Source organism: Scomber scombrus, chromosome 3, assembly GCF_963691925.1.
Source record: "Scomber scombrus chromosome 3, fScoSco1.1, whole genome shotgun sequence".
Lineage (NCBI taxonomy): Eukaryota > Metazoa > Chordata > Actinopteri > Scombriformes > Scombridae > Scomber > Scomber scombrus.
In genome coordinates, this window is record NC_084972.1 from 24,934,564 (window position 1) to 25,222,921 (window position 288,358).

At 39.2% G+C, this 288,358-nt stretch overlaps 8 protein-coding genes across 11 annotated transcripts; 4 read left to right on the forward strand and 4 right to left on the reverse strand.

Moving 5' to 3' along the window:
• Positions 1–16,987: 16,987 nt before the first annotated feature.
• On the reverse strand, positions 16,988–21,289 carry nat8l2 (N-acetyltransferase 8-like 2). 3 transcript variants are annotated; one of them, XM_062416540.1, is made up of 2 exons: positions 19,521–21,289; positions 16,988–18,035 (listed from the first exon to the last, which is right to left on the reverse strand). In XM_062416540.1, the coding sequence occupies exon 2, from the start codon at positions 18,021–18,023 to the stop codon at positions 17,352–17,354; it is 672 nt and encodes a 223-aa protein (XP_062272524.1). In that variant the 5' UTR covers positions 18,024–18,035; positions 19,521–21,289; the 3' UTR covers positions 16,988–17,351. The 3 variants fall into 3 exon arrangements, with proteins under 3 accessions (XP_062272524.1, XP_062272522.1, XP_062272525.1); XM_062416538.1 differs by lacking the exon at positions 19,521–21,289 and adding an exon at positions 19,190–19,514; XM_062416541.1 differs by lacking the exon at positions 19,521–21,289 and adding an exon at positions 19,450–19,471.
• A 7,179-nt stretch (positions 21,290–28,468) lies between these two features.
• Positions 28,469–31,112, forward strand: LOC133978177 (uncharacterized). The gene is made up of 6 exons (XM_062416537.1): positions 28,469–28,647; positions 28,857–29,005; positions 29,169–29,242; positions 29,491–29,586; positions 30,483–30,581; positions 30,829–31,112. Exons 1-6 carry the CDS (start codon positions 28,540–28,542, stop codon positions 30,996–30,998), a joined length of 696 nt encoding a protein of 231 aa, XP_062272521.1. The 5' UTR covers positions 28,469–28,539; the 3' UTR covers positions 30,999–31,112.
• A 1,595-nt stretch (positions 31,113–32,707) lies between these two features.
• Positions 32,708–33,451, reverse strand: LOC134006377 (adenosine receptor A3-like). Its single transcript, XM_062445450.1, has one exon. It carries the CDS (start codon positions 33,386–33,388, stop codon positions 32,708–32,710), a length of 681 nt encoding a protein of 226 aa, XP_062301434.1. The 5' UTR covers positions 33,389–33,451.
• A 7,446-nt stretch (positions 33,452–40,897) lies between these two features.
• slc12a5a (solute carrier family 12 member 5a) lies at positions 40,898–210,481 on the forward strand. Its single transcript, XM_062416261.1, has 25 exons — positions 40,898–41,491; positions 158,378–158,478; positions 159,047–159,184; positions 178,171–178,317; positions 188,171–188,225; positions 189,332–189,462; positions 194,787–195,034; positions 195,717–195,928; positions 197,470–197,637; positions 197,775–197,873; positions 199,034–199,091; positions 199,244–199,418; positions 199,541–199,659; positions 199,975–200,073; positions 200,191–200,310; positions 200,818–200,922; positions 201,263–201,431; positions 202,434–202,629; positions 203,146–203,315; positions 204,143–204,274; positions 204,806–204,913; positions 205,507–205,632; positions 206,799–206,992; positions 207,485–207,618; positions 209,018–210,481. The coding sequence occupies exons 1-25, from the start codon at positions 41,332–41,334 to the stop codon at positions 209,107–209,109; spliced, it is 3,456 nt and encodes a 1,151-aa protein (XP_062272245.1). The 5' UTR covers positions 40,898–41,331; the 3' UTR covers positions 209,110–210,481.
• Positions 210,482–210,619: 138 nt separating this feature from the next.
• On the reverse strand, positions 210,620–243,230 carry ncoa5 (nuclear receptor coactivator 5). The gene is made up of 21 exons (XM_062416262.1): positions 242,386–243,230; positions 242,003–242,110; positions 241,048–241,111; positions 238,878–239,120; positions 238,649–238,776; positions 237,489–237,621; positions 237,131–237,333; positions 236,797–237,001; positions 236,495–236,586; positions 234,004–234,039; positions 224,786–224,822; positions 223,092–223,204; positions 222,720–222,827; positions 221,411–221,474; positions 219,541–219,804; positions 219,325–219,446; positions 218,873–219,005; positions 218,525–218,727; positions 218,224–218,428; positions 216,039–216,130; positions 210,620–215,890 (listed from the first exon to the last, which is right to left on the reverse strand). The coding sequence occupies exons 1-21, from the start codon at positions 242,552–242,554 to the stop codon at positions 215,319–215,321; spliced, it is 3,294 nt and encodes a 1,097-aa protein (XP_062272246.1). The 5' UTR covers positions 242,555–243,230; the 3' UTR covers positions 210,620–215,318.
• Positions 243,231–248,994: 5,764 nt separating this feature from the next.
• Positions 248,995–253,287, forward strand: capza1a (capping actin protein of muscle Z-line subunit alpha 1a). Its single transcript, XM_062416241.1, has 10 exons — positions 248,995–249,049; positions 250,635–250,698; positions 250,798–250,849; positions 250,953–251,016; positions 251,133–251,339; positions 251,430–251,509; positions 251,659–251,737; positions 251,827–251,898; positions 252,127–252,189; positions 252,290–253,287. Exons 1-10 carry the CDS (start codon positions 249,014–249,016, stop codon positions 252,428–252,430), a joined length of 858 nt encoding a protein of 285 aa, XP_062272225.1. The 5' UTR covers positions 248,995–249,013; the 3' UTR covers positions 252,431–253,287.
• A 2,192-nt stretch (positions 253,288–255,479) lies between these two features.
• Positions 255,480–266,824, forward strand: mov10a (Mov10 RNA helicase a). Of its 2 annotated transcripts, XM_062416496.1 has the most exons (22): positions 255,487–255,870; positions 256,023–256,128; positions 256,278–256,465; positions 257,985–258,226; positions 258,312–258,558; positions 258,769–258,909; positions 259,272–259,434; positions 259,674–259,825; positions 260,130–260,300; positions 260,393–260,540; positions 261,375–261,536; positions 262,088–262,191; positions 262,322–262,419; positions 263,301–263,399; positions 263,533–263,641; positions 263,751–263,868; positions 264,833–265,024; positions 265,120–265,191; positions 265,376–265,501; positions 265,611–265,699; positions 265,957–266,075; positions 266,253–266,824. In XM_062416496.1, exons 1-22 carry the CDS (start codon positions 255,749–255,751, stop codon positions 266,315–266,317), a joined length of 3,033 nt encoding a protein of 1,010 aa, XP_062272480.1. In that variant the 5' UTR covers positions 255,487–255,748; the 3' UTR covers positions 266,318–266,824. The 2 variants fall into 2 exon arrangements, with proteins under 2 accessions (XP_062272481.1, XP_062272480.1); XM_062416497.1 differs by lacking the exon at positions 266,253–266,824 and having other exon boundaries at positions 255,480–255,870; positions 265,957–266,080.
• Positions 266,825–266,883: 59 nt separating this feature from the next.
• Positions 266,884–286,175, reverse strand: LOC133978138 (rho-related GTP-binding protein RhoA-D-like). Its single transcript, XM_062416498.1, has 5 exons — positions 286,053–286,175; positions 275,873–276,030; positions 272,982–273,102; positions 272,076–272,206; positions 266,884–270,155 (listed from the first exon to the last, which is right to left on the reverse strand). The coding sequence occupies exons 2-5, from the start codon at positions 276,026–276,028 to the stop codon at positions 269,982–269,984; spliced, it is 582 nt and encodes a 193-aa protein (XP_062272482.1). The 5' UTR covers positions 276,029–276,030; positions 286,053–286,175; the 3' UTR covers positions 266,884–269,981.
• Between the last annotated feature and the right edge of the window lie 2,183 nt (positions 286,176–288,358).

A 288,358-nucleotide genomic window follows, 5' to 3' on the forward strand; every position in this document is an offset into this window, starting at 1 on the left:
TTCATGGTCAAACAGCACATGTATAGTATTTACAAGACCTTTTTTACTCTATCAGTGCTCTACAATATTTTCTGATATCTACACAGTCATAATTAGCTGATAACACGTCTTGTCTTTGACAGTAAAGATCATTAACCTTGGTCCCTCAGATTACCGTGATTCAGTGTCAGGTTAAGGATATGCGGACATTAAGGGTTCACAGAGAGGAAGGAATATGTTTGCAGAAACTGGTGGATTAAGGAACAAAGAGCTGTGGCTCAAACTGATCTTTTTTCCCCTCATTAAAATCGGTCTATAAACAGGGATTTGCTTTAATGCTGCAACTGGAAATAAATCACACAAAATAATGGTTTGCGTTTAGACACCTAACATCAATTTGCACCTAGATTTACAACACAGAGCTTTTTAAGTGTACTTTTCTCCCCACAACAAGTATTCTACATTACAGACCATTTGTCTATCATTAACGCACTTTACAGTTGGGAAACGTAAATCATTGTTTACTGAACATAGTAGTGCCATCATGTCACAGCTTTAGGTACTGTGTACCTTTGTAGTAGCAAAGCAGGTTTGATATATAGTATATTACAGAGCACATTAGTAGTAAATAAGTGGCAGTAAATAATACCCTGAAATACTCACACTTAAACTTTAAACTGAACCACTTTGACAATATGATTATTATACGTTTTTTCTTAACTCTCTGTCTTCAAGATGATGTTGATAAACTGCTACTGGTTGGATTATTGATTGATGTAAAAAGGTTGTAAGAAAAACTCAGAACAACTTGAATATGAATCCACACAGTAAGACTTTATGTTACTAAGAAGAACAGAGCAAGACGATTACATCTTCATGTAAAGTTGATATTATTTATTGTTTTGTAATATGCACATAATCCCATCTAAACTAATTTTCAATATGTCCACAAATGCACTAAAATGTGCAACTGAACAGCAGGGAGAAATACACTTTTCAGATCATACCTGCCTAACATGTGTGTTATCAAAAGATTTCAGCTTTAAATGTCATTTTAGAGACACAGCTCCTAACCATGTATTGTGTATGTAAAGCTTTTTTTTAAGCTCACTAATATCATTGTTAGTTAATCATTACTCTAAATCTGTCCTCTAAGACTTGTTTTTGTCAGTGTTCCTTTCTCCCTTTGTTGGACATGAATTTTATGGGCACAAACATTCATTTTCTTCTCAGTTTTTATTAAACTTTCATTTAACCGAAACAGTTCTTGAGGTAAATTATCTCTTTTACAGATAGACTTGGCCAAAATGTCAGCATGAGCAGTTAACAGATAGTCACATAAAACACACACACACACACACCATTAATTTACCACATTCACATAAAGCACAGCAAGAAAGGACCTGAGAGGCACGAACAAGAGAGAGGAAGGCTATTTATAAGAGTTAAACTCTTGGTGAAGCATGTTTTGTGGTGTTTGAATGATATGAAAGCAGAGTTTCATTAAGAGGATTTTCTTTTAAATAATCCCCTGGATATGTGATACATAAAAACAGCTTTACCAAATTAAGAAAAGACTCTTTGAGGAAAACATCCATTTGTATAACATGTAAAAGCAGCTAAATGAAAAATGTCCACTGTTTCATAATATACACATCATCTGTTAGGGTGTGTGTGTGTGTGTGTGTGTGTGTGTGGGGGGGGGGGGGGAGTATTCACAGATATTATAATCATAACAAACCTAACACCTATACATACATACAATGATGCTTTACATCAAATTGTATGACACATATTTAAAACATTTAAGCTAATAAACAAATTCCAAGTAAAATGGCAAACAAAAGCATTAGAATATAATACAACTCGATAGAATAATACAAATTAAACTAGAGAAATCAGGTTACATGGAAGCAAGATATAAAAAGGTGAGTCTTAAACTTTTTAACGTCCCTTAATAAAAAGGAATCAACAGAAGTTGCACGTTGGATATTTATGAGTAGACTGTCTCACAGTTTTGGTCCATAATGAGAAAAGGCTGCCTCTCAATGCCAGTTTGTGTTAACGATTGGTACATTTAATGTTGTTTTTGTGTTTCATGATATACGGCAGCAGCTAGGAGTACAGAGGTGTAGACCAAGTATGGAGATGCTAAACCATTCAGAGCCATATAAACCAGTTTTTCTATATATATATATATAAATATATATGCATAAAAAATGCTGAAAAGTGGGTGTATATATATAATGGGCTCTCTTTTACTTGTTTTTCTTAAATGTCGATGTATCAACTTCATGTGTCCAGCGCGTGTGGTGTTTGCGTGTGTGGAGGCTCCCCTGCGTCTATGTCGGATGGTTGTTGGGGGCCAGCGGGGCCACAGAGTGACTGACCTCTCCAGAGATGTTATGACACATCGATGAGGCCGCCCATCTGATCATTAACCTTCACTGCGTAATCACATGTACGTGTGCATGCGTGCGTGTGTGTGTGCGTGTGTACTCTCAGTCTCTTTCCATCTCTCTCCCTCTTTCCAAACTATGTTTTTGCTACTGTATTTCATTTAACAGTATTGATTTCTCCCTGAACCTCCTCCTCAAGGTCTCCCAGTAGAGGACTCTGATCTGCACTTTGTTGCTGTAAACTTGTTGTGCTCTTTTTTAACTGCGGACAGCGGGTTGAAAAAAAAAGGCTGTTAGGCGTCTCACGTCTCTGAGGCCTACCTTTCTGTAATCAAAAGAATATTTAGAGTAGTTTAACTGCTGTAAAAGTGTCTTGTAATAGTTGTGAGGTGCATCATTGACAGTTTATTGGGTGGTAAATATTATTTCACTGTAGGGGAAGTCATTTTCTCCAAAAGAGAGCTGTAAAACCTTCATTGCCTCTTTTCAGCATTAAGTTAAACCTCAGTGGGGCCTCTGTCACTGTGCTCAGGTGCAGTGTGTAGTTGACAGTATGAAATAAAGTGTGTTAAAGAGTTAGATAGACATGTAGAATTAGAGGAAATGAAAACCAGAAGTTCAGGAATAGAAGAGGTTACAGGGATGTTTGCAGTTAAATCTCATCTCAGGGTCTTTCTATTGTATCACATGGTCTTCATCAGCAGATTGAGTTTGCTAGGTTGTCACAGAAGTTGTTCAACCTTTCCATCACTTGGAGTAAAATGTAATACTTCTCTTTCATGTTGGCTTTAAAGGTTGAGCTACAAGTTTCTCAGAATAAGGTTTAGTTAAACATGTAAAGATCCACCACCAAAAGCTCTGGAAAAAAGCTTGAGTAGTAAGTGGACCTTGAGTTGAAGTAGCTGTTTCCAGGAGTCATACTTTTCTTTTTTTATACAAGGACTACAAAAGAATAGATGACTTATTTGCTTATAAAATATTTCATTTTTTCTTTAAGTGACTGATAAACTTAACAGGCTTATTTTAATAATTAATAATGGAAATTTGAAAAGGTTAGTTTTCTTTTCTTTTCTGTCTAGGAAACTGAAATAAAACACCTGAGCTTTGCAATGTTTAAAAGAAGAACATCGAGAGGCTTCAGATCAACCTTTTGGTCACACAAAAAATGTATTAAATTTATTTTTTTGCCACTTAATTATACACATAAGAACCCTTACTAACAAAGCAAACACATGTACTGAGATCCAAATTGCATGATGTATTCTGTCTGTTTTAAATAGCCCTGAGATATTGCTAGAATTGCCTAATTGCCCCTGAAAAAACATACATGTAATCAATTTTGAATTAAATTGACACAATAATGCAAAAAAGTCACTATATCAGTCATAATTGTACAATCTGAATACACTGTTTGTCCATAAAAATGAATAGAATACATTTCTTTAATCATATGTGCATGCATTAAAGTTGGTCATATAATAATTGACATACTTAGATTTATATATAGATTTATATATTGTTTAATATGTATATATTTTAAATTACTATTACCATTAAACATTGTGCCTTTATGAATACATTTGTCATCTTTAAAACAAGAAAAAAAAGAATATTGAATGATCATCGCTTTACTACCTGAGTAAAACTGGCTGAATTGATTTGTTCATCCTTCAATGGCTTATCAAGCTTTTTGGCTCAGAGGCTCACAGAGTCAAAAACATTTTGTTCAAGCTGTCAGTTTACGGTAAGAAAAAACAAAAAAACACCCCAAAAAAGTAGATAGGCAGTTTCTGTGTGATGCCAGCAGCATGTTTATTTGTTTGACCTGAGTTGTGTTCCCTTTTAATGGCCTGCAGAGGAAGTCAGGGCCCTGCGGTCTGCTGCCTCCTGTAGAGCACAGAGGAGATGCCCGTCTGTTTATCATTAAAGGGTCGATCTGTCAACATGACCTGATCAAATAACTATTACACATTTTGGCATCTGCGTTTATCAGTGTGTGTGTGTGTGTGTGTGTGTGTGTGGGGGGGGGGAAATAAAACTTAGGACCAGTTAATTGGGGACGTCTTGTCCGGGCGGGAACAAAAGCCAGGTTCCCAATTGGTAACACGCTGATTGCGTCGGTGGTTAAGGTTTGGGTTCTTTTAAGATTAGTATTAGGGTTAGGATTAGGCAAGTAGTGGTTATGGTTATGGTGAGGGTAAGTCTCCAGCAAATGAACGTAAGTCGGAACGTAATGTCCCCAGAAGTGACCTAGGACATCAAGTGCATGTGCATGTGCATTCATTTTTGTTACCTCTCGTGTACCTTTTCCAAAACACTGACCTTGATGGGACCATTAGTCTTCATGGGGACTAAAGCCCGGTCCTAATGAGGCAAACTGTCATTTCTGAGGTTAGGGTTAAGACACCCATAATTAATTTAAGTCAATGCAATGTCCTCACAAGAACAGCTATGCAATGTGTGTTTGTATGTGTGTACCTGGGCATTTGTCCTTCATTTTTGTGCAATTGGAGGATTTTTGCCAGGGCAACTAGTAGTTCGATATGAAGCCATGTCCGCTGTGCTATTTGTTGGACATGTGTGTGTGTGTGCGCACGTGTTTGTCTGTTGTGTAAGGTAACGCAACACTTGCATAATTGATCAAAAGAACTAAATTATATTTATGAGGCTCCGTGTGCCCAAAAAATTGATTAAATTCTCAACCAGGTTCCTCTTATTCCATCTGAAGAGGGACGCTGGAGGTAAAAATAATTTAAAAACAAATTGTTTTTGCATTTGCATTTTAAACTTGTCAGTCAGTTAGTATCGATAAGGTCTGATAGTGTCAATGGTTGGACCCCAACAAAGTGAAGTTCATTTCATGCTGTGTAAGCCTATTCCCTGACATTTTAGACAAAATTACTAATTAATTAATTTTAAAAAACAATGAACAAGTTAAGTAATGAAAATAATTGTTAATGGCAGTTTTAGTTTTGGTGAGAATACAAAAATAAAAAGATCCCCTTTCTTTCAGTATTTTCATCTTTGTCTCTCTGTGGCTGTTGGATTTATAGGTCAGATAGTTGATGGTGCCTAAAAGGGTCGACAGCTTAGGTTATAAAGATTTTTAAATGTATTCCATTTACATGACCCTTCAGCAATATCTCCAAGAAAGACAACAGAGAGGAAGAGTTTGCACATCCAGGAAAACTATTCAGGTGTAAGACAAATTATTAATTCATTACAGGGTATGAAGCAGTGAGGTCCACTCACTGTTAAGCTCCCAATAAATCATTTTATTCTCTTCTTTGAGGCAACATTTCTATCTAAAAAACCTTCTTCAGGCAAACATCTGTTCTCTTTTTCCCAAGGAAAAGAGATCAGCTACTGTTCTCTCATCTCACAGATCGAAATGTTGTCTCAAAAAAAGAGAATAAAATTGTTTGTTGGGAGCTTAACAGAGTGCAGACCTCACTCCTCTGATCCCTGCTTGTTGGTTAATACAATCAAGTTATTTAAACAGAAATCTCTACAGGAGCTTTATTCATTAAGATGTTGTTTGGTTTAATTTAATCACTTTTTTGTAGTTACAGGCATCAGTAAATATTGTATCTGATTAAATTTCAATGGAGCACTTCATCAGTGCAGATGGCTTAAATTCATTAATCTTACTTGTTTTATTTTGTTTGTTTTAGGTTTCCCTCTTAAGAGATGTTATTTTCAACAATTCAACAATGGCACAATCTTATTTAACAGTCTGATCTGCTCTTTGAGGAAATCGTTGTTCATTGACAGCGTACTACAGTTACATATTAGTTTCTTCTATTGCTCAAATATATATATACTTATATATTTTATTATTTTATATATATATTTTTTTTTTAATCATAGGTAAATATAACAAATATTTCCTCTCTCATGCTTAAATATAATGATTCACATTGTATAGAAAGCAGGCTTTCTGAGAGTTTGTGTGCATCAAAGTTAACTGTGATGATCAATAGTGTGACATAGCCACAATGCTGTGGATGATTCAGAGTTCCAGGGGGAGTATTTTGACTATGAAAATCAAAGTTTAGGACCATTCTTGGATACCATTGATTTGTGCATTCATGTCATATCTAGTGAGCTGAAATTGACCACTTAAAAAAAAGGTAATTACTGAGCTAAGAAGAGATCTTTAAAAGACAGGTTCACATTTTTTTTCATTTTAAGTCTAAAGTGTCAAGTTTTAAAACAACAGTCAGGTGTCCATATAAACACTGGAAGAGGTTTTCCTCTCTGTAATCATTCCTCCTGTTCATACTAACTATTAAAAGATCTGCTACAAATGTGCTTTCAGTGTAACTGACTGGTGCCAAAATCCACAGTGTATCCACACAGTCATTTTGTTCAGAAATGCATTTAAAGGGTTATCTGGAGGTTATATGAGGTGTCAGCAGTCTGAGTTAGTCACATCAAGTGGATATCTGACACATTTACAGTCTTGTTCGCCTCAAATTTCCTCTTTGGGTTGCCCTGATGAACTGCCGTGGAGTAACCAAAAAAAGGACTTTGGCACTAAAAAGACTGTAAAGTTGAAAGAATTTTGGAGATCTGAAGATTCAGATACACTTTTAATGGTCAGTATGAACAAGAGGAACGATTATAGCAAGAAAATCTATTTCAACGTTCATTTGGGCACCTGACTGTTGTTTTAAGGCAGACTTTGAAAATTGTGAACTTGTCCTTTAAAGAAGAGACAGGCTTCTTTTTACATGAATACAGAGGGCCAGACAATGAGAAATGTTGTGTTTGTTAAGATCTCACTCATTTTCCATTGTTTCAGTCCAAAAATTCAGACTTTGTACTTCTGCAGGACAATAACCCTGATGTCATCAATTGTACCAGAAATAATTAAAAGATCACCAAGAACAAATCATTCATGTCAGCATGAAAGCTTCGAACCAGTCCTTAAAAATCTGCAGGGGACTGCTTGTATACCAATTATTATAACAATTATTTGGAATATTATAGAATAAATAATATTAAAATATTGTCAGCTATGTAGAGATACCGTCCAAATTGAATAGTATTTTTCTCTATTGAATTTTTTAAATAAATAAAAATAAATAACATTTTAATATATTTCATTATAAAAAAACACAATATCTATCAGATGAAGCAGATATTTACAGTCATATCCAGTGAAAATAAAAGTGCATTACATATATTTGGTACTTTGTTGGCATTAAATACATCAAAATCATACACGTGTTTTTATTTGTCATTCATGTTTCATTATTTTGTTATTCATCTGCAGAGTTTACCACTTGGCTGGATGTTTGAATATGAATTTCCTCAACAAATGTTTCTGGGAGCTTTTCCCCCACCCCACTGTCCTCCTCAGAGACATTTAAAGTAACTTTACTGTTTTTTTTGTAAAAAAGTGTTTTATGAACCTTGTTTTATAAAAAAATATTTATTGATCAGAAGCTGTATCTCTGGTCAGGTGTATTTGAAAAGGTTCAGTGTGAAAACAGTTTCTTCCTCTTTGGATAATGTCACACAGTGTACACATGCTGTGTGTTGTTGACTCTCATGCAAGGCCTCTAATAGTACAAACCTTGATATGTTTGTCCCCTCAGCCTCTTCAACAACTGACACAGATTCAATATTGCCATCTTGTTTGGCTTTTTCACAAGTGTTGAACTCAAAGCCTTTGACGGGCAGAGCACACAAAAACACTGCCAAGTGTTATAACACAGGCAGGAGTAACTTTACCTTTGCTTTCTCAATCACACTCTTTGCTTTGGAGAGCTGCCAAGTGTCATTCACCTGAAATGTGTGTAGAGATGAACTCAAAACAAGTGTCATGTGTTGATTTTGTGGGTAAGGGGATGTGAAGACGGGGTTTTTGAAGATCAGAGAGACGGACTGTAGGTGCACTGAGGTAAAGGGACACCTGAAGAATCAACAAACTCGGTCCAGGTGGAGGTGTTGCCCAGAGGAGAGAGTGGACAAAACATCTTCATGACTTTTTATTCAAATCACAAAAACAAACAAACAAAAATCACCTGCAGGTTGTACCAGCTGTTCCTAAATTCATCACCAAGTTTGTGCGTAAAACCTTCCTAAATTCTTAGTTACTTGCTAGTTTTAAACAAGTCATTAATGACAGAATATTGCACCATTATGTGCTTTACTAATTTGTAAATTGGTTGCTAGGAAACATCTGTATGGCTGTGAAACAGGAAGCAACCAACAATATAAACAGGAAGTTTCTGTGGCACACTGTAGCCTAACTAAAAATATAAACATAACAGCTGTAGAGGCCAAAAGATTGAATAAACTTGTATCATTCATTTGATGTTTAGTGTGTTAGTTCTCTTTGTTCTGTGACACTTTAAGTACCATATTCAATATTACCGTTTACTCTTCAATCTAAGTGTTTCAGATATTAGCAGGCTAACGTTATCTTTGTCAGTTGATTCATTCAGCTACTTTACCCAGGAGTTCTACCTTAAGTTAGTGAGTGTGAATATTTTAAATGTAACAATTTACCTTGCTTAAAATCTAAGGAGGAAGGCACACAACGATTTAAAGTAGGCTATGGGACGGATCTAATATCTGCTGGCAATAGACAGCTGGGCCTACCTTAAATGGCTGAAAGCAACACAATTAGAGTTATAATTATATATTAACAGGGGCGATTGTAGGATCAGAATTTTAGGGGGGCTCAGCTCCTAATGAGATTTTGACATTCAACAACCTGCAAGTGTTAAAAACTTAAATAAAATAAAATAACAGATACAATAATAGTTCAGTGTTTCCAACAGAATTTTGAGAGACAGATCTGTTTAGAAAGCATCAATAGTCGATCTGACTGATCAATAAATGTGTGATTAAACCTTGATTATGTTTCAGAGAGCAGAGAGAGTGTATTTTTTAGGTTTTACACCACTCATTTTTGGAGAAAGAACACATACTTTCACAAAATATCGTGTCCTACTTTACCTAAGACATGAAAATGTAACATAGCAATAATGATTTAAATCAGGGGCGATTTTAGACCCTTTTTAACGGTGCTCTAGGGGTACACTAGGCTAATGAGATAGCTACCATTGTTTTAGCTAAACAATGGTAGCTATAACACAATAGGTCACTATAAACCGTATCAACTATTTCAGATATTATTCATATTGTGATTTTTCTGTATTTTGTTCATTAATTTATTGATTTATCTAGAGTCATCTATGAATTGAGTTTTCCTTAAAGCCCCCACTAAACTTTAAAAACTTCCTTTTTTATTATTATTTCTGGTAAAACAAAACATTTTCAGTGAAGACCTTGAAATGAATACTTTAGACTGAGTTGGGTCATTGTTGAGAAACATTTGTACAATTACTGTATGACAAATATAAAAACTGTTATCTCACATTTATTATTATTTACAAAAAGTGTGTAATGTTGCATTTGACACATTGCATAGCACACAGCAGATTAGTGACTGATATTAAATTGCTTTTTAATGTAAGCCTTTAAATTGTAAACCGCAGCAAAATTAATGTACAAAAAAATCAATACAGTAGCCTAGTGAATAGTTTTTTTTTTTCAGATACTGAATTTCAATTATTTTTTAAGTTAACGGTGACCTTAGCTTTGCTGCACCGTAACACATTCCCATAGATTTTTTTTTTTTTTTTTTTTAAAGACAAGCCAATCTGCCCTCTCCCTCCTGGAAACACAGAGAATCCTATACTGCCTCCATAAGAGGTGATGGAGGTTTAAAGCAGGGGTATTCTGACCTCTGGTGGATGTCTAGAGAACTACACCTTCTCACTAAAACTTGTTTCCTGATCAAGACTAGAGAGGGAGGGTAGAGTGTATGCCAGAGATGCACCGTATCTCTGATGTCCATTGTGTGTTATACCAATAACAATCCAGGCACCCTTAAAGTGATACTGATACCAACTGAGTACATCATTTGATACCCATCATTTGAGAAGAATTGAAGTGCATTAAGTGCCTCCACTCCTCAACATCTAAATGGTTTGATTTTTATACTTATGCATTTTGGAAGTCTTCAAATTATCAATCGTTATAAAATAACCTGCAAAATGTTCAAAATCAGCATGTGGGTCACAGTGTTTCTTAATAATGAATGTATGTGACTTGTTTGGAATGGTATTTGTTTTGGATAGTTTATTTAAATTTACAACATTTAAATAAATTGTTAAATACACTTGTAATGGTGTCTGGTGTTTTACATTAATATTTGTTTTACTTAACATAATGTAAAAGATTGGTAATCTGAAAATGATTAAGTCTAGCATAATTACAGTGAATAATTTACGTAATATACGTGCACACACTGAATTACAAAAGCCAGAAGTAGTAATAAATGAAGATCCGTGTGGGAACCGATTGAGCCGGCTCTTCTTGTTAAACTGAGCCAAATGATCTGGCTGACTGAGATCTGAGAGCCGTAATTCCCATCACTAGGCAAGGCAAGGCAAGGCAGTTTTATTTATATAGCGCATTTCATACACAGTGGCAACTCAATGTGCTTTACATAAAAGAAACATTTAACAGAAAAAATTGAAAAAACATGGAATTTGAGAAATAAAAATAAAACCCAATCATCCAACACATACATACCCCTCCCCACACACACACACAAACACACACACACACACACACACACATTAACAATAAAGACAAAGTACAGAAACATAGAAAGAGAGAGAAATAAAATACTATAATAGAGCATTAAAAATAAGATTGCAACATAAAATAATGATTTGCTTTAAAATCATAAAGCAAAATCAATCAAGGACATAGAGTGCAAATGAAAGATTAAAATTTAAAGTGCTTTGAAAGAGCTCAATCATAAGCACAGAGAAAAGAAGTGTTTTTAACCTGGATTTAAAAATATTCACAGTTGGGGCTGATTTCAGTTCTGCTGGTAGTTTGTTCCAGTTGTGTGCAACATAACAGCTAAAAGCTGCTTCACCATGTTTAGTCTGAACTCTGGGCTCCACTATCTGACCTGAATCAGTAGATCTCAGAGCTCTACTGGGTTTATATTGTACTAACATGTCATTCATGTATTCTGGACCTAAACCATTCAGTGATTTGTAGACCAGTAGCATAACTTTAAAATCTATTCTATAGCTGACTGGGAGCCAGTGTAAAGACTTTAGAACTGGAGTAATGTGCTCTGATCTCTTTGTTCTGGTTAAAACTCGGGCTGCAGCGTTCTGAACGAGCTGCAGTTGTTTAATGCTTTTTTGTGGGAGTCCAGTCAGAAGACCGTTACAGTAGTCGAGTCTACTGGAGATGAAAGCATGAATCAACTTCTCCTGGTCTGTTTGAGACATAAAAACCTTCACTCTGGATATGTTCTTAAGCTGATAGAAGGCTGTTTTGGTGATTGATTTGATATGACTGCTGAAGGTCAGATCTGAGTCTATCAGCACGCCAAGGTTTCGGACTTGGTCGCTAGTTTTTAGAGAGAGTGACTCGAGATGTTTACTGACAGCAATCCTCTTCTCTTTATTGCCAAAAACAATTACCTCAGTTTTGTCCTGATTTAATTGAAGGAAATTTTGGTTCATCAAATTTGTTACTTGCTCTAAACAGTGACACAATGACTGTATTGGACTGTAGTCATCCGGGGACAGTGCTAGGTATATCTGCGTGTCATCTGCATAACTGTGATAGTCTACATTAGAGTTCTGCAGAATTTGACCCAAAGGCAGCATATATAGACTGAACAGAAGGGGTCCAAGAACTGACCCCTGAGGAACTCCACATGTCATAGCAACTCGATCGGATTCATAACTTCCAATGGTCACAAAATAACTCCGCTCCTCCAAGTAGGACCTGAACCATTCTAGGACTGTTCCGCTGAGTCCTGCCCAAGTTTCCAACCTTTTCAACAGTATACTGTGATCCACAGTGTCAAACGCAGCACTGAGATCCAACAGGACCAGAACTGACACCTTGCCTGAGTCAGTGTTTAACCTTATGTCATTTAACACTCTAATAAGAGCTGTTTCTGTATTGTGATGAGGTCGGAAGGCTGATTGAAATTTGTCAAAAAGGCCACTGGAGTTCAAGAAATTGCTGAGTTGATTAAAAACCACTTTCTCAATGATCTTGGCTATAAAAGGAAGATTTGAGATATAGTCATATAATAGGTCTGTAGTTGGTTAACATGGAAGCATCCAGCGTTCTCTTTTTTAAGAGTGGCTTAATGGCAGCTACTTTTAGGGGTTTAGGAAACGTGCCTGATTGAAGTGAGCTATTTATTATTTGTCGCAAATCTGTTTGGACAGAGTTCACAATAGTTTTAAAAAAGTCTGATGGCATTTTGTCAAGACAGCATGTTGATGGTTTTAGAACTGTTTCCTCTATGGTTTTTTGGTCAACTGTTTTAAATTCTGACATCGCAGTTGAGTTATTCCTGGGAGGTCTTAGGGATTGCGTCTTTTTATTGTTTTGTTGATTTTTGTTGATATTTAACCTTATGGACTGGATTTTTTCACTGAAAAAGCAAGCAAATTCATTGCATTTATCTGTGGAAAGGAGTTCTGGAGCTATCTGTTTAGGGGGGTTTGTAAGCTTATCAACCATAGCAAACAGAGTGCGAGTGTTGTTGATGTTCTTATTAATAATTTCAGAAATGTGTCGCTGTTTAGCTTTGAGTAACTCATAGTTAAAATTACAAAGACTTTGTTTGTAGAGGTCAAGGTGAATTTGAAGTTTAGTTTTTCTCCACTTACGCTCTGCTTTCCTGCATTCTGTTTTCAAAGCCTTTACCATCATAGTGTTCCTCCACAGTGTTTTCTGTCTGATCAAGGTCGTCTTAGTTTTAGTTTTAATAGGTGCAACAGCATCCATGACATTTGAGATTTTCCAGTTAAAATTATCCAGGAGTTCATCTACTGACTCTGCACGCTTTTGTCGGTCATTGTCAGTCGCTACTGGCTGTTTACGGCTATCTCAGTGGATCATGGATGCCGTGGATCCACAACAGACTCTCTTGCGCGCGATTATGTAATGTGGAAGGGGAAAACAGGCAGGTCCCTCGGCCAATCATATCATTCAGACCGAATGATATGATTGGTCAGAGTTTTCACAGAATATTATGAGAATGTAATAATGATTAGTTTCTATGCCTGATGGATCTCTCTAACATTTTAGAGTGCCATTCCCTTATTAATAGCATTTTAACCTAAAAAAAAAAATTGTAAAAATGTAACAAAGGTAAGGGTAGCTTTAACCCATTTTCTAGTTTTGTATAAAAATTACAACATTAAATAACAACAATTATACAACAGGAATCTTGTGCAAAGGCTCTTTTAAAACTACTAAAAATACAGACAGAAAATCCAAACATACCTGTTGAATAAAATAACAAACAAATCAATGTGGCCGGTGGTGTTTTTAATTCTTTGAAAACAATATATTTTATATACTTGGAAATAAAGCATGACATGGGCTTAAATGGTGTCACAGTACCAATTAAGCCAATTTCAGACTTTTGACTTTTTTCATAAAATATATTTATTTTGTATTCCAAAATCTACATGAACTAATGAATACATTTTCAAATGAGAGATAAATCTTGTTTTATAAGAAATGATCTCCCTTATACATCATGTCAGTATCCATGAAAAACATCTGAACTTAGCTTTTGGTGCTTAATGGGTACACTTACCCTAACAGCTGAAAACATTCATTGGAAAATTAGACAAGGATTCAAAAAGTAGTAATTAACATTACTTTGATTAAGTAATTGAAATAAATTACTTAATACATTTTAAATAAGGTAACTAGTAATCTGTAAGCTATTACATTTCAAAGTTACTTTCCCAACCCTGCTAATTATATGTTTGTATTTAACATCGTAATCTAAAAAACTAGTTAGTATAGCTATTGAATGCACTGAAATGAAAATACGTGTAAATCATGTAAAGTACCTAAAATTGTACTTATTTAAGTAAATGAATCAAGTTACTTTCCATCAGTGAGTATGGGCAACCCTGTCCGCAAAAAACTACTAGTTGTGATTTATGCCTGAATTGCATCACACACAAAAAATATGTTAAGTTGTGTGCATGAAGTTGGTTGCTAATGTTATAATGTGGCAAAGACAGAAGTCTCAGAATTCATGACTAAATATATTAAACACACACAGAAAAAACATTAGGTAGAGGAGGAACCGTGGTCATTAGAAGATACTCACCAACTTTAGATATCAGATTACAGACAACAGTGAGCAGTACATCTTTTTTTGGCTTCTTAAATGGGAAAAAACCATCCCTTGATGATGTCTTGGTAATGTCATCTGGATTAACTCTGCTTGGGTTTGGAGACAATGAATTATAGCAGACATCAAATGTTACAAACTGTGAGTAGAAAAGAGGCAGACAGGGTCAAATGAAAAGGTGCGATTGGATGCATTATGGAAAATGTAGGATCCAGTGTTTTTGGAGCTTCCCAAGTGTATAGAAATGTCACACTTTGGTTTTAGAGAATGCAAATGCAACCCTCTCTCTAGATAAGGGCACAAGACACAGACAGGTGGAGTCTATGACTAGTTAGATCCTTTACCCACATGTTTAGTACATACGTTATCATAAAGTACTGTGTAGCTTCTATAACAGGCTGTGGAGACCAAAAGTGATCCAGAGAAGAACCGTGATGGACGCACTAGCTGAGATGGACGTAACTTATGGGGTGGCCCGACATGTTTCCAAGAATAGGGAATGATGGAGGGAGCTTAGTGTGGCTTTATGTCCCACAGGGTATGAAGAGGGTTGAGAAAATAATTAAGTACCTCAAACTTGTATTTCAGTAAATGTACTTAGTTACTTTTCCACCACTGGGACAGGCATAATGGTTGGAACATGGATGTTGTGCTGGGTTGTTAATATTATTAACTGGTATAAATGTCCTGTGTTCTATCAATAGGATTTAATTATTAAGCATTTCAGTTTCACTCTGACAAATAGTGTGCAATAAGTCGAACCTCCAATTTTGCCCATTTACTACCCAGAAGCTACAGGTCACTATAGTGAATCGGCAGAAATGAGAATCCTCTGCTCCTGCCACCCATGAACATGCTCAGATGTGTTCATTAAGCGCTCAACGAACCAAGCCAGGGTCTCCGCAGTGATGGACAAGAATCTGGGCAAACTATCTATGCACCATATCATGTCTGTTCAAGAGACTCTGAAGTGCGGACTTGAGATCATGCAGCGATCATGAGCATATCAGCCCCTCCCCTCCCCATCTTCTCAGCTGCTCGTTGAGTGGCAGCAGCCAATCAGAGCTGACTAGTTCTGCAGCAAACAAAAACAGCGTAAAGGCCCAGGAGGAGAAGAAAAGCGTTTTGGAGCAGATTAGAGTTTAGTTAATAGTACCAGTTATGAATCAGTTTATTTTCCGTGGACTTTCTGTGTGCGTGAATGTAAAAAAGTAAGTGCAAGTTTACCTGCATTTGAGTTTAATTTGTAATTATTTCACTACATGTAGAGGCAGCTTGTTAAGTTGTTACAACCTGTGTTTAGCTAAGTTTCACAACTAATCCATATTACCAAGAAATGCTTAGGATGGATGTTTATGGCATTTCCTTTATTTCTTTAAGCTATATTTCTGGCATAATTATTCTGTAACTTTATGTATGTAAGCAGGACAGAGTAATAATAATACTTTGGTGTTTATTGAGTGCAGATAATTGATGCATAATGTGTAGTGTTGTTTTGGTGACAGTTCATGCATCCAGTTTAGTGCTATTGTGTGATTAATGCATAATTTGAATGTTAAACTTTAGAGAGTGCCACCTGGAGTGTATGAGACCATAAAGGCATGTTTTTCAGTTAAATATGTGACGTACCAAATGAAGGAGACTGAAGGCCAGTTTATTCATTATTTTATAAATATTGTTTCTTTTGGTCCTTGCTTTAATAGAGTATATGCAGACCATTACTTACCTTGAATTTGCAGTGTTATTTCCATGGTCAGTTGCAGTATGTAATGTTAGGATTACATTTAAGGTGTAACCTAATTGCCTCTGGATTTTGCATATGTTTGTTTCCTGTAGACCACACACATTCGCCTAATAAATGGTAAAGGAAGTTCTGCCTCCTCTGTGTCTGATCAACACCCCTTGGCGACGGCTACCACACCTGAACCACTCAGTCTCAGCTACAATGTCTGTATCATCTGTGACAATTTAAATTATTGTGGAGTCAGGCTCCCTCTACTGTCCATAATGTTCCTCTGCCCCTCAACCTTCCACTCTTCAAACCACTCATTATTTTCACACAAGTTGAAAGTAATAAATGATAAATGGAAAATAAAGCACAATTACGACAGAATGAAAACTTACATTATGTCTCAATCTAGTGTCGCTGACCATGCTTGGTATCAATAGTGAATGATGTATGAGATACCCGAAGGACACTTAACTTCACAAAGCTGTCTGAGAATAAACTCTTTTTGTGTGAAAGACGTTACACCTTTATCATTCTTATCGGGTAGTTGGGTTTGGTGACCTTGTGTAATTACAGCATAGATTTACCCAACTTCAACCTGAGCAGAGGTCAAATCAGACATAAGAAAAACATACATCTGTGTAAAACAATCACATGTGTTTTTTTATTTCTCTTGTGTGAAACAGTTACATGTAATCAGTAAGATTTGTGACATAAAGTCACAGTATTTCAAACTAGTTGTCATAAAAAATACAGACAGTGCCACAATCAACAGTCGTGTGTATATTGGTCCGGTAAGATTATAAGAGCAGGACTGTGTCATGTTTAAAACATTCAGATAAGTTGGTCTATTGTACAGTACAAGCAAAACGAACTTTGTCTTTGTTTTAAATGAGATTTTGTTCGAGTTCATTGCATTCAAGTATAACCCATGCAAAAGCTTAAACCACTGATAAAGAGGAAGATAATAGGAACATTACAGTAGCTGATGAGTGTTGTTTAAAGCCTACAGGTGTTTTTCCATTTTTAAAACCGTGACTTTGGTTAGTGTTATCATCCAGAGGGGAGCCTCTGTTTTGGTGTGTGAGAGCACGTGGCTGAACCCCAGTTTCTTGTACAGTGCCACAGCAGCAGTCTGGGTGGAGCTGGTTTCCAGCACCACCTTGGAGAAACCTCGTTCCTTACAGAAGTCAACCACTGTCTGAGTCATCCTGTAACCCAGGCCTGCACGTCTACACAATGGCGAGATTATCATTCTGAACAGTTCGCCGTACTTTTCCTTCCCGCTTTGTCTGGCCACTACAGCCACAATACCCACGATCTGGGACCTCCCATCGACCTCAGCCTCAGCCACCCAGAAACAGTCATCCGGTCTGCTCAGGTAGTTCCCAGGGATGTCCTGCATGTCAGTCCGGAGTCTCCCTCTGACATAGCTGGCATAAAGCTCATGACAGCAGTAGTAGACAAGGCCCACCCAGACTCCTGGTAATACCACAGCCCATAACACAGATCCAAGGAGGTAGCCAGCACTACACAGAGCGAGGGTGATGGTGAGGTAGTCCGGGCTGGTCATGGCGTTGTGAAAACATGGACCGATGTGCTCCTGAATGCCGGTGCTGAACAGCCTCAGCACCGTGTCCTTGTCTGAGGGACGGTAGCGGCGGATCAACAGCTGCATGACCACGATGAACTAGAGGAAAATGAACCAAAGAAAAAAAAGGATTCACGTGTGAAATCTTTTCACTTAAACTAAACCGACAAATCCTACACTTTTAAGGGCTTTCAACTGGTGTTGTTTTCATAATTGATTATTCTGCTTATTAATTTTCTCATGAAAAATGCCCACTTATGAACCTGAGTTGGTATCAAATTCCTTGTTTTATTTAACAATGAGTTCAAAACCCAACAATATATAGTTTTCTCTGAATTCAGTCTTACTCAAAAAATGACTGAAGTTGATCATCAATTGTATATAGTTGCTATATGATTTTATCAATAAATTTAGTTTTTCTTAAGCTTTTTTAATGTGAGATACACTACATCAATCCAGTTTTGAGTGTAGTAACTGTCGTAAGATGATGGATGATGTAAGCTCATCTTGTAACATGACTGTACAACATGGTAATAACATAGTGTTTGTTGGGCAGACCATGTGCCTGTGTTACTATTACGAGAAAAACTGTACTGACAACTACTGGTAGTATTTGTCAGGTTCTGGTTCTTTTACAATAGATAAAGTCTCTCCTCTGCTATAGCCTGGCCTGTAGCTGCTAATCACAGCAGTCAAGTCGCTCTTAAAGTAATCTCTGCCTCTGAAACCCCCCGTAGCTTCCTTGTAGTTTCAGCGGTACTTTTAAAGAAACGTGGCCGTTCCTTGCACACACTGTTCGGGCAGCGACGTCGTACATTCTGCGGGAAAGAATGGTTCTGGAACAGGTGTTGCGTCGAAGTTTGTTACCCCGTCAATACGTGTCCCCCGTTCTCCCTATAACTTCAACCAGTAGTCTTGTGAGCTGGCTAACCTAACCCCAACCACAGCTATCTCTACTACGCCTAACCACAACCATTATCTAAATCCTAACCCCATCCGTGGAGGTGGTGCTAAGGGGAAACGCAATTTTAACAGGAAGGGAAACATTTTTCGAGGGGAGAACAGATTTGGACATAACACCTGTTTGACGCCACAACATGAGCCAACTTAACTTTATACAGGCCTTCAATTAGCGTTAACTAACAGCTTCCGTAACATTGACCTAGTTAGACTTGCCGTGAAACACGACTAAAATGCTCAGCCAATCAGTTTACTTTATAATATATTTATTTATGAAACTTAATAGCCCTTACATTACTGTGAAAACTGGTCCTTGTTGAGTTAAAATTAGGTCCAAGTTTGGGCTCAGGTGAACTAGGAACAAACCCAACGAGGTAAAGGTAACAGTTTACATAATTACGACGTTCACGAAGCCACTGTGTTGCTTTGTTTTATTTAATGCCAGTTCGAAGTACAGAGGGAAAGTAAAGATGACACCACTGGTTGAGTCTATGCAGCAGCAGCATTTAGTTGACTCTGAGGACGCGGTGCAAACCTCATGCTTAATCCTCACCTCTCATACTTGGCCACACGCTCAATATAAGGGAATCGGTGCACTTTGCAAGCATTAATCTTTCCACATACCGTATTCCAGAAATCCCAACCCGCGTGATCTCGATGCAGTTACAAAACAGGAGAGGGGCGTTCCTTATAGTTACCCTACAACCAAGCTGACTAGTCAATCAGCAACGACTTCAAGTTTATTTGCAGAGGCAGCCTCAAAACGCTAGCAACCACAATGAAGACTCAGGGTTTAATGTATAAACTGAGATTTATTCAACCTAATTTTTCACATGCAGTGGCGTGCAGAGATGGTGGAGCATGAGGGGGGCCTTCATGGCTTGATGTGGAGCAGTAGCCTAATAAGAAATCATACTGTTGGTTTGCACACAGAATATGAGGTGGGCCAGACTACCATCCAAGACTGTTCTCTAAGGTTTTTATATCAATTTAAAAATATATATTTTTAAGTTTTGGTCCAGTGACATCAAATTGTTATTTGGGTTTTTTTTGTTTTTTTTTTACATCAAAATCCCTCTTTTCATTTTCTGTAATGTAGAAAGGGTAAGTAAATACTGTCAAGGGGGATTTAAAGTAGTCAGATCCAAAATCCATGTATTTATGGGGACACTTTTTGACAAAATAATCTTTTGATTTACTTCAGTGTTTGTGCATCTTTACTGAAGATGGTTGTGAGATGATCATCTAGTTTCATGCAGCTAATAACTAAATTTGGTGGCTCATGTATGTAGCCATCAACTGCACATCTAAGTTAATTGGAGAAATTAAAGTCAGTCGGACACAGTTGGAAACGGTTTAAATTCTTGACCAATGAGCCTACAAGCGACATTACAATATCATGTTTGAATTAATGTCTTTATTTCACGCATTGGGCGGTGGTTAATATTGTTTTCTAATCCAGAAATCTTTTATTTTATTGTTATTTTTATTGTCATTTCACTGAATTTATCATAGTGCATTAAATATGATTTTTTATTGTCTAAAAACATTAAGTTGTGTGTGATATAACTGTTAATGCAAATCACAACCTCTCATGCTGGTCCATACATTCAGTTTAATAGAATCGCTACATTTGCAAACCATTAATCTTTCAATTGTCCAGAAAAATTCCAACCTAGGTGATCTGTGATGTGGAAACAGTTTGACGTAAATATGAGAGGGGAGTTCATCCGTCTACTGATAGGAACTTACCAGTGAATCTACATAATAATGCAAGTAATGTAAGTTAACTTGGGATAGACTTATTCAGAGGCAACCTCAAAATGCCTTCAAACACAATGCAGACTCAGAGTTTAGTGCATAAACTAAGATAAATTGAACATTATTGTGCACCTGCAGTGGTGTGAACAGATAGGTGGAGTATTCAGCGGCCCTTTATGCTTGTTTACTTTTAAAAAATTGATCTGATTTGGTTAATGAATGTTGCAAGCTGAGCTGACTGTCTGAACACCACCAAAATGGATTCTGTATGATTTCTTGAGAACGATACAGTTTGTAGGTAAAGACGACACTTTAATTGACTCATGTCCCTTTAATGCAGTGTGCAGACTGTGTTGCATAGCTCTATGCTTGATAAGCAAACATCAAGGTTTATTTAAGTAGTATTCAGGTTCAACATTTTGTAATCGGCAGAGGTACAGGGGTGGGTGGATGAGGCACAAGAATAATTGGTCAGTGGTATCAATATAAAACAGACCTGAGAACAACGAGGTGTCAGAGCCAAGATGAAGACTTTGTGTGTTGTTATTGTTGTACTGAGTTTCACCTCAGTGTGCCAGCCTGCATCACTGGCCTGTCAGAAGCTGCTGAAACCAGCGGAAACAATTCCAGTTGTAAGTCGCTTCCCACATTCATATCTAATGATGTATTTTTCAAACTGCCTCATTAGACAAAATTAAATTGAACCTACTTCGGCTATTTATACTATTTTTCATTTTTCAGAAATGTATTTTAAGAAAAAGTATTCACACTTAAATTGGCAGATTAATGATAAACATTTGCTTAAAAAAAGTTTCCTACAATGTTTCATTTTCTTGTAATTGCAGTTGGCTGGGAGATGGCACGGCATAGCCTTTTCCTCTGAACTCTGTGTGCTTCCCAAATTAATGAACGCTGTTCTTTGGCCAAGTATTGTATTGGACGTTACTGCTAAAGACACGGCAAATGTTTATGATGTCAACATTAAAATGAACACGTAAGCAATCATTTTACTTAAAATGGTGGTTGATGAAATTATTTGTTGGCGTGAATCTTTAAATAAAAATGTATCCCACAGTCAGAGTTTTTGTGCATCATACATGTCCATGCACTGTCCAGTTACTCTTTCACTTAATAAACCTTAAACAAATCTTTTGCAGGCATGGATATTGCGCCAATCAATCTGAAACATATTTCGCTCGGAACAACCACATTTTTGATGTTGACAGCAACAGTAAGAGTTTTATTTAATATACTGTGTGCACTGGTGTTTAATTGCTATTTTAATTTTTACTGTGCACTGCAGACCTGACTTATTGTCTCATTCACTTGTTTGTTTATTCTCATTCTGTGACATGACCATACAAAAAAAAGGAAAATAGATTGCAGTGATAGATTTCAGTACTCTTCTAGGGTATGAAGTAATTTGTAGGATGCTCTAAAATAGAGCTGTTACACTTGTTTTTATTTTTTAATAATGGTATTATAATATAAAGCTTTTATTGCTGCTGAGAATGTAAACTACTAACTAAATGATTATTACCATCCACACTCTTTTTATGTTTCTAACAGATCTCCCAGTTGGTGACCCACATCTAATGCTGCAAACTGGCTGTCCTGACTGCATCGTTGTAAAGACGAGTGATGAAGTTAAAGTGATTGAATTCTACAGTAAGGACAATGTAGTGATGAATTAATCAAAAGAATCAAAACATTGTGAAATATTGGAAACCATATTATTATGACAGTGAAACTCACTTCAGGGAGACTGCATGTCATGAAGACACTAATCTCCTTGCCTGTCTTCAGACCATTCATAATTCATTATTCCCATTTGGATTAGATTAGTTAACTATAAAATATAATCCAGACATATCTGATGAAGGGACACATATTGCTAACTAATACTGATGGTTAAGGCATGCTAATTTAAAATGAAAAATTCAAGGTGCACTAGATAAACATCTAGATAAACTCCACTGCTCCCCTTAGCAAACTTCAAAGTGAGTTTTAATTCATTGTTTAGCTGTCCAGCTGAAATTTAACTGTTTAGTTTCATTCTCACTGCCTTTGTATTGCTGCAGCAGGCAGCTGTACACTACCAAATTGTAAATGGCAGACACAGTTAGTGAGTAGCAGGTGGATGTAGCGGAGCATTTAGCAGCTCAAGAGTCAGATATTTCTCTCAGCAGCTGTAAAGACCAAAAAACAAACTTAAATAGTGTATAGGGTAGTGAAGTAGGAGGGGGTGCTGGTTTGAGAAGTGTTTTTCCCATCCTGTATTTCCTTCTCCAATTTTTATTTAAGCAATATCCTAAACATTCTCCCAGATCATGTACCGACCCTATAAGTTTTTGTTTTTTTTTTGGGGGGGGGGGCTATTTTTGGTTTGGCTTTTTTTTTTTTTTTTTTTGATAAATCACACACTGGGAGTCATCGTTAAATTCTACACTGAAATCTTTATGTACACAGTCTTGAACCTTGACTTTTTGTCAAAAAGCCAGATATTTTCAGAGCAGTTTTCCTTTTTTAGTACTGATGATGAAACCAGGGGAGTACATCTAAGATCTAGAAGTGCTCAAACTAACAAGTCCACCAAATTAAATGACCAAACCACCATGTGCTCCAGACATTCAAGTTAATTCAAGAAAGAAAATCATGACAAAGCTTTTATCTTCACTGTATCTCCTCTTCACCAGGTAGGCGAAGCACTGTCACTGCTGACGAGATGAGGGAGTTTGAGACACAGACAGAATGTCTTGGCTGGAAGAAACCGGAAGTATTAAAGTCAGATCACGGTGAGACTTTTACATCTTTTTGATTTTTAATGGCCTGAAAAATCGTATGAATCTACTTGGACAGTTCGAAATCTCAATGTAGTCTGGGTATTTCAAACAGGAGAGACCAGAGCATGAAGTAAAAAGAGTTGTTTATTATACAGATGATATTGATGATTAGGTATTTTCAAAAGTCTTTGGTGCTTGGACTTTGCAGCGAGATTTTGAATCAGTCCTGAGCAGCAGCAAGATAGATCCCCCCATGGAGTCCAGACACTGGTGGTGGTGGCTGATAACTTCAATCAATCAATCAATCAATAAATCAATCTTTATATAGCGCCAAATCACAACAAGACATCTCAAAGCATTTTTCATATAGAGCAGGTCTACACTTTTTCATTCATTTAATTTAAAGAGACCGAACATCCCTCCATGAGTAAGCACTTGGCGACAGCGGGCAAGGAAAAACTCCCCTTTAACAGCAAGAAACCTCAGGTAGAACCAGGCTCTAGGTTGGCGGCCATCTGCTTTGACTGGATGGGGTTGAAAGAGAGAGAGAGAGAGAGAAAGGAGAAATAAAGAGGAGAGGGAGAGAGGAGAAGGAGGCACAGCGACAATCGACTTCAGCTGATGAGGTTGATGAAGTGATACACTGATTAATCTGGAGACTGGGTGGTGATGGGGAGGTGGTGGGTCGCGTAGAACAGCATCAAGAAAGTACTAAAGCATAGAGGGGGAAAGCATAATAAGCTGCAATATGACAGGCTGACGAAGAAGGTGTGTCACTGTGCTATTGGTCAGATGTGAGCAGGTGATGTGAACAGCTGACAACTTAATTGATGCCCCAGAGATGACAGCAAGAAAATGATGCGCTGTGACAAGGATCAGAATGACCGAGGGATAAGAAATAAAACTATAGATGTGAGCGTGCAAAAAGATGGTCTTCCTGTCTGAACTTTCTCTTAGCTTCATTACTCTGATATAACAAAAGATATATAATAATTTACCATAGAATGTACCATAGTAACACTTTAAAATTGTCATGCATTTAATGCAATATAAACTGATGATATTTTTGTTGTTAGTGTTAATCTAATTTGCCTTTCTGTTCCCTGCACAGACTATGACACCTGCAAGATAATTGAAGACAACACTGATATGAACAACGAGGAAATAACGTCTATAATTAATGAGAGGTTGGAAAAGGCGAAAGAAGAGATCGTTAAATGTGTTGGAGAGTTTATCATTTATATTCTTGCTAAACTTTTTGAGGCGGCCATCACTGGATAGAGCCTTTGCTGCAATATCAGTGACTTCAAACCTACGAATCAGAGTCACTTTTGATCCACTGATCTGGATTAAATACAAACTGAAAGACAAAAGCTCTCGGGTGTCTCAATAAACACTATTTCTCCTCATCTTTCAGAAGTTCAAGTGTTATTCACAATAACCTCCAATACATCCACCTAGATATATTGGTCTACAAACACTATTGGGTTTAGCATTTAAACTTGCGTTAAATATAGATGTAATCTTGGTTTCAACCTGTACAACACATAAGAACATCAAGTAATACAGTGAAAGATGAGTTACATACACAACATGCACACATATCGTATAAGACCAGGGCTCTGTTCCATAAAGCAGGATTACCAAATAAGCCAGGTTTATTTTGTTAGTCTGGCTCATTTTCCAGCAGATTCGGTTTCATAAAGCAAGCTCAGCATTGTGTTCAAGCTCAGTTACTACGGCAACTTATGCTGGCAAACTCACCTGGTCTGGACCAGGCTAATTGTCAGGCTAAGCCTGAGTTGCTGCGTATCCTGAAAGAAAAGAGATGATTTAACATATTATATGGATTCATTAATCACCAAAAGTTCACATAAAGTCGACTTAATAATAGACTAATCATATAAATATATATACACATATATATAGTCAATTTAATACTCATATATACATTCATACATAGCCCTACATAGTCGAGTACATACTCAACTTAATTATATATATATGTATGTATTCGTGTCTGTGTGTGTGTGTGTGTTCATAATATTGAACATTGAGGCCTGACAGAATAACAGCCTCATAAATATTGGACAACTGCAAAAATATTTGGACAAGAGATGTAATATTTAAATCCATGTCTTTAACTGGTAGGAAGCGCTGTTTTAAAAGGTATTGGTTATAGATTTAGTACATTTCAAATAATGTCTTAAAAGTCAACTAAGACGTGTTTAGTGGATCAATCAATCAATCAATCTTTATTTGTATAGCGCCAAATCACAACAAAGTTATCTCAAGTCACTTTACACATAGAGCAGGTTCTAAACCGTACTCTTCAGGTTTTAATTTTAAAGAGACCCAACTTTCCCACATGAGCAAGCACTTAGCGACAATGACAACAAAAAACTCCCTTTTAACAGGAAGAAACCTCAGGCAGAACCAGGCTCAAAGTGGGCGGCCATCTGCCTCGACTGGTTGGGGTAGAGAGGAGAGAGAGGAAGAATAGGAGAGAGAGAGAGAAGCACATTGAAAATCAACATTGAAGTTAGAAGGTCCGGGACTGGAATCTGTCATCCGGACGTCTACAGGCCCAGATTACCTGTGAGACGAGAAAGCACAGACAACTCCGGGGAAGAAGTTTAGGTTATTGAATGCATTAGTAGTACATGAATGTTAATGGATATGGATGGATGGATAGAGAGAGAGGAGAGAGAGAGAGAGAGAGAGAGAGAGAGAGAGAGAGAGAGAGAGAGAGAGAGAGAGAGAGAGGAGAGGAGAGAGGAGCTCAGTGCATCATGGGAGTAGGAGTCCCCCGGCAGTCTAAGCCTATCGCAGCATAAACTAGGAGCTGGTCCAGGACAAGCCTGGCCGGCCCTAACTATAAGCTCTATCAAAAAGGAAGGTTTTAAGCCTACTCTTAAACGTAGAGAGGGTGTCTGCCCTCCGGACCGAATCTGGGAGATGTTTCCACAGGAGAGGAGCCTGATAACTGAAGGCTCTGCCTCCCATTCTACTTTTAGAGATAATAGGAACCACAAGTAGGACTGCATGCTGGGAGCGCAGTGTTCTGGTAGGTACATAAGGTATTATAAGCTCTTGAAGATATGATGGAGCCTGACCATTAAGAGCTTTAAAAGTGAGGAGAAGGATTTTAAATTCTATTCTAGATTTTACGGTAAGCCAATGCAGTGAAGTCAAAATGGGAGTAATATGATCTCTCTTTCTAGTTTTTGTCAGAATGCGTGCAGCTGCATTTTGGACCAGTTGGAGAGTCTTTAAAGATTTGTTAGGACAGCCTGATAATAATGAATTGCAATAATCCAGCCTAGAAGTAACAAATGCATGGATTAGTTTTTCAGCATCATTTTGAGACAGGATATGTCTAATTTTTGAAATATTGCGCAGATGAAAATAGGCAGTCCTTGAAATTTGTTTTCTTTTTTAGTAGTTATATCATTAGATAATGTGTTTCTGAGGTGTTTAGGGCCAAGCACAATAACTTCAGTTTTTTCTGAGTGGATGCATGTCTAGGCGTTTCCCTTTTTCTGTTAATTGATTAAGGTCCAGTCTATATAACGACCTCAACCCATGCGCTGTTTCTCTATTAGTCAAGGCGTGTCCTTTGATTGAGGAGCTTGTACATGACAGAGCTGCCATAGTACACAGGGCACTGCAACAAGAGCGCACCTTCAGAGACAGATCAGACCCATTCAATCGATCAGCAATTTTCTGCCAGCCTTTCTCTTGGATTTTATTTATTGTTTTTTGTGATCATATGTTTAAATCCTTCATATGTCTTCAGCAGAAGTGTGTGCTAGAGACTGCTGCTGCTCTGTGGCTCTTTTGTGGTGGATTTTGTCATTGTGAATCCGTGTGATCTGTGTTCGACGTCATGGGCTGCATGTGAATGGCGTGCACACGCAATTAGTCTGAATACTCTAGCTTGTCTTAAATTAATTTGATTGCGTGAACGACGATGGAACTGCTGTAGCCTGATCTCATGTGTTAGGCTCATTCAAGTCAGGTGTTTGACAATAAGCGCAGCTTTTCTGAGCTTGCTTTATGGAACGGACCCAAGTTTATCTATTTAAAAAAAAGTTTTTGGCCACTGAGAAGCCATTAGGAAGGGAGGTTTCTCATTTGATTCATTGTAGCCATGCAGATACTGGTTTCATTTGCTCTTAAATCTCTGAGATCCCTGCTGTCATTTCAGTATATGAATATAAACTGATTTGTGTTTATCACTTCATTGAGAAATTCATTTTTTTTTTTAAATGTCCAACTTTAAAAAAAAGAAGAAAATGTTTTTGTTCATTGAGAAGCAGGGTTGGTAACAAACATTCACTGTTTTTCTTTTATTTAATGTACTTCCTTTTCCTCACTTACCTCAATTCCTTTCTTTCTCACTAATTGGCTGTTTGGTTCACCTTCTGTCACACCTAAGTGTCCTGACTGACTTCACCTTGCACACTCAAGCCCTTATTAAAAGACAGCATTCCTTCTCACTCATTCTCTTTTACCTTCACATGTGGTGGCAGACCTGGTAAGAGGTTTTATCTTCTTTAGTTTACATTTTTATCCTATGTGTGTTTAGTTTACTGAAAACTTCATTTACCTTTTTAAGACATGGGAATCATTTAATTTGTCAGAATGTAATTTTGTATTTTTTTTTTGTCAGACTTTGAAACCCATGTGTGTCTTTGATGATTGGAAAAATTATGAGGCTACATGAACTCAGTGATATCTAACCACTTGTTCATTGTGAAGCCAGCTGCCTAATTTATATTGAGACATGTTTTTGCCTCTCTGATCAGAAAAAGGATAAGCAGCTGAGAATACGAATATAGGACATAACGATACAGTTTGTAGGTAAAGACGACACTTTAATTGACTTGTGTCCCTTTAATGCAGTGTGCAGACTGTGTTGCATAACTCTGTGCTTCATAAGCAAACATCAAGGTTTATTTAAGTAGTATTCAGGGTCAACATTTGGTTTATGGTAATCAGCAGAGGTACAGGGGTGGGTGGATGAGGTACAAGAATAATTGGTCAGTGGTATCAATATAAAACAGACCTGAGAACAACGAGGTGTCAGAGCCAAGATGAAGACTTTGTGTGTTGTTATTGTTGTACTGAGTTTCACCTCAGTGTGCCAGCCTGCATCACTGGCCTGTCAGAAGCTGCTGAAACCAGCGGAAACAATTCCAGTTGTAAGTCGCTTCCCACATTCATATCTAATGATGTATTTTTCAAACCGCCTCATTAGACAAAATTAAATTGAACCTACTTAACCTATTTGTTCTGTATTTCCTTTCCCAGAAATGTGTTTTGAGAGTATTCACACTTAAATTGGATGATTAATGATAAACATTTGCTTAAAAAAAGTTTCCTACAATGTTTCCTTTTCTTGTAATTGCAGTTGGCTGGGAGATGGCACGGCATAGCCTTTTCCTCTGAACTCTGTGTGCTTCCCAAATTATTGGGCACTGTTTTTTGGCCAAGTATTGCATTGGATGTTACTGCCAAAGACACAGCAAATGTTTATGATGTCAACCTTAAAATTAACACGTAAGCAATCATTTTACTTAAAATGGTGGTTGATGAAATTATTTGTTGGTGTGAATCTTTAAATAAAAATGTATCCCACAGTCAGAGTTTTTGTGCATCATACATGTCCATGCACTGTCCAGTTACTCTTTCACTTAATAAACCTTTAACAAATCTTTTGCAGGCATGGATTTTGCGCCAATCAATCTGAAACATATTTCGCTCGGAACAACCACATTTTTGATGTTGACAGCAACAGTAAGAGTTTTATTTAATATACTGTGTGCACTGGTGTTTAATTGCTATTTTAATTTTTACTGTGCACTGCAGACCTGACTTATTGTCTCATTCACTTGCTTGTTTATTCTCATTCTGTGACATTTGTTTCTAAAATTTTGATACATTATTGATACATTATTATAATATAAAGCTTTCATTGCTGCTGAGAATGTAAACTATAAACCAAATGATTATTACCATACACACACTTTTTATGTTTCCAACAGATCTCCCAGTTGGTGACCCACATGTAATGCTGCAAACTGGCTGTCCTGACTGCATCGTTTTGAAGAGAAATGACATTCTAACTATTGAACTCTACAGTAAGGAGAACATAGTGATAAACTAGTCAAAAGAATCAAAACATGGTGAAATATGCAAAATAAGATTAATATGACACTCACTGTGGAAAGACAGTGCACACCATGAAGACACTAAGCTCCTTGCCTGGCTTCAGACCTTTCATAATTCATTATTCCCATTTGGATTAGTTAACTTTAATATATAATCCAGACATATCTGATGAAGGGAAAAATATTGCTAACTAATACTGAATGTTAAGGCATGCTAATTTAAAATGAGAAATTTAAGGTGCACTAGATAAACATCTAGATAAACTCCACTGCTCCCCTTAGCAAACTTCAAAGTGAGTTTTAATTCATTGTTTAGCTGTCCAGCTGCAATTTAACTATTTAGTTAAAACAGTTAAGTTATTTCTCTCAGCAGCTGTAAAGACCAAAAAAGAAACTTAAATAGTGTATAGGGTAGTGAAGTAGGAGGGGGTGCTGGTTTGAGAAGTGTTTTTCCCATCCTGTATTCCCTTTTCCAATTTTATTTAAGCAATATCCTAAACATTCTCCCAGATAATGTACCAACCCTATAAGTTTATATTTTTTTGGCTATTTTTGGTTTGGCTTTTCTTTTTTTTTTTTGGCAAATCACACACTGGGAGTCATCGTTAAATTCTACACTGAAATCTTTATGTACACAGTCTTGAACCTTGACTTTTTGTCAAAAAGCCAGATATTTTCAGAGCAGTTTTCCTTTTTTAGTACTGATGATGAAACCAGGGGAGTACATCTAAGATCTAGAAGTGCTCAAACTAACAAGTCCACCAAATTAAATGACCAAATTAACATGCCCTCCAAAAACTCAAGTTAATTCAAGAAAGAAAATCATGACAAAGCTTTTATCTTCATTTGCATCTCCTCCTCACCAGGTAGGCGAAGCACTGTCACTGCTGACCAGATGAGGGAGTTTGAGACACAGACAGAATGTCTTGGCTGGAAGAAACCGGAAGTATTAAAGTCAGATCACGGTGAGACTTTTACATCTTTTCGTTTTTTTTTGTTTTTTTTAATGGCTTGAAAAATCATATGAATCTACTTAGACAGTTTGAAATCTCAATGTAGTCAGGGTATTACTCTGATATACCAAAAGAAATATAATAATTAACCAAAGAATGTGCCATAGTAACATTTTTAATTGTTGTGTACATTATACAAAATAAACTGTTATTTTTACTGTCAGTGTTAATCTAATTTGCCTTTCTGTTCCCTGCACAGACTATGACACCTGCAAGATAATTGAAGACGACACTGATACGAATAACGCAGAATTAAAAGCTATAGTTAATGAGAGGATGGAAAAGGCTAAAGAAGAGATCGTTAAGTGTGTTGGAGAGTTCATCATTCTTATTCTTGTTAAACTTTTTGAGGCAATCATCCCTGGCTAGAGCCTTTGCTGCAATATCAGTGACAAACCTACAAAACAGTCACTGATCTGGATTAAAGACAAACAGTGAAAGACAAAAGCTCTCGGGTGTCTCAATAAACACTATTTCTCCTCATCTTTCAGAAGTGCAAGTGTTATTCACAATAACCTCCAATACATCCACTTAGATATATTGGTCTACAAACACTATTGGGTTTAACATTTAAACTTGCGTTAAATGTAGATGTAATCTTGTTTTCAACCTGTACAACACAGAAATAAGAACATCAAGTAATACAGTGAAAGATGGGTTACGTACGCAAGAACAGTTTTTTATTTTTTAATGTATTTGGCCACACACAGCAGGGTTGCTGTTAGGAAGTGAGGTTCCTGGATGAAAAAGTATTTTACATCATTGTGTACTGTACAGATTTTCTTTCAGTCAAGTCTTTAAAAAAAAAGAAAAAATCATTGGTAGGTTTGAATATTGTCACAGTGATTCTGACTCTTTTTGCTATGAGTGTAGTATATATTTATGGGTCACTAGGTCATGAATAGCGCCTGTGCAGGGGTTTGGCAAAAGCCACAAACAAAAGGTATTTTCCAACTTCACCTCATTAAAAATAAAAACTCTGTTGAATGTTGTCTTTTTCAATGCAAACCTGAATTTCATGTATCACCATCCACACTACAGATGTACAGTAATGTTTCTCATTTGGCTCATTGTAGCCACACAGATATTTATTTTATTTGGTTTGAAATCTCCAACATCCCTACTGCCATCTCAGTTACATGAATGTAAACTGGTTTGTGTTGACTTTTCATTAACAATGTCCCTTCTGCTCTTGAAAATGTACAGACCTCAGTGGGGTGCTCTTGAGTATAACAAGTAACACGGAAACAGTCTATGGGAGGAGATGATAAATGAACACAATGTTTAAAAATCATGATTAATAATTTGAAAGATGCTAAGATCGCGTAAATATTCTACACATGGTGAAGCTAAAGCTGTTTAATCCATTAAAATTATAATACATGTAATTGAAAGATGTTTAGGGCACGGAGAGTTGCTTGAAAGTGCACCGGTGAACTGTAGACTAAAGAGATTGAGTTGTGACACAAAGTCAAATGTGACATAATAGTGAGCTACAACATCTGTTTGGTCAAGGAGCAGATATAGTACACGGTCGCCCATAAAGTTGGAATAAAATATTTTTTACCTCTTTCCATGAAATGATTGTGAAAATGTGATTTATTCTTGATAAAATGTATATATTCTCAAAATTGTATTCATCAATCTCATTGCACCGGGTCAAAGGTGATTACTGATGTGTATAAATAGAAAATAAAAGGAATGTGTCTGAAAACAAAATTATTCCAACTTTATGGGCGACCATGTACTTACCAAAATACACTCCAAAACGAAATATGAAATACAGCTTTACATTGATTCTTAAAGTGAACAAAAGTATCAACAATCACACAGTGAACCAAAAGTCTACTGCATACAAATACTTGCATCTGATAACATGATGTACAGAAAACAGAAACACTCAAACTTCAACTGAATTTCTAAAATGAAAAGCATAAAACAGCAAAATAAAATGATGAGTAAAAGGAAAAGTTCCATAAATCTTTGTTTCAGCAGACGCACTCATGTGTACCTGTTAAGTCACACATGAGTTAATGGTCCTTAAGAACAGAGAAAAACACTATCAAGGAAATATGCCTTCACTCAATTTCAGGCACTCTGTTCACACTGAGATTGTTGTCTGTTGTCTGGCTTGTCTTGGAGGCTTGATTTTCTTCTCCACATTCAATACAGCGCCGCCAGATCTGCAGGTATGCTGTTTTGATCTTCTTTATTTTGAACGCATACACAACTGGGTTTACAGCCGAGTTAGCATGAGAAAGCACAATACCAACATAGAAGGCTGGTATTGGTACAATATTCTCCCCACCAAGGTAAGCAATGCAGTTCATGATGTGGAGCGGGAGCCAGGACATGGCAAACAGGACCAAGACCAGAGACAGAGATCCTGCTAGCTGCCTCTCTTTCTTCAGGTAGTTGTAAGACTGTGTTTGGACACCATTGCCTGGTTTCACTCGAAGGTTTCCTTGAATGGTAATGAAGATGTAGCCGTACAACACAGCCATAATCAACAGAGGTATCAGTGTGCAGATGAAAAAGTTAAAGTAGACGAGATATGACATGGGGATCACATCTATAAACCGGCAGACATTTGTAGAGTTGGCTGACTCAGGCAAGGGGTTTTGTTTGTACCATCCAAGCATAGGTGCAAAACTCAGTGGTATTGCAACAAGCCAACATGCTGCTACCACAAACCAAGAATGTCTCTGTGTGACTGTCCTTTTGTACCTATAGAAACAATGAATAAATATTAGTATCATCAACAATATTTATGTATGTGTTCTGTGTCAAAAAAACTACAAAATCAATAATCCAAAACAGTAATAGGCGGATGTAATGAATAAAATGTGAAGTATATAACTATATGCCTCTCTCACTATCCAAAATACCTCACAATACATGCATGTAGGTTTTGCATTAGATTACATTCAACCCCTTAGTCTGGCAGTACTCTTTTACTTCTCTCTGCATATTCATGAAGTATAAGTCTGAATAATTTTACCTGAAAGGGATATACACAGCTGATGAAGAGGCAGCCATGGAATGAAATGTTCACTTTTCCATCCACCATCACAGCTAATGGTATGGCTACGCAGCCAACCATTAAGTCAGCCACAGCCAGAGAGACGATGAGGCAGTAGGTGGGCTGTTGAATGCTCTTACTGATCCACAGGGCCAAAATAACCAGTATATTACCCAGACAGCAGCTGAGAGCAATGAGCACCTCCATCACCATGTAGATCCCCTTACTCACATCCATTGTGCGTCTAGGTATTCAATGTGCAGCATGTTTGCATGTGAGCATGAACACACTGTGCTCTTTGAGGAAGTCATCACCCTCTTCGTAGTTAAAAATAATTATATATCTAGAGGTTCGACAAATCTCGAACCATTGGTTTCAGTGGTTTTTAGAACCCACCTTCAAGCACGCTATTTTGGCAAATAGAGGAAGTCACAAAGCCACATTTTTGAAAAAAACTAAAAATAAACTCAGCGCTTTCATCAGGTTTGCTGGAACAGCTGATGTGTTTGCAGCAGTGTGAATTCCGGTATACATCAAGGCATGACACTATATTTCCGCTCAATTAGACATCTTGTGGCTAATGCAAATCTTTCCAAATGAACTACATACATTGTTCATGTATGTACAACTGATAACTTCTTAATAAGACAAATGAGTTGTGGAGCATCTGGTCCAAAATATGTTCATTATTGACTTAACATTTGACTTTTTTTTTTCTTTGTCCATGACTTATTAAAATGTATCACCTAAAACATAAACTTACATTTTTTTGACTGCTCGACCACTTCTTTCCAGACTGAAATATCTCAATAACGAAATGAAACATGGCTTTGGTGATGAGTTGAGGTTACCTGTAATAAAATGTGCTCTATACTGTAGATAAAATTGCCTTCCCTTTCCTCGGTGATATCCCTGTCCTTTCCTGTATTGTAATAATGCGATTGGTTATGGTTGAAATTCGAGCTGCACATTAATTTTCTCCACAGGATTAATTGTAACGATCTAAACTTTTCATCTACTGCTATCATCAGGTCAATTTGTCCAATACTTTGTTTTATGACCAAATACCTGCAAAGCTAAAAGACATTCCCAACAGCCTCAGCTGTGTTTTTAATGCAAATTAGAAAATGTTTGCATGCTATTGTAACATAAGCTAAACTAGGATGGTGAACATGGTGACTATTATACCAAACATGAGCACGTTAGCATTGTCACAGTGAGTGTGTTAGCATTCTGACGTTAGCATGTATTTATAAAAGTGCTACTGCAACAACCAGCGCTAGCAGTGCTCTGTAAAAACTGCAAAACAGAGAGAAAACACAACCTCTCATAAACTCTTGATCCCTTTTCTCCAGTTTGGAAACTGCAGTGTTTACACACCAGTTTGTTTTTATAAGTAAATAAGTCTTGCTGGAAATGCTTAATTCAGGGTTAATATTTAGTTAACTTCATATCCACTCAGACACAGGCGGGTGGATGGTCAGTGATATCAATTTAAACAGAACTAAGAGAGATGAACAGGTATCAGAGCCACGATAAAGACTTCCTGTATCAACAGCCTGTAAGAAGCTGCTCAACACAGCAGACAAAGGCCCATATCTGAGTCTCTTTCCACATTTATAACATACTATGTATACAATAATAAAATTCCTATTTATTGCCAAGCATTTACAAAGTGAAAATGAATAAATAAACAATATTCCTTCCTTTTTATGATTCAGTTGGGACCTGCCATGTCCTCCCTAAACGCCTTATGGCCAAGTATTGCAGTGGATGTTCTCTCAAAGGACACACCAAACATCTGTGTATGCTCAATGTCAACCTTCAGGATAAAACATAAGCAATATTTTGTCGTGTAATTGTCTTTAAAAGATGCTTCACACATTCAAAGTATTTTATATATCTCCAAGTACAGTTGTTAAATCTTTAATACATTTGCAGGTATGGATATTGACACACAAAATTTGAGTCTGTTCCCTGCGAGAACAACATACTGTTTGATGTTGACAGCAAACATAGCAAGTAGCAGTATGAGTACAAGAGGAGTTTTGTTTAATATGCTGTTTGCATTTGTGTCTAATGGTGTGTCCTTTGTGTGTTTACTTGCTATTTTAAACTCCCCCCCACCGGCTCTCTTTCTCTTTCACTTGCTTGTTTACTTTGATTTTATTACCTTCCAGTAAAAAGAGTTGAAGAAAAAATAAAATTTGTTTAAAAAACCCACAAAAGTAATGCACACATATTTGTATACCTACAATACATTTAACCCACTACTGTAGTAGACATTGAAATAATTTTTTTGTAAGCTATATATTTATGTAATAGCTATATTATTTGTTTTTTCAACATTGTTATTTTCTAGATTGTATTTTTTTTATCATGTTAACAATAATATTTTTATTTTTTAACATTTTTGATACATGTGTTTCACTGCTGCTGACAATTTAAACCATTTAGTGATAGTTACCATCCACACTTTTCTACTATAATCTGGCTATATGTGATGCTGTAAAGTGGGTGTCCTGGCTGCCTCGTGGTCAACTACACTGACCTTTTTATGCTCTTTAGTAGAGAACTATGTGATAGAATAAGAAAAGATGTAATAATACTTCCAATAATGGTGAAATACAGTAAAATATGGCACTGGGACTCACTGCAGGAAGACTGTGCGTGCCACAAAGAGATTACTCTACTTGCCTGGCTCCAGACCATTCATAATTCATGATTTCAATTATGAGTTGCATTCACCCAATGACAATGTTAACATGCTGATATACAGCCGGTATAATATATGATATAAGTAATATATATCTATATGATATACACACATTATCAGTAAATCTGAATGTGTTTTTTCTCCAGTCTTTGTTGATACATGGCTGATCCCGAAATATCAACATCAACCTCGACCTTCAGCTCAGCAGCAGTGATATTCTTTCTCCTACCTGGTGAAGAGGAGAAACCCTTGAGGTGAAATCCTTGCAATGATATTCTGTCAGTTTACCTCACACCACTGCCATCTCACGTAAATGTTTATTTACGCACAGTATATGTCATTAAAAGCCTATTAGAGAGCAAGCAAACAAAAAAACCCCAGTAATAACTTAGTGTCACTGTCACTGATTATCATTTGTCATCTTTTCCAGTCTTATAATATGAACCTGTCACACTAGTGGACATGCATAGAGAGTGCAGTGTTGCTGAAAGGAACTGTTTATTGTTGAAAGCCTGATGGATAATGCACGATAACCCTCCGCTCATAAGCATTTTGGTTTAGGTTCATCTTTGTGTTCACCTATAGTTGTACTGAAGCCAATTCTGAGCACACTGCATGATTGACAACACAGGAGGAGGGTCAGGCCTGCACAACCACCCAGTCGAGTGAGCTGTGTGGTGGGAGAACCAGTAGAAAAAAGTGAGCCTCTTTGTGGCCAATGGCCTAGCCAAGAGCACAACTATAACACATATTTTCACAGACAACAATATTTTTGAAGGGAATTAATTACTGTTCATAAAATTATAGGCTCTAAAACCCAATAAGACCCCTTTTGTCAATAATTTAGTATTAACATGTTTAAAACCACAGCAACCAAAGTCCAAGGCATTCACTTTGTTGACTCACCTTTCCACCCTGACCTCCTCCCTCAATTTTGCAGCACTGACAACAACAACATCCCAGCATGTCCACCTTTGTCCCTGGTGGGTAGTCCAGACAGTAATCATCTCTTCAATCATCTTGTATCACTTTTGCCAATATTACCACACAGTTAACTTTTATAAATAAATATAATGTCACTTTGATTGACATGATTTTATCTGAAAATTACTGAGTAGCCTAATGTCAAATAAAGCACTAATGTAATAGCCTATCTTACTCAATATTATAATTTCTTATTCAATTTTATTTCATGCATCATTTACTCTTTTGTAAAATGTGTAATTAGCTATACTTTCTCAAATTGTTCAGTCATGATAACCCCTGTTATTAGGCAAATATTTTACCAACACTTCTGCTAAGGAGCCCACTTAAAGACATTTGAGAGTTTTATGCTGATGCTTGAGGGGCAATCCTTGAGCATTAGGATTAAGATTATGTGTTTAATGATGTACTCAGCCAGATCCCGAATCTTGCAAAAAGTTGAAAAAGCCAGTTGAAAACATTTGGATTTTTTCAGATTTGGTGATACAGCCTTAGAGAAAAAGTGGCTCTGATTCAGATCAAATATTTTGTCTGTCTCTTAGTTAACTCCACATAGTTGTCACATGGTAACTTGGCTGTAGGCAAAGGATTTTGGATCATGTCTTTTATATTTAATGATTGACCAAATCTAGGTCAAGGTAGAGGTTATGTAAAGTTACTGAAACGTAATGAACATCATAATTAGTACAACAACATCTGTGTAAAGACTTGCATTCATAATTTTCATGCAGTCTTTTAACACAATGTCATTGTCACTGAAAAGAAACCTCTGAATTGTGTGTTAATGTCATTTCAAATTATTTTGCTCATTATACCACAGCTAGACGGTAATCAGACCAAGACGCTTTTCACAACATACAATTTGACTTATTAAAAACAGGTGTAATAATGTGAATGTCACATGTGAGGTTTTTTTTCTTTTTCATTGTACACAATGTAGAGTGATGTTGGTCAATATATTAAAAACGCCTATGAATATAATGCAATATTGCAGGGCTGCAGTATTGGATTGCATCAGATGTCATATTTGTGATCTTTAATATGCTACAAAGGTGTAAGTACATTTTTTTTTATTGCATTATTGATAGAAATGATGCTCATGTCACTGTCCTTCTGAATAGCATGCAAGGGTAAGAAAACTGCATGTAAATACAACAAAATAATAGTAAATTATTTTATAATTATTACATGCTACAGCCTTATCACATCACAGTTTCTCGTGAGAAGCAGGCTTGTGACCAGAGAGTTGTGTTAACCCTTACATACTGTTCAGGGTTAAATTTGACCAATTTTTTACATTTGAGAGCTGTAAAAACACCACATACACATTTACACACTTTCCTAATGTGACCTACATTATACAAAATTAGAAATAAAGTGCATCCTTTTTTTGTGTGTGCAGCTGCAGATACACATTTTTTATATATGCAAAATTTACCTGTGTTTATAACTTTTTTTGTTTTCAATAATCAGCTTTCAAACATGTTGCATTCATCATATTCTATAAAATGTTCTCAGATTAATCAAACATTTATTAATGACTGATGGAGAATTTATGAATGTGAATTGCTGTAGAGTCTAATTATGAGTGACAATATGAACAGTATCTAAGGGTTAAGTACAAGTTTCTTTTGACCAAATGAGCAGAACAAAGCACTGTAATGGGAGTGTGTTCAACTAAGATGAGTTTATTGACACAGAATTGAAGATAATTTGCAACGTCCTTTTTACAATAGTCCTGATTCTGATGTTGAGGTCCGGTGTCGTTGGAGTGGGCAGGCAGGTAAGTGAATCCTTTGAGTTTCTCTGAGAACAGAGCTGGTGACTGGTGACCATAGGTGAATCCAAGGCAGACGAGTCTGAGGGAGCAGGATGAAACAAGTTGAGTCTACAAAACTAAGTGCAAGGTTTGGCCGAGCACAGTTACCACAAAGGGAAATGGATGAACTGGTGATGAGTGGATGACTGAGCCTGGCTTATGTACAGCAGCAGGGTAGATGGCTTGATGACTTAATTGCAGGCAGGTGTGTGATTCATAGACCATGCCCAGCTCCAGAATCACAACACAGAGAGACAGACACAGACAAACAAGACACAAGAGGCAGGGGCAACAGTAGGAAAAAACAGGGCAAAAGGAGAACAAACCTAGGTCCCTGAAAAGTTGCTGGTTTTGATCCCTGGACTGGTAACCCACAACTACTCCAGTAGAGGTGCTGAGTGGCCAAAGGATCAGACTGTTATTCTGCTTCCAGGTGTGAATTTGTATGAGCATGTGAGTTTGAACAACACAATCCAGAAAAAGATGTAACTAAAGATAAAAAACCCCAACCTTATCATGTCAACGGCAACACCTATTAAATGCACAATTGATTGATTTGTTTGATGACAAATTGAACAATTCTTGACCTGATGTTCAGTCAAAAGCTCAACAGCACCACCTTGCTAAGCTTTACAAACTATGACCAGACTAACCAGTGATGGTGGCCCTGGGGTAAAAATTAGCTGCTGGGTAATTTCTGCTCTGTGCACATTTTTTTTAACAGATATACTACTAGACAATGAAGGATTTGCTCTGGGGTAATTTAATTAAACAGACTTGTTTAAAAGCAATAGTTCTTTCCTGAACAATGCAATATGTAAACTGTGCATGTGCTAACACTCAAAATTTACTCTAATAAAATGCAATAATATAATATCATTCTCATGAACTTCAAACTGTGCAATAATCACATCTACTTATGTGCAATATTTCATATAACTGTGGTGTATACTACAGCTATTTTCAGTGATACACATTACTGTTTATATTTATTTATTTTAGGACTGGTGTGTGTGTGAGACTGTACTGTGTTTTTATTCTATTTTATTGGAGGACTTGAAAGAGGTATTTGACACAAGGACCCTCTTCCATACAGAAGCTCTAGGTCAGGTAAGACAGAAGCACCCATTATGGTCCTTATGTGAGTTGATATTGATATAGTGGTGCAAATTTACAAACAAATTCTCAATTAAATTAGTGCAATTCAGCTGGCACATTAGACCGGAGCTGGCAAAGTGCCTGGCTGTCTGGGGCAGATATAATTCAAGCATGGCCACTTAAACTAATCCAGGCTTGATAGCAGCCACTTGCTTTTATTTAAAGTTTCTTTAACAAATAATGTTCACGCAAATAATGCTTTAAAAACTTACACTGTTAAATACAATAAAAATAATAAAAAAACACTGCTGGCCGAGTGATGGCAGTTGATCTTTAGCTTATGCTGTGGTTGCCTAGCAACGACAACTCAGAAATGTTGAGTAATGGCTCGCCTTCAATAAAAACAGTGCATTAAATACAGCTAATAAAAAAAAACTAAATAAATAATAGTGGTTTGAACAATTTCGATGTGTGTTTTAGTTTCTTAAAGCATCTCGAGTGATTAATATAAAGTGTGTTTATGTTTTTTGTGGGTTTTTTTTTAGAAAGCGCTGCAAACTGGTGTTTCGGTGTGACTGGTGACCGTGTTAACTGGTGACTCTCACATTTTAAGATACGTTAAGAGATGAGTGAGTCTTCTGAACACAACTGTACTTACATAAATGGTTAGATACTTAGATATTAAACACAGAGAAGTATGTATTTTTAAAAAAAGATTAAATTACAAATGCTTTTTAGGAGAACACCTACGTGAAAGTCACCAGTTAACACGGTCACCAGTTAAAGCGAAACACCAGCTTGTCGGCGTTAGGACCAAGCGTGGCAGGCGGCAGACACCGGTTGATGAGATGGTCCACTCGGCATCACACATCTTATTACTCGACAAAGAGCTGCCGTGCTCCTCGGACAGAGTAGCCGCAGGTAAACTTACCGGACAGTGAGGGTGGACCATCACTAACACAAGATAAGAGAGAGCCCTTTTTTCTTTTCGTTACCGTTGTCTGCCCACGTTTACCCCCGCAAAGGTGGCAAGAGACAGTCGCTTGTCTGACCGGCGACAACCATGAGCCAGAGGTTCACCGTCTCCAAGAGCGACGGCGACCGGCGCCCCTCAGACATCCAGGGGGAGGTGAACCAGCTGTTTGAGGGGGATGAGCCCCCGACCAGCAGCGGAGCAGAGGGGGAAGATGCTGCCGGCGATGAGACTGTGGTGGTGCTGAAAGGTAGGATTCACTCACACCGGCTTTTTTTTTTTTTTTACCCTAATACTGTTTGTTAGCTATTGGCTATGTGCTAGCAGTGACACCTCTCCGTCTATGGACAGATGTGTGTGTGTGTGTGTGTGTGTGTGTGTGTGTGTGTGTGTGTGTGTGTGTGTGTGTGTGTGTGTGTGTGTGTGTGTGTGTGTGTGTGTGTGTGTGTGTGTGTGTGTGTGTGTGTGTGTGACTTGAATTTCTAATGGCCACGCAGGACACAGTCTGGGCAGTAACACAAAAAAATGTGCAAATCGTCTAGTTTGTTTTCAACTAGATTTATATTAGTTTCATGTGCATTTTTTTGTATGCATGGTTATGTCTGTTTACCCCAAACAAACAAAATGAGGATATGTTTGGCTTTGTTTTCAGATGGGGCTGCTAACTTAATTTGGCATGACGCACTGTTGCATACATTCAGACACGTTTTTCTTACAATGCATGTCGTCACTGGTCTCTCTGAAGGGCATCAGTTTATTTCCTCTGTTACCCCTCAGCTTGTCAGACAGCAGCTCATTTGATATTCACATTTGCATGTGATAGACTGTGGCCTGATTCAGAGGGTTTATGTATACTTAATGAAATCCAAGCAGTCGAGATTTTATCCTCTACATATGCGTTGATTTGCCACTTGAAACCACAGCAGGGAAACCACTTGCTTTCCCTGGTGTTGGAAAGGAGATGTCAATGTCAAGTATGCTTCAATAATGGAGGCTGGCGTGGATGAACTGTACCAGAAAACGATTTTATAAGGTGATAATGGCTCGAAAAGTGTTTTTTTTGGCTGCCTCTTTTATGGATGAGTTTTACTCCCAGTTTAGTGCATATTTATGTAATAAAACAACAGTCCTGTACAATTATTATGCTCATTTCACTATGGGTGAAACATCTTACTCAGCCAAACCTATTGTACTGTCAGCGTTAAAGTGAGTTAAGGCAATTTCTTCCAGTGCCCCTCTTGAGTAGTCCAACATCTGCCTCCTGGGAGACCAGCGCCTTTGTCTTTCAATCATGTCTCCAACTTACCTGATTAAAATAATCAGTTCCTGTCAGTCTGAATCAAACGCAGCAGAGCAGAACAAATGGCGGCTGAAATTCCCATCGGATCCAGGGATGGAAGCCTCTAACGCTGCCAATGATTAGCATTAGTAAAAGTGCAATCATTCAGGTCCAGTCAAGTGCAAATAAAGATGTATCTAGAAATTAATCAATACATTTCATACCATGCTGAACTTATGGAAAGGCTGCTACATTAATGACATTTCTGATTAATTAGCCAGGCTCCCCAGATTCCCATAAATTCCTTTATTGGGGCTCTAAATGTGCTGCTCCTTAATTTCTGTGCCTTTGCTCTGTAGCCTACTAAGTACTGTAGCCTTAGGCAGCCATTTATTTCAATCATTTATTCATCGGTCAAAACTGACCAGCGTTTTAGTTTTATTATGGAACAATAATAAATGTTATGAATTACATCTTTTTTTATCACAAAAGACTATTTTTATTATCTTCTGTCTGTTTCTGGAGTTATATCACTACCGTCAGTCCTTACACTATACATACTGTTCTCTCTGGATATATTATGTTACCCTCTAGTCTCTAGAGCATTCCTGCTTCGCTAACATGATTTCCACTCGTTAAACAGCCGGCCACTCAGGCCAGTAATGGAAGCTTTTAATTAAGGAGTCCAGCACTCCCCTTCATTGCTACGTGTGTCTACAGGAAGCCTTCAGTTTTCCAAACATGCTTCCATCTCCTCCAGTGCTGGTGAATTAATCTATATATTAAAAATAAAAAAAAATAAAAAAGCCACCTCAGCATCTCTCTACCTTCAATTTACCAGCCAAAATGTCCACACAGTGTCTATCAATCTTTCCTCGGGGCTAAGAAATGGGCTGCGTGGGTTGTGGGGAACAAATCTCGCCATCTCCTTGTGTTCCTCTCAAGAGATGGGGAGCGATTTGTTGAAGGACTGTCCCCCCACCCCATGCTTTATTTTTGCTCAGCCGCAGCCTTGTGGAGACTGTTGTCTCTACAACCACTTTGCCGGTTGCCATAGTGACGCAGTACATTTTCTCCAGAGTTGTTTCACAAATGGTCCTGCAATCAGGTGAAAACACTTTTTCAAGTACCATTATGAAATCAATCTCTTGCTGGGATGGTGTGTTTTTTATCTCTTACTGTTTTTTTGTGTCCCGAGTGGCTCGAAATGGTTGTAACATAATGAGGTAGTGTTGTATAAGACGTTTCTTATTGCCAAGCTACATTTAATGGAAGTTCTCATTAGGAAACTAGTTAGCAACAGTCTTCAGTATTAATTAATCTGCCGATTTTTTTCACGATTTAACCATAAACTGTATATAAGAAATGGACGTAACATCCGTGACGTCACCCATTGGTTTGTGGACTGCTGCTCGGAGGCCAATAGTTTCGGATCTGAGCAGTGCCATCTTGAAAATTTCAGGTGCATGTCGGGAAAAATAAAAACACGGATTCTACCTATATGGGCATCAGGAGGGGCATGAGGCGGAGCTTTGTTAGCACACGGTGATTCGTAACTTAAATTTGACTCTTTGTCAGTAATCCACGTTAATGTTAACTATGATATTAATTGAAATTCTAATTTTGGCTAAAATAAGATGCAAGTCATTTTGAATGGGAAATGCAATGTTACTTACCGAAACATCTGACTATCCGAATCCTTAGTGTATCTGTTACATTACAGTACATCCAAAAGCCGAACAGGTCATTTTTAGGCGACTGAAATGTTACGACAATGTTACACAAAACTCTGAAATATCTATTTCCATACAGTCTATGTCTATTGCCCATCTGTCTGCCCTCCTGAACCTGTGAATCAATCAACCTGTCAATCACGACGTAGCCACGCCATAATGCATACCCTGCTTTATCGTCACATATAAAATCAGTGAAGGCAAAATTTCCCAAATGAACATCATACTGTATTGAAGAAGGCTTTAAACTAGCGATTGAGACCATAAACACATTTTGAAAACGTTTACTGAGGTTAGAAATCAAGTGAGAAGATGGTGAATTCTCCATTGACTTGTATAGAGACGGAAGTCCATTTGACACCAAAACAGTTGCCCTCTGATGGCCTTTTGATAGAATGCAGTTTTAAGTTACTTCCGCGTTGGCCTCCGCTCAGAGGACTGGAACTCCCCGCCTGGATTTAACGTTTTGTCAGTAGAATAACTTTTCCCTGAGCTGAAGGTGACATATTCATATTTTTATGTCACCAACAGTCCAAAAAAACTAAGATATTCAGTTTACTGTCATTCAAAGACAAAGATGAGCGGTATCTGATATCAGACAATATTTGGCATTTTGTGTGTGTTATATAATTGTGTTTGTGTGTAGGTCTGAATCAGTCAATTATGCATTTTCATGCTGGATAATACCTCAGTGTTGACCAAAAACCCCTCCTTCAGGCTTGTTTGTATTTTAGCTGGCAGACCAGAGCAATATCTAAATTCTGTGATCCTGTTTCTATTGATCCAGAAGGAGGTGTGAGCTCAGTCGCTTCAGCCAGCCAGCCAGCCAGCGTGGCTGATGGTGATGGGCTGCGGCAGGAAGGAAGGAAGGAAGAGTCTCATCTGGCTGCCAAGTGCCCTTTCCGCCCTTGACCTTGAAGCGGTGCAAAAATATATATCTTCGTTAGATCAGGTGGACTCAGGAACGGGGTGCAGATGGGTTCAGAATGGGCTGCATGTTTCTCAGTCAGCAGGTGACAAAGCATAAATAGTGTTAGCAAACAGTTGCAGATTCACCCCTCGTACAGACACAGAGCAACATTAGCATTCATTTGGAGTCGTGTTTGGGTTGACCTGAAGAATGTAAGTCCAGTATTCACTCTGCCTCTAGCTCTGTTTACCCTCTATCAACTCCTGAGGGAAATATCTGGCATATTAGCTGCTAAACTCTCCACTGTGTTCACCAGCTAGCAGCTTGTTTTGTCTGGCTGATGCTTGGTGCTGGTAGCATACGGTGGGTTTACGACGTCGTTTTGAAACGTTAGCAGTGAGAGTGAATCAAAACAGTGACGTTGTGGGCTGTAATTATTTTTAAATGAGCACAAAGACGCTAAAGAGCTGTGTAATTCGATCCATTGTTAACATAAAAACATTTATTATTCTGCTCAAATCATTTCATCTCACAGCAGTTTCCTAAATGAAATGCAGATTTTACATGAGTCTAAAGATACACTCAGTGGGCACATTTGGGTGGTCTCTTTTATAGCACAATCTATTATTGATACACTCTTGGCCTTGAGTCGTGCGGTTTCCAGCCGAGCTGTGATTTCTCAAACAGGTTCTGAAATTTGTGGGTTTGAGCAAGTAAGTGTGTGTGTGTGTGCCTTTGTGGTTCAGTTTTATTAATGTGACCATTGTAGTAGAAGAGCTTAGAAGTAAAAATATGCACGTTAGACTCTAATAACCACAACCCAATTTGTCTTCAGTGTTTCGGTCGGTGAGCAGATAGGCCGACTTGGCCGAGGTGTAATCTGTGTCAGGATGTTTTCTCTTTTCCTTCGAGGCAGACGAGAGGAGAATGACACAGCATGGGAGCGCAGCGACAACAACAACCACAACCACAATCACAATCAATCAGAGATCGGTATCTGGGGTCGCTTGTCCGTCTGCATGCAAAACACAAAGTCTTTGTCTCTCTGAACGTGTCACTTTCTAAAACATCTTTTAAATACAGGCAAAATGTCACATCACAGTTTCTTTCAGACCGGATGACGATCTTTTCAGGAGTCTATTTAATTTTGGTTTTTGAGACTGTTTGCAATTTACATTCAAAATGTTTCAGAATGTTTCCTCAGCTGCCAAATAAACTGTAGTCATACGTTGGCCTTTATGTCTATGAAATAAACTAGCTGCTACTCTCATGTTGTGTACAACACTGAAATAAGTTGTCTTCTTCTCTCGACTCTTTCGCAACTAGTTTCTCACTGACTCTACAGCACCACCTGGTGGCAGAATTCATACAACGCTTAAGTAGTTACTGAACTGTAGTCAAGATTTAAAATTAGCAGGATGTGCACTGTTAAACAAATCAAAGAAAAATGCATTGTCACAGTACACCTGAGCTGACATCATGCTAGCTTGCAGCGAGACAGAAGTTAGTGTGACTGTTTAGCAGGCGAGCTAAGTGCTAAACGGTGGCGTTTACCTTCAGCCCAGCTGTCAGTTTAGCATGATGCAGCAGATGATCTTCCTAGTAGAACGAAGGCTGCTACCAAGCATCGAACCTGTGAGCTAATTGTTGAGCTGGTGACGTGACAAAGCTCAACATTTACCTTTTAAAACAGTTTGGGCTCCTGATGTGAACCATGCAGATAGTTTGCTCCGCTGTGAGCTTGTTTTTACCCAAGATGCTCCTTGCTGGAGGTCATTTTCTCCAGCGGACTGAAGATGTGATACGAGGCGCTCGCCATGTTGGTGACATTACCTGTTAGCCTCCTGCTAGCAGTTTGCGCTCCATCATAGAGCTGAGCTGATACAATGTGCACTGTAGCATGATACTAAGGATCTGATTAAGGCAGATTGTAGAGACATTTTTAATAATTCACAATATAATATCATTATATTACACACACCCAATTGTAAATGTATGAGTGAAGGAACAATTTAGCAAACAGGAGTGTACAATTACTGAAGCATTTCATTTCACTCTAATTTAGACAGCTTGTTGTGGTGTCATCTTATTGGCCCATGTCCATTAAAACCAGAGCAGAGCATTAAAATGACATGTATCATTATTATTTCAAGACTGAAATCCTCATCCGGCAGTGGCCGCCAGTGTCCGTGCACCAATAATAACGTGCTGCTGGTAGACAGAGGATTGCTTGTGTGTTTATTCAGACATTTCTGCCCCTGTGCCATAATGAATGCTGTGTAAATAATAGATAACCTCTTTGATATGAATGTGTAGTCTGGTGGTGAACACAGATATGGAGTCACTAAGGCGTATTTTAACACCATTTCCTAGTGTTAATGTGCCAGATCGTTATCATTGACGACTTCTTTTGTTTTTGGTTTTTCCACAGATGCGTCTGTAATGTAGACTGGTTATTCGGAGTTAACATGTCTTGTGTTACTTTTAAAGCCCACATAAGAAAGTGTTGGTTGCCAGAGCTCCTTTCTACCTACTAAACATTGTTGAAATTCACTCAAATGTGAGCCAACTTAAAAGCAGTTATTTGTTATCGAAAAGGTAATTTTACATTAATTGTTTATTATATTTGATCTCCTGTCTGTTGTTAGTTTGCACACAAACTCACACCCGCAGTGCCTAAATAAACAACTAAAAGGTTGCTGCTATAAACAAAAAATTCAGGACTAAATTATATATACATACCAACCTAATCCATTGTGCGTTTTATACAGATTATCAAAACTGGGCTTGGAATTTGATCACAAGAGTTACATCCCTGATTTTGAATCTTTTACCTCTTGACTTGTTTTACCATCTCAGCACATCTGCAACAAGAACATGGCAAAACAATCCTACAAGGACATAATGAATACATGTCATACGTTGTTTTAACCAATGTACCACTCTGTGTGTGTGTGTGTGTGTGTGCTTGGGGGGTTAGGGTTGATGGGAGGCGATTGGTTTGTTTTCGTAGCACCTGGTCTCTCTTTCTGTCTGTATCCCAGTTGTATTTCTCTCCTTGTCTAACATCTGTGACTTAATCTCACACTTTATACTGTATGAATCGAACTAGTTTTTGCATAGGAAAATACAGAATATGCTCAGCTAAATTTTGAATGCTGATCAACAGTATTTTCCCACAATAAAAGGTAAATTGTTGCTCACAGCTGGAAAAAAAAGAGATCATTTTCAAGCCCAGTGAGGAATTAAAGGGAATTTTTTCTGCCAGCATTATATCATCATAATGTGGGTAGTATATGCAATAAACAATGTTTAACTTCCCTCCATGTTGCTTGCACTTAAAGCTCCTCAATCATTTGCTGGCAAATGTCTGCCGTATGACGTAAAACGTGTCGTCGGGCAGACAATGGAGAAGAAGACTACAAGCTGTACAAACTAGTGGTGCCATCAAAAATGTGGGTATCCCAAAACACTCCCATCCCGTGCTACACTAGCGATGGGAAAAAGACAGACACAAAATATCATACCATTAAATACTTGAATATATTAGTGTATGGAGCATCTTGGTAGTGGAGTGGTTACAGTGCATGCCACGTAACAGCACTTGTTTTGTTCTAGCAAGGGACCTTTGCTGCAGGTCATCCCCCTCTCTCTCTCCCCGTCTCCTGTCAGCCTGTCTGCCTCCCATTGACAAATAAAGGCAAAAAAGCCCAAAATAAAACTCAATATATTGGTATATCTGGAATAAAAACTAGTTTAATGATACAAGGCTGAATAGCGTGCTGTTGAATCAGACACATCAGAGTCTGGACGAGGAAGTGACCACCGGATCAGAGCGACAGCTAAGCTAAGCTTTACAATATAATGTCAGAGCAGAGATGTGGCATTAATGATAATAATAACTTTATTTCTATAGCATCTTTCATACAAGAGATGCAGCTCAAAGTGCTTAACATTAAATGCTTCACATTAAAAGGGCCTAAAAGTGCTAAAATGTAAAAAAACAAAAAAATCAAAAGGAAAAAAAGAGATATTAATGTAATATAAAATGGAAAATAAAAATAGTAATCATGTTTAAAATAGTAAAACATTACATTACATTTACAATTCATGAGCCCGAATTAGAGCTGTATAATCAGATGAAACGGAGTACGGACTGGAGGAGAAAGCGACCACCGCAGCGACTCTACAGAGCAGAGACACACAAACTTCTCCGTGATAACACAAACACAAACAACTAACTTCACAATATAATGTCAGGGCAGAGATGTGGCACCACTATTACAGCTTATGAGATAATTTCAAATATAGGAATCAGACATAAGTTTAAAAGGAACTCGCTCTGATGTTGTTGTGCCTGTAAGGTATTGCCATTAAGTCTCCATAAACCTGACAATAGTTCTCCATAGTCACCATTTCATTGACATCTGTCGGCAGAAAACCGTCATTCCCAGTTAGAACAAAACATTACATTAGTTTCTTTTGCATTAACCAGAAATTAAGAAACGTATACTGTGAGGACAAGTCTATAGTTTTCAACATTTCTCTCTTAATGTGCTTATGATTGAGCTCTTTTAAAGTAATTTTAATTTTAATCTTTCATTTACCCTGTATGTTCTTTTAATAATTTTAATGCAAATCATTATTTTATGTTGCACTCTCATATTTTAGTCTAGCATTTTGTTTTCTTTCTCTCTATTTTTCTGTACTTTGTTTTATTTTTTTATTAATCTTCTTTTTTTGAATTGTACAGTGCCTATAAAAAGTATTCACCCCCATGTTCTTGCCTCTGACCCGATGACACAAAGCATACAGCGAAAGCTACACAATAAAACGGTTTAAAAGACAACAAGGTGAATGTTCTTGAAAAGGGCTGTTCCCACCTGATCTCCATACAACCTGACAGAGTTTGAGCAATACTGCAAAGAAGAATGGAGAAAAATTGCAGTGTCCAGATGTGCAAGCCTGTTTGAGACCTATCCACACCGAATATTTAAGCAATCACTCATTTTACATTATATATTTTTAATTAATTGACATTACTTTGTCATTAAAGAGTTGTTTTTTGTAAATTCGTTTTTTAAAAGCCAAATTATATTGACCATGATTCGATTTCTAAAAGCAATACAAAGGGGAAACATCCAAGGGGGTGAATACTTTTTATAGGCACTGTATGTTTAATGTTTCCAAATTTTAATATAATTGGGTTTTATTAAATTTTTTTAATTGTGTGTTTATGCTTCCAGTTCTTACTGTTAAATGTTTGTTTTTATGTAAAGCACATTGAGTTTCCCCTGTGTATGAAATGCGCTATATAAATAAAGCTGCCTTGCCTGTAGTGTTTACATTGTACTGTATTGTAAAGTCAAGACACGGTTTAACCTTCCACTTACCTTCCTTTGTCTTCTTGCCCATCTCCTCCTCCTACTGTAATTCCATTAAATGTCTGAAATTTGCTCCATCAGAAGAGCCATTGATTTGTAATCTAGATAACCATTAAATGCCATAGCTTCTCCGTCATCACTCACATTGTTATTGCATGTCCTGTCAAGGGGGGGGGGGGCATCAATACAGTTTAGATCAATACAGCTCATACACCATTACCTATGTATGTCCAGTCCAATATGTAATTTAGCTGAATAAATTGAATCAAATGATCAGAGGACTCTTAAAGGAGTAGGGGGGGACACTGTGTGGTTAAACAGGCAGGTGTGGTGACATTGACCAGACAGCAGAGGGCAGCCTATTTAATGTTTTAAATGGTTGATACACTGAGACTTCAAGAATAATGTACTGCATGCTCGAGGTATCTTTATATAAACCTTTATGGAAAACAAACAAACAAAAGTGTTATAAATGTACAACAGACAGTTGCAGTTGTAAATATTTTGTAATGTGTGAAAACTGCTTGAAATAAAATGTGATGTTGAAGGTTGAATGTGAGAAATCCAATTGCTCTGCAGTGACCCAGACAGGTGCGTTTCTCTACTGAGACAACAGGGGGCACTCGTGTCCTTTCTCTGCCAGCAACTAGCACGTTCCCCTTCAGTCAGACTAATATGGTAGGGGGAAAAAAATGATATGAAAGAGAGGGAGAGAGAGGGGGATCAGGAACCCAGTGAATTACACAATCGTCTGATTTGTGTGTGTGTTTGTGTGTGTGTGTGATGGAAGGTGCGGGTTAAGCATATGGCTGAGTGAGGAGAAAGTGTGTGTGTGTGTGTGTGTGTGTGTGTGTGTGTGTGTGTGTGTGTGTGTGTGTGTGTGTGTGTGTGTGTGTGTGTGTGTGTGTGTGTGTGTGTGTGTGTGTACAAGACACTGAGAGCAAAGAGAAAGAGAGACAAAGGTAGCAGCACAACAGGGGGAGTAAATCTCCCTTAGCCCAGAAATCCGCGTGCCATTATGTAACTCTGTCTGCAAATGTGGTGGCAGTGGTTTATGGGGGAGGTGTGTGCATATAGATACATACATATATATATATATATATAAATGGAGGGGGATTTGGACCAATTGATAGAAAGTGACAAAATCCTCCTCACATGGCAAGAGGCTGCAGGGCACACCTCAGTGACACTAACACGGGACGAACAGAGAGGGGGGGGAGAATAGGGAAGGAAACATCAGTGTGGGGGGGGGGATAAAACGTTTTTCTCTACCACGCAACCCTGATGATGACACATCCGTCACAGGTCCACAGATTCAGTAAGTTGGACAACTGCAGCTTGTTCTGCAGCACAACAGGCTGAGCGCGCATCTGCAGCCTTTATACCCCCGAGATTTCTATTGTATTTGTGCTCGCAGCGCCGAGTCACCAGTGTTAATGTCTCACACCAAATCACAACATTAGGCCGCTTTTTCTTTGTAGAGACTGACCATCGTTTAAGAAATTATTATTATTATATATTACATATATTATTATTAATGTTTTTATAAATGTCTTAAACAGATATGTTTTGAAGAGTAAGGTCTACTTTTTGTATTTAGATCTTTTTTTCTTACCTGAAAGGCATTTGGATGTTGTTTAGTGTTGTTTTGTGGCGTAACATTGGTGTGCAGAATTCACATTAATATTCACTAGAGCTGAAATCATCATCAGGCTATTAATTGATTAGACTGAAAATGAATTGTGAGCTATTTTAATAGTTAGTTTTGAGTAATTATGTAAGCAAACATGTCAAAGTTTCACTGGTTCCAGCCTCTTAAGCCGCGTTCAGACCAAACGCGATGAACGCGAATTCGCGTCTAATCGCGTGTTTGCATTGACTTAACATGTAATCTCGACGTCACGGCGTCGCGGCACTGTGTTTGGTCTGAACGCACCTTTACGTGTGAATATTTGCTGGTTTTCTCAGGAGCTTCATTGGGCCTGTTTGGGGCCGTCATCCACGAACCAACAATTAAAATGTCAACTTCTGATTCTGGACAAATTATACACATTTTCTACTATTTACTGAACTTTTATAGACCAAATGACTTAGAAAATAATTGAGAGACTAATAATCATTAGGTGCAGACATAATATTTATAGGGAATTATCTGTTAATAAAATCTTACCATTAAAGCCTGGAAAGAGGAATATTCCTTTGAATCACCTAACAACACAAATGGGATCGTCTTTAAATTGAGGATGAAGTAATGCCGAGTTTCAGTATCTAATTCCTCTGAAGTCATCCTTTCTCTCAGCCTCTGACCTCCCTTCCCTTTCTCTTTGCCCCTCAGTGACTTGTATGGATCATGCGTTTGATTTTTGCATCGCATGTGTCACAGTCGGTGTATCACGGCGTTGCGGTTAGTTTCATCACTCTGAATGTATTTATTAGTCCTGTGGGATCCGCCCTCTCTCCGCTCAATAGCATCAAAATCTGTGGGCAGCCAAGTCTCTCAGGCCTCTTCTGTGCACATTTAACAGCTGAACCCAGAAGGCACAGTTCACTAAACACTCGTGTAGCAGGGTTTGCCGTTTTTGCAGAAACAGACTTAAATCAACTACATTTCTGCAGATACAAAAGTGGCGCAAGGAACGGGGACAAAATGATTTCTTAATAGGTCAGTATGATAATTTATGAGACATAGTTTCACCAGAATAAATCACTGCCAACAGAAATTAAGAGCTACACATACTGCTGTGTAGCTGTGGTGTGTCTGTGTGTGTGTTATTTTGGTCTGATTCGGAGATCAGTACACGCTTCGTCTACTGAGGCAATAGAAGCAGAGAGCAGCGGGCCAGAGATGCAGGTCATGGATCCCCATGGGGCTGGGCTGGTATTCAGGAATTATACCAGGCCTTCCTGTCCCGCAGGACTGCTGCACAGTGCTCTCTGTTTTCCTCTCTCACTTGGAGAGAATCTGGGGGCTGGGACTCTATATTGGATTTTAAAAAGGTGAACTGTAAAGGAAGACCTATGATATTGAGTTGTGCCCTTAGCTAAATGAATTTTTATTATGTGCGCTGGATTATAATTTAGTGTTGTGAATTGTAATGTTTTTTTGGTTGGCTTGTTGGCTACCAGCCTAGTTACCAGAATACTGCAGGAGGCAGGATGGAGAAGAATGGGTCTTGGCCCCATGTGAGTGCTTCACTGGAGTTGTTCCACAGCCCAGTTTTTTTTTCACAGTCCAAGGGTTCTGTCGGCTGGTTGCGCTCGGTTTGGGGTACACACTCTCCATCACCATTACCATGCATGCCACTGCTGCGGCACAATGTCAAGAGGGTGACTGCAGAGCAAGCCTGGGTCAAATAGGATTTTGAAGAACTTAGAAATATTCATATTCATAGTCTTCTAATGCATAGACAACTTGTTTTAATCTCAAAGGCAAGATTGGAGGATCTTAGAGATTTAATATGTTTTCTGACAGCGCTCCACACAGCTTCTCACGATTCGGTTCTTCAACTAGACTGAAGAATTACAGACTGTTTGTAAAATGTTACCATACTTGTCATTTCGAGTTTCATTTTCATAGTTACTGCTCTGGTCAGTATGATCCTGTAGTGGAGCCACAGCGAGCAGTTTCAAACCATCTGCAGCAGTCTCAGATCAGCAGATGTTGTCAATATGGCTGCTGTCTTTCAATTATTTTACTATTTAATTAATGTATCAGAAACATCATTGAGATACAGAACTTATTTCTGCCACGACTATACTCTAACACATTTAGTCACTCAAACGATTGCACACACTTGTTCACACTGCTGTCAGTTTTGTTTGCTATCTAATGTTAGCTGGTCCTGTGGCATTAAGTTAAAGTTATCTCCTCAAATGCTAAGTACAGTATCTACAACATATTCTTGTCAATCATTGTGTTTAATTTGTCAACACAATGAATAATAATAAATACTCTGAAAGTTTCTTTGGCAGAATGCTTAAAAAACCCACATGGCATCTGTTGTCCCACCAATATTCACTGCTTTTGTTCTTTCACTCTATCGTTGTCTTTTGGCTACGTTCACTCCACGATTTTTTGTTTGGCTGTTCATATTGCACTTTTAAATGTGGCCTGCCTGCGGACTGCGATGTGAACAGCTCACGCTCCTGAAGTGACCCGTATGCTCAGTTGATCGTTAATGACGTCACGCACAGAACAGTATTTACGGAAGCGAACATGGCAACAGCAACAGCCGTGGAAGTTACTGGTAGTCTCATTTATGGTCTAATGTTAAAAACTGTGTTTGGTGGCAGCCAGCATATTTGTGAGCGGGTGATGTTAAAAAGGAGGAAGAGGAGAAAGAAAATTAATACTTTAATGATGTCTTTATGCGGAGCATTAGCTGCAACATCCGTACAAAGGAGTGTGTGTTGCTCCAGAATAACGTCAAAGCCGCATTAAATGCGACCTGACAGATTGTTCAGATTGCGGTCGCATTCAAAAAATCCGATATGTATCCAATTCAGTACCACATTTGAAAGTGGCCTGAATTGGATTTGGAAATGTCAGATTCAATGCGACTTGTGCTGTTCACATTGTCAGAAACAAATCAAATATGGGTCACATTTGAGCGAACAAATCGGATTCAGGTCACCTTTTAACTGCAGTGTGAACATAGCCGTTGACTTAATATTCAACTCGACTCACCATCCACCTATTTATTCTGTGTGTCATGGCAGGCCTGTGTTGCCATAGCTTTTTGTGCTGACTGCGGTTGTCCAAGTTTATAATGAACTTACATTTTTTGGGTTGTATTTGTCTGGCAAAAAAAAAAAAAAAAACACGAGCTGAGATCAGCTGAAAGTTGCTTTGAACTATAGTGAGGTGTGTTGATTCACAGCTGGTTCAGCAGTAATGCAAATAACTTAATTTAATGTTCACATCAAAAATATTGTTCAAGGCAGTGTTGAAAATGGAAAAACTGTCCTATAATACAGTAAATAAAATACAAAAACTACCTGACAAGTGTACTCTGCAACAAACTTTGACAGTGTTTCTCACACACACACACACACACACACACACACACACACACATACACACACACACACACACACACACACACACACACACACACACACACACACACACACACACACACACACCACTTTTTACCACTTGTTATAATTGTACATTTTTCTTACTTTTATAATGAGTAAAGATTTAATATTGAAGTAGTAAATATATTGTTCACTGCATATTTGTGTGGTTTCACTAATGAGCTTAATACTGCCTCTTGCTGGTAGTTTTATGCCTCTCCTATTTCTTTAGTCACTTTAAGTCTTGAGTTTGATTTGGGTTATCTACTTAAAGACAGTGTTGCATCGTATTTGATGTCGTGGCCTTGTTCATGTATTCATTGTATTTAAATTATGCCTTGTGGAAAATGTAGGACGCATCCATGCATGAGAACATATATAAAGTGTGCTACCAATGGGTGCAAGCCAAGGAATTATACATATAGAATATATTGCATTAATTGTTTACTTTAACTTCAGTAGAGTACACAGAGTTGTTAATGTTACTGTATGTACACTAATCCATATAGGAGTTGGTAGCTTCTCTATGGATTATTTTACTTCCAGCTGAATCCCAGTCTACCAGTGTAATGTGTAATCATGTCTTTTTTGTTGGGTTGTTATGTGATAATTGTTTGTTAGTCTTGTATATGTAAAATATCGTAGCCGTAACAATATATGAGTACAGTCACAAATACAGCAGTACATGCTGGTCAACATGAACTATATTCACATTTATGTTGTGTATTAGTGAGTCTCCAATGTAAGGTTTAGTTATATTGATTTTAACTCTACGCTGCTCCACTTACAGTACATATAGCCAATAGTAATCTAACCATACTGTATTAAATATAGGTGACAATAATTTCATGATTCACAACATCCATCACAATGGTTTAAATTTAATTTTGTAAGTGAGTGTAAGTACATCCTGACTGATAAAACAACACAAAATATTTTTAGGTGTTTTGTTTGACATTGTAACTGAAGATAAATTTATACATTTTATATTGATCACCGTGATCTGTCAAACATGTTTTTTAATCTATTTAAATGTAATTCAATTTCAGAAATTAATTGACAGTCATAAATTGGTGTAAAAAGATGTTTAACTGCAGCTTATAGTTCAGGGAGTTGTCTTCGCCTTTTGAAGTAGGTGTTTAATTGTGTGAATCAACTACTGGGAGCGTTGCTTTGTTTTTCACTCTTTTGTTGTTGAATGATGCTTTGCTTGTAAAACTTTACGGCGTCTATGACATCTTGCCAGCATTTACTTTTATTTTCACATGGAGTGCTTCTCTAAAATTACTTGGCTTGCTCGTACTGTAATTAGGATATTTCCAAGAGCACTTGAAGACAGGCCAGACTGTCCTCAATAATGCACTCATGCAAGATGTTTAAACATGTTATTTCAAGCTTTAAGGTGAGCAAAGTTACGTAGTGACTGAAATAAAATGCTGTTCCGAAAATTGTTTAAAGCTGGGAACAGACCTGAAGATCATTGATATGTAGAAAGAAGCTACACACATAATGACTGTTTCCACAAAGATACACAGATACTTTTTGTCTCTACAGATTGCAACACAATTGATAATCAACGAATTGTTTAAGTCGGGTCTTCGACGTTTTCCAGGCCAAGGACCCTCAAACTGATGGAGAGATAGAGCAGGGACGCCCTACTTATATATATTGTATATAATTGTGTTTTATATTAAACTGGTCCTATAGTGCCATGTATAAATGTACCTTGTTATTGTGCATCCAATACTAAGATATTCAAATAATACACAGGTTCATATATTCATGTTTTTATTTTATGTCACATACTCGTGATTAGCACAGCAGCGATAGGGGCAGGTCCTCCTCGTTGGCGGGACAGGTGTTGTGAATGAACCGGTGCCCAGCTTGAAACAGCTCCTGTGTGTCGCTGAATGTGTGCATTGCTGACCGAAAGACGTCTTCTGCCTCCATTTATCTGTTCACTACAGTGAACAGATGTTAATCTGTATTTAATGTGTATTTAAAGACATTTCAATTTGTGGAAGAAATTGCGGGGGGGAATATAAAAAAAATGTCTAATCAACCAAAACTTTCGCGACATCCCTGCAGTACCTCCGCGGACCGCCTAGGGGTCGCGGGCCCCCTGTTGAAGACCTCTGGTTTAAGCATAGACTGTATATAAGAAATGGACGTAACATCCATGACGTCACCCATTGGTTTGTGGACTGAGCTGCTCGGAAGCCAATAGTATGAGCAGCGCCATCTTGAAAATTTGAGGTGCATGCCGGGAAAAATAAAAACATGGATTCTACTTATATGGGCATCAGGAGGGACATGAGGCGCCCTCCTGAACCTGTGAACCAATCAACCTGTCAATCACGACGTAGCCACGCCCTAATACATACCCTGCTTTATCGTCAAATCTAAAATCAGGGAGACCAAAATTTCACAAATGAACATCATACTGCATTGAAGAAGGCTTTAAATTAGCGATTGAGACCATAAACACATTTTGAAAACGTTTACTGAGGTTAGAAATCAAGTGAGAAGGTGAATTCTCCATTGACTTGTATAGAGATGGAAGTCCTTTTGACACCAAAACGGTTGCCCCCTGGTGGCCTTTTGATAGAATGCAGTTTTAAGTTACTTCCGCGTTGGCATCATTTCAGAGGACCGGAACTCCCCGCCTGGGTTTAAGTCATTTTTTTAAGCAAAAGAAAAAAAGAGTTTTATTTTGATATTTAAATAGATGAAGAAATCAAGAAATGAATCTTCAAATTAATTGAAAATCATAGTTGCTAATTTGTGATGCTATTTGAGAAGGCAATGGGAAAGGGGCATAATATGACCTCTTCAAAATAAAGCACTTAATTGGTCAAAAATTTGGTGGGCGGAGAAAGTTCTTATTTTCTTCCAGGACAGCTTTCCAAAATGGACTGGCAGCACTGGCATCTCTGTGTAACTGCAGTCATCATTTGGGCCATAAAACCACAATATGTGAACAAAATGGCACATTTGAACACACTTCAAGGCAACATCTCACAAATAATGTGTTTCTTCACGAGGAGAAGGCAACATATTTTGTCGCCGCTCCAGGTCAACCCTCGATTCGTGTTTACAATACAAAACTCTTCCTCAGCCCAACGCAGCTGGCTACGGGTGCTGGTTTAGCCCAAAATGCACAAGGTTTCCTGCAGGTCGGATTAAGGTCAGATCAGGAACAGTACCAGATTTAATTTCTAACCGGACCAGACCACCTCTTCAACCAGGTCTCGGTCCTCACCTGAGTGTGATTGCTGCTTTCACACCTGCCCAAACGAACCGCGCTAGAGTTCGATTCCTTCTAACTAAACACGGCAGGTGTGAAAATGCCCTAAAAATCCTTCAACAACACCAACTGACCCAGATTAGTCGTGAAGCCAAAATCAAATTTATGATAGCCACAACAACCCAATTATGTATCACAGTTCTTATAATATCAGCGTGGAGGCAAATTGTGACTACATTTGAACTAATTACAGTATAAAATCCTTATTTTGCCTTGCCAGCTGTTCATCCATCTCCTTTTCTACAAGTGCACTAAGTTTATTTAGACGTATGGCCACCAGCCATTTGGGCAATCAGCCCCACAGTTGCTGTAAGACTGGATTGAGTCATGACAAGCCATTAATCCTCTCTCTTTCTTTCCCTCTCTGGCGTTTGCTCTCTTTCTCACCTTCCCTTTTCATGTCTTTGTGACCTTCCCTTTATCTGCCTGCCAAAAGCAGAGTGCTTATGGAGTTGCTGTAACGATGAGTGTTTGAAGAAGGCACATTATGATTCTCTCTCTCTCTCTCTCTCTCTCTCTCTCTCTCTCTCTCTCTCTCTCTCTCTCTCTCTCTCTCTCTCTCTCTCTCTCTCTCTCTCTCTCTCCCTCTCTCCGCAGTCATTTGTTTCCTCACCATGTGCTTGTTGTCGGCCAGGTAAACTGCAGACATTACGGCTCTGCAGCGCGCGTGATCGATCTGTATCACATGTCCGGCTGATGTGTAGTTAACGCCCGCTCTCAATCATTTCTAAGTATGATTTTCACACCCAGCACTTTTTCACCTGAGTCCAAATCCGCTCTCTTTTCTACCCAACATCTCTCTCTCTCCCTCCCTCCCTCTCTCTCAACGTGTTGTGTTCATTCAGCTCGGGCCCACTTTGCCTGTCTGGCCTGCTGAATGGATGGCAAAAATCACCAGTGTGTGAATGGGTGTTTGGTTGGCTTGCTTTGTTAATGGTGTGTGGAGAGGATGATGGGTAGACAGTCTGCATTTTGTGTGTGCAGTCAAAGAGTGTGCAGATGGTTTTTTTAGGGTCTTTTTTTTTTAAACTTGTAGCATCGGGGATCAGGATTGTCTCTGAATAACAAGGTGAAAGCAAAAAGTGAAATACTTACATGTTGGATTTTAGCCATTACAACCCCCCCCCCCCCCCTCCTTTTTTCCTTCCGACCTCCCAACCCAATTGTCAGCTGCATGAGCTTAAAGCTAGATAGATGGCAAATAGGTTTATGTGCCTCTCTCTCTCTCTCACACACACACACTCTATCACTCTCACGTTCTCTTCGTCCGTCTCTGTGCAATCCTTCTTCTTTTTCTTTCTCTTGATAACGTCTCTTTTTGCCATCGCTGTTACCCCCTCTCTGTATTTTTGACTCACTCTCTTTACTCTCTCTCTCTCTGTCTCTATCTCTCTTTCTCTCTCTCTCTCTTGCTACCCACCCCCTCACTCTTACACCCTCTCTCCCCTTGGTTTTGGTGCATTGCAGTGGCTCCACCACCACATTGGAGACACAACAGCCTTGGCAAACGAGGTCTCTCTTTCTTGCTCGCTCTCTATCAGTTTCTCTCTCTCTGTCTCTCTCTCTCTCTCTCACTCACACGTGCATGCGCGTGCGCGTGCACACACACACACACACACACACACACACACACACACACACACACACACACACACACACACACACACACATACAAACAGAGACAAACACACTTTCTACTTTCTATTCTCTCATTTTAGCCCCAATTTCCCATCTCTTTCACTTTTCTTACTCTCTCAAGGCTTATCGAGAGTCAGAGACAAAGCCTTGAGAATGAGCCGAACAGTAACCTCAACCATTTCCATATCAAAAAAGCTGCGCGATATTTGAAATAAAAAGGCACAAACACAATCCTTTGCCCTCATTCTTGCTAGGAAGACTTGCAGATTTCCATATGCACACAACCACAGCCTTCAGAGACCCCTCTTGCTTCTCAAACGGTTGCAAGGCAACCACCTCTTCAATTTTCATGATGGATTGCTTTCTGATCTCTGGGGAATAAAGACACTTCATAGATCTCGGGAGGACAAAGACTTTGTAAGATTCGCTATTTGTGTCATCTATCACACCTGAATAGACTACCAGGCGACGCACTGTAGGAGGTAACTGGCATTGTGTCATTGCATCAATCCAGCACAGCCTGGTGTCGCTCTGGATCTGCCAGCATTGACTGAACACACATTTGATTAGGTAGAGGAATGTCAGTTTTGCTTTTGACAGACCAACACGCATTAACTGGTAACTGGTAAATATTTAAGAAAAGTTTTGATGTAGCTTTGAATTGTGTGAGCTAGTTTGTCTGCTCTGCTTAACTTGTTTTTATTCACAGTTGCTCTCGATAGCATAATGTTCTCAGGCTCAAGGTACCAAACTATAGCTCTTTCAATTCCTCGCCCTCTACAATACTGGTAGTGTATGGGTCTCAATCAGTCAGCACACAGACTGGGTGATGGCTTCAGACCGGCAAGCGTCTCTTTCTCCCCCCTATGAGCAGAGACGTGATGCGAGCCATCCTCAGACATGGCTGCCAGGTGCTTGGTGTTGATGTGGTACAACACACCGTACTGGCCTGAATATAAAAAGTCCTTGATTATAAAACAACCCCACCTTTTCCGACAAGTATTTTTGGAAAAGTTAACGTTTTTTTTAGTTTAGTTTAGTTAGTTTATTTTGGTCACATGAACTCAAAACACTCATGTACAAGCAAACTAATAAAGCAAACAATCATATTTCTCCGCTCTGTGTCCCTCATCGCCACGGCATCTACTAACCAGCCAAAAGGCAAACAAAAAAAACCAAAACAAAACAAAGGTATAAATAAATAAATAAAGCTGTTTGACCAAAAAGGTGAAGGCTGAAGCATTTGCTTATAGCACCTACCCTTCTTTCATTAATCATTCAATAGATTCCAATGTGTATAACAAACCCAAAACATCCACAACAATTAGCTATATACATAATGCACACACAAAGTGTTTTAATGAAACTTACATCTTAGTATAGATACATGCTCATACACTCTCCTACCAGGATCTTGTAAGCGGTCAAAAATAATTTTCTCTGGCGGTTAGCATTCATAAGCCGACCCATTTGTCTTTTTTAGCTCCTTATCATCTTTGACAGTGGTATTTGCCAGCTTGACTTATTCTGTTTCTTCATCGCAGGTTAAACTGGACTATTGAAACACTTTTAGGGCTGACTGACTCGAACACACTCACTATAAACAGACTTTAGACACTCGCTAGCCTAGCAAGTGTCCCATTAAGGCTGCAAACAACCCATCATATAACACTCCATGTACAGCGCTACTTTATCTGTTCAAAAAAGAATATCTGATGTTGTGAACATGTAACTGTTTAGCCGTTAGCGGAGTGTGGATGTAAATTAACCCACAGACCGACATGTGTAACTGTTCAAAAATATTCTCAGCGGTTAACTGTTGACTTCCCTAATTAGGGGTTTTTCTCCAGTAACATGAACGCTCAGCTGGATGTAGCAACAAACTAACAAAAGGGTTTCAGTATCACGATCACAGTTTATTGATGTTTCGTCTTTCAACACCTCTGCTTTATTAAATATATTTTCACTGAGGTTTCACTGACTTTATGTGGGAAGAAGTTACTGAAACACCTTCAGGTGGTGTGCAACAAGTCACGCTTTGTATTTCTTTTAATAATCACGTTTGTTTATGCATATATTATAACTACAAACATTACACACAGCAAACAAAAAAATCATAAAAGACCATCACTTAGTGTCCAAATTTAATAAATAATTAGGTCAATAAATGCCCTGATTTATTTCTCTTTCTAGTGTAAATTGTGCTTTCAAATATTCAACAGTTGTAAAAGCAATGTGTAAATAACAGTTTAGTGAAAATAATTTAACCCCTAAACCAGGCAGGAGTGGAAAATGAGCTGTAAAAAACATAATTTGATGTTACTAGTTATCCCATTTCCACCTAAAGTAATACATTTAGATTTACTTTTTATATATTTGGGATTTTATGACTAGGATACGTTGTGCCTATTAAGGTATAAAAATGGTCATAATGGTAAAAACAATTGAATGCTTTATTTAATAAAGAGAAGTGATACATTCTTGCTTTCCCTGGTCATTAATATCACACATACTAGTTTCTAAACTAAGTTTTATCTCATCTCATCTCATCTCATCGCTGCTTTATCCGGGTTCGGGTCGCGGGGTAGTAGCCTAAGCAGGGAAACCCAGACTTCCCTCTCCCCAGCCACTTCGTCCAGTTCTTCCCGGGGGATCCCGAGGCGTTCCCAGGCCAACTGAGAGACATAGTCTCTCCAGTGTGTCCTGGGTCTTCCCCGGGGTCTCCTACCGGTGGGACGTGCCCTGAACACCTCACCAGGGAGGTCCGGGAGGAATCCTTACTAGATGCCTGAGCCACCTCATCTGGCTCCTCTCAACGCGGAGGAGCAGCGGGTCTACTCCGAGCTCCTCTCAACGCGGAGGAGCAGCGGGTCTAGTCCGAGCTCCTCCTGGATGACCGAGCTTCTCACCCTATCTCTAAGGGAGAGCCCAGCCACCCTACGGAGGAAGCTCATTTCGGCCACTTGTACCCGCAATCTCGTTCTTTCGGTCACTACCCAAAGCTCATGACCATAGGTGAGGGTAGGAACGAAGATCGACTGGTAAATCGAGGACACGACGGATCTGTGCAGAGTCCGCATTACTGTGGACGCCACACCGATCCGCCTGTCGATCTCTCGCTCCATCCTTCCCTCACTCGTCCACTTGGGGCAGGATCTCATCCCCGACCTGGAGAGTGCACTCCACCCTTTTCCGGCTGAGGACCATGGACTTGGATTTGGAGCTGCTGATTCTCATCCCAGCCGCTTCACACTCGGCGGCGAACCAATCCAGTGAGAGTTGGAGGTCACGGTCTGATGAAGCCAACAGGACCACATCATCTGCAAAAAGCAGTGACCCAATCCTGAGGTCACCAGACCGGACCCCCTCAACGCCCTCGCTGCGCCTAGAAATCCTGTCCATAAAAATTATGAACAAAATCGGTGACAAAGGGCAGCCCTGGCGGAGTCCAACCCCCACTGGAAACGAGTCTGACTTACTGCCGGCAATGCACACCAAGCTCTGACACCGGTCGTACAGGGAACGGACGGCCCATATCAGGGAGTCCGATACCCCATACTCCTGGAGAACCCCCCACAGGACTCCCTGAGGGACACGGTTGAATGCCTTCTCCAAGTCCACAAAACACATGTGGGCTGGTTGGGCAAACTGCCATGCACCCTCAAGGATCCTGTCGCGGGTGTAGAGCTGGTCCACAGTTCCACGACCTGGACAAAAATCCACCCCCGTGGCCCTGCCACGGAGGAGCTTTTTGACCACCTCGGCAACCTCAGCCCCAGAGATAGGAGAGCTCACGCCCGGGTCCCCAGGCCCTGCTTCCTTACCGGAAGGTGTGTCGGTGGGATTGAGGAGGTCTTCGAAGTATTCCTTCCACCGATCCACAACGTCCCGAGTCGAGGTCAGCAGCGCACCGTCCCCACCATAAACAGTGTTGACGGTGCACTGCTTCCCCCTCCTGAGATTCCGGATGGCGGTCCAGAACCTCTTCGAAGCCGTCCGGAAGTCGTTCTCCATGGCCTCACCGAACTCCTCCCATGTCCGGGTTTTTTCCTCAGCGACCGCCGTAGCCGCCCCCCGCTTGGCCTGTCGGTACCTGCCTGCTGCCTCCGGAGTCCCACAGGCCAAAAAGGCCCTATAGGACTCCTTCTTCAGCTTGACGGCATCCCTGACAAAGTCAATCATCGAACTGCGGCCTAGGGTGTCCTGGTGCCAAGTGCACATATGGATACCCTTATGCTTGAACATGGTGTTCGTTATGGACAATCTGTGAAGTCCAATAACAAAACCCCACTCGGGTTCAGATCGGGGTAGCCGTTCCTCCCAATCACACCCTTCCAGGTGTCACTATTGCTGCCAACGTGAGCGTTGAAGTCCCCCAGCAGGACGAGGGAATCCCCAGAGGGAGCACTCTCCAGCACCCCCTCTAAGGACTACCAGGGGCATAAAGCCCCCGACAACTGAGCTCCTAGGGTCATTGGGACACGCAAACCCCTCCACCATGATAAGGTAGTAGCTCAGGGAGGGGATAAGGTTTATAATTTCTACCAAAGTATAAACCTACAACAAACTTCAATTCTACCAATTCAACCAGCTTAACCATCCAAACAGGGTGTTAACGAGTGTGTATATCCTGGTGCACGTTGTCTATTAAAGGGTTAAGTAAATTATATTTCTGTAGCCCAATGTCACAAATCACAAGTTTGCCTCAGGAGTATAACATACTCTGTCCTTAGACGCTAAATTTGAATAGGGAATAAATCCCTAAAAAAAAAACTTTTAATAGGGAAAGAGTCAAAGAAACCTCAGTAAGACCAACAGAGGAGGGCTCTGTCTCTCTCAGGACAGACAGACATGCAATCGATGTCGCCTGTACAGGAGCTCTAAGTGAAATCTTTGTGTTCTCAATCCTGACTGTCCTTTTAACCTTTGGTCGGCATTACAGAAAATATTTCAGGCTACGACGGCATTAGAGGGAGAGGGCTGGAATTTGTGTCCTTCATCAGGTCACATCTGGGGAGATTCTGGTGCTTTGATGGCGGTTCAAGAAAGATCTGGTGTCCAGACTCAGGCCGGGACACTGATGATTGGACTTTTAGACCGATGCTGAAAGTAAGACTTCAACAACTCTAAGCCATCATTTCCACTGCGACTAACGGTCTCCTCTTCAGATTAAAAAAAAAAAAAAAAATGTTTATTGATTTTCAAAGGAATGAGAGAAAAAGAAAAAAAGAACAGAAAAAAGAAGACAGAACACAGCACATTTTTGATGGCAGCAATAGTCCATGGTCATATATAAGACGGTTGCCTTAAAAAAACCAAACCAATCCAAAGAGTGGAAAAATAAATGAATAAAATAGGCACATACAGACTTGCATACTCATATACACAGTGAAGCTTCATATTCAGCCAATGTCAGTGGGCCCCTACTTTTTTTTTTACAGTAACTTAACACAGGGTCCCGTATCTTATCACATAAATCCCCTCTATCTTCGACATAGAATTTCAGTCTCTCTAGATGTAACGTATTAGACAATTCTCCCAACCACAAATTGTATGAAGGCACAGAGTCCAATTTCCACACACGTAAAATCTGCTTTTTTGCAATCACCATCTCCTCTTCAAATTTTAAGGCTTTGTTCAGCTCTCAGTGCTTTTGAATCTCTCTGGTTTGGAGTTTGATTCCTCTCCAGTATTTTTTTCTCTTTCAGACTTTCTAATATCAGTTTTACTTTAGTGTTGAATGATCGCTCTCAGCTGTGGTGGAGCTGTGTGGAATTACTGCCAATGCAAATCTGGCACATCCTGCTGCTGCTTCACATTAAAAAAAAGTTACCTTCTGGGAAACCAGTGGGAGTAGAGTTGTGTATCATCATTGATTCTGGTTCTTATCGATTACCAGTTTTGATTCAGGAGATCAAATTTTTAGATAGCAAAATATCTTCATTCTTTTAAGCATTCATATTGACTACAGTACATTTCATTTACGACAAGTACATTTCAAGTCTTTTTACTGAACATTCTGCTTTTATTTGAAGTACTTTCTGCCCTATCTTTCCCTCAATAACATAGTGTGCTATCAGCATAGAGGCCAGTTCACACAGACTCGCTCAACATGTGCACACCAGTAAACACGATTGCAGCATGAAAACTTTCCAGAGTTGTAAAATCCAGTCTGTGATTATGATTAAAGGCTGTGCTTTGTTTTTCTGATCGGCTTTTAAACACAATAATCTGTTACTCATAGCTGAAATTACTGGATCACATTTTATTGTCTTACTTTGAACAACACGAGCACACCAACACAGCCGTTATATTGTTTTAATCAGGACTAAACACACAGAAACTTACATGCATACAGGGTGTGTGATGGTGATGGTGTTAGATTGTCTGACATGAAGAAATATTAAAGAAGATGCACAAACCTTAGATAATTGAATCCTAAGAACAGACATTCGTTAAAATGTCCTCAGGAAGTATTCAAGATGAAAGGTAACAAAGACTAGCAAAACATCTCCTCATAAAGGACAACAGCTGTGTGACACTAATTCAAAATGCAAATATGAGTGAATAAAAGGTTTGATATATTAAAAAAAAAACATTAAAATATCATCTTCCTATTCAGGAACACTTGTCTAATAGCCATTGTTTAGCCTTTGACTTAAAGCCGGAAGGATTTGACTTGTCCTTAATTAAAGGAGGCAACTTATTCCATTCCTCGACCCCAGAATAAAGAAAATAATCCTTGCTCATCTTAAACGTCAGGCTATAAAGATTTTAAATTTGCCACACTGGCTTTTGGTATTTTGACTCTGAACTTCAAGCACCTTCTTAAAATAATTTAAGATGTAGCTGGGAGCACTTCCATGCAATATTGGAAAAAAACATATTTAATTGAATATGACACGCTCTGTCCTCAACTGGGAGCCAGGGAAGTTGTAAGAACTGACACCTGCCAACATGACTCGTTGGCTCAAGCCCGAGGATGACTCTCACCAGTTTGTTTTATGCTGTCTGACGTTACTATTTCAGCTTTTCAGTGAGGCCCCAGTTTCAAGGACTAACAGTGGATCCGTTTTAAATATTGCAGGGAGGAGGAATAGCAGAATCAGAAAAAAACCCCAGTTGAGCTGCAGGCCCAGTTTGTGACCAGCACACCTTCAACACTTCACCCAAGCTCGACTGCTTGTGGTCGTTCATGGCCTGGAACGACTTCAGTCCACATCAGTGTCATGTGATATAATCAGACTGTATTTGGGCCTATGTTTAATATCTATATGAGAAGCAGTAAAAACAGCACTACACAATAGTGATTGCAAGCCTTCGTTTTCCTGAGGAAAAGTTCAGAGAGTTCAGGACATAGTTACCACGCAGAAAGTCGAATCACTGACCTTCGAGAAACCATTTTCCTGTTGATACTTTTCTGGAAAGTTTCTGTGAAAGGCAATCTGTTATATCACTGTATCAGTTATTACACGTCCACTGTGAAGAGTCGGGTTTGGAAGAAACTTTGAAGGGGCACAACAGAAACTTTTTTGAGATTTCAATTATAGGAAAACTATATCAGAAGAAAACTGGACCGAAATAACACCAGTAGCATTTGGAAGGTGAAATATAAGACTATGATTTTAATGAATATTGTAGCAGATTTTACACTGCCAAAAAGTGGAGCTAATAAAGTATACCAAAAATTAATTATATTTCCAGTGTTTGCATCACCAAAGTGGACTGGATATTACACTTTTACCATCTGAATTGCCCCTCTATCTTATTAATAAACCTAACCTATCTTTTAAATAGTGATGATAAATATAAAGAGACCCTTTTCTATGTGATACATAGCATAACTTATTAGCTTTTGCTCCATTAAAAATAACTTGCTATTTATGATGGTATTAAAAATGATTCCAACAGGTTACCAAAGTGAAAAATCCCTTTTAAGTCAATCTAAAACATATTACTAACATATAATACTGTATATTAGTAATCATTAAATACACTGATGCAGTGTAAAGGGGGTTGAAGCAATACTAAAACATTTCTATATTAAAGGATGAGGCTGATGTTTTAAAAAAAAACAAAAAACCTCTCAACGAGTCCCATGAAAAGACCACAATGCGTAAGTGTGTTTCTCTACACTTTAATACATTTTTTAAAACATAAATGTTTAAGAACAGGTTCCAAATAGAGCTGCATCGATAAATTGATTGATAAAAAAATAATTGGCAACTATTTTCATAATCAAATAATTGTTTTAGTCATTTTTTAAGGACAAAAACCTAAACGTTTGCCGGTTGCATCTTCTCAAATGTAAAGCTTGTGAAGTTTTTTTGTGTTGTATAAATGGTAGTGAACTAAACCAGGACTGTTGATGGGACAAAACAAGACATTTGAAGACGCCACCATCGGCTCTAAGTGGTTATGACAGGCATTTTTCACAATTTCCTCACATTTTATAGACAAATAATCATTATAGTTCTGAATATAATTCTAAATAAAAAAAGCAAAGTAATGTCTGTTAATGGCATGGACTGAAACCTGTTTTAACAAGCCTTCTTCAGGCAGGTGTAAATAACGCTAGGTATTGGGGACTATTTTCAGCTTTGAATTAATTTACATTTGCTGACTTAAAATACAGAGTCTGTATTCACAGCATTAAAGGAACATGTCACCAATGATGGACGTCTAAGGAACAAATAAAATCAGGCTATAGATTCACGTTGTGATACCTATGAGTATAATCAACTCACTGCTGATTATAGTCATCATAAGAAAAATGTAAAATATCACCAGCCTAACCTTTTTTAAAGAAAAGACAATAAAAAGGCACTTTATGTCTATTTTAGAGGTTTCGTTTTCTGACAATCTGAAGGCAGTTAGCAACACATTATCCCACCCCTGCCACAGAGGCATGCAGGGCTGGATGAGGCAAACCCAGTGTGAAACATCCCTCGTTATAATCCGAGCTATTTAAGGCCAACACTCCCACTTGTGAAAACCCAAAGCCGAGCCTGTGATTTAGAATTCCATGCATGTGTTACGTAATGCTTTTGTCTTTCATGCTTGAACTCCTCTCCAGGCATCGGCATAGTTTATTAATGAAAGGGATTGCATGATTGGGGGAGGAAGGGGGTGGAAGGGTGGGTTGGTTGTCTATGTGTGTGAATGTGTATCTGCAACAGTGAACAATAGTATGTTACGTGTGTGTGCTGTGAGTGTACAGTATCGGTCACGTGTGTGTGTGTGTGAGTAGGAAGGGGGATGGCGGGGACTCCTGTGCACTTGACATGACAACATGGCCACCCACGATCATGAAAGGTCAGGGTTTGTCTTCCCTGAAGACCGTATAATGGCCTGTGACAGTTTGCACGGATTACCCACTTATGCCAGATGACATATGTGACATGTTATGTGCAGCGGTTGAAAGGCCCAACAAACTGTAGACAAGTAGACGCTGATAAACCAAAGAGCTGCTGTTTACTATTGTAGAAGAAGATTACTTAGAGTTGTTGCTGTTGTCCTGTTTACTTCGTGTAAATTATTCAGACTTCCTTTCCTGTCGAAGTTAAAATCCAGCAAGTAAAATCTGAAAGTCAAATATGACATAACTTCTTTGTGGTCTAACAGTAATCTGAGGTTTCTGTCTATTTTTTCTTGCTTTTTGATCAAGGTCTTTTTATTAATGTGCTGAGAAAAAGATGAACATATACATATTCATTATACAACCCCCCATCCCACATCACTAACATCTGAACACAAGAGCCAGACAAAAGAAAGGAAAGAAAAAGAAGAAAAAGCTGGGAAAAAATAATCAAAATTAATACATACTAAAAGTTAATTTTGTCCACATTCACATGTTTCAAAGTAGTTCAAGAATCTGAATTGACCCATTTTATAGTGTATCGAATATTTTGGAGTTGAATATAGTACATAACCTCTCTCATAAGTGTGTCCACATACAGGTGGTAATGTTTCTTTCCGTTTTTGTAATATAATTTTTCTCGTTAAAAGAGTACAGAAAGCTATCATGTGAGTTTGTAACTTAGTCAAGCTGACATTTCTCAGAGTCACCCCAAAACAAAGCAATAAATGGGCACGGTTCCAATGAAGGTTTACATGCTTTTGACAGGGTATTAAAAATAGACTCCCAAAAACTGCTCAGTTTTGGACAGGTCCAGAACATGTGTATCAAGGTTGCAGTCACCTGTAGGGTCAAGATCTACTTTAACCTTCCACAGTCTTGCTTTAGACCAGTGAAGGTGATGTACAATTTTATGTTGAGGTTTCCATCTTTTCAACATTTTTTTTAGGGGTTTGAATAACATACTTATATCTGTTTGTTTGCATGCAGTCAGATTTGTGTAGGAAATGATTAGCGGTGTGTATCTCTCCCGTTAGATGAGTCATTACACGATAAATCCGATACAACAACTGTACAGATACACTGTGATTCAAAGCCAAACTCAATACCATTCAGTTCAGCTCTGATTTCATTTATTAAGGGGGAGATTAAATGGTATTTGTCTGACTTTTTCATTAAAGTCTATTAGTATTGGATAACTAAATAAAATAAAAATCCATATAACCTCAATTTGTATTTGAAGCCCTGCAACAGAAATATCTCTAATGCCAGACCGACAACAGGAAACATGAGCAGTCTATATTCACTGTCTATATTTTTAGTCAGTCTCTAGAAAGGAGGAATTTTTCACTGAAATGCTGCTGACTGGATCTTTATTTATTTATTTTTTTAACTCCCAGGTCAGAGTCATCCATTTAAATATGGTATTTTCAACAATTCTTGTCAACAGTTCGTTTCTCTGTAAATAAAGTGTTTAGTTTTGCTTTCAAGAGCAGGAGTAAGAGTTAGGGTCCTCTTTGGATGTAGTATCAAGGGCCGATTCCACTGCAGGTTCTCCATAGCAGGAACCGCCCCTGAGGGACAATCTCCCGGAACTTTCACGGGGGCAAAATGTCCGGTGGGTCCTATCAAGGTCCTGCTCCGCAATGGAGACATAACGGCTGAGAGGACTGAGTGAGAGGATGTTTCTGTAAAGTTCCCGTCTCCTAAATTTTACTTGGAGCTTCCGTAATGGAAACGGGACTTTAGTTGCTTATACTCAGTTACTCACCTCGGCCTGTGAGTAATATTGGTACTCGCTCACAGAATTGGTTGTTGCTCTAATACTCCATTAGTCAGAACCCAAATAGGAAACATGTCTTTCTCTTATTAAGCACCTTACACATCTCAGGCCTTGTTTTATTTGATTGTAAATGTTTTGAAATTCACTGTTTTATTTTACATTATTTTATTTTTCCTAATATTTTCTTTTATTTCTTTCTTTTCTTTTTTCTTTTCTTTTACCGAATAATTTTTTGTGTGTTGCGCTGCTGTTAATGTTTCTCGACACCGTTGTAAATGAGGATTCCTCCTCAATGGTCTTTCGAGGTAAAATAAAGGTTAATATATAATAACTATACTATCGGCGTTCTTACATGAGTGCATGGTGCTGCTGCAGGTTTTTTAGATAACTACAATACAAAGATTTTAGCCAAAGTTGGACATTACAAAGTCTGACATTTCTTTAAGTTTGGTTTTTCTAATTTAGGAACCAGATTGCACAAAGTAGGGATGTGATTGGGGAACAAGGAGCTGGCAGAAACTAACAAACAGGCACACGCACACATACAGAGCGACTTAAGGGATCTTTTTTTTTGTTTATAGATGAAGCTATAGCTCTGTTAAATTGGTTTTCTGATTCATATTGTTTAATCTACATCTTTGACAAATGAAGCACTTGCAATGAAATTGAAATTGAGCGTGTAAAACTCTCTTCTTCTTTCTATAGACGCTGCTCATATTTTCTCCACTGGGTTGTTAAATATTCCCATGTTTATAACAGCTTTTTCAAGTCAGCATCGTGGGAGCCTGGAGGATTCTTCCCAGTGTGTTGTGAGTAAGAGCTTTCAGACACATTAACTGTGACTGACTGCAGGCTGCGGGTGTAGCCAGACCAACCACTCCAAAAAACAAAAGATCAGACTGGACAGTTTGGACAGAGAGAAGAGAAAATGACACCAGTGGCGTATTTAAAGTGGGCCTAATTTAAATTAGCAGTCCAATTGACCAAAGTACTACTAAAAATCTGATAAAGGTAGAAAGAGAAATGCTTTCCTCTCTGACTCTACTTGTTGCCTTTTTACATTTTGTGTGCATACTGACTGGAGTCAAAGTGATGAAAAATTATGTGATAAAAAAAAAAAAGAAGAAAAAAGATGAATTCAAGACAGAACTCAAAAGGTTACCCATGAGGAAATGGATTAGGTAAGCTTTGATCGATGCACCGTTGAAGCTTTTACTTTGTCGCGCAGGTCCAAGTGCTCATCTGCTCCCACTTTCTGAGTTAGACGAATGCGCGGCCCCCGTGTGTTTGTCAGCAGCTTATGTTAAAGCTGTCACTCGCTATCTCCGCCCGTCTCTCAGCCCAGAGGAGTCGGGGGGCCCGGTTCTTCTCAGCCAACAGTCGGTTTTAATTGAAATTGATTTTTGTCTCCAGCGAAGGAAGCTGCTGTAATAGATAGGCGATGTCGCGTAGCTGCCTGCAAATCTCCCATCGCGTATACTAATGATTTTCGAAGGCTCATAAGTCTCGAATTGTACAAAACAATACCGCTCTTGTTAACCTGCTTTTATGACAGAAAAATCCACACGAGTTAGAGCAGCAAATATGTCTTTCGTGAAGATGCGATAGTTGCGCCTTATTTTCATGTCCACTCGTTTATTATCACTTACTGTTTAAATGTCTAATGAAGCCATTATTTGAGTCTGAACCGCTCTCTCTTTAGTACCTTCATCTCTCCATATCTCTCACAGTCTCTGTCTCTGTATCAAGTGTCTGTGTAGGTGTGCATGTTTTTTTTTTTTTGTTATAAGTGGGAAAGTAGTGACGAGGCGTTGAAGTGCGTGGAGGCTTGTCCTTCAGCATTAAGCTTAGATTGACCAAGTGCAATTGTCCGAGCTGTTTGTGTACACCTCTAATTGAATTGAACCAGACCAATTGAACCGCTTTCTATTGAGTCGGATGTGGCGGTGAGTTTACGTATCACTTTTCCACACGAGCTAAAGAGAAAGCCACTCGCTCTTCCTCATGTACGGTGTCGCCCTCCCCCCGAGGCAGGTCCTCACTGCAAATATCAATAACATGGGTGCTGTGTCGCCATCGATGGTGCCCCCCCCCAACACCTCATCGAGCTCAACACAAAACCCATTCTTTCTTCATGGCTAAAGGTCTTGTCAACCCCTAATCTCCTGCACACCCCTTGCACCATGGATTAAACTGTTGAATCACAATAGCTCTTATAATGGTCAAGCATTTTGTTTTCTCATTCCTTTGACAGGTTTTGGACAGAGAGAGAGTGGGGGAAAAAAAGAAAAACTGTACAGCTTCACATTTCCTTTTCTCTCAGTTTTTTCTCTCCTATTATTCAGGGAAGAAAACCAGCGTCAACGTCACAGTGTTCTTTTAATGGATGTGCCTAGGATGCCGTGTAGTCAAGGAAACCATTTAAAATAGATGTTTTTTCTTCTTTTTTTTTAACAGAGGAAGGTTTCTGTGCTCCAAGTACGACTGAGCTGAGTGATGCATGTAAAATATTCATCTGATAAATGTTGTTAACTTGATTTTTAAAACACTCAAAAGAAGAGAGAGAGCGCTCCTGAAGATTTCATTAGCGCCTGATGGCTTAACAAGGTTCAGTGGAGTCCCTTTACTTTAGACTTTCGCCGGCCTGATTTGGCTTTGTCTTGGCAGCGAATGAGATGTGGGAAGAATTACAGAGTGATTCATCTCACTACTGTGGTATCTGGCTCAGTCTTAGAGCAGCAGTACACATACTAGCCTACTCTCGTCCTGTGTGTAGGATCCCGGCTCCGACGTCACACTCGGAGAGCCGCTCCTCAGAACTAATGAAAGATATTTACTTGTTTTTTGTGTGAATCCAGCAGAGCACTATGAAGCTAATGCTGCAGAAAATTAAAATGTACAAATTCCAATTTTTGTTTACATCCATCAGTAATTTATATATTTTATTTATCTGAAAATTTATTTTTATTAAACCTTAGATCCAGTTGCTTATCTTTATTATATACCTACTTACTATAATTTTGTGATGATTTTGAGGTGAAAACTTGCATTGTATGAAACCAGTGTTGCAGCTGTGTACATTTTGTGGCACATCTTCACAGTACAGTAAATTTCATGCCTCCTTAGGCTGCGTTCATCACCCCTGAACGAGCACAAGTTAATAAATGAAGGAATAATTAGCCGCGCTAATTAGTGAACCTGTTAAAATCTCTGAAAGTGCAATTGTCTTACTCGGACACCAGTCCTCACACCTCTAAATAATTTGGTATGTGCTTTTCCCTTGTGGATCTATAAGAGGCTTATGCATTCGCCAAACATTGATTTGATATTCTCCACTGACATGTGCATGCTGTGATGGTCATGCTTGTAATCCTGTTGGCTAAATATGCTTAGCTGTGAAAGCAGATTAAGACGTGTCTGTGTTTTCTTGGCCAGATATTCCCAGTGGCCTGACTGATCTAAGCAAGAGCGCTGAAACATCTGTCCAGTGTGTTGTGTTAAAAGCATGACCTCGAGCTGGTTTTCAAACAACACGCGCAGGTTCTCACAGTATCGGATATATAAGTATTTCTCATCCTGAATTTGTTTCAGGTGTAACAAGAATGATCCTATTTATTTATTAATTAATTGTGTAATGCATGAGAAACACTATGGCATATTACTATTACTATTAGCATAATACTATTACTACAGAACATTTAGAAGGCGACAGAAACATAAAGTACCAGATCTTATGATTGCACACATTTTAGTAAATACAAACACGGTCAGTATTCTAACTGACACACTATTTCTCTCATAAACTCATTCAAATCATTAGAGTATTTCATTTGTACTCCTGTAATCAGAGAGAACTATGACCTAAAATTAGATTTGAAATAATAATAAAATATATATATATATACATAAAACATTAGATCTTCTCTCTTGATAATCACATTCTGATGTATTGTTTTCAGGATTTAAATAATCCAGAAGATTATTCTGTATAAATCCACATTTAAGAGCAGCTAATGCAGTTTGACTTAATAGAGCAGACTTTTCTAAAACTGTTATTAGGAAAAAAAACAACAAAAAAAACGGTGCGTAGTTGTAAATTCGGATCATCAATACATTTTAATAAGTTCCTGCATCTTCACAAGATTTGTTCATGTTCAGGTATTTATCCTGTTAACCTCTTGATCTACATGTATGTGACTGATATTGTGTTGAGGATGCAGGACAGAGGAAATACAAGCATATGATGTGTTCATAAAATACACCCATTTTTACACTGAAGTATTTTAACTTTGCCATCTAAACACTTAAGATAGCTACTTCAATCATTCAGGCTTTTAAAAAATCTGCAATTGATCAGTGAGATATAACTTGGATTTAACCCTGTAAAGGGATTAAAACTACATATTGTGAAGAATCTTATGATAATTAAACTCTTGAATCCAATATGATGATGTCTCTCTTCTCCTGAGTTCAATGTGCACATGCAAACATAAAACATTTAGCAGTGAATTAGAAACCCCTTGCAGCATTACTGTATAATCAGGGGAAATTGCATTAAGTTTGGTTGTGGATGAGCTAAAACCTTTAATACGAGTTGTTTTTAAATAAAGCACAGAGCGTGGACAGCAGACAGACAGACTCGAGAGTTTGCAACCAGCAGAGAATAACAGCTGCCTCCATCAGCTCCCCACTTGCTCTGTCTAACGCTTCCCTGTGACCAGTTTTAACATGGAGTCGAGTGCTAGAGGCCTGGCTGTCAGGCAAGCAAGGTGAGAGGAGCGTGTCTGGTGTAGGCAGCATGTGGTGGAGGAGGGGAGGAAGAGGGCAACGCTCTGGCAGTGGGCACCACAGCCTGGCCAAGCAGCCAAGTGTAAAAGGGCATTCTGGTGAAAACAGGACTGAGCAGTGAAGGATGGTGGATTTATTAGAGAAGGCACCAGCACAAATAGTCTAGCACTTTTGATAAATTACATAAAGGAAGGTGTTCTGGAGAGATAGAATAAAGTGGAACAAAAAAATAATTTGAATGAAGGAATGATCTCACCGTGCTACATCAATTACACAGATATCACTAACATCCCATTTCATTCTGTGTGTGAATGAATACAGTTAAAGCATATTTGGTCAATGGTCTATATACATATTCTGAATTCTGACGACCAGAAGTGCAAGTGCAGCTGAACCCACAGTGCTTCCCAGATGAAAAGTGATATAGATATCCGATTACTTCCAAATCTAGTCCAGCAAATTGGGATTTAAAGTCGAAATGCGAATGTTTCATCTTGTCGGATCACATCAAACCTGATCAGAGCCAGCAGGAATCACCGGCATCCGAAAAATCCCTCAACCCCGACTTACAGTACATTAAAGGCACGGTCCATAAATATGGGCTATCAGCATGGGGGCCAGTTGTATAACAATCTCAAACATACACACACACACACACACATGCACACACACACAAGCACACACATGAAAAGCAAACAGTGCTGCAAATCCATGCTGTGGTATTTACATTCGCAACACAAAGATAAAACAGCAAGGAAGAAGAGAGAAGGAGAGAGAGAGAGAGAGAGAGAGAGAGAGAGAGAGAGACGGAGAGAAAAAATGAGACTGGCAGACCCACTGCTCGTTATATTGGACAGGAGTGCCGTTGCCATGGCAACCAGCAGCCCTCGATTGGTATTTGGAGCAGCGAGTGGAATTACTGCAGAGGATTTGATGTTCAGTACACATCTGGGGTCAGCTAATATGGCGCTACAATTGAGCTACTCGCAATCCTCTGTTTGGGACATGGGGGCTGGCACCCGACACCCGCCCGGCGTTAAAAATCTCTCACTGAGTACCAGATTATCCCACAGTTCTCCTCATCCTGACAGATGTTTGTGCCGCCTTGTACAATGGTGGATTGGCAGATGTAAACAGTGCGTGTGTGTTGTGTTATTGGCTTTTAAAAAAAAGAAAGAAAAAAGAGCTTTTCTTTTTCTTTTTTAATCCAGCATGTTTAAAGCCGCAGAGTTCAAGGTCAGACCTCAAATCAATGAAAACAAGGAGAAGAGATACAGTAACATATTTATTCATAGACTATTTATACTGTTGTGAGAGCTTGTGAGTCTAAATTAAATGAGGATACATATTTTTGTTGTCTAGTGCAGCCAGCTGTAAGATCTGTGTTTAGTGTTTGTTTAGATTGCACTCTTAGACAAAATGAGGAACAGTAAAGCGTGTCCGATAATCACTCCCTACAGTTTGAATAGAACATGCTTTATTACCATGTTAATCGCTCCCTCTGTTCATTCTGCAGGAAAGAATATATTTGTTGAGTACTGTGTGTTGTTTGTATCTTAAAGTTACAGGAAACTTGACTTATATTACAGTCTCTTTCATATCTGTATGTGGAAATATGTGTGTTGTTCCAGAAATGATCAAATATTGTCTTAAATGATTTTGTCAGGGTAATTAATTAGATGAAAATACAATCAATGGAGATCCCAGAAAAAAAAAAGGCCACTTGGAGTTGGTTGTCATGGCAAACATGGCACACAGTTTAATGGTACACGAACTTATTGGTTCTGAACATTGACAGAGCATCAATAACCTGAGTGTCAATATACAAACTGACTCTGAACAACCGCAAAACCTTACAAGACAAGCTCCACTCTGCTCTGTGTGTGGTAGCAGTGCAGCAAAAAGAGCGAGAGGGCCGTGTCAACGATGCGTTAAACGTCACACATGTGCTCCAACAGCTGTAACGGTCAATTATGTGTAGGTAACAAATACCACAATTAATTAGAGAAAAAAAGCTGAGCTCCACAAAACAACAACAACAGATTCACTGTACATTAACCTCTTTACCTAAACCGTTAACTGAGTGCGTTTTGTATCCAGTGCTGGTTGAAATTTTCATTGCACATAAATATCCTTTTTCTTTGACACTTTAAATGAACTCTGTGGAGGTTTAACAGAGTAAAATTCAGCAAATGGACAAGTGTCACCTGTAATAGTCCTGCACTGTTCAACACTTCACAGAAGACAGAAAGACACTCCCTGTCAACAAGAAAAATGACTAACAATCAGACATCAAAGTTAATCATCAAATTTAGAAATGTTCTTCTGTGTGAAGAATGGAGTCAATACTATACTGAGTTTTTTTAGGGCTGATAGTGACTGATTGATTACTGCTCTAATACATTAAATCCTGCAAAACCTTTGTCATATGCTATAGGTTTACCCATGACGCTTTAAAGGTTGGACTGGTTACTCCAAAAATATTAAAAGGTAAGATAGATGATCTATACACCTCTTATTTTCAACATACAACATGAAAAGACCAAAACCAACAATGGATTGATCATACTAACAGTGCCAGTGTTGCCAAAGTCTGATGTGGCTCATTCATTTGTGCCATTGAACTCTATTGTGTAAGAAAATTAAAAACACATTGATGTTGCACTGTATAACATCTTCATTTGTTACAGTAAATATGGGCATATGAGCACCAAACGTGTATTAATTGAAAATAGTTCCAGACAATTATATGGTTTACTCCTGTTTGAGTAATGATTGCAACGTGCTAACTGTTAAAGGAAAGTAATCTTTATAAAACAATCTGACTATATGATTTATAAGGATTTACTTTATTTGTAGGTATCAATTAGCTGTGGGTGAGTGTGCCACAGATGGAGTAGGAAAGTCAGAAAATGTTGACAGAGCCTATTGTTAGTTCTGGTCTTTTCATGGGATTTGTTGACAGTAAGAAATATTTCAAAGTAACATTAGCTTTATCCTTTAATACACTCAAATAACTAGATAATACCTTGCATTTGGGTATTTTATTTCTAAATAAATGTTTATTTCATGGTTAGGGTGCAGAATGTACGTTTAGTTAAGTCACAAATAAAACACGTATCTTGAAACCAAACACTTACTGCTGTGCACCCTGACCACAAAAGCGACTGCAGAGCTCGTAGCATCCTCTTGTAGCCTTTTGCGAATTGATAAACAAGTTTCATATATTTGTGTAATATTGTTTTGTTTTGGTTTTTTTTGTCTGTGCAGGGCATGCTCCTCTAAACAGAACTTCAAATAAATAGCCTTTTAAATTTCAAAGGAGACACTCTTCTCTCTCTCTCTCTGTCTCTCTCTCTCTCTCTCTCTCTCTCTCTCTCTCTCTCTCTCTCTCTCTCTCTCTCTCTCTCTCTCTCTCTCTCTCTCTCTCCCCTCTATTCAGTGGTTTAAACTTTTCACTTTGGTTCCCTTCATTCTTTCTACTCCAGTTGATAAATCTGCTAAAAGGGTTCAATGTCACACCATCATTGTCATTTAAATATTTTAATGTCTGTTTCACTTTCAGCAGGGGAAAAAAAAAAAGACGATGGTGAGCACTTTGAGTCCATTTTCAGCCCCTGGTTGTAGATCCGCACCACTTAAAGATCCCCTTTTTCCTTTTCCCCTTATACATGTACTCACATGAGTATACTGTACACACACACACACACACACACACACACACACACACACACACACACACACACACACACACACACACACACACACACACACACATATATATATACTGGACTGCACATATATATACGCATGCGGAAGAGATTTTATCCAAGCCTTTGAAGTCTACATAAGCCACAAAATGTTCCAGAGAATAATTAAAAAGAGGGTAAAAAAGACGAATATAATGATTTAGCAACGACCAAGCACAGATTAAAGCAGTCAACCTCCCAATAAACGGATTCTGCCCTTCTTCAAGTGCTCCATAATCTCAGTCAAGACACCGCATTCAAAGACCCATTCACTTCAGATCACCATTAGAGACCCTCATACACTCAGCTCCCATGTAATAGACCATGGTTATATTAAAGAGATTACGATTACGCCGCACTACTTTTCATATATATGTGCAGACGTTACTGTACAGCTCTGCACCCCACAGAGATGAATTGGCAATTAGCGAGGCATTATGGTCAGTCTGTGCGATTTGTCAGTCAGACAGCGGACGGCAAGCGTTTGTCTACCTTTCTTCACTGAGACATGTTCATCATTGTTCTGTTGTGTTATCGAGAGACAGGGTGATTAGTTTAGAACGGAGTGGCTGCAACATCTCCCCCATCATTTTCGTAAACTGAACAGGGTAAACAAACTCATTCAGCGACATAATGCTCGTGGCAATCAATTTTCCACAAGTAAAAGCTCAAACAATGTGCCGCTGCCACCGCTAGCATTCAATAAGAAACTGGTTGAAACACGCTGTCATTGTTGAATTTGACATGGATTAGGTTTCCTGTTTTTTTTTCTGGAGTGATATTTTCTTCAGTGCAATGAAGTGAGTGGAGTGTGACTACTACTACTGCGAGGGCCAGCGTGCCAATCCAGACATTCATTTATTAAAAGAAAGGTTGCAGGAAGTTTAACCCTGGGCCTGAGTTTGATGGAGGAAGTGATTAAAAAAACACAAGGGCACTACATCAAACTCACTGTGGTGGTATATTTACTCTCTACTTGTAACTCTGCGCTAGATATTCAAAGTTAAATTCAATTTTAATGCATGAGAAAGCTTGTGTAGTGAACAGACTGTCCACAAAGCACACTGATGTTTTCTTTATTCCTATTTTCTTGTCTGGAACATCCTTGTCTGGACGACGACTGTCTGCAATATTAAGTAATGAGGAACCGAGAGCTTTTCATTGACAGAAAATGAAATTTATAAGAGTGCCGCCTGTTGAATTTAAAGCACAAAGTGTACCTGTATTGATGCACAATACAGAAAGTTTCTTAGACTGATCCACGGAGGAGCCGTGTTATACAATGCATTTTTCCCCTGTGTGAATATTTGATAGAGAGAAAGAGCTTACTGCATATCCCCGTGTCTCTGTGGATACAGTGGGGATAAAAGCCCTACATTTTCTTCCTCTCACTTCTCTAAGATCCAAATAGTTTGGTAACGCTCTCTGTTATCTGGTCTCACATGAGTTATTGCATGTTTTGGCTCATCTACAACCTTCAAATATTGATTTTTTTTTTTTAAATACATGAACTAGTGTAAAAAATAAACAAGTCTGCATCATTCGTCGTTGTCATTATAGAGACTAGATGGGTAATGAGAAAGCAGAATTCCTGTAATAAATTATATTATTATCTAAGTGAACCAGTGCCCCCTCCTCTCCACACTTTCCTGCTCCCCCTTCCTCCTCCTCTGTGTATTATTCATCATAGAGGTCTCCTGCCCAGCTTCCCCGGGCTATTTTTACCCAGCATGCCCGTCACATTAACTGAGAGCCCCAATCCCCTGCTGCTCCCAACAGCAAGCCTCCCTCCATCTGGATCATGGATTACATCCCTCTTTTTCTACCCTTTCTCCCACTCTTGGTACCTTTGAGCCCCCCCCCCCCCCCCCTCCCTCTCTTTACATCCCCTCCATCTCGCTTTTTATCCCCACTTCTGTTTCTTCACCACTTCCACTAACGCTCCCGCTCTTTACTCCCGTCCTCTTTCCCATGTCTTTCAATCATTCATATTAGTGTTCGCGGACCCCCGGGATTACACACTACACATCTCTTCAGAGCACAGTCATCGCCTGCTGAGGTGGTCGACGTACCCGGCTGCACACATCAGTCAACCACTCAGCCAAGCGTTTTCATTGTTTACAGTAAAATCCTGACATGATGACATAAAGTTCAAATTTACCTCAAGAGATGTCCGGGCAGATGCAGAGCTGAGCCTTTAGTAAATATTTCTATAACATCTAAACAACAACGTGCTTTAGCTGCGTATTCCAGGAAGGGAAACTGCACAGATACAAGCTGCAAACAAACAAGAAAAGAAAAGAGATGCAAAGAAAAATCCTACATTTTCAGAATTACACTTATTTACTGCATTGACCGTTGTGAGAAGATTAACTTTAGTTTCATCGGTCCCATGTGTATTTAGTCCAAGCGACGTCTACCACTAACCACGGCTTGAGACTGAAGCTAAAGCAGGAGCACCTTAAAGTAAATGCTACCAACAGCCACTAGATGCTGGTTCCAACTGACCTCTATTCAAAAACCATCAACTTTTCAGTTAAAGTTATTAAGGTCTCAATCACTAAATTCGGATTCTCTAATAAATATTAGGGCTGTCAAAGTTAACATGATAATTACACAAATTATTTTTAATGGCACAGATTTTTTTGACGAGCGATTAACGCATGCATGTTCTGTTTGACTCTTGGCCTGGCTGGTAATTTTGGAAGTAAGGAAGCAATGACGTTTTGGATAACAAGCAGAAATGGATAAAGAAAAAGGGTCTCATGAATGGCAAATTCAGCCTCTAAGCCCTGCCAGATGTTCTATCGACAAGACCAAGCAAGTTATTTATATTTATTGTCGATGTGAACTGAGTCACCACCGAAGTATGTCGAGTCTCAACTACCACCTGCTGGCTAAGCACACAGTTCATACAGTGAGCCCTCCTCCCACTCGCCAAAGGCAGACCCTCGTCCTCCAAAATGTTGCCTGCATGCTGTAGCCACCAGTTTAGCTATCACTGGTCAAAGTTTGTTGCTTGTAGAGTTGTTCATGCGTCTCCGTTGCAAACTATCTAGTGTGGTCTGCCTTTGGCGAGCGGGAGGAGAGCTCTCTTTATCAGCTGTATGCTTGGCTAGCAAGTGATTTGTCATGGTCTGGTTTCAGCATATTTTTTGAGCATGCAGTATTTCATTGTTCTGGATTGTTTCAATAATAATAAACATACATTTGCGTAAAGCAAGCATGTGTGTCCTCTCCCATGCTGATAAGAGTATTAAAATTAAAATTGTGAGTGAACTCACGACAATCATGCAATTAGTCACGAATAAATGTTTTCATCGATTGACAGCCCTAATAAATATATGATATAATGTTGCTGTTCCCATTTTAATGTATTTTATGTGTCTTTTGTAGCTGTCATTACACCTGCCCAGGGATTGCAAATTAGCCAAGATGATTAAACTGGCACATTTACAGAAATGTTTATTAATGCATTGTCCATGTAACTTTTAACAATAAATAACTAAACTACCTTAACTATAAATTAATAAACAAGTGGTGGAGATGGTCATTTTGGAAATTATTGCTCTGATAGTTGGATTTGAAGACTTTTTTGAAGGCTTTGATGTCTGCTGTGTGGGCGCTGATAGTCCCAGTCAAATTTACGTGAATTATTTTTGCAATATTTCGGTAAATTTAGTGTTACTGGATTATGAAAGCTGCCCTGTTAGCACAATTTTACCACAAAAAAGAGGGCACCAATCATGAGCAACTCTGGGTTTCAAATCAGCCTTGCTGTATAGACTATGATTTAGCCAAATGTATCATCTTGAAGCAGAGGGAGATACATTGACACTTTAGACAATCAAAAGTACACGTTTAAATTTTTATGACTGATATCTCATCTGACACTGCAGCAGTTATCCCGAGGTAGCAGACTAAATCAATACTGTTATTGTTTACAAATACTGTTTGGTCAAGTTTTACCCTACAGGCGAATATCTTCGTTTGAGAGGCTGCTCCTTCAAACGAGGGCATGTATGTCGGCACCTCTCCTCCTCTCCCTCCTCTTGTTTACTCAGTGACTAATGAGCATGCTTCTTCTTTTTTTTTTATAATTAGAGAGTGACTTGTTTATCTGCTGGTTGCTTTCAGCATTCAGTGCAACAATATGACCACAAACAAGAACATGCATGAACACACACACACACACACACACACACACACACACACACACACACACACACACACACACACACACACACACACACACACACACGGATGCATATTTCCATTCATGTACAAATGTATCTGGTTAGATACATAGATTAGACTGGATCAAATTCAACTGACAGGATGGGCTTTTTTTCCCCCCAGCTTCAACACACATGCCCATGTCTGTGTACAGCATGTGTGCAAGTATAACCAAATTCATGTATTACATTTAGATATTTATAAGAAATTAAACATTAAAACTGTACGGCTTTTTTGTGCAGTCCCTCTAATTATTTCTCTTCAATGAAAAACTGAGTACAGTTTCAGAAATATTGGATTCATGCAACCTGAGTTACAATCCTCCAGGACATTTTTACATAAAAGCAATTATAGGGCTCAATGTCACAATGTTTAATTTCCAATGAGTTCCCTATCCCCCATCAAATAAAAAGGGTCTCATCTGAGAACGAGGATCTGCTCATTACTGCCGGTTATGTTTTAGTCTTGGAAAATACTTAAAAAGACAATGAGGTGCTCATTCTCCAGAGTCCCCCCGCTATTGCAAAACTACAGTTTATTCCCATACAAACGCATTTCCCCTCAAGGTAGCAGAGTTAATATTTTATTAGACCCAAGAGGTGAAATCATCTGTAGTGCCATAAGAGCTCCGAACAATCTCTGGTAAAGATATGCTGCTATTTCTGAGCCTCTGCAGAACATAACCTGTTGTGTTTCTCTCCACTTTGTGCTTGTATTCAGATGGACTTTACATGTCTCCAGAGGTATATCGTATTGTTCACATTGAGCTGATAAATGGCTACGATTACTAAACTGCCCACTGAGTACCATTAGAGTGGTGTATTTATTTATTAATTAATTTTTTTACTGAGAAAATGGCAGCTCCAAAGGCATATTGGTAGAACATGCACAATCGTCACCTTACACTTTATTGATCTTGCATTACAATGTATATTCTCCGGAGAGTGAGTGAACTACCACCTTGACAGGACGCTGACATGACCCATAATCTATTGTGCCTCCAACCAGATTGATTGACAAATATGTCAATTGATGTAAACTGCCCCCCCGGCCACCTAGTTTGCACTATTTACTTTTTATATGGGTCCTAACAGTTACTTGTGTGACTAAACATACACTGTATCTGAAAAAGTAATTGCCTCGGGGAAGAAAAAAACGTTCTGCCCTGAAATGAGGCTCATGAGGTAATCATTCCCTACCAGGTTGTGTACGAACCACAAACTCTATTAATCAAATGCCTAAAAGTAGTTTAATAGATAGTTAAAGGGCAATTTAATGCCTAAATAATCTGGTGGTCATCCAGAATGAATTGAACTGTAGTTTCATACTAACTCCTATTGTAATATCTACTCCAGGCATGTAATGTCTTGCATGTTATTTGAATGTCCGTCACTGAAGGCGACAAGTTCAGAGCCCGGCTTAGGGAAGTCTCAGCAGAAGCAGCAGACGTAGTGGAGAGCGAGTGATGATGTGAATGTGGTGAGGAAGATGTACATTTGCCCAAAAAACACAAACCACCAGTTTACCAGTGTTAATAATAGTCTTTGTAGTCTTTGTAATTACAAGAGAATATAATTTTTTTTTTTGCACGTTTAGTTTGGTTTAAAGGGGCAGTATTATATAATTTTCTGTGGAAAATGGCAAATAATTACTGTTGCAATGAACACTATAGACTGTAATGAAGTTACTGTGCATGTACATAAATGTGCTAACTCAAAATAGTTGATTCACTAACTTACTTATTAAGGTTAGAGTTGGGACCAAGGTTAGAATTAAGTCCTGCACCTCTTTGGTAAAGGAGGCAGGATTGGTCCACAGCCCGAGATGACTGATTAGAAGCTATAAACTGTATGTAAAGATGGACGTAGCGAGGTTTGACGTCACCCAGTGGTTTACGTAGGAGCCGATTTGAAGCCTATAGTTCTTATTTTTGGTGTCATGTTTTCTGTTCGGAGCCAGGACTTTCCAAATCAGGATTACGGGGTGTCGCCTTTCACGCTACCTCAGACTGAAGCTAATGACTGCTTGAACAACTCCCACACAGCAGACATCAAAGCCTACTATAAGTCTTCAAATCTTATTAACAGAGCAATCATTTCCAAAAATTGACTGTCAGCACACTTATTAGAGGGCCTGAATTTACTGATTGAGACAATTATGACTGAATGAAAAAAACATGATGAACTCAGTATTCTTGAGATAAGTTGACACTTTTTAAATAGTAGTCTTTTGGAGCCAGGGATTTTTTGGAGCCAGCATCTTGCAGTCGTCAGGAGCGTTACACTTCAAGGCGCTGCAATAGTTGCAGCTTGGTTGGGACTAAGGAGACTGAAGTCGGGGACAAAAATACCCCTGAGCCTAATTTGGACTCAGTACACACAAACAAAGCATCTAAGTTGTGAAATCAGTTTAAAAAAAAAAATTACATCACACCCTTGTTTGGTCCTTTTTGTACAAACACCTTCCGATATGTGACAGACGCTAACACAACAAGGTAAGGGCTCTTGGGGCCAATGTGTTTTTGCTCTTAACACATACTGCGTTACATCATCGTCTTTCATGTCATTTTTTCCTTCCTGTTCTCTACCAGCCTCTGTCACCCTTTCCTGTCAAAATTAGTTGACATTATCTTCTCTTTAGCATCCTTCATTAAGCTGCTACTCACCACTGCTCCATCTTCCTTTCTCTCTATCTCTCTCTCTCTCTCTCTTGCTCTCTATCTCTCGTACTCCCTTCCTCACTGATGTCCTTTTTTCCTAACACACTTCACATTAGCTTACCGTCTTCTTCATTTGGTTCTGTCACTTATTCTGTCACCTCGGCCCGCTCTTTCAAACCCTGCTCCGCTTCCTTCCCCCAGCTGACTCAGCAGCTTGTTTCTGAAGTTGTAGTAGTTTGTCAGTCAGGTGGGAACAGGTGACGCTGCAGGGTGGAGGCTGACCTCACTGTCATTTTCACTCCGACTTACATCCAGTTTGTTTGAGATGCTGCCTCTCTCCTTGAGGCTCCATTCAAGCTTGTGTGAGGGGCACAGTGAAAACCTTAAGACACAGACTACAGACTGACACTGTTAGCCACTTGGTTTATCAATTCACTCCGTCTTTTTTACAACATTAACATTAATAAATGTTTAACGTGCAGATTGTGTAATCCTCTGCTTTTGCAGTTACAATGCAACAGTTACAGGAACTAAAGGACGAATCTTTCTGATTAGATTAAAAAATGCTGCTCTATTACCTTGAGTGCAGCCATGTTAAAATCCAAATCCAATAAGCCAATAAACGTGTTTTTGTTGCATGTTCTGTTATCAGAGGCAGCAGACACAGATGGACCGCTGAGCAGCGATATAGACAGAAACAGACTAACAGCTCCCCAACTGAGAGAATTTGGGACTTATGAATCAAAGCTGTAGAAATGTCTTTTTTTGTTGTTGTTGACCTCCTCGTTTACCTACTGACCCTCTGAGATTTGGACGTTGACATTGACACAATTCAAATAGACACACAGGATGCATTGTGACAGAGTAACAGTAAGCAAGCGAGCCAGGAAGTGTTGAATTTTTCCCGTGAGTATCGGAGTCAAATGTAAAACAGAGTGCCATAACACTCACATTAGAGTTGCATTATATTCAACTCCTCTCATGAAACATTCATCCTCACTAAATATTGCATATGTTATGAAATTTTGTTGATACATCAGACTCTTATGAATGTTTAATCCCCACTCAGTTATCATTTTTTGAGAGGTATCAGCTACTGTACTGTAGCTTACAGCCAATAAGGCTTCAGGCTAAGGTACAAAAGCTTGTAGAAATGTTTAGAAATGTTCAGTTTTTGTTGTTCTTTTTTTAAACTCACTCCACATCCAAATACACACAGTGATAAACAATACTTGGATACATGTGTCAGGTTTCCAGTAAGTGCAGCAGAAAATAGAGAAATTACTTTTCTGGCAGTGTTTAGAAATCATTAGAAAACAAATCCCTCTGGATCCGGATCCTAATCTGCAACAAAAATCAATTAATTTTTCCTTGGCCATGGTCTAACTTTTTTTTAGTTTTTGAGATATCCTGCCAACTACAGACTGATAGAAAAGCAAACTGGACGGAAAACTCAAGCCCCTTGTTGGTGGTAAAATTTTAGTGTTTAGTTTATAGAGACGGTGCTTAATGATCAATTTCAACTGATTTGAAGTTAAACTGTTTGATACCTTATCTACAAACCCTGGTCGGGTTCAGTGGGGAGCCCGTTGGTGCACACAGCACACAGGAGACCATATCCAACACAAAATGAAGCAATCAAACTTTTCACACATAACATAATAAAAATTCTATGGTTTGCCTGCAGCAATTAAAAATAATTGACCTGTTTTCTAACACTAAAAGGTTTTTGATACATACTTAGTGAGCAATGATTATCAAAATGGTCATTTGTCATCAGTACTTTGTAACTCTGGATAAGATCTACTATAATATCTGATTTCATTGGTTTAATAATGTCAATTGTACTTACTTTAATGCAATCTAATATGGCAGCTCTGCCATAAATACAACTTTTATTGAAGCTTTAACATTTTGCAGTTTTTATTGGCATTGTCAGAAAGATGATAATTCTACTTGAGGTTATAGTGGGTGGTGGTGTACTAAAGTGCATTATATTGAAAGCTGTTTCTAACCCCCCCCCCCCAACCAAAAAAAAAAAGAAGAAAAAAAAGAAAGAAAAAAAGTGTATTAAATATTTTGAAAAACTCAATGTATAAGCTTTTTATGGCAGAGACTGTATTCGATTGCACAGGTGTTCCTCATAATAAAGTGCTCTGTGAGTGATGTGTGTAAAATGGCTACATCGTTACAATGGAGGTAATGCAAAACTCACAAAAGGTTATTTTTAATCACAAAGGATAGCTGATTTCATGAGCTGACTCCAGATGACTCATAGTGAATTTAACGTCACATCTATGAGAGAACCAGTCTGAATAAACTCACTCTGATCTGTCCTCTGGGTTTATGTTTATTGACGAGGCAACATCTCAGTTTCCAGTTTCTACTTTTGTTCAGTTTGGTTTAAAAGAAAGAAAAAAAGATTAAAAACATGAATCGGCTATATCACCCAGCCCTACTCTTTTATATCTTAGTAGTTCTTAGATGCCCACTAGTGCGAATGAAACAGAATTTAACTTGTGTGTGAAGTACAATTCAAGTAGATAAAATGTAGTTATGTGCCAGCCTCACTATAATTCGTTCAGTTAAATTAGCCAGCCAGAAAAAAACAACCTTTCCGAGGCAGATGATACAGCACTGTTTTCTTTCTTTAAAAAAAAAGAAAAAAGAAATCTTGAGATCTTCACTCTAAATTACAAAGTCAGGGGAGCAGAACCAGAGAAATATATTCTTCTCTTCCTCTTGACGTCTAATAATACTCAGAGAGTTGGTAAGACATGTTGGAGGTGGACCTGTGTGTGTGCGTGCACATGTTTTTGTTACCTCTTTGAGACCGTTTGCAGCACCAACACTGACTTTGTCGGGACCGCTAGTCCTCAAAGGGACCAAAGCCCGTTCCTAATGAGGCAAAACGTCATTTCTGAGGTCCTGCTGAGGATGAGGGGTGAAGTGTGAATTAAGGTTAGGTTAAGGTTTGGGTTAGGCATGAATTAGTTATGGTTAATGTCGGGGTAGGGGTTAGGCTGTCCACAATGAATGGGAGTCAGAGTAATGTCCTAACACAGATAGCTGCATGAACTCTCTCTCTCTCTCTCTCTCTCTCTCTCTCTCTCTCTCTCTCTCTCTCTCTCTCTCTCTCTCTCTCTCTCTCTCTCTCTCTCTCTCTCTCTCTCTCTCTCTCTCTCTCTCTCTCTCTCTCCCTCCTCTCTCTCTCTCTCACCCTCCCTTCCTCCCTCTACTCTCGGTTAGGCTCTTCCGAAGATGTCAGAGCCAATCACCAGGAGGGAATTTAGTGCCTCTCTGCTTCCTGCTCCAGTGAGCAGATAAGATTATAGCATTTAGATTCAGGAGCAGACATTCTTTCACTTCGGGCTGACTACTATAGATCTACACCGCGCCTGTGAAAACTCCCATGGCACTTTATCAACAACATGCTGCTGCCCTTTTATTTTAATTTGTGAACGCACTAAATCAGACTTCCTGTGCGCCGTAAATTCCTTCGGTGTCTGTGGTTCCAGTTCAGTGTGTATCTGCAGCTTACTTTGCAACTGTATTGACTCATCTTTGAGTTTGTTGGTCCCAGAAAATGTTACGAAACCCCCGGCATGCATGTGCGGCCTCAGGCTAAAGAGATAAAACGGTGATGAAAGAAAGCATTTTGGTGGTGGGGTTGCAGGTTCTAATCCCCCTGCAGTTAGAGAGGGGTTTAATTTATGTTTAGTGTTTTGGTCTCATGGCCGAATTTACCACACAAAAAAGATATTGCTTCTCCTTTCCTTCCCTGGCTCCACATTCATTTCAAGGTTTTCGACATTAAACATTTTAGAAGAATTTAAATCTCTTGCTCCCTTTGCACAGGAAGAACAGCGCCCTTGCTTTTCAGTTTACTGTCGATGGCTTAACAACTTTTAATATAGTAAGTATAGTAACAGTTTTCATGCTCTGATCTCCTTTAAGGTAACAGTATAGCACAATCAGGTGACTGATTAATTTTGCATTTAATTATTGAAGCTGTCTCCATGGAAGCAGCTCATTTACGCCATATTCGGACCAACTCAGGCGTTGCAGAGGTGTTTGTTGGCGTGTTTGTGCTCTGTAAGGTAACAGCAGTGAAACAATCAGAAAATATGGTTTTATTGATCTGATTCACCAGCTCCTTACCACTGCTCCCTCTTTCCATTTACTCTCTAGCTCACTCAACCACAGCTGCTCTCTCTTTTTCTCCTGTCTTTTTTTAAAATGAGGCAGGAAGCCGACAGCAAAGTCTAACTTTACTTTTAACGGCATCAAACAAACAGAAATGTCCTCCCCTCCTCCTATTTGTACTCCTCATGGCAGAGTTTCACTGGTCTGATGAGTCTGATCATTGGCTGTGATTGGTCACCGCAGCGTGACGTCAGGTTGCATTTCTCCAAAAATGGACCCTGAATCAACTTTCTCACCAACAGCCAGAGTGGCCAAAAGAATAGGAGGACTGGTTTTACTGCTGCTCGGTTAGAAAAAACGTTTAGATGCAGAGTACGCTCTCTTCAAGCAATCTTTTTAACATTTTAATTAAATTTAATTTTGATTTATTTCAATTTTCCGATAAATCAACAATCTACAGTGACACTTCCACTAACTTATGTACAATTAAATAAATAAATGTATAAAGATAACAGCGAAACACATTAAATCATCAATATCCAGTGCAGTGCCCAACACATCCAGTAATCAAAATGTAACAGTGGCAGTATGTCACCCTTACTATAGTGGAATCCAGTGGCATACTATAACCTGAAATGATCCACCTCCTCTATATAGTGGTAATTATATCAGCCGCGGGCCGAGCTATAATTGTATTATCTGTTAACAGAGTTTGGAGGTTGGGTGGGGGCTCGGCAGCGATGGGGATCTCCAAGGGAGCAGATTACCTCTGTATTATCCACTCAGAATAGGACATTATCACCTATCACAAGCCAGAGGTGTCAATTGATCCAATCAGACTGTCCCTCTTGTGATGCGGACCACTCCCATCGCCAGTTAATTACAGAGAGGATGAGACACTTAGGCTCAGTGGGTAGAGCTGGTGCAGCCTGCTGGTCTGTTACTGTACTGCGTTGTTGGTCCACAGTCGATCTCCGTGCTTCATGAGAGAACAGAGGTTTGACCTTTTATGAAGGTTGGGAATCAGTTCATTTTCAGCTGATTCACTTCAAAACATAAGCAGCAGCTGCTACTCTGTTCCTGCTTCTAACAGGTGATAATGATTTATTTTTATCAATAGATTATAAAGTGCAATATTTTTCTCCAACACAATTCTCCATTTATCATATTTATGTCCGTTTTAACCTTTTGATAGTTGTTTGGACAGACTGTGACACCGATGAGAAGGAAATGCATTGTGTTGGAGCATTTAGAAAACATAATTCACATTAACCAGCACTCATGTGCCAAAAACACACGAAACGAACACAATGATGATGTTTTCCTCTGTACTAAAACATGCTTTTTGTGATGTTTTTGTGAGTCTTTTTATATCCACTCCATTAAAGTCATTTCTTTTTTAACCCTCATTATTGAAACACAACATTACATAACAATAACATAAATGATAAAGAAATAATCTAACAAAATGTTATAGTGAGCTTAAAATAGTGTACCAGATCCATTCTTTATTGATTGGATTCCTATCTAGTTTTGTGACCACAAAAACCAAGACAATTGAGCATTGAGCCTTGTTGATGCTCATCTTGAAAACTGGTTGAATAAATGATAAATATCCTTGTGAAAAAATAAATTTTGTTACATCTGTCATGAAAAAAAAGTAGTATTTGATGTTTCATAAATTAGAAACCATAAACAAAAACAGCCATGTGCAGCTGTTGTCTTTGTCTCTGGAACTTGGAGGTTTATTTGCTTTGGCTGCTTTTCTTTTTGGCATCAAATTGGAGACAAAAACTGCCAAAAATAGCAAGAAAAGCAGTAACAAAGCAGCCATGTGCAGACACACCCCCCTTCTGAGTTTTTGTTCTGTGGTTTCTAGAAATAGAAAAATACATGGACAAAAACACAGCAGGAAAGGTTGACATAAATTTGATATAAAAGGACGGGACTGAACCTGCACCCAGTGGCCATCTTGGATACTTATCAACTTGCTCTCTTTTGCCACTGTGCTTGAATCCATGTTGAGGAAGATAAAAGCAACATCCTTAAAAAAGAGATATTTCAATGTTAAGAGTATCCATGTGTTTATTTTATGACAGCGTTGCATTAACTCCAACACAGACATGAGGCAGTGTGACTCGCCCCGTCTCATCCCGTGACCGTGAGTTTGTTGGGCGGTTAAGTATTTACTCTTTATCAACAGTGCAGCCGGTGTTGAGCCATTCACCCCACCCCAATTTTCTGGAAGCAATTTTTAGCAGTTATGCCAAGTACCTGCAAACGTAGCTTTACTGGTCCTAAAGTTCTGCAGATAATAGCGCATGTGACCGTAACTGGCTTAAATGCACATGGTGTGCTTAAATGCCCCCCCCCCCCCCCCCCCCCCCCCCCCGAGTGTAGTTGGAGTATTTTTGGTGGAAATGTCAGCATTTGCGCCGACTAGCATATAAGTGCACTGTTGCAGAACAGAAATAGAAACAAAGGTCAATGTGGCATAAAATTGACATCAGATTACTTAATGTGGGAACAGTAATGAGGTGACCTTTCAGGAGGAACGGCGTATCTTCTGAGCTGTGGATTTAAGTGCATAAAGCGAATGAATGAAGGGAGGAAAAAGAGTGTCTGGGATATGTCAGAAATCAAGTAAGACCTTTTTAATACAGCAGCGACGGATCCTTTCATCTTTTAACTAAGGCGGAGGAAAGTAGCTCATACATTTCAGTTTTACTTGCCAAAAAAAAAGAGGCTGAATTGTAATTGAATCTGCGGTGTGTTTGCATTTGCCACTTTTCCTCAGTTCTGGTCAGGAAAAACGTTTCCTCTCATAATGGGTGACCTGCTTGTGCATGCCCCATAGGTTTTATAGAGCTGCGCGGGAGCAGAGCAGATAAACGATGGCCTTTTTAAAGCTTGCTAGATCTGGACCTCATATCCTGTGGTCCTTTTATGAGAAATAGTGCGTTACAAACCAGGCAGAGATCACACCTGGCTGCTAAATATGTACGGTTGGATACTCTTACACTTATATATTCAGTTTTAAGCACAGTTTTAAGAAGGTGTGTACAGAAATATAACCTTCCCTCACCCCAAAAAGTGTCTTTAATCCAAATGAGAACAATTAAGTAGCGTGTGGGTACTTTTTTTGCTATCTTTTTTATAGAGGATCCACCCATCATTGTACAGTAGCTGCATCCATTCCTGTACCTGCATTTCCACCTGAGGGATCAGGGTCTATCTGAATTTCCAGGGAGATCCCCAAACATCCCAAAAATATCAGTGCTGGGGATGTGCTGCTTTTCTCCTTTTCATTTATTCATTACATCTAACTTGTACAACAGTAAATACAAAGTGCAACAGGACTATTCTGTGTTGTTTTGTCCTCATTAATGCTGTGTTTCAACAGTCGCTGTCATTTTTAAATTCCTCGTGGTTCATTATTTCCATGATCACAAACAGGAATTTACAACAGGGACTTTTAGTGCTAAGTTTAGTCCCCAAGATGAGTTCCTCTGGTTCCAAAGTACCTGGACATTTTGGTCAAAACTGGGCTTTTCTTTGGATTTAGATTATTGAAATAGAAAGAGAGAAAAGAAACATAACCCACCACAAAAAAACTGTAAATTCAATTCTCATTTTGGCCCAATTATAAGATGATTCAGGAAATTACATTTTTGAAAGTTTAAAAACATCTTGTATTTGAGGATTAGACAATCACGAATTCACAAAATCAGAGATTCTTTTTGAATGAGTGTCTCAGTGAAAAACTGGCTCCAGCAGGAGAAGATGTGTTATGGGTTGTTTGTGGCCATAATGTGGCTATAGCAAGTGTAGTCAAGTCTGTTTTTAAATATTTTAGAGTCAGTCAGCACTAAAAGTGTTTCCTTAGCTCAGTTTAACGCGCACCATGTTTTTTTGCCAGCTAAAACCAGTCAAAACTGTCATCCTTACTGCAGAAATGGGCCAGGGTCTATTATCTTCCTATTTGGAGATTTAAAAAAAATAATTTTTTTTGGAAATTTGTTTTTAATACAGACTGTTTCATTTTAATACATGTATGTAAAAGGGATGATATTTGTTCGTATTGAGCCTCAGAGGCAGTGCGTTTTTTTTGTCCAGTAAAAATGTGACGCTTCCCTTCACATTCAGACAAACTAATGTGGCAGCTACAATTATTAGATTTCATCTGTGAGACCAACATTTATCTTCCATAAGAATTATATCATATATCAAAATGATAGAGACATTAGAGCAACAGTAACTTAACAAACAGCTGCAGATCAGTTCATTGAATCACCAAACCGGTTAAAGAAAGTTGAAAATTAAAAACAGTGACACAGAAAAATAAACTGACAGTGAAAAAAAGAAAAATCTGTCACTGAAAAAAGAGACATGAAGATAAACTCTGAGGATTGACACTGGAAAACACATCAAATTGCAAAAAATATTGAATTAAAATAAGATTGTAAGATTCATTTTTCAGTGGAACTTCAGTGCCAATTCAACTTTTTCTAATACATGTTTCAATGCCGATGTTTCCTTCCTCAGTTCAGGTTTTGTTTTCAGCACCAAATTTTAACTGTCTTTTAACAGTTTTGACCTCATAACCTCATGAATGTTTCAGTTGTGGGAGTTTATTAGTTTTTTTGTACATTGATTTCTTGACAAATTCACCAAAACATGGCTGCCAGCTCCTTACTAAAGATAATCCCTCTGATCATGTTTCTGTGAAGCTTGGACCAAACGCTGATTTGTGTTACATCGGATAAATCTTTTTTTTCCATCTCAGTCAAGTGTCTCCTCTCTGACGTAAACAGATGTTCTGCGCTCTAAAGCAGCTTACATGAGCAACCTACCAAAAAAACCTTTAGTACTGTATGTTGCTCCAAGGAAAGGAACTGCCCACAGTACCTCGCTGTTCTTGACATCATGTACCAGCTTATTGATGCACGGAGGCCCGTTGGAGTGGTTATTATTATAAAACGACTAGTAGACCATTTAATTAGGACTCTGTATGCAACTATACTCTTCTATGATTCATTATGCTGACGTAAAATTTCCTAAATGCAGGTCGAGTGTTATGAAATAGACCTCCATCTTCAAAAATCTGTGACTCCTAAACCAGATTACCTGTTTCTGCATTAGCGTGTTCTAGTTAAACATCATGAGTGTTGTATGTTTACAGTTTTTGGAGGACAGATTGCCTCGATATTCTGGTCTTGACCAAACTGGGGTGGATATCATCGCGGTTAGGCCAGAAGATGCAGAACCGCACATGGAAATGAGCCCTCATTACTTTCTGTTCTCATTCAGACCGAAGCTATACCCACTTTTTTCTCTCTTTTTCCTCTCTCTCTCTCTCTCTCTCTCTCTCTCTCTCTCTCTCTCTCTCTCTCTCTCTCTCTCTCTCTCTCTCTCTCTCTCTCTTTCTCTTCATTTTTCTCTTTTCTGCTGCTCCGTCTCTTTTCTTTGGAGGGAAAAAACTGGGTCATATCTTTCCTCCTCCTCCTCCTCCTACTCTTCTTCCTCCTCAGTGGTTTGAATGGAATAAATAGAAGAAGGAAAAAAAAGAGGGGGAATTAATGTGGTGCCTGTGAATGGATGAGAAGAGATGCATGGATGGTAGTATAGGCATGGTCATCTACACACACATACACACACATACACACACACATACACATACACATACACACACATACACCTGCCCCACATGCACACACCCGGTGTAACACTCAATCCAAAAGCACTTGAAGCATATCTCTCCTCTCACAGAGCATCTTATCCACTATTGTGTGCCTTTTTCTTTTTCCCAGTACAAGGTGCATCTCGCTGCTGCTGCTTTTCTTCCTGCTACGTCTTTATCTAACATTTCAGGGGTTTCTGCGTGGACTGCCTGCCGCCACAGCTCAATAGTTCTGCCAGGTTCACCTTTTTAATGTGGGAAGATGTCAGAGTGTCTCTCTCTCTCTCTCTCTCTCTCTCTCTCTCTCTCTCTCTCTCTCTCTCTCTCTCTCTCTCTCTCTCTCACGAACACGCACAGACACACAGATAAGCTACACACACATATTCTACAATATCTTCCTTCAGCTGCCGTGGACTCACAGGATAACCAACAATACAACAATACATTCATACTTTATGTTGGACATGATGGAAATAGTGATACAGCCTCCAGTACCATACAGATAATCAGATATTGGCAGCATATTAGAGCGCAATTGATTCATTGATCAACAGAAAATTAATTGCTTTTGTTTATCGATTATTGACTTTGAGTAATTTTTGTGAAGGGAAATGCTTCAAAAAATGAAAAAAAACCTCACACACTCTGTCTCACTCACTGTTTTATTAAGTTACTGCAACATTTTTGTCTCTCAAACCTTCATCAGGCACATCACGGGCGGCATTTCTACACTTTAATATATACATCCAAGAGCTGCCTCAATCATCCAGTGAGAGGACTGGAAAGATCACTCTGACTAGATGATGAGCACCTGAGTTAATACAAGTAGTGAGCGTCACCTGTCAGACTATAGAATATGAGAACAGTATAGAGAACGGTACAATTAAGGACATGATGTCACTTGATCAATAAATACGATCAATTAATACTATATCTAGTCAGTGGTAGAGCTGGGCGATATGGGCAGAATCACAATATTTTTTACCAAATACCTCAATATCGATGTTTTGACAATATTGTAGGGATGACTATCAGTGTTTTCATGAAATATTTACAAAATTAACTCCTTTAAAAGCAGGAAAAGACAACACTTATTCCATATCACATCAAGACAATATCTATAAAATATTACAATATTGATATAAAATCTGTTTATTGCCCAGCCTAGTCAGTGGTTGTAAATAAAATGCCAAAATTCTCTGGTTCCAGCTTTAAAAAGTCTCTGTCGAGTAAGTAGCAGTACATAAACCTTCACTTGATACAGTTCATCACCATCCACGCACTCAGCATGTACAGAGTGTTGATGACCTCAGTATTTGTCAGAGTTGTTTTTTCTTCTTTCTTTTTTTTCTTCTGAGAGCCGCAGGCTGATGTGGAAGGATTAGGTGATTAGAAAGACAACGCTCTGAGATTGGCCGGCAGGCTTCATCAGATAAAACATGTTTAGAGCAAACAAAAGCCCGGCTCTGCTGTGTCGGAACATCACCGGACCACTTTGATCTCCTCACTCTTCCTGCCGAGGCAACAAGAATCTCCCTCACATCTTCAGATGCCTGTCTCACAATCAAAGCCTCGTCAGATGCGGGGGCTCCTTTCTTCGGACTGCCCCGGCTGTTCTCAGATTAATTACTTGACAACCTCTCAGAGGGCCAAGAGGTTCTGCCAGCCCTGCAGGTTACAACGCTTAACAAATCTCTAACACCCATACACACACACACACACACACACACACATATATGGCTCTCTGATCTGGTCAACAATATTTTTATGTGGTTAAGTTAGACAATATCATATCAAGCAGAGCTAACAAGGACCGGGGGGGACATATTTTGAGCTTTCAAAACTTTTACACGATTGTGCTGAATCGATTCCCGCGCCTCTCCATCCCTTTGTCCCGCCATCATGTTTCCCACTCACATTCGATAATGATGGTCAGAGTTGTGTTCTTTCATATTGCGAAATCAGCCTTTTGCGAGGGACAAAGCTATGATTAGATTTGTTTGTGAAGGACAACTTAAAAAAAATTTAAAATTTGTAAACATACAAAATTTAAAAAAGCAGGTTGATACGATAGAGAATTTACACAGTGGGTGTAAACTTGTTATTCAATTTAGCAGAGGCAGGTAAACTGATGGACGGCAGTAGATGGGATCCACCCAGCCTCTCCTTCACAACATCCATTATCGTCCACAGCCTATTGTAAATTACCTCTCAGGAGACCGAGGCTGAATTCAAACCCATCCGAACACAATTTCATACAAATAAACTGATACAGTATGTGTATCCTTTAGTGTTTGAGCATGCGTGTATGTTTGTGTTTGCCGTAGGAGGACATTAGGCCGTTCTTTAAGCAGCGTTTGATCAGATTTACAGTAGAGAAATAAAGATAGAGAGAGGGGGAATAAGACGTGGGAAATCTCGTCGAGCTGCTCTCATCAACAGGACTGCTTGAGTAAACTGCATCCTCACATTGTTTCACCATGGCTCTGCAGTAACGCTCCGTGTGCATCAGCCTCACATTATGTTTATGGAAATCACTTTAATGTTTGCATATTTCATTCCCAAAATGGCTCAGATAGAAAGCAAATACATAATTTATCACAATGCAGCTTCAATTGGATTTATTGCAGTCATCATCCAGCGAGAGAGCTTTCATGAGTGAGGTTTACTTTCGGCTGATTGAGTATCAACTCTGTACATGTAACATGGCCGTAAAGACGTCCAGATGTTTGTGTGAAACAAACACAAACCTGCTTTAAACATCATCATTTTGCCATCACATTGGTGGCAGGTCACGATTGCTGACTGAGCCTTTTTTGCGGCAGAGCTTTTTGACAGAAGAAGTAAGCCTGTGTTTTGCATTATTTAAGTGCGAGTTCCTCCTCTGACTCAAAATATTTTAATTTCTGAATATTACACTGAGGGAATTCAGAGAGAATATTAAAGATGCTGTTTCATTTCCAAAGTTGTGACGCCTCTTTGAGACATCCACTCGGAAATGAGGAGCACAGAGAAGCATTTTGAGCTTCCTGAGAATTCTTGTTTAGTTTTGTCGATGTGTTGTTTTGTTGTACGGGGAACCCAGTTCTTATCTTTCAAGGTTTTAGTTTAATTCCGTGTCCGGGGGGTTTTGTTTTTTGCTGCTGGATGCTGTAAAATGCTGCATGCCCTTGTCAACGTTTGAAGGTGCTCAGACAGACCATAATGATCTGGCTGGAGTCCAAGACACCGCAACACACGAGCAGAAGAGGCTCTGCTTCTCATACTGTAGGTAGAATTTGGTTGTCCTCACGCTGTATAGCGTCCTATAACAATCATTGTCTGGTGAGAAAATTGGTAGCAGTTTAGCCTCCATTTATCCAACAGCTTGGTATTGAAAACTGGGTCTGAATTGGAAATAATCTCAAATATTTAAAAACTGTGGATTTGTTAAGAAAGGCTTTTACTGAAGTTTGGGCATAAAACACTTAAGCTTCATTGTGTCATTGCAAGTGCAGAGAAAGTCGCAGACCTTTCTCCATCTATTATCCAATCACAAAATAATAGAATTTTTTTTTAATATATGAAATAGCAGGAAAAAAATCACATAGCCTTGAAAAAGCAGGAGTTCAAGAGTGGAGCACTTTTAATGTCTCCAGTCATAATTCGCAATGCTCCACATCATCAGCCTACACAGTCCAACATGTCCAACATTTGTCCCTGTCCACAGATAAATGGAAAATATTCATCCTTTTAAAAAATATTGTATGTTTTAACCAATATGAAACATATAATAGTGTCAAAAAAGTATCGTTTAACCATCCGCCCAGGACTCTGTGTAGCGTCTCCTGTAATGTAGGTTGCCAGATAATGTTAGTGGGCATGACACCAAACCTGGCAACATCACTTCACCTGGATGTTGATCACCCAAAAAATAATCATACCACAAACAATTAGTTTTAAATAGTAAACTTTAGATGTATTGATGGTTTTTATGCTAAGCTACACTTGCCATTCTTGAACCATTTCTTTAAATGCACAAGTGGTTCTATATTCAACATGCAGCACTTTGATTTCCTTTCTTACGCAGCAGTAATAACCAGAATCAGCATCTACAAAATCTAAACCCCCATCCCAGCATGTCCTCTATTCATGTAGCTAGATTTAATGCTCCACTTGATGACATGTTGTAAGATTTAGTCGACTGTAGAGTTTAGTTTTGCCTCATCTCGGATGCATTGACCCACTGCACCGTAGCACACTAAATCCCTCTCATTGCTTGACTAAGTTGATTAGAGAACTCACAGTTTTTGCCAAAAGTCTTGCGTGAGTCCTTAAGTTTCTCCTTTTCTCCTCTCTTCGTTTTATGACTCGGCTCACATCCATTTACCCCTTGTGTCTCGGAGAGGGCTTTTCAGACCTCCCCTCCACCTCCCCACCGCTGCTCCTTTTGATGACACAAGGTCACAGGAGGTCAGCGAGCCCTGCTCAGAAACTAAATTGAATTTCTTTTGACCATGGCCTGTCATCATTAAATATATTTGGACTATGTGAGTTTCTCTACTTCATTAGTAGGCTCTCGGGTGGAGCGGACCGGGTCAATATGACCTTAGCAGGGCTCTATTTAGTAAAACATTACTCAACAAAGATTGTACCGTTCCTGCTCTTGTTTGGAGCCTGGAACTAAGTTCATGACATTTAAATGAGACTGCAATCGAAACACTTAAAAATGTAAATTTAGCCTTTCTGTTTAAAAAAAAAAATCTATTGCAAATTGTTCTCTCAAAGGTGATTAATAGGTTGGAGTGCTCCTCAGAAGGGAAACGTGACATAGTAACGAAATTGCACATGCACACAAGTATGTTCACACGTGAATGCAACACGACACGTATGTAATCAGGCACAGATAACAAGTACAACTTCAGAAAATTGTGTGACTCATGCATCTGTGTTGTAAATGCCCCCCTCTGTTCTCTGTTCCTCCCTGTCTTTCAGCCTCACTGCCAAACACACAACCTTGTAGTAGCTACACAATGCTTTTATTTTAAACAACTCTGCCTGTTGACTGCGCCTCAGGGCCCGAGTACATGTATTTTTACTCTCTCTCTCTCACATGCGGGCCCTTATAAGAAGGGTCCTAATTTTAGCCTCATTGTAGTAATACATGCATTCAAGTCTACTATCAGGGTGGTTTACACTGCCTCTACCTCCCATACAGCAGCCTAAGAGTTGCTTTTGGCAGTGTGTGATTGTTGTAAGGGTTTGGGCTAATCCAATAACAGGCCCCTGTTTGTAGACAAGACACTGTTAAGTTGTCAGCAAGCCATGCTGCTTAAGAAATAAGAAAGCCTTCAGACGCCTGAGTGAGTCAGCAGTACACACACAGCGCTCACAGAACAGGAATTTGAATTGCATTAATTAGACTTTTTGATGACTTGAATAGAAGGGGATGAGAGAAAACACTGAAGTGAACTGCAGTTTGTATTCAGAAATCTTTGGTATGTGAGTTATGGATGAAACTAACCAGTGCTACAGCAAAGGCACCTTATTCCTCTGACCAATGAATTCCCTTCTTTAGATAAAAATGTTAATTACATTTGATTTGAAACTGTCTTTGACCTACGTTCACCTCAGATCTGGACTGAATCTGCAGTCTGTAAATCCCTGAAATGCATTGAATGTTCAGATTTCACCCTTTTAACCCTTTCTAACTTTATTCTGTCTCAGAAATGCATTTTGACATAAACTTTTATAGTAGTTTTCTTATTATGGCTTCGTCTGGTGATCGATACATTTGCTCTTGATTTTTGGAAAGTGTAACTGAGCCTTCTGTTTGTTGCCACTCTCGATTGGAAAACAGCTGCTGTGCCAGCAGGCCCCTCTGCTCCGGTGCACTCAGTGCTTGTCTCCCGTCTTCTTCCTACATTTCTACCTCTCTTTGCTTTGAAGAACAAAATATTCTTCAGCAGAAAAGTGTCTGTGGACATAAATGGTGTCTGTTTTATGGTGACTGTTTTAAAGTAAAATAAACACTTCTAGCTTCCCAACATCTGCTTTATTGTCTCATTTTGCAGATGCCGTAATGTGCTATCGCTTCGGAGGTTTCTCAAAAATGTAACCTGGTGAGAACACAGAGGGTGAATTGCTCGTCATTTGTAGTCGTCCAGCAGACTTGGTGTAAATGTGGAGGTGATTGGCAGATTAATGCAATGGACCAGTTACTCCCAGTGTTAGCAGACGTCCTGAAACACCTCTCTTTGCCAACATCTGTCCATCGATGACATGCTCTCACCTGTTTTTTAAAATATTTATTAATGAATCAACCACCTCCTCCTTCACCTCTACCTTCCTCTACCCAACAAAGCTCAACGGAAGATTTCCTCCCTCCCCAAAATATCTGGTGTATTGACTGTAGAGAAAACAGTACAGCCCAGAAAAGTGATAAACACAACTGAGAAACTGAACACAGGTGGCATGCAGTAGCTGTTTAAGTTTTTTAAAATTGATCTCTGATTCAGTGTGCGCTCATTTTTACCTGATTCAGAAAACACTGGTTCGTACATTACGATAAAACCATATTTCAAGTACAGTGTCAAGACTACTTATACTCATATGTACTCATATTTACAGTTGGTTCATTTCTTTTGTTTCCCTTTTAATCAAAATATTGCAGAGATTTGGCAGTCTGTTAGCTAACGTCAGCTGGTTTAGTTGTGTGCAAAACAAGTTTTCATTTTAGTCAAGCCAAGTCTCGTGAAACGCTGATACTGACGTGTGAATGCAGGTTTTAATGTGTGGTGTCCAGGCTCTGACATTTAAACCTGCACAGAGTAGTGTTTGTTTTATTAAGTTTTAGTCCTGTGTCAAATGACCTTTTAAGTTTTTTAATCACATCTAGTCAACCTCATCTTGTTTCTTTAAGTCAAGTTTTAGTTCACTAATTGAATATTTCAATCTTACCTTAGTCAATAAAAACTATTTTACTACAGTTTTATTCATTGAAAACAAACTTTAGCCATCACATTATATTGAACATTTCAGTCAATCTAGTCTGAAACCAATCATTTTTGTAATTTTACTCAAATTTATTTCACAGAAGATTTTAACTCATCGTTATCTGATGAAAAAAACAGGTTGAATGATTAAGAATGAAACTTTGCAGGAAGTGTCTGGTCTTATAAGATCAATTTAAGGAATACATCCAGACCTGGATCATGTTCTGATTTGCATGCTTGTTTTGAACCAACATGATTCAACAATAGGGATGGGATTCGAGAACCGGGTCTAGTTGAGAACCGCTTCCAAATGGTCTAATCCATCTGAATCACGTATCTCCAAGTTCATCCTAACTCAACTGCGAGGGCAGTGCAGCCTCCGGACTGTTTACGGCGCACAATTGCTTAAGTAATCTTTGTCTATCTTGTAATTCATCTTAACAAAAGGTAGCTGTTGCAATCATATTTTTGATTTAAAGAGGAAGTAATTACATTTGCAAGATAAATGTGAAGTGTACTGTGAACGTTCTACACCGTCACGCAGAGACTAACGTTAGCAGAGCGGAGCAGCGATCAGCAGTAACAAACGAGACCAGCTGACCAACACACACTGCAGCATTAAACAACTTAAACCAACTCTGAGGAGAAGAAAAAAATAAGAGAATAGAAAATAATAAAGACAATAACTCAGTGTTCAGTCTGTTTTCACCTCAACAACCCTGCGCCCTCTCAGCGTGTTGGACAGCGATGGCTTGTCCCAGAGCTGACGGCACAGCAGAGAGGCTGCTCTCCACTGCTGGAGACATGACGTTAATAACAACACAGCGGGGCGCTCCGTCTCCCCCTCATTTTGTTATTCTCATACAGACAGAAGACTCTAGGATGCTTTCAAATGAATTATTTCATTAATTAAGGCTTTCAACTTTTGGTTGTGGACTATTTATCGTATCTACCAGTTATGCAGGGTCAGTGATGAACAGTGGAGATAATAAAACAGTTGTGTTGACACTTAATCTTCGTCTTTTTTATCCTCACAGAAAATTGATCAGGAATTGATAAGGGAGTCGGACCTACAAGCAGAATCAATAATTCCATATTCAACAACTGGAGCCCAATACTCTCTTTCAAACTGTTATAAAACAATGAGAGGGAAAAAAAAAAAATTACCAATTTAGCCACCGCCATGCACACACTCACCCTCTCTCTCTCTCTCCCTCATACACATACTTATATATTTTGATATTTGGATTGTAAATCGAAATAAAACAGTCTATAATATTTTGGTAAAGTTTTTATACTTTAAACTACATTTTAGCCTCATCTTTTCCCGTCAACATTATAGCATGTTGATATAGTCACAGTTAGTGTTTAATGATGTTGGTGCCGTCTCGTCATCTACTCGTCATGGTTAAAAAAAAGGTTGACGAGCATATTTAGTCATAGTTTTCATTAACGAAATCAACAGTAGCGCCAATGAACACTGGGGGAGATAGTAATTGTAAACAGTGGACGGGTCGAATTTCATCAAGGAAATGCAACGCTAGTCCCAAGCTAGTAAGAGATCAGCAGGTTGGTGGCTTATCATCAGCCCTGTATAGGCTCATCTCTCTGTTTTTAATGAACTGAAAACTGACTGAAAAGACCATCTGTTTAAACTGGACTACATTTTATTTAAAAGTGTTTATATCTTTTAACCTTTACAATCTGTTTTCAACATATGACCAGTTGTACAGTATCTCCTGGGCAGTTTTCTAAGCAAAAATACTTAAAAAGTGAAACTTTATAACTGTCATATGCAAGTTTAACTGAACCAACAAACAACTACAATTCTGAATAGCTTAGCTGAAGCTTCGCTGGAGTAAACAACTAAACAACAGTGACTGTCGCAGGGTAGGACCTTTATCTGACTGGTATGGATCAGACCTACATCTACATAGAGGAAACTGGTGTTTGATAGAAGAAATGCTTTACCAGGACTGTGAGTACAGTACAATCAGAGACAGTAGTGTAACCTGCATCAATAAATAATCCATTATTACAGTAAACACGGTTCTTGTTTTCTTTAAAGTTGTTGACCTCCGCATTATTAGAAAGCAAGAAAAACAACAACAATCTTGGTCATAGCAAGAACCTGCATAGTAACTAGTCTAAATAACCACGTTTCATGATACACGTTTAAGTAATCAGACCTCTTGTTTGGAAGTATGCGTTGTATTCTTTTAAAGCAATGATCAGCAGATTATTCAAGCAACTAAATATTTCAAGACAGCGAATGCAAAGGCTTTCCCCTGCAAGGATATTATAATTTAATTTGTCTTTTTGTTGTTACAAACAAACTGCTGGCTATGGTGTGAGTGCTAATGAACAAAGAGAGAGAAATGTATCCGAACACACAGCTTAGTGAAGAAATGTATTGCCAGGCTTCAAGGTATTGGTTCTTTGTCGAAGTAATTGTACCTTGACAAAAAAATATAAATAATAAATCCATTCGCTGGAGCTAAACATAGTTATATTTTTCCCTCCTCCTTCTCTTTTAGTTAAAATCTATCCTGTGCATCAGCGCTACCATGACTAAAACCAAGATTAATTGCTTTCATATCTCTGGTGTGGGATCACAACGGCTGGGACTCGCATAGGCACACACACACACACACACACACACACACACACACACACACACACACATCCACATCCACACACACAGGCAGAGTGTCTTCATACTAGACACGTTTTTTTCCTTCTTTTTTTTCCCGCACATGGTACACAATGTACCAGATCAAAATGAATCTGCATGGATCAAAATGAGACGTTCTAATTGACAGCGAGGCTTCAATGCTGCGCCGGCGCTATGCAGCATGCAGGTCCTCTCAGTTGGAACCAAACATCTATACATTCGAAATGGCGGATTAAAAGAAAAGAAAAATAATAATAATGTAATGAAGATAAAGACCTAACACTGTGTTTTGTTAGCTGCATATACAAAACATAACTGTATTGCTGAGGCAGAGTGTGTGTGTGTGTGTGTGTGTGTGTGTGTGTGTGTGTGTGTGTGTGTGTGCATCCAAGTACACGGCTCTCCATGTTCATCATAACTGCATACAGATGATGTTGATAGGGCTCGTTCATTCCTTGAAGAAAAACAGAGGCTCTATTTGCATCTGACATTAAAGTAGGGAGTGAGTGCGGCGGTGGCTTATTACAAAAGCGGACAGGATGAGAAGCCAATGCATTATGCACCTCTGTGGACAGAAGACATCAGAGCAGAGTGAGGCTACCACTTGCTTGCATGTCTAACAGCATCAATTTTGCTTCCCCAATCACCTCTCCGTCTGACAACCACGATGAGCAGCAGAGAGGGAGGGCAGAAATAGATATGGAAGAAATCACGCTGCTTGAATATGCAATCAAATTGGCAGCTACAATGACTGAGCAACATCATCTGAGCAGGGGAGAGTGAGTGTTTTTGTGTCTGTGAGTGGGAGAGATCGAGATCAGGAGGGAGAGAGAAAGGCGAAAAGAGAAGGAAAAGAGGGAAGGAGGGAGAGAGAGAGAGAGAGCGACTGTGCAGCTTTGAGGCGTTCCATCATCCACCAAACTCCTGCAGCTTCACTCTTCCCTCCTCCTCCTCCTCCTGGAGAGAAAGAGAGAGAGAGAGAGAGAGAGAGAGAGAGCAACAGAGAGAGAAGGAGAGAGAGGGAGCAACAGAGATAGAGCGAGAGAGTCACGCTTACAAGCCAGCGGAGAAGAGACGTCAAGAGGAGGATCTACAAAGGAAAAAAAAAATCCTTCTCTCTCTTCTGCTGCCTCTCTTCGTGCATCCTACGGGCAGCGAGGAGCGAAGAGGAGCGAGGAGGATCGGGCTGGCATATTTCTACGCTGCTTCCCCACAAATTTCCTTGGCTGTATCGCAGTGCGTGGAGCACAGGGAGAGCCACCGAGAGCTCAGTCGGTGACATCCCTCCACTGCAGACGAAGAGTACTGTAGAGGAGCCGGGATGCTTAACAACCTGACCGACACAGAGGAGGGGGACGGGGGAGCGCAAAGCCAGGGTGAGTGATGGGATGTGTCACGCAGTCACACGCACACACGCACACAAACACACACAAACGAGCAGAAATGCATAAACAGGCACACTGACTGGCAACACAAGACAACACATACTGTACATTTGCTTATCAGACACACAGAGGGAGATTAAATATATGCACACAGAGAAACATTTAGGTTTATCTTACACACCTGATGAGAGTGAGCGTTTATTGGATGATGTAGTGTGTGTGTGTGTGTGTGTGTGTGTGCATGTAAGTGTTACAGCATCGTACGTTGGTCTGCTTGCTTGCCTCCTCTGCCGCTGCTCTTACTGCAAGGCAGTTGTGACAGGAATAGTAATGGGCTCACTCCGTACGATGGATGGTGAGTGTAAGGGCATTACAGCTTGTCCTGCACACACTTGCACTAACACGCAATCACACACACACACATACACACGTGCACAAACAGTACAGAGCGTTTTCTGGTGCAGCCGTCCAACGATTCAACCGTTCTTCATGGCTACCTAAATACTCCCGCCACATATGGCACTCTGTGGACAGGCGGTATGGTTATGTACACACACACACACCACTCACAATTACAGATACCAACCCCACCATTGCCTGCTAATCCCATCGCCCCCAGCTGTCAAAATCAGCCCTCCATCCAATCCTGAGCGCTCAGCCCAGTTCTCGGTCTCTGCAGGCTTCCTGGAGGAAACCTGTAGGTTGCTGGTTTGTGCAGAGCAGCGATGTGATGAGAGTGCTCTTATAAACCCGGCTGCTCACCAGAAAGCGCATATACCTTCTCAGGCCTCACTGGAAAATGAAAACCTCTATTCTTCTAAATTCTGGCGGTGACATTCACTTTGCATTAAAAAAAAAAAAGCTCTAATAAGTCATGGATGCAGCTATCAGCTTCAGATTTGCCACCTTTTTCATCCACATCACTTCATTCCACATGAGGATAATCCTGCAGGAACCCCGAAAACCAGCAGCATTTCATTATACTGTCAGCTGTATGTTAAGGGTTGTTTTAGCTTAAGGCACAGCTCTCTCCTTCATTGCCCTCTCCTTTTGCCCTCTTTTTTTTCTCCCTCACTCTTTCCTTTCCTGTCTTCCATTCTGCGTTGTGCACAAATCTCCCTGCTGTTGTCAGTCCCGGGCTCTCAGGGATGCACCGGAGAGACAGGTTGCGGATGAGAGAACAGTCACTATGCTGCTTCTCCTACCTGTAAGGGCTTAATGATAAAAATAGACCAGCGGTGGGAACATGAATATTTAACTTAATGCGGGCATCTCTCCTTTTTTTTTCCTTCCTTTTTTTTTTTTTTTTTTTTTTGGTAGGGGGCAGAGTTGGGGGGCGGAGGGGGATTACAATGATGTGCTGCTCGGACAGCAGTTGTCATCAGAGGTTGGTGGCAGGGTTGGAGGCATGACCCGTTTTTTGAAAAAAGTGCGACGAATTGGAGCCATCAAGGGCAGGTTACCAAGCGTGACATAAAGCCACAGAACAACGCATGCAGAAGTGTTAAGCTAATATGATTACTCGAGCATTGCTGTGTGCGTGTGTGTGTTTGTGTGTGCGTGTGTGCAGAGTGGCGTTTTGAGTTGTCATGCATGTTCATATTGAGCACATGCTAATATGCAGGGAGGTGTGTTGTAACTCATCGTCTCTCACAGCTATATATAGATGTAGGACTGTTTCATTGGTGGAACTGGCCCTTTTTATTCATTGCAGAGTAAAACATACATATGACCTGTGTGTGTAAGATGCACGGACCCTCATAGAGTTAGATAAGTAAAGCCCCCTCAACCCCCAACCCCCTTAACACATCTCTCAGTTTGTCTCCCTGTGTCATTCTCTCCCTATCTCTCACTCTTTTTGTCACTCTGCAGTACAGTAGCAACATCTCTCAGGACAGGACCTCATTCACACATACACACACACACCCCCAATCCCTTTCATCTGAATCACAGCTCTGTTAAGCTAGCTTTGCAACAACCTGAATAACTCTGTTTAGTCATCAGTACTATGCAGGGCAGCTCCAGATAGGGAGTAGGCATGTCAGAGGCTGTTGCTGTCCGCTCTCCCCTGGTGCTGAAAGTACCCCCCCCCCCCCCCCACCATCAATCCCCTTCCCTCTCCTCTCGCCTGACTCCTGTAGTATGTATATCCATGAGCTCAGGGCTGCCTAGCGCTGTCCAAGGTGCTGATTTATAGCCTTCATTACACGGCTGGGTTACAGCCTGGAGAGGACGGCACAATGGGGTTACATGCAGCATCAGGGTGCAGGTGTGTGTGTGTATGTATGTGTGTGTGTCTGTGTGTGTGTGTGTGTGTGTGTGTGTGTGTGTGTGTGTGTTTTTTACACTAAGTATCTTGCAAACATGAAAAGATCATTGAAAAAAAAAAAAAAGGTTGTGAAGAAGCTAAGAGAAAAGTGGGTGCATGTTGAATCACGGCCTGATTTACATATTCATTGGTTGTCATATTGCTCTCCCACCACATTGTTAATTATCTGCAGATCTCATTCTCTCTTTCTTCGGAGCGACGGAGAGGTGGAGTGTCAACAGTGCAAGGAGGTGGGATGCAATCAGGAGTTGAAGGGAAGGTGAAGTTTTAGTGATCAGTTTGCAGAGACAGAAAGGGTTTCATGGCAGAGTGTGTCTTGTTTTTCCAAAGCACCAGAGGGAAGCTGTTGCTGCATGAAAGATGGAGTGATGCAGAGAGATGGATGGCAAAAAGAGGAGGGGGTGGTGGGGTTGAAGGATTGTTCAATTTCTTCTTCGCAGGTGCAGAGTGATGTTATAAGATCTGGGAATGTCTGATATTGTGATTTTTCTTCTTTTCTACGCTCACATTGAGATGAAATGGGAGATGTGGTTTATTTCTTACTCTCTGATGTTTTAACAGGGAAATATTTCAATATTCTCATAAATATACAACAACAGAAACACGTAGAACACTTTTATTCTATCCTCATTACAACGAAAAGCTGCAGTGTAACCAGTTTTTCTTTTTTCTTTCGGATAGTCAGAGTCACTGATTGCGCTATTAAAGAGAGGCTGTTGGTGTTCAAGTGTTGGAGTTCTTGTTAGCGAGCAAAAGTGATTTCATGCTACTTCTCCAAAATGTTTGTTACTGTCTGCAATTTTTCATTTGTGTTTTCAGTTGCTCATTAATGCGTCCGTTTGGTTTATTCGTTGTGGTTTTAATGAGCGAGCACTTTTTTGTTACGTGTGCATAATTGAATATTGCTGGACGAAAAATATTGGGCTCAGCAGGTCACGTGACAGCTGATAGTCGGCTCGCTGCAGATAAAATGAGGATAACATTATAAAAATCATTACTTCTGTGAAGTCAGAGTAAATTAAGATAAACTATATTGATCCCATGGGCGGGAAATTGAAATGTCACAGCAATGTAAGTACAAGAACAGATGTGTAGTATTGATAAAACGTAAAAAAACATTATGAGTATCTACTAGACAAAATGAAGCATAAAACAATAAAATAAAAGGTACTAAATACAATTAACATATAAATAAGTGTGGAAAAATGTAATACAAATACAAAAATTCATCCTTTGCTACTATTTCCTTGCTTAAGCTGCCATCGTACGAATTTAATCTACCCATGTGGAGCTTTACATTGCTCTTAATTTATGTATTTATGACTTAAGGCAGTGACTTCAGTGTACAGTAGGGCTGAAACTAACAACCATTTGTTTGATTAATTGATTAGTTGTTTGGTCCATAAAATGTCAGAAAATGGTGAAAAATGTCAATCACTGTTTCCCAAAGTCCACAGTGACATCTTCAAATGTCTTGTTTTGTCCAAAACCAAAAAATATTCAGTTTACTATCATACAACACTAAAATATTAACATTTGACAAGCTGCAATCAGAACATTTGAAATTTTTTTTTTAGAGAATGACTCAAAATATTTAATCAATTATCAAAATAGTTGCCAATTAATTAAATAGTTATCAAATAATTGATTAATCGACTAATTATTGCAGCTCTGTGCAATATACTGTAACATGTGCGACTTGTCAGATGTAGAGATAAACTGGATTTGGGGATATTGGTGTTAAATATATCAAATAATGGTAAATGTTCACATTATCAGCCATCTATCTGTCTGTCCGTTCATCCATCCATCCATCCATCCATCCATCCATCCCTTCTTTCCAGCCAGTCCATACTCTTGGTCAGGCCTGTGAATAGAGCTGTAATGATGTTTTAGTTATGGCTGACTGCAAAATACTGCAAAATCCTCCCCAGGGCCCTCTCCTAGGGAGGCAGTTGTTGTGCATGCTCAACGTCATTATTCTCTGTCTACCCGCTCTGCGACTTATCTACTGTGAATGGAGAGAGGGAGAGCAGAAATGCACTGTAAGTGAGAGAAATTGCTGGCTAATACAGAACCACAGGCACTTGTTACTTGGAAAGGTAGTTCTCTGGCCGCACACACACACACACACACACACACACACACACACACACACACAAAACAAGCATTTTCAGTAGCTCAGAGCTTAAGTGTATCATGTCCACATGAGTAGACAGACACATAGGCCCATTGTAGCCTGTGGTATATCGCTGTATAGGTCAAGTTCAATTCTTTACTGCCATGTCAGCCAAGTTAGTTGTGTAGCAGGACTGTGCTGGACTTCCATTTCCTCATTAGATGTTGTTTTTTTCCCGTTTTATTTCGACATAGACGCCTTTATTCAGCAGTAGACAGACAGGAAACATGGGAGAGAGAGGGGGGTGTGACATACAGCAAAGGACCTCCGGCCGGGACCCGATACAGGGTCGGCTGCGCATGTGGCATGCGCCCCAACCACTCCGCCACCCGCGCGCCCCGTTTAGATGTTTTTTATGATTAAACTCCATAGTGTGCCAATATACTGCTGACCAAATCAGTATCACAGTAAGATAGTTACTGTTTTACATGTTAGCTCTTTCTCTCAGTTCTTTACGTGTCTAAGCCAATACTACGCTCATAAAAATCGCCTGTTTGTAAATGGCTCCTGAAGTCCACATATAGATCGTAATTTACAGTGATGTTACTAGAAACATCAAGCTGCGTCTCTGATGTGTTAAAATCGGAGAGGATGCAGTAAACTCACTATCGACACATCCAGGGCATTTGCACTATTTTTTCAAAGGTTTACGCTACATTATGAACAACAAATCTGTGTTGAAATCATAAGAAATTAATCCACCATTTTCTTTCTATTTTTGCATCAAATTTGTGCAGACAAGATCCCGAACAATTCAAATTGTTTGAATTTTGTAGATCAGTATGTCATCATGATGTTATATTTGTACGTCTTGTAAGTATTTTTGTAATTAAAGTATTTTATTAGTTTAATTTTGAGATAATAGAATCATGTATCACTTAATTGAATTTAATATAGGTAGATTTTAATGAAATTTGGACACAATGGTTGACGTAACGATGGGGGCAGATGAATGGGTTTTCTTGCTAATTAGAGTATGGTTACCATCAGTTGTGGGTGTCCAGATATAATGGAAGGGTATTCATTCTCTGGGTTGTCAATTAAAAAGCAGGAGAGTATAATCAGCGGAAGGGCTATGCTTCTCCAATGCTTGCTGTTGACTCATACTGCTCTGATGAAAAGCTCAGACAAAAGCAGGTAATAAGCCCCCCCCCCCCCCACACACACACACACACACACACAAACACACACACACACACACACACAGGAGATCTTTATTAGCCATACATTTTACTTTAATATGTTATCTATCTAAAGAAATGATTCATAAAAATAAGAGCATTCTTCCTTGAATTGGTAAAAAGCCAAATCCCTGACCTTCATTCAGACCACATAAATACATTTAATTCACTAAATGAACTGAACTGTAATATTACAGCAGCGCAAATCCCCATTCAGCAGCAATAGAAAATAGGTAGGAAAATACAGACACCAAGGTTGTCTAAGGTAAAGGATTTCAAATGGGTGGATGGCCTCGGAGAGAAATAGATGGCTGGTTTTATGGAGGGGAAGAGGAGGTCAGCGGAAGTGGGGAGAAAGAGATGAATCATGCCAAAAAGAAGAAGCTCAACCAAGCTGAACACAGGAAACCTTCATCTCCTCTCTCTCATTTCTTTCATTAAAATTCTCCTGGTAATTGAACATGGTGACTTCTATGGTTGTCACTCATTACCACCAGCTTCACAATTCAAAGTATTTCAATTGATTTCAAGACACTAGAATAAAGAAGTTAACAAATAATCACAGAGAAGCCGTGCACATTTAAAAATGCCCTTTTAGATAAAGGAAGGAAAATAATATAGATGAAAAGCTGTAATTGATAGAAACCACCTACTTAACCAGATCTTGAAGAAGAAGAAGGAGGCGACACACATTAGGACAGTTCATCTCTGTGCAACTTTGAGCTTCATTAAAATATCATCTGTGACGTATTTTGGCCACAAACCTCCTCAGAGTATCAGTAGTGTTTCGCTACACAAACCTTCACCTGTCCTCAGTCCAATCAGTAGGTTTGTAAATGTATGGTACACATATAAAGGTATGCTTACATTCCTTTAAGGCAATAAATGAATACAAGCAGTTTAATATACACACGTGGACAAAATTGTTGGTACCCCTCTGTTAATGAAAGAAAAACCTACAATGGTCACTGAAATAACTTGATACTGACAAAAGTAATAATAAATAAAAACTTACTGAAAATTAACCAATAAAAATCAGACATTGCTTTTGAATTGTGGTTCAACAGAATCATTTTAAAAAATGATTATTTAAAAAAAATAATTAAACAGACCTGGACAAAAATGATGGTACCCTTAACTTAATATTTTGTTGCACATCGTTTTGAGGTAATCACTGCAATCAAACAATTTCTGTAACTGTCAATGAGACTTCTGCACCTGTCAACAGGTATTTTGGCCCACTCCTCATGAGCAAACTGCTCCAGTTGTCTCAGGTTTGAAGGGTGCCTTCTCCAGACAGCATGTATCAGCTCCTTCCACCAATGTTCAATAGGACTTAGATCAGGTCTCATAGAAGGCCACTTCAGATTAGTCCAATGTCTTGCTCTTAGCCATTCTTGGGTGTTTTTAGCTGTGTGTTTTGGGTCAATATCCTGTTGGAAGACCCATGACCTGCGACTGAGACCAAGCTTTCTGACATTAGGCAGCACATTTCCCTCCAGAATGCCTTGATAGTCTTGAGATTTCATTGTACCCTGCACAGATTCAAGACACCCTGTGCCAGATGCAGCAAAGCAGCCCCAGAACATAACCGAGCCTCCTCCATGTTTCACAGTAGGGACAGTGTTCTTTTCTTAGTATGCTTCATTTTTGCGTCTGTGAACTTGGAGCTGATGTGCCTTGCCAAAAAGCTCCCGTTTTGTCTCATCTGTCCAAAGGACATTCTCCCAGAAGCTTTGTGGGTTGGGCTAATCCAAAAAAAGTGAAAACAAGGGGGGTGTTCTGAAGACAGACTGTTAACTGTGAAACAGGGGTGCTCTGAAAACACCCCCATTAGCAATTAGTGCTTTCCACCTGATGAAATTAACACAGCAAAAAATCGACCAATCAGAATTTTGGTCGAGCAAGAACGTATCGACCAATAAATCGACTAGTCGACTGGGAGATTACAGCCCTAGTATTTACACCTGTCAATGTTCACCAGTGTTAACAATAAAATGAAAATCTTTAAGCTTGGAATATTTTCTGTCAATCTACACTGCTGCTGTTTTTGGACTACTTGATTTGTGACATTTAAGTAGATAACTATCCAAACATTTGTGAGATCATGTTAGAATTTCCATTGTGGAAATAACATCAGTGGTAAATAGGAGCTTTTGGTCTCATGCTGAGCTAAAATGTTTTTTGTCTTCAAGGTCACAGATTTAATGTTTAATAATCACAGAGTCATACATACACTACAAAAAATGTATCAAAAGATGAGACAGGAGTTGCTTTTTTTTAATCGAGGACAGTGGCCTCAACAGACTAAGAGACATGATTTTACACTTAATGAAAGTAAAATATTCAGACGAGCTCTGTCGGGATTATCAAACGGCTTGCTGGGAAATGTAGGAAACCGTAAAAAGAAACACGACTGGTATGGATCGAGGTGAAGTGGATCGATGCACCAGAAATGTAGACTACAGCATCACAGCACAACTCTCTCTGAGATTTGGTGGAACTGTACACAGCAGATAAAGTAAATCAAAACCATTCCAGTGGAGCTGACAGTGCACGCTCCAAACCAGTGGGGGGAGGGACTGCTCGTTATTAGCCAGACCGAAGACTTTGATGAGTCTCTCAATTTCCACCCTATTTGACATTACTGTGAACCGGCCAGTGCCAGGATATGGAACCATAATGAAAAGCCTTGTATTGATTTGCTCTCACTCATACACCAATCTCTGTGATTTAGTCGGTGTGTGGTTAAGACGAGACCCAGAACCATGATTCCCATTCGTCCCAGTAGCACTTCAATCAGTTGCTGCATAGACTCTGCACATTTCTCTGCTGTCACTGTCGACAAAATTAAAGCCAACTAACCCCTGGCACTATATTATTATTATTATTATTATTATTATTATTATTATTAGTATTATTATTAGTATTATTTGTGTGTGTGTTTGTGTGTATGGGTTAAGTCACAACCTGGCTTTGTCCCATTTTATCAAGCTGTTTTCCTTTGGCTCAAGAGAGACAAATAACCAAGTAGGTAATGTGGATTGCCATGGTTACAGTCTGTGCTGTTGGAAATCTTCCATATAGTTGCTTAATGTGAACCCCCTTTACACTGAGGTTACACTGCCTTCCTTGCTCCTGCCATTCATTAGTTCCTACACAAAATCGCTGCTGCGGAAGATTCACTTTCACACAGAATACACAGTGTTTCAATTGGGGGAATTTCCCTTGCGGATAAATAATTAGCATTTCATAAAGCGCAGAGAGAAGTCACGTTTCTCTCTTTTCAAGCTTACACGTTACCTCTGCGTCACGGCACACTCTCTCTCTTTCTCTCGCTCGCTCTCTGTCTCTGAGGAAGGCTTCACAGTCCTCTCTCTCAGCTCCATCTTTATTTGCCTAGGTAACCACCAGGGAACTGAAAAAATGGTTTTCTCCTTTCATCTTAAGAGTAATTGTTATACAGTATCCGCTCGCCGTTCCGTTTGAACTTGGCCCTGAGCTGTGACCGTCACACATTTGAGTGCGTCTTTTAATAAATGTGCATGCTAATATTGGCAAAACTAATAAAAGCGTCCCTCATTGGTTGGACTCGCTGGAGGAAACGGGTTGAAGTCAGCCAGCAGCAGTGAGAGAAACTCATTATCACGAGGAGTGAGCAGCGGAGCGATGGAGCTACAGTTTTAGCTGTTGTACAGCATGGCATTGTGGGATTGCTGCGTCTTTACACTAGAAAGCGGCTTAATTGGTGGGTATGAGTGGGCAGAGGGACTGCAAGGCGACTGTGAGGCCAGCGGTGGAGGTTTCTGTAGAAGCAAGACACAGCGCCTGGCTGCCTTGGACAAAAATCAAACGCGCTGCCTTGTAATTGGGCACAGGAGGGGGGGTGGTAGGGGTGGGAGTGCCACAGCGGAGGATCAATCCCTCACAGTCTGCTTCATCGCCAGGACTCATTCTGGCCAGCAGTACACCAGTGGACTTTCTACACGCACACGCACGCACACACACACACACACACACACACACACACACACACACACACACACACACACACACACACACACACAACGTAGAGCACATAATGTTTGGGACGGACTGGAAATGCTAATAAGACAGATGGGCACGGCACCAACATCATCATCAGAAGAACTTCAATGCACAGATTGAAGTTCAAATCATGCAAATGATACAGCGTAGATCATGAAAAAAAAGTTTTCACTGATTAATTACTGATAGTGAAGTGAACAAGTTAAAGTAATGAGGCAGTGGGAACACATGGGAAGGCAGGGAGACGTCAGTGGGAGAAAAGGAAAAATAAAAGTAAATTCAAATAAATCTCTCGACCCTTCATTTTCCATTCAGACACTGAAAGTAGTTTCACATCAGTGAAGTACTATAAGTCTACAGTAGTCTTGTTCACTTTACAATACTTTACATTCAAATGATTATAGACTGTTAAAGCTAACAAGCTAAAACTATTGACCATAGATAATTAATCAAAGGAATATAATGAATTGTTATAAACAAAACACAACATCTGAAAGCCAAGGTGGTGTCTCCGCTGTATTTATCCAAGATATGCTATTAAACGATGTAAAGCAGAAAAAAGCAGCAAATTCTCACATTTGAGAAGCTGTAGGCAGCAATCTTTGGCATTCTTCCTGATTAAATTACTTGATAAATCATTTATCAAAATTGTTGCCAATAAAGTAATCTGTTTATATAATAAGAAAAATCAAATCTTTATCTATTGCCAGATGTTATATATTTATATATGTTTGTGAGTTACCCCTCTAACATCTTTGGAGTATTAGGCCATCATGTGTCATAATCAGGACTATTTTATTGCTGTTTGGATTAGTAACCTAATGTTTTAGGTCTTTGAAACAGACATTTATCTTTAAATCATTAAAAACTTAACATGTTAATCCAGAAAATGTGTTATGTCTCAATATACAGTATATCAATATTGTTATATTATTTCATCCATATTGCCTACCTCTACTACCAAATTAGTTGTAGGAGTAAAAATGTAATAAATAGCGTTGGTCATGAGGCTGTAGGCTACATTAACCCTACATATTTTGCACTTTTCTCTCTCCTCAATAAAGAGTGTTATATAGATTGTGATTTATCTGTGTAGCTGCCGTTTTAACCGCAGTAATCAAAATTGATAGGGATTGTTTCCACTGATGAAAATTGACATCGTACAGCCTCACTGCCTCTCACACATTGCCACACCCGGCTGTCCAGATGCCATTGTCCTATAAAGGCCGACGCTGATTATAATTCTCCCCATTTGCGTGATTGACCACATTAAAGCCCAATGGTCCGTTTGTAATTTTGGCTTTAATGGTGAAATGACCAGAAGTGGTGCTGAAGTTTCAGCTTTTGCTGTCTTTCCAGTTTTCTTGTTAGTTCCTGGCCATTAGGGCGCCCAGAGCGTCATTAGAGGATATTAAGGGGGTTTTTTTTTCTTAGTGGAAATGGTTTGGCAGGGGTTTGAGGGAGAAGGTGGGTGGAGGCATAATGAAATGTCTCTTTCCAAAGCTTATAATGCAGAGAACAGCGGGGAGCCTCAAAAGCACTTATATCATCCGCCTCACTTGTATTGTTTTTGACTCCGTATTTCCACAGGGGTGATTTTAGGTATGCTTCTTCAACAGAGACTAATATCTTTTCTTTCTTTCTTTTCTTTAAAAAAAAAAAAATTCCCACTTAAAAAGTTAAATTCAGATTTCATGGATACCATAAATATGATGACAAACATGTGCACTATCCCAATATAAATCCATATTTATAGTCAAATAAACGTTTGTGTTAGATAATAACAAACTCCTTGATCCTAAGTGACAGATAAATGTACAGCAGCATTACTGGATTAGGGCCATTATGACTGGGACACAAAGAGCAACGCTATAATTTGAACAACGTTCAATGGCAGGGCTATCAGTGGAGTTGTTTGGGAAAATAGTCATTCATTGTAGAAAGAGGACACTTTTACCCCCATTTTGCCAGAAAAAGATGCGGACAGCTAATTCTGTAAAAAAAGACACATACAACAAACTGATTACTTGCTGTTATTATCAACGAATATGCTCCAATTTGTTTAGCAGTCCGTGCTCCCCCATACAGCTGTTTGATGTCTTTTTTTTTTTTTTACAGCTGTAGCATGTAGCCTCCGCCTTTCATGTCATAGTGTCATTTGATGACATTGTCTTTGTTAGGGATCAAACAGACGTGACAGAAGAAAGAAGAGGACAGACAGGAGCAGGAGAGTGAAAAGATGTGAGGAGGCAGACAGACTGAGTGATGCCGCTGTTACTGGCTAATAGCCTCTGTGATTATCGCCCAAACTTAGCACACACAAACACACAAACACACACATGGCTCTATGTGTCGTCATAGGAACGGTGGTGGCACGGAGGCATCAATACAAATAGTTCAGCGTGGCACATTCAATTAGTTCGATTAATACTGTACTTTACTTATAACCACTTACATTCATATTTCAGGACCTCATCTCTAAACATTTTAACATAATTTCATCTCTCGCTCTGTTCCATCTTATTCAATCATCGCCTTTCAGCTCGGCGCTTTAACACAACCCGGCTAAGTGGACATATAGATGTAAAATATAATCTCGCAATCAAATATTTATGTCTCTCTGTATGAATTTCATGCAGCACTCCCCTGAGTATAGTGTCGCCTTTGGCTAAGCTGACCACTTAGCCACTGTGCTACAACACCTCTCTCTCTCTCTCATTCTTCCTCTCTCTCTCCTCTGTCTATCTGTCTCTCTCTTCCCCTTGACGACAGCTCAGTTGACAAGTCAGCATAACTCTCATCCAGGCGAGTGTCTCGGCCTGATATGCACGGTATGAATAGTATTTCCCATTTCACCGTGGTCCACATAGCCTATCAGCATCCACCGCAATTGGAAATAAACCATCTGTCAGACGGGCTCCTCCACAGGAGGCGGAAAGCCGTGCCACTTGCCCCGCGTCCCATCTCGGCCCTCAATAGGAACCCATTTAGCTATTGTCACATCGGAAATGGAGCAACTTAAGTGGAGAGCTTTGGGATTGGTAAGGTGTGTGTGTGTGCGGCAGCGTAGATACAGAGGATGTCCCGAGGCGCTTTCAGTGTTTGATGTGTTTTTGTTTAGTAAGCAGGATTAGAAGATTTTCTGTGTCTATTGAATCCCAAGATACAGAAGCTTTATTAATTTTTTGGTTACTTGACAAGGTGATATTTTAATATTTGAATGTTTTCCCCTTTTAACATCTGATCTACATTGAACAGAGGTAGCAATTGACACTTCAACCTTCCACTTAATGACTTACGTAATCCTTCTTTAAAGATGCACTAATTAATTTTTTTTAATCTTAATGATGGATCCAATGACTCAAATTTGAAAGGGCACGGTAGTAGTGACCAATCCACTGATTATTATTATTATTATTATTATTATTATTAATATTATTATAGATCTACCCTGCAGCTCTACTCAGCTCTATTTAGTGTTTTAGGGTCTTTCAGCTCATTGTTTTGGTTTAATGCCGACAACATAAACGCTCTTAATCGTATCATTTCCAGCTGCTTCAGCTGTTACCACTGAAAAATCTGGACTGTACTTTACATACGCAGCACACAACAACAAATAGAAAGTTATAAACTAGTTGGTGAAGTAGTTTAGAACATTTATTGGCTAAAGAGCCAGATATTTCCAACAGTAGATGGTGCAGACCAAAACAGAGCTAAAAGGGAGGTTATTATGTAACCCAAAAAAAAATACTGTGACTCTGACTCTAACTATGAATGCTAACATTGCTCCGTGCTAACACTTTCCTTATTACAGTTTTACATGGTGATAATATGTGAGTGCTGCTGCCCTCCAGTGGCCAGAGGTAAAAATATGCTTGCTTTAATAAAACGCCAGGTAACACTCCACAACCTGACCTCCAAAAGTGCAAAGAAACTCTTGCAGGTGACAGTTTGTTTAAAACCTATATATGAAATACATATATTGATGTTTAACCTGTTAAACCAGACTGCTCTCCTTAACCGTGATAATCATTAGAGACTTCATAAGCAGTGTGCAAAGGTACCATGAGTACAAAAATATGTATATATTTTTTATTGGATCATTGTGCTGACTTGCTGGAGTCCATTAGAAATATATTTGATATTTGGATCCTGTGAGTGTTGCAATATAACGTGTAAATTTCACTTTTCAACGCACACAACCGCACTCTTGAATAGGTATGAATCAGTTGGGTGGAGTTGGAGATGAACCACACATTTAATCATACTTGGTAGTTATTTAAGAAGTTATAACACATCTCTCAGCTGATGACATTTTCTAATCTGTTCTCCGAGACCGATCTGGATAGATGCTGTCTTTTCTCGTGTGTGTTCATGCTGCAGTATTCAAGCGATAGCGGTGACAGTTTCCACCATTTTAACTCCCCTAATGAATGCATTTATTCTGGTCTTATGGACTTTATTATTCAATAATGCAGCTTTAGACTTCTGCTAAGGGACATAAAAGCCCCAAGCTCCTTAAAATAGAAGCCCTTATGTTCTCCTATTTTGCCTTATAATTCATGATCCATCAGCTAAAGGTTTTCACGTAGCTCCATATATTCTTTGAATGCATAAAACAGAAAGCCGTCTCCAGTGGTGTTTCACAATTTATACATCTTTTTTATTTATTTTTCACGTCTTTGCCCTTAGATCTCAGTCCATTTGCCACGTCTTTCTCTAAGACGGAGATTTCTACATATATGCGTCCGTCTGTGAGAGTGAATCCGTGACCTCCATCTAGTAATCCTTGGACCTCTACTTACACACTGCTGATCCCTACTCATTTGCTATCTATCGTCTTCCTCCTTTCCCACAGTGTCATCTTCATCCAGGATGGCTAGATTATTAAACCCAACACGTTCCTAATCTCCTCATCCTCCCTATTCTGCAGCTGTCTCCCCAGATTGGTCATCAGGCGCTTTGTTAGCTTAGCGCAGCACAGGGACCTTGGCTCAGCGGCGCTTTATCACAGCTGGGACTAGCCTCAAGACCTCTTCTGCTGCCCAGTCAACTAAGAGTAATCGTAGTTTTGGCTCTTTTTTGAGCTGCTAATGATTGTGCTTCATTAACAAAAAAAAACAACCAGTGAGTTCATCCTTGAGAGATTTGTTCGTGCTCCAGTTGCAGCGATGCAATGAACATCGACAGACAGATGCTTAATTTTGGAGGAGCTCTTCTCCCCCTGTTGCCCTTTTTCAAGTCTTGTTTGATTCATCTTCCCTCCATTCTCTACCTTTTCTTCCCAGGCGCGGTTCGGCCTCCCCTGTTTGGACGTGATCGCTGCAGCTTGTCACACATTCACTTAATTTCATTATCGTTTGTGGTGCAGAGGGGAGGGAGCGAAGAAGCCTTTGATATTTGAGAGGCACAATGTGCAGGGAGGAAGAAACAGAGGGGCTCATGGGATAGGGGGACTGCCATCACTGCTCAGGCACATCAAAGGATTCCTCAGCAGATGTCTCTAAACAAGATGGCTGCCAGGTCAGCTTAGTCAATTACCTCAGTAATAAGAACAGGTTGGTGTTTATTCGGCAGGCTTGGGTCCATGCACAGCTTTGAGGGATTTTTTACGCAGTGGGCTGTTCTTCTTTTCTTTCTCTCGATCTTTGAACTTACTCTGAGCTTTTTGAATGAGGATTAGAGATTTTATTTGAATGTCTTGAAGTATCTTTTTGATCACACAGAGAAAAGCGTGTGTTTGTGTGAGGGACCAGCAAATTAGTGGCTGCCCCCTGCTCTCATTTTCTCAGACGGATAAAGAAAAAGGGAGTTATAAAAGGTCGCCTATGGCTTTGTTATTTTGCCTCTATGGCAGCTGTCATCCTGTTTCAGAGGAGGAAGCAACAGGGAATAGTGATCTGTGTTTGGTATGTTTTGAGCCTGAAGGCCTGACAGGCCTAATGGTACATGGGTGGCCAAACCATGTCTGACTGAATGAGGCCATTAGATTCATATTTGGGATTTTAGTGCAGGAGGCTATACATTAACACTTTCCTGCTGAGGCGACAGTTGGCTGAGTGTGGAGTCTGTGAATGTATACTTGCTCACAGCTTCAGTCATTTACTGCAGCCTCACTGCTTTTGCGGCTGCTCCTCTATCAACGCATAAATATGGACACAGATGGCATCAAATAAAATGTTACGCAAACATCTCTGCAGCCTCCAGGGTTACTAAATCTAAATGTTTGACTTCTGGTAGCCTTCGAAAATCACTCAAGGCTCACTTATTGAAAACAACCTCGCTATCCAGGTTTAGCCGAAGTCTGTTTAATCCAAAGAACAAAGTAGTATTATCATCCAACAGGTACACATTACTGCAGTGAAATTATATTTGCAAGCTTCACTGCTGCTGTAGCAACCAGCAGGCTTCCCGGCTCCATTATTCAACAACACAGGCAGTTGCCCTGAGAAATGATATAGGCAGCAACATTGTCTCATGCATACAAATGGGAAGGTTATCATGTGATCCATCGTTGAATGGATCGCACTCTCCGGCTTTAGGAACAAGAAAAACATTGTAGCAGGATTAAAGTGCCCCCCCCCCCCCCCCCCCCCCCCCCCCCAACACCCACCCTCACCTCCCCCCGCCCCCCCGCCCCCAAGAGTAAATGTGAAACGACACCGTCGGACGGACAGTATAGGTGACGTGTTATCTGTTCACTGAGAGCATAAGGAAGCTGCTCAGATGGTCAAGCAGCGGCTCTGCTCATATTTTCTGGGATGAGAGAGAGAGGAAGGGAGGGAGGGGGAGATTGAAAAAAAAGGACTGCATGCAACTCCAGCCTTTATCCTCGGCTGCATGGCCAGTTGCTATAGCAACATGACTTTGCATTCCTTTTCACCTGCCGTTTTTGATCAATTCTCCCTCTCTCTTCTCCCTCGCCAACCTTCCATTGTCCTGAAATGCCTGACCACTGCGGCTGACTTACCTCCGCTGTTTTAGAGAGGACTGCTGCCACGTAAGCTTTAAATCCTTTGATATTAACTTCACTAAAGGCATCCTGCGCTCCATCATCGTCCTCATAGATACCAGTGCTAACAACTACAGCACAGTATCAGAGTGGTCTAACTATAAATCTCCATGGTGAAATAAGACCCACGTTGTGCTTCACCGTCATTATCTGCCTTCTAATGCTGACTAGAACTCTCCTTTAATTCTCTCTCTGTGTGTGGTAACACTACTCCTACAGAGCCGTTCACGCTCCGAGATAATGATTCATCAGGAACCAGGACTCTGGAGTGTCCTTTGACCACCTCCGCTACAGTCCATCACAAATTAGAGAGGTGTCCGCCAGAACTTGCCCAGGTCTTCATTAGAGTCACAGGGTATCCAGTCCTCTCTCAGGAGAGATCGAGGAAGAATAAGGAAATTGTGCAGCCGGAGGTTATGTGCGACCAATTATATGCCACGTGCACGCTTGATCACACATTTTAACTATGTGTACGTGTCATGGCTTTCATTATTTGAACCGTGTTTTCCTGGAATGGTATCTTGCTAATTAGCCTGTTTTAATCAGGCAAGTGAAGAGAGGAGCTCTGCGCGGGGTCCTGCGTAATGGGTATGTAGATGGATAGTGACAGTGAGTCCTGCGTGAGGACACCGGGCACGCAGGGGGAGTAAAGCCTGCGCTGCAGGCATTGAGGCAAGAGAACTCTGCTCTCACGTTAAAGTGCATTTCTGTTCAGTGATGTCTGCTTATAGCTCTGTTCATCTATCTATCTATCTATCTATCTATACATCTATCTATACACATCTTTACATCTAATATATATCTATCTATCTATACATCTTTACATCTATATATATATCTATGTCTATCTATACATCTATACATCTTTACAGCTCTATCTATCTATCTATCTATCTATCTATCTATCTATCTATACATCTCTATCCATCTGTCCATCCATCCATCCATCTCTACAATACTTATTAAATATCTTTCTTTCTTGCACACATGCAAATTTGTAAAAATGAAATGCACTCCCTTCCCGTCTTCCTCCTCCTCCTTCCTCCCTTCTCCAGTGCAATCATGCAAGTGCCTCCTCTTATCTAATGCACATATGAATTTCCGCAGAACGGCTCGTCATTAGAACGATGCATCACTGAGGAACGATCTGCGGTTATTCTCATAAAATGTGCTCGGCTACGTTGACTGATAATTCGATCATCTTACTTTGCTCTGCACATAGATCTGATTTCACTGTAGGTAATTGTAGAGGTGCAGAATACAAAAATTAATGAGTATGGTTTTCACAAATGTTGACAGAGCTTGAGTGTGGTGTAATAAAAAATAAATAAATCCTTGTGGTTATGGCGGAGGGAAAAACAAACAAAAACAGAGCTTTGTTACTTCAAATTAACGTTCGGTATGACAAGGTGGCACTAATGTCCCAACTCGTTAGCACAACATCTGGAGTAGGTCACACAATCCTGCCAAAAATAGAGGAAATGACAGGAAAGTGCACTCTAAGCCCACCGCAGGGGAGCTGTATTTGTCACCATGTACATATGCAGCTTTACACAATCGTGCATGAAGACAAGCTCGCCCGGGTAAACACGATCCTGTAAAACTACACTGTCTGCAGTATCTTTCCATTGAAATGACTCGGATTGAGTTTCTAGTGTCGACTCGTGTACGGATCGTGGATCGTGACTGACAAGGTACAGAAAACACAGCTCAGCAATGTCTCCTGTGTCACTTACACAACACCTGAGCTCCCCTAGACTGACTTGGGTAAAGAATTGTGCAGTGCATTGTGTTTGTGGCAGACAAGGAGAAGGTTTTTCATTAATCTCCCTCTGGGTTTAACCAGTGTGCAGCATGCATATAGGCCTGTACGTCTGGAGAGATAGAGGAGATAAATTATACAAAGAAACAACAAAACAGCAGAGGAGTTTCTTGTTTTCCCTTCCTGATGACCCCTTACTTCATCATGCTGCCGGTGCGATCCCGCTGCGGTTTGTGAGAGAGAGAAACAAACAGACCAGGGTCAAAAAATGGACAGATAGTTCTTGCTTTAAACAATTTGGCGCCTTAAGGGACAGAACAATGAGAGCCAGAGTGTTACTAGAGAGCTTTTGGAGTTTTGGCTCTGAAAACTGCTCAACTCTGACTTTACTGTTTTCATTGATCTGGAGCATAACGGGAGAAATATGAAGTCTTTCATTTCAAAACCATATAACTAGTGTTAAAGATTAGTCTGGCTGTCCTCTGATTCACTGACCACTCTCCAGATTATTCAGTGATTCCGAAAGGTCTGCTCACTGATGGCTGTTTAAACTCGTCGGAGAAACAATCAACCAATCTATCTAGACTATCTTCATCTTCCTGCAAGGCTAAACTAGCTACAGTCATGAAAAATAATGAAGATTATAACTCTTAAATCTCTTCAATCGGTATGAAAACAGTTAAGGTGACTATTCCTTGTGATCGCTACTGCAGCCTCTGTCAGATGTCACTCACTAATTGGTTAGGGCAAAATAAAAAAAATGTCATTATCGATTAATCTGGTGATTATTTTCTGGATTAATCGAGTTGTTTGATCTACAAAATGTCAGAAAATGGTGAAAAATGTCGATCACTGTTTCCAAGAGCGCAAGATGCAACCTCAAATGTCTTCTTTTGTCCCAAAACCCAAACACATTCAGTTTTACGCAGCAGAGTTTAAATAGCCGGTCTGTCGGACAGCTGAGTGAAGTGAAGCCTGAATCAGGGTGAAAAAGTCCACAGAGGAGCTGCTGTATAGATAGGAAACACCTCGGCTTGACAGGATGTACCACTCTGTTTGGAAAAAAAATGTTAATCTTCCTCTTCTTTTTGGTTCATAACAGCTGTTGGCAACCAGAGTATTAGGTGCATTACCACCACCTTCTGCTCTGGAGTGTGGACCAGAGATTAAATCCTACCCATTAATCCTGTCTGTCTAATAGACTCAAAGAAAACTCTACCCCTCGACCCACTTGGCAGGTTCATTAAAGTTTTAATGCTCAGCTCCTGAACTCCAGTCTTCCTAAATTCTTCCTTCATATATTGTCTTTTCTTGATCATACTTATATAATCTATGTGTGCTAATATATCTGCATCAGTAATGAGCCAAAATGAGTTGGAAAATATCAGCATATCGGATATCAGCAAAAAACCCGGTACCCAGTTCTTGGCATCTTGGATTCAGTGCTAATTTGGAACCAGTATTCAGTTTCCAATCCTAACCCTGCTCACACAAAAGCTTTTACATTTTGTGCTCTAAGCGCCCAATATGTAGTAACCCATTTTCAGTTTCAGCATTAGCAGTGATAGCCAGCGGGATTGAACAGACAATGAAGTTTGTTACCTACAGATGGACGTACAAATGGGTCTAGCAGATTGCCATTTTCAGTCTTGAGCATCTAACAATATGTGAACCTAGATGAAGCAATCTAATTTCAGGAAATTACTTACTTTATCAGGAATGGGGGACTCGTAATGAGTCTTGAATTACGCAAATACACATCTCTAATTCTGTTAGCGACATCCAACATTACATTTTGAGTATTAGCTTCTTAAATGCAATCGTGTATCTGCTAATAACACCCAAAATGGCAGATATATAATATTGAAACCAAAGGTTTTATTTGTTGCTACCACTGTGCAGCAATCACTATGTGTGCTTGGTGAGTTTTCTGTTGGCAGGGCCCATCATGGGAGCCTCTCTGGTGCATACATCACTACGCCAACTCTCAGCCATGCCAGTCAGCAGCAGCAGCAGCAGTACCGCTAAATAGGTCACACTGCAGTCACACTGGCTCCTGGGAAAGAGAAGGAGAGAAAAAAAACCAGGGAGAGAAAGAAGAGAGATACAGAAGAGCAATGGAGAAGACAAAGTAGAAGAGGGCTTAAGAGATAGGATAATGCAGAAGATAAAGGAACGAGATGAGCAAAGAAAAAATGGGGGACCAAGAGCAAAGAGGAGGGAGGAGTCAGAAGAGAAGATGTGATTCACTGAGGAGAGATGGCAACTAAGAGCTAAGAGGCAGAGAAAAAGTCACGAAAGCAGAGGAGCTGATTAATAGATGTGGATTTTGCAGGAAAAGGAATGATTAATGCAACTCGCAGCGTGTGACGGCGTGCAGAGGGAATGCAGGTTAAGAAAGGATGAACATAAAAGTGATGGCTAGGCAGATGAAAGGAACGTGCAGCCGTTCTGCACTGACACAGCGGTCACATCTCGCTGATACTCTCATCCGAAAAGACAATATTGTTATTCCACTCCTGTTTATACAGCAAACAGTGAGCCATCTTCGAGAGTGTCTCCTGTGTGCAATTGAGACATTGCTTGAGAACACAGCCACATTAATATACTGCCATTTCTTAAAGTTTGGTTCATTTACAAAAAATGGCTGGATATATACATTACATGCATTTTCTAGATTATGTCTTAATCCCCACCACCACCCCCAGCTCTAAAAAATAAATAAATAACATCACATATGTCCTCATGATAAACCAAGTAAAGATGATATTTCTGTGCATGGTTGACTTGACGTACTCAGGATTCATTTTTGTGACACTGCATCACATCTTCGTGCTGAAGGCTCATGTTTTTTTTTGTTTTTTTCCCATGCCTGCATTAGTTTACTATTTTGGTGTCACTTGCAAACAAGCTACACGATGCAATTTTGGGTAAAAGGATTACCATGATTTCCCGTGACGGTGTCAAATGCACACAGCGTCAGGCTCAGTCATCTGTGCACACATCCATAGATCCGTGATCCGCCGCCACAACCTGTGCGCACATTTTCGAGTAGTATTAATCTACAGAAGTAGAGCCCTTAAACTCTTTGCAAGTGTTAGTCGTGTGAAAGCCGCAATCCATCATTTTCTGCATGTTGAAAACTACAATGAGGAAGAAGTATCTAGTGTTGCATTTGTGACGTTTCATCATTTAGGAATGCAACTGGTAATTATTGTTATTATCAATTCATCTGCAGACTATTTCTCCAGAAAATGTCTATGAAATTTCACAAAAGAGAGAAACATACTCATCTAAATTTCCCAGAACATCACTCAACATATTTCAATGGGTTGTTTGTCCAACCGATGGACAAAAACTCAAAACATGGTACTATAATATTAGAGAAGCCAGAAACCAGCAATCTTCATCTATGAGAAGCTGGAACCACTGAACAGATGTAATTTACCAACAAACATTAGATACACAGTATATCATCTATTGTGTTTGATGTCATTAGCATTGTTAAATAAACATCCTTTTCCACATTCCCACATACAAGATGGATATGTATGTTGAGTGTTACATTAAAAAACAAAACAAAAACATTAGCAAAATTTAACTCACACAACTAATATTCACTTTGACATGTGTGCTTCTTCTAAATCAAAGGAAGGAGAAGAAACAACATACTTATTATCAAAAGTGTTGCAGATATTTTTTCTGTGGATCGACAAAAGGTCTTTGGTCTCATTGTACGCAGAAAAGACGTAATTGACCAAAAAAAATTAGATATACAGTATATTATCTATTGAGTGATGTTAAATGTCATTGGCATCGTCAAATAAACATCCCTTTTTACATTCATGCATACAGATGGATATATCTATTGAGTGTGATATATATAAAAAAAAAAGAAACATTAATAGATTTAAAATCAATTTTCCCCAAAACTAATACTCAGTTTGACATTTATGTGCTTCTTCTAAATCAGAGGTGTCCAAACTATTCAATAAAGAGCTCTGTGGCTACAAGCAGGAGCACACGAGGCTCGACTCATTTAATCAACAGATCTCAGTCTTCAGACAGTTGATTGGTCGAATTGTGTGCCTTTGATTGGTTGGAACAAAAACCTGCAGGCACATGGCCCTTTATGGAATAGTTTGGACATGCCTGATGTCATTCAGTGCACCTGTGAATTACGCATTTCAATACATTTATTGTGGATCCTCAAGCATGAAGAACATTGTGTGGCTTTAATTAAAAAATACAAAAGTTGTTCAGAGTGCGATGAAAGAAAGAGGTAGGTATAGACGTGTCAGCCGAGATAATAAATGATGTCACATTCTCACTGTGGATAAGCCTAGCCTTGTCAAGGGCACTAAGGAAAATGGTGTAAAGATTGATTGTCAGACTACTGGCCCTCGGACATCAGAACAACGCATACACGTATCTGTATCGGTGACCTTACTGTAGCTCGGCTAACACAGCTGTGAGGTCCGATAAGAAGAAACACATTTTTCTTCTCTAGTAAATACACTCCACCTCTGATCCATTAAGACAATACAACATCAATTCTCACTCTTGACTTCTGTCTCCTTCTCTCTTTCTCTCTCTGTACGAGTGTGAAACCATATTCACAGCGTACATGTGACCATTCCTGCACAGGACAGACACACAAACACTTACACACACACACACACACACACACACACACACACACACACACACCACACTGTGTTAACCAAGCACACTGTGACAGTTTAACACCCTCATTATGTTATTAATACCTGTGGCCGTGTCAATAGCCTCTAATGCCAGTGTCAACGCACTGTAATGAAATCACTTACATCAGTCTCACCCCTCCCTCTCCTTGAACTGTTTGCCATGCAGAGAGTGTGTGAAGTCCTTTAGCCCTCCCGCTCAGCTAGCAGCAGGGGGAGGATCAGGAAAGAGCGACAAGGGCAGGAAAGACAGAAAAAGAGGAGGTGAAGTCTGGATTGGATAGGCTAGTTATCCCCCACCCCTCCTCCCCTCCCCCCAAAAGGTGACTAAGCTTTTACCGAGCCAGGTGTGCAGCTATCTGACCCAGTCCCTTTTAAACACGCTGTCGAACATATTGTCTCTTCTTATTATCGCCCAGCAGATCGAAAAACTGAAACGTCTCTCTCTCACCTTATGTGATCTATCAGTGGATTGAAAATGTCATGGCAACAGCAGCTCCATCCTCCTCACTTCTGTCTCCAGTTCATCTGATTAATCTTTGGCCTTGAGCCTGTTGAGTCTCCGCCAAAGATGGTGACGAGTAAATGACTGCTGTACTGACTAACATACCACAGCCGCTACTTACAACATCCCCATTATTTCCTACTGAAGCTGTTGATGGAAAACAGGTCACAAATGTAAAGTTTCAAGACAGATGTCTGTCTGTCTGTCTGAAACTGTAGAGTTTTGCTAATGAATAAATAGAGCGTTCTGCAGGTAATATTTTCAACCACGGATTAAGAAACATTTCTGTCAGGCTGCGTTTAAATCGAAAACAGACCTGCGTTAAAACAATGCAAGGGGTCTGTTTGTACTGGTGAGACAATAAAATCCAGTTAGAGTCCAGTTAGAGTTACAGATGAATGATTTTAAGATTTATCAGACCAGTTTGTAATACCCATAGATAGGATTTTTTATAACTCTGCAAATTTATCAGAGCAGCAACTATCTGCTTTATCTTCCATCGTGATGATCGCAATGTAAAGAGTTCAACCAGGAATGTGTGTGTCGATAAACTGTACAGCATGTGACTGGATAGTGCTGTACCTTGCCGCATGACGTCACATTGTGTGGTGCCTGGTTCAACCTTTTTTTGTCGGACACTGCATTGGCATCTCCTCTGCATCAACACACTGCTACTATTCAACTGATATCAGAGAGCTGCCTTTTCTCCCACAGAGCTAATGTCGGTCTAAACGCCACCTTAGTGAGTATTTACTTCTCCAGGACAGTATATGTCCTACTGTCTGAGTTTTGGCAACACAGATAATACTCATTTGCTGGATCTATTCATCGCTGGTTTTGGTCTCTTTTGTGGGATTTATTGGCAATAAGAAAGTATTCACCATTGCCAGCCTTATCTTTTCTCAAAATGACCCAGCTTCCCATGAATTCACATCAGGATTCTCTAATGGCCTCAACCATCTAGACTGATATCCACCAGAGAAATTACAAACGAGAAAAGGGGCTTAACAGTCCCACCAGTCCACCTTTCCTGCATGTTTCACGTCTCTGTAATCTCATTGTGTGGAGTCACAGGTGCAAATGGATTTGATTAAGGTATTCTCAGAGGCCGGCAACCCCTCCTCTTACATTCATACATAACTACAGTACCTTAGCTTTACCCTCAGTGCCCTCAATGCTTAATGTAATGCAAAGATGAACCCGACCTACACAAACCTACCTCTACCTCTATCCAGACCCACCAAAGTCCTGCCCTTTATCCTCCTTTATCCATTTCCATATTCAGTATATGCTTGTCATATTACATACGAAATAGTTTAGGAGTGAACTGTTTCTCCACTTGTCTTCATGTTTCCTCTGACACTCAAAACTGAAAGACAGACAGGACTAATTTGCTCGGCTTGAACTGGCTCGACTCCGGCCTGGTCAGAGGCAGCCGAGTGTGAAGGGGGGTTGTAGATTCAGAAAATCAACACAATGCTCAGAGTTCTTTAACATTTCAGACCTCCTGCTGCTGCCAAGCCCTGCTTACACAACAAGAAACTTTCAGAAACACGATGAACCTTTCCAGTCTGGTAACATAATCAGAGTCGACACATTGATGCATTCTTTTTAATTAGAGAATCATCGTTGACAAAGATATGTAAAAAATGTAAAACTGTTAAATATTTATTTAGCTCTCTGTTGAGGGAAGAGCTCGTCTGTGGGATGGAACGAAGCTCTGAGATTAAACTAGAGATGATGTCTCGTCATCTGCAGCACGCACGCTGCACTTATTGTTTCAGTCAAAGACACCAAACCGGGACAAGACTCAGCTGCAAAAATAGAAGAGTCAAGTCGTTTTACAACATTTAAAAGTTTCACTTGTTTAGTCACGGACGTGTCACTTCTGCTACAGTTGCATGCTGTGATCACGCTTGCATGTTTCTTGATGAATCATGTAGATGCCACTGCAAGTACAAGACATGGGAGCACACCATCCCCAAATCATGTGAAAACATACTTAATTTTTTATCATAAACCCAATTATTTTTGTCCTGCCTGTGTGTGTGTGACAGAGAGTTTCTTCTAGTAGCATGACTTTCCTAAACGGTTACAGACAGTAAACTGTCAGTAGAAGCAAACTGGTGCAATTATTCCTGGGCACTGATTGATGATGCAGCGAGTTCCATCTAATACCGAGAGTCCCCTGTACTACACGTCCTAATGCTATGCAGACACGCACACGCACACACACACACACACACACACACACACACACACACACACACACACACACACACACACACATATCTTGTCAAGTGCAATGAAAATGCATCCAGCAGTAACTTGTTGGAACTGGGCATTTAAGGGTGATACATCAAAATCCCCCTCAAATGCAAACACTTGCAAATCCGAAACATTTCATAAATCACCCCAGGAGGCAGAGCTGGTTTGTGTGTGTATGTGTGTGTTGCTTGTGTGCCCGTGAATCCTCCTCTGTTATCCTCTTTCAAGAAGTGACCTCTATTTACCTGTCATACATTGTTACCTCCCCTAACACACACACACACAAACACACAGTTACTGCAGTGCAGCATCAAGTCATGGCTGTTCATTCCAGCTGTCCGTATCGCCAGCTCAAAACCACTGACGACACATTACAAAGGAGACGACATTCAGCAGAGACAATGACTAAGGGAACCAAAAAGAGTCAGAAAGACCACAAAGATCCAGCAGGAAATGTTTGAAAAGTGAAATATTGTAGGAGACATTGGAGTGTAGCTTTAAAATCTGCAGCATTATGGAAATTACTGGATACACTGAGTAAAAGAGCCTCTCGTTTTATTAAACTTACAAAGCACACAAACACACAGGGGGCGAGTATAACACTGGTAGTAAAAGGTGTAGAGAGGGTGTCTCCACTGAGGCTTCGGCCTTCGGTAGTTGAAGAGCCTCGGAGCGGAACAGATTCAGCTCAGCGCTTTGAGGTTCAGTTGCACTGGGTCCAGCCTTTGAACTGTACATGCGTCCGGCCTCGTTGCCCTGGGTAATTAGCATTTCACCGACATCCATCTTCAAAGGTAGGAGTGAGGTGGGGTGGGGGGGTAGCAAGGAGCATCACACAGGCACATTCGTATCAAAAGGGCCCCTGGCCCCCGTCTAATGTCACAGTTTTAAAAAGCTGCAACAGTTAAATGCTGGATGTCCTGGGTGCCCTCGCTATCCTCGGGTCATTTAACAGGCAAAAGAATGTTTCAAAGACAGTGTTATCTAGTGTAATAATACTGTATGTACATATATTAATATTATATAGAGTATTAGTTTTACAATTGTGCTCAATTTAATGATTACGGATTACCCTGGTCTTAAATGAGCATGTGGTCATCACATTTTGTCACAATTAGTTGTCAGTGTTTCATAAAAGACAACTTTTTTGCTCAAAACTAATTTAAAGGAACACTGGTGAAATTCTATATTTAAATTATTGTTCACAAATCCCCCTAAAAAGACCAAAACCAGCAATAAATTCATCCTACCAACAAGACGTCCTATATCTTATTCCTCTGTGCCGTAGAGCTGTTTTCCAAAAATTATTAAAAACACATCACTGTTGCACTTTTTTTTTTCATTTTGATGAACACATATTTTTTCGAGTCAATCCCACACAAACAATCCTGCTGTAAGTACATGCAGGATAGTGAGTCATTTATTTGCTAAAAACTGCAGTGCCCAACTGTTTTAGAAAATTCTTTTTTTTTTTAAATGAAACTATGAGGTTTTTGTCTTGTTTTTAACACTGTTAGCAATAGTGAAAAGACCGTAAAATGATTTGCGTCAGACCTTAACACGGAAGACCTACAGACAGGTTTCTTTTAACCAACACAAATGTTCCCAAACCCCTATAAAAATATAACGTATAAATGGACATATGAGCGAATGGTTTTGCCATGAAAAATAAAAAAATTGTTCGTTTTGTTTCCTTTTAACAGCATTTTAATAAAGATACATTAAATATTTTTGACATAAATTAAAATATCTTCTGCCCCACAATCAAGTTTTTACTTTATGCGTCCTCTGTTTGTTAAGGAGCCGCCCCCCCCATAGATAGATAGATAGAAAAGACAAAAGAATGAATAAGGAAAAAAAGGGTCGGGTTGAGGTTAGGAGGAGGCAGCAGGAGAAAAAGATGAGGCAAGGTTAAGTTGAGGGACAGAACATGGCGTACCATACGTTAGTCATAAACATGACGCACTGCTGATTCATTTACCATGATGTCACATGGAGGACGCTGTCTATTAAAGAGTTTACATATTATTTTTTTGGCTGCATATGCATTTATCTTCCCTGAGGCGACATGTTTGTAGAAATAATTGAATTAAGTGAATCTTGATGTTCTGAATAAACCTGGAATTGTTTCCTCACAGTGCGACTCCTTAAATGGACGGAGTCATTAGTTTCACTTAAATAATATATATATATATATATATATATATATATATATATATATATATATATATATATATATATATATATATATATATCAGTACGTACAGAGATGCCTGATACATTTATTATGCTTTCAGTGAAATAATTATTTGGTTTAGGATAAAAAAAATCTTGATCAGTTTCCCCGCAGCCCATGTTAGCAGCCTCAAATTTCTTGCTTTATCCACAACAGACACAACCCAAATGTTACCGTACCAAATATATCAAATTCTGATAGTGCAGAGAATCATTTCACGAGGTTTGTGTGATGCTCAAAACAATTTAGCCTGTGACATAAGCATGTGCTAACAGTTTTTTTGTAGTTACTCTCACTGCCAGAAGGGGAAGACAAAAGTCCCGCACTCTAGCTCTAACATGTTCACCATCTTAATTTAACATTTGCTAATTAGTGCAGTTGAAGATGATATGAATGTATTTAGTTTTGCAGATCTTTGGTTTTAAATATGTAAAAGTGTGGGAAGCATTTAAATTTGGACTTGATGGTTCTAGAAGAAATGTTATGGGGTTTACTGAAATTCATCCTGAGGTGGACGTGAATGTGGACCAGTTTTCACAGCAATACATGTTGGGATTTTTCACTGTGGACCAAAGTGGTGGACTGACTGACACTGTCATCCCTAGAGCTGCCACAGCCTTAAAAACCCCCAGAACAAACAAATGAAAAGACAGATATAGAATCCAAAGTGTTATCACATGGAGAAAATGAAGCAAATCCTTTAATTTAAAGCTCTAAACAAGTAAAAGATGTAGCCTTTTTCTGTTTTAGCTCACACTGATGTACGAGGCCGTGATAAAAAAATTCACGGTAACCTCATGAAGGAGCTGTTATTGTCTCACGCACATGCACATCTGTCGTATCCTCCAGCGGCGCCTTGTGTCTGCTGACAGTGTGTCTGAATTGATGTTTTATTCAGCTGTGTCTCCTTCCCGTCACTCAGACAGCCTAAGAAGATGTGCTGTGGATAGCCAAGCATGGACATGCCATCACTCAGCACCTAACTTAATCCACAACCATGCACTCACACACACACACACACATACACACACATAGAATCAAACTCAAGGACAGACTAGAGTGTGCACACACTCATACCAGTATAGTCAGATAAAGCCAAACAATCAGTATTCAAAGTGCACGCACGGCCACACGCACCACACAGTCGGATGCTCAGTATTCATAAGGCACGCAGCAGAGAGACGCGAAAGAACTCAGCAGTTACGACAGATCAGTGACAAGCTAAATTTATCACACAGCTCCGCCGAATTACAGATGAGAAAGAAAGTGGCCGAATGGGGAAAAGAGTGACATCCAAAACACGATTAGCACAGCAAAGGTTACCTCATTAAACGTATGATTGTTAAGAGCAGAATCGACATGTTCCAACCTTTCTGTGTGACTGACAAGCAAAAAGCATCAACCGCTTTATGAATGCTGTTCGGTATTTAAAGGAAAAAACAAAAAAACTCCCACTGTGAATTTAAGGACAAAACTGTCCGAATAAAATAAAGACTGCTCTTCTGCACATTTTCAAACCAGGACTTTAAGGAAAACGGACTTATTCCAGTAAAATATGTTTTTACCAGTGGAACCCAACAACAGTACGTTGGTTACATAACGCTTAGACAACATCTTGACACTTTCCTCCTCCTCCAGTCTGATATTGACTTCAGTCCAGCTGTGTCATCATTGTCCAAAAAAATCACTGACCTGCATGTGATTCCCAGCGACAGCAATGACTACCCAAAATGGCGACCTGGTTAACTGCCTCTTGGTGGGAGTCCATTAGCTCTCGCTGAGGGAGGCTCTGCCAGTCCTGATGGCTGGAGGCTGGCAGAGGTGGCTTGTCAAAAGCTAGACAATGCACACAACCAAGGAGGACAGGGGGAGATTAGCAGCCTGCTGGCTGACTGGTATTGAATGCTGCTGCTGCAGCAGCCGCAGGAACATCAGTCACACTGGCAGCCGAGAAGAAACGACTTTGGTATTCATTTGGTGTTTGCTCGTTTTACCGTTACATTTAAATCTAAGACCAACAGCGATGTCAACTGACGATGACATAGTGTGATATTATCTCGTTTTTGTTTGAGAAAACACACATTTGCCTTTAATTAGCAGTATGAAGATATACACTTTATTTTTTAGTGTTATAATTATTCTATTCAACTAGAATAAAATGCATTTGAGGCTTGTATTTTGTTAAAGTTTCATATGGAACAGTAACAGCTTATACAGTTTGTTGACTGGTTTTAGACTTTGGCCTCTTCTATTTAGGCAGTTATACAAAGATGTTATCCTCTGTATTTTGATGGTAAACACATAAAGGAAGCACCAAATTAAAAAAACAGACTTTTGATTTGTAAAGTGTTTTGATTTCCTATATTAAAAAACATACATTTGAGGCTTGAATTTGTTCTTATAGAGTAGTAGTACAGCTTACATGCTAACGTGAACATGTACCAGAAGCCTTGGGGCAAGTTAAACAAACAAGCAGTTTACCTTCTGTTATACTGTAGTTGTTAGAAAACAGCCTCTTAATTAAAATGTTCCCTTAAGCAAACTCCAGTTACAAAGCTCCAGAGTTGATCTTTTTCCAAGGTGAAGAATGAACTTTCACACTTTACTGTTTCTAACATTATAGAGTAGATATTGTATTTAGTCCCTGTGGACGATCTATAAGAGCAGCCAAAGAAGAGTCCAAAGGTCCATCTGATGAGTAACAAGAGAACAGATAATAGACTGGATGACACACAGGTGATGTGAGTGGATGTACCAAACACCCATACACACACACACACACACACACACACACACACACACACACACACACACACACACACACACATATACACACACGCATATACTATATATGCTGCTGCTGGATGAACTTTATGTTACAGTTGAACATAAAATAACCACTGAAATAAAGCCACAGTAATTTTTTTAAGATTTTGATAGCAGTACAAGCAACATTGTCTTTACAAGAGAAAAAAAACCTCTACATGCTAGTAAGGAACAAATTCTGTAACATTCATTCAGGATTCAACTTGTCTTGTCCGTACAGTCGGCTCATAAGCCAAGTTATGATGTTTGCAACCTTGCAAAATTTGAGTTGTTCCAGGCGAGACTGTGGGCTCTGCAGAGGGGCAGCATCTTTACAGAAAAAAACAACAGCAGCAACGTTGTGTTCACGGAGTTCTTCCGCCTCATTGCTAATGATAACCACATATGTGTCCCTGCTTTTGCTTCATTTATTTCAGCCTGTGTGTGTTTGCAAATACTGAACGCTTCGTTTTTTTATGGGCTTGTTTACTTTGTTATCCCTCTCATATGGTAAAATGAGCTAAAAGGCCAATTTCATGCTTCTAAAAATGTCAACAAGAAAATATTGAAGTTTTATGTAAAATAGCACATATACATTCAGGTTTATTTTTGTAACACAAGCACAAGATTAGTTAAAGTTAAAAAAAAAAGCTGCTTATCTTACCCTGTTGACAGTGTAAAATGTGAACCATGGGAGATGGTGAGAGGGAGGGCAGGTGCGAGGAGGATATTCAGGCCGTACGTTGTGTGTGTGTGTGTGTGTGTGTGTGTGTGTGTGTGTGTGTGTGTGTGTGTGTGTGTGTGTGTGTGGACATCTCATAGCTCTATATCTTAAAGACTGTATCTTTTTATTCAGTGTAGATGTAGTGTGGGCTGAAAAGACTGGTGCATTGTGTCTGAGACAGATGGATTTCGATAGCTGCACGACGTCAGTGTCTGCAATGAATAGATCCCCTTTTGTTAATCTCTTCCTCAATTTCTATCTCCGTCTTGCCCCCCCACCGACACCGCCCCACCCTGAGCTCTCATCCCACACTCCATCTCTCCTTCCGCTGAAGCCATTTCCCTCCTACAACTGTGACAACACTGCAGTCACCCTTTTATGCTTTCTTTCCTTTTTGTATTTTTTTTTTTTAAATCTCCCTCTCCCACTGAATAATCTGCTGTGGTCATAGAGACAGAAAAGGTAGGAAGAGATTCAGGCTGCAATTAGGGGAAGAAAAAAAAGAGAGAGAGAGAAAAGACGGATTGCCTGCCAGCTCTGTCAGTAAGAAGTATGACTGTGCGGCGTCCCAACAGCTACGATGTAAACAGCTGCATATTTCAAAACGCCCAGCCGTGCCCATTTGTCTATATGCACAGCACACGCAGCAGTCCTGAGGGATTTCCTCGCTTCCCGAATGAGGGGCTATTCCAGACTTTTCCTAATGTCCTCTTCAGCAACGTAGACCAGAGAGAGAGAAGATGCGACACAGACACGATGGATGGATGTAGCGATAAAAATGTGACAGCAGGCGATCACTTTAAAAACTTACGGCCGGAAGAGTGCCACGACCCAATGCCGCATTCTGTCTGAAGTTGGGAGTTTACACCTAATCAATTGTAATTCACTCCCCCCGTATGGTCCAGGAGGAACCCATTTGTGGACAAAAATTGTGTTTGTGCTTTTCCCTCAGAACAGCTGCTAATGGCGATAGTGATTGTGTGTAATTTTGCTTTCCATTGTGACGCGCAGGTCACGATATATAAAAGTCCCACAGTAATAGGAGCCTTAAAGGTAATTCTAGTGCTTATTTATGTTAAATTGTATAAACGTGACATGAAGTGTAGATGAATGGACATTAGCTCAGGATGTGGATCCATCGCAGCAAGCCAGCGGCTCGTCAATAAACAAAACGAGGCCTCGTAACAACAAGCAGATCCAAAATACAGAACATCGACATTGCTGCTACACTTACGACACTAGCAGCTCTGTGAGGCAGAAAGTGGTGCTTTGAGCTAAATGAACATTAGCATGTTAACATGCTCACAATGACAATGCTAACATTATGATATTTAGCAGGTATAATGTTCACTATCTTATTTTAGCTAGTTGATGTAAACAAACTATAATTTTAAACTGATGAGGGCTCTAGATGAACAGTGAGGGAGTCTGTTGGCGGTCCAACTGAGGCTCAGGATGCGTCCTATAGGCTCGTCCACTAACCACAAGGTTGGTGGTTTGATCCTCACCTCCGCCTCTCCATATGTTGAAATTGTTGCAATAGGTGTGTGAGTGAATGAGTGAACGGATAAATGAGTGTAACCAATAACATTTTAAACTCCAGGTGGGCTTAAAGAAGACCCATAGTGGTTGAAATGTCATCATGTCCGTGTTGAACAAAAGAAGATTTGGGAACAATTTTTTAGCGTGAAGGTACTCTTTAGTTCTGTAGTTTATTTTTTTAATTTTTTTTGTTACCCAGCACTTGCAAAAATGTATGAGGCAACCTTTTCCCTCTGATATTTGTTAAAAAAATATTTTCAACCTCAATTTAAAATCCAAAAAAAGTTATAATCATTATAACAGCAGACTGCAACATTTTTTAAAATAGCTCCACGATACAAAGAAAACTGCAACACAGATTGATGTGGATGGACAAAGCTCTATTTGAGTGCTGTCTTGTGGTTTTCACTGTTTTAATAAGCAGCTCCATTTGCTGCTCCATTTCTGTCTGACAAGCTGGCGGCTCACTGGGATTATTTCCGACCAAAGGATCCGTAAGACGGAGCTGTCCATGTCTGTACATCAATATCCCCTCTGGACTCTGAATATTATGTTGAAACTAGTGCCAAAGCAATTTAATACATTTGTCAGTTGACAAAAACCTTGTTTATCAGGCAAAAATGAACATAATAATAATAATGATATAATTTTAGCTTCTGAACTGTGAGGCTTTGCTACTCTTTTCTTTTTTATATAATTGTAAATAGAGTATCTGTGGGTTCTGGACAAAAGATGTTACATTGGGCTCTAAAGACAGTAATTTGTAATATTTCCAAATTTAAACTATTAAATGATTACTCATGGATAGAGGAACCTATAATGAAAATAATAATTTGTCACAGACACAGAGCCAATTAATACTAGGGAGAGTGCACAACAGGCTCATCCACGTCCTACTCTTAATTAAAGTAATTCAGCTTTGTTAATGTTACATGCAGTTTTCGACCTTCGCCGTTCAAAAGTCGATGAGAGACGGAAGAGTGAAGAACAGGCAAGGACGGATATCAGTCACTGTAACTGAGTTTCAAGGTGTGTGTGTGTATATAGGTTGTAGTGAATCTGTGGGATTGTCCGTGTGTGTTTGCTTAAAGGGGAGTCTGAGAAGGGCAAAGCGTTATCAGTCACTGTCACTAAACACTGCAGTCTCTGGCTCAGGTCCACGCACCCTCAGAGACACACATGGACACACAGAGAGGTGCAGGATGCATAATTCATTGGCGTAATCAAAGGCAGACAAAAGCCACAACAGTATTTGAGTCTGTGGGCCCACCAGGACGCAGTCTGACACACACACACACACACACATACACACACCAGTCTACAGAGGGTACTAGAAAGAGGAAGACAGGGAGGTGAAGAAGAGGAAAAGATGGAGAGTGCGGATAATTTTTCAAACAGCCTCTTCACTTCCATCCTCAGCCTAGAGGCGCTCTTACAACTTCCTCTCCTTCTTTTTTTTTTAAATTAAAAAAAATAGTTCTGTCTAGACCAAGAGGAAGACAGCAGAGTGGAGATAAACTCCCTGAGCTCAGTGGCTATAACTTCCTGTTTCATCTGTCCTGTCTTTCCTCCTGAGTACATCCAGAGAAATGAGGTTTGTGTTGTGGGAGCTGGTGCTGAGGATCCAAAGTTTAAAAAAATAAAATGTTTTTTGGTGCTGCATACCCCATTAACATTTTATGAAATACAGGCGACTTGCACCCCATAAGAATTTAATAAGCTGTATTTAGCATTGACATTTTACTATACAACAATTCAAGGTGTGCACCAATGCGTTTTAAATTTGCAGACCTATTACCTATTTCTGTGGTGATGTTGAAGTGTGTGTGCACGGTCGTGCTTTCATGGAGCCACTTTCTCTCTCTCTCTCTCTCTCTCTCTCTCTCTCTCTCTCTCTCTCTCTCTCTCTCTCTCTCTCTCTCTCAGGACATAGCTGTAAAAAGCTCAGCTCTTAAAGCTTTCATCTCTGTCTAAATCCAAACCCGTGTTCCATGATTTATTTATCTGCTAGAGACTAGAAATATCCGACAAGATCTGCCAGTCTTCGACAAGATGAGCCTCAGCCTTGCGGTGGGTTTCTGGGCAGAGCGGTCACACACAAACAAACACGCACACACACACACATACACTCTCACAAATAAATGGGTAAATGAGCACACAAGTGTTAAAAACTGAGATTTACACACACACGCACATATACTGTACTATCAGTAAATGACTGGGGCCGCGCTCAGCCGTCCAGGTAATGCACCTGTACTGAGGCACCTGATAAATCCCTGAATGCTGAAGTCTTATCTGCTCGAGCCAGATTGGAGAACAAGGCTCCAGTCTTTTTTTTGTGTGTGGCTCTGTCCCCCTGTTTTTTGTCCGTGTGTCTGCTCATGACGGCCTCTCTGTCTGCCTGCTGCACTGCTCCAGTCTGCAGTCCGTCTTTCCTGACTCCATTACTTTTCCCGTTCAGGTTGATGGGCTATAAACTTACCTCCATAATGGATGATCTCTCACTACCTCCACCTCGTTCTCCTCCCTCCTCCCTCGTTTTATTTACTTTAAAATGACGTGTCTTTGTAGCTGACTTTGCTGCAGCAGTACTGGCCTCACAAATTCACTGTTTAACTTAAAGATACACTAAATATTAATGTTATATGACAACGTGTAGAAAGGTGACGCTCATAGTGACAAAACATTTTAACATCTTTCAACTTATTGTCCTCTTTTGGTTAGCGACTCTGGTGAACATAGTGAAGCATTCAGCAGATAATTCCCTCAGAGTTGTTTGAGACCAAAAAAGAGCTAAAAGGTGAGTGAATATTGGACCCATATTCAGCAGGTTACCGTAAACATGACACCAACTGTTTGCTAATACGTTAGCATATCAATTATACACTGCAATCATTTAAACCCTTTTTTTACCAACTAATTTCAGGATGAATAGCTTAAACAAAAATGACAAATATATGACAGATTTCAATGAGAGACATTTCTTTTTGTGTAGTTACAGGGGACATATTATGCTTTTTGTGATTTTCTGTCACTTTTATACTGTTAGGATGTCGGATATCTGTGTGAAACATGGTCTCAGTTCTAAAACTTGAGGTTCAATGTAAGTAAAAAAGTTTCCCTGCAAGTCAAAAGGTCTAAAAGCTTCTTTTAAAACTCGTTCCTCGTGTGCTTTAAGAGTGATTGAATTGTTTGTTTGAGTTTTATGACCCTCTCGACTCATTCATGTTGTTGCGTTGCAAATCAGCTGAATTTATGCTGTTAGTTTCTTGCAAATTAGTCTGATGCTGATTTATCCCCCTCAGCTTTTACACCCCACCATGCCAGCTTGCCTTGACTCCCAGAGATGATGGTGAAATGTTTCATTGAAGTTATTTTTGGCGATGTTACATAATAAGTCTCTCTGTCTGTCTCTTATCATGAAGTGGTGTGATGCTGCGCAGTTGGCAGGCAAGACAGTGCTGAAGCAGTAATTGTGGTGGATCTTAGAGATATTTAAGGAGCTGTCGGTCGGTCATAAGAATATTAGAAAACTTTTGGCGTTGTGAAAGACAGCTACGGTTACACTGTGAGGTTTATCACAGCAACAGAGGCAGACGGACCATCTGGGATCGTGGAAGTCTTCCCAGTGGGCAAGTCGACCCCATGAGCCTGAAATCTCATGCTGGTTGGTAGAAATGAGTTATGTTTACCTGTCAGCCTCTGTGGTAATGTTCTGCATACACTTAAATCATGGAGATCGAACAAATTAACATTATACTGCCTTCAGGGGCCTGTGTTAAGATTATCTCACCTGAGCATAAAATACAACATAGTAGACACTGGATGATATGGATAGTCAGGAATTTATACAATCTGAGTTACTGAAATGTGAAGTAAACAAAAAAACGTGTCTACAACTGATGATACAAGTCATATATGTATTCTATCATTATTATTTTAAATTGTATTAAAATTAAAATTATATGAGTCATCTTAAGACTTCTAATTACCATTGCTTTCTTCCAAGGTGTTTTAATGCTTATTTTTCACTTTCTTTGTTTGTATATTAAGTATTTTTAATTGTATTTTTTGCATCATTTGTACTCTTAAAAAAAACAAAAAAAACAGTGTTAGTATTATTAAGGAAACCCAACCAGTCTAAATGATTTAGGTCGGATTTCTAGGTTGTGATTTTGTTGTTGTTTTTTTTTTTTACTAAACATCCAGGATGCCAGAACAATCTCATTTTAATCAATTTAGCACCAACATGGGGACTGATTATCAGGAATTTTCTGCTTGTTTTTTTTCTTCATTTTTAGCCTTTAAAAGTGAACTCCACGGATTTCACTCTTATAATATTGTCTCAGTTGCAAACAGGTTTTTTTAAGTATAAAAAAGGATATAGCAGAACCAGATTTTATTCCACACATTGTTCTTCCTTGTCAAAAACCTGGCGCCTACATTATCCACAGTGTAACTTGTCCGCTGACTTAGGAGATTCAGGTATGTTGTGCTAGTAGCAGCTAATGTAACCTCAAGTGAACAGCCTGAAGCAGAGATGAGGCTACAGATGTCACTTTTTTCTAACTCCACACTGCCAGATTGTTTTTTACATTTTCAAACTTGTAGTTTTCAGCCCCAACAAACAGTGACCTTGTAATTTATCAGATTTTGTGCAGCTCCCCCGGAAGCAACAAACGGCTTATTCAAAAGGCTTCAATGTAAAGTCGTACTCCGCAAGACTTGTAAAGAGATTTGAAACCAGAGTTCCCCTTTTACTCTAATTTCAATGTTCATTTTACTACTTACTCTATTTGACCGGACATTCACCCCAATCTATTAGATTCTGTGTCCACAGCCTCGACTGTTGACTTTGTCATTAGTTTGGAGGAGAGGCGCCATTAGGTGAAAAGACTTGAGGGGGTGAGAAAAAAGGCAAAAAGGACAGAAGTGAGAAGGAGAAAGTAGAGAGAGGTGTTTTGAGAGAAGACTGAAGAGACCATAGGGATGTGGTATCACACCTGGAGGGAGAAGACCAGAGAATGAAAAAAAAAAAAAAATGAGGAGAGGTGCTGAGAGAGGAGAGGAGGACGTGCCAAACCCACCCCACCTCCACCCCCCTCCTCCACCCTCCCTGTTGTCCTCTGGGCTTTGGCTAGATTGCTTTCTCTGTGACTTAGAAGAGGAGGTGGTAAAGGATGGAGAATGCGGCCGCAGCCGGGGGGGGGGGGGGGGGGGTCGGTCAGCGGAAATGTTAATTTGCACCACGTTTCACACCTCCAGCATTCCATCAGAGGAGCCAGAGAGCTGCGGACCTGGCGAGATGATAGCGTTGTCACCTTCGATCAGACCCAGCGATCGCATAAAGCATCCCTGCCATCTATAAAACTTTGCTTCAGACGATTGGATCCCCCTCCCCTCCCAGTGGCCCCCCTCTCCCTCTCCTATCCCCCCTCCTCTCGCTCGCTCTCTATTGCAGTCATACTCAGCCAAGATACCCCTCTTGCCCTGTCACAGGCTGCTGAACCCTCTTATAGGAGCCCCTTGTCCAAAAATGTGCCAAATGTAATAAAAGTGTGATAGCGCTTGGCTCCACGTCCGGACCTGGCACCAGAGCACCAAGAAGGAAATTATGTTTCCGAGTTAAATTGGTTTCCTGGCATGTGATAAGTTGGGGTGAATTTTTAATCCATGACCTCATGAGAATATGTCAATCTCCCAGCTGCTATCGTTTCTCTTGTCCCCGCTGCCGCCTCCTCCCTCCTCCAACCCTGTGTCTTTCTTCTGGCTTACGCTGTTCTTAAAAAAGCACAAAGATAGCAGGTGTAGGACACCTTTGCTTCTCAGCCAATTACCTCACCAGTGTATAATCCAACCCAACCTCACCTCTCTTCCCACTCAATCCTTTTTCCCTCCCTGCCGCTCTCACTCCCTCACCTCCACCCACGCGATTCTTCTTCTTTTTTTTTTCTTCTTTTTTTCATCTTTTCCCATCATCCCTGCAGCCCTGTTAGGCTCTGTGGCTCACCAATTACAGCAGCAGTAGGCATCTAGCTAAAGTTACTCCCACAGGCATGCAGCAGGCACGCAGCTGACTGACATGACACAGGGTGTTCTCCCATAGCCGGCCCACCACCTGAGGGAGTCTGATAGCCGGGGCTCCGTCGGGGCTCAATGTAGTTGGCTTTACATGGCTAGCCATTCGCCGCACCTCATATCAGGCTGCGCGCTGCCTGCCTGACACTTTTCTTGTCAAGTTAACATCCTGAAAGGATTGTGGAGGGGCAAACAAGCCGAGGTATGGCTGTGCAGAGTTGTCAGGCTTTGGTTTAAAAGTTTAAAAGCTAATGTACTGGCGCGTAAGTAAATTTGAGTGTGAAATGGAGAAATGTGAGCCCCTGAGAGGAGAGTGTGTCTGTGTGTGTGATAGTTATTCCCCCTGAATGCAACAGAGTAAAGTTTATCTTGAGGGAATTTTTTAAGGCCACAAATCTATTATCTAAAATGATTAATTTACAGTGTAGCAGTGACTGTCTTACATGCCTGCGAGCTCTCTATTTTCTGTTATCTGATGTTTAGAAATTCAAAACACTTAAGCGAGGGTATGTTTTCTAATCTGTGTTTTTGTGTCAAATGGAAGAAGATTCTTATCTTTCAAAATGTAAGCACAAGAGATTATTGAACAATGTGATAATATGAAAACGGAAGCATGGGAATAAATTGAATTCTGTCATCGAATGATAAGAATTTATGAAAAAGAAAAGTTGTCATGATATACAGCGAATAAAAAAAAATCTCAGTCGGCCTTTTCTCGCATCACATCAAAGTTGAGTCTGGCAGTTGTCACCTCACTGCAACATCTGTGTATCTTCGTCTGTCAAGAGTTTCCTCCAGCGGGCCGCTCATCTCAGAGATTAACAAATAAAGAAAGCAGGGATGGCTTAGTTTTATTTGTCTGTCATTCTCCTCCTGCATGCAGTCGCCTCCTATGCCTGATGTCAGATGGAGAGGTTGCTGCTGGGAAGGCGTTGCAGGGCCCTGCCATTAAACTAAAATTAATCTTGACGTGCATGGCTCGAGGCGAGGCAGTGATGGTGAGGGGGGAAATTGTACCAAACCTTCCCCATTCATCATCAGATATCAGACAGTGACACTCATGCCTGGTCAACATGCTTAGAGCAGCTCTCATGTACATGCACAGGCATCCTCTTGCCCCCCCCTCTTGCTCTCAGCCAATGAGCTGCTGCTCAAGAGCCAATCGGGAGTGAGGATCTCTGCCAGAGATGTCGAGGAGCTGGAGAGAAGCGACTGTGTCAAAGTCGTACCCTGTGAGGCAAGGCTGCATTAAAATTCATACCGAGCTGAAGCGCCAGCCTGAATACTGATAAGAGCACAGGTCCCGTCCTGCAGTGCTAGTGACAGGAGGAGGGAAAAAAAGAAGGAGGGGGGGGCATTTTTACGTTGGCATCTGCACTTGTGTTCCTGACAGAAATATAACCATAAAAATTCATCGCGGGGTGAGAGTAGAAGCAGCAGGCTGAAAGAAGAAGAAGAATAAGGAGAGTCAGATAGGGGAGAGTGGGTGACAGAAAGAGAAAACACAAAGCGTGAGATCCCGTTATACAAGGCTGTTGTGTCTCTGATGTGTTGCTGGAGCCATGATAGCAGCTGGAAGGAGGAGAGAGTGAGAGAATATCTATTTATGACAGTGTGTGTGTGGGCAGATGTGGGCATGTAACTGTATGCTGTTGCTATTTTTTCCTCCGTACATCATGTTTGTGCTTTTGAAAGTGTGTAAATCATTTATAAATGCAGTATTCAAAAAAGTAGCCTAAATTCTTACTTCTTCTTACCTTTTTTTATACCTTTGTTATAAATAGATGCAGTCTGCAGCTGATGGATAACATGATCAAACACGCTATCTGTGAATAAATGTTTGTAGCGGATTAAAACAAGTCGTAGCACAGAAAACACTTTGCAGTATTTAAAAGTAGGATTTCATGCTGATGGGAGGGAGTGCATCAGGTTTTAATTCATTTGAAAAGGTGGATCTCATTCATAGGTCTGTGCCATGATATTGATAGTGATGATATGATCACATTCAGGCTCGTCAAGCAGTCTTTTTTTAGGTGAATCATTTCACAATACATATGTTCATGTTCACACCAAACCAAGCTGTCAACAGTAATTATCTGCTGCTATGTTTATGATCTAAACACCTCACCATCAGTAGCTAACTAGAACTATAGTTGAATGAGACTTATTAACACTGTATTACATTCCGGTACAATAATGAACAAGAAAATGGTGTTTAAAAGGCTTTAAAGTCAGGACTAACTGTTTTTACTGACACTATTTACTATTTTACAATATTTTTAGCTTTTGACTAATAATAATTTTTACTAATAATAGCAAAGAACAACAAGCTAACATTAGTATTGTTATAGAAATTATTAAAGCTGAACGATTCTACTGCACGACTTCCACAGTGACTATTAATTAAAACACTCAGAAATGTGACTTTTGTTTATAAACTATATGTTTAAGACTAATTGGGAACAGACTAGATTTAACAATTTCTAAATCTCAATTTACAATCTCAAATATTTGAATGGGCACGACACCTCCAATCACATTATGTCATTGTTTTATAAATGTATGTTCCCCACTTTAATGAGTCAAAGCACATTGTGATTAAAAGTTAACAAAATAAGTTTATTAAGTAAGGCTCTGTAATACATATCGGCTGAACAAACACCAATTTGACTAGTTCAGAGCTGAAATGATTGCAAGTAACAAATTTGTGATTGAAAAAATATTGAGTATGGGATCAGCCAGCTCGGCAAAGCATTTACTTTTGCTTGATTCAGTCCAAAGTTCAACATCCCAGTGCCTCTGTGATCTGTATATTATTATCCTGACTTGTAACCAAAAGCTTTTTACATGTAGGTCAATTTTAGGCAAACTTGTTTTTTCTCCAGAATTGTACATGGATATGTGTGGGTACATGGACGGTAATACACTGTCAATCCTGATTTGACTGGAATTTAGATTAAAGTGACCTTAATCCTTCACCTGACTCCACCCAATATTCCCCCTCTAAGTCAGCAAGCACGGAGCGAGGAGGAGATAGGAGGAGAGAGGGAAAGGGGGGGGGGGGGGGGGGGACCTCTGGCCTTGATTGCCAAACATGAATTAATGTATTACTGCGGTGACGTTTGGAGGAGACAAGAGAATTAGCGAGTGAACTCATGACCTGCTCGTGTTTGGCGATGTACCAAGGAACAATAGAGGGGAATGCAGCCAGAAAAAAAAATTCAACTTTGTTTTACTTGTTTGTTTCCATCCCAATAATTACATTTAAAATCTTTCACTCTTCCACCAGATCAAGCATTTCTCTCTCTGGATGCAAATTAAATGTCTCTGCGAGCTCATGTGCTCACTGTTTACGCCAGTATGAGTCTGACTCACAGCCAAAAGGAAATTCTGTATTTACTTTTATAGATAAAGAAGCTGTGAATAAATTTTGAATATGTAAAAAAAATAAAAAAAATAAAACCTTTTTCAACAGCACATGAGTGATTACCGGATTTCATCGGTCCCTATTTTCTCATAAAATGGCTGAAGTCCAGCCATCGCTGCCCAGACTGAGATTAATTGGCCGCAGCCGTATTTCTGCTGCTGTACAACACTGTTAAGACACATGCACGCACGCACACGCACACACACACACACACACACACACACACACACACACACACATACACACACACACACACACAGATACACACCAAGTCAACAAGTGGTCCCCGAGTCTCTGTTGAGTCAGCTCCTCAAATATCAACATCTAGCACTTTGGCTTTTCCCCTTGAAGTCGGTCCTCGGGGAGAAAGAGCAGTATGGCAGTGTGTCACAGAACAGGACGAGAGGGAGCACAACAGACTACGAGAGAGAGGGAGAGAGAGGGAGCAGTAATTGTGACTGTCAACACCTCACCGCCACTGTACGAGGAGGATCAATAACACAAAGTCAAATAGTTCTCACCAAGTAATCCTCTGTGGCCCTGTTCAAAGATCTGCTGGAAAACTGTGAACTGTCCGAGCGAGAGCAGCATGGACCAGACCTCCACTCATCACTGTGAAAGTTTTTTTTGTGCTCAAACACAGCTGGAGTTCATTCTGACTGAGAGCAGACTTTCAGGATGTGTTAATACACTTTAATGGAGCAGCAGTCACATACTGACATACTGCAGTATTTCAATACAATTTATAAAGGATTACTTTCTGATTATAGACACAGAGCTCTATACATGATGTGGCATCATACTTATATTATGAATTAGGATTTTTTTCTGGCTGTGTATTTCCTAATCTACAGGGGAGCGGACCCAAAAATTCCTGAAGCCATTGATAGTAGAAGAGTAAGGTGTTAGGTAGTGTATGAAAAGGGAAAAGATTTGTCACAGTGGAAGATCCAGGAAGAAATGCCGAAGGCTTTGGATACGTTGACAAAAGATGATAGAATATGTGTGTTTTGGAAAAGTGTATCACATCTCAGGAGAGAGCTTTGAAAATGGTTAGAAAGGTGCTCCTGAAAGATTTGTAATTACACTTTTTATAACAGCTCTAGTAATTTTTAGCCCCCCCTTTGTATAGATCATGCTAATCTCACACCAAATGCACAACATGTAATTTTTGGCAGGGTATACTGTATGATGTAGAGCATTACAGGAAGTATTACCATGCTGTACTACAGGCTATATAAGAGAGTACACAAACAAACAAAGTCCCGATTGAATCAAAAAGAACAATTACATAACTTGGAGAATTCAGAGATTTTCAAAATGTGTTGAATAAATGAAATTGCCGCCATCCTAACCTCTGACTCTGATGTTCATTAGGATGGCAACTAACATCAATAATTCCCAGAGCTCAAGGTGACATCTTCAGATTGCTTGTTTTCTCCAACCAATAATCCAAAACTCAAAAGATATCCCATTAACAATGATACAATATATAAAACAAAGAAAAGCAGCATATCCTCATATTTAAAAATCCGAAACCACAAAATAGTTAAATTGATGATCAATTCTGTTGATTGACTAATTGATTAACAGACAAATCATTTCACCTCTACTGTCAGTGTCAGTATATGGATTGACATTGTGAAAGTCAGTGTATTTGGGGGTCATTAGTTGTATTTTTGCAGAGAATCGGGGCAATGTGCACTGCTATGGTTCGTACAGAGAGCGTAACCACAGTCAACATTGAAATAATTACCTCCTTTGCAACAAACAAGGCCCCCCATGCAAGTGATTTTAACCATTAACAATATAATGAGCACAGAAAGCACAGTAAATGTATCCATATGATATAAAACTTTCTTAAACCAGTACGAGTATCAGGGGTTTTAATACATGCACATTAAAATAAGCTGCTAATGTAAAACATCTACTACAAGAAACTGAGAGAAGAGCGTCGATTCAGTGTTTTTGTTTTGTGGAGGATTTAGAAGATGATCACATGCTCAGTGAGCAGCAAAGCTCTGGATTTTGACCATAGATAGGGAGCGGCTTTGATAGTGAGAGCCATTATTGGATGGATCCCATCAGATTGAAGGAGGATAAGCTGCTTGGGGGGATGCGGTCAGGGCAAAAACTCTTGGGTGCTGTCATTTTTCCAAAAAGGGGTGTCCATCATTGCTTTGATGATGGAGTTTTAATTATTAGATGATGAGGAGAAATGGACTGTGAACACATCAGTGATAGGATAGAGAGTTTTCTTTTGGGCATTAGCCTTTCAGGTATATAACTGTGCGTTGGTGCGTGCTCAACAAGATCACTTGTCCCTGTGATCCTTTAAGAAGGCCTCTTTTTGTGTTCGCACATGAATAAATATGTGAATGAGTGTTGTGTTCATGTGCTTTGATCAGTTAAGCACCACACGCTCACTAATCGCCTTCAGTACATAATATACACTCTATAGGATGATCTACAGTAAAAAGACATCAAGACACCATCGCTGACAGGTGTGCTTTATAGTTATAGTAATTTACACATCTAAAAAAGGCAAATCATTGCATTGGATTAGATTAGATTAAACTTAATTGTCATAGCACATAGTACAATTACTGAGGTAACAAAATGGAGTTATGTATCTAACCCAGGGACGTCCAAACTATCTGATAATATAATGTCTAATGTGGCGGCAGGTTTTCATTGCCAAGCAGGAGCACACCAGGCTCGACTCATTTAATCAACTGGTCTTCAGAAAGTTGATTGGTCGAATCATGTGTGTTGGAGCAGACACCTGCAGACACGTTATGGCCCTTTATGGAAGAGTTTGAACTTACCTGATGTAACCAGTGCAAAATAGACCAAAAAAAGTACACAAGTTACAGACATTATGTACAGAATACTGGTGTTAAATATATAAATGCACAAAAGTAAAACACCTTACTTAACAGTGCATATGAGTTGTTGAGTGTTTACATTAGCATATACATGGCAAACTCATATAAGTAAATAAATATGAGTTACGATGGGAATGTACAACAGTATATTCTTTATGCAGTTGGGTGATTATTGTGAGAGCAGAGCTTTAGTTCAGGCAGAGCTGGCTGATCCAATTGACAAGTATCGACCAATCATATTCATTTAGGTGTACAGTGCGGACATTAAAACCTGTTCCTTGCCATCAGTCTGCTGCTAGTTACCATTAATTAAATAGCTAATAATGCCTCATTATCTCAATGAAATGTACTGAAACAAATGTAAATGTGCCACAACAAGGCAATTTATTATTTTGGCCAGTTAAAACTTAATTCTGGACTCTGCACAATATATTATCGTCTCATGTTACATAAAACAGGAGAACTGTAACAGCCATCATGATTTTACTTTATTTGTGAAGATTACAACAATATTTTTGAATGGTGATTTTAAATATGGGTCAAATTTAGCCTGAAACACTGTATGTCCTCCAATGTGTATCAGCTGCACAAAAATAAATGAAAGTTGAAATATTTCCACTCTTAGACATTCTGGGTCACTTTAAGACAACTGGCTAAAAATGGGCTTCAGGCTAAAAAATGGGTCAAATTTGATCTGAGCAGTATTAAAGGGCTAAAGAGTGGAGCTCTTCCCCCAAAATCTAACTGTGTAAATGCTGTAAAAGGTCAATTCTTTGATTTAACTGCATTTTTGTTTCCTCCTTGTGGGACACTTGAGTGTGCCACTATATATGGTGCGTAGATTTCCGGCTGCAACAATTAAATCCATTATCATTTAATGTGTCAATTTTTTTTTCTATCATAGACACCCTGAGGAAAAGTGCTGTTATGCATTGGTGAACTTCTATAATGTTACTAGCCCATATTTATTGGAGGCTTTGGAATTAGATTTTATTTACACCATTCACCAGAGATGGATAAAGGCATATTTATTCTCCTCTTTGAAATGATATTTTTTTCACTTAACTGATTCATTGTTTCGTCTATAAGTTATCAATGACATAATGAAAAAGAGCCCAGAGGAGACATGTTAAAATGTCTTGTTTTACCCAACAAACAGCCCCAAAATGCAAATGTATTTTATATCCAATTATAAAACATAACAGAAGCAGCAAATGCTCAAATTTAAGAAGATGGAAGTAGTTATTAATTAGTACATACTGTTTATATTTCCATCTGTTCGTCTGTTCATCTCATCTATTCTGTGTACAACAAGCCTGATATTATTAATCTCCACTGATGCATGTACTGTAGCACTCTTTTCTCTATTTTATAGATGCGTTATCATCCTCACGCGGTCGCAGAGGTAAAAATAGTTAAAAAACAACTACATAATCCACATGTTCTGAAAACCCTCTGTAGGATTCTCTAGCATCCCTTTTTAAACCACAGTATATGTTTTAACCTGCAGGTCAAATTGAGCTGAACCTTAAGTGCAGCAGAAGCTTTTACATTTTGCAGCCGGAGACATAAGTGTGTCTCTTTCGTTCCCTCTTGTTCTTTTCCTTCTGCGGGTTCCCATTTCAGATCTGGTGGCCTCATCATTGTGTGTCCAAGCTCATATCTCTCTTCCTGTCACTATTCTCTCTCTTCCCATCTATCTGTGTCTCTCTCCATCTTCTCATCTGTGCACCCTCCTCGTTCTCTTTGTGTTACCTTCTCCTCCGCCTGCTTCTTTTCTGTCTTTCTGTGCTCTTTTTTTTTGTTTGTTTCATGGCCCAAATGTTCCTGCACTGACACTTTCTCAGCGTCCCCGTCTGAGTGGCCCTATTGCTCTGTCTCTGTAGAGCAGCGTGCCGGTTTTTAGCGATGCCCCGACGTCATGGCACATGGCTGCGGCATCCATTGGCTATAAATAACTTGGTCTCGCAGTGCTCGGTCCAAGACAGGACTGAGAGCCAGAGGGAGAGCAATCTGCTGTCTCCCTCAAGAGACGCTTGAAGGGGAAGGCGCAAATAAGACAGCTTACAGCGCGCCGCCTTCGCCACCGAGACCTTCGTTGTACTTGGCGAATAAAGTGATTTCAGAATTTAATTATTTTTCTAGACAAGAGCAAACGTCTGGTCAGGATGCATTTTAAGTATTAAAACTAATCAAAGGTTAATGCTCTAAACAAAGAGCTGCAAAAGCTGGGCTAACAGGACTACAACACATATGTTTTTATCGTTGTGCTGCATAGATTTGTTAAATCCACTTTTTTAAATCCTCTATAGCTTGTTGGTCACTTTGATACACAGTGAACCATCCTTTTCTGTGTTGTGTGGTTTACAGTACAGGTTGATTTATACTTCTGCACTGACTATCACAGCACTGCTTTAACACAATGCGGATTCATTGAAATAAGTACTTCTAGTATTTACCACAACAATCATGTTAACATATTCTTCTTCTCTGTCTGATAAAAAAAAACTTGGAGTGGTGGTCTAAATTATAGACGGCAAATTCATTACTGAAAAGAACATTATTGACTGTTTTTTCAACCTGCTCAATGTTAACTTCAAAAACAAATGAACCAGCACCAGAAACCCGACAGCAAGCAGACAACGATGAATTATAGTTCTGGTAGCTTCCATGTGACCCAGTAAAAGATCTTTCATTATTATTATTTGTAGTATTATTGTTTAGTACTGTACAGCAGCAGCATTTTGTATCCATGACAAATTTACTTCTGGGACAAGGAAATATTATCTTATTTCATCTTATCTCAACGTCACATGTCTTTAACTATTCAGGCCTCAGTGTTTTAGATGGTTTAAACCGTCCTGGGTGGGGGGGGGGGGGGGGGGGGGGGGGGGGGGGGGGGTTAGGGTATGAGTGGAATAATCACACTGCAGGAATGAATCAGCCAATGTCTGATGTTGTTTGTAATCCATTTCCAAACGTCAAATGGAAATCAATGAGGCTGTAGGCTATCTTGTGCAACTGATGCCAAATCAATAACTCTCCCAGGAGTCTGACGCTGATAATGTTTGTTTTGGACTTTTGGCAATGTGACTATGGAAGAAAATAGGGGTCGTTAATACTTTGAGTGAATGTGTAAAATGTTTTTGTAGAAATATTTTGTGTGTGTGTGTGTAATTTAAAATTTGTGCGGGGATATTTTCAACAGTGAGGTTTCAAAAAGTCTGAGAGATGGACACACATTTCCTACCTTTTGTGTTCGACAGTGAAGTTACAAGCTACAAAATACAAGTTATGAGTACGAATTTTGACCCTGTTTTTACAGCTACAAGTCGAGGATTTTACAACAGACTGCAAACCAAGTTGATGTGGATCATCTGGCCTTCTGGATCAAAATGATGGCATCCTAGATCCTGATAACACTCATATCTGAAATATGAGAACAATAATTCATGTCTACTAACAAATGGGTGTTATTATCAGGTCACACAAACCTGCCGAAATGTCCGCTCTTGTGGAGGGTTTCCTATGGTTAGCCTAGCAAGGCTTACATTATTAAATCATGCTAAAGCAGAGAAACAGTATGTAATAAAGGCCGAATGATTGGTTTGCCTTCAGCTTGAAAAGTTCCTCATCCGTGTTGATGCTGCTACTTTGGTAACGCTAGTGGACATTTGCTAACATCCTAAAGCTTCCTTACTGTTCTACTCTGGGCACATAAAGCAGCCTTCCTGGACTTGAAAATATGCATTTGGACAACCGTGTTGCCTTACAATAACAGCAAAGTCACTGCAGGCTAAAGCAGGCAAGGCACAGCACATTAAATGTTTACAGACACGCAGGGGGATAAATGCAACAGGACCATCTGCCCTCTGATTGGACAGATTGAACAACGGATTCAACCGTTAAAACAGGGTCAAAATTTGCATACATAGGTAGGAAATGTGTGCTTCCATCTTCTGAAAATATTCCTGCACAAATTTTAATTACACATACACAAATATTTCTACAGCTTCAAAACTGCATTACACACTAAGAAACAATTTCACAAACTCAAAATATTAATGACCCATATTTGCTTCAATTTGCGCCTGCGACTGAACTTGCACACAGATGTTTCTTGGTTAAATCATGATGCCAACAGCGAGCTGTCACCTAAATAACGTCACACTGTTTCTACTGCTGTGTTTTGAGGGCAAAAAGCTGCAGTATTTTCATATTTTCACAAATTCACATGTAATATTGTTTCTCTGTGTTTGTTGAAACTCGTGATCTTTTGTCAGCTTAGCAAACGGCTGATTGAGATGTTCCAGTTCGTGTTCTTCCCTTGTACATATGGAATATATAGCACTACACATATTGTGAATGCACACTCCATTAGGTATGGTTGTGTTTCTCTGCGTTTCTGACTGTGGGCGCTTTTATGGAGACGAAAAGACTCTCCTTCCCTGGCAGATGTCCTCCTTTTTTCTTTTTTTTTTTTAAAGCCTTCTGTTTGTGTCTTTCTAAAACAGTAAATAAATAAATGAAAGAAAGTAATTCATCACAGAAGTCATCTTGTTCTTCCAAGTTTGACATGAAGAACCTCTCATCTGGCTTTTAGCTTTATGCTTTAAGCTGTGGTCTTTGCGGTCTACTTTTATTTCTGTCTAGTCTAAAAAGTGGATGTGTGTGTCTGTTTCTTTCAGGTGACAGTAACCCCAAGGAGAGCAGCCCCTTCATCAACAGCAGTGATGCTGCCGCGGAGAAGAGTCAGCAGTATGACGGCAAGCACATGGCCTTGTTTGAGGTACGGTCCACTATCCTGCACACACACACACTGATTTGTTAGTGCACACAATCAGTCGTGATAGTAAGAAGCAGATACACTCATTCTCACAATTCAGTGATTGAATAGGAGCTATGACATCGATTAATGAGGGTAATTACTGTGTGAAGGGCATGCGGGAATCTCAGGTTAATGCAAGCAAATCTTGCACCGCTAGAAGCGAAGGGCTTCAAGGAGGCAATTTGCCACCACCGCTCCTCGCAAATGTATTTACGTTGCATTCTCGCCGGGATTTTTAGATTAAACAAGACAAAAGAAAATCAGAAAATGAACAATTTATCGTGTAAGCACTTGTTTCAGATGGGTTGGAATTTGCAAAGCGGTGTATCACATCACACAGGACTGAGAAATAGACTTCAGTGATCTAAGTCAACACTCACCTAATACACTATTAATGTAACAGAGTAGAGTTAAAGAGTCTCTTCTCATCTTACTTTCCTCCGCTGATGATGGTCCTTTTCAAATGATTTTAAAAATATGAAGGCAGCACTGACCCCCGACCCTCCTGTCTGTGTCTGTGTCTGTGCAGGAGGAGATGGACACCAGCCCCATGGTGTCATCTCTTCTCAGCAGCCTGGCTAACTACTCCAACCTGCCCCAGGGGAGCAAGGAGCACGAGGAGGCAGAGAACAACGAGGCCGAGTCATCACGCAAGAAACCTGTCAAGGTATTAAACAGAACATGTGCACGACTACATACATATCAGGCATCATATATAGTGAAGATAACACAATTTAAATCACAGTATATACATCTATTACATTAATTAGCTACATGTTTTCGGCTGTAGCGGTGGATTACTGTATGTTGCTAATTGTGACTTAAATCCCCAAATCGGTAATTCATAGTAAAGAGAGTCCTTACAAATGTGCTTTAAACATGATAATAAGCACAGTGCATGCATTTATAATGCAATGTAATTATTTTATTAATTTCAGAGCACAATATAGTGGTTGTTACTTTTAAATCAAAACATACAAACCAAATGAAACTACTACAAACTATTAATATTTTACAAATTAATATAAAAATACATCAACAAACCATTTTATTGTTGTTTTATTATTACTTGGAGGTACTGTTGTGCACAATTAGCAGCTCATTTGCATTTTCTCTTCACTTTCCATTATGTAAATCATATTTTGTGCTGAGCTCACCTCTGGTGACCTTTCTATTGTAAACCATGGTGATCTTTGTCCCTTCTAGCAGCAAACACAGCTACTTCTGGATGCATGAGGATGTAAAATCTGTGTAAAAATCAGATTAATCCTTTTAAAAATCCCTAGTATTTTTACAGAAAATTAGTAAAAACCCCAAACAATCAGGTTTCTGAGTGCTGCACTGAACGTAAAAGCATTAATGGATCTCGAGTTGTTGTGTTTAATAAGCGAAAGGACAGTGCTGTCTGTACAGCATTATAATGCAAATAAGGTTTTAATCATCTAATTATATAAACACTTAAATATACTTATATTCCATCCACTCCACCGAATATGTTTGTGCTTTGTGAGAAAGAGTAGTGGTGTGCTCGAGGACTGGAGCCCTTGAAGAAGAGAGTAATCACATAGAGAGAAAAACAAACTTTATGCACTTATGTGTTAAGAAAGAACAGAAAAACCTTGGATTAGGTTAAGAAGCCTTCATTAAAAAAACATGGCTAATTTCAATTAATATCAGACCAATTTTAACCTTTCGACCTTCATCAGGGTTCAAAGGGTGAGCAAACATCAAGCAAACATTTGTTTGTGTTTGTTTTAGTTTTTTTGTTTCTTCATTTGGGTGTTTGAGCTTCACTGTGCAGTTTGACACTAGAGGCCTGTTTTCTTATTCATTTAATTTCAGGGTTCAGGACTTTTACAGTGAAGGAGACATTTTGTATCCAGCAGTTACATTTTTGAAATGGACAACATTTGCATATTCATAGAGTTTGGATTTTTTTAATGAGATAGAAGGAGACAATGTCATTTAAATACTTTTTACAAGGTATTTGAACTGTTTTTGTGTGAAAACCAATATCAAACACAAACTATTTCAAGCAAATTAATTTTATATACAGTATATCATAAAACATATCAGGAAGGGATCATTAAAATGATCACAAAAAGTTATTAAAAACAGCTCACTGTTATTAGATACGTATGCTGATACTTTCCAGATGAGTTTTCACGTTGCTGCAGCTCCAGTTTAATACAGCACAGAATAACAGTATTATTAGCTATGATATAAACAATGATGATTTTATAGTTATGAAATTATACTCCTTCTTAAACAAATTACTCATGCATCATTATTGATTAAAAGAAATGAACATACACCAACCTGACTCCTGACTTAGTATCAGTGTCACAGAGTGCACATAGATTCATCTTCTTACTGTGGATTTACATTTGCGGCTGTAGTATTGTTTACAGTGGACCCTGGACTACTTGTTCACCTGAGAAAGGTTTTTATGCTTGTTGCTAAGCGATGGTCATTAAGCGTTACCAAATATAGTTTTGTGCTTTCTGTTGGATGACATCATGAACATCCCTAATAGCACAGTTTTTGTTTTGTTAACATGTTCACTGCAGAGCCAGAAAAACTCCACCAGTTTAAAACTTGTCAATCATTTTCTGTTGATATTATAAATCCCCTGTTCATGTTACTGGATTGCATCTTAAATGCCACTCATTAATGAGCTCCTTCCACATCAACCCCTGGTATTTTTCTGTCATTGGGTGTTGAGATGCCAGCAGGAAGGAGTTTACTTTTCATGTTTTGTTTTTTTTTCTCCCAGCTTGATCGACAGATAGGCAGCTATATTAATAATCCTGTGGGAAATGTTGGTGTTAGCAGCACAGCGAGACGTGACATAGCAAAGCTTGAACGAAAAGAGATAATGCAAATAATGAAACAAGTTATGCCAAATTACGAGGACAGACTGGTGATTCACATTTTTCACATATTTCATACAGACTTTTACAAAGTTGAAACTCCAGACACAGATTATGTCAGCTAAAACACAGCTGAGACTGTGTGCAGTGACAGGTTGACAGTTTCTGTATGACCTTTGACTCATGCAGTCTTTCTGGGTGTCCAATCAGTCTGATATTTTTTTTCCCTACCCCTATATCTACTTTTCTCCTCACGTGTCAGTCACCTTCCTTTCCTTTCCTCCTGGCCTGTATCACTTTTACTCAGACAGGTTTTCATTCGTCTTTCTCACCTTGAAGCAAGTCACTGATGATGACTTTGGATTACCTATCGATATACTGTCAATCCAGATGAGTCCTTTAGATAACCATGTACAGTATATCCTTACTCAGTGGTATAAAAGCATTTGAAACTGACAGTGGAGATAAAGCTTATATGTATCGACCACATGACCATATTGATAAGTGCATATGTACCTTTCTTAAACAGATATAGTGACAAAAACAGCATGAACTAAGCACACAGACACTTAAAATGCATAAAAATGGAATAGTTTGACAAAAATAACAATGTACAATTTCTTGGTTTATCCGGAGATTTCAGCCACATCTTATCAGTGGTCAGATTCTGCTCATTTATCATGGAGATGGTTTAGTTGTTCAGGGATTATCAGACTAGCAGCTTGGCTCTAGGGGTGGCAGCAAAAGTTATATGGTCCACTACTTTAACGCAGACTGAAATATCCCAACATATAATGGATGGACTGCCTAAAATTTTGTTCAGACATTCATGATCCTCAGAGGATAAAGTCTGCCGATGTTTCTCCTCGAGCAACACCAGCAGGTTGATATTTGAAGAACTGAACTGAAATATCTCTGACTTTTGGATGAATTGCTATGAAGTTTTGTACAGCCATTAATGTTTCACTGAGGAGAAATTGTATATTTGGTGATCCCTTAACTTTTTTTTTTAGGGCCATCATCATGATCAAGAACCTGCAGAACTAATGACATTCCCCTCGGTCTCAGCTGTACTTTGTGTTTAGCGCTAATTAACAAATGGAGCTAAAATAAGACAATGAACATGGTAAACTTTGCGCCTGCTAAACCTTAGCATTGTAGAAATGTCACTGGCACAATATTAGCATACTGAGGTTAGTATTTAACTCTAACTAGCGTCACTGTAGAGCTTCACAGAACTGATAAAATAGCTTTTATTCTACTTAAAAATGAAACTAAACCATCTCAATGAAACCTGAGCAAACTGCATCTCGACTCCCCCCCCCCCCCCCCCCCCCCCCTTTCTTAATTTATGAAATTTATTTATTTACCAAAGCCTTAGTATATTCTTCAATATGTTAACATAAATACTGTACATTCAAAATTCAGAATTTCTCTTTAGGAAATTGTACTTCCTCATAACGCCAAACATGGTATCATATCAAACCATGCAGATAGTTTTTGTGGTCTTTACACAGGTTTGAGATATGAGGTGAAGAGCAATGTCTCTTTCCATGAGCAGTCTCCCAGGTGCTCTACGGACCTGAGTTTCAGAAAGAAGGTAGTGAAGGAAAATTCACCATGAAAGTTGTCAAACATGAGATCTCTGTAATGGGTAATGGAGACACTGTTTCTAGAAAAAGATGTAATTTGGGCGAATCAACTTTAATCAGCAGTTTTCTGTTCTGATAGTATAAATGATGCAGGTAGCTGCTGTGTCCACATGGGACTTGTGTGTTAGTCGTATATTCCAGCATTATCCCAGTGTTGTCTCGGATGTAAGATGATTTGTCTGGCTCTCCTCAGCTCGGCTAACCCTGGGAGCAGGTCTAATCTCCCCCCTGTCAACCCAGCCCCTTCAATACTTTAATTAGAATGCACGCTACACCAAGCTGCTGCTTCTCCAATCAGCGGCCCATTCCACTGGCAATCTCTCCATCGCCATGAGAGGCTTTTCATTAAGGCAGCCTGTGGCGTTTTATCGCTCACACAGCGACCCCTCTCTCTTTCTTTCTCTTCCTCTTCCTCCCCCTCTCTTTCTCTCTCTCTCTCCCTATCTCCTTCCCTTTCTATTTCTCGCTCCACACCCTCTCTCTTTTCCTCTCTCTCCATCTCCTTCATCATCAGTCTTTTGAGTGAGTGAGTTGTGAGCGAGGCAGAGCGAGGGAGCCAGCTTTGTCGCAGTGTGAAAGCCAAGATTAGAGATTTGGTTGACATTTGACACTAGGGAAAAGGCTGAAAGTCACACGGGTTAAGATGGAAACCAGTTACGGCAATGTTTTCTTATCTGATGTGAAATGATGAACATAGAAGCAAAAGTTTATTTGTGTCACACCTTTTACACTCAGAGGCAATTCATAGAGCTTTACACGAGGCACAGAAAACCATTAGAGCAACATTTAAAGCTGCTATAATCGATACTTTTATATTAACAGTGGATAAAATATGTATCTGAAAAGAGGCTGCTCGTGATGAACCCACAGAGAGTTATCACCCGCCTCTGCAGTTCCTTCATCTTTCAGCTCATTTTTTGGGGTTTCCAGCCCACAACGAACGACAGATTTTTCCCCAGACGCAGCAGATAGCAGCAAAAAAAGAAATGCTAGCTTGCTAGCTGGTGAATATAGTGGAGTGTTTAGCTGCTAAAAAGTCACATCTAACACTCAGGAGTTGGTGTAGACCAAATCAGAGCAACAACAAGAGCAAATATTGGACTTAGATTCACCAGAGCACCTGAACTATGAATCCAAATAAATTTTGCTCCACATGTGCTCGATGTGTAGAAAGGAAAATGTACTTATTCTTCATATTCATTTAATGAGGTGATAATTTGTCAGTGTTGTTAGGTTTTTTTTGAGCTGCCAAGTGGCCAAAAAAAACCACAATACATTTTTGTCTCATCTTTATTTAATTGAATCCAGAAATATAATCTGATAGAGGTGCAAAATAACCCCATAAGAAAACTGTTAGCCAGTTTGTTGTAGCTTTTAATTTTCTCTTCCTCCAATTAAATCCAGAATAACATACACATTGTCTCTATAATGTCTCGTGTATCGACCAAACTAAACACAATAGAAACCATAAACCTTTTTACTTTTAGTCAAGTAATTTTCTGGACGAGTGCTCTTGCTAAGAGCTACTGGAACATTATTCCATACGCTCTGCGTCCTCGCTTTTTACAGCACAAAGCTCCCCCACATAAGCGTTGTTTCCTTTCAAGGTGTTTTATGATCCTTGCTGTTAGCTTTGCCTTCACCCCCTCGCCTCCCCCTCTCTCTCATTAGACCGATGCATCGGATTAGTATTCCCATCAGCAGCCTTTTGAAGGATGTACAGTATTCTGATTAATGTCAATTTATGTTATACATTACTGAATTACAAGACAAATAAAGCATTTACAAGAATCTTTATCCACAATTTCTGAAGCTGCATTGCTTATTTCACACGTTTTAAGGGCAGTAAGTGTTTCATAGTAACCTAATTTTCAAGAAAAAGCCATTTTCTTACCTGTCAGGCTGATTTTCCATTTACTACTAGAACATTTCTCCTGATTAAACAATATCCTGTGTATTTGTAGTGGATCTTTTTGCAGCGAAGACCTGGTTTTCAGCTCACTGGTCCTCTCCTGCCCCACTGCTGACCTGAATTTATGAAAGCAAGTGATTTGGTGTAGCTACTGTTGAGCTGAACATGTGCATTAGTGGATAAGGAGACTTTTAGCCCTGAATGCGATAGTGAGGCTAAATAGAGGTTTCACAACTGGTGGTAACACATGAGGGTTTGTGGGGTCTTTTAATCTAGAATATTCTAGTAACACATGTATATGCTATTTTGAGCTAGTGAGCCTCCAGCACCACAGAGGACATTTGGCTTCCACAGCCAAATCTTTTTTTTTTTCTTTTTTTTTTTTTACAAATGACTAGAGAGTAACACTTTTGCACGCACATGCACACACACATGCACACACAGTGTTGACCGCTGAGTGACTGGTTCATCCACGGCCGGTCAGAGAGGCTGATGTTCATTGGCCTCTCCTCTCCCTGTCTATTTAATAATTCAGGACACCTGAGCAAAAACACATTTGCCCTATCAGCTCCTGTTTGGCCAGCAGAGCGTGGAGATGGTGTTACTAGCTTCCAGTCTGCCTCCCACACTGTTAGGCTCCCTCCCTCCAACCTCACGCCTGTCTGGCTGCCTCCACAGATATGAAACTCAAAGGGTGCATCCTCCCCTCACTTCTGTGCTACTTATAAGTTATTTTGGTGTATTAGCACATGAATATATCCATTATTATATGCACTGATTGCAGTAATCCACCAATCCTCCAAAGGCTATTCATTCAATGAATTTATCCATACAAACAACAAAAAAAAGCGTGAGACTGAAGCAAATGCAGAAATACCTTAAAGTATAAAGCCACTGACGGCTGCTAGATGTTGGTTTCAAAAAATCCCTGGCTCCAGCTAACTCTGATTCAAAAAGGATCAACTTCTCTCTAGAAATACTAAGCCATTATGGTGTCAATTGCTAGATTCAGGCTATATAATAAGTCTGCTAGTGGTCATTTGGGAAATTATTGCTTTGTTAATAAGATTTGAAGACTCAAAGTAGCTATCACATCTGCCAAGTGGTTATTGATTCTTATTGATCTTCTTATTTGAAAGATCCTGGTACCAAATGAGAAAAGATGGCACCAAAACATAAGCAGCAACTCTTAAAACAGGCTCCAATGCAAACCAATGCGTTATGTCATACCTTGCTGTGTCCACCTTTATATAACTTTATATAATCTTAGTAATCCATGCCATAACATTCAGTAACATTTGTACATTGCTGTCAGCTGGCCCATAAAGTCAAATGCAGTTCAACGGATTCAAGGAATTAATAGATATTCGGTCACAAATCGAGAGGGATTTGGACCTCCAGTCGATGCTGTTCCTGCTTGAAAGCATTTTTAAAAATCCTGTATGAAGTAATTTAAAGATGACACTGGTTTTGTCCGTCTAAGCAGTTTGGCAGGGTGTCCCACAGCTTGAGGGCCTGGACGTTTCCTTTTGTCTCTCCTGCAACTCTTGTCAGATGTACTGTGTGTAGTCTCCCCACGTTCCTCCCCCTACTCCTCTGCCCTCTCTCACTTTCATTTTCTTTTCCCCCTGCAGCTAGCCAAGGATATGAAGTTTCTTTCACCTTCCCTTTTAACTCTTTTCTTCTCCAAATTCTCTGTCTAGTAGAGAGAAATGACTAGCTTTGCTGGTCTCAGCACTTCAGGAGATGTCCATAGGAGGGTAGAAATAGGAGTGTAGGGGTGTAGGTGAACAGAAGAAAGGGAAGTAATGACCAATCAAGTGTATGTCTAATAATATACTGGACTGGATTACAGCTTTCAAGGTAGGAAAGAAAGAATTTAGGAATGAAAGAAGAGCAAATCCTTATACCTAAACAACAAAATAGGTTGTTAATGTTTTGACTAAGTTTAGGAGACTGAAACTACTCGGTTATGGTTAAGAGAACATTGATGCTGCTGTTTAAAGAAACCAGTGTTGACTGTTTGGGGACCTGTGGTGTCTCTAGCCCAGTTCCCTTGAAATTATGTCCACATTGGCTGATTTCACACCACATGATTTACTTTCAGGACCAACATTCAGTCTCAGTGCAAAAACTGGTCAGTCCTTTGTGTAGCGATGCAGACAGTAAAGGTGTGAAGGTCAGGGTGGTGAGTGTGCATGTTGTGGCGATAGACTTAAATTGGTCTGTCCTGTCACAGAACTTCAATTAACATTCTTTTTTTTATTACGCATCTTTCCTTAACCATAACCATATTTTAGTTGCCTAATCTTAACCACCTTGACCATATTTTATTTACCACAACCACATTTTTACCTTAAAGGGGAAATACCTTGCACAGGTTGATATTTATATTTTAGGGCTCTACTAGAATATCTTTGCTTGATTTACAGTTCATAAAACTCCTCATTCATCATATACTGACCCTTTATGCAGCCCCTCAGTTCAGCCTTTGTCTGAAACAGGCCATTTTAGCTCCTGACTCCTTGAGGCCCCCCTCCCAATCCTCCAGCTTCTGAGAACAAATAAACAAACAAAAGTAGTATTTCACTTCTTTCTTGTAGTCTTTACTCAAAATGGAACCAACTCAAATACATTTGTACATGTTCGAGCCTGAATCTGATCCAAAATATGCAAGGGGAGAGAACAAACTCATGGACCAATCATTGCAACAAAGGCTACTGAACAGACGGCCATTTGTGAGCATGTGAGATCAGTCTGATGTTGTCACAAGGAGGAAGTAGAGGTAACTGTACAAGCACAGCAGGCTGATCCCTGGCTTTTGACTTGCAGGGTCCATTTTTATGTATGTTCACTTCAAGTTTTAGAACTTTATTACATTACATTATTACAGTATAACATTTTAAAAACCACAATATGTCCCCTTAAATTCAACCATAGTTGGTCAAGCAAAGATATTACAGAATTTTAAAAACAGCATTGGACATCCAATCCAATCATCAAATGTTGACTTTCTTGTGTGGCGATAGATTTGGATCTCCCATATCAAAGCCACACAGCCATCCATCACAACCTCCTCTTAAGTGACTGTAATAATGTCACTCTACTTCCATATTTGCTACTAAGTAGAGTAATCACTCTATTGTCAGGAAAGCAAGAACATAGATTATTTTAAAAATTGGAACAAATAATCATTGCTGTTGCTTCTCTGGTGAAGAAATGGAGGAATTTCATATTTTTCAAAAGCAATAAAATGGTGTTTGAATGCTGCTTCAGTGGGCTTCAGAGCTTCATGTGAATAAAGTACTGCTGATGGATGTAGAGGCTTGAGAGTGCAAGAGAGAGCGATGGAGAGAGAGAGAGGTCCAGTCTGGTGGAGGCTAGTGGATAAATGGTAGGGCAGCAGGAGGCAGAGGATCTGAATAAGGTGCTACGGCAGATGTATTGAAAGGTCCTGTTGTGCATCTAGCACACCTGAGCCATCCATTCAGTGGGCTGACTTCACTTCCCAGGGGGTCGGTGGGCAGCTGTTTCTTCCTAGTTCAGTGGTGCCGCGCTGGCCTACCTGTGGCTGTGCAGCAGTCAGTGTTCCCTTTGCTCACGGTGGCCAGCTCTCCAGGGAAATCATCACAGCGCTGGCTCCCAGCCCATTAAACAGACACGGATTCTGTGTGTGTGTGTGTGTGTGTGTGTGTGTGTGTGTGTGTGTGTGTGTGTGTGTGTGTGTGTGTATGCGGGCATCTGTCAGAGCAGACGCTGGTCAGGACTGCAATCCCCCGTCCACAAATGAACAAATGAAACACCAATTGCATGAAAATAGAAAAGCAGCACTTTCAATAAACATTGAGCCTTTTCCCCAACAGGGTCATTGATTCAATGCATACACAAACGTTGCATCTGTTTCAAGCTATTTCTCAATATACAGTCATTAGAAGCATCCATTAGTTTACCAGATCTTCTTGTTTTTTGCGGCTGTTTACGAGACCCGTCCAGGTGTTTTATCACGTTCAGGTTCTCAGACTCGACATTTGACAACAGTGTAAACCCTCTCAGTATCTATTATCTGTGTCTGTACATGTTATGTAACACCCAGGATTTCTAGCAGACAGACACTGTTTCCAAACCTGCCTATTGTCGAATCTGGATTATAATTTATCACTCAGCTGTGAGCTACAGCAGGCACTCATATAGCGGACCAATGTACAAGGCCTGCTTGATTATGGTTCTCCATTGTGTGGAGGCGAAGTCGGGGACAATTAATTTGCAGCCTGGAGAAGGTTATTGCCTACTTTGGTTATTTTACTCTCTTGTGGAGGGTTGTTGGGCATGAACACCTTTTTTTTATTTTTATTTTTTTATATTGCATTGCTTTTATGCACCTTTTAGGGCAGGTTAGTGTGATCTGTAATCATTATATTCTGTCGCTCTGCCTTTCAACCTGTTTTTTCTCTAAAGTCTAAAGCCATCCAGTGCTGTTTTTGACAAACTATTCTGGCAAGATGTTATCTTATTTGGATTCTGACCTCGATGCGATGTTTGAATCTACCAAGCTATACTTTGTCCTTATCTATTTTTGATAAACATCAACAGTCCAGGATGTTGGTATCATGGTTGCAACTAAATCTTTTCCTTTTTTGATTTGTCTGAAGTGCCTTTTGTCCAATAAATGAGACTATAGAATAAATGTTTTCACCTTTCTGGCTTCAAAAGTCACAAATAAAAGTCATTAGAGTTTTAGAAATCCTTGTTAATTAGAATCAGCCACCTTGAAAGGGCTCACAAACCCCTTCATCCTCTTGAAGGTGTTAGGTCAGCCATTGTACATCACAGTATGTAAATGCTCACAGGTTTTCCTCTAATAACTTACCTGTTATTACAAACTGACCTCAGCTCCAGCTTCCTGCTCCACTTTGTGCAGCGGCAGCAGTTTTGGGTCGAACAACAAAGTGCTGATGGCAGGGGTACCTTTCCTCCTGCAACACCTGCCTGCTAATGTATATTACACACCAAGTCCCTGAAGGACCTGCCAATGGATACTCAAACTTCTTAATTACAGCATTGCTGCTAGGTGGAAGGGTCATAAAATGAAATGAATATAGAGGTGAAAAGAGGACAATGTGTTTGGTCAGTTTTCAAAAGCCCTCTCCGGCTTTTAAGTGAATAAAATTGTCAGATTGGTCTTTTTTTCATCTGAACATTTTATTGCTGATTCAAGTAAACATATACATAATTTACTATGTTTACGTGTTAAAGGTATACACTGTGGGCCTTTTACACGTGTTACCGTGTTTTATTTGACATGAACACACGAAAACATGCTGATGGTACATGCTTCATGCCATTCTTCTAAAGAAGTAGAAAATTGATGGTTAGCTATTAAAAATTGATGCAAACAATGCACAATATACAGTCCCCTCCAAAAGTATTGGAACAGTGAGGCCAATTCCTTTACTTTTGCTGTAGACTGAAAACATTTGGGTTTGACATCAAAAGATGAATATGAGTCAAGAGATCAACATTTCAGCTTTTATTTCCAGGTATTTACATCTAGATCTGATACACAATTTAAAAGATAGCATTATTTGTAACGGAACACCACATTTTTAGGTGAGCAAAAGTATTGGAACATGTGAGTGACAAGTGTGTTTTGTTGCCCAGTTGTGTCCTATTAAATTGATTATTCAAACAATAAATAGCGCTGAATGTCTACGCTCAGTTTTATATTTGGGTTTTGCCTGTGCAGACTTAGTTAATTATAGTTAGAGGTGTAACCAACATGAAAACCAGAGAGCTGTCTATGGGTGGAAAAAAAAGGAATTGTGAAGCTGAGAGAAAATGGAAAATCAATCAGAGCCATTGCACAAACATTGGCCATAGCCAGTACAACTCTTTGGAATGTCCTGAAGAAGAAAGAAACCACTGGTGTACTAAGTAACAGAAGTCGAACGGGTAGACCAAGGAAAACAGCAGCAGTTGACGACAGAAACATTGTGATAGCTGTAAAGAAAGATCCTAAAACAACTGTTAGTGACATCAGCAACAAGCTCCAGAGGGCAGGAGTGAAGGTATCAGAATCTACTGTTGGCAGAAGACTTCATGAACAAAAGTACAGAGGCTACACCAGAAGATGCAAACCACTCATTAGCAAAAAAGAATAGGAAGGCCAGGCTGGATTTTGCCAGAAAGTACAGAGACGAGCCTCAAATTCTGGGACAACGTTTTATGGACTGATGAAACAAAGATTAACCTTTACCAAAGTGATAGAAAGGCTAAAGTTTGGAGAAAGAAAGGATCTGCTCATGATCCCATACATACAAGTTCATCTGTGAAACACGGTGGAGGTAATGTCATGGCTTGGGCTTGCATGGCTTCTTCTGGGACGGGCTCATTAATCTTCATTGATGATGTAACACATGATGGCAGCAGCAAAATGAACTCAGAAGTCTACAGAAACATTTTGTCTGCCAATTTAAAGAAAGATGCAACCAAACTGATTGAGAGATCCTTCATCATGCAGCAAGATAATGACCCAAAACACACCGCAAAAACAACAAAGGAGTTCATCAGGGGCAAGAAGTGGAAGGTTTTAGACTGGCCAAATCAATCTCCAGACTTAAACCCTATAGAGCATGTATCTTACCTGCTAAAGAGGAGACTGAAGGGAGTAACCCCCCAAAACAAACAACATCCGAAAGAGGCTGCAGTGAAAGCCTGGAAAAGCATCACAAAAGAAGAATGCAAAAGTTTGGTGATGTTAATGGGTCACAGGCTTGATGCAGTTATTGCAAGCAAAGGATTTAGAACTAAATATTAAGTCTTATTCATTTTAATCTATTTTAAGTCTATCTGTTCCAATACTTTTGCTCACCTAAAAATGTGGTGTTCCGTTACAAGTAATGCTATCTTCTAAGTTGTGTATCAGATCTAGATGTAAATACCTGGATACAAAAGCTGAGATGTTGATCTCTTGTCTCATATTCATCTTTTGATGTTAAACCCAAATGTTTTCAGTCTACAGCAAAAGTAAAGGAATTGGCCTCACTGTTCCAATACTTTTGGAGGGGACTGTACATTTTATTTGACAAATGTTTTATGAGGAGAGAATGGTGTTGTTTGCTATAAAATGCCACATGGCACCTTATAAAACCTTTCTCTCTCTCTTTCATATACTTGCAGCTCAATGTTACTTGATACTACTTTCTTTTTTTAGCATACACAGCCCTTTGAGGATTCTTGCTAGCAAACAGGCAATTAATACGTTGGTTTCTATTAGTATGACTTTTATTGATAGAGGAAATTGGCACACAAATAGAAAAACATGTTCAACCAAGTCTAAACATTGCTCGGATAATACATATGTAGTTTTATAGGAGTACAGTATTCATAAAAAAACTTTATCAAGACCTATGACAAGCAGATGATGAAAAATCCTCTCCGCCACACACTGAAGGGCGCAGTCACAGTCTGATTTGCATAGCTTAGACAACAAACAAACTGTGCAAATCATTATCATACAGTGGGGAAAGTGACAGAGACGGACGAGGTTTGTTTTTCCCTCGGCTCCCTCGAGCAACCTGCGGAGGCCATGATGTGATCTTTGTTTAAAGCACAACCCGGCTGAAGGTTGAGAGACTCCCTGCTGTGAAGATTGAGGTGCAGAGGAGGCGAGGTTGTAGGTCACACTTCAGCCCCGTGGAGGACAAAGTGTACACGCACAAATAATAACTATATATAAATATAGATTACCAACACGGTTCAGCTCAGATCAGATCTTTACTGTTCCACAAGTAGATATTGTTTTTGCGTAAAGGCAGCATAAACACGTAAAAATGCTCAGTAAGACAACTGAAAACAGCATCTTTATAATTATTATTATTATTATTAGTAGTAGTATTATTATTATTGTTAGTTGTAGTAGTATTATTAGTATTATTAGTAGTAGTACTATCATCATGGTTTATTTACTGGGACAGATACAATATACATAGACATGTTAGAACAACTGTCTGATGCAAGTATCACAGTGTTTATAGCTAATGCTAATTTGCAACATTTGTCTTTAAGAGGGCTTTTGTGAAAGTAAGAGATGAAAATATTTAAAAATAAATAAATACAAAGTTAAAAAAAGACAACAATACATACAATATAGCACAGAATAAAAAAGAAGACAAGTGAAACATGGTCCACGGTGCTGTAAAATACAGATAAACTGGCAAACATCTTACTCATTATCTGTTAACGGAGGTGTCATAAACTGTACAGACTGTAATTTATCTTGTGATTTTTGGGCCGTATAAATAAAATTCACTTGACTTTGCTTGACTTGATTCAAGTTTTGCAAATTTAAATCAAATACAAACATACCAAAATTCCTGAATTTGTTACCAAAAAACAATCTATCAATTGTACAATTATAATCCCCTTCGAAGTACTCTAATTTAGATGTGCTACACTTGTACCCGGTATTTCTTCCACCAAGTTGTAGGCATGCGCTACCTAGCACCAAATCCGAAAACTACTCCTGTGCTATCAATGCCTTCTGGGACTTTTTGGGTCCCCTTTGTATTACCAAGTCAGGGCTGATTCAGTGAAGGATTTACAGAATAAAACCAACCACCAGTCGACTCAACCACTGAAACATTAACCTCAGCAGAAAATATAGTCATTGTTAATGTTTCGTCCATATTTCATCGATATAGACATGAATACTCAGCTTCTTGTGAGTACCAACATACAGTAATAACAGCTCTCCACTGTTTCTACTTTTTACCTTTGGACAGTAGTCTGAGGTGGAGGGTCTGAGAAGTGATATATCTCTGGAGTCAGTAACAATGTCGTAACAGTAGCTTTCTCCACAGCACAGATATTGTTTGGATTTTACAATGAGGTTAATATGATGTCTGTGAATCAAGCTAACAGTATTATATTAACTATATTTCATTTTTAACCTTTAAATTAGTAATGGTGCCTGATCCAATCTGGGTTATTTTTTTATCACAGATGGCGCACAGTGATATATATCATACATGCTATGCTGTGTTACATAATGTCACATAATGGTGTGTGGCACATTATGCAGTGCGGTATATGTGCACATAACACATTCACACACGAGACAATGTAATGTGATATGAAACTATATTATATAACATAAGGTATGATATAATTTAATAAGATATTATTCGACATGTTAATAAGCCTGCTGCTGTTCACAACTGCATCCGAGGCCTGCAAAGTGATGAGCTTGCTAATTACAGTTCAGAGTGGGAGCTCTTGCTGTGTTGTTTATCTAAAGGAAATTAGAAGATAATTATATTTGTGAGACCTGTTTGGACTTGATCTCTCTCTCTCTCCCCTGCTTTCACTCTCTCTCTCTCTCTCTCTCGCTCTCTCTCTCCCCTGCTTTCACTCTCTCGCCCCTTCTTTCACTCTCTCTCTCTCCCCTGCTTTCAGTCTCTCTCTCTCTCTCTCTCTCTCTCTCTCTCTCTCTCTCTCTCTCTCTCTCTCTCTCTCTCTCTCTCTCTCTCTCTCTCTCTCTCTCTCCCCTGCTTTCACTCTCTCCTCTCTACAAACAGTACATTATTAATGCCAGAGAGCGAGCCGCTCCAAACAAATCACATACTGTTGCATCAGACACAATATTATTCATTTGATGTCAGCCACTTGTCAGGATGATTTGATTAAAAGTCTGGTTCATGAATTCTGCATCTGCTGTCACTTCCTAGTGCAGGGCTTCTTTTTTAAATCCTCCATCTTGTATCGCATCCATCCAGTTGCAGTAGATTTAATAATCTCAGTGTTTTAGCCGGCACTGATGAGTTTAGCGTTTAGTGTTCAGACTTCTTTCCAAAGCAAGTCAATATTTCATGATGCTTTTTGGATCCAAAGATTAAACAGCATGGAAATACTGGATTTTTGAAGCAGATGCTGTTATCGATATTTTGTGTGATGATATGAGACACTTAGACAAATATTTTTAAGAGGTAGTCTTAAATCAGCTAATTAAAGATATTTTGACTATGAGGAGGGTAGGTATCTGTAATGTAATGCTGATACTGTTTTTAAATGATCTTAAAGTCCCTTTTCCACTCAAAATTGTTCCTTCTCTTGGATGTTTGAGCTTAACTATGCAGAACGTGCTGCTGGAAAGGTGAAGAAGATGATTAACACTCTCTGTTCTCGCCTTAAATCAGAGTTTAAAATGAGCACATGAGTGTGATTTTGTGACGTCAGAGCTGCTTTGGATGCCACCCATTATGCTAATCATACAACTGTGATGTGGAAACTTGAGACCTCCAGTGCACATACACAGAGAATGGACCTTGGGCCTGTAATTTTTCAGTGAGGGAGGAGGAGGGGTAGAAAGTGCCACAGCAAAAAAAAAAAAAGACACTGTATATGTATACAGGCATGTGTGTGCTGTCCAAATATCTCTTATTTATGTAAATTGTTCTGCACATTGACCTATAGTAGTATACAGTTTATTTCTGCTGTGCACTCTGTGTTTTATGGTCTTGAATGACTATAAAGTTAACTTTGACTTTGACATTGAGAAAAGAAAAAAAAAGAGCTAATGTTAATGCTCAGTGGCTTAGTTGGCACAAGTGCCTAGATGGCACATTCAGCACATCTATATTTGCAATTGTAAACTGCTGCTGCTGCTGCTGTTGTCAATGCTCTTAAAGAAACAGCTAGATCAGTTTTTAAAACAACAACAACAACAAAAACAGCTGTTTTTATTCTTAGCTGTCGATCTTAATCCCAACAAGATAGCATATTTCCCAAAATGTTTTTAAACTGCCTGAAATCCAGCTCTGCATTAGGATGGCTGCAGCTGTTTTTGGATGTTTTGCATCAATAAGATTGTGTGTTTTTGTGTCGTTAATGTCTTTTGATTTGATGGACAGAGTGCTAGGATTATATATCCAACATATTTATCTGTAATTTGAAAATGTGTTGCCTATCGGATTTTTTTTATTCTATCTGTTTTTAGACACAACTCAAAATATCTCAAAATGTATAGTTCATGATTTCAAGAGTGTAAAAGATCCCGTTATAAAAAACAGATTAGTATTTGTATTTAAAATAACCTAATAAACAACAATAAATAACACCAATTCGGTAAGCTCATATGAGCGTGGAGTCTGATGGAGCTGGTAATCCCTATTTAGCATAAATTGCCTGCATGAGATGAATTACTATCACTGCAGTTACATTTTGTGTTCAATCTTCACCTTTTTTGGGACAAATCCTTGTGTAATAATGTCTTCACTGACAAAAAGGGCAGCTAATCATCGTTCTCTTCACCCTGTTTGTTTGCACTGAAGCAAAGAGACGCAGCACAGGTTTGTCGTGTTATCTGTGAGGTAATGATGTGACAGTTAAGGTCTGCACTCTCACTTGGTAAAATGGGTCATGGCTGGATATCGGTGTAATTACCCTTCATTGGCCGAGCTGTCCTTGAGCTGAGAATGAATATTTCTCTATTATGTACAGGGTCAGCTGATGTGTCCTTCAGATTTAATACATGCCATCATGTTGGTGCCAACACACACACATACACACACACACACACACACACACACACACACACACACACACACACACACACACACACACACACACACATGCATGCACAGGACACTTTCACATACTGTACACAAACACATAAGTACATACGTACATAAACACACACACACACCCTAACCCTAACCCTAACCCTTTAAGAACATATCAAAAACCTTCAAAAAGAAAAACATCCTATTAATCAATCTGAAATGTGACAAAATACATTTTCAGTCTCCAAGTGTCAGTAATTGCTTTCAGCAGAATGGCCTTGAAGCTGATTCTGGTTTTATATAAGGACACACACAGCAGCTCTCTCTTTGCCCAGTGATCCACACCAGGGACAGCACTGCAGCAAAACCAACAACAACAAAATCCACTCCAAAAAACGAGGAGCCTGAAAAGAAGTAAAATAATAAAAATCCATCCTGTGAATGGCTGCCTCCTGATCTCAATGTTTTCTTTGTTTCCTGGAGTCTGAGTAATTATTTGTATGAAAATCGACAAAAGGATTAATAGAAAGCGATGTGGGAAACATTCAAATTAAAAAAAGAAATGTAATTAAAAGGTACAGTTTAAGAAAAGATGTAGATGGAACAACTTTAAGCCTTTTAACAGGGACCCCATTTAGCTCTATAAAGTGCAAAATACAGTATGTCTTTTTTTTTTTTAACAGTTAAATAACTGGAAAAATATTACAATTTAATATGCATGTTAAGAACAAGAGAAACAAAGAAAGAAATAACTAATAATGAAAAACCTATGTTTACAATAAATGAAATTAAACAGTCATTAATGTGACAACAGCAGCTATTTCAACCCAGAGCGACATATTACAAATACAAATAGGTCCTTTGAAGGTAATATTTGATTAAGTCCCATAAGTAAATGTCTGTTTTGTCTTACTGGCTCTATGACCATCTGTAGTGTTGTGAGCTATTTGTTTTTAATATTACACTTGGAGAAAATAAGTAGAAGACGTTGCAGTAACTAAAGCATATCTGAACACAGTGCTGGTGTTTTGACTGTCATGGATTTTGAGTCATAGAATCAATCAGTGACTGCTGAACACACAGCATCTGGTGTGTTGGTCTTATGGCAAATAAGCAAGTAGCATCTGCTCAAAATTGCTGTAATTCAATATTATACAAATAGACATAAACTCCAGACGTGTTTAAATATATCTTATAAGAATAATTACTCTGCTTGGAATAATAATATGTTTCTGATATGTGGTTTTCACTAGAAAGGACAGATAAAAATGCTTCTCCCTCATTAAAAAAAGCCAATGTTTTTGACTTCACTGGAAGTCCATTGTCAGTGTATTGAAGGCTTCAAGTTGTCACATTGCATGAGTGTGAGTTGCACCACAATTAGCTCCAAACTAGTTTTGATGTTACAAATCAAGCTAATAGGAACACACCTTAAACTCTGTCAAGAAGTGAAGCTCAAACAATCAATGGTAGGAACAATAAGAAAAAGGTATTTTTTTGAGGGGAGGGGGACTATGAACTTCATCAACAAATCATCTCAGGAAAGAACTGTATCACTGCACTGACCAACAGTTTTGTGTCTTTATTAACCGTATTTTTAAATTATTTCTGAAAAGAGTTGAATTGTTACAGTAACTTCTGCCCTCGTCTTCATCCAGGCCCCCCAGCTTGGTACTCTGATGGGCGTCTATCTGCCGTGCATCCAGAACATCTTTGGAGTCATCCTCTTCCTCAGGATGACCTGGTTGGTGGGCATCGGGGGTGTCATCGGGACTTTCGTCATCGTCTTCATGTGCTGTTCCACAGTGAGTGTGTCGCCTTTTTTTTTTTTTTTAGCCCCTCTGTTGATGCACATTGAGGTTGACCTGGTTTATCCTGAAATCAGAAGTTCACACATTTTAAAAAGAGCGACCTTTACGTGAAAAGCATCATATTATAGTATCCATGGCAGCAGATAGTTTTCTGGTTATGAGTTGTACTGTAGGAAAAGATACCAGATGTTTTAACCATCATTACCTCCATTGAGAACAGTGAAGATTCAAGTCATAAAATTGTCTGAATGCAGACTCTAAATGACGTTGTTCACCTCAACTACAAAGCTGTTCTTATACAAGACACATTTGTTTTTGGTAGTTAGCAATATTGAAAGCCTATGATATGTATGTAATATGTAATATCTATGTATTTCTTTTAATGAGTAAGATTTTATATTGACCCTATGATCATGTGTTGCTAACTCTGTTCAGTTCCAGACAACTGTTTTATATTAACCAGTCCAACACACATATATTATGTCACATAATAGTGTCACATACATTATATTAAAACACTAACTCCATGTTTATGCCGCTCATTCTCAAATGTAAACTATCCAATCTACACTTAAATTCATACATTATGTTCCTCAGTATTGCCTGACATGTAAGCTAACATTAGATTAGCACTGTAGAGTCTGGAGAGTTTTATAGATTTATTGTCTCTGGGTCATCATATTGAGATGTACCCACTAACAAACCTCACCAAGCCACATGACGTTAGCCATGATAGCTATCCTACAAACATTTTTGACCAAACAAGGTTCCCTTTGAGGTCGCTCCAGTTGCGTCTTACAGAGACGACACATTCAACTTCTAAAAAAGAACAAAATGAGTAATGATGCACTGTAATGTTCCCTAGTTCCCATTAATGTCTGTGTTACAAAGCCGTAGTCATGTGTCAGAGCGTCTCTGGTGCTGGACTGACACCTTGTCGTGGCCTTGAGACTGGAATCACAACAGACACGGTCCCACAGGGTCAACAGTGCTGCTGTCAGTGATCAGAGTGGCTGTTACAAACTGATTTTGTTTGACTTGTTTGATGCATTTGATTGACAGGAAACATACAGTATGTTGTGCCTCTTCACTGATCGACTATCTATACTTATTTTACCTACAGTGTCTGTTGACAACATCCAAAGTTAATAACCAGAGCTTTCTTTCAAACATCAGGAAACGTTCCTCACACATTCAATTTCAGTTTAGCTAAGTTCAGTGTAGTGCCCATTCAAAACGTGCCTGTTCAGAATGGGTCGATTGGTTGATATTACTGCTTCAATGCACAGAAAAAAGAATACAAAAAGAAAGAAAAAGAATATACAGTTGATGTGAGGTGTGAATGATTATATACACCAATAACTATTGTAGAGAGATGTTAAGTACTATAACAGTGAATCTTTACTCATTTCCAGTGTAATGAAGGCAGCATTTAAAAATAAACTACATAATGGAAAGCTTTTGAAAAATGTGCATCCTAAAATAAGGTGGATCCATAATATTGGGCTCTTAGATCATTAATTTTCTTTGGCCCCAGTTCAGATCAGTTGAGTTGCTAAATTTGCTCAAAAGATTTGTGCTTAAATAAGACAAACTGCTCATGTGAAGTAGCCAAAGAGTCTGTCCACTCTTGATTTAAAAGCAGTTTTTTGGCTGTCGACTGTTCTCTTGTTAGAACACGATGTGTGAAAAAAAATCTCTGACTCTCGGTACAGCTCTGATCACCGGCTGTGCTCATACTTATATTTTAATTATGAAGTACAAAAAATCAAAAAACATTTATATTTTTGGTGAAAACAATTCATGCAGGGATTTAAGGGTTTAATGAACACTCACACTCAATATTTTCAGTAGTTTTTTTAATTGTTTGAGTATTATATAGCCATTTCCAGTTAGGCCCTATACAATTTCCAAATGATCGCATTTATTTAAGTAAGAATTTCCACTCACACTAATCCAAATTAATTTCAGATTACGAGAACTGCTCCACTCCAGCAGCAGAGGACGGTCACCACTTCAACACCCCGCTCTTTTTACTCCTGGACAGCAAACTCTGTGCTCAGACACAGAGCTGAGCAGCTCACTGTTCACTTGTTTATTCAAAGTTTATTCAAAGTTTATTAACCCTCACATACTGTTCATATTCTGGCCCGTCATAGTATTTCCTCATAATTAGTCTCTATAAGAAACCTCTGAACCACAAATCATTTGCTTTCAGTTAGCAGAAAGAGTTACATTTTTAGCTTTTATGAGAAAAAAAAACTATATATAAATAACACTATTATGGACATTTTTGAATGATGATTTTTTTGAAATTATGGATAAATATGCGTCAAACACGTTACAAAAATGTTTTTAAAAAGTTCTGGGTCACATTAGTGTAAGCCATCAATTTTCAGGCTAATGGGAAAAATTTATTTTTAATGCTCTCAGATGTAAAAATGGGTCAACCCTGAACAGTATGTAAGTGTTGATATTGAAGGTATTGCATGTCCAAATTGCACTGAATTCGAGACAGCACTTCTTTGGGTCCTAAGTAATACACCAGTTAGGTGTGAAGTCGATCAGATGAACAGTTCTCAAGATATGTGAAGGACATACATACATAAAGACAGAGAGTCCTTCCTTTGTAGTTATATAGAACACTGAAGCCTTGGTTATGTCATCGTAGAGGGCAGTTTAATTTAATCTGTGTTGTCTATATCATTGTACAGGGCAGTTAATTTAAACTGTTGTCTATCTGCCGTCAGGGTTTGTGTATCTTTTGTGTCTTCTGTGGTTTGCAGTGTGCGTTGTGGCAGGACTGTATGTTGGCATGTCTGTGTGTTTGTGCAGCCTAGATTCTCCTCCAGCACCGAGTGTATTTATAGAACAACCCCCTCAAATCCCAACCATGGCAAACTTGCCTGCACAGACACACACAGGCAATATGCTTCCCAATCATGTTTCTCTGTGACAGCGTAGAGAAGGCTTTGAAACAGCACAGTGAGGGAAACCATGAATGTTTGTTTTTCTCCACTATTTTTAAATTGACTATTGCACCCATTTAGAAATTGATATAACATGCCAATGTTTTATGTACATTTATGGAAAAAAATATGGTTTTAATCATCTCTAAAATATAAATAATCAGCCTGTAAAATGGTTGCTAATTACATCTGCAGTACAATTTTCTGCAGTCACACTTTATGTGGGAAGGTATCTCATTTAGAAAGAATGATACATTCCCATTAATATCTTGCCCAGTTGGATTACTTAATAATGTGCCCCAGTTTAATTGCTGGTGTGAAAATATTCGGTTTAAGTGTCCAAAAAAAATTGTGTCTAATATTGTGCATTGTAAAAAATAAATAAATACATTTAAAAAAGGAAGGAAAAAAAGATCAAAGCTGGTTCAGACTCAGATTGTCAGGAAGCCATGAAAACATACACACACATTTTCTATACTGCATTTCTTACGCTTACACACACAGACACTCAAATTTCCTCACATGCATACATCAGGGAATATCTAAAGTCTTCTACATACATTTATTTCTTCCATTCTTCTCTCTCTCTCTCTCTCTCTCTCTCTCTCTCTCTCTCTCTCTCTCTCTCTCTCTCTCTCTCTCTCTCTCACTCTCTCTCTCTCTCTCTCTCTCTCTCTCACACACACACACACACACATACACACACACACACACACACACACACACACACACACACACACACACACACACATACACACACAAACACACACACATACATACACATACATTTCTTATCAGTCACACTGAGCTCATTGCAGAGCCCCGGGGCGGTAAGCCTAAGTGTGAACGGTGTGTGAGAAACCCCCACCTCTCTCCTCCTGAGCTCCTTACATAACACATAACCACCCATCCCTCCAGGGGTTCTGCCAGCAACACACCACAGGATTGTGTGTGTGTGTGTGTGTGTGTGTGTGTGTACATACATGTATGCATGTAGTACACACACACACACACACAGCGATCCCCACCTTAGTGAAATCCACAGGACTTCAAGAGCAAAGGAATCACGCATGCTGCAGAGCTTGATAATATACAGCTTGTCCCTATGTTTTATTCACAGGAGTGCTTGATGGGATATCACTGACAGAGCACTTTTCATTAGACGCTCAATCACATCCGCACATATCTGTCCCTGTCCAACACTTACGCCGTTATTTGTCACGGAACATTTTGACCAAACATTAACGAGCCGCAGTACACCCGCACATTCCCGGGAATCGTTATTAAATGAAGAATGTGCCTCCATGTGGAAAAGCTCTGACACGTTATGCCATTAAAAATGAAATTATACACACAACCAACCATTTTAAGAGTCAGTATATCACTGCAGACGGCATTCTTCACGCATGCGGTGTGTGTGTGTGTGTGTATTTTTAGCTCACATAATGAATGCAGTCTTGTCACCAAGATAAAATGAGTTTTAATATTCTAGATGGAAAGTCATCTGTTGTTTGGTCTTCCTCATTACTTCCAGGTCTTGAATCCAAATGCTGCGAGGGGAAGGGTGGTCTGCCCTCTGTTGTGACTCATTTAAATTCTAAGGATGCTTTTCTCCCTTCATCTCTTTCTTTTTTTTTTTGTTACTCTCATCTCCTTCGCTTCCTCAATTTCTCAGACCCTTTTTTTCATTTTACTGTCTCATTATTTCATCTCTCTCCTACTCATTTTTGATTTCCCTGCCTGATTTGTCTTCCCCACGCCTCTCCTCTCTTTCCACCTACCATCCAATTGTTTTGTCCCGCTTTGCCACTTTTTCTCCCGTGCAGCTGAATATGGTCCTCCTGTGTTTAGTCTCTGTCCCCGATGTCAGTCTGAAAGTGAAAATCACCTCCTTCACCTTTACCTGACACTTATACCTTCCACAGAGATTTCAAGTGATAAACAGCACACTGGAAATAGACCTGTGCTGTATGACTGTATGTGAATTGATGAAATTGTACTTGACAAAACTATCCTGCATTTGTGTAATGAACATGCTAATGAATCACGCTCTCAGGGCAGCATGAAAACTCCATTCCTGTCAAAACCAATTTCTGCTCAGCTCTGAGGTCGACGTAAGGCCAAATCAAAGTTTGACTGTAGCTTTGGGAAGGAGCAGACCTAAAGTGTCCTTCGCAGTCAGCGTCAGGAGTGTATCAGCTATAGTCGCAGACTTTTTCTTAAAAATGATAATTAGCGTTTTCTTCCCAACACATTCTTCAAACTCAGCCAGAAGCATGATGGCGTAGCAATTATTCAAATTTCTCCAGCGTTCAGGCTGCCTTAGAAAGAAAGTGTCCCATTTGTCTGATATGTAGGCTGTCTGCTGTTTTTTGCCTCATATGGATGAGACAGATGGCGAGGAGTAATAATCTGAGGTCTTCAACTGGCATGCTTGGAGGCCAGAGGGCGTGTGGGTACATGTGAGTTTAAAGGTACACTCACTCACTTCAGGCCTCACAGAGCTAGAAGGCACATTAACAAACCAGTGTACAGCGCTCCATCTATGCTCTATCACGCAAACTCTCAAACCAACACAATTTTAGGTTACCTGCATTGCCTGAAAGTGGGACGATAAAACAGGCCACAGGCTCTGGGTCAGTGGGAAAAAAAGATGCTGCTTATCTTATACCCATTACAGCTTAACATTGCTGCATTCAGTGCCAGAATAAAAAAAATAAATAGAGATTAAAAAATAGAAAAAGCCCCTCAAAAAAATGCTAATCTGAAATTTTGGATATTTTATTTAGCTTTTCTACATTTGAGGGTACATCCAGTGATTCAATTTATTATTGCAACAAATCAAAGTGTGACATTCTGGGATCACCTTCCAGGACGGAGAGAGCTGTCCGCTGAGTTTGAGACAGCAGTTGATCGATGGCATTTATTAATGTCTCTGTCCGTAGTGACACCCAGAGAGCCAGGTGGAATAAAAGTAGGACACTGCTAAAAGTAAAAGGTAAAGTGACCAAATGGGATTTGACAAAAAAAAAAAAATCTCATCTTCTAGCTTTGTGTCACTTGTGGCACTACAGTCAAAACAGAATGACAGAACAGACTTCAACCAGATAAAGTACCGATCGCACAAAATGGAGACTTCTAAGAGGTCACAGTTGTTACTGTACCCTGCCTGGAGCGGCACGGTAAAATGTTAACATTGACACTTTTAGTAAACTTTAATAATGATCAACCCATCCAAAGGAAGCACCATACCCCTATTTAAATGTTTCAACACCTGTCAAGCTTTCAATTCTTGCACGGAATATAATTCAGTTTAAAATGATAACAGTGGCAGATTTACTACTCACAATATTGAAACTTGATTTCATTCAGAGGAAGACAACAGAGAAATAGAACAGAGAAGCAGCAGTGTTTTTATGCTGCAGGGTAGAGCTAATTAGTCCTAGTGTTACACAGAGACCAATGTGATATGGAAAAAATGTAATATCTTGTTTTAACATACCTCACTTAAATGCTTACTCTAGAAAACATATTTAAATTAATGCTGTAGTTAGGTAATAATATGCTTCAGATGTAACACTATACCAGAATTAGTAATAAGTGAGTTAGCCAGACATGCTAATATTCACAGCTTAAGTTAGAATCGATGAACACTAATCCATTTTTTACACTTACGTTGTTGATTTTTGGAAAGGCGAGAAAGGACACAACCATCCAAACTCTTTAGATACGGAGCATCACTCTAACTTGCTCTGCACAACACTTTAACATGAGGGGAAATCTAAAGCTTGACAGGGCATGCAGTCGCTTAAATATGATTGGACAATCGCTCTTCACAAGAGGACAATCTATGGCTCCTTTATGCCTTTCTACCTTGGCAATAGTATTACTTCTAATGTACAGCACATCGGTCCTGTTTGACTGCACTAGTAATTGTAAATCGTGACTGAACTGGCAGCTGCCCTGTACAGTTGGTGCATGGTGATTCAGTGATTTAGTATGCGACTGGCTACCTCTGCGTGGCTGCTGCCCACATCAGATAAAACACTTAAACAATTACTGTCTTATCAGCTGTGGTGGGAGAAAAGCTTGTGGCCTCATTATGACCAGATTAGAGAGAGAAACAGAGCCTAACAGTCCCACTCAGTCCTCACTCCTGATCGTCAGTCCGCCGGGCCCTCAGGTGACACTAAACACATAATAGTCTTTATAGAGACAGACGAGCTGATAGTCGAACGAATCCACGATGTCGTCCTGCTGCTGGGAGCCTTCAGACTTTCTTCTGTTACAGTTCTCACTCTATTTTTTGTCTCACTGGTCTAACATACCTAAATAAAAATAATATTAGGGTCAATGACGTATAAGGATTTTCAACAACTCAATTTTAGAATAAAAAAACAAGCATATCTAATGCAGTAGTTCAAACATTCAGGATGTTATGTACCTGAAAATTCATATTACAATTTGAAAGTGATTTTAGTGGGGTTTTTTCAAGATTAATTGGCACTGGCCTGAAAAAAAAGTCATTTGGTGCGACCATGATTCATCTTGAAATATCTTATCTAAATAAAAGATCATCATTTACAAACATTTAAAAGAAATTCAAATACTTTGTTTCCAAACACTTTATATTACTGAAAACTTGTAAAAAAGGATGTGAACCATGTTAAGTAAATTGATTTATTTCAAGATGAATCATGGTCGCACCACATGACTCTTTTTAAGGCCAGTGCCAATTAATCTTGAAAACCCCCCACTAAAATCACTTAATTTCAAATGTATAATATGGATCTTCAGTTACACAACATTCTGAATGTTTGAACTACTGCATTAGATATGCTTGTTTTTTTATTATTCTACAATTGAGTTGTTGCAAATCCTTATACGTCATTGACCCATTAACAATATGGAAAATGAAAATATTATTATTTCAACTCCAGGAAACACAGTGTATCATTGTTATAACTAATAGTAATAGTTAATACAGTTATTGGTATAGAAGAAAGCACTTTAAGGATGTCAAGAATCCAATTATTAAAGAGTTTATGGTATTGATTTATAAGCCAGTGCATGTTTTTCAAATATCTAATATTTTACACATACATTGTGACCCACATTTGTAACACATCTTTACAGTTATAAATTAGCATGCCAAAAACATAACAACTAACTGCTTCCAGTAAAGACTTCAAAGGCTGTCCTGTGTTGTACGTGCACCTTGATGCATAGTAAAGACAGAGGAAACATGTCGGTTGACATGTATGCTGGTACCAGTATATTAGTGATAAACTAAAATTGGCCGATGATATTACCCCTACCGATGCACTGATCATGCTTTAATTCATAAGCAGAGGAACCTTTAATTACCCAGTTTGTTTACTGGTCCTTCCAAAAACACATCTGGTCCTGCAGCTGCTAGAAATGTAAAACATGTTGCTTTTGGATTTACCCAGAATTCATACACCGACAATTTTACAAACATGAGGTTTCTCAGACTGGGAAGAAGCTGAATCAGTTACCACTACATGAGAAAACTTTGCACTATAAAAAGCAGTTTTTTGAATATTGAAACAATCACTAAAGCAATACATGCAATAAAAAGTAATGGCATAATGAAAATAAAATACTGGCAGCAGTGAGGCAGTATTTTCAGAAGAAGAGAAGAGAGAAAAAATGTGCAGGTAGGAGCTGTTTTAAGAGAAGACACTGATTTTTTTTTACCAGCCTGCTTTCACATCTCTTCCTGATGCTTCTTTTTCCTTTCTCTGTTGCTCTCTTTCATGTGAAAACAATGTAAAAAAGACACTCAGAAATTCAACAATAGTGTTTGAAAGACTGATGAAATCTTAATGCCGTCTTTGTACTGTCACACACACTATCTCTCTCTCTCTCTCTCTCTTTCTCTCGCTCACCCTCTCTGTTGTTCCCTTGTCATTTTTTTATATTTCTGGCCTCTTATTCCTCTCGCTGTCTGTAACTCCCCCTTTCTTCCTCTCCAGGGCAGTGAGAGCTGGCTGTTTGTGTTGCAGGCAACCACTGATCTCCATTCTAGCATGTCCTCACATTTCTTCCGGTGTTTTCTGCTCAATACTGGAGTTACGTCAGAGTTGTCATTGGCTGTCTGAATGTGCTCTGACAGCTGATGTCAGACCAGAGGCATTATTATTTGTCTAATTAACAGCCAGTCAGCTTTAGCATTTAGCATTGCTGTAAACTGTTGTCCCTGCGTGAACTCCATCACAGGATGTTCTGATACCATGTAATGATGAGCATCAATGAGAGAAATGAAAGTTTAGTGAAACATCTCAGCAATTAGTTTAATGAATAGCCATGAAAATCTTGTGCGCACATTTATCTTTGAGGATGAATTGTAGTGACTCTAGTGAATTTTCATCAACCATCATCAGGTCAAAGTTTTAATTTGTCCAATACTTTGTTTTATGACTAAATACCTGCAAAACGAATAACATTCCCACCAGCCTCAGCAGTACTTTGTGTTCATTAATCAGCAAATGTTAACATTTGATTAGGTGAACTTCTTAAACATTACACCTGCTTAATATCTGCATGTTAAGATTGTCATGTTTCATCCCAGAATATGCTTGTAGTCTCATTGTCTGTTTTCTTCCCTTTTAAATACTTTTTTATTTTTTTTATTTGTCAGATATAGTGATTAACCTCCTCTTTACTTTTTCATTGGAGTCTATATACAATAATTATCTAAACAGTTTATTAAAGAAAACAATAAGTTAATAAAGTTAATAAGAAACTCAGCAGTCAACTCTTCATATTTACAGTATACTATACAGACTCTGGTAAATATGATCTAATTTTCTTTTTTTCTGCTCCTCTGTCATTTCCCCTCCCTCTCCGTGTAGACCATGCTGACTGCCATCTCGATGAGTGCAATCGCTACCAATGGAGTAGTGCCAGGTGGGTGAGCAGACGCTGGCACCACACAGTCATCACTGTTTGAGGCTGTCCGCCTCTAAATTTCTCTTTTCAGTGATTTCTTTTGGCACATTACACCAAGTACAGCTTGACATCCCCAAAAACATTAAAAGCTTTAGTCTGGGATCTCGTGCACTTTAACTCGTCATCACACAACGTTGTTTACACAAAATAAAGACACCAGCCAAATGCCTGAAATATAAATCTGAACGCACATGTTTGGATCTGTGTGCAGACACATTTATGTGTACATCATGCAGCATAGCTATATTTTATAATGTGAGTTTACATAGTAATGATGGCCTGCGTCTTACCAGTTGGTGAGCTTGCAGCAGGGGTCAGAGGAAATTACAGGCTTGTAGAGAAGTGTGGAACTGAATGCCACTTATAACTGTCTCTATTATAACTGGTACCAGCCTTATGCTGCTGCAAAGTGCTGATTAAGGTCCGTTTATTTATATTCAGTTAATTTATTTGCACAGAGTTAGGAAATATGAAGTCTGTATAAAAACACAATAATAAAAAAAGATAAGGAACAAAAAAAGCATAACAGAAATGACAACTAATGGAAAGCATTGTGACAAAAGCTAATTAGTACAATTACACTAATTAGTCTGCATTTTTGTTATAAACTGAATACTTTGGGTTTTTTGGCTGACAGTCACACACATTCAATATCTTTCAGACATAATTTTGTGTTCTGGTTAGAAGGTGGTCATATATCATCTATTTTAAAATGTTATATAGTTAAAGATAAATTAATTAACTGACATTATTCATGATTTTCTGCAGTAGTTAAATGGTGACGCTCATGTCAAACTTAAATTAAACTTCTATATATTATGTTTATGTGTGTCTCTCAAAATACTTGACAGTGGAGTGTGGAGAAAACTTTTGAAATGTGCTTACTTCATAAAACTTGGTTCAAATAGTTTATATATAGTATATATAATGTTATAGTTTATATATAGTATATATAATGTTATAGTTTATATAATAGTTGATATAACGTAGACTAACAGTACCTACACACATACAGTCGTACATATTACAAGTATTTCTGTTAACGTTGTTGTGTTTATGTGTAGCTGGAGGCTCCTACTACATGATATCGCGTTCGCTGGGCCCTGAGTTTGGGGGAGCAGTAGGGATCTGTTTCTACCTGGGGACCACCTTCGCTGGAGCCATGTACATCCTGGGGGCCATCGAGCTCCTACTGGTGAGAAATATCCTGTTTCTGTCTAATCCTTTCACATTCTGTATCATTTCTCCATTTTTTAAGCTTAAAAAATGTGACAGTATTAACCATGTTAGCCCACCAGGCGTAGTGACTCAGTGATTCAGTGGCTAGAGGCACATGCCACTAGTGGAGGTGTCATTTGGCAACAAGCTGGGATCAAGAGGAATATACGATGAGAGTGTGTGATCAAGGATTAGCATCAAACAGCCAGTTCAGAGTCTGGAAACAACCACTTGAGGTTTGATATAGCCCAGCATGTCTCAATTGATCAATTGATTCACTTTATCCTGAATATCATCTAACCTTGACAAATATATATTTAAATTAGGCATTAAAGACATAAAATGATGCATGTCTGTGCAGATGCATCTCACCACAGATTTATTCTGAGTCTGAGTCTTGTTAACAATGAATGAAAAACAACATTTCCAGAACAGGTGCAGTGATTCTCCAAACTGAAAATTAAATCTAAAGACATATTTTGGTCCATGTTGATGTGAATTAAGGGAAACCTGTTAACTCTCTATTGTACATCCTACTTGAAATGGCATCAATTTCAAGCTAATTCACCTATAGCGTTGCAGGGTTATGTCAGTTTTATTTATATAGCGCCAAATCTGAACAGTTATCTCATGATGTTTTTCATATAGAGCTTGTCTAGATCATACTCTTTAATTTATGGAGACCCAACATTCCCCCCATGAACAAGAACTCAGCAAAACTCCCATTTTAATGGGTAGAAACTTTGAGTTGAGCCAGACTCTATGTTGACAGCCATCTGTCTTGACCAGTTTGGTTGAGAGACACACAGAGATGCACAGCAACAACTATAATAATAATAACTTTATAATATTCTATAATAATAGAGTATGAATAATAATAATAATAATAATGGTAGGCATGGACATCAAGAAGGATCACAGCAGCAAGTGGTCCGCAACCACAATCAATAGAAACCTGTGAGATGAGAGAGCATAAAAACCCTGGGGAAGAAGTCAAGTTAGTAACATGCATTAATGGGACATGAATGTGTACAGATGGAGAGGGAGAGTAGAAGAGAGGAGCTCAGTGCATCATCATGAGAAGTCCCTTGGCAGTCTAGGTCTATTGCAGCATAATTAGAGGCTGGTCGAAGGTAAGCCTGGCCGGCCCTAACTATGAGCTTTATCAAAAAGGAAAGTTTTATTCCCCCCTCTTAGCTGAAGGCTCTGCCTCCCATTCTGCTTTTGGAGAAACTGTGAACCACAAGTAGGCCTGCATACTGAGCGCAATGTTCTAGTGGGGTAATAAGGTACTATGAGCGCTTTAAGATATGATGGTGCCTGGCCATTAGGGGATTTGTAGGTTAAGAAAAGGATTTTAAATTTTATTCTGGACATTACAGGAAGCCAGAGAAAAGAAAAGAGAGGAGAAATATGATCTTTCATTCTAGATTATTTGGAGGGTCTTTAGAGACTTGTTGGGTCAGCCTGATAGTAATGAATTGCAATAAGTAACAAATGCATGGACTAGTTTGTCTACGTCTTTTTAAGACAGGTGTGTTTGATTTTTGCAATGTTACGTAAGTGAAAAAGAGTAGTCCTTGAAATTTTGATTTATGTGGGAGTTAAAGGACATATCCTGATCAAAGATAACTCCCGGATTCCATGGTGGTGCTGGACATCAGGGTAATGTCATCCAGGGAAGCTATACCATTTGATGATGTGTTTCAAAGGTGTTTAGGGCCAAGCACAATAACTACAGTTTTGTCTAAATTTAGTAGCAGAAAATAGCAGGTTATCCAAGTCTTCAGACCTTAAGACATGCTTGAAGTTTAGTTAATTTATTAGTTTTATCTGGCTTCATTGATGAATATAATTGGGTATCATATGCATAGCGATGAAAATGTGTTTCCTAATATTGTCACCTAAAGGAAGCATGTACAAGGTGAATATTATTGGTCCAAGCACTGAACCCTGAGCAACTCCATGTCTAACCTTTGTGTATGAAGGATTCACTGTTAATGTGTACAAACTGAAATCGATCTGATAAATAGGACTTAAACCAGCTCAATGCAGTTCCTTTAATGCCAGTTAAATGATCTAGTCACTGTAACAGGATGTCATGGTCAGTGGTATCAAATACACGTCTAAGGTTTAACAAAACAAGTACAGAAAGGAGTCCTTTGTCCGCTACAATTAGGAGGTCATTTGTAACTTTCACCAGCGCTGTCACTATGCTATTTTGCACTCTCACTCCTCAAATAAACTATTTTCATTAAGAAAGTCACAGTACTGATTGGCGACTGCTCTCAAGGACCTTAGAGGGAAAGAGAAGATTAGATATAGGCCTATAGTTGGCTAAAATACCCGAATCAAGACTAGGCTTTTTAATAAGAGGTTTAATTACTAATTCTTTAAAGAACAGTGATACATAGCCTGTTACTAAAGACAGATTGATCATTTTTAGTAAGGAAGTGTTAACTAAGCGTAAGATTTCCTTAAGCAGCCTAGTTGGGATGGGGAGACAGGATGATGGTTTAGAGGAAGAAATCGTTGAAGTAAATTTGGGAAAGTCGATTGGAGAGAAACTGTTTAAATGTGTATCAGGTGTTATGCTGTTTCTAAGGTTCCTGTGTTTGAGTATAAATCAGTGCTGGTTGAAGGCAGGAGATGATGAATTTCGTTCCTAATATTTAGAAATGTATCATTACATAAAGCTGTCGGATTAAATAGATTAAATGAGTTATGAGTCTTTGACAGCCTGGCTAAAGTGCTTAAAATGAACCTGTTTTTGTTTCCATGTATTAATGATGAGTAAGAGTCTTCCTATATGATTTAAGACCATTTTTCCAGACTATTGTAGAACCACAATGAGCTGAAGGGAAAATGATGAGATACCTTTGCCAGGTTAGTGGAGGGTGACCTCTCAAATCACAGTTTTTCCCTCCATGTATTTAACTCTGCCACATCATGCTTTGACACTTTTGTCATGGTGATAAAACCGTCTACTCACAAAAGAAAGCGCTGTGAAGCAAGTATAGAATTGAGAAAAAGTGAATATGACCCTGTAGATTAAATTATGCTGGAAATACATGAAAGATTTTGTACCACAGTGCTCTGAAGGAAAATTGGTGCCAGTATTGGAAATGGTTCAATGATATGAGGCAAAGAGCCAAACAGACCCAGCTGCAGAGAGGCATTCAAACACCAGAATAAGTGAGAATATGGCTCTGTGCATTATAGCTCACCGTTCTTTCATTCTTTCTCTTTCTTTCTTTAACATTGATATTAAAGTCTCTTTTTCAGGAGGGATTGAGCATAGCCTGATAGTCAGGAATAATTGCCATTATTCAGTCTGTGTTCATGTTAGCTGTTGTCTGTTAATGTCCTTATTGGTTAACATGAAGAGCAGTTTATTTTTTAATGTATCCCGTAAGAACATGTTCATTTTTTAAGGGTTCTCATCTCTATAAATTGACTTACAGCAACCTGTAGAGCTGCATAGATTTTTATCCTTGTCATTCACCATATTTGTGGGAGTTTCTCAGTTGTTTTTATAGCTCTGCTGAGCTGATTTGAGTTGCTTAAATAAAAATCAAAGGTGTGTGCAGCAGTTCAGAGGTCTGAAACCAGTCCAAAAAGAAACCATAAAAACTTGCTGCACACTGTCAATCATATATTTAAAAAGTATTATTTCTTACCTAATAGGATAATATCAAAATCTAATCTCACACAATATAATCCAGGAAGAGTTTTTGATATCCCTGTAATCCTTGACAGCAAACTGCTTTGCCACTTGATTGCTGCAGACACTTCAGTGAATTGGTAAACGTGAAAAAACAAAATCCTGTGCTTGAACAAAATGTGAACAAAAAATTTAATTATGTGCTGTGTGTCTTTGTGAGAATAGAGGTCTTCTCCTTCTCAGTTTATTTTTCTCCTCACTGTGCTTTGAAGCAATTTTTTTTTCTCAAGCTCTGCTCTTCAACATGAATTCTGATCAGCTGATGAAATGCAGTGATCTTTCATCTCGATCTCCATTCCTTCTCTCCTTCCTTTCCTTTCCTTTCTTTTCCTTTCGTTACCTCCTCCTCCTCCTCCTCCTCTTCTTCCTCCTCCCCTGCCTTTTTATTCCACATTTCTTCCACTGCAGTCCCTCATGCTGCATGGAATATTGGGTAATTATGCAAATACTGCATTAGTGAGAGATCAAGACACTGGTGGAGTAACAAGCTCTCATCACTTTGGTCCACTGTTATCACCATACGAGAGTGTGTTGTTTTTTGGGGTTTTTTGTCTTCTGTTATTCTCCTACTGCCTCTAATGGATATGCAGAGTTTGATCATGCCTGGAGGTTAATTCTGTCTTCTGGGTCAAAGCTGGCTTAGTTTCCATTGTAAAATAACAATCCCTGCAGAATTGTAAGGAGCGGATCTGGAGAAGGCTGATTTGAATATGTTTCATCCTTCCACCCAAACCAAGAACACAAACTGATGCTATTTTAGGAAGCATGAACAGTTCATAGTGAAGCAGGAGATTTGTTTGCCTAGTGATATGCTGTTCTTAGCATCAGATCAGTTTCTCCAGCCAAAATGACCAAACTGAGCCACGACTCCCTGCTTGCTCCTCTCAGTTTCCTTTCTCTTTATGGTGATTACACAGTTTGGACGCAAACCAAATGATTACTTAAAAAAAATAAAAGACAGAGAGAGAGAGAGAGAAATTCCCATAGTTATGTAACAGCTTGGTCATGAATCATCTAAGGCTGATGACAGATACTGATGGGCTAATTAGGGGTTTACCGTTTTATATATGATGGGACTATTCTAAGATTGACCCGTAGTAAAAGTGTATTAATGGCAGCCTATTTAAAATATTAATACCATGCTTGAGTTCTTTAATTAAGATGAGCTAAAATAGCAGCCATATTATGTGTGCTGCTGGGCCGTTAATGTGAGCATCACATGTTTTCACACTTGTCTTCCTCGCTCACCTCATCTTTTGCAGCCTTTCACACTTCTCTTTTATTATATTTCCACCCATTTTTTTTTCCAGCCGGTGAAATGTATTAAATTTCAGCAGTAAACAAGGAGCTGGATAAGCAAGCTTGTGACCTGAAATCTGCCAGTTTAAATCCCCAGACAGGTTTGGGAAAAGTGAGGAGGGAAAGTGGATGAGTAACACTTGTACAACAACTACCACCAAGATACCCCTGAGCGATCATGAGATTATATGGAACCTTTATGAAAAATACAGGTGTGTTTTCCCTGGATACATGATGTAAAGGTAAAAGAATAAAACAACATAACCTCTCTTCTTCAGATCTACATAGCGCCACAAGCTGCCATATTCCCCCTGGATGGTCTTGAAGGTGCTGAGGCGGAGGCTGCCCTGCTGAACAACATGCGGGTGTATGGGACCATCCTGCTGACCTCCATGGCCACGGTGGTGTTTGTTGGTGTGAAATACGTCAACAAGCTGGCCCTGGTGTTTCTGGCCTGCGTCATTCTCTCCATCCTGGCTGTTTACGCCGGGGTCATCAAGACCGCCATCGATGCTCCCGATTTCCCGTAAGCAGTGACAAAATATAAGCTGAGTCCACTTAGACACATCTGTCATACACATCTGTACTATCTAAGCTGATCAACACATACAATACTTGGTTTTTAACATCATGCACATCACATAGTAGCCAACTGCACTGATTTGAAAGCTTGGAAATGAAGGAATTTGTTAAGGATTTGTTTTAATTGAAATACGATATAAACTGTTGTGCACCTGCTTTGACATGTTGCTGTCTTACACCAATAATATTACAGTGCCTATACTCACCAGATAAGCATCAATTTGTTGATTATTCATAGAACTTGTTTTACCCTAGATTTGTAGGGTAAAACTGAGCTAAAGTTGGTCGAAAACACTTTTTTAGATGTTGATGTTTTATCTCATTGACATAATGCATTCCCTAGCCCCTAACCTTAACCATCACAACTAAGTCACTAAACTGAACCTAAATCCAATTCTAACCCTCACCTTAAAACCAAGTCTTAACCCTCAAATTTCCTTTTGAAGGTGTGAGGACAGACCAAAATGTTCTCATGACAAAGAAATCTCCCCAATTTCAACTGAAATTGGTTCTCTCAAAGATAGAAAGACATGTGCACACACACACATGCGCACTAGCCAATACAAGAATGATCTAAAATGTTCTGTTTCCTATGACTGACATTTTTGTGCTTTTTTTTTCTCCAGCGTGTGTGTTTTGGGGAACCGCACTTTGGTGTGGAAGACGTTTGATGTGTGTGCCAAGACCATTGAGACAGCTAATGGGACAGTCACCACCGAGCTGTGGAGTATGTTCTGTGATTCGCCTTTCCTCAACGCTACCTGCGACAAGTACTTTGCCGCCAACAATGTGACTAGGATCCAGGGCATCCCTGGGGTCACCAGTGGAATCCTGGCAGGTTGGTTCATCCCGATGTAATCTGAATGCAAATGAAAGCCAATGTTGTTCTGATACAGTGAGCACACAGATGCATGCACGCATTTAAGCATACACACACATGTTCATGTACAGTACTCAGATATTTACTTTTATTTTACCTCTTGTTTTTCTTTGTCATTCAGTCAGTAATCATTGACTGGTGATGTTGTTAGAATCTCCTTTTAAAGGAAGACTGCTCTGTTAAAAAATACACTGTTGGTTATGTGCAAATGAATAGTCTCTTAAAACAAGACTGACTATGTAATTAGCATTTCTGAGCTATTTTCTGTAATATATATAAATTGTAAAATGGGGAGGATTATATTTCTTCCACCACAGACAGTAGATTATGAAATTATAAAACTGTGAGTGACCATTTACATTATAAAAATATAAACACAAAATTGTGTTAAATTGTATTAGAATATGTTTTTCTCATATATATAAAGTAGATATATAATAATAATGCATTATGCCATATAAATAAGCTCAATGTCAAATGTTTCACTTTACATCTAAAGGCGGGTAGTTTTTATCTTCAACTGGGAAAAACTTCTGGTCTCTTCATTTGACCATGGTATCGCTATCACTGCTGTGTATTCCACTTAAATGTCACACACAACTGGATGCAGCAAGATAAACATCTTTCCCTGGTGGTTTTTGAATTTCAGGAAAAACATTTACATTTCTTTGCCCCAGGCTACAACCAAAACCTTAGGCTATAGAAAGCCTGTGGCTAGCTTTACCTTGATTCACTTTAGAATTAATTAAAGGGTTAACAGTATAAGCCCTGTTTTAAGGATTTACATTTTAAGTTTGAGTTAAAGGAGCGGTTTGCAAGATTTACTGGCATCTAGTGGTGATGTCACAGATTGCAACCACCTGAATACCCCTCCCCCTCCCCTTTAAGCAAGTAGGACAACGTACAGTGGCTTTAAAACTTTATAAAAATGATAAAAGGCCCTCCCAAGAGCCAGTTTGTTCATAGTTGGCTACTACAGGAAAACACAAGTATTCGTATTAAAGGTGATTATACACTAATTAAAACCTACATATGAATATTCAATTCCTGCCAAGTCCTTTTTTTAAGATGCCACTAAATTTTACACATCTTTAATATGTTCAGAGTATGTCGCTCCACGACTACAATGTAATCAACTTTACTGCAGCTCACACTAGTGGTCTCTACTCCATGTTTTCATTGCCCTGAACACCTAAGCTTAGGCCTTATGAAGCTGTAAACTGAGTTAACATCTTACCTCAGCGTTTAATTTCGAACTACTTAACATATTACGTCAGAGTATCCATGTTTTTGTTTTTTTTAAAGAAGAAGAGATTGATAACTGCATAGCAACGGTACAAAGAGGCCCTAAAACTGGTTAAATCACTGTCTAAAAAATATGTAAACTGGTCACTAATCTTGAATGAGAAGATGTTTTTGCCTTCTTTTTTTAAAAAATCTGCCTCTGTCTACCTGAATCATTTCTCTGATTATCCATACTCTATTATCCCCTAATCCAGAGAACATCTTTGGGACTTACTATGACAAAGGGGATTTGGTAGCCAGGAAGCAAATGGACTCTATTGAAGACCAGGATGACCCTCTGACCAACCAAAATCGCTACGTGTTGGCTGATATCACCAGCTTCTTCACGTTGTTGGTCGGCATCTACTTCCCCTCTGTGACAGGTGAAAACCTTTGTTTTTTTATGTTTCTGGTCTGTGTGACTGGGATTTATTACATGTTATGTGTTTGTGTGTGTGTGTAAATCTCTGACCTTGATCATGTTTGCTTCTCTCTTCGTCTACCTCGACTGTCTGTTCAGGGATCATGGCTGGCTCCAACCGCTCCGGAGACCTGCGTGATGCCCAGAAGTCTATCCCTGTTGGAACCATTGCAGCCATCACCACCACCTCCATTGTCTGTATCCTCTAATTACTGCCCCCTGCAGGATAACAATGGTCACTGCGATTAAGAATATTTTTTATTATGCTAATTATGGCCTTATTTTGATTAAATGTGTTTGAATGAGGAATTTGGAGTGATGTGGGGGTTTTAAAAGTCCTAAATTAAAGGTCAGATCCACAAACTTTAGATATTAACTCCTTCTGTTACACAAATCCTAATTATGACCTTGTTAGCTGTGTCAGTTTCACCCAGAAATCCATTCAAATGGTATTTTAAGCTCAGTGATGATATGACAGATTTTTGACAGGACTTGAAGTGATGATGGACTGTGGTGCTTTGCTCTGCTGTAACAAAAACACACTGATTGGCCTGAAGGGAGCACCATAATTAAAGGTCAATGTTTTAAACTGTGAAAGGCCATAACTGCTACAATAGCAGTCTGATTTGATGAGGGGTAATGCATTGTTTTTCTGATTGGCTCAAAGTATGCCTGTATCATTCATGGGAGATGTGGATTCATATATTTTCCGAAAGTTATGCTGACATGGCTTCTGAGCCCTCCAACGTGTTTCTAGTTTTATCAAATATGTTTTATCTCCTGCTGTAAAAGTACAGCAGGAGATAAGTACAGAACAATTGTAAACAGCATTTTTCTTTCACACCTTTCCTCTTACATTCTTGTGTAGGATGGTGACTTTACTGGGCTGGAAAATGTTAGATTTTACATTTTTTATATCCTAAATGATCAGCTGAAAGATTATTTTGCTGCTACAAATGTACATTAACATACAAGGCCGGTGTCTACTGCTAAAGCTGCCACCCACCATGACTGTCTTTCATGTATCTCGGAGTAATCAGGTTGGGGGTCTAAGTAAATCTCATTAGGGCCTCTAATTGCATCAGTGGGCTGCCTATGCAATCACAAGTTAATAAAGAAGAAGGATATTAGTTACAGTGTCATTGATCTCTGAGATATTATCATTAACTAAATCGATTGATTGCATTTCGCAGCTCAGATCATTAAGTGCATCTTCAAAAGTAACAGTTCATATTTTTTATGATCAATCAGTAACCAGATCTCAACATTCAAGTGATCAAATATTAAATATCCACCATTTGAAAAACATGTCCACCATCCATGAAATCCCTTTACTTTCCTGATCTACAACTGCTAAGACATGTCCAGTGTGATTCTGTTTGGTGCCTGCATCGAAGGTGTGGTCCTCAGAGACAAGTAAGTCCTTTCTTGGTTTGGGTTGCAGAGTCAAACAAACCTGAAAATAATAGATTTTTCTTTCAAAACACACTTGTCATTAACATGGAACAAAATAAGCTTATTATTCATGCCATTTATGAGCATCCAGTCACTCTGCTAACCTCCTCTAGGTTTGGGGAGGGAGTACACGGGAACTTGGTGATTGGCACGTTGGCTTGGCCGTCACCGTGGGTGATCGTGATTGGGTCCTTCTTCTCCACCTGCGGGGCGGGCCTCCAGAGTTTGACTGGAGCTCCTCGTCTCATGCAGGCCATCGCCAAGGACGGCATTGTGCCCGCCCTTCGGGTCAGTCTTATTTACATTCTGTTGTCACAATATAACAACTATGTTATGTTGTTGTGTAGCAAGAGTAATTTGTCTCTGACTGATGACAATAAATAATAATGTTTTCTGTGTGGTCCCTGTAGATCTTTGGCCATGGAAAGGCCAACGGAGAACCCACATGGTCCCTCCTGCTGACAGCTTTTATCTGTGAGATCGGCATCCTCATTGCCTCACTGGATGCAGTGGCTCCCATCCTCTCCATGTGAGAAGCTCTTTATTTTATTGCCATTTTTAAGAACCAGCAGTGGGAGATTTCAGAGCAGCCAGTCCCCTGCTATTCCTTAAACGATACAAATGCCAAATTTTATTGGCTCAGGATTTAACTCATCACACAAAAGGGCAGCCAGCCTCTCTGCTTTGGTAATACATATAAATAACCAGTGAATGTGACAGATAATAAGAAAACCTACTCCATGGACTGCATGTAGTGAAACCACTCGATTATATTCACTTTTATGCTGCAGGACAGAAGAGCTTTGAGCCAAATTCAGTTTTTGTGCTTGTGTGTGTCTTGCAGGTTTTTCCTGATGTGCTACATGTTTGTGAACCTGGCCTGTGCCCTGCAGACGCTGCTGAGGACTCCCAACTGGAGACCCCGCTTCAAGTTCTACCACTGGTCAGAACATCGGCTATTAAAAGAAACTGATTTTGAATCGGTTTTTGAACAAATGTTTTCGTTTGTACTCTCCTGGTCTTTATCTCACTCTCTGTGTCTCTCCTTCTATCTTTACAGGACTCTGTCCTTCCTGGGGATGAGCTTGTGTCTCACTCTCATGTTCATCTGCTCCTGGTACTATGCCATTGTTGCCATGGTTATTGCTGGCTCTATCTATAAGTATATAGAGTTTGCAGGGTGAGTGGAGCGCAACCCCAGGAGAGATTGGATTCGCTGGGTGCCTTTTGGCTTTGGCTGACTGGCGTGTGTGTATTAATGTGCATGTGTATTGTAAAAGTCTCCAAGTCTACATCTTAAGTTTGTGTTTGTATTCAGGTTTTTGTTTATTAGGGGTCTTGCCATTTTCTGTCAGGTCAGAGCGTTGATTTCCTCTTTAAAGTGTAGAAAACACGTAGACACCACATTTCTGTTATATATTTCTTATAATGGAGTAGAATAGAGCCATGCACATTGAGTATTGCAGTGATGTGATTGCCTGTGGTGAGTGACATTATCTTAACTTGACATTTACCAGTAATGCCTAATCTTGAATCACATCGCATCATGTCACACTGGTGTCTGCAAGTAGCTTTATTTCAGTGCGTTGACTATATCACTGTCACTTCTTAAATTTGGAATTGAGCTGCAAAAATATGATTCATGTTTTGACTGAAAAATATTGATCGGCGCTTGTCTGTATCACAGAGCAGAAAAAGAGTGGGGTGATGGGATAAGAGGTCTGTCTCTGAGTGCTGCACGCTACGCTCTCATGCGGCTGGAGGAAGGTCCCCCGCACACCAAGAACTGGAGGTATTGCACACAAAGTCACACTCTGTTATTTTATCGTGGCTCTAATTAACATAGACATTAACAACATGTCTGTACACGTTAAACCATTCTCTCAGTTAAAGTGATTCTCATCACAGTTGTCAGACACAAGAAGCGTTTGTGACTTCATATTAACACGTCAACCTTTCATGCTATTTTTTTTTCTATCTCTCTTTCCCAACTAGTACTTTTACTCGGCTCACTTGGCCATTTATTTTTTCACCACTTTATTTGATGTCGCTCTCCCTGATCCGTCTCTACCTTATTTTTCTCCCTCTGCTATTTTCTGCCCTGTTTTTCACTTTCTCTCCCCTCTCTCCAGGCCCCAGTTGCTGGTGCTGGTTAGTACAGATAGCGAGCAAAATGTGGAGCAGCCTCGTCTGCTTTCTCTGACCAACCAGCTGAAGGCGGGCAAAGGTTTAACCATTGTTGGAACGGCTCTAGAAGGCACCTACCTGGAGAACAGCGACCAGGCCCAGCGTGCAGAGCAGGTAGGGAGCCTCAATTATCAGCTAGTCTTGAAGTCCCCCTCCACTCAAAAATGTGTTTTTCTTCTTGTTCCTTCACTGTGTAGAGTGATGTGTGCATCCTAGTAGGCTGATTTCATATTATCTGCTGAAGGTGGAAAGTTTCAGGCTTGTACTTCTGAGCACGATTTGCGAAAGTATTCAGCTTACATAAGTCTCATGTGGAAACTTGAAGCCTCTGGTGCACATACACAGAGAATGGACTTCCAGTGAAGTAGGAGGCAAACAGCGGTTACACCTTTGAAATGAGAGAGAAGGAGTAATGTCATTTTAAGGATTTTAATGATACAACTGAACTTTTTATTGTAAAAACATATTAGACAGACATTATATTAGATACGAAGTATTTTATACATCTTAAAACATGTCTGAAAACAAGAGCAGTCACTTTAAACTGTGCAGCAAAATCCATTATTTTACTGGCAAAAGACCAAAATCCACTCAAATCTTTAGGTCAAAGTTTAAGTAATGTTACAAAAAAATGTAAAACACCAACTGCTACACAATTGTTACCATAATTAATTGTTAATTCATCACTTTTCAAGATATTCAAAGCTTTAATGAAATGTATCATTATGAGCCCTTAAATTTCCTGCAGTCAACATGTAGATAAATAAATACTGAAGATGCAAACGTGGGTTTTGTTGAGATGACTGCAGGAAATTTGGAGTCCAATTATGCTCATTGGATGATAAATGGAAAAAAAAAATCTAAATTTTAAATCCAAGAATGTCTCTGTGTGATCTTTTTGGACAAATTCAATTCACATCGGAGTCAAAAGTGCAAAAACCTGTTCACACAGAGTGCAGCAAAGGTTCAGAAATTACTGGATGATTCATGGTTTGATCTTTCATACATTTTTCAGTTGCAGACAAAAAAATGTGCAAGCCCAAGGTCAGCACTGAGCTAACTTTCACTTGTTCTCTGCACCTTCATAACAGTTACTCCCTCTGTCTTACCTTTCAGGCACTGCATAAATTGATGGAGACTGAGAAGGTAAAGGGCTTCTGTCAGGTCACCGTGTCCTCAAACCTGCGTGATGCCACTTCACACCTGCTCCAGGCCAGTGGGCTCGGAGGCCTGAAACATAACGCTGTGCTGGTTTCCTGGCCACGCAACTGGAGGCAGGGAGACGAGCACCAAACCTGGAGGAACTTTATCGGTGGGTTTCCGGGAAAGCATTAAAACAGATAACACCATCAAAAAAAAGGCTGAAATCCAAAAGCTCTGGCTCCGCTTCAGGCTGATTCTTTTGTGTAGACTGGTGTAGTGGTGCTCAAAGACTCTTCACTTCAACCTAGAACTGCAGGTTTCAAGCTCTTTTTATGTCCAGCATCTGTGCTGTTGAAGCATCTCAGCAAGAACAAATCCCCACTAGCTCCAGCGTTTGAGGAGCTCATCCTGCTATTTAACCTCTCTGTCGAGGGGAAAAGTGGAAAGACAATCTCCCCAGTGCAACATAAAAGAAAAAGAGGAATTTATTCAAAAATAATATAATTTGCAGATGAACAATAGCAGCAAAAACTCAACCGTGTCAGCTCAGATCAAACATAATGTACCGGTATGTCATTGCTAATCAATGTCAAAATGGTATAAATCCTGCAGTAATAGTTTCTGTCACGGAGAGTTTTTATAGAGATAATACGGCTGACACTTCTGCCTCTGCGTCTTCTTTCAGAGTTGGTCCGAGAAACTACCGCTGCTCACCTCGCTCTGCTTGTCCCGAAGAACATCTCGGCCTTCCCATCCAATGGCGAGCGCTTCACTGAGGGTCATATTGACGTGTGGTGGATCGTCCATGATGGAGGCATGCTGATGCTGCTCCCATTCCTTCTCCGCCAGCACAAGGTACAATAGAATGACGAAACAGGTCAACAATACAAGTTGTATTTATATTGTATAAAAGTCCCTCCCTCCACTAAAAATTAGGTTTGTTTATTGTTACTTCACTAGAAGGCTGTTTTCACATGCAGCTTTTTAAAGTGAAAAGTTTCTCTGTGCTCACTCTAAATCTGAGGTGTGTACTTACTAGCTCAATTTATGAAATTGCAGCTAGTTTGGAGCCAGTTGTGGTCCAGTATGCAAATTACACAAGTTTAATGTGGAAACTTATAATCTCCATTTTAAATGGGTACATTGAGAAGTGAAGTAGGACACATCTTGTGTTCATTAGTTAAACTTTTGAGATGAAATGAAAAATGTTGCATATTCATGGCTTCTGGATTGTTCAATTGAATATTTTCAATGAGGTAATTTAACTTTTTGGTGGAAAAACCACATCAGACACAAATCATCATTTAAAGCAGAGTATTTTTACATGTGTTAAAACACATCTGGATAGGATCTTTAATGAAGAAGATTTCATGCCAGTTTTCTGATGCAGTATTCATCCTCTGTGATACAGTATTTGTTATGCCCCATCATGCCTCACATCATATAATAATAATTGACTGTATATTCAGTTTTCAGTTTTAATACTCTGATTGTTACCTCAGAACTAATTTCTTCATTAGAATTACGTGGCGTGTTTTCATTGTTCTTAACATGTACAAAAGCATTTTTCCAAGACACAATTTGGCAGTACTGACAGCCAGTATGGAAACCTACAGAGTGCAGTTGGAAAACAATTGAACAATCAACATACAGCATGACAGCAATGGTTTTTTGCTCCCCAGGTTTGGAGGAAGTGCAAGATGCGCATCTTCACTGTGGCCCAGTTGGACGACAACAGCATCCAGATGAAAAAGGACCTGACCACATTCCTCTATCACCTCCGTATTGATGCAATGGTGGAAGTTGTAGAAATGGTGAGTTTTCACAAGACTAGACACTTTTTCAATATCTGTAACCACCACCATATCAGGGAAAACACATTTACAGTACAAAAAGACATATATAAGTATGTATTTTAATCTAACCAGTGCACTGGTCCTGGTTACATAAGAGAACCCAGCATTGCCACTAGCATGGCCAGTTGCTCCAGTAAACACAACTTGTTTACAGGCATTGAGGCAATGAGGAAACATGACTAGCATTGTCACTGTACTATTGAACCCCACTGACTTGTGAGGGGGACATTATGAGCTCCAGGAAACTAAAACTCCTTCCTGTCAAGAGAAAACAAGCAGCTGGTGGCTTCATGTGTATCAAGGGAAGGCATATAGTTGTCTTGATTGTCCTCAGGTCAGAAGACATGTCAGCAGCCACAGGGTGCACAGTGAAGGATATGAGAGAGAGTGAAGGATATGAGAGAGACTATATTTAGGGAAAACGTGGGAAAACACACAAAACTAATAAAACGTAAGTGAAGAATTAACCGTCTGTTTCTTTTACCACAGCATGACAGCGACATCTCAGCCTACACTTACGAGAAGACCCTGGTGATGGAACAACGGTCGCAGATGCTTAAACAGATCAACCTGACCAAGACTGAGCGCGAGAGAGAGGTGAGAAAGTTTGTCTGTGTCAAAGTTTTGCTCAAACTCTTGTTTAGAAACGCACCCAAAGATGCACACATAAGCATGACATGACTTGACGGGCCGACTCGGAATGGCTTGGCTTGATTTTACTTGACTTGACTTAACATGACACATAAGCCCCTCTAGACAAAAACATATTTAAGGTTAAACCAGAGCAGTGAGACACCATATTTACCCTCTCTATCAGGGCTGACTAGAGCCACAATAGCAACGGCTCCGCTTTTGTGCATGACAGCATGATGGTGTTTTGACAGATGGGGAAAATACAACATATTGATCTAAGTGTTATACTGTTATTACCTCCCCTAATTCTCTGTTGAACTTTAAGATTGCCTGGTCCTCCGGGTCAATATATTTAATAAGTGCAATGCAATTATCTTCCCTTTTACTTCATATTTTTGTGAATCATTGAGGCGATATACAGTAAATAAATGTCATGTAAAAACTTGCCTTGCTTTGCTTTTTGTAAACATTCAGCAAAAAAAGTTTCAGGGTCTAAAAAAAACAATCTCCACTCACATCACTTCTTTCCTCTCTTTTCTTCATCTGTGTCCTCACAGATCCAGAGCATCACTGATTCATCCCGCGGCTCTATCCGTCGCAAGAACCCGGCCACTGTGACCACCCAGCTGAGCGTGACCGAGGACCCGCCAGCAGCCAGCAAGGAGGAGAAGCCGGAGGAAGAGGTAGAGAGCACAGTTGACCTCGGTTTGACGTGTAAAGTGTAATATCTCCAGTAATATCCTTAGTATAAGATTCACACAGTATGTAAGACAGTTAGACCATGTAAAGTCACATTTAGGTGATTAAGCACAGATTGCACAAGGTGTCAAGTGCCAGATGAAGCACTGAGATAAAACCAATCACCCAGTGAGACTGTGATTAGATTGTCTTAAGTTATAAATGTTAAAATAAAGATTCTGCATCATAAAAAAAAACGGACAAAAACAATATTAAAGTGAAACTAAAATATTAGTAGTGATGCAAAAATAGAAATACTACAGTTCTTTAAAAGAGTGAAGTTTTAATTGAGTTGGCATTAGTTAAGAAGACTGATAACACTTTACACTGAATATGAAGTTAAACAGCAGCCAGTTTTGGCACAAAGACTAGAAATGTGGAAACAGCTAGCATGGAAATGTCAAAATGCAACTAATTCTGCCATCTAGCTCCTCTTAAGCTCCCTAATTAGCTTATGTTATATCTTAATTTTTTTAATAAAAAAGTATAAAAATGTACAATTTATAGACTATTTATTGACTGGTTGCAGCAACTTGATGGAGACTGTTTGTTGCCTTTGACCTAAGCCAGACTAGCTTCCCTGATGTAGCTAACTGCTAATCACGCACCACCTGGCTTGGCCTATTAACAGTATTTACTTTACAAACATGAGTGTTATACAGTCAATAAGTGTATTTTCCAAAAATGTCAAACTATTCCTCAATGTACAAACAAAATGTTCAACTCGGGGTAAAATAATTGCATTGATGCACAGTTTGTATCAACTCACAGTTTTCATAGTTTTCTGTTGAACTGATGATGTCTTTTGCTCTAACAGCATGTTAGTGTTAAGGTAATGTATATTATAGAGTCATTGTACAGCTCATGTTAAAAAAATAAGTAATGTAAATAGCATAAGGCTCCTTAATCACACATTTCTTTTTTCCCCCTCCCCTTCAAACACTGTGGCTTTCTGTGACTTTACCTGCATTCCTACATTTCCACTGTGGCTCTTTCAACCTTCCATGCAATTTTACATGTAACTCCACCTGGCGTTGTATCACGTCCGTCCTTTCCTCCTCTCGTCTCATAGTCAAAGTCGGCCTCTTCCCCTGTTTCCCTCCCTGTCCAGGTCCAGCTCATACACGACAACACCACCCCGGCCAGCCCCGCAACCCCAGCCACCCCGCTGACTCCCACAGAGGGGGCTAAGAGCCCAGGGGAGCAGGTCCAGATGACCTGGACTGAGAAGTGTGATGGCGAGCCAGCCAAGCCGCCCGGCGCAGCCACACCAGAGGGCATCAAAGACATCTTCAACATGAAGCCGTGAGTGCTTTGAAATGCTCATTGAACCTTTGTGTCTTGTAAAGGTGAATTACCTCCTTGTTCCTGACAAAAACAGCAGCAACTGTTTTTTTTTCTTCTACAATATACTACCAAAGATGTCTGCCAGAACACTGTAAAACAATCTGTCTTTTTTCATTTAGCAGAATTTGAATATTTAAAAAACATTCATAGTTTATTTCTGATAATCATATAATGTGTTTCTTTTCTTGCCATGCTGCAGTGAGTGGGAGAACCTGTAAGTACTGAAGTCAAACTTCAAAAGTAAACCCCCATTCAGTCCATTCATATCTCATACTGATCAATTTTCAAACACGAGCAGATGAGGATGATGAGAAAAAGATGTGTGAATGAGCATCTCTCACCTACTAGCTCTTACTGTTACAAAGGACTTTATAACCTGCAAATGTCATATATGTCTTAATCGGTGGGATTGAGTTTGACCTCCCTTTCTGTCGGTTTGTGTCTACCAAGGAACCAGTCCAATGTGCGACGTATGCACACAGCACTCCGGCTGAATGAAGTTATCATGAAAAAGTCCTCAGAGGCCAAGCTAGTCCTCCTCAACATGCCCGGGGCACCCAAGAACCGGACAGGTGACGAGAACTGTATCCTTCACTTAACTCAACGGAGTCACAGAGTCAAGTAACAAGCTACGACACTGCTGAGTCACTTTACAATCCTGACTGTTGTTTGTGTCCCAGGAATTAAGTTTTACAATGACACAATTCTGGATATTTTGGTGGCTCAAGTAATACCTTTTAATATGTTTAGTATAAGATTCACACAGTATGTAAGACAATTCCTACACAAGTATGTATATAATGAACGGAGTGTGTTCATTGACATTCAGGTGAGGTGAACAACAGTCAAACTTTAATTAGTTCTAAAGATACAATCAAATTCAGTCCGAGCCTCCAAGCCTTTCCTTACTCTGGGAATCAACTTGAATTTTGTGTTAAACCAAAACATTATAAGTTAATTGACTTTGTGTCAGGAATAATAGTTTTCTTTATTTTTTTGTGATTTGTTATCAGAAAATATGCACAAGATGGCAACAGAGGCAAAGAACTAATGAGGATTTATAAGCAGACAATAACACTCCAGGAAGAAGGCCGATCTTTCAAATAACATTTGCAAATAATATTTTAGTTTTTCTTAATTACTCTAATAAAACTAGTTAATATAGCAAAGTAGTTGCAATTACAGTTCACCTGTACCGTCCTGTTCAATGGTATTTATAGCAATTTAAACCTGCAATAATTCATATTTTTATATTTTCAGCTTAAATGAGAATGTGTGTTGTTAATTACCGCACAGGGAATTTCCCCATAGTACTACAAAGTGTCTCAGCATCTTTTAACTGATTATTTTGGTTCGGTCTGCATCTTTACTGTTGTTCCCAGCTGCTGTAGCTGTTGTTTTCAGCAAGACAATTTTGATAAGCAGATTGTTCACAACGTGCCAAACACAAAACAACCAAAGTTAACTACTAGCAGGTGAACTTTGTGGACTATTTAGAGGTTAAATAGACTAATACTTATCTCTGGAGAGCAAAAAAGAGCTAACAAGAGAGTGAATATTAGAATGACTGGGTCAGATTAGTTAAATGGCCAGAAACAGGTCTCAAAATGAATGCTATTGTTGCTACATGTCTGCTGGATGTAGAAAAAGTTAATAGTTAGCTAACATATTCCTCATAATGACTTTATATGATGATACCATGTCAGTGTTTTTACAGCTTGCTTTGCTGCTGCAATGTGGCAAAGAAATAGATTAATGCAGCTTTAAATGAATTGCAAAAGATTACTTTTTTTGCAGTTTAATGGTAATATTAACATTAAATGAGATAACATGGAATTGCAGAGATGGGTGATAATTCTCTGAGTTCATCACTATGAGGGACACATACAAATAGTAATATGATCGATTAAAATATTGATTATAGCCGCTTTAAGTTCTGCATTACGTTTGCTTCCTCCAGTTTCTTTAACTCTTCTCTCCCAGACATGGAGTTCCTCGAGGTTCTCACTGAGGGTCTCAACCGGGTTCTCCTGGTCCGTGGAGGCGGCCGTGAGGTTATCACCATCTACTCCTGAAAAAGCAGCCCCCTCCCCCGACCCACTACCACCCCTCCACCCCTTCCTCAGCCCTGTTCCTGTGTCACCTATGCTCCCACCCTCTCATCGATGCTGCTTCATCACCATGTCGCCCTTACCGTTTATTTCTGTAAGGTAATCTTCTCACACCCAGCTCAGCTTCAGCACCTCCCCCTCAGCTCCATCCCCAGCAGACCGACGAGCAGGATCACATGCTCCGCTACTAAACCTTTCATTCTAGTACAATAACCTACTTTAACTATTGTAGGCTCTAGACTAATTTAGATGCTATTTAGATTTGTTCTTAAAGAGACATTTTTATTTCTTTGCTAGTCTGTAATCTACTTGCATTGAGTCACTCGGTCAGGAAGAGGTGGTGGTGGGCGTTGGGTTGTTAGCTGAGGTGTTAGCGCACATGCATGTATGTGTCTCTTTGTTTTAATCTCTGCAGATTTTTTTTGTTTTAAAAATACAAATGTGGCATAGAAGCGGCTTCTGCTCGGAACGAACGAGAGCCAGCTGAAATGAGCTCAGTGTAGGACTGTCTGTTTAGTTAGCTTAGTGGTGAATGGACACCTCCCACAGCATTCCAGCCTGTCGTCTTCGATGTGAGTTATCTTTCAAGGAAAAAAGACACTGCTACCCACGTCCAGGAGCACCAGCTGTAAGCAGAAGGATGTAGTCACGTATGAACTGTGAAACTCACACTGACATTCGAAGAAGACTGAGAAGGCACGTGGATCAGACCTGCAGTATTATCTTTAACCTGACCACTCGTTAGCACGACTCCTCTTGTTCTGTTACCGCCATCACTGTCTTTCTACCCATCCTCCTTTCGACTCATTTCTAAGTGGCTGTTTATCCCCGAGGCCACTGTTAGTGCCAAAAAAAACAACAACAACAAGGCTATCTTAGTTTGTAGAGATTGACACATAATTAAACTGTGAATAGAGCGTTTCCTAGCAGAAAGCTGGTGTGAAAGCAAAGTGGGGAGACAGTACAACACCCCCACCACCCCCCGAGGAGATTATCATTGCCAGCACCCCCTCGACCCTCGTGTGAATCACTGTAAATAATGTACAAGCTCTGACGCGTTGTTCAGTATGAGTGTAGTATTTTTGTGACATACTAAAAAGCTTCTAGTGGAGAGAAAAACGGTCCTTCGATCAGAGGGACAGCTCAAAAACGCTGTTTTTAAAATTTATTAATTCATTTATTTATTTATTGGATGGCGTAGGCTCGTGTCACTATGGTAACTGTCATTGTAACCTCGACAAGCACTGCATCTGCCCTGTCCGCCACTGTGCAACAAGGGAAAATTTTGATGAAATCATCAAGTTCATTAAAATAAAATAAAAAATACTAAATGTTATTTTTTCATCTAGAGAACAAATATGTATTTATGTTTATAGACAGAAGTTACACATATTAATGAAATAGTTGTATATCATTTTTGATTTGATTGTCACTCAAGAATATATTGTTGTTTTGCCAAATTTCGATACATTAAATGTGCCATATCTAAGTATTTTTCACAGATAAATAGTAAACAAAATTCTATTGATTAAATCAAACAGAACAAAGTGTGCTAAAATAAGAAAACTGACGTGTCTACGTGAAATTGTGGTTGGAAAGTTGCCCTGTAGATAATTAAAGAATAGATGTTCAGATCTCTGATAAACTGCAAACATTCAGTTGTTACTGAAGGAAGATTTTGAACATCTATGGACTGATTGTTTATGGGGTTTAGTTTAAATTTAAAAAAGAGGACAGTGGCTTCTGTAGCTGGGAAACTCACTTTGTCCATAAGGTTGAACTCTATGCAGTAGACTCTCCAGTGAGATTTTATATCCTCTAGATTGGTTAAAATTTGAGCCACACATGTCCCTGAGTGAATGACTTGTGAGCAAATCATATTTAGGTTTAAAAGTGCATCTTGGAAAGAATGTGCAATAGTTGAAATCCGGACTCATGTGATCATGTTAATTTATTTTTTTACACATATATTTTGTATATGTAGATTTCGTGAGTCTTATGAATCCAGAATCATCTCACTCTGACCAAGGACAGCTGTCACTTTGATTATTTCTGTTTCTTTTCCTAAAGAAACTGTTTTTGGTCATTTGCACTTATAGTAGAAATATGACTATAAATAAATACATATATATATATAAATATATAAAAATATATATACACACACATACAGTATATACAGTATAGGGAAACAAAACAAATTAGTTTCTAGAACTATTTAAAAACAGTATTAAATGTTTTTAGTGTTGCTTGAATGTCGGACCATATGTTGTGAATGCTGCTAGTATCAATAGATTTATTTGTACTGTAAATAGAGATGACTAAAGCAACATTAAAGCTCAAGTGAAAAAGGGTATAGACATACATATCAGTGGTGGTGATTGTCTAACAAGACAAGGCTGTACATGTAAACATTTGGCCTGTGATCTCTGGACAGGGTTAGCTTTCTCTTTTATTAAAAAAACAAACTGTACTCAATACATTGATGCAATATTACAACTGAGGGCAAATCCTCCACCCTTTTATTCTCTTAAAAAAAGAAAAAAAAAGAATGCTCTCTTGATTATTACCATTTTTAATCCCATAAGTAAAGTGAACCAATTTTAAAGTAACGTATTATTAATTTACTAAAAGAAACTGGCAAAAAATGTTTGAATATTTCTGGTTTATCTGCTAAAGATGACCCTTTGCAAATTTTTAACGCACCTAACCTTTGACACCTGCGATACTCAAGAAGCAGCCACTCCTAGTTTTCAAATATTTAGGGTGCCAAGTCATTAAGATTTTCTTTAAAACTTGTCACATTTAACTCTGACAAAGGGGTCGTTGAACGCTCACATCAGTGTTTGGAAGAACGCCTACTTTGGAAATGTCTCCACAACATTGCCTGCATCAACTGAGCCTTTTAAATTTATTCAACAGAAAAGATATCTGATGTTTATTGGAGAGGTTTATTGGAAATGAATTTATTTATTGAATTATAAATGTTTTATAATTGCTGTTTGCATGGTACTATGTGGCAATATTTGTTTTAGTGGTTTCTATAGTGATGACTTATATGTTCAAGGTGCAGAATGAGGGAGGGAAAAAAAAGGTTGTCAAACGTTCTCATTGAGTTACATATTTTGAGAACTCAGGAGTGTTTGCTGCACATTTGGCGACATGGCCAGACCTTGAAAACAAGTCTTTTGCAAAAAATAAGAAAAAGTATGAGTTCACTATATTGTTACTTGTTATATTTCAATCTTGCTCATGTAGTCTTATGTAAAGTAGTAGGGGATTTTGAGTTTGCGAATGGATGAGCCTTAGGAATGGTCATTTCACCTTTGTAAATATATCACTGAAGTCAGAGACATTGTAACCTACTAGTGTTGTCTTTTGTTGTACACTGTTCTATCACTGTGGAAGAAGTCTTAGAGTTTTGTAAGATTATGTGCAATATTGTTCTCACGTTGGTAATTTTTCATTTTGTCACCATTATTTATTTTATATAAACCACTGGAGGTGTCAGCAGTCACTTATTTCACCTGAATGTTTGTCACCAGGTCTTACGGACCATAAAGATCTAAAGTGTTCATCTAAAATGTGACTGAGACAGCAAAGCACTTTACACTGAGGGGGCACTTTGTGACAGGATCAGTCTGCAGGAGTGGGGGTTCCAACTAGAGCCAGCCTGCTATGTACAGACTCTATCCCACAGTGATCTCTGGTGGTGTACGAGTGTATTACAGCCAGCTGTGGAGGTCTGCCAGCTCAGAATAAAAAATATGATCAATTCCCATCACCTTGCTGCAGTTATAAACTGCAATAATCCAGAGACCTACCTGCTGATTTTGTTTACACCGATTCATTTGAGCATTGTACTTGGACATTTTTAGCATGCATCACGTTCTTTCCTTTCTCTTGCCAAATTTCTTAAAAAGAATATTAGTAACTGTTACATTTATAGTGCTTGTCACTCAATCTGTGAAGTGAGCCTTCCCAGAAACCCTTACTCCACCCCCCCGCCCCGCCTGCCCAAAAATCCCTGGCCTCTCCCATGCCAGCCACAAAATCCACCCCAGCTCTGTATTTTAAATGTGATTGCAGTATAATTCTGAAAAATGATCAAAGAATATAAAACTTGCGCTTCCAATTCTGGTACCGGCTCTGCTTGGAACGACTCAAGATGGTCAACTTAGAAACCAGCATGTCCCTCTGTCCCCCCCTGAACTGATCCAAGATTTAGATCAGAACCTTCGCCTGCACAACTGTAGCATGAGACAAACTTGCCGGTGATCATTACTCAGTCTCCATCCTTAAATGGATTATTAAGGGCTCTGAAACACATCTGTTACCGGGTTGAGGAGGCTGTCCTGTTAAGACACCGACAGAGAAAATACAAGAAAAATCAAAGATTATGGCAGAAGAGAGGGCACACAGTCTGTAGCCGAGATAAGATCGTACACTTCAGTATCCTCACAGACGCATCAGAGGGACACGTCTGATGTCGGAGGAAATACAACAGCTGCACTTAACATTTCACACAGTTGATCTCTCTGGGAGTCAGATGAGAAAAACTCAAGTGGCTATCCACGCGGTGCAAGCAGAGCCCTGACCCAGTTATGTTGTGTAACTCAGTGCATGCATGCAATTACCCTGAACAAGGTGTATTGAAAATATATTGGGTGTTTGTGGTATAAAAGTATTTCTGTTTTTATCAGTTAGAAACTTTTATTTCTAGTATGATTTATTTTTCCACTTTTCCTTAGGACTGGCCAATCAGTGTATCCAAGATCAGTATTATTATAGTACAAGATTCTATTTTTTATGGTAGATTTGTTGACAAGGTCCTCTTATGGTGTCAAATATTACCTACAGATAAACTGATTACCAAAGTATATTTCAGTTAACTACATTAATTGATAGTGTGCAAATGCGTACTCCAGTGAAGTAGACGAAGCCAAATCTTACCAAACATTTGAGCCAAGAGATAAAATTGGTATTTTGATGTGGTAAAACAAGTGCCAAAGTATAAGAAAATGCCTACAAATACACAATTTTGATTAAAGTTGCATGAAAAGGCAGCATCTGCTTTTATTCCCCCACATCCACCAACTGTGTGTTATTTTATATAACATTACCAGCCCCCAAAATGAGTCTTACGGAGGCATTCAGACAACCTTTAATGCTTTATGGCCTTTGGAAATAGAATATTTCAATTAATAACCAGTATCCCCCTCCAGAGGAACCTTGTCGTTGTCCGGGTTTGTTTTTAATTCACTGGAGTTGTGGGAAACATTTTGTATGGATGCTTGAAAACTGTAATGGATGTAGATATAAATGATATATACAGCATACACACAAAGACACACCTGTATCAAATTCACTAATATGAAAATGTTTTTTCATCCGAGAATCGTTCATTACTCTTCCTTGATACTGTACCTAGTCTTATGGTAAAGCCGTAGTGTGTTCCTTTCAGTTCTGTGGGAGTGTGTGTGTGTACATGTGCACTTGTAAGTGCTGGGGGCGAGGGTGGGAGGGGTCTACGTGTAAATAAATCAAATACAGTTAGTGTGGAGGTGTTTATTTTTTGTGTCAGTGTAAGTTAAATATTCTAAAATTTAAAAAACAAAAAACAAACGTATTATTCTCTATTGTGTTTCATGGTACATTAAAAGAGGAAAAAGTAGTTTTATCTTACATTTCAAATGCTTATATCTCTATGGCTTCTGGCGATACCCGTTCCATTTTATAGATTTGTCAGCACAAAATGCAATAAACCAATACCATTTTATTACAGCAATTGTGTCTGGAGTTTTTAATCATGTCTTTTTTTCACAATAAAAATGTTCTAAATTAAAAAGACACCGTGCAAAACTATACAACACAACAGATCATGGTTAGAAAAGGAATTCAATTTGCACGAAAACAATGTACACATGCAACATTGCCTCATAAATTCACTCACAAACAAAAAGACAGAACAATAATTTTCTGGCTCATAACAATTGAAAATATAGACCAGTTTAACCAATTAATCAATATCCAAAATAAAATTTAAAAAGAGATTAAAAGCTTTTACAAAAGCTCCCTAGAGACTGCCTATACACAGCTGGTAAATTCACTGCACAGAAAATTGATGTGGTGTCTACTTTTATCAGAGGGAAAGGTGAGTCATTCACTACAACTCGTCAATAATGTCGGGGATACATAGACATGGGTGGGACCTGGCCCATGCTGGGTGCCGACCTGGGTGGTGGAGGTTGAGATGTCCCACTGCCCACCAGGTGGTTGAGAGACGGTCCACTCTGAATGAGAGTGTCCAGAGCTTTCTGGACGCTCGGGTTGTCAAAATTGATACCTGAAGCAGCGCTGGGAGGCCTCGGACCACCTGGTGTGACTGGAATGTGGCCTGATTGGCCATAACCCTGGGATCCAGCTGGAGGAGGGCCTGGCATGGGTAGACGGGTTTGGCTCTGGGAAGAGGATGGGCCAAGGGAACCGTAGATCTGGGACTGTGAGGAGGCAGCAGAGAGTGGACCTCCAGCAGCTCCTGACACTCCAGTACCGCTGTTGAACAGGCTGAGGATCTTAGCCTGCAGCTCCTGCTGGTTGCTCGGGTTAGCTGAGGGACTTGGACCAGCTGATATGCTAAGGTGGCTGGACTGTGACGGTGTGTGAGTAGAGTGGGATGGAGGAAGTCCTGCAGACGAAAGCGGGATGTCATGATGTGATGCTGCAGAAGGTGCAGCATGGACTGAAGCTGTAGGGTGATAAGTTCAGTTAAAAATGTGATACTTTGTGGACGACAACACTGCATTCAACATAGAAAACCATAGAAGTTCACCAATATTTTGATTATTATCAACTTTAAAATATTAATGATACATTTCCAAATAAAGACTTCTTACCTGCATGAGGTTCTGCAGTGCTTCTTAACAGCCGTGCTCTTTTATCCTTCAGGTATGCAACAAGACTGTCCAGCTCCTCTGGAGTTACAAATCTACCCGGCGACCACACAAAAAAAGATTATTCCAAGAGCAGTTTTATAAAACTAGGCAAGAGAAGACTGATAGACTGAAATCTCATCTGGTAAATATGCAAACTCTCTTCATGCTCCTTAAGAAGCTCTGCCCTCAAAATCATGGATGCGCATTGTCAAGGCAACGACCAAAAGAGAAATATTATCACACGCTGAAAAAACATGTGAGCACAATAATCCAGTCGGACTCTCCACCTCTAACGCAACCTGTATTCAACGTCTCTGTGCACAGAAGCAGCCGCCTGTCAGCTGCAGCTTGTGCAGAGTTGAGAGGACAGTCTTCACCAGGCTGACAGACAGCAGAAATGTACTGAACCAAAATAGTTTGCATGTTGGCTCCACGGAAAGAAATGACTGTTTCCATCGATTCAAAATACATATACAGCGGGATATTTGTGCAATTTAAACAGCTGCTTGCTTAGGTTATGCTTCACTAAACATGATGGAAACAGACTTGGAGCATTAAAAAAAAAACATACGGAGTCTGTGTGAACTGATACATTTAAAATGAAAGCATGTTTGTTCTGTGAGAATACACTTTCTATATGAATTGACCCTTGATCTCTGTCTCCCATCATTCAACAGGTGCTGTAGACAGGAGGCTGTCATGTCCTCTCATATGGCGCTTTTCCACTACACAGTTCCAGCATGACTCGCCTCGACTCGGCTCGCCTCGCCTCTGCCTTTCCACTAGGGATAGTACCTGGTACCTGGTACTTTTTTAGTACCTGCTCTGGTGAGGTTCCAAGCGAGCCAAGCCGATACTAAATGTGACGTCAACAGACTGCCGGCCACTGATTGGTCAGAAGAGTTGTTGCTGGAAGAGTCATGAGCCGTCCCGGCATTTTTAAATACCGGCAACAGCGTTAAAGCCATACGGCTCAATTTTCTTGCTTTGTGTGTGACAAAAAGCTACATACAGCAGCAAGTACACCACTGCCTCAATGTCCTCCATTGTTTTGTCCATGTGTTTTGTGTCGCGTACAAAACAAAGTCACGGCAGTTTCGTGGAGCCGTGCTATGACGACCCCGCCCACGTTGAGTAGGTACTTTTTTGTAATGGAAAAGGTCTGTCCTGGAACCGTGCCGAGTCGAGGCGAGTCGTGCTGGAACTGTGTAGTGGAAAAGCGCCAATAGACAGCTGCTCTGATTACTTGCCTCTGTCACCTGCACAAGCATGGAGCAAGCCCCCTTCTGTTGATTGGCTGGAGTAATGCTGTGTGGCTCGGTCTGAGTTTGTCTCCTATTTACAGGGCCAGTGTTGTGTGTGGATACCAGATTTTTTTAATGCACAAACAGAATGTGCAGCTAGTGAACCACAAGGAGATATTCACTAAATTTGACAAAAAGTGTACTGAACAATCTTTCTCCAGAATCACTGACTTTATCACTCATACACGTTACAGTGTATCTACATTTCATCCACTTTAACAATCCATTAAAATAAGTAAACTCCAGCTAAGCCGTCACACTCTTTGTGAGTGTGTGTGTTTGAGGAGGAGCTCAGCCCTGACACAGAGAGGCTGCAGTGTGATAATAAAACATTGAAAAGCAGAGATAAAAGAACTAGTACTGTCAGAGCATATCAATACTATCTTTAATAATTTAACCCCAGGACCCGCTTAATACTGGGTTTCAGTACCCATCTCTACAAATAACTGAGTGCACAGTAATAAAATTGCCACAACTTTGATTATTTTGGAGAAATACATAGCAATAGCATGTCTTTCCCTTGCCGTTTCATCGTGCAAAAAGTAGAAATTTAGAGTAAAATCTTTTTTGCATTGTGAACTTCAATTCTGTTAGCTGAAAGAAGGTGGTGGCTTGTGTAGAATCAATCAAATCATTACAAAACTACGAAAGAGTTGGACTGTTTCGCGACCAAAGACCAACCCATGTTTAAATAAGTGAACCCTGTGGGGTCAAAATGTAAGACCTAACATGATTAAAAATTTAACTTTTTATGACCTTAAATTCTAAAACTCTAATTCAAGACTAAGGAACCACAAGAACTCTGGTTATTCACAGTTTTACAAGATATTTAAACAAGATACCTGTTTTCAGACAGCAGTGTGATGGCAGTGAGCACAGAAACTGGGTGGCTCTCTCTGTCGGGCTCCCGGAGTAACACATCATCCGCCATCTTGGCAGCCTTCCTGGCAATCTCCTCACGTTCTTTTTCACGGTTTTCAACTTTGTAGGTGTCATAGTTGTGAGCAACTAGCATCATCGCATCCTGCATTGGCATGTTTCGATGCTCTATGGCAGTGATCAAAACAAAGTTACCAATTTTAAAGCTAGATTAAGATCCAACAAATGTCCAACCCATGGATGTATATCGTTGTCTTGCATTACCTTGAGGTGTGCCGAACAAGATGTTGACCGTACAGGATCGGTGAACCTGGTGCTGCTGGGTAATTATGATAGCAAACGGAGTGCGTGCTCGGCCAACATCTTCCAGTGCCTGGGTTAGTGACACTTCTGTGTTGAGGAAGATCAGGTCCACCACCATTCCCAAATCACGGACTTTCCGCCCGACTGTCTCAGCATACTCCCTACTGTTTTTTTTAAGCAAAGGTAAGCAGACACAGAGAGAAATACAGGAGCAATATGAAATGAAAACATACCATGTACTGGTTGATTTACAAAGACACTGCTGATTTAAGTTCTGTGTTCCTCTTAAAGAATAGAAAGTGGACATACTTCTGCGTCTTGTTGACGACAATCACAGAGCAGTCAACAGGACGGTCAGAGTCGTAGCGCCGCTGCAGTTCTTCATAGTACTGTCGATACAACTCATTGCGTCGACGCTCTGCTGGTCGAGCACTGTCGTCTGCTGTTAGGGTGGGTATTCAAGAGTCTAATGTCAAATACATATCCTTTACGCTAATATCTTAATTGTTGTTTTAACGATGTACGAGCTGATGTTATGGAGCATGTCCCCCACTTAGCAAAAAACAATCAAACACAGCCTTGAGCATGCATGCCTTCACTGCTGCTCATCTGAAACAACCTATCTACAAGCCATCAATGCAACGCAACGCATTAACTCATACACAATAACTCTATTCAATCCAAAACGAACTGAAGTACCAGCAAATTCACAATATCACAATTAACAATGACACTTAGCCTTTATAGTAGTACACAAATACCTTCTGGCTCACGTCGTCCATTCCATGGATCTCTGAACGGGTCCCTGTAGGGTTCTTCCTTCCTCCGGTAATAGTCATCAGCACCACTTCCACTGCGGAACAATCGGTCATAGTCTTCTCTGCTGTATGGAAACATTTCAGGTTCAACATGACTATTTAACTCCAGAGTTTGTCTATTCAGAGGCTTAAGCTGATGGCCTGAGATTTAGAAGTCACCTGTATGCAGAATTCCGTGGGTCACTTCGGAGGTCCTTGTCTCTGCTGTCTGAGCTACGGTAACGGTAATCAGGATCACGAGAGTGGCTACTTGGCCTAGGCTCTCTACTTGGGGGCCTAGGCTCTCTACTTTGGGCCCTCCCATCACGGCTGCCCCGGGGCTCACGTCCTTCACGCCCATCGCGCCCTCCTTCACGCCCATACACGGGTGAACGGGACCGAGGTCGGGCCTCTTTGGTGTCCCCATAACTGCTGTACGGGGCCCTGAGAGAAAAGTTATCAATTAGTGCAAGGAAGGTTAGGTTGCCTATGAAATACTACAGTGTGTTACAGTGACTTCTGTCCGCAATTGGCAAGGACAGGCCTATAGGTGGTATTTTAAATATAAATGAATCTGCATTTATTAGATGTAAAACGATGGAATAAATTTAAACGCACAACCGGAGTAACGGAAAGTAGCTATAATAACAAGCCTTGCAGATAACTCCAACAAATTCAATCCAGGAGTCCACGTTCCAATACGTGATCTTTCAGCATCGATCTTTTGAAAATATCCAGTGGACTGCGTACGGAAAAACGTCAATTTGAGGTTCACTGACCATAAATTCAGTTCAATTCATATTTTCGTGCTGAGGTCACACACACAAAAAAACAAAAAAAACGCAGATTTGCGCAAATGTCTCATGTTAGAGAGTATCTGAGAAGGAAAATGTTCTTTGTTGAAAATAAAATTCAACTGCATTTAAAACTGTCAAAAAATTGGGATGTGTTAATTTTTTAAGCAATTCAAGGATCTTTTTGTGACTTTCATTGTTAAATATGTGAATTAACTGAAGTGTATCCAAGTGTTGATCATCAAAGGGCAGTTTGTGCTATCTCTTATTTGTTAAAATACTGGCTTAGTGCACTCTTCTGTTGCCTATCCCATAACCGAGTCTACCTAAAATAAGCTTCTCATGTGTGGGATGTTTTTTACAGGATGTACAGACTCATGTGGATTTGGATTCTGTAAAGAGAGGCCAGCTCAGAGCTGCTCATTGTGTCACAAACAAAGGAAGAATCAAACTGAAATCTGCCGAAAACGACTCTACTTGCCAACATTGGATGTCTTGCAGAGTTTTTGACCACTAGTAGCACTATAGAGCAATGTTTTACAGAGGGAGTCATCCTTGTGTTGTGCTTGTGCATTTGATGCAATAAGCAAGTCCTGCCCATGGTTTTATATTATTCCACTGATAGCTGGCAGTGGCATGTCAACATATGTAGCATTGCACCAACAAAGGAGGAAGACGACGCATTTTGGTGAATAACAGTGAATGTAAACAAGTTTTTACAAAATTCCACGGGTACGTTTAATTTTCAATGGAGCCTGCCTACATAAAAATATGTTATTCAATAAAAGGTCAGTTGTTTCTCAGACTAAATGCAGGATCAATCTACACCAATAATCAATTAAGTGTCAAGTTTTAACATATAGTTTAATAGATGTAGGGCAGGCCATTTCATATGCTTACATTACACTTCCTTTCACCAGAGAGTTTCATGTTATAGTTATACAAATGAAATCCAAGACCATATCACAGAGACACCAATGCTGACAAGCCATAATAAGGCATGAACCTTGAGACAAAGACACTTTAAATACCATTCACATGGCTCTTTTCTTTATTTGACAGATCTGGACATTTTAATTTAAGGTAAAATATTGACTGTTCCACAAGCCTTCAAAAATCCATCTAATGGTACAGCAGCTTCCGTCAAGCGAAGTCCACCACTGGTGGAAATGAGGAACAAGTTAAATGCGCTTTTGTTTTTTACCAGCCCCTCAGAGGCGATGGTAGTTCTTCACACCTATTTCGCGTTACTTTACCTTCGTGGAGGGCTCTGCTGGGTTTGCGGTTTAGCTTGTCGTCGCTCCACTGCCATATTTACATCTGAAAATAAATCAATCCAAACGTTGAACAAAACAGTGACATGTAAATCAGCTTATGTGTTCACGCAGAATGGAGTGGCCACGCCAACATGTCCACGATCCAAATGAAAATGAGCTCCATTATTCCGAGCTTGAAAATCCAAACTGGACGAAGTCAAAATGCAGCAAATCGAGTTGCCAAATTTATCAAATTCAAGTTCAAGATGAACAAGAAACGAAATATTTCTTCCCCATCAAAATTAGGTAAATATGGAAGCATATTGCTGCCACACCAGAAAAAGACATCAGTATCTCGTTATAACTTTGAAACTCATATTTGAGTGAGGAAAGGGTGTTTGGAGAACAGACAGGTGTATGACTCATTTACACAATTTTATCAAGTTCTTATTCATGCTTGGGTTGAGACATGGCACAATTCTGCTGTTATTGAGCATTGGATGATATTGTGATGAGTATGCTTACACTTAGAAGGATTTTAAAAAGGCATGGGGCTGTATACAAAGGGTGAGACTCATTCATCCTGCTGTATATCGAAGAATGAATGAGTCCAACCCTCTGGAGGTAGCATCATTCATTGATGCGACGTTGGAGGGAGGATGAAAGGACTCAGCATGTTTTAACCATTGATAGAGACTCACTTCTATGTACTCACAGGTGGAGGAAAATGATGATGATGTGTGCCCCTCTCCATACACCAGTGTAGGGTTAGGGTTAGAGTCCACCTCTGCCTGAGACCAACTATGAGATTCAGGTTATAATGTAATAAATGATCACGTTATAACCTTAAAAGTTTCATGTTATTACGTGATACTGATGCTTTTTTTTTTCCTAGCGTGGCAGCAATACACTTCCATAGGTAAACACTACCAAATCTTGAATGTGTAAATTCAATTTTTACCCTCAGAAATTCCCGTAACTTTTCGAAGAAAATGGCAAGAAAGTGTTGCGAATAAGACAAAACGAAAGATTCCAGCTTTGCCAGAATTTAATATTGCACAGCTTTATTTGCATTGTATGCTAATAATGCGACATGTCTACAACAAAGGATGAAGTAGAAAAAAAGTCAGAGAGACTTAAGATTTTAATGAGTTGTAGGTTGTATTAGATACATTTTAAAAGGTAAATTTCTAAATTCAGCAACTATTATGTGTTTAATTCATTAACTTGGTGTTCTGTATGCATGTTGCTCGCTGTACATCAATAATAGCCTATTCAGACAGTCACACCCACTGCAGTTAAGGCTTACCTATTTTATAACCTTTATATATTCGACCCTTTTGGGCCGCCTTTGCTGCTTCGGCTTCATCAATGCGCTCAAATTGTACAAATCCAAACCCGCGAAACATGGATACGCCTGAAAGAGGAAGATTTTAAGGGGTACAAACTGTTTAATAACATTTTGGATACCTACCAATTCATCCAAAAATATTTAGTAGGACTACATTTTCTAATAGTACATGCTTGGATTTTTGGGCTGTTAAGTTAATGTTACTAGACTTCAAAATCAACCTTTACCATTACTTTCAAAAATGACTCTAACCATTGTGACATTCAGGGACAACCTGATTAATATGATGAATTCAAATGACAACTTATTGTTTATGTTGCGTTTACTGACCGACTATCTTTCCGTATGGGTTGAACATGTCTTCCAAATCCTTCTTTTCCATGTCAGAGGTCGGCAAATTCCCAACAAAAATCCTCCTCTCCAAATCTCTGGGATCGTTACTGCTGCAGGAGCGTGAAAACCGCCCTGGCGATGCGCTGCGGCTTCTTCGGCGAGACATGACTCGATCCTGATTTCTTTCTTCGTACGTCTCAAATGCTTGAAAAAGTTTTGTTTTGTTTGCTTCTAAGAGTCTTTAAATGGTCGTCCAAGATCCTGAAACATCAGTGAGTTAATAGAAGAGATAAAATTCCTTGGATGAATAAAAAGTTTTAGTGGAGCAAAATCAAAGTTTAGTCAATGCAAATTCAAATGCTGTGACAATTCATTATCAAATGTAGCATGTCTTCACTCATTGTGGCTAGACTCTTTTGTGCTGTCAAATCTGGTGGATTTTCGCTAGTTTTGCTCTCTATTGTCCAGCATGGTGGCTGCTCTGGAAATTACCACCTTCTGCTCAACTAACCCCTAAAAATCAGTTTCTGATAACATCTATTTAAACTTTTTACTGCATCCAGAGCTTTCATAAGGCAGCAAAATGTGTTATCAAAGCACTTCCCTACTTTGAAGAATTCCACTTTTTTGGTTTGGCACAATCTATTGTCATTTCATGTTTCCCAGACTTAAATTGTCTAAGGAAAACCAAGCTTGAGAGATGCAGTCTGGCTTTATAAAGATAAATATGTGAGGCAATGTGTTGAAAAAGACTGAACGGCCAACACAATGCTGAGGTCGTTTTCACAATGAAAAGTGCAGGATGGGCAGTATAACTGGAACAACCAGTGTAAATGGTACACCCATGACATGATTTGGCATAAAATGCACCATGACCATATTCACCAGTGAGCACAAACTTTATTTTTACGGTTTAGGAAATTAAAGTTTCCACACGAAGAAATGGTGAGTGAAGAAAACGCGGCTGTGGAAACGCTGATGAGTAAAGATGTCATTAGAAATTCTTGAGAAAGTTTCGAGCTCTGGACAAGTAGCTCTTATGATTGCACGGAAAATAAACACTAAAATGCACACACCCTTGCCTGAGTTAGTGGCTAAGACATTATGCCCGTTCAAAGTGTTGAAAGATGCTTTATGGCGCAAATAAAATCCAGAAGTTGTGCTGCAGCTGCTGTGAGGAGTGGAGCTGAAGGGACAGATCCACAGAGATAGAAGCAGCATCAACTGAGTAGTGTGATAAGCTTTTTTTGAAACAGCACCTCCACAACTACTGTGAAGTAAATTACTTTAAATTTACTAAAGGCAGGGTAAATTAGCACAAAATATCCAAAAATCTCAAGTGCAGCCTTTGTTCAAATAGTCCTCTTCCTTCCAAATGGTAAAATGAAAATTTCTTCATGAAAATCACATTGGCTGAAATTAAATTATGAGCTTATCGTCCCCTTGAAATTACAAAATTCAAAGGCTTCTTTTGGCTTCCAACAAACCAACGCTCTGAAAGTCTTCAAAAGTATCATCAGGGTAACCTAATGTTTTTGTAAGGCATAGATTTTCAACAAAGGAGAACATATAGAGCTTTTTAGTCCTGACAAATTAAAACCACGAACTTGGGAAAAAATGTCACATTGTCACATTACATTTATGATTAAAGATAATTTACATAATGTTGTTAGGAGCAGACCCACACATACCTTAACTTGAACCTGGATGCCCTGGATTCTTTGTCCACTTTATTTACAACGAGTCTGGAAAGGTGGAGAAAAATAAGTGTAAGACTGACAGGATACAGTAGTGATAAATATCTATGGTATTCATCATAAAATAAAATTGAACCCTAAGCCTAACATTTTTATATACACCTGAGCTGCAACGATTAGTCGAGTAATCGATTTAAACATTTTGAGTAATCATTGAGGAAATAGTAAAGAAAACGTAATAATTTTGGGTTGTGGAGTGATGTGACCATCACAATAGACATTTGAGGGCATCACCTTGAGCTTTGGGAAACATTGATCAACATGTTTTAATGTTTTTGGAAATGTTACAGACCAAAGGACTGATTGATCAATAACGGAAATAATTATCAGTTGCAGCCTTAATATATATACACTAATTCCAAAACTGAGTTTAAATAAAGGATTTCCCAGAACTGATACATAGCTGCAACAATTAGTCAATCGGCAGAAAATGTATGGCTAACTATTGATTACTGATAATTAAATAATGTGAGAATTTTGTGCTTTTTGTGTCATACATGATAGTAAACTTAATATTATTCCTGTGTTTTTGACTGTTGGTCAAAACAAGACATTTGAAAACATCACCTTTCGACTGGAAAATTATAACCATCACTTTTTACACTTTTCTGACATTTTATATACAAAAAGATTAGCTGAGAAAATAAATTACAGGTTAATCAATAATCCTTTATTACTTTATGTTTATATATCAACACAGTAAGTCTGGAGAACATGAATTGGCTGTAAGTGATGTAGGCAAAAATCCACAATAATTATAATAATAATTATAGCTTATATGAGGCTTCAGCAGTCTGTGCTGTGTGTCAAGTGGATATCTGCAACATTTATACTGTTTTACAGTCTTATTAGTATGAAATCCCCACTTAGTGTTTCCCTGGTGAGCTGCAGTGAAAAAAGAGAGTCTGGCACTTAAAACACTAACACTGTCCGAAAAGAAATAATGCTAACTTTCTATCAGGCGGTGCTAGAAAGCATCATAAGATATGGTATGGCTGTCTAGTTTGGTTCTCTTACCGTTCAGAATAAGACCAGACTACTGAACATTACAAAAAAATGCTTTCAAAGTGATGGGGACAAACCAAATTCGGCCTCTGCAGTCCCTGTATGAAAGCAGTGTTGTCAAACAGGCAGGTAGAATCCTGGATGACCCCTCTCACTTTTTATTTTCAGAATACGAGTTGTTTAGATCCATCCGATGTAAAGGCAACCGCTTCAAACTTTATTTTATCCCCGCCTCCAGGCCAGCTGACAGTCTTGCCTGGGCCCGGGAAGTGATAATCTTAGATGGGCCCCCACGCACCCGGATTTCTCATTTTCCCTTGCTCTTCCTCTCCTCTTCTCTCCTCTGCTCTTCCTCTCCTACCTCAGTGTTGGGGAAGCTACTTTGCAAGCATACCTTGTAAAACTACATGTAGTTCAGCCTGACAGTAGTTTGAACAAACTACCCCTGGAGAAATGTAGTTTGTAAAACTACAGCTAAAAAAAGTAGCTTTAGCAACTACTTATACTCATTATACTCATTTAACCCAGCGTTAAATAAATCAACATGTGGTCTATATGAAACTAAATATAATAGCCTACAAAAAATTCACATGCCAGCAGAAATATGCCTCTCAACTCAGTTTTATTTTTTTAAAGAAAAAAAGCTGACATGTTGGTCAACATACTGTAGGTTCACCATAGACATGTTGGGTAATATAAAGAGAAAATGAAAATCCTACCCCAATACCCACATGTAAATCAGAAATGTAAATCAGTCTACAAAAAATCTAATAAAAAACCCAAAGAGGCAGACATATTCTAGATCGGTGTGTCTTGAACAACAATGTTGGCATGTCATGACGTGATTCATGCCTTTTTTTAAATTTTTTTATTTAAAATAACATTTATATTATATAGGTCTTTTTTTTATAAAAAATATTTCATGTGCAGGTGGTCGAGTGGTTAGAGCACATGCCATCTTACTACGATAGGAAAGAGACATTTTTTATGTTTTAACAATGTTTCGTTTGTGAGCTATTGATAGCTGAAGTTCGAATCTGCCAATCTCTTTCTAACATTACCCAAGTATTTCAGCGATCCTGCACTATGGCCCACTAAAATGACCGAGTCTGATAGAGTAGGAGTAGGAAGAGCAGAGGAGAGGCAGTGTTGGTTAGACTTAAACTACATGTAGTTGAACTACATAGCTTAACTACAGTTTGCTGTAACTTGCTTGTAGTTAAACTACATTCATATGTTGTGCTGCGTCAAGTATTTCAACTACTTTTTGGGTCATTTTTTGTAGTTTAACTACTCAATTTACAAACTACAATTTTGGTCAATAAGTAGACTATTGACTACAAACTCATTTTCGCCAAAACGAGTCGTCCTCCAGGCTGCAGGAAATATATTGCTCTCTATGCGTTGCGGGCGGAGAGGCGAGCGCTTAGGGACCGTCTACAAAGTGCAGTACTAAAGCGAAAAATATTCAATATCTCCACTTTTATTCACTGTAGTCTCACCAAATTCACTCCAAACACCAACGGTCACCTGATAATCACACTACAACAGTTATTTTTACAAAATGTGCTTGTGTATAATACTTCAATATCATCACTGTCATGTGCTGTCGTTCCATTGATTTCCCTTCAATAGCTTCAATATTATACACAGTAGTCTTCACTATATTCACTCCACACAACAAGGGTCACCTGATAATCAAACTACAACAGTTATTTCAGAAAAAAAAATCTTTTTGCATATTTTTGGGGAATTTTATTGTGAAAAATCGTCAATAGCGTTAATATTATACACTGTATACTCACCAAAATCATGCTACACAACAATGGTCACCTGATAATCATACTACAACAGTTATTTTGTATTATTATATTATCAGGTGACCCTTGTTGTGTAGCATGATTTTGGTGAGTATAAAGTGTATAATATTAACGCTATTGACGATTTTTCACAATAAAATTCCCCAAAAATATGCAAAAAAATTTTTTCTGAAATGACTGTTGTAGTATGATTATCAGGTGACCCTTGTTGTGTATCATGATTTTGGTCATCCTACGTGTATAATATTAACGCTATTGACGATTTTTCACAATAATATTCCCCAAAAATATGCAAAAAGATTTATTTTTTTAATGAAATGACTGTTGTAGTATGATTATCAGGTGACCATTGTTGTGTAGCATGATTTTGGTGAGTATAAAGTGTATAATATTAACGCTATTGACGATTTTTCACAATAAAATTCCCCAAAAATATGCAAAAATATTTTTTTTAATGAAATGACTGTTGTAGTATGATTATCAGGTGACCATTGTTGTGTAGCATGATTTTGGTGAGTATACAGTGTATAATATTAACGCTATTGACGATTTTTCACAATACAATTCCCTAAAAATATGCAAAAAGATTTTTTTTCTGAAATGACTGTTGTAGTATGATTATCAGGTGACCATTGTTGTGTAGCATGATTTTGGTGAGTATACAGTGTATAATATTAACGCTATTGATGATTTTTCACAATACAATTCCCTAAAAATATGCAAAAAGATTTTTTTTTCTGAAATGACTGTTGTAGTATGATTATCAGGTGACCATTGTTGTGTATCATGATTTTGGTCATCCTACAGTGTATAATATTAACGCTATTGACGATTTTTCACAATGAAATTCCCCAAAAATATGCAAAAAGTTTTTTTTCTGAAATGACTGTTATAGTATGATTATCAGGTGACCCTTGTTGTGTATCATAATTTTGGTCATCCTACAGTGTATAATATTAACGCTATTGACGATATTTCAAAATAATATTCCCCAAAAATATACAAACTTTTTTTCCCCCTGAAATCACTGTTGTAGTATGATTATCAGGTGACCCTTGTTGTGTATCATGATTTTGGTGAGTATAAAGTGTATAATATTAACGCTATTGATGATTTTTCACAATAAAATTCCCCAAAAATATGCAAAAAGTTTTTTTTCTGAAATGACTGTTGTAGTATGATTATCAGGTGACCCTTGTTGTGTATCATAATTTTGGTCATCCTACAGTGTATAATATTAACGCTATTGATGATTTTTCACAATAAAATTCCCCAAAAATATGCAAACTTTTTGTCCCCCTGAAATGACTGTTGTAGTATGATTATCAGGTGACCATTGTTGTGTAGCATGATTTTGGTGAGTATACAGTGTATAATATTAACGCTATTGACGATATTTCAAAATAAGATTCCCCAAAAATATACAAACTTTTTTTCCCCCTGAAATCACTGTTGTAGTATGATTATCAGGTGACCCTTGTTGTGTATCATGATTTTGGTCATCCTACAGTGTATAATATTAACGCTATTGATGATTTTTCACAATAAAATTCCCCAAAAATATGCAAACTTTTTGTCCCCCTGAAATCACTGTTGTAGTATGATTATCAGGTGACCCTTGTTGTGTATCATGATTTTGGTGAGTATACAGTGTATAATATTAACGCTATTGACGATTTTTCACAATAATATTCCCGAAAAATATGAAAAAAGATTTATTTTTTTAATGAAATGACTGTTGTAGTATGATTATCAGCTGACCATTGTTGTGTAGCATGATTTTGGTGAGTATACAGTGTATAATATTAACACTATTGACGATTTTTCATAATAAAATTCCCCAAAAATATGCAAAAAAAATGTTTTTTCTGAAATGACTGTTGTAGTATGATTATCAGGTGACCCTTGTTGTGTATCATGATTTTGGTGAGTATACAGTGTATAATATTAACGCTATTGACGATTTTTCACAATAATATTCCCGAAAAATATGAAAAAAGATTTATTTTTTTAATGAAATGACTGTTGTAGTATGATTATCAGCTGACCATTGTTGTGTAGCATGATTTTGGTGAGTATACAGTGTATAATATTAACACTATTGACGATTTTTCATAATAAAATTCCCCAAAAATATGCAAAAAAAATGTTTTTTCTGAAATGACTGTTGTAGTATGATTATCAGGTGACCCTTGTTGTGTATCATGATTTTGGTCATCCTACAGTGTATAATATTAACGCTATTGACGATATTTCAAAATAAAATTCCCCAAAAATATGCAATTTTTTTTTTCTTAAATAACTGTTGTAGTATGATTATCAGGTGACCATTGTTGTGTAGCATGATTTTGGTGAGTATACAGTGTTTAATATTAACGCTATTGATGATTTTTCACAATAAAATTCCCCAAAAATATGCAAAAATATATATATTTTTTTAAATGACTGTTGTAGTATGATTATCAGGTGACCCTTGTTGTGTATCATGATTTTGGTCATCCTACAGTGTATAATATTAACGCTATTGACGATTTTTCACAATAAAATACCCCTAAAATATGCAAAAAGTTTTTTTTCTGAAATGACTGTTGTAGTATGATTATCAGGTGACCCTTGTTGTGTATCATGATTTTGGTCATCCTACAGTGCATAATATTAACGCTATTGACGATTTTTCACAATAAAATTACCCAAAAATATGCAAACTTTTTTTTCCCCTGAAATCACTGTTGTAGTATGATTATCAGGTGACCATTGTTGTGTAGCATGATTTTGGTGAGTATACAGTGTATAATATTAACGCTATTGACGATTTTTCAAAATAAGATTCCCCAAAAATATGAAAAAAGATTTATTTTTTTAATGAAATAACTGTTGTAGTATGATTATCAGGTCACCATTGTTGTGTAGCATGATTTTGGTGAGTATAAAGTGTATAATATTAACGCTATTGATGATTTTTCACAATAAAATTCCCCAAAAATATGCAAAAAGTTTTTTTCTGAAATAACTGTTGTAGTATGATTATCAGGTGACCCTTGTTGTGTAGCATGATTTTGGTGAGTATACAGTGTATAATATTGACGATATTGAAGATTTTTCACAATAAAATTCCCCAAAAATATGCAAAAAATATTTTTTATGAAATAACTGTTGTAGTGTGATTATCAGGTGACCGTTGATGTGTGGAGTGAATTTGGTGAGACTACAGTGAATAAAAGTGGAGATATTGAATATTTTTTGCTTTGGTACTGCAATTTGTAAACGGTCCCTAAGCGCTCGCCTCTCCGCCCGCAGTGCATAGAGAGCAATGTATTTCCTGCAGCCTGGAGGACGACTCGTTTTGGCGAAAATGAGTTTGTAGTCAATAGTCTACCTTACTACGATAGGAAAGAGACATTTTTTATGTTTTAACAATTTTTCGTTTGTGAGCTATTGATCGCTGTAGTTCGAATCTGCCAATCTCTTTCTACCAAAGTTGCTGAAATTAAATGTCTGATCAGTCTCTGATCCATCCTGCTCAGACACTCTGCGCGGGGCAGCTCTCCCGCATCACTCTCTCGGTCACCTGACTGTAGCTGGATCTCTCTCCTCTCTGACGGAGCTACCAAACTCAACTGTTTCTGTCAAAGATAACGTGTTGTGTGTCAGGCTTTTATACAAGCTAATGGACGTTAACATTAGAGCTGACCTGTTAGGTTACGTTACAAGGCTGCCGGTAAACGTTGGCTGCGCTGTTTCTTACCTTGCTCTACGTTGACTTTACTAGTTCCAGCTTCACCGTCACCACCTTTTTTTAAAATATTTGTTTAGAAAATCTCTAAGGCCTCTATTTTCCTCTTATCTTTTCTTTACTTTTCTGAGCACCGGACTTGGGCTGACCGGACATTTTTAGCGTACTGAACTTCAAATGACAACATCAAATTTTGATCAGTGGCCAAACCATTTTTGTGTTGGGGGTGGGGTAGTTCTTGACCACTATTTCAAGAGTGATTAGGAAGAAAACAATTAAAAGCTTTTATGTAACTCAAATATTACACATCTTTTCCACAGATAGGCCTATTTTGAAAAATTATTCCATAATTTAATGTGGGCCCAGTTCTGGGCCCCCCCTACCCTGGGCCCGGGACAACAGACCCGTTTGTCCCCCCCTATCGGCGGGCGTGCCCGCCTCTATCTTGCTACTGAATAAAAAGTAGCCTTGTAGTAGTTAACACTTACCAGGGATGGATCTCCTGCTTTTAGTCAATTCTTTAAATTTTTTTTTGTTGTTCATTTAATTTTAATTATTTACTGTCTGCTTTTTATCTTTTTACTACTTACACTTTATTATCCTTGGGTACTGTTGTATGATCACTGTATCTGCTGCTGTATTTAATTTATTCGTGGTTCTTGTTTATATATGTACAGTGGGGAGAACAAGTATTTGATAAACTGCCGATTTTGCAGGTTTTCCCACTTACAAAGCATGTAGACACGGAATCTAAAACAAAAATCCAGAAAATCACATTGTATGATTTTCAAATAATGAATTTGCATTTTATTGCATGACATAAGTATTTGATCACCTACCAACCAATAAGAATTCCGGCTCTCACAGCCCTGTTAGTTTTTCTTTAAGAAGCCCTCCTGTCCTCCACTCATTACCTGTATTAACTGCACCTGTTTGAACTTGTTACCTGTATAAAAGACACCTGTCCACACACTCAATCAAACAGACTCCAACCTCTCCACAATGGCCAAGACCAGAGAGCTGTGTAAGGACATCAGGGATAAAATTGTAGACCTGCACAAGGCTGGGATGGGCTACAGGACAATAGGCAAGCACCTTGGTGAGAAGGCAACAACTGCTGGCGCAATTATTAGAAAATGGAAGAAGTTCAAGATGACGGTCAATCTCCCTCGGTCTGGGGCTCCATGCAAGATCTCACCTCATGGGGCATCAATGATCATGAGGAAGGTGAGGGATCAGACCAGAACTACACGGCAAGACCTGGTCAATGACCTGAAGAGAGCTGGGTCCACAGTCTCAAAGAAAACCATTAGTAACACACTACGCCGTCATGGATTAAAATCCTGCAGCGCACGCAAGGTCCCCCTGCTCAAACCAGCGCATGTCCAGGCCTGTCTGAAGTTTGCCAATGACCATCTGGATGATCCAGAGGAGGAATGGGAGAAGGTCATGTGGTCTGAGACAAAAATAGAGCTTTTTGGTCTAAACTCCACTCGCTGTGTTTGGAGGAAGAAGGATGAGTACACCCCCAAGAACACCATCCCAACCGTGAAGCATGGAGGTGGAAACCTCATTCTTTGGGGATGTTTTTCTGCAAAGGGGACAGGAAGACTGCACCCTATTGAGGGGAGGATGGCTGGGGCCATGTATCGCGAGATCTTAGCCAACAACCTCCTTCCCTCAGTAAGAGCATTGAAGATGGGTCGTGGCTGGGTCTTCCAGCATGACAACGAGCCCGAAACACACAGCCAGGGCAACTAAGGAGTGGCTCCATAAGAAGCATCTCAAGGTCCTGGAGTGGCCTAGCCAGTCTCCAGACTTGAACCCAATAGAAAATCTTTGAAGGTAGCTGAAAGTCCGTATTGCCCAGCGACAGCGCCAAAACCTGACAGATCTGGAGAAGATCTGTATGGAGGAGTGGGCCAAAATCCCTGCTGCAGTGTGTGCAAACCTGGTCAAGAAGTACAGGAAACATCTGATCTCTAACTGCAAACAAAGGTTTCTGTACCAAATATTAAGTTCTGTTTTTTTGATGTCTCAAATACTTGTCATGCAAATTAATTACTTAAAAATCATACAATGTGATTTTCTGGATTTTTGTTTTAGATTCCGTCACTCATAGTTGGAGAGTACCTATGATAAAAAATTACAGACTTCTACATGCTTTGAAAGTGGGGAAAATACTTGTTCTCCCCACTGTATTTATGTCTAATGTATAACGTATGTATAAACTGACGCACTTCATGCCCAAGACAAATTTCCCTGACGGGACATTAAAGTATATCTTATCTTAATTTAGATTGCTGAAGGTTTATATTAGTGTCAAATAAAACTTTTGCACAGAAGGGAGCTGAGTGTGGTCCCATCACTTATGTTTTAAGTGCATTTATGAAAGGACTTTTAATAGTTAGTATGAACTACAGGCATGATTGTGGCTTGTTTATTACACATAGCAGCTGCTGGCCTCATTTAACCTGTATGATAGCGTCTGGTGTTTAAATATAGTATCCACAATGCTCTGCTGCAAATGCGGTGAAACACACTAAAAACACCTATGAGCTCAAAAAATAACCTCAATGTCCCTCTTTATAAACCGTAGCTAGATATTGACAACACGGAACTTAAAATATCTAATCCGGCGTGTGCGTACCATTTATGGGGTTAGGATTTACGAGTAGCTGGGTTAGCTATCAGCTACTTCATGTTGGTTTAGGTTCCTGCTATTTTACAATTAAACTAGGTTATCTGTTAGGTAGCCAGCTGCAAACCGGCAATATTGTTATGCTAAAGGCAGGATGATGTTTCACTCACCTTCAATGTGTATTTGATCTATTTTCAGTCTCGAGGTACTGACTGTCTTCTCAAAAAAGCTGCTCTTCTTCTGTTGTTTGATGGCGGCTGGTAAATAGCTTTTAGGCGCATTACTGCCATCTACTGGATTATTTCTGGTTACTACACTTACATTAAATTATCCTATTAATTCGTATGTTTTCCACAATTTTTTTTGAAAATTATCCTGTAGCTCACATTACCTGACCTCATCTGCAACATTTCCCTAATAAGTTTCATGTAATTCATTTGAAGTGTCTTTCTCTCTTTGTTAGTATCTAGGCCCTAGATACACCTACCAGTGTATCTACTGGTAGGTTGCCCTAGTGTATTTTTTATAAACCACTGGAGGTATCAGCAGTCACTTATTTCATCTGAATGTCACCAGGTCTTACAAACCATAAAGATCTCAAGTGTTCATCCCAAATCATCCAACTAGAGCCAGCCTTCTATGTACGGACCCACAGTGATCTCTGGTGGTACACGAGTGTATTACAGCCAGATGTGGTCTGCCAGCTCAGACTATAAAATATGATCAATTCCCATCACCTTGCTGAAGTTATAAACTGCAATAATCCTGAGACCTACCTGCTGATTTTGTTTACACCTATTCATTTGAGCATTTCACTTGGACTTGTTAGCATGCATCATGTTTTTTTTCCTTCCCAAACTTAAATGTATGGTTCTTGTCACTCAAGCTGTGAGCTGAGCCTTGCCAGAAACCTTCTTCCTCACACCTGCCTAAATATCCATGGCCTCTGCCACCCAGCTGAGCTCTGCATTTGAAATGTAATTGCTGTATAATTCTGAAAATGATAAAAGAATATCAAACTCTAGTACCGGTTCTGCTTGGGGACACAAGATGGTCAACTTAAAAAACAATATTTCCCAGTATTGTTGTTGGCAAAGCTGGGATGGGTGTACTTAAGTAAGTAAATCAAATAGTTACTGTAAAGGTGTTTTATTTTATTCTAAAATTAAAAAAAAAAAAAACATATTATTCTCTATTGTGTTTTATGGTACATTAAAAGAGGAAAAAGTAGTTTTATCTTACATTTCAAATGCTTGTATCTCTATAGCTTCCCATTTTATAGATTTGTCAGCACAAAATGCAATAAACCAATACTACTTCATTACAGCAATTGTGTCTGGAGTTTTTAATCATGTCTTGTTTTGAAAATTAAAATGTTCCAAATTTTAAAAAACAAAACACTGCAAAACTAAACGACACAACAGATCATGGTTGGAAAAGAACTAAGGAATTCAATTTGCACCAAAACAATGTACACATGCAACATTTCCTCATAGATTCACTCACAAATAAGAAGACTGAACAATAATATTCTGGCTCATAACAATTGAAAATGCAGGCCAGTTTAACCAATTAATCAATATCCAAAATAAAATTTAAAAAGAGATTAAAAGCTTTTACAAAAGCTCCCTAGAGACTACCTATACACAGCTGGTAAATTCACTGCACAGAAAATTGATGTGGTGTCTACTTGTATCAGAGGGAAAGGTGAGTCATTCACTACAACTCGTCAATAATGTCGGGGATACATAGACATGGGTGGGACCTGGCCCATGCTGGGTGCCGACCTGGGTGGTGGAGGTTGAGAGGTCCCACTGCCCACCAGGTGGTTGAGAGACGGTCCACTCTGAATGAGAGTGTCCAGAGCTTTCTGGACGCTCGGGTTGTCAAAATTGATACCTGAAGCAACGCTGGGAGGCCTTGAACCACCTGGTGCGACTGGAATGCGGCCTGATTGGCCATAACCCTGGGATCCAGCTGAAGGAGGGCCTGGCATGGGTGGACGGGTTTGGCTCTGGGAGGAAGATGGGCCAAGGGAACCGTAGATCTGAGACTGTGAGGCGGCAGCAGAGAGTGGACCTCCAGCAGCTCCTGACACTCCAGAGCCGCTGTTGAACAGGCTGAGGATCTTAGCCTGCAGCTCCTGTTGGTTGCTGGGGTTAGCTGAGGCGCTTGGACCAGCTGATATGCTAAGGTGGCTGGACTGTGACGGTGTGCGAGTAGAGTGGGATGGAGGAAGTCCTGCAGCCGAGAGTGGGATGTCATGATGTGATGCTGCAGAAGGTGCAGCATGGACTGAAGCTGTAGGGTGATAAGTTAAAAATGTGATACTTTGTGGACGACAACACTGCATTCAACGTAGAAAACCATAGAAGTTCACCAATAATTTGATTATTATCAACTTTAAAATATTAATGATACTTTTCCAAATAAAGACTTCTTACCTGCATGAGGGTCTGCAGTGCTTCTTAACAGCCGTGCTCTTTTATCCTTCAGGTATGCAACAAGACTGTCCAGCTCCTCTGGAGTTACAAATCTACCCGGCGACCACACAAAAAAAGATTATTCCAAGAGCAGTTTTATAAAACTAGGCAAGAGAGGACTGATCAACTGAAATCTCATCTGGCAAATATGCAAACTGTGAATGAGGTATTACAGAATATTACATTACAATTTAAATTCTCCACAGCTTTAATTTTTACTAGTTAATTCAAGAAGTTGTTTACAAAATGTTTAAACAAGATACCTGTTTTCAGACAGCAGTGTGATGGCAGTGAGCACAGAAACTGGGTGGCTCTCTCTGTCGGGCTCCCGGAGTAACACATCATCCGCCATCTTGGCAGCCTTCCTGGCAATCTCCTCACGTTCTTTTTCACGGTTTTCAACTTTGTAGGTGTCATAGTTGTGGGCAACTAGCATCATGGCATCCTGCATTGGCATGTTTCGATGTTCTACGGCAGTGATCAAAACAAAGATAGTTCTCATGCTGTACTGATTACTTTTGGGGTTACCAATTTTAAAGTAAGATTAAGATCCAACAAATGTCCAACCCATGGATGTATATCGTTGTCTTGCATTACCTTGAGGTGTGCCGAACAAGATGTTGACCGTACAGGATCGGTGAACCTGGTGCTGCTGGGTAATTATGATAGCAAACGGAGTGCGTGCTCGGCCAACATCTTCCAGTGCCTGGGTTAGTGACACTTCTGTGTTGAGGAAGATCAGGTCCACCACCATTCCCAAATCACGGACTTTCCGCCCGACTGTCTCAGCATACTCCCTACTGGTTTTTTTTAAGCAAAGGTAAGCAGACACAGAGAGAAACACAGGAGCAATATGAAATGATTTACAAAGACACTGTTGATTTAAGTTCTGTCTTTCTCTTAAAGAATAGAGAGTGGACATACTTCTCTCTTAAAGAATAGAGAGTGGACATACTTCTGCGTCTTGTTGACGACGATCACAGAGCAGTCAACAGGACGGTCAGAGTCGTAGCGCCGCTGGAGTTCTTCATAGTACTGTCGATACAACTCATTGCGTCGACGCTCTTCTGGTCGGGCACGTTCATCTGCTGTTAGGAGGGAATCACAGCGTCTAATGTCAGCATCATTTTATGCAAATGTTTTACTATTTAAAGGATTATTGGAACATAAATGTCATGCACTTGCACTTTCATTAACTCTTAAAATGTCCTTTAAAAAATGTTCAACTTGGAAATAATTGTGTGTTCTATCCCACACAAGCGTCCGCCTCTAATGGACTCTATCAAATGTGATCAGTAGCCAGATCTAAGTCTCCACTTAGATCTATACTTAGATCAGACATGTCCAAACTGCAGCCATGTACCTGCAGGTTTTTATTCTAACCAATTAGGATCACAATTCAACCAATCAACTGTCCGAGGACTGAGATTAGTTGACAAAATGAGTTAAGCCTGGTGTGCTCCTGCTTGGTTGGAATGAAAACCTGAAAGAACATGGCCCTTTATGGAATAGTTTGGATATCCCTGACTTAGATGCAAAGAGGCAAAAGCGTGACCTAGTGGCCATCCTCCCCATCAGTGCAGGGCGACATGCGATACTGGTATAGTCCACAGTATCTGTCATCAGGATTTCCTCTAAGTCAATTGACCTCTGACACCTCAGTGGTGACAGATGTGTCCCTGCTGGGGTTGGAGGGCACCTGCCTATGAGGAGTGATTAATGGTGCGTGGCCTTCAGGAGAAAACAGACACATTAACCTTCTTGAACTTCAGGCAGTGTTTCTGGTCATCCAACATATCAAGCCCCTGGTACAGGGGGAGACACGTGTTGGTAGCCCTGAACCACCACTTGGTGCCATGGTACATGGAGATGACCAAAATGTTAACCACCCAGCCCTTAACTATTTCCAATTCTGGGGAGCTCTGTCACAGGATGTGGACGCAATAGACATATAGGACAGGCTAAGGCAGGTTGGAATGTTTGTACAGGTTGTACAGACAGTGAATCATGACCGGACATTGTCCAGTGTTCATATGTGAAAAAGGCTTTAAAGACCCACATCTCCACAACCAAGCCAGTAATCATAATGTTATGAACAATAAAAATCATCCCTACACAAAGCTTCTGGTTCACGTCGTCCATTCCATGGATCTCTGAACGGGTCCCTGTAGGTTTCATCCTTCCTCCGGTAATAATCATCAGCACCACTTCCACTGCGGTACAATCGGTCATAGTCTTCTCTGCTGTATGGAAACATTTCAGGTTCAAACAAAAACATAATCACTTAACTCCAGAGTTTGTCTATTCAGAGGCAGAAGCTTATGGCCTGAGATTTAGAAGTCACCTGTATGCAGAATCCCGTGGGTCACTTCGGAGGTCCTTGTCTCTGTTCTCTGAGCTACGGTAACGGTAATCAGGATCACGAGAGTGGCTACCTGGCCTAGGCTCTCTACTTGGGGCCCTCCCATCACGACTGTCCCGGGGCTCACGTCCATCACGCCCATCGCGCCCCCCATCACGCCCATACACGGGTGAACGGGACCGAGGCCGGGCCTCTTTGGTGTCCCCATAACTGCTGTACGGGGCCCTGAGAAAAAAGTTATCAATTAGTGCAAGGAAGGTTAGCATTCAGGCTGCCTATGAAATAGTACAGTGTGTTACAGTGACTTCTGTCCACAATTGGCAAGGACAGGCCTATAGATGGTATTTTAAATATAAATTACTCTGCATTTATTAGATGTAAAACGATGGAATAAATTTAAATGCACGACCGAAGTAACAGAAAGCAGCTATAATGTTCGCACAGGGAATGAGCCCAACAGATGCTGCAACAAATTGAATCCAGGAGTCCAAGTTCCAATACGTGATCTTTCAACATCGATCGTTAGAAAATGTCCAGTGGTCCACGTACGGAATAACATCAGTGTGTTTACAATTTGAGGATCACTGACCATAAATCCTGCCTTCCAAATACACGGGTACTTGGTTGTTTGGCTTCTTTGTACAAGGTTGTTTATTTCGCGCATTTATCTCAATTTGCTTAAGATGATTTGAGGGTCATATGTGCATACTATAAATCTGAGGTCACAAAAATGCTAAAATAAAACAACGCATTTCTCACCTTGGAGGTTTTCCCAAAAAGGAAAATGTTTTATATTGAACAGAACTACAACTGTTTCTGCATATGAATTGGTCCACAAATTGGGATGTGTTAATGTTTTAAGCAATTCGAAAATCGTTTTGACTCCTAAATATGTCAATTAAACTAAGTGTATCCAAGTGTTATCCATTTTAAGAGCAGTTTATGCTATCTGTTAAATGTTAAAATATTCAGTCAGATCAGTGCACTTTAGGATAGGATAAACAGGGCCTCCTTAACTGAAGAACTTTGTCCCACAGTTCTCTGCTATATAGCAGAATCTAAAGATGATAGCTATTCTTAGCAGCTTCAGATGTTGTATGACAATAGTTTTACTTCAGTCGGGATCTCTTGGCATTCTGTTTTTTCCAAAACTTGTACAATTTTCAATTACATTGTTATCTTCATTGTATGATTTTGGTTGTTTGGACTAGCAAGCATCTACATTTATCCATTTGTGGTCTTGGTGCAAAATGAAATTGGTTTTGAATAACGCATCAACAGTGAGGCTCAAAAGAAATGTTATCAATTGAAAAGGTCATGTTTTATAACAGTCTACCACAAAATTGATCCCTCTTACAGCTAATTCACAGCAATGCTTTTAAGAGTGAGTCATCCTTGTGTTGGTATAGTTGTGCTTGTGTGCTACCCATAGTTTCACAAATGCAGTATAGCACCAACAAATGAGGAAGATGACTGCTAGCAAGCAAGGAATGTTAAAAATGTATGATTCAAATTTTTCCAAAAATTGTCTCTGCAAATGTTTTAGGAGGAGGGAAATTCACACACACGTTTAGATGAATAACAGAAAATGAAAACACGCATTTACAAAATTCCACAGGGTATCTTTTAATTTCTCAGTGCAGCTTGCCTCCATCAAAATGTTTTTCGATTCATGTGTTAGGGCTTTAAGCCAGTTGTTCCTCAGACTAAATGTAGTATCAATCTACACCCCTAATCAGTTAAGTGTCATGTTTTAACATTGTGGTGTTTAATGGATGTAGGGCAGGGCATTTCATGCTTACATTACATCTACTTCCACCAAAGAGTTTCATGTTATAGTCCAAGACCAAATCACGGAAACACCAATGATGGCAAGCCATAATAAGGCATGAACCTTGAGACAAAGACACTTAAAATACCATTCACATGGCTCTTTTCTTTATTTCAACAGATCTGGAAATTTGAATTTAGGATGAAATATTGACTGTTCCATAAGCCTTCACAAATCCATTTAATGGTACAGCAGCTTCCGCCAAGCGAAGTCCACCACTGGTGGAAATGACTGTTGAGGAACAAGTTAAATACGCTTTTGTTTTTTACCAGCCCCTCAGAGGCGATGGTAGTTCTTCACACCTATTTCGCGTTACTTTACCTTCGTGGAGGGCTCTGCTGGATTTGAGGTTTAGCTTGTCGTCGCTCCACTGCCATATTTACATCTGAAAATAAATCAATCCAAACGTTGAACAAAACAGTGACATGTCAATCAGCTTATGTGTTCACGCAGAATGGAGTGGCCACGCCAACACTTCCACGATCCAAATGAAAATGAGCTCCATTATTCCGAGCTTAAAAATCCAAACTGGACGAGGTCAAAATGCAGCAAATTGAGTTGCCAAATCTGTCAAATTCAAGTTCAAGATGAACAAGAAAAAAATGTTTTCCCGTCAAAATTGGGTAAACACTAGATTTTCAACTTCAGAAATTCCCCTAACTACTATAGTGGCACATTTAAATCCATGTTGAAGAAAATGCCGAGACGGTGTAGCAAATTAGATAAAACCGAAGAGTCCGGCTTTGCCAGAATTGAATGTTGCACAGCTTCATTTGCATTATATGCTAATAATGCAACATGTCTAAAACAAAGGATTGAAGTAGAAATGTCAAAGAGACAAATTAATATTGCAATGAGTTATCTTAACCTACACTTTTTAAGATCAATTGTGGAGAACCGTTAGGTTACATTTACATTTACTCGATGCAGCTTATTCTACCAATTGAGTGACCATTTGTGTGTTTTTTTCTAGACCTGTATGTATACAAAACTAAATACCTGAGGGCAAGTCTAGCTTTCTAAAAGTTATTCATTGACAAATATTGGTGTGGTTAAATATTAATCCTTGAGTCCTATATTTGCAACATTTTCGACACTGTTGAAACCATATCTATAAATAAAAATCATTGTTATTGCACAAAAATTCAGTAACCTTCATATGCTTAATTCATTTACTTGTGTGAATTATGCATGTTATGCATGTTGTCACTGTACATAAATAAAAGCCTATCCTCTTTAGCCAGCCACTCTACACCCCACTGCAGTTAAGGCTTACCTATTTTATAATCTTTATATATTCGACCCTTTTGGGCCGCCTTTGCTGCTTCGGCTTCCTCAATGCACTCAAATTGTACAAATCCAAACCCGCGAAACAGGGATACGCCTGAAAGAGGAAGATTTTAAGGGATACAAACGGTTTAATAACATTTTGGATACCTACCAATTCATCCAAAAATATTTAGTAGGAATATCTTTACGAATTACGAATACAAGCTTTCATTTCAGGACTCAAAATAAGTTAATTTTATTAGACTTCTATATGCACTTTGACCATTACTTTCAAAAATGACTCTAACCATTGTGACATTCAGGGACAACCTGATTGATTAATATGATAAATTGAACTGACAACTTATTGTTTATGTTGCGCTTACTGACCCACTATCTTTCCGTATGGGTTGAACATGTCTTCCAAATCCTTCTTTTCCATGTCGGAGGTCGGCAAATTCCCAACAAAAATCCTCCTCTCCAAATCTCTGGGATCGTTACTGCTGCAGGAGCGTGAAAACCGCCCTGGCGATGCGCTGCGGCTTCTTCGGCGAGACATGACTCAATCCTGAGGTTTATTTGTTTCTTTCTTCGTATGTCTCAAGCGCTTGAAAAAGTTTGTTTTGTTTGATTCTAAGACTCTTTATATGGTCGTCCACGATCCTGAAACATCAGTGAGTTAATAGAAGAGATAAAATTCCTTGGATGGATAAAAAGTTTTAGTGGAGCAAAAGCTGCAGATCAAAACTCAAATCAAAGTTTAGTCAATGCAAATTCAAATGCTGTGACAATTCATTATCAAATGTAACAAATATGAAAAGTCTTCTGAGACTATGTTTAAAAATGTGTATTCTTTAATGCATCCAGACGTATTAGAGCTTGCCTTGGATTGCTGCACAAAGGACAGCAGCATCAGAGAATGATTAATGAGTAAATCAACAAAACATAAACACAAATCCACCGTGTGAATTTGGTGATTCAACAGACTTTAATTTTCTCTCTTGAAGAGATGTCAAAAGCCAGCCCACAACTTGTCTTCACTCATTTTGGTTTGGCTCTTTTGCGCTGTCAAATGCGCACGTGGCAAATTTTCACTGGTCTTTGCTCTCTATTGTCCAGCATGGTGGCTACTCTGGAAATGACCACCTTCTCCTCAATTATCTGCAACAATCAGTTTCTGATCATACAGAGGTTTCATAAGGCAGCAGAATGTGTTGTCAAAGCACTTACCTAATTCAATCTTTTGTCATTTCGCAATTTCCAAGACTTAAATCCTGTCGTGAAAACCAAGTTTGAAAGATGCAGTCTGGCTTTACAAAGATAGAAATGTGAGGCAATGTGTTGAAAAAGACTGAACAGCAAACACAATGCTGAGGTCATTTTCACAATGAAAAGTGCAGGATGGGCAGTATAACTGGTATAACCAGTGTAAATGGTACACCTGTGACATGATTTGTCCTAATTTAAAATAGCCTTGACATAAAATGCAGCATGACTCACTACATATTCACCAGTGAGCACACACTATTTTTATGGTGTAAAAAATGAAGATTTCCACAACGCTGTTACAGAGGCAGGACCAACGGATGAGGAAAGATGTCAAAAAGTTTGTGAGAATGTTTCCAGCTCCAGACCAGTTGCTCTTATGATTGCACAGAAAATAAACACTAAAATGCACACACCATTGCCTGAGTTACTGGCTAGAGACATTGTGCCTGTCCAAACTGTCCAAAGATGCTTTTATGGCAACGGTGAAATGCGGTTCACGGTGTACAAAATGAAGTCACCAATATTCCACAAAAAACAAGATTTGACAGTTGTGCTGCAGCTGCTGTGAGGAGCGGAGCTGAAGGGACAGATCCACATAAATAGAAGCAGCATCAACTGAGTAGTGCGATAAGCTGTTTTGAAACAGCGCCTCCACAACCACTGTGAAGTAAATTACTTTAAATTTACTCAAGGCATTCGCAAATTGGCATCAAACATCCAAAAATCGCAAGTGCAGCCTTTTTTTCAAATAGTCCTCTTCCTTCCAAATGGTAAAATGGAAATATCTTGATTAAAATCACATTGGCTGAAATTAAATCATGAGCTTATCTTCCCCTTAAAAATGACAAAATTCAAAGGCTGATGGTAACCTGATGTTTTGAAAGGCATACACATTTTCACATTACATTTATGATTGAGGATAATTAACATAATGCTGTTAGGAGTAGCCTCACACATACCTTAACTTGAACCTGGATGCCCTGGATTCTGTGTCCACATTATTTACAACGCGTCTGAAAAGAGGGAGAAAAATAAATCAATAACAACTTCACCCGGTTAAAATATAAAATAAATCAAAACCAATTTTAACACTGACAGGATACAATAGTGAAAAGTGTCCTAACCATCTTTACCCATATCTACATCAATGCCAATGTAGACACCAATGGTTGATTCTTGGACAAAACCACTAAAATACAGTTTTTCATCAATGATCTGCAACAATTAGTCAATTAATTGATACGCAGATCGGCAGAACGTTCATCAGTAGGGCTGGGCATCGTTTAAAAAATTACAATACCAGTACCAATCCAAGTACCCTTGAAGTGATACCGATACAAGTTGAGTACTTCATTCAATAACCAATATGTGAATAGAAGCATTAAATTGCATTAAATTCCACCACTCCTCCACATCTGAATGATTTGATTTTTACACAAATGCATTTTGAGTCGTCAAATTATTAATATTTATTACACAAAATGCTCAAAATCAGCAAATGGGTCACAGCATACAGCACACACACCTATAAATCCATGTGTGTGTATATGCATAGACATATACTCTGGCAAATAAAAGTCATGAAAGTACAATGAATGCATGCTTGCATACTACTTAGAAGGCAAAATTAAACTAAAAAACGCTTGCGTTGGTTGGCTGTGAGCAAGTCCATACATAGTCCTATTTTCTAGCTCTGAGTGCAACAAGAATCGACTGCAGGTATCGTTTGATAGGAGATGTTTTGATAGTTGGTATTGATTTATTTCAGTCAACCCCTTAAAAAGGTATCGAGTACCAATACCCTGCCTTATTTATCAGTAGAAGATAAATGTTCAGTAGATAAAAAAATATCTACTTGATTGGATTAATTTGGACACAAGGAAAGCTGTGGATTTGGCTCCCCATCACTTACAATGGAAGTGCATAAATGAAAGTATCTTCTAATGGTCAGTGTGAACAGGAAGAATGAGTTTAGTGTTTATTGGGTCAACTGACTGTTGTTTTAAAACATACTTGTAAAAGAGTGAACCTGTCCTTTAAGCATTAGCAGATGCTGGGGTTGGTTCAATATGGAGTCCACGACCCTGCGCAGCAAATGGCGCTGTTCACACTCAAACACTGGTTCATATCAGCAAAGAAAATAAATAAACTTTTGATGTCCCGCTTTAAGAAGCCGTAGCTAAATGTTGGCATCGCTGAATTGAACATATTCCTGGAGGGTGCAGCACATTTATGGGGTTATGATTTACTCGTAGCTATGTTGCTCATTGGCTAATGCAGGTTAGCTCGGTTAAGTTTTATCTTACAACCAAACCAACAACCTTATTAGTTAAGTAGCCAGCTGCATGATAGTAATTTTGTTATGCTAAAGACTATTTTTCACTCACCTTCAATATGTATTTAATCTGTTTTTAATCACGATATCTGATGTCTTCTCACAAAGCTTGTCTTCTTATTTCACGGCATACATCCAGAGTCTTCTTCTTCTGTGGGAAAAGCTACTACTAAAGATGTACATTGCCCCCTACTGGCCATTCAACTGCTATCTGTTATTAATGGTGCACAATTATTAAAGTCTGTCTTAAAACAATAGTCACCCAGGTGTCCAAATGAACGTTGGAATAGTTCCTGTTCCTGGGATTTATATATTGTCTTTACTTTAACTTACTTTTTTAATCTTGAGGAACATTGCACATGTATCTCAAACTTTCTGCACATGTATTTGTATCTGTATCTTATCTTATCTTATCACCATGCACCACCAACTAAAGACAGAACCATAGATTCTAAGCTGCCAATTTAACACAAAGCCACCAGTAAGTAGTGGCATAGAGGAAACTTTATTTCTTCAAATGAAAACTTCAGTATCAAGACAGGTAGTAAGAGCAGCTTTATAAATGTATGGCAGTGTTGCCCAGTGATGCACATTCAGTGATTATTGAAAGCTGGATGAGCACACTGGACTGTCGGGCTGATATCTATATCATCAGTTGATTTACTTGTACACAATGAGGTATAAGGAATTTGTTAGTGTTAGTTCATTTAGATGTATTATTAACCCTTACCCCTTTTACTTTCTTTTTCAATCTTTTGTCCTTTTAAAATATTTTTCTCATTATTCTTAAACCTGTAATATGTGACTCATATCATATTATGACCCAAATCACATCAGCAAACTACCACCAAGGCTAAGATGATCTGCTTTTAGAGATACTTTCATTGGATAAACATTATTTTTCTTTTAGGATGATGACCAAACTTCAGTCTCACCACTGTGTCTGACCCCTTCTCCAAACTTTGGCTGTAAGAGTGTTTAACACTGTGTCTCTCCGGAACAGGAAACTGGACCTGTGTTTTCTTCAAAGTCTTATTGTGGGTAAACTTGGTTGGTACAGCATACAGGTTTTAACTTCCGCAGGTTGTCTACACATCAGGATTAATTTTGTGATTCCTCAAAGTGGTCCACAGAAATGTATGTAATACAGATATGTTTTACCACCAACAATAAGCTTGTTTACAGTATATTCTCATGATAAAGCAGAATGAGCCCCGTTTTGCTGCTACTTTAATGGATCTACAAACTGTTTGCTCCATCTCACAATATGCTTATTATAACACTGTCAAAGTAAAATGTGTAACATGCAAACACCAGTTGTTAAACAACAGTAACCTGACACTGAACAGACAACACTATCTGAACTCACTTTTGAGTAAACATGTAAAAACATATTTCAGGAAATGTTTTTCCTGCATCCCGATGTAAAGCTTTTAAGCTGTGGCAACACACTTGTAGTCTAGACAAGTGAGTTGAAGCTCATGTTTTTATTATACTGCTGGACGATTCCCTGTGAAATAGTCAAGCAAGACTCTGCTGCTTAATTCCTGAGACTCAAATACTCTAACGTAATTGATTGATTATTTTGCTAACAGAAAATTAATCAACAATTATTTTAAGATATATTCGAACTAAAACTCTAAATGCCAAACATTTAATGGTCCCAGCTTTACAGATCAGAAGATGGGCCGCTTGTCTCTGTTTAATAATATTGTAAATTGAATATCTTTGGGTATAGGACTGTTGTTGGTCAGACAAAAGATGCAATTTGAGCATCACACTTTATGGATAATTATTTTTCCACTGAATGAAGAGAAATCAATGGACTAAGTGACAAAGCAGTTAGCAAGTAACGATGTACATAAAAGAAAGCAATTTGTGATAAATAATATATTCTAAGTGAGAAGAGCTACCGCAACTTTAAATTGTAAACTGAAGAGAATGAAATGAACAAAACAAGAAAAAAGTTGTGGTTGGTTTATCCTAATGTATTGTTATTTTACATGTACTGAGGATGGTTGTAACATTTTTGACATTTCTCTCTGTAGCTTCGAGCTCTTTTAAAATAGTGCTTTCAAAATTTGATGCAAACTAGTGACAAGTGTCTGCTATTAAATGCCATAGCTGTTATCTCTGTAACACAAACAGATCATTCATGGTTCAGTCTCAAACATAAGGAGTTAAATGTTACACTTAACCCCCTATGGGTACATATCATATATCACATCAAATTTAGACGAAAAGGGTGATTTTTTTGATGCCTGGAAGGGACTTTGACATTACTCAAAAAACATTTGTGCATGTAGTTTATGAAGTACTAAATCCACCGCCATAAGTTTCATGAACTACTTACGGAAGATAGTAAAAGTAGATGATAGCATTTGTGCAAGTCGTCTTACAAGCAATACGTCTAGCAGTGGAATGTGCTGTTAATCTTATTAGTACTGCACCCTTCTCCCTGGTGCTGCGTTCAGGTAATATCGGAGTTATGATGATTACCAGACTGACTTGTAAGAATAGGATTCACCTACTGTATTACGATCCAAATCGAAATCATGACTGAGAAACAACATGGGAAACACAGTCAACACAGTTTATTTTCTTCCTGAATACAAAAAGAAATCACATTTATGATATAGATAGCTACTTAAAGAACCCTTTCACAATATTCAAGTCTCTTAATAAGAAACTTCAGTCATTCAAATGAGTCAAATCAAGCAGATGTATTTCAATGTTACAGTCTTTTTAGTGCTAAAGTTCCTCTTTTTGTTACTTCCACTGAAGCTCAAAGAGGAAACACAAAGAGGGAATTTGATGCTAAAAAGACTGTAAACGCAGCAGACATCCACTTGATATGACAAACTCAGACTACTGAAGCCTCATATAAACTTCATATGAACTTTTAAATGCATTTTGCACAAAATAGCTGTGTGGACACACTGTGGATTATGTTAATATGCATTAAGTTACATTACTTATTTAATTTATAATAGGGTAACTAGTCATCTGTAACCTATTACAATTCCAAAGTAATCTCAACCCTGATTATAGCATTGTTTTACGCTGGAGTCATACTGATGTGATGTGAAAACTCGCCACTCATAAACTCCCATCTCTTCCATTTATCCCATAGAACCTGAACGCAGCAGGGCTGCCAGGTTGAGCTTCACTTTGTAGATGAAATTGAAGTAAATAATGATCTTTGTGTAGTTTTATTTGAAGAAACACACATTGTATAATGTGACTTATGCCATATGAATGTATTAATCTGAGCTAGTCATATGGCTTCATTAAAAACATTTAATGTATATTTAGGTCAGCATGAGTTTGTGTAGTCGGGCTGTGGTTGCTGGGAGGAGTCACGCATACCTGGCAACCCGGACAGTCGCTTTGTTAACACTTCATTGATCCAAGATGGCAGATTTCGAGGAGCTCAGCGATGAGGAGAAGGTATTACACTATAAATTTATTCTGAAATTGTTCTGTTTGCTTTTAAACCTGTGTGTTGAAGTAGCACAGCTGTATAACATCTTCACAATGCAGCTTGAATGAGAGTGAGCTGCTGGAGCTAGCTCAGGCAAGGCTGTGTTGTGTTTGACAGTTCACAGTTGTACCGTGTATGTTGTTCCTGTGCACAAATACAGAGTATCGGTCAGCTAAATGATGTGATTCAAACCCTCTTTGACTCATAAATAAGTATATGTGCGGCTGATGTTGACGTCTGGTTGAACGTGACCATAAATGTATTAAATTTAAAGTGGTTAGCTAATGCTAAATCGAAGGAAGTGGAGCTACTTCCTGCATTTACAGTATGCATAATGACAGTGCACTGGCACCATAACACCCCACACCCAGTTTATTGAAATTCATTCAGCTGCCTAAACCGATGCTGATAACATCACAAGTTAAAGTTAGTCATTCTTGTTATCGGAGCTTGCAGGTGTTTCGTATTTTAGCTTGAATGTAAGTTTTTGCAGGCAGACTCAGGGGACAGAGGCAGTCATCCTGCAGTGTTGTCGGGGCTTGTAGTGACTGGTGCTGCTGCCTCTGCTTCATGCTGCTACATGCTGGAAAATAAACGCTTGGCATTCCTAAAGCTGATGGTATGGCCATTAGTTTACACCTCCCAGCTCTGTTACTGCAAATATTTTAAAATAAATGTAAATTGGGTTAAAATGACCAGTTGTAACTTTGATTAAATATCTAATATCTCCTTTGGACAGTATCTAGTGAGTCTGAGCCTGGGAGTGCTTTCTGGTCTCTGAATGCAGTGACTATTCAAGTGTGCAGTGAAACTAGGTTATTCATTGTAATGTCCCTCTGCCCTTTCAGCTGGACAACCCATTTGTAGGTCATTGCCAGCTGCAGCCCGAAGGCTCAATAACCCTGTCTGCCTGACAGATGGCAACATTGGCAAAGCCTCACTAATATGTGGTAGTGACATTAGGATGGATGTAGGATTGGTTAAAGCTGTGAAGGTCATAAATAAGTGATGAAATAAGAGAGGGGGTTGTGGTAACCACTTTATTGGCAATAAAAGTTACTTCCACTTAACTACGTGCTGCTTAATTGTGTACGTCTCATGCTGAGTATTACCTTTTGAGAGTACCTGCCACAGCTTTTTCACCCTGTGGCTTTGACACCACATGCTTACACATGCATACTGGCTGCTAAGAAAAGCCCCGGGGCCACATTCCCTCCCTGCCATCTAAGGAGTGGTCAAAATAGAGCCAACAAGCCAGAGGCCAGGAAAGTTAGCACATTGCTCTCTGCTTCACTCTAGTGGCTAGTTTCAGGTGGTTCATCACTTCTCATACACATCACCTGTTGTGTTTAAAGAGAATAACATGACTTGATTTTTCCAAAAATGCAGATGATTTGGCTCATGTCTTAAGAAGATTGCTGTTATTCTGCTCTGCCAGTTTCCTCAAGCAAGGAGGGAACTGAACCCTTAAACTACACAGTGTTGGTAATGATGATGTGATGCCTCTGACTATTTTTAAGTTTTATGACATGGTATTTTATTCATTTCAAGGTCCGTATTGCAGCCAATTTTGTGATCCACTCTCCTCCCGGGGAGTTTAATGAAGTCTTCAATGGTGAGTCTTCTTGCTGATTAAAGTTTTTATCCCTGCCTACGATTTAAGGTGTGTGGAGACACTTTGAAACGCTTATTGTATGTAAACTCTTGTTTTTAGATGTCCGACTTCTGCTCAACAATGATAATCTTCTCAGAGAGGGCGCGGCTCAGTGAGTGTCATCTGTTCTGTAGTTTTTTTTTTACTTTAACAGAAATAACAATGCTCTCGATGTGAAGTCAATTTGTGTTTTTGTACTTTCTCTTTTGATACAGTGCCTTTGCCCAGTACAACATGGATCAGTTCACCCTTGCCAGAATTGATGGATATGAAGACCAGGCAAGCTTTTTTTGTTTTTCTTATTGAGCATACTGAAAAAGTAATCATGACTATCTGTGTAAGCTGTTATTGTAACAGCAGGCGTTTCTTTCCATCTCTTTATGTTTCCTCTGTAGGTCCTGATAACGGAGCATGGTGACCTCGGTAATGGTCGCTTCTTTGACCCTCACAACAAGATCTCCTTCAAGTTTGACCACCTAAGAAAGGAGGCCAGTGACCCGAAGCCCCATGAGGGCGAGGCCGGCCTCAGGTCATGGAGAGATGCGTGTGATTCTGCCGTGAGGGCCTACGTCAAGGAGCACTACCCAAATGGAGTCTGCACCGTAAGATCGCTCTCTCACTCTCAGTAGCTGCCATGTTCAGTATTACTCAAAATAAATCAGCCTCACCTGTCCCCTGTTTATCCACCTCAGGTTTATGGGAAAACAATCGATGGGCAGCAGACCATCATCGCTTGTATCGAGGGTCATCAGTTTGAGCCTAAAAACTTCTGGTAAGTTGAAGGAAGATGATGGGCACGTTTAACCTGACAAACTAAATTCACCCAGATAATTATGTTAGTGCAGCACTGAGGCAATGATGTAGAATTGTGTTAAGTGTGTTTGGGGTTGGTTCTCACTCTTCTACAATTTCTATTTCCAGGAACGGTCGCTGCCGGTCTGAATGGAAGTTCAGTGTTTCGCAAACTACAGCGCAGGTGGTCGGAGTCTTGAAAGTACAGGTATGCTGAGTCATCATTGGGTGCAGTATTAAGATTAGGTTTAAAGTCCATTTTGTTTAACTGTTAATAACCTCTTTATTAAATCTCAGGTACATTACTATGAGGATGGAAATGTGCAGCTGGTCAGCCATAAAGATGTTCAGGAAGCTCTGACTGTGTCTGTAAGTAAAGTTTTCTATTTTAAAGATTCACACATTCAAGTCAATAAAATGTCAGAAAACAGTGAAAAATATCCTTTTTTTTTTTTTTTCAGAGTCCAAATTATGCTTCTCGTGTCTTGTTTTGTCTGATAAAACCTGGAAGATATTCAGCTAACACTGTATATAAACCAGATAAAAGCTGCAAAGTTTAATTTACTTGATAACAACATATTATTCATGTTTTTGCAGAACGAGAGCCAGACTGCCAAGGAGTTTGTGAAAATTATTGAGGACGCAGAGAATGAATACCAGGTATGTGGGAGTTAAGAATCAGAAGAAGTTGCCTCCATGCAACTCATATTCACAACTTATGTCCAGCCAGAAAGCACAACTTATCTTCTTTGTTTTTCAGACTGCCATCAGCGAGAACTATCAGACCATGTCGGACACCACGTTCAAAGCCTTACGCAGACAGCTCCCCGTCACCCGCACCAAGATCGACTGGAACAAGATCCTCAGCTACAAGATTGGCAAGGAGATGCAGAATGCTTAGAGGACAAAGTCTGTTGGGGTTATGACAAACTGAGTTGGGGAGAAGCTAATGCTGATCGCGCAAAGATGTGTGATGCAACATAATGTACTGTATGTCCTTCTAAAACAGACATTTGTTGGGGGGGTTTTCCAGAGAATGACAGCTTCCGTTGAGCACTTAGAGGGGTTGCCTTCATTTAAAAATTACATTGAGTGGTGTAACTGTCGCTCATTTACAAACACACATTTTTTTTTAAACAAACAATGCCTTTTTTTTTTTTGACACTGTGAAAATTTGGGTGATTCGCTGCCTTTCAAATTCTCAGACACGTTACATACAAACACAGTTTCTGATCCCTCAGTGCTTTACTCGGACACAAATCCTCCCAAACACCATGACTTTTATGTAGCGACTAATTTTCACTCTTTATATAACATACCTGATATTCTTTAAGAGCTTCCAATACCTCTATAGTTTTTTATTAACAGAGGGCAAATATGCAATTCGAAATGTTGGAGAGAAACTTAACAGCATCACATTTTACAGTTTCTTTAACAGTCAAACAATCCCATCTGTTTATATTTATGCATTCCTCTGGATGCAGCATTGTAGCCAGCGGGCATGCCAAAGCATAAATGATTTTCCTTCTTTTCTCACTCACTGACCAGATTCTACCTTCCCTCTTAAAGTTTTAGTTAGTTATTTCCCTCTGTTGCAGTGAGACATTTTTCCATGATAATCTTTCTTCTATTTCTGTAAAAGTATTGGCGTCCTCCTGCCAGCTGTTTGCCTTTAGCTTTTGCTATATTTTTTTATACAAACTGTAAGTACATTTATTATTCATGAAATAAAAATGTTGCACCAAGCCTAATCTTCAAGCAATGGTAATTTGTTTAATTTTTTTTTTTTTTATCATGTTTGGGGTTTCACAGCAGCCTGGGCACCAGATGTTCATTTGGTTGGAGGCTGAATTCAGGGCTGTAGTTACAGTATAATTGAGGGCACAGATATCATGTCTTTTCTGGGAATTTGAGGGAGTTATTCCTCAGTTAAACAGATTATATGATTTGTAAGGGTGATTTTGGTATTTCTTAAGACTAAATGTTACAGTTTGAGGCATAAAATGAAATGAATTGAAATGAAAGGATTTAGTTTTTTCCAGTATCTGGCAAGAAAACATTATATCAAAATCTGCCGAAAATACAATGAACAAATAAAATGTAAAAAAGAAAAAGTTGAGTGGTTGGTCAAGGTTTTTTTAGGTGGGAGCAGTTGAAAAATCTCAGCTGTACTGTTTGTGTAGATTTATGTATGTGTAATGTTTTTCTGTGACATTAGCAAAAACTCAGTTGTACCTTAGAGACCAACATCTATTGAGATTTTCTTTATAATGAAACACACAAGTATGAAACTTCTCATTCTGCTTTTTATCTTGGCTGCGTTTTATGTGTTTCATGTCCACAGCCAATGCCACAAATGATAACTAGATCTTTATTGTCATTGCATATGATTCAACAAAATTTCAGTTTGAGCAATCTCTTTCAGATAGCAGCATAGGATAAAATAAATTTAAAAAAATAAATAAATAAAATAAATATATATATATATATATATATATATATATAAGCTAACACATTCACACAAGCACATCCCACGCATACACTTACTCTCAGTATTAAATAACTAAAAGCAGAGATAAAAACACAGCAAATGAAGCAGTTACTAGTAAACCGTGTTTAATTAGAGTTGAAACATTTAATTATTAATCAATCAATTGAAAATTGATGAGGAACTGTCACCAATTAGTCATATATTAAGTATTTAAATAAGTTGATCCCATTATTTACCTGTAGACGTGAATAATAGACATGTCATTCTGTCAACTAAATGTTCAGCCAAGTATAACACCATGTAATGTAAAATATAATGTATGTTGAATAGTGATGGTAAGTAATTAAGTATATTTACTCAAGTACAATTTTAAGATAATTGTACTTTACTTGAATATTTCCATTTTATGCTATTTTATATTTCTACTCCAATACATTTATTTGACAGCTTTAGTGACTTTTCAGCTGAAGATTTGACACAATGGATAACAAGCTTTTAAAATACAACACATTGTTAAAGATGAAACCAGCAGTTTCCAACCTTTTTGTCTTTTGTTGTCTTAAATCAGTGTATAGTCAGGGTCATATTTTAGATGTTGTTAACAGCGCCACCAAATAGTGATTTTTCCCTCTAAACTTCTCACATGGTTTCATTTCAATAAATATTCAAATTTACCAAAAATCAACAATTAGAGAAAAGGTCCAACAACTGAAAACAGATTTGTGTATCAGAACTTTGAGCACTTTTTTCTTCTTTCCTCTCCAATAATCATGTAACACCCCTGAAATTATTTTGGTGACCCTTTGGAGGAGCCTGACCCCTAGGTTATGAACCAATGGACTAACTACACCTCTAGCAGCTACAGCAGTAACATGCTGCTCACAAAGTAATGTTTCACTATTAATAATCTAATGATGTCATATGTAATAGTATATCAATCCGAGGGACCAAACAACTACTTACTCTGCAATACTTTTACTACACCAAGCTGATACTTATACTTACTTAAGTAGGATTTTTCATGCAAGACATTTACTTATAATGAAGTAATTTTACATTGTTATATCAATACTTTTGCTTAAGCAAAGAATCTTAATATATGTTCCACCACTGATATTAACCTGCTGACGATCAATGATCCATTTTACACAACACCGCACTTAATTATGTGTACCTGCTCTGTTGGTGATTATGTAATGAGCAAAGTCCAGGGAGTGTCAACAAACAACATGTCTGATCAAACGTGTAAACTCAAGATATAACACTAATAAAGACATTTTAATGTAAGCCATTTTATTTTAAATACAATTAAATACAGAACATGTGGCTCTTAGTTGTTTGTTTCCATCAGGTGTTTTTGTTACATGGCAGAGGTGTTTCGCTCAGTTTGTGTTAGTTACTTACAGACGGTCCCTTGTCCTGAGCCATTGGGGAGCGTTCATCAGCTCAACATTTGCGCTAAACTGCGCCCAGTATAAGTCCTATAAATCATGAAAGCGATATTTTCACCCATCAAATATGTGAGAAATCGACGCCCGCGTTAACAGTCAACGCAAAAGTGACGCAAAATACGTGAAGTGTGGAAATATCCTCACTGTGAGAGCGCATTCACACTTGACGCCCACATTAATGGTTGAGGAAATCCCCCGGTGATCGATGTCCAGCAGCCGATCAACTTCCTGATTTCAGTCAGATGATTGTCAGCAGCAGCGGCCTGTAACATCAAACATGCCGTCGGTTATCGACTCGCTTGAATCCGGACTGGACTTCATTGAATTTCTGGGAGACAGGATATCCAACACCAATAAAAAGGAACTTCGTGAAATATACTACTCTGAATTTAAGGGCAGGTGAGCTGCAAGGACACAAGTGTGTGCGTGCGTGTGTGTGTGTGTGTGTGTGTGTGTGTGCGTGCGTGTGTGTGCGTGCGTGTCTGTGTGTGTGTCACAGGTGTTGTGTAACTCCCATAACTTACTCTCTGTTTGTGTGTGTCTGTTTACAGAGAGGGAATAACAGATCCTAGCTTTTCCAATGTTGTTTATGCTCTCCTGAAATTCAACAAAGCCCACATAAAACAAGGGAAAATCTACATAAATGTCAAACCTCAGGTAAGATATAGGCTCATATTCCTGCATAGCTGCCTGCTGTTGTGAGGAAATGTTTAAGCCTGGACATGTTTTGTTGTTTTGCAGCAGCTGGGAAGGAAACACAGAAACAAAATGAGGAAGCATCATATTATTCTTTATCCTCACTGCAGGTTCGAGTGTACTGCGACCAGTGGAGGAGGCCCCGGGCCCCTCAGCACATACAGAGTCCCAGCCCTAGCCCTCAGAAGACAACTGAGACACCTCCACGCTCCTCAGCCCCCTCCACACCGGTGACTCCTGTGCTGACCCCCAAGAAAAAGCTGGCTACAGAAATCATTAAAAAGCTAAAAGTTAACCGGTAAGTTTGTTTGAAGACTCAGATTCAGATCAACTTTATTATCCTACACAAGGGAAACTGGTTTGGTCCAGTGCTCCAGACATTTTTATTTATTTATTTATATAGCGCCAAACCACAACAAAAGTAATCTCAAGGCACTTAAAATACAGAGCAGGTCCAGACCGTACCCTTTGATTTAATTCAAAGAGACCCAACATTCCCCCATGAGCAAGCACTTGGCGACAGTGGCAAGGAAAAACTCTCCTTTAACAGGAAGGAACCTCAGGCAGAACCGGGCCCTAGGTGGTTGGCCAGCTGCCTTGACCGGTTGGGGTCGAGGGAGAGAGAGACATGAAAGAAAAGGGAGAGAAGGAGGAGAAAGGAGAAAAGAGAGAGTGGCACAGTGACAAACAATCAATCAACACTGAAAATAATAGGAGCGGGACAGGAACTGGGGGAACTCTCCGGGGAAGAAGTTTAAGTTAGTGAATGCATTTATAGTACACAATACTTTAATGATGTTACTAATACTTGTATTTAAGACTCCTTCTCCGTCACTTTAGAATCCAGAATATGCAAATATTGTTTATTTGAAAAGTTTAACTACTGGACACACAATGTATCCTACTTTCTCAAGTGTGTGAACACTGGACACTCTAGGTTTGACTTGGATTGGGTTGAGTTGTGATGCCACAAATAAAGCTCACAGGTACATGTCTTAAAATCAGACATAAGGTGAGCGCAGAGAAGAGAGAAACTTTTTCCTTTCAGCAGATGAATATAAATGTCTTCTAGTGTCAAACTCTGCACAGTGAAGCTCAAAAATCCAGAAAAACAAATGTTTAGGGGCAGGGAGACTTTAAGACTATTTGAAAAGTGCTCTTTTGGTGCTATATATATAAAATTGACTTGACTTAAGTTAGTTATTTTGTCTGCTAGCTGTTACTGTGACTGTGTACATACTCTGTGAATGTGTTGAGTGTGGGAGGTTAACTCTTCTCAGGAAATGGATGCTGCTGGACTTTATTGTCTTTTTTGGGTGGGAGGGGGGAGCAAGGTGTTGTTAAGGCTCCAACTTCCTCCACAACAGTATTTAATTTCTAAATGCTGTAATTTATGTCTTCCAATATCAGGGATGTCCAAAAGCAAGGAATCATTCAGTAACGCCCCAAAGAAAGCCAGTAAAAACGCCAACTGAATGAAACCAGTGAGGCAGGGAATTGTATCAGATCCATTGTGCATTCATACCATATTTCTTTTCACTATGAGAAAAATAATGTGTTGAACTTACTGTATGAAATGACTTTCTGGATTATTTCTATGGCAGTTTTTTCTTTTATTTGACAGTAGACAGTCCAGAGAAAAAAAGGGATAGAAACAGAGGGGAATGCATATATCCCCGCTCAGACTCGGGCTGTGAAACTTGTAGTTACACAGTATGCATTATATGCTGCTCAACCACCAGGTTGCATTGGCTTTGCAGTATTTTTACACCATATGGATTTACAGTAAAAGTAATTCTGCAGCCTCTCTGTCACAGGAAAGAGTTGACAGCTGATAAGGGAGGCATTGAGATCACCTCTGACCCCGTGGCGAGCGGTGGGAAGGTACAGTTCACTGTGGATGGCCTGAAGGAGTTGTTCACCGTCAGGTTCAACATCGCAAACAAGGGAAACAATTGCATCCACTTCACCTACTACACTGCCCTGCACAAGATACGCTGTTTCACTCTGGAGGACGAGAGGAGAGTGACCAGAGTGTGCCCGCTGTTCCTGTGTCCTGGTGAGACAACTAACACTCATCACCTCCCTCTGAAGAGGTAATTAATGCTCACAGCTCCTTCTGTGCTTTTCTTTTTGACCCACAGGGGAAACCTATGAAGTTTTGGTGAGGTACAAGCTGAACCACTATGGATATTTCCCCGCCATGATGTACTTTGAGTTCTGCCCTGATCTACCAGAATCTGTGCCCTTCTGCATTGTGAGGGAGATGGAAGCTGCAGCCAAGACCCCGCTGGCTGTGGAGCTGGGGCCTGTGTCTCCTTACAAACCATTTCAGGTGGTCACACGCAAGCCTGTTGACACTGTGGTAGTGGAGGGAGTGCCTCCCGAGAGGTAAGCTATTAAAAACGTATTATATCCCAGTCTGAAACTCATATTAGAAACCACTTGCCTGGTTATTAAAAATAATCATGCTGGTTTAAACTATTTTCTTCACTTGTAATTAAGCTTGATCAGCGACTGCACCCATTCTGGTTACTGAACTTGTGTTTTATTAATGCTGACTACAGTCATGTTGTGTTTTTGTGTGGTTCCTCCCTGCAGTTCTGTCGCCCAGCGTCTAAAGATGCCAATGAAATTAGGAGACTACAAGTACCCTCGTTATCTAAAGGAACTGGCTAAATCCAGGATGGAGGACTCCGAGTACCTCTCTCAAGCTGCCAAACAGAACCTGCCATCAGTGAAGTAAGGAAGATTGAACACTAATTAAATACATTTAGCACTTTATGGAGCTAAGTAGAACTGCAATGAGTAGTTGATTCATTGATTAGTTGATCATAGTGAGGTCATAGCGATAGTGAGGATTGGAAGCCTTTCTGTGTACATGATAATGAACTGAATATCTTTACATTTTGGCCTTTTATCAGATAAAACAAGACATTTGAAGATGTCAGTATGAACTTTAAGGAATTTTAACAGGCATTTTTCACTAGACAAAACGGTTAATCAATTAATTGAGAAAATAATCTGCAGATGAATCTTTAGTTGCAACCCCAGAACTAACCTCGCTTTGAATGCAATGTTTGTGTTTGTGCTGTCATGTCCAGGGGTCTCCTCAACTCTCCCTTAAAGATGAAGAACTACCCTCAACGATTTCACCTCCTGCTATACCTGGAAGAGATACAGATGGAGGTGGACATCAGGAAATATGACCTCCACAATCAAACCATGACTCAAGACCGCAGCAACAAAAAGCTGCTTACACTCAGAGTAAGACAATCATCATCAGAATAATATCCCACCCGCTGACTGTACTCATCTGTTTGCTTTAAGTAGTAACAATTAAAGGTCAATACTGTGATCTGAAGGACATTATTTTGTCTCCAGTTTTTCTGTGTGAAGTTGCATTCTTTAGTTTGCTGCACTTCGTGTCTGAAAGTTTGTTTAAGTTTAGTGATCTGTGTTGAAAAGGTATAAAAACAAGGACTAACATTTGTATTCTCCAACAGGTTCCTGGTGTGGTTGAGAATCGGCCATCTGTACTTCGAGGAGATTGTCTGAGGGCTTCCAAATCTGGAGAGACGGTGGAGCCGATCACTGTGTACACCGGATATGTGCACAGAGTAGAGCTGGACAGTGTGAAGCTTGGATTCTCACGGAGGTAAGAGCTGGATCAAAGGCTCCGTCACACTGCTTGATTTATGGCTGCCTGAGATGGAAGTTTACAATCGTGAGAGAAATGTGTTTAAAAAACTGAAGGTCCTAGATCGCACTGTGAGACACGTCCACCAACGGCCAATTCAGAGCTTTGGCAACCAAATATTAACAGTGTCAAAAGGATAAAATAGTTAGGATAAAATTCTCAGTGTGACTGCTGATACAACCCATGTCAGTCTAATGGTGCTTTTAAGTTTACCAAGGCCCTAACACACTTGTTCCTCCCTTGCTTTCTCTTTCTGTTTTAGGTTATTGCAGTTTTTTCTTAGCAATATGAAGTTTGATGTGGAGTTTACAATCAACCGGTATCCCTTGAAGCTGCAGCATCGGGCGGTGGACTTGGTAGCAAAATATCAGCTCGGTGAGGTGCTGTTCCCATCTGGTGCAGCAGCGTCTAATATCCCCTTGCCTAAACTCAGGTATGGTACCTGTATTTCAAATATGGACTCTGCTTTAATGTGTTTTACCCAATTTGTAAGGTGTAAAAAAAATCCATACCCACATTCTCCAGGATGTTTAATCGTCAGCTGGAAAACAACCCGGAGCAGTACGCTGCAGTCCAGTGCATTGTGGCTGGATCACCGAGGCCTGCTCCTCATCTTGTGTTCGGGCCTCCTGGAACTGGAAAGACAATTACGCTGGTGGAAGCCATGAATCAGGTATTTAGTACAGAAAATGTGCTGTTATTAGTCTGCAGTTAGACATGGAAACTTCTCTTATTCTCTTCTAAGTTAGAACACTTCTGTTTTTTCTGTATTTGTGTTTTGTCTGTGCTCTGACTGGATTGAAGTGGTTTGGGACTTGTTGGTAAAGTGACATCACCCTTTTCCTCCTATCAGATTTAAAAAACACAGAAATCATAATCTGTTTGCTATGGTTGCCAGGGAGACACCACAGTTAAATCTGGTCAAACCATACCTACACAGTCTTGAGATTTTATCATTAAAATCTCATATTTAACAGCACAGAGGAAATCTTTTATTAAAATCACATTTTTTGTTTGCACAGTAACTGTCTTCGATTGTAGATCTGAAGTATAAGGTCTCATATTTATTATTTGTGTGGTGTGCAAGGGGGAGCTGTTCATCAATAAAAGAAGAGGCAGCCACAAAAAGGAGACTTAATTTTCCATAAAGCCTCGGCTATATTTAGTAAATTTATTCTGTTAGATAGCTGACAAATTGTGGGCTTAATATTTCCCCCCATAAAACTGTATTAGTAGACTGATGAGATTCTAATGTTACTGTGATGGAAGTAAATAAGCTTTAATGGACCTATAAAAGTAACATGTTGTGCTTAAGATCAACTATGTTATTCAGCTCCTAATTGGCCTGAACAAATTCATTAATGCATTAATGTGTTTTTTACTATTTATGGTTTCTTTATTGCTTTTAAGAGGCATGTGTTGTTATCTAAAGCAGCAGTAAATCTGTTTTGCATTACATTGATTTGTCAGTAATAATAAAAGTAATAAACTCTGCTTACATTGTCAGGTCAGCAGGGCAGATCCATCAGCCCACATCCTGGCCTGTGCTCCTTCAAACAGTGCATGTGACTTGCTCTGTGAGAGACTGATGGTACACATGGATCCATACCAGGTTTACCGCATGTACACCACCAGCCGAGACCCAAGGACCGTTCCCAAGCAACTACTGGTGAGCATCAGCTGGCTTTTTTACATAAACGGATAAGGAGCACTCTGGCCATGACCCAGCCAAGTTGTTATTGGTGTTAAATTGTCTATAAGCACATTTCAGTCTTGATATCTGTCTGTGATTTACATAGAAATTATCCGATCAACATCTTTAGGTTTGTAGCACTCATAATAATCAAGAATTAAAACTGAAAGCAAAGATATTTACGTGTCAGAGTAACTCAAGCAAGTACGCCCGCATCCTAACCACATTCCTCATAATCAGTCATCTGAACGATTCATTATGTTTGTTTGTTGATCCAGATGTTGTTTGCTCTAGTAACTAGGTAAAGACAAGAATCCTCCATCATTGTAATCAAAGAGACTGTAAATCTGTTGTCTACTTAGTAAAACTCTTGGGGATTAAATGCGTAGATCATAAAACAGAAATTGTTATAAGAGTCTCAAATACACAGATATCTGGCTTTCAAATGCTTTAATTAGAATATGAATAGATGGTTGGATGGAAAATTACCTTTTGTTTTTCTCATGTGCGTCTTTTGGCTCCTTCAGAAACATTGTAACTGGGATGAGAGACAAGACTGCTTTGTGTTTCCAGAGAAGGAGATTCTAATGAAGTACACAGTCGTAGTTACAACTATGGTCACAGCTGGCAGGTAAGAACCAACTGTTGCATACACTGTAATTATTCAGTATTTGAAAGACACTTTGACATCAACCTTTAATGTTTCACAACATTTTGGACTTGCATATAACTGAAGACTGCTGTGGGTTTTTGTTTTTTAGACTGGTGTCTGGAGGAATCCCCATCGGCCATTTCACCTATGTGTTTGTGGATGAAGCGGGACAAGCAGTGGAGCCAGAGTGCGTCATTGCTATAGCAGGTAAACACTAAATATCTGAATATCAGTGTAGTACAATAAGTCTTTTTTAGTTTTGGTGAAACCTTGATGAAACAGTCTGCACAGTCTTTTATCCACTTCCCAAGTTTTAAAAAAAGGCATATTTTGCAGATGTATGAGGTATGATGTATGAGTAACTGATGAGTTTAAATGCTGATATCTGTAAAATCATATATGGATATTGCATCCATTAATCTGTCTAGTAGGATTTCTCAGATAATATCTCAAGCACTGATGGTCGGATTTTGATGAAACCTGAAGCGATTATCCTCCTTTGTGTCATAATCCAGTGTATAAGAGTCTGACACTGTACCAAAACTCAGAAGGATAATGAACACTGTTACCACTGTTCTCATAGTTTAAAAAAACTAATTGTAGCAGTAGAATAAAATATCATCTTTTCTTTCTCAAAGACTGCACTTTACAGAACAATACTCTCAGAGCAAAGTCTTATGATGGAGTGAAGGAAGTGCAGAGTCTGTTTATTGTGCAGGACTCAATCCAGATTTCTCTTGCACTCCTCTGGTCTTTTCTGTGAAGGCATGCAGCTTTTCTATTTGCTGCCAACACAGCCGCTCATCAGTGCAGGTCATCAGTGAGCACATCCAGTGGCAGAAGGAGGAATGTGAGGAATGTGGAGGACTGCATTTACATTGCAGTTCTGTACATTTTCACAACTTTGCAAACCTGACCGGCAGGTTGTAGAGTGCAAGCATTACTGTCCAAGAGTGTCTGAGCAGCACTAAGAAAGAATAGATTCCCTTAAACCTGACTTTGTTTGTAAGGGCTACATCAGCTATGCGATATTAATGAAAAAATGAAAATTAATGGTAATGAAATTCATGTTGTTCATTGTTTTACAGGCCTGCTCCATCCAGATAAGGGTCAGTTGGTGCTGGCAGGAGATCCCAAGCAGCTGGGGCCTATCCTTCGTTCACCTCTTGCACTTCAGTATGAACTCGGTGAGACAAGGGCGATTACATTTCTACGATCTGTTGTTTTTACTGATTGAAATGTGGGATTTTAGATGATCTCTTTCTGTTTAGTTTCATTACGTCTCACATTACTCAGTTATAATATTTGAATGTCCTCCAGGCCTTTCTCTGCTGGAGAGGCTGATGAGACAGAACGCTCTGTATCAGAAGACTTCAGACTCCGGCCACTTTGACAGCCGCTTTGTCACAAAACTGCTGCGAAACTACAGGTGAATTTCCACTATAATCACTTGATTATGTCCTAGAGTGGTTTGTTTTGAATGCTGTTGGTTTGATTAAAAGTCTTCAGCTTTCTTCTTGGTTTCCTTCCTCACGCAGGTCTCACCCAGCCATTCTGAAAATCCCCAACGAGCTGTTTTATGAGAATGAACTGCAGGTATTTGCTGACCAGTGGGAGCGCAAGGCTTACTGCAACTGGGAATACCTTCCCAAAAAGGTATGCCACCATGCATTTTTTTTTAACTTCTCAAAATCTATATCATAAAAATGCAAAGCAAACCAGTTAGAGTGGTTACATGTAATGAGGCTATGCACATTTCTGACAAAAAGTAATCACGTACAGTTTATTTGTATGTTCCTTAAAGGGGAACTACTCTGATTTTACATGTCAAAGTCAAATTTTCTAGTCACAGAGAATACAAAAGACACTATAGAGTTACATTATGGACAGTTTAAGATCCAGAGTTGCTGGACCTTCACCCATACCAAGGACTACAAGTTAGGATATTTTCACCTCTGCTGCACCAATTTTATCCGTTTTTTTATTTATGGAAGCAATACAAATTCACTTAACTGTCCCTCTTAATTGAAATTCTAGTCTCATAAGAAAAAACTCCCTACATTTTCCATATGATTATCTAACCCAAGCCCTAGATTGTGTCAGAGACAAAACCAATCAAATAAAACATTTTGATCTCATTATTTTTTTTTAAATCCGTTGGAAACAAAGTTGGCCATTTGCCCTGATAAAGACCTATTGACCAAATACTTGAATTTGAGTTACTATAGGAGTGCAGTCTTTTTTTCCCCATATTTGACGTGGGATTTTTTTGCCTTCTCTGTGTAGAATTATGTCCTGAGTGTGTTGATTTTCACAAAAGGAAATAAAAGAAAAAAAGCAACTTTCAAATTGTCATTTGAAAAAAAACATCATAGTCTTGAAGGGGCTACTCAAAGAGGGATCCTCCTTCTTGGACAGATGAGAGGGTCACAGTAGCCAAAAGTGAGCAGAGATTAAATAACAATAACAAAATAGAAGATAGAGTAAACAGAATAAGCATGTGGGATGGTTTGGGCGAACTGTTCGGATTTATTGTGAAGCTTCAGCACCAATTTATTCAACATGGTCATCATATACAGTAAACATAACTGACAACTGCTGACTCACATCAATACTACAGGAATTCCCAGTGATCTTCCACGGGGTGATGGGAAAAGACGAGAGAGAGGCCAACAGCCCGTCTTTCTTCAACGTGTCCGAGATTGAAGTTCTGGTCGACTACCTCACCAAGCTTTTGGAAACACAAGGAAAGAAGGGTCTCCCCAAACTCTCTCCGAAAGACATCGGCATAATCGCCCCATACAGGAAACAAGTGAGCCTGCATGGTGTTTTCTTTTGCTTTAGAGACATGGAGAGAACGTTTAAGGACACTGATTTTTTAACTAGCCATGCTTACTTTTCTAACAGGTTGAGAAAATCCAAAAGGCTCTGAAATCTGCCTCAGCACTGAGGGGATGGAGTGATCTTAAAGAGCTCAAGGTAAGTGATGCTGCTGTAAAAGACATTACGCTGTATCGTTAGATGCTCTGAACCAAACACAAAGATGCTCGTATTAAGTCTTCTCTCAGCAGAATCAATACAATAAAACTGAAAGATTGAGTTCATCTGTTTACTTATATTCACAAGTGAAATCAATAATTAATGTTTCTCTTCATGGTATCAGGTGGGGTCTGTGGAGGAGTTTCAGGGACAAGAGAGGAAGATCATCATGGTTTCTACTGTCCGCAGTAGCATCAACTACGTCAAGTTGGACAAAGACTTCAACATTGGTTTCTTGTCAAATGAAAAGGTCTTGGTTACAGAAAGTGACATGATATCAGCAGCATGTTTATCTTTGTCATGTCATTAATTTCTTCCTGTTTTATTTTTTGTTTTTATATGTCTGTATGTACTTGCAGAGATTCAATGTGGCCGTGACAAGAGCCAGGTGCCTGCTGATAGTCGTGGGAAATCCTGTGATCCTCAAAAAGGATCCCACCTGGGAGAAGTAAGTCGAAGCAGGCCACAGATGATGTTCTAACAGTGTTCAGAGACCAAAAGTTGTCAGAAAACAGCTTGACATTAAAACATGATGTGATTATTTATATTGAAAGTTCATGGACAACACAAGTAGCATTTAGTAGGTGCTCTGGAGGTTTTGATTCCATCACATGGTTTTCCTCAGCACATGCAGTTTGTGGAGTTGAGCACTTTAAGCACTTCTCTTCCATGATGGCTTCATTTGTGTGTTTTATTTTAATGCAGGTTCATCAACTACTGCATGCAGGAGAAGGGTTACACTGGATTTGACTTCAAAGATGCAGAAGGGGAAGACGACATTGTGTCAAGATTGGCAAACCTGAAAATCAACATGGATTTTGAAAGTTAGTATGGCTGTAACCTCAGTTAAACTGAGAGAGATTGCCTCAAGTGATGACGTGTGGTTGACTGGAATCTCTAACCATCTACAGCTGAACTAATAACCAGCTGCATCTGAACAAAACATTCATTCAGGATCAGTCACAAAACTAAACTTTTGTATCTCTCTGCATTTGCTGTAGGTCCTTTGGCAGAGGAGAGTCCTCTCCAGCTGTACGTGGACCCAGAATGGAAAAATGAGCATTGATATCTTCTTTAGAAAACAAACACAAGATCAAGTATTAGCTGTGTCAATCACAAAAGACCACTGATTTAAATACATAAAGTAGTGTCAGAATTTCATTTTTCTCTCTTTGTGCTTTAAACACAACATTGGCATCTGCTATTTAAAAATATCTTCTTATGAACCTTTCTAAGAGCAATTTCGTTGCAATAAACAGTGCTCTCTTTCTGATGACAATCCCACGATCAATGAATGACATTGCATCTTTTGGTATTTACTTTTTCAATTTGTCTCCTCAAAGTCTTTTTAAATAAAGCAGCCGTTTACAGTGAGTTCACTTAACATGAATATTGCTGCACACAAGCAATCAATTTTCTGGGCTAGACGATAAAGAACAGACTGTTCTGTTTCTCAGGAATTTATCACTATGTCTTATTGCTGTTTGCACTTTACAAGTCAGTGTCTCTTTTTTAAATCATTTATTCCTTTCTAAAAACAGTTGAGGATTGAAAAATAAACTTTTGAACCGCATTGCATTGCACATTGTCATGACTAACATCAGTTTGATTAATCATTACATTGTAATTGCATATTTGGAGTAAACCACACAATGTCAGTATTTTTTTTAGAAGAACTGGACAAGGAAACCAGTCAGTCTTGTCTCAAAAATAGTTTATTAACAATGTTCATGTTCACGTTAGATCAAACATTCACTACAACACTTTCTGTTTACAAAGCATTATTATAATGGGCTTTTATATAAACCTGGAACCTTTATAATTTCAAATACTTCCAGAGAAAAAAAAGTTACACAACACTGAGCAGAAGCTGTTCCCAAAGATGTGTGTCTGTTAGTGCTTGTGTGTGTTTGCGTGTGCACACTGTATAGACCCATGGTTTACTCAAGCATGCATCGACATCATAACGACAATGTTTGATTTATCTGCGTACACATAAACAGCTGTATAGTACATGCTTGTAGTGATATGTTCAACACTAAACTCTGCTGCTCTAAGGCAGTGGTTCTCAAAGTGAGTCCTGAGACTCCCAGGGGTTCTCAGCAAAAAGGGGATTTATTTTGACTATAATTCCATCCATAAGTAACACAACGACAGAATGTATGACTATTTTGGTCATGAGATTAATACACTATGTAATAAGACATCGGAAAGCAAAAATCTTATCAGATAGCGGCCATGGAACAAAATCTCATTAAATGGAGGTCCATAGTCAAATTTGTGTGAGTGTAGGGTCCTTGATGTGAAAAAGTTTGAGAACCACTGCTCTAAGGAAATTCTTTCATCATTATGCTTTGCTTCCAGCTGTTAAAATTACTCAACTTTATCTCTGCTGACCTTTAATTTCCAAGGATTCCTTGGTGTTAAGCTTGTTGAGACCCGTGAACATCGTGTCACAACTATGAAACGCAAAACTCAAGACTTGTGTTTTCATCGATAGAAATCTTTAATGTCTTTAGGATCTTAATCTGTTTGCTCTCGCCTCGTTAGTGTGCTTTTCCTTCCACATGAATGCACAAAGTCCAGAATTAAACACAGTTTATCCACTCTTTAAAGATCTGAAGTAACATTAACATGGTGTTGCATTACAATATAAAAGATACAGATCTTGCCAGCTGGTAGGTTTGGTGCCTTCACTGGCTTCATAAGGAGGTTGCATGCAACATCAAAGATATTGTTTTGTCACACACATTTCAACATCCACCCTCCATGCAACACAGGGACATGTACATGAATGAGCAACAGAGGCAGAAAAAAGGAATGCTGTGAAGAGTCTGCCTGAGGACAGTCGTTGGGCTTTTCAAGCATTGTATAACAAGCCGTTCCACTTCCAGGTCAAGTTTACAATCGAGTATTCTGAGAGGACACGTGAGAAAACTGGGACCAGGAAATGGTCTCCATCACACTGCTATAAAACAAATTCAGTGTAGGCCCTTGAGGATCTACAGCCGCTTAGATGCGAGACATAAAATGTCAAGGGAGGGAAGATCAAGACATAGATCATGAGAACACAGACCAATCAGCCTAATTTTCCTCTTATCACAGTTGTACTTTTTTTCTGAGCAACTTTAAAACCATTAAAGGGCGTGCTTGCGGACATGTTTTTCCAGAATATGTAATCTCACAAATTTTGTCATTTTCCTGTGATTCATTTTTGACGCAAAACTACATGATGTAAATTGTCAATAACTAGAACATCTGTAAGCTATTTTAACTGTGAGAACAAACTTTTCTTAACTAATAACACCTTTTGCTTCAACATAAGTTGTTCTTTGTTGAGGTCATTCTTGACCTTGTCATTCAGTGTCAGGTTGGCATGGAGCAGCTGGTCTATCTGGTCTGGGAAAGAAACACCAAAAGGCACACCAGAACAGAGAAGGCACCAGGGAAAAACAAACTCCTTATACACAACTCAGCTCCTCTCAAACATGTGAAGAATGTTGTCCGATTGGAAACATCCACACGTAAAGGCTAACAGCTCTGAATAGATGTACACAACTGGGCAAACCCGTCCAACACATACGGATTCAAACAGCGGGTGTGACCGGCTCACTTGCATTGTAGCAGAATGAGAGCTCAACTCCATCACTCACAATAAACAAACAAGGGTGGGTTCACCAGCCAGGCCTTGGCTTCCATGTTATTTCTGTTTCAGCTGTGTCATCTCCCTGTTGGTCCTAACAGCCATTGTGCATAGATGAGGCATATTGGCTTGTGTCTTGGCTGGCCAGTTCTCACTCCCCTTTCTGGGTCCACTGCACAAATGAGCGACAGTTATGGAGGGATGTGTGCGAATAATCAGATCTTAAACAGAATGGAGATCACTCCTATCACATTACAGAAGCAGCTACCTATCTTTATCCTCAATGTGAGCGGACAGCATAGAGAATGTTGATGGGAACGCTGATGTTTCACATCAACAAAAATGACACAAGCAACCATTTGTTGTGCGTGACGAGTTGTCAACAGCACTGAAAGCCTTAGTTATGGCTTTGCTCAGGTTTCACAATGACAACACTGTGTGAAATGAGCTACAATACAATGGAGAGGCCCTCAGCTGAAATGTTAGCTAGCTGACACACATGAGAAGTAGATGGTGGTGTACAAACTTAAAAAAAAAAAAAAGGCACTAGCTTTTATGGTCAAAAGATGTCTCCAGTTACTTTCATTCTCTATCACAAAAGCTACCATGATAAACAGAAGTGATATTAACAGGACAGTCTGGACTGTTTGGACAAGACCTTACTCAAGAAGACTTTATGCTAGCAAGGAGGGACGCTGCTTGCCCGAGCTCATGAAGAACAATATTGCATACAATTATGTGCAGCTATCACTGCCTCGTTACATTACAAATATAAAGAGAAACATAGTAGGAAAACACTCTACGTGTAGAAACAGATTTTGGGATTAAAAAAAAAAAGCAAATCAACAAGGAACTTTAAACATCAATTTCTAACCATGGTTGTAATATAGACAAAGTCCATTTCCTGTATTAGGTTTATTTGCGTGTGATTCATCTGTCTGCCTCTTGTCATGAAATGCTAGATACAGTACAAAGATGCCATTTGGTAAAAGGTCAGTCCATTTCATGTGTGGTGTTTTTTTTTTTTTTCTCCTCCTGTTGGTCAGTTGATTTTACGGTGTCTGGACTAATCGAATGCACCAGCTTCTCACAGCAGCGTGCAACCGCTTCTCTTCTTACGCTTGCGGACCTGAAGTGCTGCTCTAGTGGCCATCTCAAACACTTCCCGCACGCCGTCCTTGGTCTTGGCAGAGCACTCCAAGTAGCCAAAAGCACTGATCCTGTTGGCCATTTCTCTGCCTTCATCTGTCTTCACTGGCTCCTGAATGGTTAGATAAGAGATTGTTAGAAAATCTAATTATGTCCTAGTGTTTTTATGATTTATCTACACTGTATTGTAATGATAACAAATTTATCAAGCAGATAAAAACAGAACCACAAGTACACTTCATCAGTAACTCCCAGCCACATCATAGCTTACGCGTGTGGAGGCAACAATGTCTGTTTGACCACATAAATCCAAAACACTTGAACTGATGACTTTGTGCTACTCTTTGTCTAAGGGTTCCTGATTTTTTTACAGAAAGGAAAAGCTGACAGTGGCGTCTGAAAGAGCTGGAGAGCTTTGTCAACATGTTGCTATTATCGTGACCAGCTGGACCTGGAGACAGACACAGAATGGACGATAGTGCCTTTCTGTGACACAGTAAAGCAATATGTTGCTATCATAATAGTACGACTGAAAGGCCAGTAACAGCCTTTTCAGACTGCTGTGACCATTTGTTCCAAAGGGGAAGTTAACTCTCAATGACAGACGAGTAAAAAAAATCTCTCTTAAAAAGGAAGATAGTGAAGTCTTTTATTTCAATTAATATGATATTAAAAACAAAAGTTTTAGGCACGCAGGTGGTCGAGTGGTTAGAGCGCATGCCATATACGCAGCCGACCCCGGTTCGAATCCCAATCGGAGGTGCTTTGCTGCATGTCACACCCCCCCTCTCTCTCCCATGTTTCCTGTCGGTCTACTACTTATTAAAGGCGTTTATGCCAACAAAATCTTTAAAAAAAAAAGTTTTCTTTTGTGTTTTTGCTAATTTTGGTAAATTGCTTGATCTTTGATCCACATTTTTTACACCTGTAGTCAATATTTTTTCTAGACTGTCATTTTACTGTTATTATTTCAGTTTAATTTTCCTGTACAACATGTATTGCATGTTTATTTTTACTGGAAGAGGGATCCCTCTTCTAATGCTGATGTTTATCCATTTTTCCTCCCTTAAAAGTTTTTTGGTGACAATCTTCCTTCTTCGTTGAGGGTCTGAGGTTAAAGGGTGTCTATGTTGTATAGACTGCAAAGCCCTTGAAAGCAAATTTGTGATTTCAGGCTATATAAATAAGACCGACTTAACTAAATTGTTTTTCTTTTCTTTTTTTAGGATTATATGGCAACATTATTCTTGGTTTTTTCTTGGGTTTCTTAACTTGTTTCCTCTGAACAGGTTTAAACAATAATGTCTGCGTTCGTATTGACTAAAAAAAACAAATGTAGCCCCATCATTCAATTGAACGAGGCCAGTCCAGTGGAAAAAAAACAAAAACAAAACAAAACAAAAAAAACGCTAGGTTATCCTTAAAAGTTGAGACACATTAAACTTTTTTGAAACACAACATAATCCAGTAAGACTCTGTAGTGACCAATAAAAAAATGTTCAAGCACATATTCCTGGTAGATAAGTTTGTAACGTGAATAGTGTACTTCTAGAGTTGTAAACCTCTTCTAGAGTTCATATGGATAACTGCACTGCGTGGAAAAGATGCAGCCCTCTCATTAATTTCAATGAGAGCACTGCAGGAGGCTAATGTAGAGAGTCCTGCCAAAGAAATTGAGGGTTATGCAGCAAAAAAGTTCAATCTTTTCACACATTTGCTGCAAAAAAACGCAGTGTACTGTGTTGGCCAATTAAATAGGTGCAAGCTCACATTTCTGGTAAAATCATTTGTAATATGAACGGGGTAATTCAACTGTTTACCAAGCGATTGTGGAGACAATGTTATATAATCGTGTCTCTATTATAAACCATTGTACAGTTTTGTCAAACCAGCCTTACTGCATTACACATTATAGTCTCTGTGATACGTCAGGCTTCTGGCGCCTGAGGACAGAAGAACGGCCTACTTGGCACATAATAACTGCCTGATTACCACAATCTACAGTTCATTGACCTTCGGAGGCTTTTTGTACCTGCTTCATCTTGGCCAGCTCTCTCCGTGTGTGCTCATCATTCCTCAGGTCCTTCTTGTTCCCCACAAGGATGATGGGGACATTGGGACAGAAGTGCTTCACTTCAGGCGTCCACTTCTCAGGAATATTTTCTGTCCCGGGAAAGACATGTAGTGAGCAGAGACACTCAAGAGAGCGACTATAAAAAGGACAGCCAGTGCAGAGTCACGGCACAGAACACTTCTCATGATGGATTGCTCTGCAGACTGCCTGAGGCAAAGATGTTTTTAGCTGCACTAATCCTACTTCCCATGAAGTCCATTAAGGCATTTAACAAACAGCTTGCTTGGCTGATATGAACTGCCCTGATTCTGTGAAGATAAATACGGTAAAAAAAATATCACTTTAAGAAAATAAAAGTTGTGTATTTAGCATTTTTGTCATAATCATCATCATCATTAACCTTTATTTATTTTCTTGGGGATACATTGAGGGATGACCCTCATTTTCAATGATGCCAAGATGACATAAAAACAAATCAAAAAGCAGAAATACAGAAATCAATTAATAATTAAACAAGTACATTTAAGAACATTCAGATTTTAAAAGTATATTTCTCAAGCGTCATAATGTTATCTGGGAAAAGATATTTAAAGAGCGTTGAACATTATACCATGAGTCTGGACCATGAAATCTTAAAGCAGTGTGAGATCTGAACTGACCAGGGAAACATGAGGGCGGGTTTGATAAGTGCCTACGTTGATGTTTATTAGCGGAGGGTTTTAATTAGGTCATCATATTATATAATAAATACAAGCTGTCAACTTTCTGTGCTGCTGCCCGGTTTATCCAACTTAGACTAACCTGTTTAAATAAAAGGATATACATATAAAATATCTCAAATAGGCCACGTCAGCAGTTCCTTACCTAAACTGTCTGGGCTGTCGATGGAGAAGCACATGAGGATGACATCTGTATCAGGGTAGGACAGAGGCCTCAACCTGTCATAGTCCTCTTGGCCAGCAGTATCCCACAGAGCCAACTCCACCTGGAGAAAAAGGCAAAAGAAAAAGGATTTAAAAAGCAGAAAACACACTCAAGACACATTAACTATAGATAAAGGCTATCTTCGTTTTGGAAACAAAGTGATTCACCTATTACTCATACATGTCATTTTGTTTAGTTTTGTAATTTGAACACATCATAAGAGCTTAAAATGAAAATTACACGTCTGCCCAGAGGAGATGTAATTTGGCTCCCTGATTTAGGATGAATACAAAAAGAAACATCACGTCATTTGTGATGAAGTTTACTTTATCTTCCGCTGAGAGTTGTTACAATTTTGGATATGACGTCTGAATCTTGGAGCATGGGGTGTTTCTGAGTAATTTTCCCAAAGGCCAATAAGCAAATAGAATACAACAACAGCTTAGCCTTTGGAGATTTATCTCCTCTTGCTACAAATATCTTGCATCTTAAGCATAATTTGGTGTTGTTCTGTATGTGTTTTACTGCGGTTGCTTTCCTCATTTGTGGGAAATTCAGTGCACAGATATTTGCTTCTTGTAATAGCTGTGGCTCTGGCCTAATCAGCTTCGTAAGTCTGTGTTGTGGAAATGAACTTGGGGACTGGCCTCATCCCATCACACCACTGATTAATTCAATTAGGGAAAGTGGGAGATTAGTGAGCATCAAACCAGATACCTTCTGTCCCTGTACGGGCATTAACAGTAAGTCTTTGCTTGACTCCACTCTGCAGCTGACTCAGTATGTTCAAGGGGGGGGGGGGAAACTTTTGCAAAGTTTTAAATACTGGAACTTCACTGAATGACAAAAGATTCTGGTATGCCCACAAAGAGCACAAGCATCAGTCAACAGTCCCAAAATAGAGGTGTGCAGAGGCAGAGGGTGGGAGGTGGCAGCACACTGTTGAGTCTGCATGAGCAACCAGAGCGGTTATGTTCCCACTGGACTTGTTGTAAGCGGCAGACTTTGGGGAGGAAAAGAGAGGGGAAAAAACAGCTATTTTTAGAATCAGTCCAATCCACAGTAGGTGAGAGAAAAATAATGTTTTTTACTCTCAAGGGGGTAGAAGAACTCAAATTTGGGGACGAGGAGCACAAATCTAATCCAGCTGGTTATATAATGGTCTTGATGGGGCAGGCAATCCTCAGGAGAGAAACTTAAGGAGCCCACACTCATATCTTTACCAAAATGATCCACTTCTAGACCAACATCCATCGCGGATACCTAAGTTTATATTTCCTGTCCAAAACAGTTAACCCCTCCTTGCCTCTCCCTCCATCTCAGTGAGACCAGGACAGGAAATGAGAGACGGTTATCGGACAAGAGGAGGGGGGGTCCTGTGGGGAAGGTGGGGGATTGCCAGGAGACGTCCCTGTTCCCTGTCTGAACAGGAAGCTGGGAAGTAGAGTCATTTCCTGTTTTGCCAAGTGGTGATCCTGCAGCGGCGGTCAGCTCAAGAGAACAAAACCCTTTGACATAACAAGCCATCTGTGGCTCAGACTGAACACTCGCTGACCAACTCCCAATGACTCAGATTCAAGACAACACGCACACATGCACATAAACATACACACACAGACGTCAGTAGGACTAAAATGTAGCAGATTTCATAACTTACAGGCTGTGTCCAAAATTACTCATTCACTACCCCCCATTGTCATTGAATTTTTTTATATTGTGTACAGATTTACACACCCAGAGTTCACACAAATTAAACAAATATAATGGTGTAGGGTTAATATAGACCCAGCCTGATGCTGTGTTCATTTCATATTGGAGCTACCGTAAGTAAATATCGTTTACGTCAACCTCTAAGTCGTAATTACGACTGGGAAACTGGAATGATCTGAAAGCTCTAATTTATCTGATTTGGCACTTAATAACCAAACTGCCTGAAAACCAAACTAACATGGGCACCTCATGTTAGCCAAAGTCCATCATTTAATATAATTATCTTTCTGAACCTTCCCATCCATCCTGCATAGTGTGAACGTGGTATGATTGTTTGCTAAACCTCTCCCTCAAAAAGTGCATCACTTAGCACAAGTAACTATGTAGTAACTTTGAATTACTCCATTTGTAGTAAGAGTGATATTCAGCAAGAGTTGGGAAAGTAGTGTTTTTTTTCCTAGACTTTACAAAAATAAAAAATACAAGAGCAAAAGTGTGACGAATAGATACTTGCATATTCATAGATCCTGGAATTTTTAATGAAGTGAATGATGTTTATTGGATTTAGGGAAGTTGACACTTCAACGACCCCAGCAAATGTTGGTATGCTAAGTATGAAAGTTAATCTGCTAAACAACATAATGATTGAACAAAAACGGTTGTTTTCCAACACATGTAGCTAAGGTTAACTTAATTAGCAAAGCTGCTTGCGAGAGCTGATAAAATCTGTAAGCCACAGTTGTTATTTCAGTCAACTATAAATGAGAAGCCTGCTTCTGTCTGCATTTGTCTGAAATCAAGGACCCTTTGTTTCAACAATTAAGAATTTCGAGTGGCAAATCTGTCACATTATGATTGTAAACTGCATACATGCCTGTGGGACTCTGCTGCCCTTTTCACAGCAGACATTGTAACTTGTCAAAGCAGGAAACAGGTGCAATTAATAACATTAATAACCCCTATGGTTAATGTTATTTTTTCCTGCTATGAAATGTTAAAATGTCATGAAAAGGGTCTATTAGGTCATCCATATTATTTATTATTTTTGCTTCATGAAAGAAATGGAAACACTTTCTCTGTTACATGACATGGACACTATCAGTAATCTTAATGGTACAAACCTGTTTCCCGTCAACCTCGATATCAGCTATGTAGTTCTCAAACACTGTGGGGACGTAGACTTCAGGAAACTGGTCTTTACTGAAAACGATGAGAAGACATGTTTTCCCGCAAGCTCCATCCCCGACGATTACCAGCTTCTTCCGAATGGCTGCCATCTCTGGAAACAAGAGGAGGGTTTTCCATGAATTTGTCACAGACAGACATTTAAATGGGCCCTTGAGTGCCAAAATTATCAGCAGTACCACAAAAGGAAAAACAAACATTTTTTTTGTGTAATGCCAGATTTCCTCTGTCATGCTGGAGGAATGACTCAGACAACACAGTCGTGCTCTGACATATAGTTGTGTGCGTGCTACAGATACTTCAGCTATTTGTAGACTTTGCAGAAATACAAGATAAATCAAAAACACAATGTTGTACAATTTTTTCCCCCTCATGCTGTGTGGCTCCAAAGAGACCCTTCTGACATCCGTGACTGACAGTGCTGCCTCACACTGAAGGAGGTCACACTGATCTGCATGTTGTCACAGACAGCTGCAGTCACAGACATTGAATCCCCAATGCCAAATCTAGACTACAAAGGTACATGAAGAACAGAGGAAGAGGAGGAGAAGGAAGATTGTGGAGTGAAGGAGAGGAGAAACAGTGGAGGGGGTTGGAGACAAGCTGGGACATGAAGGAATGTGCTATCAGGCCATTCACTCCTGTTCCCGCCCTGTTTGTTTCCCTCTGCAGCTCGTGTGGAAAAGAAAAGCTTCCAGGAAATTAGAGCAGCTGGTGAAGTACTTGTGTTAGTGTCCTAAAAAGCAGACAAAACACTGCTCTCTCTGCTTTTTATTTCTATGGATGCTCCTTCAGTTCTCTTTGGGAATACTTTGATAGTTGCCAATATCATTATAATCTCAAAATAGTTTTTGTTAAAATAACGAAAGCTAAACTGTTCAGCCCACATGCTATACCTGTGTTAAGGTGTCATTTCTTACATGGGATTTAGCTATTTCCCTTTAAAATAAAAGCATGTCCAACATATCTAAATGCATCTTTGTGAACAAGATTTAGATTTTACAACCACACTTCAAGCCTATAAAAAATGACGCTTTGCTGGTTTATTGTGCACAAAATACAATCCATTGAACCAACTGAATCAAAACACATTTTTGTAATAGACCCTGGAGGAGACGACTGGTTTAGCTGGTGTGTGTGCAGGCTGCGTGAGGATGAGTTAGCAGTGCAGCTGATGGATGAGCCGGGGCCCTTCTGCCTGGGAGCAGCTGTGCATATAGTCATTTGGCTCCTCACCTCATCCACTTTCTGCCAGACAGTCTTGACAGCAATCCTCACGAGGGCACCCACTTATCAGGGGAAATTCATCTTTCAGTGCTGTGGGCAAAACTTTGAGTTGAATCTGACCTCACGCCCACTTTTAATCTCTGCCTTGATGCATAGCAACACCAAATCTTCCAAGGAAGATAATCAAACTGTTGACTGATTGTGTGAATGTGTGTTGGTTTGGTACGATGGTGTAAGTAATTTAAGCTAAGCTTACATGCAATACAAGACGATATGTGCAGATATGTGAAATCTGAGGAGAATGTGTAACTTATTAAATATACTTGGAATGAATAGGACACCACATATTTCAGGCATTTTAAAACAGTAACTGTACAAGTCATTATATAGTGGTTGATATACTGTATATGGCTGTAACTAACAATTATTTTCATTTTCAATTAATCTGTCGGTTACTTTCTTGATTAATTGAATTAAAATGTCACAAAATGGTATAAAATGTTGATCAGTATTTCCCAAAGCCAAAGGCACAACCCAAAATGTTTTGTTCTGTCCCAACAAATAGTCCACAACCAAAATGAAGCTTAGCGAAAGTTCAGACAGGAAGACCACCTTGTACCACTTTGTATGCTCACATAGTTTTATTTGTCATTCTTTAGTCATCCTGATCCTTCTTACAGCTCATACTGATCTCTGTCAAAGCTAATTTTCCTTGCTGTTATTTCTGGAGCATCAATTAACACATCAGCTGTTCACATCACCTGTTCAAGTCTAATCAATAGCACAGTGACACACCTTCATTGTCTGCCTATCATATTGCAGCTGTCTATTTAAATGTTCTCCCTCTCTGCTCAGGTGCTCTCTTGATGCTGTTTTGCGCAACCCACCACCTCCCCATCACCACCCAGTCTTCATATTCCTCAAAGCAACACTTCAACTTCATCAGCCTGATCAGTTTCAGCCTTAAGATGACTTGTTGTGATCTGGCCCGAGAAGATTGATTGAAGTCATCAGCCACCATCACCAGTGTCTGGACTCCATGGGGGGATCTATCATGCTGATGCTCAGGACTTACATCCTTCGATTCAAAAATTCTCCCTGCAGAGTCCAAGCGCCAAAGACTATGACAATACCTAATCATTATATCATCTGCATAATAAACATATTTTACTTTATATCTGGTCTCTCCTGATTGAAATATATTCAGCTTACTGTCATAGAAGACAAAAGAAAACAGAAAATATTCACATTTAAGAAGCTAGAACCAGAGAAGTTCAGCGTTTTTTCCTTTCGATCAACTAATCAATTAATCAACTGATTGTAGCAGCTCTACTAATATATAAATTACAATGTACATTTATGAATCCTTGTAACTGTCCTCAAAATGTATAATGAGTGACAAGAGGTAAAAATAATCTGAAATATGTACATTTAGCGCAAACGTATATTTTATGTGAGCAAAAGAAACCCAAGAAAGAATAAAAAGAAGAGAATAAATTATTACCCTTCCCTATTTCCACTGATATTTAGACTTGGCATACCTAGTAGGCACACTGGAAATGTTGGGTGCGTTTTCTCGTTTGACAGTTTTATTAACATCTTTCCCTCTTATGGAAATTCTGGTCATGGTTTGATCATATTTTCTGCCTTTTACCCTGAGGCCCACTCCTTCTGATGCCGTGTACTTTGTTACAGCTACACAGATTTTGCCAAAAGGTTTTAATTTAGGCTGCTGTAGCAAATATTGGTGCTGCTGTTATTTCTAGCTTTTAAAATGTATTCATAGCTATGAACTCAAAGCTGTTGACAGACTTTAAACAGACAAATGTTCTATTAAATGACCATAACAAAATTATCATCCACTTCATCTGTAGTAGGAAATCCTTTTTATGATATTTCATTTCATTCAACAAATCATAGAATATCTAATAACAAAGACAACTTCCATCTTTTGCTTTCCAGAGATAGTGTTAACCAGAAAAGCTCAACTAGATATGATGGGTTCAAAGCCAAACAAGTGGGAGACAGCAGCACCAAGGCCTCAGAGGCTCACCCTGTAAAACAAAACAATCCACTTCCTGTTCTGTGAAGCCTAGGAGGAGCTCCTGGCTGCAGCTCTGTTTGGACAGGCCTCAGTAGAGCCAGGACACGGAGAGGGCTGCCAAAGGCGATGCAACACACCAAAGCAGGCATGCATGCTTACCCCCACATACATGCCCATTAAACAGTCCCAGGAATATTTGGAGCCTATGAAGGAACATCTCAGCACATTGGCAAAAGGAAATTATACATGAAAATGCCAAAGTTATAAAATGTGCCGAATACTCAGGCTACGTATGACTGATGCCCTCAATTTAGGCTCTCATGGATACTAATGAAAGCAACAACAGAGGACAAAGTTCAGGGGGTTGCTGGTGGTGACTGATTTAACTGGAGTTGTAATCCAGATGATCAAGCCTGTTCATCATGATTCAGCCATTCAACTCTCATATCAAAGCCTCATCTCACTCTGACTCAATCAAAATGTGTGACTGGGCAGAAATCATCAGCAGCCACTGACAGCTGAATGACCTTTGACCTCGACGCAACACTGAATGGGAGTAAAAGGCGTCTCTGTGAGATTAACTGTAATCGTGAAAGTTGCGACAAGAAACAGAAATAGTTCAACATTATTCTGTCAGCTTTACATAAACATCACTCAGATCAGGGTGCAGACATTTTCATTGGTCTGTAGCTGTTATTCTACACAACACAACTGAGATTTATCCGCTGGTGCAGAGAGATATGCTACAACATATTTATAAAGCCTTTAAATCATGCAGAAGTTGACTTAGGACTGACTGTAAAATGAGAGACAGCAGGAACACTGAGTTACGTATAGACTCAAACTTCAACGAGACACACTGTAAGAAAACCTAGAGGCATTATACTGAATGATGCTGAACTGACTGAACTGGTCTATAATAAAGTTGTATTTACAGTATTGTGATCACAGCCTGCATTTAATTACCACACTAAGATGTAAAACAAGACATTTTTAATAGTACACAAAAACTTTCACAATTTTCTGACATTTTATGAATACCACAAATAATGAATTCATCAAGAAAGTAATCTGATACTGATACCTAATCGATAATGAAAATTTTTCTTCTGCTCAGGCTCATTCTTCTAGCAGAAAAAGAAGCATTGCCTAATATGGTGTGAGCCGTCAAGTCAAGTACATTTTATTTGTATAGTTGAATATCACAAATCAAAAATTTGCCTCAGGGGGCTTGACAATCTGTGCAGCAATACAACATCTTCTATCCTTAGACCCGCCATCTTGATGTTGAAAAACTCCCTAAAAGTGCTTAAACAGGGGCAAGTAAGAGAAAACTCAGGAAGAGCAAAAAAAAAAAGAAGTTTTCCTTTAATCTTCCCACGACTCTTCGTAATTACGGTGCAACCCGCTGTGATGATAAGGAATAATATCCTCAGAGGCAGCTTTATGTCATGATCAATTAAATATTAAGTCTAAATATTTTTTTATGCGGAACCACATTTTTTCAGACTCACTCATTCTGTCATAATTATCCTCTGGATTTCAAAGATTATTATTACAATGTCCATTTATTTATTTTACCATCGTAAAAGACATAATTTATGTCAGTAGATACTTATGATCTAGTACATACAATTAACAAGTTTTGCTTTTGTGCCTAGCAATACACTTAACAAGGTACAAATTAACTTGATAATGTTAAATGATAATACAATGAGGCTCAATACTCAATGGACAGTAAATAGAAAATGAATGGGCAACAATTCCCATAATTTATTGAAGTTATTTATCAAAAGAAATACCAAACATTCACAAGGCTTTCTCTGCTTTATATCATTCTAAATATGTTATCTTTGGAGTTTGGGTAGCCAAATCAAGTAAACTAAAGACATCACATTGCACTCTGGATAACCATTTTGGGATATTTTACTAACTAAATGATAAACTGATTAATCAAAAAAAGAATATAGAGATGAATTGATGATGAAAATAATGATCAGGTGCAGACAAACCATAACAAAAGCAGAGGAAGTATGGAAGCTGTAACAGTCTGTGAGTTCACTATCATAACTGTCCAAAAACAACAGGAGGAGTCATTCAAACACGTAGGAAAGCAAAGAACCATTGCTTCCTACAACTATTTGAGCAATGCCCCGGGTTAATGAACACACCACCTCTTTCTTTCTTTCTTTCTTTCTTTCTTTCATTCTTTCTTTCTCTAAGAAGGTTTCCTGAGGCTTAGGGGACAACAGTAGTTATGCAACAAACTAAGCAGAGTTAGCACAGTGCAGAGTGTGACCCCAACCGACGAGGTAAAGCTGTCTTTCAATTCTCATGAGTTTAATATCAACAAGGCAAAACAAAGACAAACACTCGGCCAATAAAAGACGTGTTGTTCCTGAGATTGTAATGATGATGACTTTTTTGTTCTGAGGTCCTGCAAACAAGCAAACATATAACAGGAAATGAGTCCTAGTGTGATTGTTGTGCTTGTCTAACAGGCTTTACAGTGCTGCACCTCTTTCTTTCATATACTTCACTAAACTCAGAGAGCCCTGAGTTACAGATCAGCTGATATAAACAATAAAAAGTTATTTCCTTGGTTTCCAGCGTTAACGTTACACAGCAGCAGTTGTCAAGGAGCCCAGTCCAACTCTGGTTGTAGATAAAAAGGCTTCATAAGTAACAGAGCAATAAAAGCAAGGCTGGATTTTAACAGTTTGGCAGATAAACATTCACCCAGAGATTAAAACTCAACTCTGAATCTGTGGAACAACACAAAACTTATTTAACTTGAGAATAAAAATGACTTTTCTTTTTTTACAAGAATGTTCCCCAGCATCTTTGGCATCCTAACAATGACTCATTTCTAATTAAGGAATTTCGTTTCGGTTTCCTTATTTCATTAGCGAGCTGAAAGCATGCAAGAATTTTCTTCACCTCGGCGAGTCTGTCTGAGAAATGGGCCAAAGTTCATAAACTTGCAGAGGCTGAGGCTGAGACAGCCTGCGACACCGGCTGTCTGCACCACCTGAACCTGCACGTGAAAACATCTTATCTGATTATATCCGGCAGGAGAGACAGACAACAGATCCCATGGAGGATGGGACATTTGGTGACCACTCAAAAACTAAGCTTACAAGAAAGGTTCACCCTGTTTCGGATTAAGCATTTGTGACACAATGTAGAGGTTCCTGTGGACTGTGGACGGCAGATCTGGTCAGGCCTTTTGCATTCTTTGGGCGTATGTTACAAACACACCAGCTCTTTAAGCCCTACTGAGTCATGATTTTACTGGTACACCCATGGAAATGACCCAATGTCCCAACAGTCAACCAGCCCAAGAAATAAAACCAGGAATGACATCTCTCTTACCGACAATGACCTACTTATCTATACAAAGGACATCTCTGTTTTAATTTTTCAGAATCTAAATTGATTGAACATTAAAAAAACTTTTATGTTAAAGGAACAGTTCAACATTTGGGGGAAATTATTCTTTTATTAGCTTTCTTGCCAAGAGTTAGAGAATGTACTCATATCTAAGGCTGCAAATAATGATTATTTTCATTATCGATTAATTGTTGGGGAAGAAAGAAAAACAGAGAGAGAAATGTCGATCACAGCTTCCCAAAGCCTAAAATCACATCCTCAAATGTCTTGTTTCACCCTGACCAACAGTTAATTATCACAGAAGACTAAAGAAACCAGATAATATTCAGATTTGAGAAGCTCGAACCTGAACAATTTAAACATTTTCTTAAAAAAAAAAAAGACTAAGTAATTAATTGATTATTAAAATAGTTGGCAACTGGTGGATTATCTGACTAAATGTTTCAGCCCTACACATATCTGTCTGGTAACTACTAAAGCTACAGCTAGCAGCTGGTTAGCTTAAGTTAGCATAAAGAAATCTCTGCTGGCTTTCTGGCAATCTCACAGTGACAAGACTCCAAGAGGAAGAAGTCACTGCTCCCAGCCAGGAAATAGTCAACCATATAAACGCCTGTAAAACTGCAGTGCAACATTTTAACGAGTATGATATCAATCTTCTCTTCTCAAGTGTATTTCTTAAAATGTTGGACTGTTCCTTTAAATTCAGGTGGTAATGGTATCTAAACTAGAGCTTGTCTAGTGATCATATCGGCTGGCCATTTTCAAATTTATGGCAGCGTGGTCCCCCTCATGGCTTCAGTCAAGTAGCCATGAATTTATAAATTGGCTAAAGGAAGAGGTCACAGATATTCCTGCCCTGAAAGACCATTGAGAGGAAGTAGGGCGAAACAAGAGAATTGAGTCAGCTGGTGGCAGCCGGAGCATGATGAGCAGGAACAGGGACAGAGGATACACTGCATGGATTTGAAAGAACAGGCACCTCATGACTCACTTTTGTTCAATAACTCGGGTCATGAGCGGCAAACAGGGCTGACCGGCTGCCTGAGAGAAGTCCGCCAGATTTCCTGAGTCTGGACACTTCTGTTGCTCCCAGAGCATGCAAAGGTCCATCTACTCTACGGATGCAACTCATTATTATTCTCATTATCAATAACTCAATAACTGTTCATCTTTTGAGTTAATTGAGAAAATGTTTGGACTATTATGTCAGAAAGTAGTTTAAAATGACCATTATATGTTCCCAGAGCACAAGATGGCATCTTTAACCTGCTTGTTTTGTCTGACTAACAGCCAGAAACCCAAAGATGTCTAGTTTACTATCATAGATGACAAAAAAACCTGGCAAATATTTTCTTAATTAATCATTCATCTTTTTTGTCTATAAATGTCCATGACATTTTTCAAAATGAGAATTTTTTTTCTCAGTGTTGGGAACATTTCTCCATTTGTCCAGGGTGCAGTACATTACGTAATCAAATGTCAAACCCAAAGATATTCCGTTTACAATGAAATAAAACAGCAAATCCTCACAGTGGAGAGCCTGGAAACAGATGGTGTTTGGTGTTTTTGCTTTAAAAAATTAAATTGTTTTGTTTTCTGTCAGTCGACTAATCATTTCATCTATAGTAGTGATGGAGGTGATTAATCAATAACTTTGTTGATCAACAATTGACAATTAATCAACAAAAACACAAATGCCAAACGTTTACTGGATGCAACTTATCAAACTCTGCTGCTATTCTATGTTTGTTTTTTTGTGGTAATTCTCACATTTCAGTATCTTCTGTATTATTCCAGTCAAAACTATTTATCATTAAAAAAATAATCATAAGTTACAATACGACGATCAGATGCAGTACAGCTATAAAACTAATGAATAAGCTGATAGATGTACATGAAAATGAAATGTATATTTTGAGATATAAAAACATGTCATAGTGTTTAGAGCCGCAACTAACAACTAATTAAAAGACATTACTCTCATGACTTTCTTTGATTAACTGATTAATTGTTTGGGCTTTAAAATGCCAGCAAAAGTATACATATCATTACCCATATTTTCATAATATATATCACTATAATCATTGCAACTAGTAAATATTTGGCATTTTTACCTTGATAAATTACATTATTAATTTTCTGTACTGATTAATAGATTAGTTTCAGCCAGCATAGATTTGCTGTCAACATCTCTCCTCTTGTGTATCAGGGATCTATTTTGCAGGAATGTCTGTTGATGATTGCTGATTTTCCAGAGTATTTTTTAAACACAAAATAATATAATATCATGATAATCTTATGTTATTTTAAATTAAAGTGAAACTAGCTCAAATTCTTTCAGATCTTTTTTTTTTCAAAATAATTAAACCATGTTGTTTTAAACTTGATTATTTGGGCCTAAATAACTCCTCCATGTTCTCAGATTTCATCCTCCACATGTTTTGTTATGTTTGAAAAACAATTGTTGGCAGTTCAAACAACGCCCTCTAAGAAACAGGAGTGTTAATAATGAGGGAAATTAAGTGTGCCCAAGAATAGAAATGGCTCATTAGGAGATTTGTCATGGAGAGTTGCTTATCTCGCATCCTACCAACATACTAAAAATACAAGGACAACACACTGAGGCCCCTGGGGATCCCAAGAAACAACCAGCATAGTAAAAATATTAACTTATTTCTTCTCAAAAACATTATTTGTTATAATGTAACCTGAAAAAAACAGATCATCATTATTTTAGGAAACTTACAGTTAATTTCCATTTTTATTACAAAAATTCCAGCTTTTATCTCAAGTACAATCTGTCCTCAAAGGCTTCAAAATGACTGACAGCCCCTACATGATCTGTACAGGCAGTTTGGGTGCTTTTGACAGGGGTCCCCCAGGACACTGATATATTTAAAAAGCAATAATTAAACCAGACAACCAAACAGAAAACAGAAAAACAATGATATTAAATCATTAGGAACAAATTGATAAAGAAAGTCATGAAAAACTGGATAAATGGAGTACATCACATGTCAGATATGACAGAAAGTAGAGCTCTGGGGGTCTGTAGGGACCCCAGTGTGTAGGATTAATGAGGGCGCAGCAGTTGGACAGACTGTCCATACAAACAGGATCTGATCTACTGCTTTGACTTTGAAACTAAGGAAGCTATCAACAGTTGCACACACACACACACACACACACACACACACACACACACACACACACACACACACACACACACACACACACACACACACACACACACACACAGACTTCATTATAACCTCCGCACAGTCAGGGATTAAACTAAAACCTGAGCAGGAAAAAGGCGACAGTTAGTGTGAGGACAAGCCACCACCTTGTCCTCTCACCCAAGTAAGTGGGCTATAATTATAATGTCGCCTTATGTTAAAAAAAAAAGAGAATATTTAATCCAACTACAGCTTTAGGTTCATAATTACCTGTCGCCAGCTGGATGAGTCCTTTTTATAAATATTAGTCCCCGCTTGTCTCTCCTCCTGCTCGCCACACACTCACTTCTTGCTGCAGTATTCGCTAATTTCACGGAGAGGGTGCTGAGAAACGGGGCAGGCGGACAAGATCCTCCCACTGACAGCAGCCACAAGCAGGGCTTCATCAACACACCCACACTTCCGTTTATTACCGTAAGAATAAAACAGAGGACTTAGTTACAGTTTAACACATCAGGCTTCTGTTTTTTTAATTTTTTTTTAGGGTTTTGGAAATAAAGTCATACTGCATAAATAACTGATAAATACATAATAAACTAATACAGAAACATAAGTTATACAAATGCATATACCCAGTGCTTGATTATAACTAAGTACATTTACTCAAGAAGAGTACCCAAGTGTAATTAAGTATAGAGTTGTTGAAGAGATCTGAGGTACTCAATAGGATAATACATTTAAAAAGCCTTTAATACTTCATGGCTACTTAGTCATAATTAAAAACATGCCTACACATTTCAACCATTAAGGTCTTCATTAGGACAAGTACTGATAATGGCTGGCTGAAGCGCGTGGGCATGTTTTTAATTCTGATCAAGTAGCCATTAAGTATTAAAGGTATTCTTAAATGTATTAGCCTCTTGAGTTTCTCAGATCTTTTCAACAACTCTAAACTAGTAGGATCCCCAAACTGAAGAGCACCAAAAGGATACTTTTCTACACCCAAGCAGCCCTCCATACATGTGTTTTTTACAGATAATTATGCCTCTAAATTTCTCATCTGGTTTTATTTCAATTAATGTCCTAATGATCCAATATTTCACCAAAAATCAGGATTAAACATTATAAACAAATAAGATGAAAACACAGGAGATGATCTCATGATATAATGCTAATAGAAGAACAAACTCTTAAATGTAAAACAGATAAAAGTGCTGATCTCACACTGAGAGCAAGGCTGTTTCAAAGCCGAGGGGCTTGACCAAACATGTGCGGTCGCCCTTGGTTTTCAGACAGGTTGGTAGAACAGATACACGTTTTTGATCAGCTGATCTGGGCTGTAAGGGGTTAAAAATCCATATAACCTATATAATCTGGAGACAGACTATGGCTGACCTTGCACATCTTGCCACACCCCAAAGATTGATGTCACAACAGATGTCTTCCATCAGCTGTCAAAATAAAAACACAATACTTACCTTCATTTATTAATTATGTCAAATAATAGATGTGAATTATGTTGACTTGTACACTTGTTTTTTCTCCAAAGCAACATTAAACTTTAGCTAATATTTTGATAATTATTTTGAAGGCCACACGCCTTGACTTCCGGTGTTGTTGGCAGAGATTTGACGGAGCTGCAGTAAGCGCTGGAGTCACTCAGGTCCCTCCTCCCCTCCCCGGTCAAAGATGACATCATCCGTAGTACAAGAGGACTCGTGCAACAGGAGGGATGATGGGTGTGGATCTCACCAGTGTGGCCCTCTGATGAAACCCCCTACCACTCACTTCATATGGGAACAGTCACTTCCTGCAGTCTGCCAGGTGTTCTGCAGACCTGCTGTGTGAATATGAGCAATTCAGCATCAACATGTCTCTGCATTATAAAATAATTAGGGCTGCAACTGTTCTCACTATAGAAATACTGAATACTGAATCACTTTATCTGAGCTGAAGACAGAAATATAGAAGGCTAAATTAATTTTCTACAGTGACAGAAAGTCACTTTAAGCATTTACTCAAGTGCCTATGTACAATTTTGATGTGCTTGTACTTGAGTATTTCTATTTATGCCACTTTATCCATGCAGTTATTTTTCACCATTTTACATACAAACATATAACTTATCAGCCTATAAAATATGATGGATTGGTATTCATCGACAGCCCTGCACAGCTACAGGTGTTTCCAGTTTCTGTGGCTGATTAGGCCATTGTTCAGGTTACAGCTGGTCAGAACTATGCAAAGATTCATGTGAGCTCATCGTTGTCCATGTGCTAACGAGAATGAAAAATGTGCCGGCTCCTTTGTATCTTTCTTGTTCTCTTTTCATAGACCTGTGAACCATGACTACTGATGAACAGTTTTATGTGGCTGCATATGAATGTTTCAATTGCAGTGATGAGTGAATGTTTACTTCCTGTGTGGGTGGATTATAAGTACCTTTAAACTCTAATGTGTCAACAATAATGATACACTCATAGAGACAATAATGTGCCACATTTTTACATAAGGAGTATTTCAACTTTTGATAGTTTCAGTGCAGTTTTATGATAGTCCTGCTGTACTTCTACTAA

Bases quoted from the DNA above. Each gene is read 5' to 3' on its own strand.
- nat8l2 (XM_062416540.1), bottom strand. From the start codon at position 18,023: ATGCAGCTGTTGATCCGCCGCTACCGTCCCTCAGACAAGGACACGGTG.
- LOC133978177 (XM_062416537.1), top strand. From the start codon at position 28,540: ATGAAGACTTTGTGTGTTGTTATTGTTGTACTGAGTTTCACCTCAGTG. The intron at 29,006-29,168 runs GTAAGCAATCAT...AATCTTTTGCAG, and splicing joins GTCAACCTTAAAATTAACAC to GCATGGATTTTGCGCCAATC. The intron at 29,243-29,490 runs GTAAGAGTTTTA...TGTTTCCAACAG, and splicing joins TTTTGATGTTGACAGCAACA to ATCTCCCAGTTGGTGACCCA.
- LOC134006377 (XM_062445450.1), bottom strand. From the start codon at position 33,388: ATGATACTAATATTTATTCATTGTTTCTATAGGTACAAAAGGACAGTC.
- slc12a5a (XM_062416261.1), top strand. From the start codon at position 41,332: ATGAGCCAGAGGTTCACCGTCTCCAAGAGCGACGGCGACCGGCGCCCC. The intron at 200,074-200,190 runs GTCAGAACATCG...CTATCTTTACAG, and splicing joins CGCTTCAAGTTCTACCACTG to GACTCTGTCCTTCCTGGGGA. The intron at 203,316-204,142 runs GTACAATAGAAT...TTTGCTCCCCAG, and splicing joins TCCTTCTCCGCCAGCACAAG to GTTTGGAGGAAGTGCAAGAT.
- ncoa5 (XM_062416262.1), bottom strand. From the start codon at position 242,554: ATGTCTCGCCGAAGAAGCCGCAGCGCATCGCCAGGGCGGTTTTCACGC. The intron at 224,823-234,003 runs GTTTATAAAGAG...TTGTAAATAAAG, and splicing joins GTTGTCAATATCTAGCTACG to TGGACAAAGAATCCAGGGCA. The intron at 219,447-219,540 runs GTGACTTCTAAA...GTTTCCATACAG, and splicing joins CCACGGAATTCTGCATACAG to CAGAGAAGACTATGACCGAT.
- capza1a (XM_062416241.1), top strand. From the start codon at position 249,014: ATGGCAGATTTCGAGGAGCTCAGCGATGAGGAGAAG. The intron at 251,510-251,658 runs GTAAGTTGAAGG...TTCTATTTCCAG, and splicing joins TTTGAGCCTAAAAACTTCTG to GAACGGTCGCTGCCGGTCTG. The intron at 252,190-252,289 runs GTATGTGGGAGT...TTTGTTTTTCAG, and splicing joins ACGCAGAGAATGAATACCAG to ACTGCCATCAGCGAGAACTA.
- mov10a (XM_062416496.1), top strand. From the start codon at position 255,749: ATGCCGTCGGTTATCGACTCGCTTGAATCCGGACTGGACTTCATTGAA. The intron at 256,129-256,277 runs GTAAGATATAGG...TCCTCACTGCAG, and splicing joins ACATAAATGTCAAACCTCAG to GTTCGAGTGTACTGCGACCA. The intron at 259,435-259,673 runs GTAAGACAATCA...ATTCTCCAACAG, and splicing joins AAAAGCTGCTTACACTCAGA to GTTCCTGGTGTGGTTGAGAA.
- LOC133978138 (XM_062416498.1), bottom strand. From the start codon at position 276,028: ATGGCAGCCATTCGGAAGAAGCTGGTAATCGTCGGGGATGGAGCTTGC. The intron at 273,103-275,872 runs GTTTGTACCATT...CTTTTTCTCCAG, and splicing joins TCGAGGTTGACGGGAAACAG to GTGGAGTTGGCTCTGTGGGA. The intron at 272,207-272,981 runs GTAAGGAACTGC...TTCCCGGGACAG, and splicing joins CGACAGCCCAGACAGTTTAG to AAAATATTCCTGAGAAGTGG.